This window comes from Macaca fascicularis, chromosome 6 (genome assembly GCF_037993035.2).
Source record: "Macaca fascicularis isolate 582-1 chromosome 6, T2T-MFA8v1.1".
In the NCBI taxonomy this organism is placed as follows: Eukaryota; Metazoa; Chordata; class Mammalia; order Primates; family Cercopithecidae; genus Macaca; species Macaca fascicularis.
This window is the reverse complement of record NC_088380.1, coordinates 82,477,314-82,716,955: the sequence shown is the minus strand read 5'-3', so window position 1 is coordinate 82,716,955 and position 239,642 is coordinate 82,477,314. Positions and strand designations below refer to the sequence as shown.

At 43.5% G+C, this 239,642-nt stretch overlaps 1 protein-coding gene and 1 pseudogene across 6 annotated transcripts; both read left to right on the top strand.

Moving 5' to 3' along the window:
- Positions 1-17,461: 17,461 nt before the first annotated feature.
- Positions 17,462-18,149, top strand: LOC123573987 (small ribosomal subunit protein eS1-like; annotated as a pseudogene).
- A 54,294-nt stretch (positions 18,150-72,443) lies between these two features.
- Positions 72,444-236,059, top strand: LHFPL2 (LHFPL tetraspan subfamily member 2). Of its 6 annotated transcripts, XM_045393917.2 has the most exons (6): positions 72,444-72,844; positions 88,377-88,481; positions 149,707-149,765; positions 192,033-192,212; positions 204,503-205,117; positions 232,109-236,059. In XM_045393917.2, exons 5-6 carry the CDS (start codon positions 204,688-204,690, stop codon positions 232,363-232,365), a joined length of 687 nt encoding a protein of 228 aa, XP_045249852.1. In that variant the 5' UTR covers positions 72,444-72,844; positions 88,377-88,481; positions 149,707-149,765; positions 192,033-192,212; positions 204,503-204,687; the 3' UTR covers positions 232,366-236,059. The 6 variants fall into 6 exon arrangements, 5 of the variants coding, with proteins under 5 accessions (XP_045249852.1, XP_073849771.1, XP_073849770.1 ...); XR_012413756.1 differs by lacking the exons at positions 88,377-88,481; positions 192,033-192,212 and adding an exon at positions 208,433-208,787; XM_073993670.1 differs by lacking the exons at positions 88,377-88,481; positions 192,033-192,212 and adding an exon at positions 205,462-205,530.
- The last annotated feature ends 3,583 nt before the right edge of the window (positions 236,060-239,642 follow it).

The window sequence follows — 239,642 nt, the reverse complement described above, 5'->3', positions numbered from 1 at the left end:
CTCTTTTATTTTAGTCTTCTGGATTTTTGGTCATACTTGAAAAGGTCTCTCTCACTCTGAAATTATAAAATTTTGCCCACGTTTTCTTCTACTCTGTATGTGTGTACATATGAACACATGCATGTATATGTATGTGTTTGTTTTTTTACGTCTTTGCCTTTGCTGTATTCAGTATTAATTTTACTCTAAGGTATGAGGTCGGGGTGCAAATATCCTTTTTCTTGATGGCTATCTAGTTGATTTGAAATGTTGCCTTTATTATATAAATTTCTGAAGTCAACGTTTATAATTCCATTTCATTCATGTATGTGGGTCTTTACGTGATAGTGCTACAATATTGTAAGAATTGTAGCTGTGAGATGTGTTGTCTGGTAGGGTGACTTCTCTTTATTCATTTTTATAATTTTGTTAACTATTCTTTCTATTTTTTTTTAAATGAAAACCATTTATTAAGTGAATTACATGGTGGTGTTACTGGTCTTGAAATGTGATTAGGATGAGTGAGCTCACTGGGGTGTTTCAGATTTTTCTGAACATAAAAAAAGGGAAATGAAACAGCCAGGCACTCACGCTTGTAATCCCAGCACTTTGGGAGGCAGAGGCGGGTGGATCACTTGAGCTTGGGAGTTCGAGACCAGCCTAGCCAACATGGTGAAACCCTGTCTCTACTAAAGATACCAAAAAAAAAAAAAAATTAGCTGGGCGTGGTGGTGCACGCCTGTAATCCCAGCTACTCAGGAGGCTGAGGCAGGAGAATCGCTTGATCCTGGGAGGTGGAGGTTGCAGTGAGCCGAGATCACACCATTGCACTCTAGCCTGGGTGACAGGATGAGACTCCATCTCAAAAAAAAAAAAGGAAATGAAAGGTTCTCTGATATCCTAAATAGAAAGAAACCTGTCATTAGAAGGAAGAAGTTTCCATCTCAAATCTGCAGAATACTCTGGAGCCTTGATCTGAGCCGTGATGATACTTGAAGAGAAATAAATTGGTGGAGATTAACAAGGAAAAAACCCCCTAACTTTTAATGTGGTTATTTTCCTATATTAATAATTTAGATTTAATGCCAAATCTCCCAAGATAACAGAACATTTCTTTAATGATTAGGAATCACATATAACTTCCATTTGTTCATCTGCAGTACTATTTCTATATAATTTGCCGTGTTTTCCTAAAAGCGTGGGAAAGGAGTATGAATGGGGTTCACTCATTAGAAGTTTTATTCACCAATATTGTGTTAATTTTTCCCTAGTTTTCAACAAACAAGTTATTTTGATGAGTATCTCTTAGAGCCACATTCTTGTTACTTTTCCACTGATGTCTCAAGATTGTAAACACTCACATTTCTATGTTCTAACTAATGTACAACAATATTAAAGCACAGGCCTTGGCTGCTGTTGAAACTTTCCTACTGAAGAGATCAAAGGCATGTTGCTATTGTTCGCTCCCATTCTCCTGGGATGCTAGGAGATCCTGCAGAGTCTCTCGAAGGACATGCTTTTAAACTGCCACGAATTTGCAGAGGTTTTGCTATTATTCTTTAATAATGGGTCTCAGGATTTCAGTATTTCTATCAAGAGGAAATCCAAAGCTCAGAAGTTCAAGTGAAGCTTCAATAAAAGGCAAATGGAAACTGAAAATCTAAAGACCTCGTAGTGGGTTGACTTAGGTTCTCAAGAAGATATGCCCAATGCCTGTGAATGTGACCTTATTTGGAAATAGGGTCTTTGCAGATATTATTAAGATAAGGTTCTCGAGATGAGATCATTCTGCATTTAGAGTGGGCTCTAAATCCAATGACTGGTGTCCTCGTAAAAGAAAGGAGTCGGAGATTTGACACTCAGAGACACACATGGAGGCAGAGATTGAGGAGGCGGGGGTCTGCAAGCCAAGGAACAGCAAAGCTGGCCAGGCAGGCAGCCTCCGCAAGCCAGGGAAGAGGCTTGGAAGGTGCTGTCCTTTGGAGCCTCCAGAAGAGACCCACCTTGCTGACACTGTGTGCACTTTAGACTTGTTGCTGTAGGAATACATTTCTATTGCTTTAAGTCACCCAGTTTGCAGTAATTTGTTATGGAAGCCCCAGGAAGCTAATACAGGCCCTTTTACCCATTAAGGTTTTTGTCTTCAGAGTCCAGCAAAATTGTTAGGTAGAAGAAACACTTCTCCAGCATCTCCCCCTGCAGTCCCCTCTATTCTCTCTCCCCTGTCTTACTGCCCCCTCTGTTGCCCCTCAGCCAGATTTCTCCTTCCTGAATTTCCTCTCCTCCAAGTGCCAAAATATCCTTCTCCTTCCTTCAAATTTCCCACTGTATCAGGATCTACCAATCAGCTTACAACAGCTTACGGATATGTTCACAGCAGGGTGGAGACCAATCCTGTGGCGGGGGCTGGACTTCTCAGGAATATTCTTATTTCAGAACACTTGGAAAGGAATTCTTTCTACTGGGGGAATCTCTGGAATTAGCTTATGGTCCGATGGATAACTGCAGGGACGCCTCTCTTGAGCCTCTCTGTCTCCTTCCCCTCACCTCCTCCTCAGGGACCCTGGTTTCTGTGGCTTTGTTAGAGAAAAAGCCCCCACCATCTGTACAGGCCCAGCACGCTATAGTGAGTGGGGCCCAGCTGGCCAAGGCAGATGGGCCTAGAGGTTAAGGCTGGTGGGGAGCTGTGGAGAAACTGCTTTGAAGGAAGAGAGATTTTTTAGGATAGCTATATGTAGACAGGACTGGCTACAGAATTGCAGGGCCAAGTGCACTGAAAATATAGGGCCAATTGTTCAAAATTCTTAAGAATTTCAAGATGGCAAGAGCAGCAGGTATATACCCCAAAGAAAGGAAATCAGTGTATCAAAGAGATATCTGCACTCCTATGTTTACTGTAGTACTGTTCACAATAGCCAAGGTTTGGAATCAACCTAAGTGTCCATCAACAGATGAATGGATAAAGAAAATGTGGCATATATACACAACGGAGTACTATTCAGCCATAAAAAACAATGAGATCCTTTCATTTGCAACAATGTGGATGGAACTGGAAGTCATTATGTCAAGCGAAATAAGCCAGGCACACAAAAACAAACTTTGCATGCTCTCACTCATTTGTGGGAGCTAAAAACCAAAATAATTGAACTCATGGAGATAGAGAATAGAATGATGGTTACCAGAGGCTGGGGAGGGTAGTGAGTAGGGGAGGGAAGGGGGGAAGGTTAATGGTGCATAAATATAGTTAAATAGAATGAATAAGATCTAGTATTTCATAGCACAAGAGGGTGACTATAGTCAACAATAATTTATAGTACATTTAAAAATAACTGAAAGAGTATAATTGGAATGTTCATAACACAAAGAAATGATAAATGCTTGAGATGATGGATACCCCATTTACCCTGTTATAATTATTATGCATTGTATGCCTGTGTCAAAATATCTCATATATCCCATAAATATGTACAACTACTGTGTACCCATAAAAATTGAAAATTGAAAAAAGATGACAACAGCAGAGGATTAAACCATGGGCAGGACCATTCTAACCTTGGGGCCTGTGCTGCCACGAAGGCTGCATACCTAGAGGCCAGCCCTGAGTGGGGTCCCCAAAAGCTTTGAATCTGAACTGAGGGGCGTATTACCTGGGGGGTCAGTGGGGGTCCATTGTGGACTCGAGCTCATTTCAGAAATCAGTGTGGCATAGCGAGAAGCTGCCACCATCAAAGTTGTGGGCTCAGCTTGGCAATGGGGACCTCCAGGGAGGCCATGTACGATTTGTCTGGATGAGTCTGTGTAGGTAACCAAAACAAAAAAAAATTTAAAACCCAGGAAAATGATCAGGTATTTAAAATTTTGCCACCAGGGGGGCTCCTGGTAGCTGGGAGAGCTCTTGTTTATGAACCATAAAGTCTTCTTGTCTCTGCAGGCCCAGGAACTAACTTACTTTGCATGAGAGAAGGGGTGAGGTAGTCGGGATGGGGAGTTTGGGATGAAGGGAAAGGTTAGAATGTTGATGCAAAGGGAGCTTTCAGAAGACGGGGGCGGGGGAGATGGAGGGTGGGGGGTGGGGAGAGATATGTCTAGGGGGCTTTTCTTTCTTTCTTTCTTTCTTTTGAGATGGAGTCTTGCTCTGTTGCCAGGCTGGAGTGCAGTGGCGCGATCTCTGCTCACTGCAACCTCCGCCTCCCATATTCAAGCGATACTCCTGCCTCAGCTTCCCAAGTAGCTGGGACTACAGGCACACGCCACCATGCCCAGCTAATTTTTGTATTTTTAATAGAGACAGGATTTTACCATGTTGGCCAGGATAGTCTTGATCTCTTGACCTTACTATTCACCTGCCTCAGCCTCCCAAAGTGCTGGGATTACAGGTGTGAGCCATTGCGCCTGGCCTCTAGAGGGATTTTCTAAGGGAGGTTCTGTATGATGTGAACAGGGAGGCCTGTGGACCTCCCTCCCCCACCCTCCCAGCCTGCCCTACCACCTCCTCCACCTCTGCCCTGGCACATTTTCCATTAAAATTTTTTTTTTTCAGCAATCTTTACGGAGTAAGCTTCCTTTGGGGGAACAAAGAGAAATATTTAGTCCATGGTGAGAGAAGAGAATTGTGGGGTGATGGGGTGAAGGTTAGTATATCATAACCTTGTTAAAATGGCGGTTTAACCCCTGCAGAGCTCACTGGAATGAGGCAGGTAGTTTACGTAGCCTCAGAAAAATCACAAGACTTGCTTTATATTTTCATTTATTCCCTTCACTTGGAAAAATCATGAAGGGAAAAAGGAAGGCTGGTAGGCACAGCCTGGTTGGAGGTGACTGCAGTCACTGGGGAGAGAGGAGGGTATGTGAGACTGATGGCAGTTTAGTTCTGGGGGTGAGGTGGGAAGTTGGGGAGGTAGAATTAAAGCCACGGGCCCCTACCTGGCTGACAACAGATAAGGCCCTGAGGGTACCCAGACTAAAGCCATGCCACTTACGCTCCTCTTGCCTGTCTAGCTTTGGGCTTTTATCACAACCAGATTCAGAATTACTGCCCTGTTCCATTCCCTCTGGATCCTGGATACTTTGATGATAGGCATAACTTTATTGCTAGACAATAAACACTCATATTAATGACATTTTACATTTAGAAAGTGCTATCTCTATGTCACTGTAGTTGGTTGTGAGGGTGTATGGTTGTGGTCAAATTCACCTGTGGTTGGGTGGGCTGAGGCCAAACTGTGTCATGGCAGCTGCCAATATGGGGAAAGGGAACTGGGCATCTTTTGTTTACCTAGCACGCAGAAGCTTTTCTTTGTTCTAAGTACAGGTTCTACAGATGAAATGCCTCAAGATACAATGTGTTCCCCCTAAAAGTCCAGAGAAAGTATCCGTTGATACTGCCCAGTTTCTATAAACCACACTGGTACAAAAGAAAAGGGAGCACTGTGGCTGATGTTTGGCATTCTTGTGCACGATGGGGAGAGGCATTTTCCATTACCTGGTTCACCAATGAGACAGACATATCGCCACCCCTTCGCTCTCTTTCAGAACGCAACCTTTGCTGGCCTCAGCTCTGGGGAGATTCCCAGGCAAAGTCCACTGGCACAGGACAAAACAAAAAGCGTTCACTTCTAGCTGGTGGTTTCAACTTCAGTCCTCAGGAATACAATCAATTCCAGCATATTATCTTCTAAAGCAATGGCTTCAAATCTACTCTATGTGAGACAGTCTCTGCTTATGGAACGGCTACTCATACTCATTAAAGCAGCCAAAAGTATTAATATTATAAAGTCCTAAAATGCCATTTTGTAGAGGGTTTTATTTTTGTTTTTTTGAGAGGAGTCTCACTGTCGCCCAGGCTGGAGTGCAGGGGCGCAATCTCGGCTCACTGCAACATCCACCTACCAGGTTCAAGCAATTCTCCTGCCTCAACCTCCCGAGCAGCTGGGATTACAGGAGCCCCCCACCATACTCGGCTAATTTTTTATATTTTTGGTAGAGATGGGGTTTTGCCATGTTGGCTAGGCTGCTCTAGAACTTCTGACCTCAAGTGATCCGCCTGCCTCAACCTCCCAAAGTGCTGGGATTGCACGCGTGAGCCAAAGTGCTGGGATTGCACGCGTGAGCCACTGCGCCTGGCCAAGTTTGTTTTTGTTTTTGTTTTGTTTTGTTTTTCTTTCTCTTCTTTTCTTTTCTTTTTTTTTTTTTTTTTTTTTTGAGATGGAGTCTCGCTCTGTTACCCAGGCTGGAGTACAGTGGTGTGATCTCGGCTCACTGCAACCTCCACCTCGCGGGTTCAAATGATTCTCCTGCCTCAGCCTCCCGAATAGCTGGAACTACAGGTGTGCATCACCACACTCGGCTAATTTTTGTATTTTTAGTAGAGACGGGGTTTCGCCATGTTAGCCAGGCTGGTCTTGAACTCCTAACCTCAGGGGATCTACCCACCTCAGCCTCTCAAAGTGCTGGGATTACAGGCGTGAGCCACCATGCCCAAGGGGAGTTTTGTTTTGGTTTTTGTTTTTTTCTAAATCGTCGTTTCCTTCTGCCACAAAAATATAGCAAGACTTGATTTTAGATGTCTATATTGTAAGTTAGGGTTATATGATCCCTGAAAAGGGTATTTTCCATTTTAAGTAATCCTGTGTCTTTTCCATCCTTTAACACTTATCTCCCCATTCCAGAACACCGCTCCTCCCTCACCCCCCACCAAGAGAAAGCCTGCAGGAGGCCAGTGGTCTCATTCCATTGTTTAAAGGGCTAAGTGAAATCATCCACTAGGGATTCCATCCATCAAATCAAATGTTATGAATTTGGTTTGTTTGGTAGATGAAAAAGCCTAAATTGGCTGTCTCCCAGTTCATTCTACATACCATTGTGTGAAAGCTAAGACCAAGGGCCCTCCCAAGAAACAACAGAAAATGGATAATTCTGTGAAATAAGAAGCCAGCAGTTCTCAGCACTTCCCACCAGGCCCTGGTCAAAGTCCAGCATGTCTTATGGTCCATAGTCTCTAGAAGTGGAGAGCAAAGGAACAGCCACTGCAGCCAGGTTCGTTCATTCATTCATTGCAACATTTACTGAGCGCCTGCAATGTGCCAGTCCCCATTCTGGGCCCCATGGCTACAGGCATGATCAAGACTGTTGATGTGGAGGCAGAATGTTCAGGACACCATTGGCCAGGCACGGTGGCTCACATCTGTAATCCCAGCACTTTGGGAGGCCAAGGTGGGTGGCTCACCTGAGGTCAGGAGTTTAAGACCAGCCTGGCCAACACGATGAAACCCTGTCTCTACTAAAAATAGAAAAATTAGCTGGGCAAGGTGGCATATACCTGTAGTCCTAGCTACTTGGGAGGCTGAAGCAGGAGTATCACCTGAACCTGGGAGGCAGAGGTTGTAGTGAGCTGAAATTATACCATTGCACTGTAGCCTGGGTGACAGAGCAAGACTCCATCTCAAAAAAAAAAGAAAAAGAAAATGTTCAGGACACCCATAAATCATGCTGTGTAGATATAGAGTCAACCCTGGAAATACATATGGTCACAGAACCTTCTGACAAGGACACTGTCACTGGCTCTCCCTGCTTTCCACACTCCATCCCACAACCACCCCCACAAGTGAATATCGCCAAGGGCAGAGAACTCCCTGTTTCTGAAGTAAGCTATCCTACTTTCCACCAGTCCTAATTTTGTCCCCTAGAGCTACAGTGAACCTCTGTGCCCCTCCTGCTCCATGATCACCCTTCCAATTAGAAGGCAGCTGCCATGTTTCTGTTATCCTTCTTCACAAAAAATATTGGGGACCAGGGCATGGGAGGATGGTCCAGATTGAGTCCAAGCTAAAGTTCATAGCTAGGTGCGGTGACTCATGCCTGTAATCCCAGCACTTTGGGAGGCCAAGGCAGACAGATCAACTGAGGTCAGGAGTTTGAGACCAGCCTGGCCAACAGAGCCTGTCTCTACGAAAAATATAAAAAATTACCCAGGTGTGATGGCACATGCCTATAATCCCAGCTACTTGGGAGGCTGAGGCACGAGAATTGCTTGAACCTGGGAGGTGGAGGCTGCAGTGAGCCAAGATCATGCCACTGCACTCCAGCCTGGGTGACAGAGCAAGACTCTGTCTTAAAATAAAAAAACAAATAAATACAAAGTAAAGTTCAGAAATGCCTGGACTTTTCTGGAAACTGCTGGGGCATGCCCACCAGAAGTTCGAATGAGAGCCTGATTATCCTGTAAAGAATGAACTTATCCAGAGAGAAGATGACAACTGGGGTGACCACCTTGACCCACGTACCAAACCTTGATCATCAGAGAAAGGGACAAACCTGAGCAGAACTCAGGGGCACAAAACAGATTTTAAAAATGCATGTATATATAGGACAAAAGTGAAACAAAATGTTAATTCTTTTTCTGGGAGGTGAGGTTATGAGTGATTTTATTATTTTATTGTATTTTTAACATTTTCTACAATGAATATATAAAACATAAATTGACTAAAACTTTATTTTTTGAGACAGTGTCTCAGTCTGTCACCCCAGGGTGGAGTGCTGTGGTGTGACCATAGCTCACTGCAGCCTTGAGTTCTTGGGCTCAAGATCATGGGCAATCCTCCCACCTCGACCTCCCAAAGTGTTGGAATTATAGGCATGAGCCACTACATCTGGCCTAAAACTATTTTTCTTTTTATTATTATTTTTTTGAGATGGAATTTTGCTCTTTTTGCCCAGGCTGGAGTGCAATGGCGCAATCTCAGCTCACTGCAACCTCTGCCTCCTGGGTTCAAGCGATTTTCCTGCCTCAGCCTCCTGAGTAGCTGGAATTACAAGCATGCGCCACCATGCCCGGCTAATTTTGTATTTTTAGTAGAGATGGGGTTTCACCATGTCGGCCCGGCTGGTCTCAAACTCCTGACCTCAGGTGATCCACTCATCTTGGCCTCCCAAAGTGCTGGGATTTACAGGTATGAGCCACAGTGCCTGACCTAAAACTTTGTTTTTAAGAAACCATTTAGAAATTGATTTTCTACAGTGATTTACTTATCTGCTCTATTTTACTGAAGAACAAAGTTTCTTTAGTTTACATAATAAACAATATTCAGAAAAATGCTGTTTGCAAATATGTGTTATGACACTGCTCACCATGTTGTTTCCTTGGAATTAGTCATTCCTCCTCCTCTCAGTGTATGAAAAAAACAAATAAACAACAAAAAACACCTGGTGCCTGGCTTATAAAGATACTTTAAAATGGCTTAATCATGTTCTTTAAATAAGCAAGCAGCAAATCCTTATTAGCATGTGTACGGTTTGAAGAAAATGAAAGTAACCACCAATAGAAATTCATTTCCACTAAAGGATTACAAAGGGTCTTGCAGAGAGGGCCTGAGACTAAGAGCATTAGGACACAGTTTCTGGAGAAGTTAAACACTGCTTCTTAACACATAATCACATTCCGTTAAAACTGCTTTGCAGATGTTTGAGAGATTTGCAGAACTGATAAAGACATCCACACATGTCAAAACTACCATCTAGAGAAATTAGGTTATAGTTATAGGACTTAGGGAAATAATAACTCTGTATTTTATTTTGTGACCAGTGATTATTTAATGCATAAAATAAGATTTCTTATTCTTAAATATGTTTTTTTTCCTCTTTCTTTTTTTGGGGCAGAGTCTTGCTCTGTCATCAAGGCTGGAGTGCAGTGGTGCAATCTCAGCTTACTGCAACCTCTGCCTCCCGGGTTCAAGTGATTCTCCTGCCTCAGCCTCCTGAGTAGCTGGGATTACAGGCATCCGCCACCACATCTGGCTAATTTTTGTATTTTTAGTAGAGACAGGGTTTCAGCATGTTGGCCAGGCTTGTCTCGAACTCCTGACCTCAGGTGATCCACCTGCCTCGGCCTCCCAAAGTGCTGGGATTACAGGCGTAAGCCACCATGCCTGGCCTAGATTTCTGATTCTTAAAATAAGCATCTTAATGTTTTCAAAACTACAATTTCTGCTTTTCTTAACTCTGTTGGCTGGGTGGTCATCAAAGTTTGTTTCTAATGTGATGGAGAACTTAGAAACATACTGTTTTCTATATCATTGCAAGGTTTAAAGTTATGGGGTGAAAATGTTCACACTAAACCAATTTTAAATTTGGCTCACTTGAGACGTGTTTCCAGATGGGCCCTGGGATGGGATGGGGTCTCCTTGGAGAGGGAAGGCACTGAAGAGTCCTGCAAAACAGGGTTAGGAATATACCTGACTCACTGGCAGTGACAGCCTTTGGTCTGGGGAGTGCTCTTTGATACAAATGAAAGAAATATTTCAAAACCAAAGTAAGAAGGGGAGGATTGGAAAGATTTAACTTATTGCCCAAGATTTGTGATTTTATAATTTAGGATTTTTTTTTCTTCCCCAAACTCGAATTTAGTCTTTTATTTATTTTTATTTTTATTTTTTGAGACGGAGTTTCACTCTTGTTGCCCAGGCTGGAGTGCAATGGCATGATCTTGGCTCACTGCAACCTCCAACTCCCAAGTTCAAGTGAGTCTCCTGCCTCAGCCTCCCAAGTAGCTGGGATTACAAGCATGAGTCACCACGCCCGGCTAATTTTGTATTTTTAGTATAGACGGGGTTTCTCCACATTGGTAAGGCTGGTCTTGAACTCCTGACCTCAGGCGATCCACTGACCTCAGCCTCCCAAAGTACTGGGATTACAGGCATGAGCCCTGCACCTGGCCAATTTAGTCTTTTATAATGACTCCTTTACAGTTCTTGCAGAAACAACTGATTTCAAAGTGACACATTAACCAGGTGTGGTGGCTCATGCCTATAATCTCAGCACTTTGGGAAGTTGAGGTAGGAGGACTGATTGAGCCTAGGAGTTTGAGACAAGTCTGGCAATGTAGGGAGACCCTGTTTCTACAAAAAACAAAGCCAAAAACTAGACAGGCATGGAGGCACACGCCTGTGGTCCCAGCTATACAGGAAGCTGGGGCAGGAGGATCCTTTGAGCCCAGCGTGAGCTATGTTCACGCCACTGCACTCCAGCTAGGGTGACAGAGCAAAACCCTGTCTCAAAAAAAAAAAAAAAAAGTGACTCTCTTGTTCCTAGAAGGAAGAAGTATACACTGGGGATCCCTCTCACCTCTAGAAGGAAGATAACTTCAGGGAAAACACAACTTGGAAAGATTGACTCTTTTGGCTTTATGATAAAATATTTGAGACCCTATGAAAGTAACTTTAAGTGGGACCCCATGTTATCAGCCTAGCTTGTGACCTAATACTTAACACAAATATTCATTTAAAGTCAACACTCTACTTTTAGACATAATTTCATCTGTGTGGTTTGGGGTATCCTTACCAGCAGCATAGTTTACTGTTGAAAAGCTTGGACCGTGGCACCAGAACAGCTGGGTTCAAATCTGAGCCTCAGCACTTACTAGTTGTGTATCTTGAGCAAGTTGCTCAACCTTTCTGTGCTGTGTTTTTCCGCATCTGTAAAGAGAAAATGAGAATCATAGCTACCTTATGCAATTAGTGTTGGGATTAAAAGAGTTAATATACATAAACCATTGAGAATAGTCTTGAGTCAGGGTTAGGGGGGTGGGAAAGAAAAGAGAATATTGTTTATGGTAAATGCCTTATAAGAATTCTTCCCGGGAGGCCGAGACGGGTGGATCACGAGGTCAGGAGATCGAGACCATCTTGGCTAACACGGTGAAACCCCGTCTCTACTAAAAAATACAAAAAACTAGCCAGGTGAGGTGGCAGGCGCCTGTAGTCCCAGCTACTTGGGAGGCTGAGGCAGGAGAATGGCGTGAACCCGGGAGGCGGAGCTTGCAGTGAGCTGAGATCCAGCCACTGCACTCCAGCCTGGGCGACAGAGCGAGACTCTGTCTCAAAAAAAAAAAAAAGAATTCTTCCCTGTCTTCCCTGTGTTAGTTTTTTGGAACTGATTCTCTCACCAAAACGTATTCACAAATAAGAGTAACCACTGTTGTTATTATAGCTATTTTTATTGTGGTCTAAAAAAGTGAATATTCTTCCCAAGGTCTCTAATTTACTATCAGATAGAAAATCCAGCCTTAGAAAGAATGGAACTCCCTATTTCAAAATCAGAAAGGTATTTCTTCTATATGGGCATTATTTTTTCTTTTTTTGTGGTTGATTTTCAAATGTGACAGATATGACATTTTAAAGGGGCATTGTATGATTTTTTTCATGGGAAGAGGCTGAAAATTTGCCAGCTTTTTTCAAGAAAATAAGACAGTGAACCTAAATGAGATTTTAATGTAAATATTACATAGGAATAACAGCACTTCCTATGAAATTGTATCATCCTTCCCCCCATCATCCTGTTTACCTTTGCCCTGCAGCTGTTTGCTGGGTGCCGGCCCTGGGAAATCACCTACTAACAATAACCCGGTTGGCTTCTGATCTGCAGGAAGGTCATTCTTCCCTGTGACAGATGAACACATTTTTCTTTTGCTATTTGTTTTTGTTTTCTTTCACCCACTTTTTCTTTCAAAACTTAGTTTCTTTCAACTCCTTCTAGAGTTTTCCTATGATTCTTTCTTTCCACTTTTGTTCCCTTCTTCATAATTACTTGGCACGTCCTGCTAGTGGGCTACACTTCCTGAATTTCCACACTCTGCAGCTCTTTGAAAGGCCTGCTTTTACTCTTCCCGTCCAGGTCATCTGTGCAAATCATTAAAGTCATGGGGTTGGCACTAATGACTGGTCGACTCCATTAACGCAGCCTCCCCTCTGTGGAAGTTTGCTTTTCTGGGTCAGTGTCTTTTACTGTGGAGCTTGTTAAGAGCCTTTATTGCTTGAAGAAGGTGCACATTGGAACTTGAAGATTTCCTGTTTATACACAGGGCAGGGCCTGGCTGAACACTGATAGTGTGGGCAAGCTCTCGAGCTTTGCCAAAGGGCTCTCAGTAGCACCCAAGAGGAGCTGCAACGAGGATTTTAAGACAAGTGTCTGCTTAGCTGCCACGGCTATGTTAGAAACTGCAAAAGAGCACCCCGCAGAGCTGAAGAAGGATCTGGTGCCGCCAGTGGAGAGGTCTGCACCCAGGTCAGGTCTCAGGGGGCTGCTGTGAGCCCGAAGACATCTTTATGCTAGAGGGGAGAAGGGCACCCTTTTCTAGGTCCCCCATCTGAGTGGATAAAAACCTAGGACGGAGTCCCTGTAACTGTGACTGCCAGAGGACTGCTGTCCATACAAATGGTATTTACAGGAAATGTGGCCTTTTCCAAATCCTTTCAGGGTCCACCAGGATGTGGGGAGGGGGTCTCGATCTGCTTCTGCTATAGTGTGACCCCAGTCACAGGTCTGCGCGGTTCTGCTGGTGCTCAGAGTTTTCTGCCCCAGCTGGGTTTCTAAGCCCCACCCCTTGTCAAATACTGCCTCTCCAAACCCTTCCTAGGAATCATTGCATCACTTAGGGCGTCAGCAAACTGTGCCTCCAAGGAGGGGATCTCCTCTCCAGTTGGGGAGTGGGGTGCTGAGGCTGAATTAATTACTGGAAGCTGTTTGATGAGTGTGGAACCTCAGCAGAGCGTCCTGGAGAGGGGCCGGGCACCCTGCCACAAGACACCCACAAGGTGTGGAGTTTCTGGGTCAGGAAGAACCAGATGAAGCTGCTCATGTGGCCAAAAGTAGCAAATTCAAGGGATGAGTGTGCATTTTCCAACATGGAAAGGGAAGGAAGCAAGGGGATTTCATCAACTCAGGACCAACCTGAGGGGTCTCATCCAGGCTTAGAGGAGCCTGTGGCCCCCAGAGAGCCCACCCTTAAATGAGGTTCTCCCTCCCTAGCATGGCCCTGGATAAAGCTGGCCTTGTCTTGCTTCCTGGTCCCTGTTATCCGGGTTCTACACCACCCATCCCCTTCCTATCAGTACAGTCGTCCCTCAGGTCATAGATGAGACTACAGCTTTTTTCCAGCCTAGTCTCTCCAAGATTAGAGCCCTGGATACCGAATATGTTTTGGTTTTTTGTTTGTTTATTTTCTTTTCTTTCTTTTTTTTTTTTTTTAAGACAGGATCTTGATCTGTTGCCCAGGCTAGAGGTCAGTGGCACAATCTCAGCTCACTGCAACCTCAACCTCCCAGGTAGCTAGGACTACAGGTGTGCACCACTATGCCTGGCTAATTTTTTAATTTCTTGTAGAGACAGAGTCTCACGATGTTGCCCAGGCTGGTATGAACTCCAGGCCTCAAGCAGTCCTCCCACCTCAGCCTCCCAAAATGTTGTGATTACAGGTGTGAGCCACTATACTTCAGCCTCCCAAAATGCTGGGATTACAGGTATGAGCCACTACAGCTGGCCCAAATCTAGTTTCGAAGTGGATTGATGCTTTCGTTTTGAAGTAGATTGATGCTCTGATCACATGGGGATTTTGATCCATGGGTAACTGTTTTTGAGCTCTGAGAAGCAACCCAAATCCCAGGAAGCCTCAGGCTCCTGCAGTTACACCCCAGGTGGGAACAGCCTGAGGCAAAAGGCCATATTTGTGTCCCTCTGACATTCTACATTGAGCTAAGTCTGTGGTTGGAGTTGGCAGGTGGCAGGGAATGGGCTGTGCTACTTGTGGAAGCTTCCAACAAGAGCTGCAAAGGAAACATCGCTCAGGCTGGGTCAGACACCAAGTCCGTGAAAGTCTAATTCCAGCAGGAGCAGCCAGGCCCCACCAGGCCTGGGTGTCCCTCTTCCCTGTGGAGCAAGGCTTATTTTAGGCTCCCTCCAACTCTGTGGTTCCACATCCTGAGTGAGCATCCATACTCTCTCCCCCTTGAAGAGCCAGGAGTTAATGTCCTCTGGCCATCTTAGTGCCTGGTCTTGGTGGCACCCACCCCTGTCCCTTGGGAGTCCTTTCCGACTCCTATGGTGTCTTTCCGTTCTCGTGAATCCTCTCCCACATGTGTGAGCTTGGGATTATTGTCTTTGTTTTAGAAAGGAGAAAACTGAGGTGTGAGCAGGAGATAGAATTTCTCTGTGGGCCCAAGGCTTGTGGGTGGCTGAGCTGGGACATGAATCTGGATCACCAGACTCCAAGTTCAGTGCTCTCCCTACGCTCGTGTAAATGTCTCTTCAGCAAGAACTGGTGCCAGGGGGCAGGAAGTGTACTAGGGCTCCTCTTGAAACAGGTTTCCTCCCCCCTCAGCAGGAGAGCAGGCAGCATGGGGCTTCAGTAAATATTTGTTGAATTGAGACTGCATAGGAAGGATGATGGGGAACAGCGAGCTGGTGAGGCCAGGAGGCCAGGAAGGCAGCCACACACAGCAGCAAACCCCTCCCTGCCCAGCCGGGGCACTTCATGCTCATGTGTTGGGAGCGGAATTTTGTTAGATGAGACCATTACCTTTACCGGTTATAGGGGTTGTTGTTGTTCTTATTGTTCAACTCCACCACTAGTATTCTTCCTTCTCTCCAGGTTCCAACTGTGCAACTGCAGAAAAGAGAAGGTCAACAGACTCCTGAAGGTAATCATGTCTTCTTCCTGTTCAAAGTAATTTTCATGCTTACATATCTGCCTCATGGTATCTATCAGATGGCTCTTTCCATAATAATCCTACATAATAAATAACCACAAAGCCTCAGTGACATGTAATGGTAAACATTTATTTTGCTCTTGTGTCTGGGGTGGCCAGCAGAGCAGCTTTGTGGGAGTGCCTGTCACTGCTAAGAGTCAGCTGGCTGTCAGCTGGGTGACTGGGATGACTCAGCTCAGCTCCTTCAGCAGGCTGGCCCAGGCGTGTTCTCATGGCATGCTAGAGGAACATAGGAGGCAGTGGGATCATGCAAGTACTTTGTGATCCTCTGTTTGGGAGCTGTTGTTAACATCCCATATACCAAAGCCCAGATTCGAAAGGTAGGGAAATTGGCCATCACTTTAGTGAGAGCATCTATAGAGTGACATGGCAAAGGATGTTGGATACAAGGAATGTTGCAAATAGCATGCTCATCCTGGTCCTGACTGGCATTAGGCTCACTCCATAGAGAAGTAAACTCCTGGCAGGGCACGGTGGCTCACACCTGTAATCCCAGCACTTTGGGAGGCCAAGGTGGACGGATTGCAAGGTCAAGAGATGGAGACCATCATGGCCAACATGGTAAAACCCCATCTCTACTAAAAATACAAAAATTAGCTGGGCATAGTGGCATGTGCCTGTAGTCCCAGCTACTCGGGAGGCTGAGGCAGGAGAATCGCTTGAACCTGGAAGGCAGAGGTTGCAGTGAGCCGAGATCGCACCACTGCACTCCAGCCTGGGCAGCAGAGCAAGACTCAGTCTAAAAAAAAAAAAAAAAAGAAGAAGATAAACTCCTGTGTTAGCAACCCCAACATAGTGATGATTTACAACCACCAAAGGCAAATCTTCATCCCCATAAAATATCTACAGAAAGATCTCTGTTGAGTGTTCAAAACAAAAATAGGTTTATCACAAAGGTGTTTTTTATTTGCTTTGTTCTGGTTTTTCAGGCAAGTGTTCAAAGATAATTCTCTAGGAGTCTCTCCTGTTTTCTTCATGTCTTGTGAGCAGGGACTTAACTGTCACTTGTTCCCAGTTATTTTTTCAAGCATGTTTGTATGATTCCCATAGGGAGCCTATTTCCATGACAGCATCTCCTGCTGTCAACCCTGGTCCCTATCAAGGATGGCCATCATCAGACTTCTCAAAGATGTCAGTGCCTCCCTCACCTGTACCCTTGTTACTCTACTGACAGGAATACTCTCTCTGCCTTCCCGAGGAATACAACACAGTGGTGGCTCCTATGGTTTTGCATCAATCCACTCTAACATTCCCACATATCTGAACTTTCTGAACCCTTCATGAATACTATGCTGAGGCAATATCAGCATTTTCACCTCATTTCTTTTGGGCCATTGTTAGCAGAAACTTTAAGGAGCTATTCTAGCCGTCTATTAGGACAGGTTCTAGGTGTCTTTTCCCTGATGTTAAACTTCAAGTCGTGAGAGAGGGCTCCTATATCAATACATTGCCCTCCATCCCATCTTATTTATATTCTAGTCTTGCCAGAAATACACACTTGCCACCCCCCATCCACACACACAGTCTTATTCCTTTAAGATCTACATCCCTATGTGATCCTTGGTTGCTACTGGGACACATTAACCAAGTCCGGCAATGTCTTTGGTATGTTAGATATTTACTCTTGGAGCAGGGAGCTGTGTTTCTCTAGTCAGACTGTGCTGAGACATAATCTTCATAACTGGTCTGAAGGCAATAAAAAGAGGCAGGGTCATCTTGAATAGTACAGATCAGGTGAAGCTTTAGCAGGGTTCCCAGGCAAGGGGCATCTGCTCTGGTCTGCAAGGGGAGAGAATTCAGAGATGCATGAGAGCTTACGTCTCAGATTCATGCATCCAAATATCCCTAAATCAAGTCTCAGAGTCTCCCTTTTTCTATCAGGGCCCTGACTTTTACCATAAAAGACTTATTGGCATTTCCACCCTTTGGGCTGTCTGAGCAGCACCATGGTGGTTGGCAAGAACAAGTGCCTTACGAAGGCAGCAAAAAGAGAGCCAAGAAGAAAGTGGTTCCATTTTCTAAGAAAGATTGGTATTACGTGAAAGCACCTGCTATGTTCCATATAAGAAATATTGGAAAGACCCTAGTCACCAGGACCCAAGGAACTAAAACTGCATCCGATGGCCTCAAGCGTCATGTGTTTGAAGTGAGTCTTGCTGATTTGCAGAATAATGAAGTTGCATTTGGAAAATGTAAGCTGATTACTGAAGATATTTGGGCAAAAACTGCCAAACTTCCATGCCATGGATCTTACCCATGACAAAATGTGCTCCATGGTCAAAAAATAGCAGACAATGATTGAAGCTCATGTCAATGTCAAGACTACCACTGGGCAGTGGCTCACGCCTATAATCCCAGCCCTTTGGGAGGCCAAGGCAGATGGATCACCTGATGTCAGGAGTTCAAGACCAGCCTGGCCAACATGGTGAAACCCCATCTCTACTAAAAATACAAACATTAGCCAGGTGTGGTGGTGGACACCTGTCATCTCAGCTACTCAAGAGGCTGAGGCAGGAGAATCACTTGAACCTGGGAGGTGGAGGTTGCAATGAGCCAAAATCACACCACTGCATTCCACCTGGTTGACAGAGTGAGACTCCATCTCAAAAAAAAAAAAAAAAAGAAAAAAAAGAAAAAAGGCTACCAATGGTTACTTGCTTTGCCTGTTCTGTGTTGATTTTACTTAAAAAAACACACACACACACACAACAATCAGATATAGAAGACCTGTTATGTTCAGCATCAATAGGTCTGCCAAATCCTGAAGAAGATGATGGAAATCATGACCTGGGAGGTGCAGACAAATGACTTGAAAGCATTGGTGAATAAATTGATTCCAGACAGTGCTGAAAAGACACAGAAAAGGCTTGCCTATCTATCCTCTCCACGATGTCTTCGTTAGAAGACTAAAAATGCTGAAGAAGCCCAAGTTTGAATTGGGAAAAGTCATGGAGCTTCATGGTGAAGGTAGTAGTTCTGGAAAAGCCACTGGGAATGAGACAGGTGTTCAAGTTGAATGAGATGATGGATATGAATCACCAGTCCAAGAATCTATTTAAAGTTCAGACTTATAACAGTGGGACATAAAAAGTCCTATTTGTTTAAAAAAAAAAAAAAGACTTGTTGAAGCCATGAGTTAGCTGTCCTTTGCAGTTCTGTCACCCTTATAATCAGCTCCTGGGACTGATTTTAACCACATTCTACCCTACAATGGCTAGAGGCCTCTGGCTTTCACATCATACCTCAGTTGATACTTAGCTAACCTGAATCATTTGTTTGTCAAGACTTCCAAAGAGTTAACAAAATCTGACCAGTTCCCAAATCTTTGTAATTTCATTGCCCCAACTCCATTCAAGAGTCAAAGTTGTCACATAACCCAATGTGTCACCTTCTACCTGTACCTGTGCAGGTGACAGTCTTGGTGACTGTGATGTTACTGCCTGCCCAGGCTATCACCACTGCACTCCAAAATCCCATCCTGAGAGGCTGATTTTTAACACCACTGTTACCAACTCTCATAGCTTGGTTCTCTTACAGGCAGAATCTGAGACAAAGGTCATATCAGGTAGTTTACTTGGTAGTGATACACAGGAGCAGGAGTGAGGAACCAGGGGAATAAGACCAGAGAAGATGGAAACCAGTAGAAGGGAACAATATATAAGAATACAGGCCTCATCCCACTCCCAGTGAGACTGAGTATTACACATGATCTGTTTTTGATGTTTTAATAAGTATATATTTCCTAGGTAATTTTGAATTTTAATTTTTAATGATTTACAATATTTTTCTCATGTTTTAAAATTTTTATTCCATTTGTGGGTTTTTTTTTCCTGTCCTTTGCTCATATGTTAAGATCCAGGGTTGGTTTTTCAAAAAATATATATTGGACCAGCATTGTAGCTCATGCCTGTAATCCCAGCACTCTGGGAGGACAAGGCAGGAGGATCACTTGAGCCCAGGAGTTCAAGACCAGCCTGGCCAACATGGCAAACCCTGTCTTTATGAAAAATAAAAAAAATTAGCTGGGCATAGTGGCAGATGTCTGTGGTCCCACCTACTCAAGAGGCTAAAGTGAGAAGATTCCTTGAACCTGGGAAGTCAAGGCTGCAGTGAGCAGTGACCAGTGACCACATCACCTCACTCTGGCCTGGGTGACAGGATGAGATCCTGTCTCAAAAAAAGAGAAAACAAACGAATTTATCTTTAAAAAGCCATTTTCATAGTCACTCTCATATCTTATTGGTAGGCCAAACACTGATAAAACATTTCTGGAAAGCCTTTTGCAATTTGTATCAATAACTTAATTTTTTCACCTACTGTAATTTCTCAAAGACAAGCTAAACTTGAGTCACAGGAACAGGGTAGGTTTCTGGGTGCCTGACATCGGAGTCAAGGTAATGCAGGGTTGATTTTTCAAGGATATTTCTCCCCAGTTTGTTGCTTATATTTGTTGTTGTCAGTGATGTTTTGGGGCATTAGAAATTTTAAAGTTTCATCTGGTTGAATCTGTTAACTTTAGAAAGTCATTCCCCTGTCAGAAATCAGAAAATTTTCACTCATGTTTTCTTCTAGTTTTCTTCTGGAGATTTGATATTTTTAAAACATTTAACTCCTAATGCAATGATAGAACCAGCTAACATAAAAAATGTAATAAAATAATACCAAGTGCTGGAGAGGATGTGGAGAAATGATCTCTCATACATAGTTGGGGAGTGTGTAAAATGATATAATCATTCTGGAAAATAGTCTGGTAGTTTCTTCCCAAAGTGAGCTTTACCATATTACCCAGCAATTGCATTCTTGTACTTTTTATCCTAGAGAAATAAAAACATTCACACAAAAGGCTGTGTGTAAATTTTCGTAGTAGATTTATTCATAATAGCAAAATAGTGGAAACAGCCCAAATGTCATTCAATTGGTGAATGGCTGAACAAACTCAGGTATAAGCATAAAATAGAATATTCATCAGCAATAAAAAGGAATCACCTATTGATGCGTATAACAATTTAGATGGACTTCAAGGGCATTATTTTTAGTGAAAGAAGACAATTTCAAAAGGTTACATATTGTGTGATCCCAATTACATGACATTTTTGAAATGACAAAGCTTTAATATGGAGAATAGTTAGTGGCTGTCAGGGACAGGAATGTATGTGTGTTGGAGGTTGGGAATAGCAAGGAGTGGGAAAGAAGGGGTAGAAGTGAATGCAAATACAAAGAGGTAGCATGATGGAGTTTTTTTGTGGTGATGAAACAGTTCTTAACCTTGTTTGTGGTAGTGGTTATACTAATCTGTTAATGGGATAAAATTGCATGCAAAAAAACTTATGTCCATACAAAAACCTGCACATAGTTTACAGCAGCTTTTTAAATAAAACTTGGGAGTGCCAAGATGTCCTCCAGCAAGTGAATGGATAAATAAACTGTGGTACAACCAGACAATGGACTATCATTCAGTACTAAAAATAAATGAGCTATCAAGCTATGAAAAGACATGGAGGAAACAAACACCTATCACTAAGTGAAGGAAGCTAATTTGAAAAGGCTGCAAATTGTATGATTCCAACTATATGACATTCTATTGTAGAAAAGGCAAAACTAGAGAGACTGTAAAAAGATCAGTGGTTGCCAGGGATTAGGGATCAGGAGAGACAATGAATACGTAGAACACAGAAAATTTTTAGGACAGTGAAACTACTCTGCCCGAAGGCATAATGGTGAATCCGTATCACTATAAGTTTGTCCAGACCCACAGAAGGTACACCAAGAGTGTAAACTACAGATTCTGGGTGATAATGACGTGTCAAGGTTGGTTAACCAGCTGTGACAGATGTACTACTCTAGTAAGGAACGTTGCCTGTGTTAGGGCAGGAGGTATATGGGAAATCTCTGTATCTTTTACTCAATTTTGCTCTGAACCTAAAACTGCTCTGTAAAAAAAACAAAGTTCCTTTAAACAAATGAACAGATAAATAAGTAATAAGTGAAATTTACTTTTAAAATTGCATAGGACTACACATATACACATACACAAATCATGATTTTTAAAACAGTGAAAAAAAAAGCAAATTGTGTTTTTTTGTTTGTTTGTTTTTGAGACGGAGTCTTGCTCTGTCGCCCAGGCTGGAATGCAGTGGCACAACCTTGACTTGCTACAACCTCCACCTCCCGGGTTCAAGCGATTCTTGTGCCTCAGCCTCCTGAGTAGCTGGGATTACAGGCTCCCACCACCATGCGTAGCTAATTTTTGTATTTTTAGTAGAGACTGGGTTTCACCATGTTGCCCAGACTGGTCTTGAACTCCTGACCTCAAGTGATCTGCCCACCTCGACCTCCCAAAGTGCTGGGATTACAGGCATGAGCCACCACACTGGCCACAGTGTGTACTCGAATTAATGATAATGATCCATTTCCTGGTTTTGATATTTGATATGGCAGCTACAGAAGATGTTATCTTTGGGGGAAGATGGGCAAAGAGTACACAGAACTCTGTACTATCTTTTCAACTTCCTTTGAGTTTATATTACTTAAAAATAAAAAAAAATTTAAACATTTAACTCTTAATCTGAAATTTATGTTGTATATGGCATAAGGTGAGAATACTAAAGTGATTTATATTCACATGGTTAACTGAAGATCCTAGTGTTATATCTTAATTAATACATACCTGCCCCACCAATCTGTGGAACCTGCTATGAGATTCATTAAACACTTTAAAATTCTGGGATCTGTTTCTAATTCACCTAACTTTATTGTTCTGTGTTTTCTTGAATGTGTGCAAGGATTAAACTGATTTGATTATATATAACATATATGTCACATATATATTATATATGTGATAAATATATATAATATATATTATATATCTTTATTTGAGACAGAGTCTTGCTTTGTTGCCCAGGCTGGACTGCAGTGGTGCTCTCAGCTCACTGTAACCTCTGCCTCCTGGGTTCAAATGATTCTCTTGCCTCAGCCTCCCGAGTAGCTGGGACTACAGGCATGTAACACCATGCCTTTGGTGGAGACAGGTTTCACCATGTTGGCCAGGTTGGTCTAAAACTCCTGGCCTCGAGTAATCCGCTTGCCTTAGCCTCCCAAAGTGCTGGTATTACAGGTGTGAGCCACCACGCTCGGCCGCCAGTCAAGTTTTGATTATATTTACTTTATGATTTAATTATATTTACTTTCAATAGCTAGCAACACTAGTGATTCCTTACTAAAGAGGTGGAAAAGAAAGAAAACCAATATTTTCTGAACAAGACTAAGATATTTACATGGATTATATCACTTAATCCTCCCAATACTCATATGTAGTAGGTTCTATTATTATTCCCATTTTACAGATGAGCAATAAGAGGCTCAGAGAAATTAAGTAATCATTCAGGATATCAAGTTAGTAAGTGGCAGAGCTGGAATCAAATCCAGGCCTAGGATTCTAAACATTCTTCGCTCTGTTGCCCAGGCTGGCCTGAAGCCATTATTCTGTCTCAGCCTCCCAAAGTGCTGGGCTTACAGGTGTGGGCCACCAAGCCTGTAATAACATTTTTTTAACCACCCCTCCATTCACAGACAGTTAGGTGTTCAATCTTTCCTATTAACAAATAGTGGGATAAAGAACACCCTTATACATAGTTTATTTCACATGTGTACAAGAATATCTGTACATTACATTCCTAACAGTGAAATTTCTGGACCTAAGTGATGGTGCAAGTATAATTTGGATAGTTGTTTTCCAAACTGCCTTCCAGAAAGTTGGATATATTCACACTTCTACCAACAATAACACAGTACCTGTCTCTGGAGCCCCTATCTGAATTTTCATCTGTGCCAGCAAGTGAAGGTAGTATTTAATTATATTTTATTATATTATTATGATAGTTTTAATTTGTATTTCTTATATTTTGTATAAGGGTGATCATGGGTTATTGGTCTTTTTCTTAATGTAGGAGCTCTTTATACATAAGGATTTTCCCCTTTACTTCTAATTTGAACTGCACATTTTTTCCCAGTGTGTCACTTTTCTTCTGATTCTGCTTACGCAGAGGGGTTGCCATGCAGAAATTTTTTTCTTTTCATATAATCAAGTTTGTCAGTCTTGTCTTTTATAGTTTCTGAGCCTTACATCTGTATACTACTAGATTACAAAAAATAAAAGTGTCCTTTATCTCTTCTAGTAATTGTGTGGTTCTTTTACATTTTCAACTATCTAGAATTTATTTTGTTTGGATGGTTACCCAGTTGTCTCAATATAATTTTTTAAATGAGAATTTTTCCCTACTGATTTGAAATGCCAGCTGACTCTATACTGAATTTTCTGTTTTGTATTTAGCACTTTGGGATACTGAGGCAGGAGGACCACATCAAGCCAGCCTGGGCAATAGAGTAAAGAATATTTAGGATGTTTCATTGTACTCGATGACTGTTTGTATTAATATATCAATACTACACAGTTTTTCTTACTATATTTTGATAATATGTTTTGTTATCTGGTAAGGCTTATGCCCTGATCACGTTTCTTTTTCAAAATGGCAAGTTTGTTTATTTTTAATTTCACTGTGGTGCTGGGTGCATGCCTACAGGGGACACCTGGCTCTCCATTCACTGTGGTGCTGGGCCCATGCCTACAAGGGACACCTGGCTCTCCAACCTTGCTTATGTGTTCTTCCCCAGCCCCAGTCCGTAGGGTCAGGTTCTCTAAGGACTGCACATTCAGAAAATGGTTCAGTAGAAATGTGAGCCCCTGGACCAGCACAGTGGCTTACTCCTGCAATCCCAGCACTTTGGAAGGCTGAGGCAGGAGGATCTCTTGAGTCCAGGAGTTGAAGACCAGCCTGGGCAACATAGTGAGACCTCTTCTCTACAAAAAATGAACACAATTAGCTATGCATGGTGGTGTGCACCTGTAGTCCCAACTACTGGGGAGGCTGAGGCAGGAGGATCGTTTGAACCCAGGCCATCAAGGCTGCAGTGAGCTGAGATCACACCACTGCACTCAGTGCAAGACCCTGTCTGAAAAAAAAAAGAAAAAAAAAGAAAAGGAAAAAAAAGGAAATTTGAGCCCCCTTTATCCATTTCCCTTCATTGGAGGCTTCCTTAAAGGCCTTTACCAATAGTGTTTCTAAGTCCTAGGGGGATCTACCCTCCCCTGGACCAGGCACAGGGCTTCTTAAAGTAAGTCTCTTGTTCAAGTTCTCAGAATAAGTTCTGAGGTTTGATGTTTTTCTCCAAGTAATGTCAAATAGCGGGCCTGTAATTTTCCCAAATTTAAGACTATTTTCCCCTGGCTTCCTGGCTGGCTCAGACTTGTGAAAATATTCTCAATTTCAACTTCACTTCCTTTAACATCGTGCAAGACAGTATGTGGCAAAGCCTTAGAATATAAAACGTTTCTGACATTTTCACTCTGCATCTTGCCAATTTCTCATTTGATTCTTTTTTCTTTTTATAAAGACAAATTAGAAAGCAATCACTCCATAACCTTTGGCTTTGTTATTTCTTTATTCTTTGTGCTACCCAGTCCTATTTCCCTATCTATCACTCTTCTCTATTGATTTTGGATGGTTTGGTGTTTGCCTTTGTGCTTTGCAAAGAGAGCCATTGATTTTGAATAGATCTAGAAATGTTGGGAGCTCTTGGCAACATACCCAATCTTAGTGTTGCTACTAAAGGCATTAGACATAGCCTTGCAAGTGAGTTTACTGTCTCAGTCTACGATTATCAAAATAAAGACTGCTAACAGCTGTTGGCAAAGACCTTCAGAGTTATCATCTGCCTATTCATGACAATAAGAACTAGGAGAGTGACCTGCTAAATGCCCTGCTGAACCACTGATGACAAGTATGTCTTTAATTTCAACTCCAAAAAGTAGGATATGGTGTAACAGAAAGAGAATACAATTTTTTTGGATAAAAATTCAGGATACCTGGCCGGATACGGTGGCTTACGCCTGTTATTCCAGTACTTTGGGAGGCCGAGGTGGGCAGATCACTTGAGGTCAGAAGTTTGAGACCAGCCTGGCCAATATGGGGAAACCCCATCTCCACTAAAAATATGAAAATTAGCTGGGTGTGGTGGTGAGTGCCTGTAATCCCAGCTACTTGGGAGGCTGAGGCAGGAGAATTGCTTGAACCAGGGATGCAGAGGTTGCAGTGAGCCAAGATTACACCGCTGCACTCCAGCCTGGGCGACAGAGCGATACTCCATCTCAAAAAAATAGAATTATTATTTAAAAAAATAAAAAGAAAGTCAGGAGACCTTAATATAGTCTTGATGTGCTCCAGCTAGGTGGAATTCCTCACCAGGCTCTGGAGAGAAAAGCTGCTGAAGAACTCATGAATAGAAAGTTGTAGGATATAGACCATTCAAAATTGTCTCTAGGCTGGGAGCAGTGGCTCATGCCCGTAATCCCAGCACTTTGGGAGGTTGAGGCAGGTGGATCAGCTAAGGTCAGGAGTTTGAGACCAGCCTGGCCAACATGGTGAAACCCTCACTCTATTAAAAATACAAAAATTAGCTGGGCATGGTGGCGTGTGCCTGTAATCCCAGCTACTTGGAAGGCTGAAGCAGGAAAATCACTTGAACCCGGGAGGCAGAGGCTGCAGTGAGCCGAGATGGTGCCACTGCACTCCAGCCTGGGTGACAGAGCAAGACCATCTCAAAAAAATAAAGATTGTCTGTAAATGATAAGGACCAGAGATAATGTGGGTAGCTAGGGCTATCTTATCCTTTTATCTTTCTTGATCGCATATTATTCATTGGATTTTCACCCGGTCTCTGGAGTCAATCATATGACAAATTAGGTGGCCAAAGGGCAAACAGTAGAAAAAAATGAAGGAAAAAAATGTAAGTCATCCCCGGGCTAGAGGACCATATGTTAAACAGTTGAGAGGTGCCTGTAAATATGTGGGAAGGCTGATGGGGAGGGGTCAGGTTGGCCAGCTTCCCAGCCCCAGAGACGGTGCCATGGGATGGGCATAAGGAAGCCTTTGCCCAGGACATGTCTAAGGTACCCACTGTGGCCCACTTGAAGCCTGCCGGGCTTAGCTGCCCGACTGTGTCTTCCCTTACTTAAGGCCACTCTTGTCGGTGGCCCTGCCTCTGGTGGAGTAAGGAGGTGCTCTGCCATGTAAAGCACTTTTGATTTCATGGGCTGACTATGATGGTGCTCCAAGGGAGTATACCAAAATCAGAGATGTTCCTGCTCTTTGACTCAGCAATTCCCAGGTAAAACTTGAGAGAGTGTTGATTTGAAAAATTGGATTTTCATTTGCTTGGGCTATGGAGCAAAATGAGATATACCTTCCATGTCCCCCTAAAACCATCCATAAATTCTGCGATTCTCACGGGAAGGGATAATTTTAGTGAAACTGGGGAAGGAGCTCGCCTATGTGGAAAGGGATAAATCAATAGGAGGCTGAATAGTAAGAGCTGTGATGACGCTCAGGTTGGTGAGTTGATTCACTTACCAGTGAAGCAAGATTGCCCCGGGCAAACTTTCCAAAACAGAAGGAGAAAAATGTGTCATGAACTCACCCATGTGACCTGAGGCTGAGTCATCCATGGTTGATTCCAATTCATTATGCCTTTTATCTTTCTGGATATTCAGGGAAAGCAAGGGTCCTTTGTCCAGCTAGAAGCCAGACATCTTTTTGAAACCGTCTTACTCTTGAGTTGCATCTAATGGGCCATTCTCACATTGGTGAGTCACTGTGTCTCAGACCAGCCTTCCACCCTCATCCAGCTCTTCCTCAACCGGAATGGCCCCAACTCTTTCCTCACTGATTGCGTGCCTTCTGGGCGCTGTTTGTGGGGCCGGTGTGGGTGTGGCCGGGAGCAGGCAGTCTCTCTCCTGTGGTTGAGCACATTTCCAGACTGATGAGGAGAGACCCTGCCCACATCACACCCTAATGTACCTTACCCCACTCTCCTTATCTGTGAGATGACTCACATGTACTCTTGGTGGAGTATTTGGGATCCTGGAATCTTATAACATTCAATGCAACTTGTTACCTTCCACAATTCTTACCTCACCCAATCTTTGATTGAAAGAATAAAACAAATATAAAATCCTGGGTATCATCTCAGTTCAGGGAAAAAACCAGTGTTCTTTAATCTGATAAAGGAGACTACCTAAATCCTACTGAGAATGGATAATACATGATGAAATATATATATGTGTGTGTGTATATATATGTGTGTATATATATGTGTGTATATATATGTGTGTATATATACGTGCATATATATATATATGTGTGTATATATACGTGCATATATATATATATATTTCTTTTTTTTTTTTTTTGAGACGGAGTCTCACTCTGTCACCCAGGCTGGAGTGCAGTGGCAAAATCTCAGCTCACTGCAAGCTCCACCTCCCAGGTTCAAGCCATTCTCCTGCCTCAGCCTCCTGAGTAGCTGGGACTACAAGCACCCGCCACCACGCCTGGCTAATGTTTTATATTTTTACTAGAGATGGGGTTTTACTGTGGTAGCCAGAATGGTCTCGATCTCCTGACCTCATGATCCACCCACCTCAGCCTCCCAAAGTGCTGGGATTACAGGCATGAGCCACTGCACCTGGCCATGATGGAATATATTAATCAACAGTGAAAATAAAGGAATTACAGCTACATGAAGTAAAATGGATAAATCTTAGAAACAATGCTGAGTGAAAAAAACTCAAGTCCTGGAATCTCTCTATATAAGAATACAGCAATTGTATAAAGATAAAATCGAGCTACGTGAATATTATAGATATTTTGGTAATTTGTAGAAAACACCGTGTATGTGTGTATTAGTTTCCTGTCACTGCTGTAACAAATTACCGCAAACTTGGTGGTTTAGAGCAACAGATTATTATATTACGCTCTCACAGTTCTGTAGGCCAGAAGTCTGAAATCCATTTCACCGGGCTAAAAATCAAGGCGTTGGCAGCGCTGTGCTTCCTCCAGAGGCCCTGGGGAAGAATGTGTTCCTTGCCTCTTCCAGTTTCTTGTGGCTGCCAGCATTCCTTGGCCATATCCCTCTAGTGTCTGCTTTGTGGTCACATGGCCTTCTCTTCTATAGTCAATCCTCCCTCTGCCTCAATTCATTAAGACACTTGTGATTGTTTTTAGGGTCCAACTGGATAATCCAGGATCATCTCCCCAGTTCAAGAGCCTTAACCGAATCATATCTGCCAAGTCTTGGCCATTCACTGTAACATTCCCAGGTTCCAGGGATTAGAATGTAGACATCTCAGGGGTTCATTGTTCAGCCTATCACTGTGTGTGTGTGTGTGTGTGTGTGTGTGTGTGTGTGTGTGTGTTTGTGTGCATGCACATTTTTTTCTTGGAATGATAAATACCAAGTTTAGCAACAGTGGTGCTGGAACAGATTTGTACAGGCTTGCCACGATCGACTCCATACATCTCTTGCAGCTCTGCACTCAGCTACTTTAGGTTGGTAACTTGACATCAGTCACGTGGGATTACTTACACCGTGGAAATTGACAAGAACTACAAATCAGTGTTTTTTCCCAGAGAACTGGTTTACACTGTCAGTAGCGTGGTTACCTTCTTAGTGGAAAAGGCAGAGCAGTGGAATTAGGTTTGGTAATGCTTCAGTTTTTAAATTGGATGGTGTGTTAACAGGTGTTTGTTTTACTATTATGCTTTAAATGTACATAGGTTTTTTTGTGTGTTTTTTGTTTTGGTTTTGGTTTTTTTTTTTTTTTTTTTAGATGGAGTCCTGCTTTGTCACCCAGGCTGGAGTGCAGTGGTGCAATCTCTGCTCACTGCGACCTCCGCCTCCTGGGTTCAAGCAATTCTCCTGCCTCAGCCTCCCGAGTAGCTGGGATTACAGGCCTGTACCACCATGCCTGGCTAATTTTTTTTTTTCTTTTTTAGTAGAGATGGGGTTTCACCACGTTGACCAGGCTGGTCTTGAACTGCTGACCTCAAGTAATCCACCCACCTCAGCCTCCCAAAGAGCTGGGATTACAGGAGTGAGCCACCGTGCCCAACCTGTACATAGGTTTTATATACAGACATAATACTGATTTTTTTAGGAGAAAAAATGGAAAGCAGTAGGAAGTTTCTGATCTTTCAAAAAAGAAATAAAACTATACCAAAGACTGGCAAGAATGTGGAGACAGTCCACCTTTCATATGTTGCTGGCAGGAATGTAAAATGACACAGATACTCTGAAAAATAGAAAGGCAGTTTTCTTTTCTTTCTTTTTCTTTCTTTCTTTCTTTTTTTTTTTTTTTTTTGGAGACGGAGTCTTGCTCCGTCACCCAGGCTGGAGGGCAGTGGTGACATAATCTTGGCTCACTGCAGCCTCTGCCTCCTGGGTTCAAGCCCTTCTCCTGCCTCAGCTCCCAGGTAGCTGGGATTACAGGTGCACGCCACCACACCTGGCTAATTTTTGTATTTTTAATAGAGATGGGGTTTCCCCATGTTGGCCAGGCTGGTCTTGAACTCTTGACCTGAAGTGATCTGCCTGCCTCGGCCTCCCAAAGTGCTGAGCCCCAAAGCGTGAGCCACCATGCCCAGCCAGTATGGCAGTTTTCTACATAGCTAAACATATTCTTACCATCCCAGCAATTGCATTAGTGGAAATTTATCCCAGATAAATTAAAACATATCCATACAAAACCTTGACATAATGTTCATAGCAGGTTTACTTGTAGTAGCCCCAAACTGGAAACAACCAAAATGTCTTTTAATAGGAGAATGGTTAAACAAACTATTGTGCTGAATTATTGATACATGCAAAAACTTGGATGGACCTCAAAGACATTATGCTGAGTGAAAAAAAGCCAATCATAAAGGTCACATATTATATGAATTTATTTATATTACATTCTCAAAATGACAAAATTATGGGTCACCATGCCTTATCTGAAGCAAGCTTCCCCATTATAATCTGATCATCAGTCTGGGGAGCAAATACGGTATTTCTTCCTTACCCTGACCTGCTGGACTTTCCTCTTCTGTACCTGCTTTTAAATCTCTGTCCAAAGCTGCCTTGGGGCAGAGGTGTTATACCTCTTTTCTCATAAAGCAGTGTTTGAACACTGATCCTGTAAAGCAGAAAATGCCCTTTATCATGGACACTGAGCACTGAGCAACAGTTTAATAAGATTTCCTGACAAAAGCAGCCCACTAAATTGGATGTTTTCTCTTTCTTTTATTATCATATTTGAATTTCCCCCAGCCAGATGACTGATAACAATTCTGTTTCTCTTCTTTTCCAATAAGTAAATTTCGACTCAAGAATATTCCCTCAACAGGCCAGGAGATTCCATCTTTGATAAACGAGTGGGTAGAGTTAATGGAGGAAGAACTTGCTGATCAGGGATTCTCAGTGTGTTAGTCTGTTTTCATGCTGCTAATAAAGACATACCTGAGACTGGGTAATTTATATGGGAAAAAGGTTTAATGGACTCACAGTTCCACATGAGTGGGGAGGCCTCACAACTGTGGCGGAAAGCAAGGAGGAGCAAGTCATATCTTACATGGACGGCAGCTGGCAAAGAGAGAGCTTGTGCAGGGAAACTCCTGTTTTTAAAACCATCAGATCTCATCAGACTTATTCACTATCATGAGAACAGCACGGGAAAGACCTGCCCCCATGATTAAATTATCTCCCACTGGGTCCTTCCCACAACACGTGGGAATTATGGGAGCTATAAGATGAGATTTGGGTGGGGACACAGAGCCAAACCATGTCACTCAGTTTATAACATACAGAATCACAGCCTCTTAGCAGAGGAGATCTTGCAGTACCATGCACTACACTGGGGCTGGTGCCTGGGACTAGAGCAATTTCAGGCTATGGCCCCTCCTCCCACCATTCTTCCCTCTGTATTTCTGCAGATTCCTGCTGGGAACCAATGCCTATTAATGAGGTTTCTACTTCTAGCCTATGAGTTAACATTCTTTTTGTAAATTAATTTTTAAATATTTTATCTAAACAAAGATAAAGCCAAATTGTATTTAAAGGCTCATGAAGGAGGACTGTATTCCTCTGCTTTAGAATTTAGTCTCATGCCTCAGAGGCAAAACTTTGAACTTCAGCTGTTTCTTCTGATATTTGCCATATTTACACTGCCATTACAGACACCTCAATTTTAGATATTATCTCTTGACTTTCTAACGAATGGCAGAATGGGGATTTAGCTCCCTTTCTCTATCATCCCCACTTGCCTTGTCTCAATATAGTGTCACAACTTTTTAATTCAATTGATATTTGGCTGGGTGCAGTGGCTCATGCCTGTAATCCCAGCACTTTGGAAGGCCAAGGCTTAGCTTAGGGCCAGGAGTTCGAGACTAGCCTGGCCAACATGGTGAAACCCCATCCCTACTAAACTTACAAAAATTAGCCGGGCATGGTGGCACAAACCTGTGGTCCCAGCTACTCAGGAGGCTGAGGCACAAGAATCACTTGAACCCAGGAGGTGGAGTTAGCCGAGATCATGCCACTGTACTGCAGCCTGGGTGACAGAGTGAGACTCTGTCTCAAAAATTTTAAAAATAAAAATAAATACATATTTAGCTTTTACATTTGATGTTCCCAGGCAAGTTAAGTGGTATAATTATATTTCCTCCATTTTACAATATTTTGCTTATCTGCAGTTATTATTTGCATTTGTTTTTTTCTTACTTTTACTCTTGTACATATGTGTCCCTTAGTCTTTCTAGACCCTCTCACAAAATTATAAAATTTCTCTTAAAACAATTTTCTACATGGTAGACTCTATCAGATTATCTAATCAGTTTTTTTAACCTAGACGTTACCTTTTCAGAGCCCAGAGCTCTTCTAGCCTAAGCAGGTCGTTAAGACAGTTAAGAGTGCAAAAGATTTATGAAGGAGCAATTGCTCTGAAAGGAAAAGGAAATTAAGAATTGGACTGGGGAGCTGCCGCCCTGAGTTGCAAACCTGACAAAGATTCCACCAGCCCAATGGGGAGTGCCAGTGCAAACACTGTCCTTTGGAGACACTCACATTATTTCTTCAACATCTTGTTTAGTCATTGACTAAGGCTACCCCAAGAAAAATGTGACCTTGGCTCAAAAGTTGAGGCAGATCCCAAAGGAACTACTAGCTATAGATTGTCAGCTAATCACACCGTTTTCAGTTGGGCAGCAAGAGCAACAAGTCATTTTCTGAAGGGGAGCTGAGCAGTGCCTTTTTTTTTTTTTTTTTTTTTTTTTTTTAAGATAGAGTTTTGCTCTTATCCCCAAGGCTGGAGTGCAATGGCACGATCTTGGCTCACTGTAAACTCTGCCTCCTGGATTCAAGCTATTCTCCTGCCTTAGCCTCCCAAGTAATTGGGATTACAGGCATGCACCATCATACCCAGCTAGTTTTCGTATTTTCAGTAGAGACGGGGTTTTGCCATGTTGGTTAGGCTGGTCTTGAACTCCTGGCCTCAGGTGATCCACCCACCTCAGTTTTCCAAAGTGCTGGGATTACAGGCATGAGCCACCATGCCCAGCCTTGAGCAGTGCCTTTCTAGGTCTGTACAGATCCCATTTTCAGAATCCCACGTGTTCCTCTTTCTTGTTTTACACCCTCATTTTGTTGGAGCACATTTTTAGTAGTTGCTGAAATGTAAAGTTTTTGAGACTTAGGATGTCTTAAAATGTCATTTTACCCTCATACTTGACAGTTTGTTTGGGTATAGAATTCTATATCTCTTTGACTTATAATTTTGATAGCTCTATTGTCTTTTAAGTTCTGATGCTGCTGTTGATAAATCTGATACTATTCTGTTTCCTACTCTTTAAATTTTCACTTTTTTCCCCCACTATTTTTCTTTCTCTGGAAACTTTTAGGATCTACTCTTTATTCTCAGTGTAATTTCCATCGTAATTTAAAATAACATGACTTGGTGAACCTTGTTAATTCATTAGGTTGGGCATACAATTCTCATGTTCAATCTGGAGAATAATTTCATTAAATACTGAGAAATATCTTTTATTATATATTTAATAATTTTCTTTATTTTTTTTCTGATCTCTCTTTCTTGACTCCTATTAGTCAGATATAGAATTTTCTAGATTGACTCTAACTTTTTTGATATTTTCTCTCCTATTGCCTATCTTTTGTCTTTTTCATCATCTCGCTGGGAGATATTTTATCTTCCAATCTTTCTGTTAAATTTTTATTTCAGCTATCAAGGGCATTTTTTCAATACTCAAATTGTTTTTTCATAACATCCTGTTCTTGTTTCATGTTTTCTCCCATTTCTTTGAGGATATTAGAATTCTTTTAATATTCTGCTCTCTGTAATATCTCTATTTCCTCTAGATCCTTTTTTTCTTTTCTTGTGTGTTTTGTTTTGTCTTTTTATGTTGGAGGAATCTGTTGACCTTAATTGTCTGATCAAATTTAATAGTGACATATTATGGAGCTCATTGATAGTTGTTTAATGGTAGTCCCTGCTCTAGAGAGACCAAGTGGCAAACTATTCTTTAATTGCAAGTCCTAAAATGTCAGGGTTTGTAGACCTTTTCTTTGGAATCTTGACATTTCTTTCAAAGAAAAAGACTCCAGTCTTCCACCTGTGTGCTACTTTACTGGCTGCCATTGTTTTCCAGTGGAGAAAGAGACTGAGGGACTCTTAGTTTACTACTCAGACTTTTACTCAATCTTCCTATTTTCAATGGAACATCTCCCTTCCACCCTTCCCTAAGATCTAAGATGTGCTGATGTCCCAGAATGGGGAGCCTCTAATGTCCACTTTTTCCAGAGAATAAGTGTGTAATTTCCAGACTACGGGAGTGGGAGTGTTGGTGGGGGTGGAAGGAGTAGTTTCCTGCTGGGTGGGGGAGGGGAAAACATGGCATTATAAATTCTCTTTCCATGACTTTCAACCAGTCCTCTGTTTTTATTTCCATAATTAACCTACATTTTCCAAAATACCTGACACTCTTAATTCCAAAGACTTCCTAGGTTTCTGTAGTGTGAACTGGCTTGCTTCTCACTGATGCTTCCCTTTGAAAGTTCTTAGATTTCAACTTTTTCAGTTCTGTTCTACCAGTCACTACTCCTATATCCACTTTTTTCAAATATTTTATTTTACTTTATTTTTTGTAGAGACAGGGGTCTCATTATGTTGCCCAGACTGGTCTTGAATTCCTGACTTCAAGTAATCTTCCCGCTTTACCCTCCCAAAATGCTGAAATTACAGGCATGAGCCACTGTGCCAGCTTCAGAACTTTTATACTTCTAAGTGGCTGTTGCCTCCTCTTCTTTGGACTATAATAACATACATATATATATTTTTTCATATGTCTTGACTGGTGGTCTTTTGGACAGAAGAGATATAAATGCATGTACTTAATGTACTATTTTTATTTTTTATTTTTATTTTTTTGAGACAAAATCTTGCTTTGTCACCCAGGCTAGAGTGCAGTGATGAGATCTTGGCTCACAGCAACCTCTGCCTCCTGGGTTCAAGCCATTCTCATGTCTCAGCCTCCTGAGTAGCAGGGATTACAGGTATGTGCCACCATGCCCAGCTAATTTTTGTATTTTTAGTAGAGATGGGGTTTCACCATGTTCACCAGCCAGGCTGGTCTCAAACTCCTGACCTCAGGTGATTCACCTGCCTCAGCCTCCCAAAGTGCTGGGATTACAGGTATGAGCCACTACACCTGGCCTAATGTACTATTTTTAATTTAAAATATCTGACACAAATTTTCAGTAGGCTTACAGGAAGTCCATACTGTTTTCCCTTTACCTTTATTTCAATTCTTGCAAACATTGGGTCATCTGTATGATGCATTTAGGAAAACTTACAGTTCCAGCATCCCATGACTCACAGATAATGCTATTTCCTTAACTGTTCTAGAGGTAACAGCATTCTTTATGCAGTGGGCATGTCCATCAAAACTTCTGTGTGGTTATTTTCCTTGCTATTCTGGTATGTATTTCGCCATAACTTTGTTTTGGGACTCACATTTCAAGCTTTGTTATTAAAGATAGACTAGGAGTGAACATTGTGTAATGTCTTAACTTCCCAGTAGAAATCATAAGGCCTAAGATTTTTAAACTCAAAGGTTAAAGGCTGGCTGCATAGAGAGTGTTTTCAGTAAAAGCAAAAGAACAATTTTTTTATAAGCACAAAAATATGTTCCCTACCTTCTCTAAGAGTCATAAAATTGCTCAGGGTAAAAAGGACTTCAAATGTTTTCCTATCCAACCATGCAAGTGATGCTTAGACCCTTCCCCACTCCTCACTCATCCCCTCCTAACGGTGAGTGGAGACTGTGCTTGCACACCTGTGGTGACAGGAAACCGATTTCCACTTTAGGCAACCCCTTCACCTTTCTCAGCCTTGACTGTTCTTATTTGTATAATCTACTCCATATTGAGCTCTGATTATGTGCCCAGCACTCTGTTAAGAGCTTTACAGATATCTCATTTAATCCTTGCCACAGCCCTGCAAATGTTATTTCCATGTTGCAATTGAGAAAATGCAGAGAGCTTAACTGCTTGCCCAAGTTCCCACAGTGAGTGAGTGAGGGCAGGGCCAGCAGGTAAGCAGCAGTTGGTCTGGCTGTAACTCCTTGTTCTTTCTATTTGTTCTTCCTTTTGTCAAGCCCAAAATACCCCCTCTCCATAGCTTCTACCCACTCAGGAGCATGGGGCAAAAGCCAAACCTCTGTCCCTCAGGAGAGCAGGGGGAAAGGCCAGTTCTGTCTTCCACATGAGCACGCTTCGGGTATTTCAAGATATTTATCTGATGCTCATTCTACTCCAGGCTAAAGTTTTCCTGAAAAAAGATCAATATCTGTTTTGAGAATATTAAGTGTACTTCTCCCTTCAGTTCCTCAGCTTTTTTCCTACTTGAGGTACTGGTTCAGCCTCATAAAGGGGCATAGGCTGGGTGGGTGTCTTCAGTGTGTGCTTGGAAGCGCTGCTCAGAAAACAGCTGTGCTTCTGCCTTACACCCACCTTGTGAAGGGCCACAATGGATCTGTACAAGCCAGGAGCTTATTTAGTCTTGTCCTGGCACACCCAGCACATCAGCCACTTTGAACGGAGTTCCTTCAGGAGGAGACTCAGCTGAGTCCCAGAGCAATAGTAATTGCTTCATAACAGGGATCTTAAAGAGACTTTGTTGTGTGTCATTAAAGCAGCTTCAAATTACAGATTCAGATTGGGCAAATACCCATATAAATCCCACCAGATAGCCTGGTTCCTTGGTTATAAGCAGGTTTGTTTTTCTGTACTGTTACCCAAATTCCCCTGATTATAATCCCTCATGAGCCTATTTAAACTGCAGAATTCTGGACCCCACAGAGGAGTCCTGGACCTCCTAAGTCCGAATCTTCAGGAGAGGGACCTACAGTTTGAAGAAGCCTCTCCCAAGGGTTCTCATCATCCCTTAGCGTATTAGTCTGGTTTCACACTGCTATAGAGATACTGCCTGAGACTGGGTAATTTATAAACAAAGGAAGTTTAATTGACTCACAATTCCACATGGCTGGGGAGGCCTCAGGAAACTTACAATCACAGCAGAAGGGGAAACAGACCCTTTTTTTACAAGACGGCAGGAGAGAGGGAGAAACTGCAGGGGAAACTGCCATTCATAAAACCATCACATCTTGTGAAAACTCACTCAACTATCACAAGAACAGCATGGGGGAAACTGCCCCCATGATCCAATCACCTCCCACCAGGTTCCTCCCTCAACACCTGGGGATTACAATTAAGATGAGATCTGGGTGGGGACACAGAGCCAAACCGTATCATCTAGGCTTGGAAAGCATTGTTTTGAGTTCTTTGCCTGAAATTCCATTCCTTGTCCTTTTTTATTTTTTGAGACAGAATCTCACTCTGTTGCCCAGGCTTTAGTGCAGTGGTGAGATTTTGGCTCACTGCAACCTCCACCTCCCGGGCTCAGATAAGTTTCCTGCCTCAGCCTCCTGAGTAGCTGGGATTACAGACATGCACCACCACACTCAGCTAATTTTTGTATTTTTATCTATTCATCAGTTAGTAGACATTTGGGTTGATCCAGTTTGGAACTATCATGCATAAAGCTACTATGAATATTCCAACTCAGCTCTTGCTGCAGACATGTGTTTTCATTTCTCTTGAGTAAATATACAGGAGTGGGATTGCTGTATCATATGCTATGTGTATGCTTACCTTTATCAAGGTGTATGCTTACTCTTTGTCAATCAAGAGATTGATGGGCTGTTTTTCAAAGTGGCAGTATCATTTTGCAATTGCACCAGCAATGTACTACTGATTTCTTTTTTTGAAAAGACAATTATTTGTAGAGAGATCTACAAATACCTTTATTTTGTATCATCAGCACAGATGTAGAATTAGTTTTGTTTAAAGCACTTCCTTTCTTTCTTTCTTTTTTTTTTTTGTGAGACAGTGTTTCGCTCTTGTTGTCCAGGCTGGAGTGCAATGGCACAATCTCCACTCACCACAACCTCCGCCTCCTGGGTTCAAGAGATTCTCTTGCCTCAGCCTCCTGAGTAGCTGGGATTACAGGCATGCACCATCATGCCCAGCTAATTTTGTAGTTTCAGTAGAGACAGGGTTTCTCCATGTTGGTCAGGCTGGTCTCAAACTCCTGACCTCAGGTGATCCACTCGTCTCGACCTCCCAAAGTGCTGGGATTACAGGCACGAGCCACCGCGCCTGGCCGTAAAGCACTTCTTAAGAGTTCTGGGCTTGGAGTCAGATTAAGCTGGGTCCATTACTAAATTCAACAATACTGTATCCATGATTTTGAACAAGTGGCTAGATCTCTCCAAATGTATTTCCCTTATTTGTAAGATAGAGATAACAATTCCTCTCTGCTTAGAGATGTCGAAAGGATTAAATGAGATGAAACACATAAATATGAAACACATAAACACATGAAACAATACATTACCTGATATATAATAATCATGATTAACATAAGTTACTGTTACTATTTTCATTACCTTCTTTAGAATAGTATTTGTTGCAGTGGGGTTTAACCATGTGAGAACATGTACCATGAACTTTACTTCTTTAGGGTTTCTTTTGGGTAATCATTTAGAACTCAAGAAAACTGCAGGAAGCTGAAAAAGTGTGTTTTGTCATTGAAAAGAGATATTTGTAGTTATTTAGAATGAACAACCAGTGAGTCATTTTACATTCTTTCTAGAGTGTCTAACTTCAGTGTCCTAATTTGTAAAATTAGGAAATTTTACTAATTTATAGGGGTTAGGGGGTGGCGGTGGAGGTAGCCATTCTTGCTTTGCCTCTCTCACAGCATTGATGTAAAGATCAAAGGAAAAGCTGAACATTGTAAATTGTCAAGTGTTATATGCATATTTACCACCAGTGAAAGTTTTAGAGGATAATCTTTTTTTTTTTTTTTTTTTGAGATGGAGTCTCACTCTGTCGCCTAAGTTGGAGTGTAGTGGCACGATCTCGGCTCACTGCAATCTCTGCCGCCCCGGTCCCAGTGATTCTCCTGCCTCAGCCTCCCGAGTAGCTGGGATTACAGGCACCTGCCACTGCACCTGGCTAATTTTTGTAGTTTTAGCAGAGACGGGGTTTCACCATCTTGGCCAGGCTGGTCTTGAACTCCTGATCTCGTGATCCACCCACCTTGGCCTCCCAAAGTGCTGGGATTACAGGCATGAGCCACTGCACCCAGCCGAGGATAAATTTTGTAAGATACGATTTAATTAGAAAATAGAAATTATAAGATAGTAATGTCCTTTAATAATTTCCCTTTTCTAGTGTTACACAGGAAAAAATAAGCTGATAGGAAAAATTGCAAAAAAAGAGATTAAAATAAAGGATGTAAGAAATATTTTTTAAGTGTGATTAAAATAAAAGATGTATGAAAATTGGTACCAAGAAGACCAAGCTACCACATAGATCCCAAACTAGCACTAATCTACCTCCAGCATAAAAAAGAACACGCACGCATGGCACTTTTCACATACCACTGTAGGTCAGCAAGCCAAATTCACAGTAATTTAGTAGCCACAAGAAAATGGTTAGTCTGTGTTTGCATCCAAACATCTGCTTTCTGTTGATTACTTAGATGACACATGAGTTCACACATGCCTATTGAAATTCTTTTTGGGATTCTATCAGTTGCATTTAAAAAGCTGTTTACACAGTGGAATTTGTGACAGCACCAGGAAAGTTGTAGTAGAAATATAAATTATTTCATTCTCCACCAGAACCATGTGGGAGAACAGAATATAAAGTACAAAGTTGCATTTGAGAACAGAGAAGTTACGTGTATTCAGAATGGGAAAGAATTAATTACACCTCCCATAATTTATGAGGAATGCCAGAGTCAGCCAAAGCTTCTAGGTCATGTTCTTTTTCTCAGAACCTGGAAATTCACATATTAGTCCTGCCTGTCTTGTGGAGGAAGTCTAATTCTTCCTCAACTGTTTCAACACAAGGAGGTGAGAGAAGGGGACCTCTGACACAGCTGCCCTTCAGACTTACCTAGTTAACGTGGATTCTCAAGTGTAGACACTTAGCGTTTTCTATTTAGTAAGTCACTTATCTGCTAAACAAAGTCAGAGCACTTCTCATACCTTGTTTTTAAAACTCAGAAATAAATGAAGTTGTGTTTTTAATTTGCCAATTGATAAGTGTATTCATGTATCATTTTTTTCTATGTATTTTTAGTGTAGACATTTTGCTGTAGGGTCTAAACTTATGATTTGTGACCAGATGTACAGAACATGTTTCACCTAGAACTCAGCCTAAAATGTCATGATTCAGAAGCATTCACAGAGTACCCACCCACCTCATGACAGTCACTTTCACAAACATGATCATATATTTCATTCTCATGATTATTCTATAAAATAGTATTTTATACATATATAACACACACATATATAAATGTGATTACAATAAAGATGTAAGAAATTGATACCAAGAAGACCAAGATACCACACTGATCCCACACCAGCACTAATCTACCTCCGATGTGAAACACAGTATGTTTCACATGTTACAGTAGGTCAACAAGCTAAATTTACCACAGTAATTTAGTGGCTACAGGAGGATTTTGTCATTCTTCTTGTAATAGTATGTGTATTTATATGTACACACCACTTAATTAAATGGTATATATATGTACCACATAATTTAAAATATAGTGTGTATATACATATATTTTAAATTATATATATATGTGTATATATATAGAGAGAGAGACGGAGTCTTGCTCTGTCGCCCAGGCTGGAGTGCAGTGGCGCAATCTCAGCTCACTGAAACCTCCATCTCCTGGGCTCAAGTGATTCTCCTGCCTCAGCCTCCCAGGTAGCTGGGATAACAGTGCCCACCACCACACCTGGTTAATGTTTGTATTTTTTGTAGAGATGGGGTTTCACCCTGTTGGCTAGGCTGGTCTTGAACTCCTGACATTAAGTGATGTGCCTGCTTCGGCCTCCTGAAGTACTGAAGATTATGGGCTCAAGCCACTGCCCTCACCTATACATTTATATATAATATAAATTAATAAATCATATATAATTTAAATATGTATTTATACACATACATATTTAATAAGTAAATAAATACATGAATAATATTTACATATTTACCATGTATATACACTTTATTTCAAATTATATATATTTAAATTATATACATAATATATAAATTATGTATATAATTTAAAATACATATATAGTGTGTATATATGGTAAATATATAATAGCAATACATACATATAGATATTTAATTTTACAAATGAGGAAACTGAGGCCCAAAAAGGTAAAGTAAATTACCCAACATTTCACAGCTAATAAGCAGGAGAAATAGAATTGAAATTCCTGTCCTGCTATACAGCTGCTGCAATGCAACACATGCATACCCCAAACAACTAAGGACATGAAAACCCCAGAAATACCATATTTTGATGTGACCCCAAGAAAAATTGCTGGAATATATCGATTATTCTCCAAAGAAATTAGCCTTAAATTGAGGCATGCATCTCAAATATCACCAGTTACCTTAATAACCTGATATAGGTCTATAATCCCTAAATTTTAAAATATTTCTTGAATGTATTTGTAGTTCCAATCTGGAATATCTATTGAGATAATAATACCTTAAGCTTATGACCAGTTGTGTTATTCAGTCATTGCATTTCTATACACCTAAAACATCTTGCAAATTTCAATGAGCATTACCCCATTTCTAGTATTCCGAATATGGGGGTGCACATTCTTTATCCATCTTCTCAGGATTTCATAAACTTTGCTCTTTCTTCTTTCTCGAGAATACTTGATTTCCGAGCCTGTCTGAGTCTGTTCTCATTTGCAAGCCTCTTGATTGCAGAAGATGACTGTAAACATGTTGCAGATGAAAGAAAAGATAAAACTTGCCCTACCTGGCCTCTTGCACAAGACTCTGAGGTGTCTCCTTTCCCCTCTGGCCTGCAAGTCTGCCTTAGGACACTTGCTGCTCTCTCTCTTCTACTCAAGAAAGTGATGATCAGTTAGACTTCAGGTTCTTTCTTGCCCTTCAGGTTTTTTTGTTTTGTTTTGTTTTGTTTTGTTTTTTGAGATGGAGTCTTGCTCTGTCGCCCAGGCTGGAGTGCAGTGGCACAATCTCGGCTCACTGCAACCTCTGCTATCTGGGTTCAAGTGATTCTCCTGCCTCAGCCTCCCAAGTAGCTGAGGCTACAGGCACATGCCACAGCGCCTGGCTAAATGTTTTTGTATTTTTTTAGTAGAGACGGAGTTTTACCATATTGGCCAGGCTAATCTCGAACTCCTGAGTTTGGGTGATCCGCCCACCTCGGCCTGCCAAAGTGCTGGGATTACAGGCATGAGGCACCATGCCCAGCTGCCCTTTAGTATTTTACACTGTTAATATGCCTGAATTTTCTGTACCTTTCTGTTGAGTGGTAATATTTTGGACTTAGTTGTTATATTAAGAAAAAATTCTGAGCAGAATCAAGCAAACGATGTGGCAGAATGAGGAAATGACCACTTTCTTTGGTATTGGTAGGGCTATGGATTGCAAGTGTAGTGGGCATCAGAAACACCTGCACATTCCTGGGCCCATTATCCCTCCCTGAGGCTCTCTGGAGTGGAGTCCAGATATATGTGGTTTAACTGGTTTCCCTGGGGTGATTCTGATGTAAGTGGTCAGAAACACCACAAGGCTGTGATGCGTCAAACCAGTCTCTTCTGGAAAGAGGCACTACAGCTTCTCTAAAGTGGGTATTATTCATGACCTCCCGCTTACAGTAGAAAGTCCTAGTTAAAGCTGTGAGTAATCCTAGAGGCTCTAATTCTTCCAAATTGCCTAAAACAAGAAACAAAACCAAACCAACCAACTACTCATCTAGTCAAATAAATGCTGCCTGAAAGAAGAGCAACAGCTGTTCTTTCTTCTTATCCAGTGATTTGGAGAAAACATTGTAAGTTCTTCTCCATAAAGCAGTAGAAAAAGATGACATGATAAGAGATCCGTGGGCTTTTCCTCCAGAGAGCAAATAGAAAATGCTTGGTTTTTGTCCTGACTGAGAAACACTTAAATGTCTACATGTACAATCAGATAATCCCTAAAATGCCTTTCCCCTGGTCTAACTCAATTCAGATAACTGTGTTTGTCTGTGAGAAACCCTCAGAGAAAAATATTCAAGCCAAATGATCTCATGCCTGGATTTTGCAAAACAATATGTGCACAAGACCAGAATTTATATCATCATCGAATATGTGCCTTTCCCAAATCCAGCCCCGGGATGTTCTTCAACAACATGGCTTCTTTGCCACATCTGAGTCACTTCCTGGGCCTGGATCCAGGACAGCCTGCAGACCCCTGGCCACCAACAAGCCACATAAGGAAGCAGTTCTGTACTATTTCTAGGAAGGGCATCTTTTAAAATTATTTTACACTTATCTCACCCATTTTGGTATCCCAGATGGCTTTAAAGGGGAGTTAGCATGGCTGAAAGTCATATATTTTTTCCCCAAAATAATTAAATTTTCCGTTGTGCCCAATTGAGAGAAAAATCAAAGGCATGCAGTGGTGAAAATGTCTGACAATCCCTGGAGACACTGAACTAGTCTCTTCGGGGAAAATTCTGGAGATCTGTTTGCTGCTCTAGGGGATTAGCTGCCTTTGCACCTCTGCAGGGGAGATTCAGGTTCTATGTATTCTTTAGGGAGGTCGAAGAAACAGGAAAAGTTGTTCTGGATTGAACTCTCACCTCTGACCACAAACAATTGCTAGGTTGAATCTCCCCTATCCAAAAAGTTTGGAACCAGAGTGTTTTGGATTTTTGATTTTTTTTAGACTTTGGAATTTTTGCATATACATTACTGAGATATCTTGGAAATGGAACCCAAGTCTAACCATGAAATTCACTTATGTTTCATATATGCCTTATACATACAACCTGAATGTAAGTTTATATAATATTTTGTGCATGAAACAAAGTTTGTACACCCTGAACCATCAGAAAGCAAAGCATCTTGTCAGCACTTTAAAAAGTTTAGATTTTGGAGCTTTCCAGATTTCAGATTGCTGGATTAGGGATACTCAACCTATAACACTTCTTGGTACTTGTGTGTATTAGACTACGCCTTTGCGGTTGAAGAGCTTCGACTCCATTTCCCTGGTTGTCACTTCCAGAAGGGCTGCCCTCTATGTGGTATAATGGGATCTCTCATTGAGGGGAGGAATGAGGAGTTACTGTATGCTCTGCCTCAGAAGAGGAGGCCACAGTTGTCAGGCCTACTCAGCAAAGTGTCCCAGAGGCTGGTCTGCAGTCCCTGTAAGGAGGCACATCCAACCTGGGGACTGCAGGAGAACATGTCTGGGCCCACACTACCCCACACACTGCCTGCTCCAAGGACCTCTTTTGGTTTTAAGATTCAAATGCCACCATTGGAGATACATTTGAATTGGTAGATCTCCTCTTTCAGAGGTCAAATAAGAATGAATGGGATGGCCTAGAATGCTTTTCCTGCAGCTCTTGTTATCTTACTAACCATGGTCCTATAAAAAATCAGGCAATGACTCCTGCAGAAAGCTGTTCCATTCTGGGATCATTGGTCCTTCTACGAGGCCTCATAGCCTAGTGCTGTGCTGTCACTTCCTGCTTGAGGTTAGTATTCTCTGCTGGCCTCCCTGCAGGGAGGACCTGGGTATTGTTCATTTATAGTTGTGTTTCCACTGGCCCTGACACATGGTTTACTCTATAAATATTTGTTGGATGAGCCCCAGTATCTTTGATTATAAAATGATAAAGTAATTCAGCTACAAAATGACGATGGTAATGATACCTTCCTCAGGGTGTTTGTGAGCAGGAGATGAGATAATCTACGTCAAGTTGTTGGCAAACTATAAAGCTCTGTGCAAATGGAAGTCTTCAGGATAACTTGCCAGGAAACATGAGAGGGGCTCCAGAAAAAGACACAGAAACCTCACCCACTTTCAGGATTTTCCTGGGGCCCATTCTAAGCAACTATACTTAGACCTGCACACAGAACCACACCCAAAAGGACTTTGCTCTATCAAGATCCTTTGCCCCGAAAGAACCTAACGCCAAATGTACTCCCAGGGCTTGTCGTTTTATAGAATGAATAACCAGAGGTTAGAATATTAGACACTAATTCTCACAGAATCTGTTTAACAAGTAGTGTGGTGGATAATTGCATTAATTATTAAGATTAAAAGTCTAAGACAATAAGGAGCAGAAATTTGCTCATTACCCAGATAGACCAGAACAGAGGGGGAGATTGTAGGGAACTATAGCAGAGATACCAGTTACTCCCCACCCACATCCTCTCCTCAGAGAACCCACCTCTCCTCCCCGCCTTGGCCATCCACAGCTGTCTGGACTGGGATGGAAGGCTATGGTTCAGGACTTCTCACCTGAAAGAAGAAAAGCCACGGCAGGGCCATGCTGTTTAGGTTGTTAGAGTTTGGACAGAGACACTGAGAAAGTCTGCCTTGGAAACATGAACCAGGGGGAATACATTGAGCTAGGCCTGAAGAACCAGTGCACATCAAAGCAAAGAAAGCCAGGCCATCGAAAGACACCGCGGTGAGACCCCTTGGTCCCCACCCACCATTTCACCAGGCCCTGTCTGTGTGCCAAGCTCAATCCTCAGAAAGGATATTTCATGTAGGCTGGGTACATGAAATGTAATCCTGTAATCCCAACACTTTGGGAGGCCAAGGCAGGTGGATCGCTTGAGATCAGGAATTTGAGACCAGCCTGGCCAATATGATGAAACCTCATCTATACTAACAATACAAAAAATTAGCTGGGTGTAGTGGTGTGTGCCTGCAGTCCCAGCTACTCAGGAGGCTGAGGCAGGAGAATTGCTTGAACCTGGGAGGTGGAGGTTGCAATGAGCCGAGATCGTGCCACTGCACTCCAGCGTGGGTGAGACAGAGAGACTTCATCTCAAAAAAATAAAAAATAAAATAAAAAAAACAAGGCAGAAACAAACAGAAAAAGTAACGGTGTTGCTTATGGTGAATGCTGGGGTATACAGCAATGGACCAATAAAGGGCTTCCAAATCAGTAAAGAGGAAGTCAAACTGTCACTGTTAGCTGATGATATGATCATTTACTTTGAAAACCCTAAGGACTCCTCCAGAAAGCTCCTAGAACTGATAAAAGAATTCATCAGTTTCCAGATACAAGATTAATGTACACAAATCAGTAGCTCTTCTATACACCAACAACGACTAAGCAGAGAATCAAATCAAGAACTCAACCCCTTTTACAATAGCTGCAAAAAACAAAACAACAAAAAAAAAACTTAGGAATATACCTAACCAAGGAGTCAAAAACCTCCACAAGGAAAACTACAAAACCCTGCTGAAAGAAATCGTAGACGACATCAACAAATGGAAACATCCCATGCTCATATGGGTAGAATCAATATTGTGAAAATGACCATACTGCCAAAAGCAATCTACAAATTCAATGCAATCCCCATCGAAATACCACTATTGTTCTTCACAGAATTAGAAAAAAACAATTCTAAAATTCATATGAAACCAAAAAAGAGCCCACATAGCCTAAGCAAGACTAAGCAAAAAGAACAAATCTGGAGGCATCACACTACCTGACTTCAAACTATACTATAAGGCCATAGTCACCAAAACAGCATTGTAGTGGTACAAAAATAGGCACATAGACCAATGGAACAGAAGAGAGAAACCAAAAATGAACCCCAATACAGCCAACTGATCTTCAACAAAGCAAACAAAAACATAAAGTGGGGAAAGGACACCCTTTTCAGCAAATAGTGCTGGGACAATTGGCAAGCCATATGTAGGAGAATAAGAGAATCTCTCACCTTATATAAAAATCAACTCAAGATGGATGAAGGACTTAAACCTAAGACCTGAAACGATAAAAATTCTAGACAATAACATTGGAAAAACCCTTCTAGACATTGGCTTTGGCAACGATTTCATGACCAAGAACCCAAAAGCAAATACCATAAAAACAAAGATAAATAGCTGGGACCTAATTAAACTAAAGAGCTTTTGCAGAGCAAAAGGAACAGTCAACAGAATAAACAGACAACCTACACAGTGGGAGAAAAGTCATCAAAATCTGTACATCTGACAAAGGACTAATATCAAGAATCTACAGTGAACTCAACCAAATCAGTAACAAAAAACCAAACAATACCATCACAAAGTAGGTTAAGGACATGAATAGACAATTCTCAAAAGAAGATATACAAATGGCCAACAAACATGAAAAAATGCTCAATATCATTAATGATGAGGGAAATGCAAATCAAAATCACAATGCAATGCCACCTCAGTCCTGCCAGAATGGCCATAATCAAAAAAGAGTAGATGTCGGCATGGACGCGGTAAACAGGGAACACTTTTACACTGCTGGTGGAAATGTAAACTAGTACAGCTGCTATGGAAAACAGCGTGGTGATTCCTTAAATAACTACAAGTAGAACTACCATTTGATCCAGCAGTCCCGCTTCCCAGAGAAAAAGAAGTCATTATTCAAAAAAGACACTTGCACACACATGTTTATAGCAGCACAATTCACAATTGCAAAAATCATGGAACCATGATTATATATTATATATACATACCATGATTATATATTTTATATATATATATGATCAAGCTGCCCTTTCTATTTTTCTGTGAGCCCACTTAAGTCTTGAAGGTCTCATTCTTCAGGAGATCTTGCAGAGCCAGTAGACATTGCTGAGCATCTAACTTGTCCCAAGGGACTTTCTTGATTCTAGAGAGAATAGAACACTATGATACATTCTGAGTAACAGTGGGAAGGACATGAAAAAGGGGTTTTTAATCTTCACGGAAGAAAGATTATGTTGTAGAAATATAATATGTATTTTCTTTTGGATAATGCATTTGTGCATACACACACACACACACACACACACACACACACACACACACGCACCATGGAATACTATGCAGCCTTAAAAAGGAATGAATTAAACAGCATTTGCAGTGATCTGGATGAGATTAGAGACTAATATTCTAAGTAAAGTAGCTCAGAAATGGAAAACCAAACATCATATGTTCTCACTGATATGTGAGAGCTAAGCTATGAGGACACAAAGGCATAAGAATGATGCAATGGACTTTGGGGATTTAGGGGGAAGGCTGAAAGGGGGGCGATGGATAAAAGACTACAAATATGGTATAGCATATACTGCTCGGGTGATGGGTGCACCAAAATCTCACAAATCACCACTAAAGAACTTACGCATGTAACCGAATACCACCTGTACCCCAATAACTTATGGAAAATAAAAATAAATTTTTAAAAAACAAAGCAGAAACAAATAGAAAAACTAATGGCGTTACTTATGGTGAATGCTGGAGTATACAGCAATGAACCAATAGATTTTTGTGGTATTTCTGGAGGGACTTTCTAGGCTGGCTCGAGTTCTTTGGAGACTGATAATGCTGGTGTCTTATTATATTTGGTAAGTTCATACAAAAAATAAATTGTCAGAGGTAAAATTCAGTGTCCTGTGAATGGTGGGAAATGGAGATTAAAAAGGATTCATGTGCAGATGAAAGCTGAGAAGGTGAGAGCCTGTTTGGCTGCTATTTGGAGTTGATGGGGAAAAAGCTTTTGGTGAGGGAGGGGTAACCGGGTTGACTATGACCAACAGTTCACCAATGCACAGATTTCTGAGTGATAATCATAATTGGGTTGCGCCTGTTTGTAGATAATGCCTCTCCTCAAGATAGGGAAGAATTCCTGGGAAAGCTGTATCCCTGACAAAATGTAAACATAAAACACCATGCTGCCCTCATAAGACTTAGATATATCTTTATGTTTCAAGACTTCCCAAAGACCTCTGCTCTGTGGTTACATTTTTATTGTTGGTTTTTTTTTTTCCAAATAGGACTTCAAAGGCCCTCCTCTTTACTTAAGAAGCTCCTGGGACCCTTATTCTTACCTGTGCCATCTTTTCCTTTGCTTTCCTTAATATCCATATTTTTCCAAATATCCTGTTTCTAATTTTTGCTTTAAAAAATTTCCTTTTAGATTTTTTCCATTTTAAAAGACAGCCTGTCTTCATAAACTTGCAACCAGGGAGAAAGAAGGTGAACCCCTCCTTCCTCATGCATCTGCCTCAATTGCTTTTTTGGCACAATCAGCTGGCCATTGTGGTATTTCAGGCCCACCACATCTTATAGCAATAATGTGAAAAGTTTAAGAGAATTGTAACCCCGAGGCTATTTGCAAAGTGTTCATTCTGTAAGTACAAAGTTTAAGTGAGTCTGAATGTCAGCTTATCTCAGATTCCCATTTGTAGTTCATTTAAATGACGCATACACTCCATTTATTGCTCTAATCTTCTGCAGGCAGAACTCTGGATTTGCCCAGATATTTCTGGCCCATTTCCAAGCCTCCACATTCCCAGTGATCACCTCCTCATATCTCTTCAGTGGGATCCAAGGTTCTTCTCTCTTTGCCAAACTGCATATTATGTGGGGAGATTGGTGGTGCTAGGGGTTTTCTTTTTGGTTACTTCCTTACTTTCATTAAAAAAAAAAAAAAAAAAGCTGCCCAGCATGGTGGCTCACGCCTGTAATCCTAGCACTTTGGGAGGCTGGGGCGGGAGGATTGCCTGAGCTCAGGAGTTCAAGACCAGCCTGGGCAACACAGTGAAACTCCGTCTCTACTAAAATACAAAAAATTAGCTGGGCGTGGCAGCGTGTACCTGTAGTCCCAGCTACTCAGGAGGCTGAGGTAGGATAATTGCTTGAACCCGGGAGGCGGAGGTTGCAGTGAGCTGAGATTGCGCCACTGTACTCCAGCCCGGGCGAGAGAGTGAGACTCTAACTCAAAAAATAAATAAATAAATAAATAAATAAATAAATAAATAAATAAATAAATAATAAAGCTATGCAGTACTCTCAGGCAGTAGGTAATGAAATACATCTATTTTTTAAAAAATCAAATGCTCAGGGAGTGCCTACTGTGAACCAGGCACTGTGCTTGATCCTGGGGACGCAGTGACAACATAGAAATGATGACAATAGCAGCTGCTCTAGAGGTGCTCACAGTCTAGCAAAGGTGTCATAAAAGAGTGAATTATAGAGCTAAGGTGTAGCCTTTGGAGGTTCAGTTTAACACAATCTCAAGGAAGAGGTTTACATTATTCAGAGATTTACACAGACAACATTTTATTACATCCTTCTGAGGGTCATTTTAACCTCACTGTTAAACTTAAGGCTATTTCCTGTTGTTCTTAGCAATGATGAAGGCCATTTGCTCAGCATCCTCCTGATGAGAACTCTGCATATATTCCAGTAAACAACCATCAGCCTGCCCTTTCTATTTTTCCTATGAGCCCACTTATGTCTTGAAGGTTTCATTCTTCAGGAGATCTTGCAGAGCCAGTAGACATTGCTGAGCATCTAACTTGTTCCAAGGGGCTTTCTTGATTCTAGAGAGAATAGAACACTATGATACATTCTGAATAACAGTGGGAAGGGCTTGAAAAAGGGATTTTTAATTTTCAGGGAGGAAAGATTATATTGTGTAAACATAATATGTATTTTATTTTGGATAATGCATTTACTCATTTGGATTATTAGGTTGAAGGAGAAAAGAGGACCTAAGTAATATGTTTTTCACCAGTAACTTTTTTTTTTCAACTGAGTCTGGGTTTTGCTCTGTTGCCCAGGGTGGAGTGCAGTGGTGTAATCATAGCTCACTATAACCTTGAACTCCAGGGCTCAAGCAATTCTCCTGCCTCAGCCTCCTAAGTACATAGGGCTACAGGTGGCATCACCATTCCAAGCTAATTTTAAAAATTTTGTCAAGACAGGGGTCTTGCTCCATTGCCCAGGCTTGTCTCAAACTCCTGGCCTCAAGCAATCCTGTAATCCTGCTTTGGCATTCCAAAGTGCTGGGACAGGTATGAGCCACCATTTCTGGTCCATCAGCAACCTCTAGAGCCCCAATTATGCTGTTTTGTGCTGTGTCCAAAAAAGGTTAATATCTGACTTTATACAAATGAAAGGTGCTGTTGCTACTAATGGCTGTTGCTTAGAGCGATGGCTGACTTCATGTTAAGCATCTATTAGGACCTGGAATCCTACAATGTCCTATCTTATCTCCCATGATCTAGTTGAATGGTCTCATACTGTTACTACTTCTTTTTCTTTTCCTTTCTTTTTTCTTTTCCTTTCCCTTCCCTTCCCTTCCCTTTCCTTTTCTTTTCTTTCCCTTCCTTCCTTCCTTCCTTCCTTCCTTCCTTCCTTCCTTCCTTCCTTCCTTCCTTCCTTCCTTTCTTCCTTCCTTCTTTCCTTCCTTCTTTCTTTCTCTCTTTTTTTTTTTTTTCAAGGTCTCACTCTGTTGCCCAGGCTGGGGTGTGGTGGCGCCATCATGGCTCGCTGCAGCCTTGACCTCCTGGGCTTGGGCAATCCTCCCACTTCAGCCTCCCAAGTAGCTGGAACTACAGGCACATGCTAATATGCCCAACTAATTTTTGTGTTTTTTGTAGAGAGGGGGTTTTACCATGTTGTCCAGGCTGGTCTTAAACTCCTAGGAGCTTAAGCAATCCACCCACCTTGGCCTCCCAAAATGCTGGGATTACAGGCGTGAGCCCCTGTGCCACTCCTTCTTGAAGAAGCTTACTGTTACACACAATAAGCCTAGTTCTTCTACCTTTTGACAACTTTCAAATCTTTGAAGGCAGCTGCTTTGCCATTAAAAATTCCCTATTTCCTCAAGAGCTCCTTATATATGATCCTTGCTGCCTTCTTCCCAATCCAATGGGACAATAAGTCCTACATTTCTTTCTTTGCGTATCTCATACATTGGTCCCTTCTTTCTTTCTGTTCCAACAATTTTACCTGCAATTCTATGAAAATGAACTACTTCACCATAGACATGATAAAATGGTTGAAACCTTGGGAAATGTAACAACATCAGACTGATGTTCGTGATTGTCTTTCGGAGGACATGGGAACAAAACAGTGAGTATAATCATTGCCACTCATTCTGGGGCAGGGTTCAATGGGGACATCTAGTTTTAATTTTAGCTACAATTTACAAAAGAGACTGGAGCTTTTGGACACAGGAAAACAGTGTACCTCCTCCAAGTGTAAGGAGAGAGCTAATTCTAGGTGGAGCAAGTGCCTGTTATAGAAACACTTTCGTATTCCTTAGATCTTCTCCCCTCTTCAAAAACCATCAATGAGGCCAGGCACAGCGGCATACACACGTAATCTCAGCACTTTGGGAGGCCAAGGCAGGTGAATAGCTTGAGCTCAGGAGTTTGAGACCAGCCTGGGAAACATGATGAAATCCCGTCTCTATAAAAATACAAAAAAATTTAGCCAGTCATGGTGGTGCACATCTGCAGTCCCAGGTACTCTGGAGGCTGAGGTAGGAGAATCACCTGAGCATGGAGAAATTGAGGCTGCAGTAAGCTGAGATCACACCACTGCACTCCAGCCTGAGCGATGGAGTGAGACCCTGTCTCAAAAAGGAAAACAAAACAAAACCATTAATGGCTCAACTTTGCATAAAATATAGAATGCAAACTTCTGAGCTGCCTTTCAAGCACTAATAAATCAGCCAAGCCAATTTTTTTCCTTGCCCACCCTCCCTGAAATAAATAAGCTTTGTACTTTCCTGCCTTTCTTCTTTGGGTAAACCTGTTTTCAACATCAAAACCATCTTCCTTCTCTCTGCCTGGCCAAAAGCAATAGTTCTCAATATTGATTGCCTAACTCAGTTATCTGTTCAACTTAAAAATGAAGAAGGAGGAGAATAAAGGGGAAAAAAAAGGAGGGGGAGAATGAGGATACAGATAAGGAGGAGGGAGGGAGGGGGAGAGGGAGGAGCTGCTAGGTATCATATTTCTAGGGTTATGACCCCAGTACGTATATTTCTTTAAAATGCGTTGAGAACCTAAAATAGATTGAAATAAAATAAAATAGGTTGAGAACCACTGTCCTGCCTATAATGCTCAATTCAAACCCCCACCTCGTCTGGGAAGCCTTCCCTGAGCATGCCAGTGAAGAATAGTCCTTCCTGGTTGCCATTATGAATGAACTCAGTGACACCTAACTTACAGCCTAGATGGCCCTGAGTCAGCTCGGAAGCTGTTTGATGATAAACCCAAGTGATTTTTTTTTTTTTTTTTGAGGCAGACTCTCACTCTGTCACCCAGGATGGAGTGCAGTGGTGCCATCTTGGCTCACTGCAGCCTCCGCCTCCCGGGTTCAAGCAATTCTCCTGCCTCAGGCTCCCAAGTAACTAGAACTACAGGCGTGTGCCACCACGCCTGGCTAAGTTTTTTTATTTTTAGTAGAGTTGGGGTTTCTCCATGTTTGGCCAGGCTGGCCTCAAACTCCTGACCTCAGGTGATCCTCCCTCGTCAGCCTCCCAAAGTGCTGGAATTACAGGTGTGAGCCACCGTGCATGGCTGAAGCCAAGTCTTATAACCTGCCATTCTTGGGCCACTAGTACAGCATCTTGTCCATAGAAATCTTCACAGATATTGGCCAGATGCAGTGGCTCATGCCTGTAATCACAGCACTTTGGGAGCCTGAAGAAGGAGGATTGCTTGAGTCCAGGAGTTTGAGACCAGCCTGGGCAATACAGCAAGACCCCATCTCTACAGAAAATTTTAAAATTATCCAGGCATGGTTATTTGCGTCTATAGTTCCAGCTCCTTGGGAGGCGGAGGCTAGAGAATTACTTGAGCCTGGGAGGTCAAGGCAGCAGTGGGCCATAATTGCAGCAGTGGGCCATAATTGCACCACTGCACTCTAGCTTGGGCAACGAAGCAAGACCTTGTCTCGAAAAGAAAAAGAAGAAGAAGAAGAAGCAAAATGAAAAGAAATCTTCATAATGATTTACCAGTTATTGGCTCAAGGCGGCAGGGGCAGGTGTAACCAAAAATGGATGTGGAGCATGTAATGGAGGAAAACCAGTGCTGGGGTTTATTACAAGGCAGGATATAAGGGCAGCAGCGAATTCTCTAACACCTTAGCATCCACAAGCAAAGGCAGGCTGCATGAGAGCGAGACGGAACTGCAGAGGAGCCCCCTGAGTCCAGGTAAGCTGAGAGCCGAGTCCTTAGAAGTGGGGAGAGGTGGAGTCATAATCTGTGACAATGCAGAGGGGCCATGAGTTGCATTTTCAGGGAGTTGAGGACATAGCTTTTGTCTGAGGAGAGAGGCTGCCTTCTGGCCGAAGCAGATAACTTGGGTCCAAGAATATTAAAGGAGACCTCCCAGACTTGGACAGGGTGCCGGAAGTGAGGTGAAATACAGGAAGGGAGCTGCCCCAAGATGGAGGTGAATGAGGCATGAAGAGGTTGGAGGGGAAGCAGGCCGGCCTGCCTCACAGAGACAGATGAGCTTCTTGAGTCATGTTTTAATGGTTCCTGAGTTATCTGAGTACCAGACTTACACATCAATTGACTTTCTTCGTTCCGTCTCCTAATTCCCAAGGCACTCAGGCACTTTACAACAGCTGAGCTTGCTGAGCGACTTACTGCGCCGCAGGGAAAGGGCAGGAGTGGGGCCGACTGCCAGGGACGCTGGGCGAGCCAGGCAGGAGTCTCCCAGGAAGACTCTGCAAAAGAGCCTTCTGTTGGGAACTGCCCGGAGTTCCTGTTTCATACAAACCCTTCCATTTCTGTGATTTCACAAGTGATAAATATTTTTTTAAACAGAGGAACCAGATCTTTCTGGTAAAACATTCATGGAAACATTCCTACCCTACCACAGCAGGAAAAGTCCTCCAGCCAGAATATGTGATTAGAAACAAATTAGGAAAACTCAGTCTGCTGGCTCAGGTGGTCCGTCTCGCCTTGATGGGCCTTGGGGTAGTAGGGATCCCTGGGGCTTCTCCACTCAGCAGACCGTGGACCTCAGCGGGGAAACATCCAAATGCCAGCACCTGTGCCTCCCTTCCTGCCCGGAAAATCCTCCATCCCCAGACCGCTCCCTTTAATTCCCCAAACATCTGCTCTGTGATGTTGAGTGTGGTGGGCTTGTAAAGAAGCCTAAGACATAACTATTTCCTGTGTGCCCACTATGAGCAAGTTTTGTAGCTGCTTTGCACAGAGCTCATTCAAATGCCAATCCTTCTAGCAACCCTGTGAGACAGGTCTTACAATACCAATTTGGGGAGAAAATGGAAGTACTGAGGGTTGTTAAACAAGGGACCAAGTGACATTCAGGGGCAAGTGGAAAGAGGAGCTTCCAACCCAGGGCTGTCTGATTTTCATTAATAATAACAGCATTTGTTATATGCCAAGCACTGTTAACAAGCACTCTACACGCATCCACTCAGCCCAACAAGGTAGGAACAATCATCACTTTCCTCCTTTCACTGATGAGGAAACTGAGGCACAAAGAGATCAGGTACCTTGTCTGCGGTCCAAGTAGTACACAGTATGGATGGATTTGAACCCATAGAAGTGGTCTAGATGTTTCTCCACAGTGAGTCCGGTTCGTCCCTACTCTACTTGGCTGGCCTGGCCTGCCTTCCCAGGCTGGTGGCAAAAGACACCATTAAACAACAATGCAGGACACATGGTGTGATAGAAGATTGAAGTTTTAAAATTTTATTATTTTTATTATTTTTTTGAGACAGAGTCTCGCTCTGTCACCCAGGCTGGAGTGCAGTGGCACGATCTCAGCTCACTGCAACTTCTGCCTCCCAGAGTCCAAGCGATTCTCATGCCTCAGCCTCACAAGTAGCTGTGATTACAGGTGTGCACCACCATGCCCGGCTAATTTTTGTATTTTTAGTAGAGACAGCATTTTACATGTTGGCCAGTCTGGTCTCAAAATCTTGACCTCAGGTGATCCACCCATCTCGGCCTCCCAAAGTGCTGGGATTACAGGCATGCGCCACCGTGCCTGGCCCCATTGAGGTGTTTTTTAAATGATTTTTGAAATTTAGGGGTCCTAACAGACATGTATGAGAACCGTGAGGATTTTCTAGTGGCACCTGCACTCTGGGTTGTACTAGTGGGTACAGAAACAGGCCTTGATGGGGGTGGGGGAGGGATTTAAAATTTGAGCAGACAGAATTTTTATTAACATGAGGGAATTCTTAGATTATGAGATTACATGACAAAAGAAAGCTACAAGGCTATAGTATAATCTCAATGATATAAAAAGGCTAAAATGATGGAATAAGATAAATTACAGGTTTTTTAAAGGATCTTTCAATGTTTTGAGTCAAGCAACAATAAAGAAAAATATTTCTACTGGTATATGCTTTTCCTAATTTAGTAAAGTTCAAATATTTTTTGAGCATGTCTTGTGTTGGCAAGTCAGTGTGACACAGGCATCCCTGCATTACCTGCAGAAGTCTGCATTCTGGTAGTGCAGGCCAGCGGGGCTGTAAAGTCTCTATTACGAGTCCAGTCCTAGAAAAGCAGTCTTTACCCAGCCTGACTTGGCAAACTTTTGTAGCAGGCAAAGGTTTATGTCGTGCACTCTCCTACCATTTTCCTTTCACACCCTATCCTATCATCCAGCCAAATTCCTGTCATATAGAAGACAGCTTATTATAATTGTCCATCAGTATCCATGGGGGATTGGTTCTAGGATTCCCTGAGGATACTAAAATTTATGGATGCTCAAGTCCTTTATATAAAATGGTGTGGTATTTTCATATAACCTACACACATCCTCCTATAGACTTTATTTATTGATAAATAAATAATCTCACTCTGCTGCCCAGGCTGGGGTATAGTCACATGATCATGGTTCACTGCAGCCTTGACCTCCTGGGCTCAAGCGATGCTATTGCCTCAGCCTTCTGGATAGCTAGGACTACAGGTGCATGCCACTACACCTGGCTAATTTTTCAATTTTTTTGTAGAGACAGGGTCTTACACTGTTAACCACACTGGTCTTGAACTCCTGGCCTCAAGTGATCCTCCTGCCTCAGCCTCCCAAAGGACTAAGATTACAGGTATGAGCCACTGCACCCAGCATCCTCCTGTATACTTTATATCGTCTCTAGATTACTCATATACCTAATACAATGTAACTGCTATATAAATGGTTATTATATTGAATTGTGCAGGGAATAATGATAAGGAAAAAAGTCTGTACATGTTCAGTACAGATGCAACCATCCATTTTGCAGGGTTGGGGGGAATATTTTGATCCACAGTTGATTGGATACATGAATGCAAAACCTATGGATATATAAAGTGTCAACTGTATTTATGGCACTCAACCTAAGTGATTCCTCAAAGCTGAATAACCCCATTGCTAATCATTAAGTAATACCTTAGACATAATATTTGTCCTTTTCCATTTTTTTCTTTTTTTTTTTTTTTTTTTTTTTTTGAGACGGAGTCTCACTCTGTCGCCCAGGCTGGAGTGCAGTGGCCGGATCTCAGCTCACTGCAAGCTCCGCCTCCCGGGTTCACGCCATTCTCCTGCCTCAGCCTCCCGAGTAGCTGGGACTACAGGCGCCCGCCACCTCGCCCGGCTAGTTTTTTGTACTTTTTAGTAGAGACGGGGTTTCACCGTGTTAGCCAGGATGGTCTCGATCTCCCGACCTCGTGATCCGCCCGTCTCGGCCTCCCAAAGTGCTGGGATTACAGGCTTGAGCCACCGCGCCCGGCCTCATTTTTTTCTTTAGAGTAATTCAGTGTTCTGTACCTACAAAGAAAAAAGTTTCACCACCTTTCAGTCACACCCTTCCACTTTTGTAGTTTTGCAAGATAAACCAATTGATTTTAATATCATAGAACATGGAAAGTTAATTGATTTGGCTTCAGACTCCACATTGTAACTAACCTCTAAAAAACTGTCACTTGTTGAATTTTGGTGTATCAAAGGTGAACATCCACAATGATCTGGAAAGTCTATTAAAATATCCTTTTTTTCCAACTACATGTCTATGGGAAGCTGGATTTTCTTCATATACTTCAACCAAAATACATCGCCACAGCTTCAGTGCAGAAGCAAATATGAACATCCAACTTTTTCCCACTAAGTCATATGTAAAAGAGATTTTCAAAAATATAAAACCATGCCACTTTTCTCACTAATTATTTTTGGTTTTGGAAAATATGGCTTTTAAATTGAGAGAAAAAAATCACATATGAAACTCACAATTTAATGATAATTTATTATTATTAAAAAACGTTTCCAACTTTAATTTTTGATTCAGGGGGCACATGTGCAGGTTTGTTACCTGAGTATATTGCACAATGCTGACGTTTGGAGTATGTAGGATCCTGACACCCAGGTGCTGAGCCTAGTACTCAACAGTTTTTCAACCCTTGCCTTCTGCCTTCCTCCCCATCTAGTAGTCCCCAATGTCTATCGTTGCCAACTTTATGACCGTAAGTACTTGATGTTTAGCTCCCATTTATAAATGAGAATTAACCATATTTTAAAGTTTACAATCCATGGCTTCCAGTACAGTCACAAGGTTATACAACCACCACCATTACCTAATTTCAGAATGTTTTCATCACCCCAAAAAGCCTGTAGTCATTAAACAGTTATTCCTCATTTCCCCATCCCCCCAACCCCTAGTAACCACTAATCTGCTTTCTGTCTCTACAAATTTGCCTTTTCTGGACAACTCATATAAATGGACTTGTGACCTTTTTGTCTCTGGCTTCTTTTCATCTAACATGATATTTTCAATGTCCGTTTGTATCTATGCATGTATCTGTACTTCATTCGCCCCCTCCCCCCCAACTTTTTTTTTTTTTTTTTTTTGAGATGGAGTCTCACTCTGTCACCCAGACTGGAGTGCAGCGGCGCCATCTCGGCTCACTGCAACCTCTGCCACCTGGGTTCAAGTGATTTTCCTGCCTCAGCGTCCCAAGTAGCTGGGATTACAGGTGTTCACCACCATGCCCAGCTAATTTTTTTTTTTTTTTCAGTAAAGATGGGGTTTCACCATGTTGGTCAGGCTGGTCTTGAACTCCTGACCACTCACTTCAGTGATCTGCCCACCTCAGCCTCCCAAAGTGCTGGGATTACAGGTATGAGCCACTACGCCTGCCTTTATCCCTTTTTATGGCTTAATAATACTCCATTGTAAGCTTAGACTTGGTTTGTTTCCACTTTTTAACCACTGAATAAAGCTGCCATGAACATTTTTCATTTGAACACCTGCTTTCAGTTCTCTTGGATATATGCCTATAAGTAGAATTGTTGGGTCATATTTTAACTCTGTGTTTCACTTGTGATAAACTGCCAAACTGTTTCCCCAGCAACTGCATCATTTTACAACCCCACCAGCCAAGTATGAGGGTTCCAATTCCTCATATCCTCATCAAAACTTATTTTCAACTTACTTATTTTTTATTATAGCCATTCTAGTGGTATGAAGTAGTATCTCATTGTGGTTTTGATTTGCATTTTCCTAATGACCACTGATGGTGAGCATCTTTTCATGTGCTTATTTTCATTTGCATATCTTCTTTAAAGAAATGTCTACTCAGGTTCTTTGCCTGTTTTTAAAAATTGACTTTTTTAAGAATAAAAACTATTTTTATATTCTAGATACCACACTCTTATCAGATAGGTGATTTGCAATTATTCTCTCCCCTTCAGTGTCTCCCTCCCTCCCTTCCTTTTCTTTCTTTCTCTCTTTCTTAAGACAGGGTCTCACTCTGTCACCCAGGCTGGAGTGTGGTGGTGTTATCATTGCTCACTGTAGCCTCAAATTCTTGGGCTCTAGCCATCCTCCCTCCTCAGGGCGCTGGGACTACAGGTGAGCACCACCGCATCTGGCTAATTAATTTTTTTTTTTTGGTAAAGATGGGGGTCTCACTACATAGCTCAGGCTGATCTCCAACTCCTGATCTCAAGCAATCCTCCCACCTTGGCCTCCTAAAGTGCTGCAATTAGAGGTGTAAGACACTGTGCTTGACTTCTTTTTACTTTCTTTTCTATTTTAAACATTTTATTTTAAGTTCTGGGGTACATGTGCAGGATGCACAGATTTGTCACATAGGTAAACGTGTGCCATGGTGGCTTGCTGCACCTATTAATCCATCACCTAAGTATTAAGCCCAGCATGCATTAGCTATTTATTCTGATGCTTTTCCTTTGTACCCCCTCTTTTTACTTTCTTAATAATGTTGCTGATGCAACAATTAAAATTAAAAATCAAAATTTTTAATTTTGATGAAGTCCAATTTACCTATCTATTACTTCTTGTGATTTTGATGTCATCTCTGAGATTCCATGGCCAAATCCAAGGTAAAGAAGATTTACTCTCGTGTTTTATTCTAAGAGTGCTGTAGCTTCTGCCTTGAGGTCTTTGTTCCATTGTGAGTTCCTTGTTTTATTTGGTAAAGGTCCAACTTACCCTTCCACTTGAGAGTTTCAATGAGTTGATTATGAGATGTTGGCTGAAGAGCAACACTTGGGTAAGTAGACATTTGGTCTCTGCTGAAACTTCCCACTCAGCAAATGTATTTCACCATAAAGTTATCTCAAGATATAAATACAATTAAACCTGGAAATGAGGCTTTTAAAAGCATTTCCTTGCCATGCAATTGCCATAACAAATGTTTGGTTAGGTTTCATTATTTAAAAAATGGTCTGTAATTAAAACATGGTCTTCCTAGCCCTTGGACAACAAACTGTGAGAAAAGAAACTGCTTGGTCTTCCCACTCTGTCACTACCTGAGACGGCCCGAGATAACAATTAAACCAGCATGGTTGCAAGCCTGTACTTTGCTAAATGCTGTAAACTATTGCCATTAATTTCCATGAAGATGTGAAGATGTGAGATTTGAATTTTAAACAATATAATAAAACTGAATTTGTTAAAGTTCTACTTAGGCGTATAAACAAGCATTATTAAATGGCATTATTTTACACTACTGAAGATGAGGGAAGTGCATACATTTTCTCAAAGTCATTTTATGAGCTTGTTTTTTGAGGAATACAGTAAATGCACAGCCTCTCACATTGAAGTGTTAGCAGGTTGCACTGGCATTGCTGTCTTTAGGTGCTGACACATTTCCTGTATTTACAATATTGTTGTGAACTTGGAAGCTTTGGGGAAGGGTTCTGGTCTAAGAGAAAGAGAAGCTGGGCTTCTGGGCCACAGCCAGTTTCAGACAAAGATAAGAATGACTTAACAATTTGTTTTCTACGTTTGCAATGTTTCTCCTAAATTCCTTTTGTGTTATCAGTAGACATGGTAGTTGCTTTTTCTTTTGAGGTCTCTGAGGTTAAAATGCACTTAACAACAATTGTTTATTTTTGGACATGCATATCATACTGTCTTTCATCCGATGCTGAAGTGGCTACTTTCTATCAGGTCAAAGAAAGTTCAGGTTTCTAAGAGAATTTTGCACTGACAGAATCCCACATTAGGAAACAGAGATGGTTTCAGATGTAACTTTATTTTTAGGATGTGTTTATCAATTATTTTTTCATGTTAATTTGATCCCATTAGCAATCAATAAATGCATTAAGAGTTGCCCTGAAACTCTATTTGACTTGAGAATCAATAATTCCATTAGGATTGGAGGGCCTGTTCTGGTTTACAAACCTATGATGGTTTCTAAAGTAGTAGTCTGTATAATTGCAAAAGATTAACTCAAAAAAAGTGAATTTCTTTTTCTGTTGTTATTTTAGTTATTGAATTAAGCAATGTAGTGGTGTCCATCAGGAATACTGATTTAGACCACTGGTGCACTTTACGTGCCTTTGAAATACACAACGATATCTCACTCACTCCAACCTGGAGAAACTTATAAAGAGCTAGTGTCCCGGGCTCCACCAGAACCTGGATCATGAAGTCCCGTGGGAGAGTGTTTCTGCTAGTCTGTTAGCTGATATTTTTCATTAAGCTAAGCTGAAAAGCATTCAGTAAGATTTATCAGCACAATTTAATGTTGGTGTAGTCTGAGTTTTTGAGACAGAAGTTGACCAAGGAAAGTATAGCTGAACCCAATTACACAATCTGGTGGCAAAGGAAAGGATTTGACACTGTCTCTAGAGTTCTGGGAGGGAAGCTCCAATTTTGCCTATCCCATTGCCTGTGGTCTTTTCCACTCATATGAAGAATATGTCCCATTCACCGTGGCCCCCACCAGAATCCAGCCCCTTATCCATGTTTGCTGCTTCCATGGCCTGGACAACTTGCCATGCATCACTCAACCTCAAAACCTGGACATCATCCTTGACGTCTTTTCCCCTCAATGACTGCCAATGAGTGCTGCAAGCTCACTGCCACCACTGATCCTGATCCTATCACCACTCTCCTGGAAGACCAGTCTTTCCATTCTTGGTCTTGCTCCCATTTAATGCATCTCTTCACAGAGCAGACAGAGAGATCTTTCTAAAACAAGATCAGATCATTCCTGGGATTTAAAACCCTCAATGGCTCCCTAGGGCCCTCAGTTCAAACTTTGTAATGTGACTCCTAGGACCCTTGGTGGCCCCACTAACATCAACCTTACCCCTGAGTTAATATCTTCTCATTTTCCCTCTCTTTGTGTCTTCTGCCATTCTCTCTGATGCTTCAGGGCTTTTGTGCACTACCTTCTACCTCTCACCTTGTTAACTCTTACTCCCTAGAGAACCTTCTCTGATTCCATTCCCCACCCAGCATCTGTTTCCAGTGTGGATGCCCCCTGCCTCACCCCAGCACCTGCTGTTTAGCGTAGAGCTTTTGCCTAGTTCCTTCTCTCTCACCTAAAAGCCTGAGTGTCTCTAGTGGACCAGGATATACAAACTCTACCCCTCGACGTACCACAGTCCTTAAAGGCATTGAGTGTTAAGTGAATACTATGTATTACTTTATTTAATTCTGGTCACACTGGCAATTAAAATATACATTGACCTTCACTGAACCACATAAATTCACTGGATTTTAAACTCCTTGAGGATGGAGGCCTTGCTTACTTGCCTTTGCATCCTTCTCACACACACAGTAAGTGTTCAGCAAATGTTCACTGAAGTTGCTCCTAGTTGTTGAGAACACAACTGTTTCTATCATTTTTACCTTTATTTCATTTTTTAAAAATTGAGATCTATTTTACATACCACAAAATTCACCCACTTAAAGTCTACAGTTCAGTGGATTTTAGTATACTCACAGAGTTGTGCAACCATCACTACAATCTGATTTCAGAACATTTTTATCACCCTAGAAAGAACTCGGTACCCATTAGCAATCATTCCACACTGCCCTCCACCTCCCACGCCCACCCTAGCCCTTGGCAAACACTAATCTGTTTTCTGTCTCTTTAGATTTGCTTTTTCGGGACATTTCATATAAACAAAATTGTACAATATGTGGTCTTTTGTGACTGGCTTCTTTCACTTGGCATAATGTTTTCAAAGTCCATCCATGTAGTAACATGTTTCAATACTTCATGGCTGAATAATATTCCATTGTATGTATTTACCATGTTTTGTTTGTTCACTCATCAGTTGATGAACATTTGGGTTGTTTCTACTTTTTGGCTATCATGAATAATGCTGCTGTGAATATCTGTGTATAAGTTTTTGTATGGACATGTTTTTCTTTCTCTTGGATATTTACCTAAGAGAGGAATTTCTGAGTCATGTGGTATAATAATCCTAAGTTTCATCTTTTGAGGCATTGTCAAAATGTTTCTCAAACTGGTTATACCATTCACAGTCCCACCAGCAAACAAAGTATGACAATTTCAATTTCTCTACATCCTCACCAACACTTGTTATCTGTCTTTTCTGTTTTAGCCATCCTAGTGTGTATCGCGTGGTACCTCATTGTGGTTTTGGTTTGCATTGCCCTGATGATGAATTATGCTGAGTATCTTTTCATGTGCATATTGGCCATTTGAATATCTTTTTGGAGAAATATTTATTTATGTGCTTTGCCATTTTAAAAATTGGTTTGTCTTTTTATTGTTGCTCTGTAAGAGTTCTTTATATATTGTGGAAACAAGTCCCTTGTCAGATACACATTTTGCAAATATTTTCACCCATTTTGTGGGTTGCCTTTTCACTTTCTTGATGATGTCCCCTTGTCACACACAAGATTTTAGTTTTAATGAAGCCCAATTTATATATATTTTTTCTTTTGGCATTTATTCTTCTGGTGTCATAGCCAAGAAATTATAGACTAACCCAACATCATGAAGATTTACTCCTATGTGTTCTTTATATTTTTATCGTTTTAGCTTTTCTGTTTAGGTCTATGATAATTTTGAGCTAATTTTTTAAATTGTACGAAGTAGGAGTTTATATTCTTTTGCATATGTTATCCTGTTGTGTCAGCACCACTTATTGAAAAGACTCTTCTTTTCCCATAGAAATGTGTTGGCATCCTTGTTGAAAATCATTGACCATAAATGTAAGGGTTTATTTTTGGGCTCTCTATTCCGTTGATCTGTATATCTATCCTATGCCAGTACCACGTTGTTTAGACTCTTGTATCATTTTTAAAAAGCAGTATAAGAAACCTATGTAACTGGCAAGTTGGGAAGGATAGTCTCCTTGACTAGAAGAAAATCCTTTTTGCAAGAGTATGGGTGTCAGTGGGAGGTAACAAACATCTATTGAGCACCTACTTTTATGTTAGGCATTGTGGTAGATACTTTTACATACATTGTAATAATAATAATAATAATAGTCAGAACAACTCCTTATAGTAGGTAACATTATCCCAATTTAAAGGTGAAGAAACTAAGATTTGTAGAGGTTAAGTAACTTGCCTAAAATCATGTAGTAACTGGTGGAGGAAATGTAATTTGTACACACTCCTAGCCTTCCAGGGCCCATAATCTTTTCCTATCAAGAAGATTTTGTCACTACACATCTAGAAAACATAAACATCTATGAAGCATATCTGAATGTAGTGTAGAGAACTGAATTAATATCAAATATTTTTCTCATGACACTGGAAAAAACAGGCATTTATAACTATTTTGAGACAGTTGTCTTAGAACAAAATTTCATGGGATATTTAAAGAAATCACTTCTGAACTATAAAACTAGTTTTATGGTTCATTTTAATTTCACAGCTTATGTTATTCTCATTTATATGACCTCAAAAGTGATTGAACGTTATTTTGTATAATTAGCATAGCACATGCTATTCTGTTGGAAGAGAACTAGAACTAATCTCAGCTGTGTGGATTGGCCTTGTCTCTAATTCTTGTTTTCATTGAAAACCCTCCCAAGGTTGTTCTGAAATGAACACAGGTCATAGTTGTCAAATGGGTTCTATGTGAAATAGTAGAAGATTTAAAATTGAGAAAGATGGATGAAGTTAATGAAGAAGTGGAATTATCTTTTCATAACTCTCTTAACACAAGGCATGTTTATTTTTCTTATTTGTTTATTTTACTATTTATTTATTTTTTGAGACAGAGTCTCACTCTGTCACCAAGGCTGGAGTGCAGTGGCATGATCTCAGCTCACTGCAACCTCTACCTCCCGGGTTCAAGTGATTTTCGTGCCTCAGCCTCCAAGTAGCTGGGATTATAAGCGTGCATCACCACACCTGGCTAATTTTTGTATTTTAGTAGAGACAGGGTTTCACCATGTTGGCCAGCCTCGTCTCAAACTCCTGCCCTCAGGTGATCTGCCCACCTTGGCCTCCCAAAGTGTTGGGATTACAGGCATGAGCCATGGCTCCCAGCTCTATGTTTCTTTTTTAAATTGAGGGCACAAAGGGTACACTCTGCGTCCTAGAGTTTGGGTAGAAATTAAGTTTAGATAATGCAATTTCAACCATGGCAGAAGCATAGTCTAGAGCACTCTCTCTTCTCGTGTTAATTTCCACATTCACTGTTTCTCTGAGGCAAAGTCTATTGCTTCCTCTGAGTAAAGTTTCTGCACCTACATGTTTAGATTGTCCAGTGTCTCTTATGTGAGGCCCATGATTCAATTCCTTTTGGAAGTTTGTGCCAGGAAAATGTTTGCCTGACTTGAAGAACAACTATGATTTCTTTACCAGACCATGAGAACTATATCATTAATTGTATGTCATTCTTGTCTTGGCTCTGGGAAGCCCAGAGCTAAATTTAATGCTTGACTGTGGTAAACCAGGACCCTGGCAGGAGAGTCTCTTACCACCTTCTGTTATTTCTAGTAAGAAGTTCCTCAGATCCATTTGGAAGTATGCAGAATACATACTATAATCAATGATACCCAATATTTTTATTATCAATAGAAAATAATATATCTTCTAACTCTAGCATTAAGTGAAAACAGAATGCCCAAACCAGCAATTGCTAGTATTACAGATATACATTTTTGTGCTTCTTGTTTCCAGGAAAGGGACTGGAAGAATTTTAAAAAAAGAAAAAGAGAAAAAAATTCCTTGCAGGCAGGTTTTTAGATTGGAAATTAGTTTTTCAGTCTGGGCCAGATTAAGGACAAGCATCCTCTTCATGATGCAAAAAAAAAGCAATGGTTTCTTCAAGTTCTCCTTTTAAGCATTGCTACTGAATCATGCTGGGTGAGCATTTTCCAAATTTCATTGTAGGTACTAGTGGGGAAGGTAACAGTGAAACCTTACCTCTTAGAGGTTTTGAGAGCTGCACATAATTCATAATAGAAAAGATAAAGCTCTTGAAAGCCCAAGTCACAGACCAGATGCACAGCATTATTGTTAAAAAGGGCCAAAGCATGCTTTCCCTGGGTGGTTTTATGCCTGTCATGAACACTGTAAGACAGCTAATCCCCCTAGATTCTTTGTACTTTATACCTCTTCTGAGAAAAGTTTGTCATCCAGGAAAATGCCTGCAGGTGAAGATTCTGAATGAATAACATTCATTTAATTGAATTTGTCAGTTACATGTTATTGAGCATTTAAGAATGTTGCAGAATTTGCATGCAACTTATAAAGTAATATTGCAGTAAAAAATTCTTACCATATGGAAATTTCCACCTCACTTCAAGGATAAGCTCAAATGGACTAGGGCCAAATGGATTTGTTTATGGTAGTGGTGACATAATAGGAGGAAATGAACAGAGTACCTTCTTAGGTTGAAATTTGCCAAAGTCACATGGAGTCTAGTTTTGGAACTAGAGGCAGGAAAACGGCTATTTTTTAAGGAAAAGTCAGTGGGCAAGTTAAGCTACTGCTTCATGTATAGAAGAAAGGAAGGCCAGGAGGTAGAGACTGTAAGTGGAAGATAAAAGTTGCCAAGAGTCTTCAGTTTTTCCAGGAAGAGCACAAGTGCCCAAAGTTCTATGTGTTTATTTCTTTTGTGACTTAGCCACAGTGAGTATTTTGAGGTTCATGTTTTTCTTTGGCCAGACTGGAACGTGGATCGTTGAGATCCTTTAACAGATCTGTGAGGGAAAAAAGAGTCTTTTCTACAGATCACGGAGATTTTCCTTATTGGGATCCTATGTCCCTCGTGTCTGATTTAGTGCTACTGCTCTCTCTGTTATGTGGTACTAGAATATCCTACATCCCTATTTGCACCTGTAATCCTTGTTCTTAGTTGAAGATATTTTGTTACCTTTATTCGAGAGACAGTCGAGCATCTTGATGCAATGAGATTTCAATAAAAATAGAGAAATTTCGTTTATATTTACAGGCTTCATTTTTGTCACCAACTTAAAAACTGCCAGCTGGAAGCAGAAATAAATATATGACATTTCTTAGTCCATTGGAGACTTTGGCCAGGCCATTTCTGTGGCGAAAAAGGTGGCTTCTGTCTCATACAGGTCAGACTACTGCTTTTAATCAGTAAAGCCTTGCAAGGGTTTGTGCTCAAAATTACCTTTTCTCAACCCTTATTTGTAGGGAAAAATGGATTCTTAGAATTTCAGATGGTTTCTTTGTATAATTATATCCATGGAACAAAAAAAGCTGAATAATCATGTTTAAGTTAGTGACTTTTCACAAGACCCTGTGGGTGGGAACTACAATCTGCTAGTTTCCTTGAAGAGACTCTTGGCTTAAATTGTCTAGTATTTTATGTGATCTTCAAAAGGCACTGAATTCTAAGTTTGCACCTAGCACTGAAATTCTATGATCATTTGCAGTTTTAGGAAATACAGTGGCTCACGCCTGTAATCTCAGCACTTTGGGAGGCTGAGATGGACGGATTACTTGAGGTCAGGAGTTCGAGACCAGCCTGGCCAACATGCTGAAACCTCATCTCTACTAAAAATACAAACATTAGCAGGGCATGGTGGCATGTGCCTATAATCCCAGCTACTAGGGAGGCTGAGGCAGGAGAATCACTTGAACCTGGGAGGCAGAGATTGAGCCACTGTACTCCAGCCTAGGCAACAGAGCAAGACTCTGTCTCAAAAAAAAAAAAGAAAAGAAAAGAAAGGAAATATCAATCAATCTCTTAAAGTGGGTGGTGGTGGATTTGGGAAGTAGGGTTTAATGAAGATGAATAGGCAAACTTAATCAACAGTCAGTATGCTGACAATCATGAAAATATGGGCCGGGCGCGGTGGCTCAAGCCTGTAATCCCAGCACTTTGGGAGGCCGAGACGGACGGATCACGAGGTCAGGAGATCGAGATCATCCTGGCTAACACGGTGAAACCCCGTCTCTACTAAGAAATACAAAAAACTAGCCGGGCGAGGTGGCGGGCGCCTGTAGTCCCAGCTGCTCGGGAGGCTGAGGCAGGAGAATGGCGTAAACCCGGGAGGTGGAGCTTGCAGTGAGCTGAGATCCGGCCACTGCACTCCAGCCTGGGCGACAGAGCAGACTCCGTCTCAAAAAAAAAAAAAAAAAAAAAAAAAAAAAGAAAATGTATCAGTGCTTTCCTGTCTGTTATAAATGCATATTTTATTTAACTCCAAGCAGATTCTTACTCAGAAAAAAATAGGATGCAAAGTGTTCACACAAGAAAAATTGCTATCCGTGTTGAAACAAGGTACTCTAGGTGGAGTACAACATTCAGACATTCAAAGAATAGATTTGCACAGGCAAGTAAGTTCAATACCATACATTTTAGCCAGGCATCACTGTAATTTCACTGTATGACCTATCCAACTGGCTCAATAATCTTCTTCCAAGGCCTCCTTGTCATTTGACCAAAATGTGCAGACGCCCTTTAATTTCTCCTAATTTCCTCCTCACTTATGCCTCGTAGTGAGTGCTTCTTGAAACTTTGGCTGAAGCACATGGTAAAAGCAGGATTCACGATATCCCAAAGTTCCTGCTGTTCTCTTTCTTTCCACAGAACTTAGAAGGTACTTTCTTCATGAACTATACTTTTTAGCATTTATCTTCTTCTCTATTCTTCCCTACTTTGCCACTCCTAACTTCCTGCTTTATATTAAATGTAATTTATCTGCTCTTTAGACCCAAGTTATCCCATCTGGGGATACATGTTTTGATTTTTGCCCAAAAAGCTGCAAACACAGTTCTGAGAAAAAATTAGTTTTATATTTTACAGGTAGTTCTCCTGTGAATTCAATAACACAAGAGTATTAAATGGCTATAATTGCCCTAATTTACATGTCCCAATAGTAATTTACCGTGTCAGACACTGGGGAAGCTACAAAGACATAAGTAAGGCTCAACTCTAGTCTTCAAAGAGATTAAAATACCCCATGCTCAATTCAAGCTACACACATATGAAACATATATCCTGAATAATACAAACCATCTGGTGATGTGTGTTCAAGTCTCCACAATACATGAGGGCAGATATTTTTGTATTTCTTTTTATTCACTGATATATCCACAGTGCCTGGAACAGCCAGTCCCTGGCATATAGTAAGTGCTCAGTAAATGTGTAAAATGAAGTATAGTCTACTTTTTTTTTTTTTTAATTTTTTTTAAAGCCGGACTCTCTCTTTGTTGCCCAAGCTGGAGTGCAGTGGTATGATCTCAGCTCACTGTACCCTCCACCTCCCGGGTTCAAGCAATTCTCCTGCCTTAGTCTCTCTAGTAGCTGGGATTACAGGTGCCCACCACCATGCCCAGCTAATTTTTGTATTATTATATATTTTTTTGGATGGTGTCTTGCTCTGTCACCAGGCTGGAGTACAGTGGCACGATCTCAGTTCACTGCAACCTTTGCCTCCTGAGTTCAAGCGATTCTCCTGCCTCAGCCTCCCGAATAGCTGGAACTACAGGCATGTGCCACTACACCCAGCTAATTTTTCTATTTTTGGTAGAGATGTGATTTCACCATCTTAGCCAGGATGGTCTTGATCTCTTAACCTCATGACCCACCTGTCTCGGCCACCCGAAGTGCTGGGATTACAGGTGTGAGCCACCGCGCCTGGCCTAGTTTTTGTATTTTTATTAGAGACACGGTTTTACCATGTTGGCCAGGTTGGTCTCGAACTCCTGACCTCAGGTGATCTGCCTGCCTCGGCCTCCCAAAGTGCTGGGATTACAGGCGTGAGCCACCACGTCTGGCCTATAGTCTACTTTTTAAACACAGAATTAAGTACAGTGTACTCTGTTACCAAGGGTGTTTCTGTAATGAGATCATGGATAACACAAACTAACGCAGTTATTAGATATTAATAAAATGGGTAGAGTTGTGTTGGTTCATATTCAAGGGTTCCCAGCACTTTAATATTTCTGCACCACCAAGTAACTGCAGCTGCAAAACACAGCAGGGTGCATCTAGTTACAGAGAACACAGGGTGCTATAGGCCCATCCACCCTACATTCTTTCTCTTGGATTCATTTGGCCTTGACCTCTCTACCTTGGAAGGGTTTGTGGGATGTGGGTTGGGGGACAGGACAGAGAGTTCTTCTTTTATTTGTACATTTTGTGTTTATCTCAAGTCAGCAGCCTCAAACAACTCCCCTTCAACAGTTATCTTCATCTTTTTATAAAAGTAAAGTCCTACATTTATATGTACTGTAGTATTTATTAGGAATTTAGCACAGTTCATTGGCTCTGCTGGTATGTTTTTTGGAATGGTTAGTTTTTGTTAGTGCTCTGGTTACAATGTTACATAGATTCGGAGTCATTTTCTAACCCTACTTTCCCCACAAGCCCTGTTATTTCTAGTGTGTGATTTCCAAAATGGAAAGAGCACATATATCCTTTTAGAGCAAAAATGTGGTACTGCAAACTTCATTTTAAATGAAGATAAGTGGAATTTGGCTGCAGCAGAAGATGAAAGAGAGCATTCCAGCTCTGGGAAGAGCATCAGCAACTCCCGTGTGGATACAGGCATGGATCTTTCTCAGGGGGAGGGGAGGATCCCCATCTGAAGAAGAGTGCCAGGCTCTGAGGAGTGCGTATGGAGGTGCAGTTGTTGCATGGTTTTGAACTGATGAGTTTTTAAGGAATTCAGAATGTTCTCTGGCAAAGTGTCTCAGAAAGCTTCTAGAACCGGAAGTGGCATGCCTGAGGGGTGTTCTAGAGCCATTCACCTGTAGGCCTGCACATGTGGATGCAAATGTAGAGAAGACCCCAGCAGAGAACCGGTAGGAGGCCGCTGACGCCATCCAGTCCCAGATAGCGAGAACCAGAAAGGTGGCAGTGGGCTTGAAAGGCAATGGCAACTGCAAAGACAGTAAAAATGAACTAATGGGAGTGGCTACCGGGAGTGGAGAAGCGAGGCCCAAAATTGCTAATCTGTATCTGGGCGACTGGTGGACAGAGATGTCCCAGACAAGGGGCTGAGAAACTGGGAACGGGAGCATTTGACTGGGCTGGGGTTGCGGGGTGGGGGGGGGGGTGCGGGGGTGGAATACAAGATGGGTTTGCCTAGCGCGGTGCCACATCCTAACGCTTCGATCACAAACCATACTGGCACCTGAATTCATGATCATTTAACTCTGTTCTTTGCTCCCAGCCCTGGGGGTGGACATGGGGAGTTAGAGCATCCCCTCTCTGGACAAGAATGCCTTTTCAGGCTGCTCCTAAAGCGCCTCCGAAACTGATCCGGAAACCATAATTTTGAGGGCAGGGAAGCTGAGAACACCAAGCATTCTATTAGGAATAATCTTTGTGACTGTTGAAATTGAGTTTCCACACCTACATATTCAGAGGGCACGGAAACTTATGTCCGGAGCCGCCTCTGCGGGAAAGGGCGGCGAGGATGGGGGTCCAGGCGCCCCTTGACCCCTTTCCCGTTTCGGACTCTCCGGGGCCACCAGACGGCCGTTCTTTCCGCTCGGGCCCGTGTCTGAGGAACTGCTCCGAGCGCCCCGGGGCCGGCTCTCCGCCGGAGCAGCCCGGCCTCTCTGCCCCGGCTCCCGTCAGCGCCGCTCCCCGCCTCCGGCGCCCCTGGCGCCCCCGGCAGGGCTACTCGAAGCTGCTCCGGGAGCTTCCCCGGTGCTGCCCGCAGTAACCTCTCAGGACCCCGGAAGACGCCGCCGCCGCCCGGCTGGAGCAGGGACAGGCTCCCAGGTCCCCGCGCCCCCTCTCGGGGATCCCCTGTCGCCGACTCCCTCCCGGACCCGCAGGACACTCCCCTCCGGAGGCCGGGCCTGGTCCGCCCGCCCGCCGCCCCCGTCCCGCCCCGCGCGCCGCGCCGGGAGCCCCGAGCCCGACCCCTCCCCCCGGACGCCCGGCCCGCTCGCGGGACGGAGGCGGCGATGGTGACTGGGCAGCGGCGCGGGGCCGGGGCCTGGGCAGGGCGGCTCTGCTGCCTCTTTCTCTCGCTGCCCCCGCCCCTCCTCCTCCTCCTCTGTCTCCGCGAGTACTAGTCCGGGCGGCCGCCGAGCTTGGCGCTCTCTCGCCTTGCCGCCTCCTCCCCCGCGCCGCGGACCCTCTCCCCTCCCCTGCGTCGGCTCCCCCTCCTGCCGCCCCCTCCCGCTCTCCTCCCGCTCTCCTCCCGCCTCCTCCTTCTAGGCACGGCCAGCGGGGGCAAGAGCGAGGTGGCTGTGAGGAGGCGTCACTGAAAGCCCTGGCTTGGGGAAGGCTGCGGGCTCAGAGCCGGAGACGCCGAGCTGGGGCAGGGTGAGTGGCAGGCGTCGGGCCCGCGCGCGCTGCGGGAGGGGACAGCCGGTGGGCCCGGCCAGGTGGGCGCCCAGCGCGGGTGCATGGAGAGCCGTTGCGGCTGGCCGAGCCCAGGTTGCTTGCGCCGCGGCTGGCGCGGGAACTTCGCTTCGGCGCCCTGGGAGACCCCGCGGAGCGGTCGGAGGTGCTGCGGGATGGGCGTTGGGTGCTGGGAATGGGAAGGGAACAGCTGCTTCCCAGCGCCGCCGGCGGCCGCAGAAGTGGAAAAAGTTGTGCCGGGAACAACGTCTCCTCTGGAAGCCGGCGCGAGCCCTGCTCTCCAGCCGTCGCTGGCGGGCTTCGGACGGCGGCGCGTGGGTCCCGGGCGCAGCTCGGCGCCGGGCTCCAGCGCGCCTGGCACCGCGCCCTGGGGGCCGCCCAGTGGTCGCCCCTGCTGTCCCTGGTCCGTGGCGTGTGGGTCGCTCTGGCCACAGACGTCAGCTGCTTCTCAAATCTGGACTGCATTTTTGTGGGCAGCTCAGTGATTTGGGGTGCGGGCTGGAGGAGGTGGGCGTGGAGTAGGGAAGACCGCATCTGGGATGGGCGGCTTGAGCCCACGGGATGGGCGAAGAACTGGGGAGACTCTGCATGTGTTTCTGGATGTTTTTAGGCACACAGTTTTTTTCCCCCCTTCCATTCAGCGGCCCAGTGTTCTTCGAACGTAGAAAAGCAAAGGGTTTTTTTCAATCCCGTTCAACTTTTCTGTTATTTCAGGATGGTCATGAGTTCCATGAAAGTCCATGTGCTGTTTCAATGGGAGTGAGACCAGAGTACAGACAAAGTCCTATCTCCACCCCCTGTCCTCGCCTCCACCCGGGCCATTTCCTGTATGTCCCATTTGCTCTGCTGTAATTGTGTGAGTGTGTTTGTGCATGTAGGTTATCATCGGTGGGTGACCTACGGGGAAAAGACAACTTTTTGAAATCGCAACGCGGCCGCTATGGAAAGTGTGTGCTGGAGCTGAGGGAGTAAAGATTCGGGCGAGTCAGAGCTGTTAGAGGCTCACCCCAGAGAGGTAAACCTGAGTAACTGAGCTTGAAGGAACATTTATAACCTGCATATTGCTTTTGCCACTGGCCAGAGAGCTCCACTCCTGCCAGGTTTAAGAGAGGATCAGATACTGACTTCTTTGGTGTTGACTTTTGCTGGTATTCCTGATTCTTTCGTACTGGTTCTCTTTTAGAAACTACTCCTTTTTAAATTTAAGAGATAAAGAACACATGTTCGCGGGAAGAGGCAATGTTTTTAAAATAGGAAAGAGAAAATCAGATTCTCATTTCTTTTTGCTGTCATGCTATGATAAGCTTATTGATCCATTAGAAATCTGATTCTGATTTTGAAGTAATATCAGATGAAACACGATCTTCTTAGTAGTATTTTTCTCTAAGTGGTCACATGGAGAGCAGACTGTGTGGCTTCTTGTGTTTTTTTCTAGGGTGCAGCAAACATTTTATATCAGGAAAAAGACATTGTGTGTTGTAGGAGAGGAGGATGGGGTGGGGCAGTCATTTGTCTTCAGAGCAGCCTAATTAGGAAGAATAATTACACTGCAAATGAACATTGTTGAATATAAATTGAGTCATGATATGTGAACCAGTCATTTGTCTATAGGAAGGAAGAAGGATCTTTGTAGATGAGAACAAAGCAGTGCCTTCTGGAAGAAGTAATGTATGCTGTTCACCATATGCATGGGCTCGGTGTTGATGGCACCACCCAGTGTTTGGGCAGGGAGGAAAAGTCCATAGTAGGAGGTGATAGAAAAACAATATATAAAAAACTACATATTTCTTTTTAATGAACACTGTATGCACCTTCTCAACTTCTTTACTGCAAAGAATTGATGAAATGGTAAACCCAAATATAGGAGACCCAAACTTGGGCTGTTGGGCTCCAGATGTACCTAAACCTTGGGCATGTTATTTAATTTCTCTGTTTTTGTGTCTATAAAATGGTGAAGATAAGAATTCAACTCAGATAATCACCTTGAAGATGAACTGATTTATAGGACTTAGGATGGTTCCTCACACTAAGTGCTCAGAAAATGTTACTGATGATGATCAGGTTTTCCAAATCCCTAGGAAAACGTGGTGCCTGTTAAACAGCTAACGCAGAGATACCTGATTTTAGAGTGAGTAGCTCTGAGTTGAGGCTGGACCTGTGCCCTGCCAGCCTACACTCAAAAACACTGATCTTTCTGGAACTTGCAAGCTGCATCCTTTGGCTCATTCTGGTTAGCCTTTTCTGGGCTTCCATTTCCAGGGAGTTTGTAATGCAGGCACTATTTGAGTCTAGAGGTGGAACCCAAATGTGGCTTGCAGTTCCAGGCTACATGTCCCATTGCAATGGCAGCTTTAACTATTAGGTCCCACCAAAGTGAATATCCAAATTTTATTTGAGGTAGAAAGAAAACTGTAGTAATGAACATGATAAGTGCCTCTTTTGGAACTCTCAAAAGCAACATTTTACCCAGTGCTTACTGTTCTTAGATACAAACAAGAAGCAAATAGCTAATCTCTAGAATTTACTCCAAAAAGCTTTAATATATGTCTTGGGTGCTGGGCCCGCAGTAGCTCACACCTGTAATCCCAGCACTTTGGGAGGCTGAGGTGGGTAGATCACAAAGTCAGGAGTTCGAGACCAGCCTGGCCAACATAGTGAAATCCTGTCTCTACTAAAAATACAAAAATTAGCCGGGCGTGGTGGCATGCATCTGTAGTCCCAGCTACTCAGGAGGCTGAGGCAGGAGAATCACTTGAACCCGGGAGGTGGAGGTTGCAGTGAGCTGAGACGGCACCATTGCACTCCAGCCCGGGTGACAGAGCAAGACTCAAAAAAAAAAAAAAAAAAATATATATATATATATGTGTGTGTGTGTGTGTGTGTGTGTGTCTGTCTGTCTGTCTGTCTTGGGGTTAATGATGCACTTCCCAGTTTTTGCTAAGATTGTGTCTGTCTGTCTGTCTGTCTTGGGGTTAATGATGCACTTCCCAGTTTTTGCTAAGATTGTGCCCCAAAGTGAACCAAAGGCATTGTTAGCACAATAGTGCTTACTGAGAAGAGGAACTCTGCTATGCATTACTCCTTCTAATTTAGGGAGAAAGCCTGTTTGTTCCTTCATTCATGCAGTCATTCATCCTGTCATTCAGCAAATACCTAGGGAGCCGCTCCCTTGGGCCAGGCTCTGTTCTGGACTCTGGTAACACAGCAAGAACCAAGAGCAGGCCTCTCCTCTTACATAGTACACATTAGAAGAAGAAGAAGAAGAAAAAAACAACAACAACCATACACCTCTGTTTTCAAAGGACTTCCATAGACCCTGGAAGCTCCCTTTTTGACTCAGAAGAGCTATACTAGAACGTGGCGTGTTGGGTGTCCTTGCCTTCCACTCTCCAGCCTGGTCAGAGGGAAGTGATCTGGCTGGGGCTGGGGATGGTGGCAGGGTACAGCTAGTCCTGTGGGTCTTCCAAAGGGAGAAGGGGTGGCCTCTTTCTTTCTGTTCTTTATGATAAAGTATTCAGTTTTAGTGGCTGAGCACAACTACTGGCCAGTGAAACAAATTGTTTCGCAGCAATGAAAACAAACAGTTCGCAGTGTACTGAGCACCATAAAGACAGCGCTGGGGCAAGTGAGAGCCAGACAGGCACTGGGCGACTCTGGCTCACTGAGGAAAAAAAAAAAAAGACTAAACATGGGCAAAGGAGATCCAAGGAAGCTGAGAGGTAAAATGTGATATGCATTCTTTGTGCACGGTTGTTGGGAGGAGCACAAGAAGCAGCACCCAGATTCTCAGTCAACTCCTCAGAGTTTTTTTTTTTTTTGAGATGGAGTCTCGCTCTGTCGCCCAGGCTGGAATGCAGTGGCGCGATCTCGGCTCGCTGCAAGCTCCGCCTCCCGGGTTCACGCCATTCTCCTGCCTCAGCCTCCCAAGTAGCTGGGACTAAAAGGGAGTTGTCAAGGCTGAAAAAAGCGAGAAAAAGAGGGAATAAGAGGAAGGTGAAGATGATGATGAATAAGTTGGTTCTAGCAGGTTTTTTTCCTTATCTATAAAGCATTTAAACTCCCTATATACAATTCACTTCTTTTAAAGAAAGAAATTGAAATGGAAGACTGTGTAACATTTGTTTTTAAACCGTACGTTGTCTTTTTTTGTATAGTTAACACATTACCAAATGTTATCTTTAGATAGTCTTGTCCTGGTGGTATTTTCTTTTCTTTTTGAGATGAAATCTCCCTCTGTCACCCAGGCTGGAGTGCAATGGCATGATCTCAGCTCACTGCAGCCTCCTCCTCCCAGGTTCAAGTGATTCTCCCATCTCAGCCTCCTGAGTAGCTGGGACTACAGGTGCACGCCACCACGCCTGGCTAATTTTTTGTATTTTTAGTAGAGATGGGGTTTCACCATGTTGACCAGGCTGGTCTCGAACTCCTGACCTCAAGGGATCCGCCTGCCTTGGACTCCCAAAGTGCTGAGATTACAGGCGTGAGCCACCATGCCCGACCCTGGTGATATTTTCAGTGGCCACTAACCTTTCCTGATACAGTGTAGGGCTTGTAAACTGGCATGTAAATTTAAAGCAGGCTCTTGTTGGTGCACAGCACAAATTAGTTAATATATGGGGTTGGTAGTATTTTCATCTTCAGTTGTCTCTGATGCAGCTTTTATGAATGTTCTGCTAACTGAATACCATTCTGTAATTGCAGAAAAAAACAAAAAAGTTGTGGCTGTTTTGTTGACATAATGCTTCTAAGTAAATACAATCTTTTTTATTAAAAAACCGGCAATTTTTCCGGCACGTGAGACATATCAGCCTTAGAAAGGCAAAGAAGGAGTCAAAGGTAGGATCTGATCATCGACTTATAAAAGCCAGATTGTGTCCAGAGAAGAGTCTCAGCTGGCATTCGAAATACTTGATTCTCTCTTGGTGTAGAAGATGTGGCTGAAAGAGGAAAGAAAAGAGTGAATACTTGTTTCATCATGCACCTTTCAAGGTTTTGTTTCTTTTTTTTCATTACTTTAAAAACTGCAGTAATACATGATAAGATAATACGTAAGTTTGGAGTCTAGGAGGCTTGGAAAGGTATAGTGCAGCCAGGGCGCTGACAGTAGTTGTTGGACTAGAGTCAAGGTTGTGCTGGGAAGTACCTGAGGGTTTGGGGTCTTGGGCACTAAGCTAAGGGAGTCTGTATTTCATCCTGAAAGCTGTGCGAAGGCTGGTGCATTTGTAGCAGGTGAATGCTGTGATCATATCGCACTTTAGAAAGAGCTCCATGGCCATAAGGTGGGCTAGGTAACAAAGAGGGCAGGGAACAAGGTGAGCTGGGAGGCTAGGACCAGAGTGCAGAAATCCTGGCCGGACTGGGTGGCGGAGAGAGGAGAGGCCTGCAGATATTGACCCCACTTCCTGTTCATCTCCCGGGGTGGTCCCCTAGGAGAGGGAGTGTGCACTTTGACTGTTACGGGTCATGGCACCTTTCACTGAGGTAAGCAGTTGTGGGAACCTCAGTTTGGAGAGAGATGGCAAGGAGTAATGAGTTCAGTTGAATCCAAAACTGAACTATAAGCCTTCCAAGGAGAGATGTCCACCAAAAAGTTGGATTTAGAGGCAGGAGGCGAGGTCTGGAGCTAGAGATGATAGAGGGAGTTCTTTTTACGGTAGTGGCAAGTGTTTGTAGGGAGGCCTCCCTCTCTTGCTTGGCATGTCGAGGTTTACTAACTGATGCTAGGTGCAAGAGTAATTTGTGTCCTTGTAAGTGAAATTTTCTCTTTGATCCCTTTACCAGGCCTGACTGGCTTGATTGTCCATCAAGCCCTTGACTTTGGCCTCAAATGACCAGGCGCGTACTGATGTGATTTTGCAGACTTGGTGAGGTCTGCTTGTTGTTATTTTAAACTGAGATAGTTAAGAGGAATGTACATGGAGTGGTTGTGAATGTGTTTGATAGCTAGGATGTATAACTGATAAAATTGATACCACACACGTGTGTGTTAAGGACAATATTTGTGTCCTCCCCGATTCATGTATGTGGTGAAGCCCTAACCCTCTATGTGATAGTATGTGGAGGTAGGACCTTTGGGAGGTAATTAGGCTTAGATGAGATAATGAGGGTGGGACCTCCATAATAAGACCAGTGTCATTATGAGAAAAGGAAGAGAGACCAGAGCTCACTCTCCAGTGTGTGAGGATGCAACAAAAACGCAGCTGTCTGTCTGCAAGTCAGGAACAGGGCCCTCATCAGGAACCAAATCTCCTGGCACCTTGATCTTGGACGTCCCAGCCTTCAGAACTGTGAGAAGTGAACGTTTGTCGTTTAAGCTGCCCCATCTATGATATTATAGCAGCTTGAACATCTATATGTGTGTGTGTGTGTATACTGTACATTTTCTTAAATGCAATAAATATATTTAAGAAAATGTAAGATGAACTTCACTTGCTGAGAATGTAAACTAGTTTTGTGTATATCTACAAGATATTGAATACGGTTAAAGAGGTGTGTTATCTGCATGTTTTCCTAAACTTTAATCAGCTAGGTCAAGAGAAACACCCAACTTTGATTTTGAGACTTGGCAGGACTGGAAAGGAGAACCTCAGTGTATTTGGATTTTTCTTCTGGGTTTGTTCTGACTTTGATTTAATAACACGTTATAATGATTAAGTGGTTTTATGGAGACTATTTTACAGATATTTTTGTCAAACTTAAATAAGACTTCCAAGGTATTTACTTGGGGGTGAACTTTTGAAGTTCAGTCAAACTAACTTTTACAACTCTTCACATTAAAAAAAATAAGCGAGGAAACCTGTACCCAGTTATAGTATTTGAAAGAAGAATATTTGAGCTGGTTAATAATGAACAATGTTTAACACTGAGGTGACATCAGCAGTAGAAACAATTCTTTCCTTGTGCCTTAAGCACAGAGAATGGTTCAACTAGAGGTAACCAGGTTGTCTGGCCTTTGACTGCACAAGGGTAATAAGTGGACGATTAGTAGCCCAGGTTGATACACGGAAACTAGGGTGTTCTGACAGTTTGAAAGCTCTCCCTGTTTGTGAGACTAAGAACATTTCCCTTGTGGGTTGAATCTCTCTGGTCCTAAAAGCACACAGATTCCCAGGAACCCATGCATTGCTAATGGGCAGCTGCACACGTGTGCGGTTCCCAGGTCTTCATCTCCAACTGCTCTGCACACCCTTCCTCTGAAACATTTCCTTCCCTTGCCTTAGAGAGGGTGGCCAGGCTCTCCTACTCTCCGTGCTAGGAGAACTAACTCTTGTTTTCATGTCCACCAGGGATGAGGTTTACCTACCTTCTTTTTTGAGGTTACCAAATGACCCTCAAGGGCTACTGGTGTTAATTTGCATTTCATTCATTTGTGGCATAAATGAGAGTGTGCCAAGCAGGCCCCCGTGAATGCTTGTTGAATTGCAGGCACAACCGTTACTCCTCTTACTGCTGTGGATTTAGGGTAAGTCCAGTGGGGATGATTAATTATTGTTAGTCTGTGCAACCAGCAATAACACCTCACCTCATCCTTGCCTGCTTAACAGGGTTGGAAGGACAGAGACTAAAATTTTACCTGGTTATCTTAGTGGGGTTATGAGTGACTATTTTTTTTCTTTATTTTTCTGTTTCTCAGATTTTCTATAAGTAGCATGTTGCTTTTTGAAATCAGAACTAAAGAACTGGGGAAATATTTTGGTTTCTGTACAAAACTGTAGCAGTGGTTTTGGTCACAACATCGTACATCGCTTTACATCCATAGTGCATCTTTTGTAAGGCAGTTCCTGTCTTTAAACAGAACTGACATTCCTCCTCATTGTTGATATAGTTATAAATACTGGAAGGCTGCAGGAATGTACCTAGGACTGGGGGCTGTGACCCAGATCCAGAATGGGGCAGCTTCCTCTGAATGATAGGGAAGACCCCACCCCTTATAGTGGGTATGTTTGGTATGTTTTCATAAACATTTTAAGTGTGATTTGTGAGGTGTTTCTGTTGTATTGATAAGAAGTACCGAAATAAACCTGGTTGATAAGAAATACTGAATTAAATAAATGCTGTACTGGCATGTTAGATTTTTTTTTTTTTAATTTCACCGTTCAGTGGAACCTTAACCAGCAGTGAGATCTGAAATACTTCTTTAGCAACAAGCTCCCCACATGCCCGGAAAATTAAGAGGGACTCTTTTTCCTCTCCTGATTCTATTGTTCAGCATTTTCTTTCTTTCCACACTGTGCTGTGTTCTCGGGGCACCTGGAGTTCAAACTTCCTTTCTCCTGGGGCAGGCTGCAATTGGGCTGAATTTCACATGTTTTCTAGTTTTAAGGCATTTAGCCAGTTGTTTAAGGAAGGCTGTAATTGCATTCACAGGAACCTCATTCAATCTTCAGATAAGTGGTACATGGCACACACTTATTAAGGGCAAAATAACTTCTTAAAAAATTAACTTTCTCTTGCTCATAGAGAACACATTTTCTGAATTAAAAATAACAGACTGGATAGTCTGGGAATTACAAACTTACCAGTAAGCAGTGTTTCTGTATTTGTAAATGACTAACACTTGTATATTAAATAGACACATAAGAAAAACATGGCTCACAACTTTAAAAACAATGTAAAATCACATTTGTTTTCTTTTTTAAAATGGCCAGCTGTCCGTTCTGAGAAGATGATTCTACATTCTGGAGAGGTATGTCTAAACAGATACTCTTTCATTTGCTCATGCTTATAGTGGGCCTCTCAGGGTTCTTCTGCAGTGGAAACTCATAATTACCGACTTAATTACTGACTCTGCGTGGATCCATGCTGTAATTCGTAGCATAGTGTGCCGGCTTAAACTGGTGACTGGAAGTCATTTTTGATCTGAATCCTTTTGGTAAGTGAGTGTGCTTAGGTTGTCTCGACTATTTATGTGGGTTTTTTTTTTTTTTTTTCTCCAGCTTGTGCTTAAGTGTATTGTAAAGAAAGGGCAGCATGAGAGGGAACTAAGCTGATGTGTGAAATGTTTACACTATGTTGCAAAGCCAAAAAGAGCTGTAGCCAGTATGGGGTGAAGAGGCCACACTGAATAATAAGAACCCAAATGGTGGTGGTGGTGGGAAGGTGTGAGAGTTTGTGTATACACCTGTGTGGACAGGTGGCCAGGGGGCCTTTTAGGATAGTCTGACCAGCCGTGTTAGGGAAGAACCACTGCTCCTTTTGGTCTGGAAACTAGACTTCTGGTCCTTAAGCGGCTTCTAGCTTTCTTAATATCCATATTGGTCAACAAAACTTGAATGTTTTAAAAAATTTAAAAAACGTAAGAACTGCCATCCAATTAGATTTCCTCTAGTTTGGGATGTATATATTTGATTTTTGAAACCTTGATCATGGGACTTTCATTTCTTCTTGTGAAATTTCAGCTTTCTCAGTTCTGACATGTTCGGCCTGTCCAGATAGTTTTGAATTCTGACCCGGTCATCTGTCTTGTCAGCCTTCCCTCTGGGCCACAAGTCGTTCTTTGATACATGCAGCCTGTCAGTCACTCAGGTTCTTTGAGTCATTAACTGGTGCTGCTCTGTTAGCCTCCCCTTGTCATTCTCCTCCAGTTCTCTTAGTAACCAAGGGTGCGTCAGCCTTTGCAGGCGGCCGGAGGGCAGAGGGTTGGAGTCTGTGCCAAGATACAGAGGAAGCTAATCATACCCGTGACCTCGACCTCATTAACATTGTGCTGGAACCAAAGAGCCAGCATTCCATGGTATTGTTTGACTTTGGATTGTCTCTGCTGATTTATGATCACGAGGTCTGTAGTCCTGCCCTCGAAGGGAGGCAGATGTTATAGCCAGATGAGAATGCGAGACACATTCAGAACTTACTGCCTCCTTTTAACTTCCTAAAAACTGGGCTTTGGGTTGTCAGCTATTCATTGAGTCCTGCTGATGGTGATCTGGCTCCAAGCAAACCTGAGTAAAGAGTGTGAGGGAGGAAGGAAGGCTTCTGAGAGGCTGGAGCCCGAGTGGGGAGGCTGATGTTCCCAGTTGTGGGAAGTCCATACCCCTTCAGCAGGGCTTCTCAAGCTTGACGGTGCCCAAGAACTGGCAGGAATCCTGTTAAAATACAGACTCTGATACAGTAGGGCTGGGTGGGGCCTAGGATTCTGCATCTCTAACAAGCTCTCCCCATGGTGCTGCCCCTGCTACTCCTGTGGAGCTCACTTTGAATAGCAAGGCCTCACGTTCAACTGGACCATGAAAGAGACTATGGAATAGGCAGCTGGCGGCCGAGACCTGTCAGGGCTGGACTGTGCCTGCCAGGAGGGCCCATGAGGTCTGACTTGAAGTTGGTTGCCTGCTACTTAGGGCTGGCCTCTATTGGGATGAGACTGTGAGCCCTCAGCCCTGGCACTTCCATTTGGGCCTTTAATAGCTGTTGGGAGCCACTGTGCGGGGATGCCGTCAGTCCTTTAGGGCAGGGAGGTTATGAGCTCTTCCAGTTGAGATATGGTAAAGCTACAGGGGAAGGCTTCCCCCACCCCCCAAGTTAGTTAAAATGATTTCCTCATTTCAGGTTGGTTATATTCCATAAGTTTAACTAGGTTAAGAAGGCGCTAACATCCTTCCATTAAACCTGTATTTTCCCACATACCCTGTAACTTCAAGGTTATGTGATTACAAAACTTTTAAAAAGTTGCCTATTGTTTCATTTGGAGCATTATTTCTGAAACTTGCCTGACACTCCACTAAGGTGCTGGCTAGACATATGTGTTACCAGACCCTACCAGGGGTTTTGGCTTCATAGGTCTGGAGTGGGTCTTGGGAATCTGTATCTTTTAAACAAAGCTTCTAGGTGGTTCTTATGATCAGGAAGGCTCTAGAAAAACCGATTTAGAGAAGCATCCGTTTAGAAACCTGTCTGTCTGAGCCTGTGATACTGGCCATGTCTGAGGGACACCCTTGCCTTTTTATTTCTTGGCCTCTTAGATACTTGCTTGTGAAGGGCTGTCTTCTGTCCCATTGAATCCACTTCACTTTTTATCTTAACACATGCTTTTGCTCTTACAGAGAGGCTCTTATCTTAGATGGAGCCAAATCAGAGAGGCCTTTGTTAACAGTGTAAGAAGTCAGTTCTGTGAAGCCTTTATTTTTAGGAAGGTTTTACAGATACTGACTATTAAGTGCTCAAAGATACTGGACTATACAAGCTTTGGGCCTCTGTAGAGAAGTCTTTAAGAATGTCTTGATAGTGATTTTTCCCACTGTTTCCTACTTTGGTTCAGACACTGGAGATAATGAGCATTGTTAAGTAATGGATGACCAGAAATGGATGAACAAGGGGCCCTATCCTCCACAGACCAACTTGGTTCTGATCCAGGTGACTTGTGAGGTTAAGGAGTTTGCCCTTCCACAATTGTATGGAAATTAACCTCTATTCCTAAAGATGCAGGATCCATCTCAGCCTTACCTTAGGGGCAAAGTCAGCTTATGAGACCAATGAAGTAGGAAATGGTCAGTGTGGAGGAATCAGCTGGATATAGCTCCTTACCCAAAAGGTGGAATTCACTTAGTGTTGTGCTTACAATTCTACCATTAGAGAAATTGGGTGAAGTGTTTCCCTTTAAGCCTCTTATTAGATGTGTAAGCATCCATAGGACAGGTGATGCATTTGTGATTCATATGTTAACAGGAATAACTTAATAGAATGCTTCTTAGGATCAGAGTATACAGGGAGTGGACATTGATAGGGTGGAGTATGGGCCACTCTTCAAGGAGGGCAGAGCAGGATGCGGGGCCACAGATGGCAGCCTCAGGCACCAGGTGTCCAGGCAGCTCAAGAAAAGCACAGCGTGCCTGGGAGGGCACTAGGCAGAACTTGTTCTCATTCATTTAATTGGTGTGTGCGTGTGATGGGAACTTTAATATCATTTAAGATGCATTTGGCACATTTCTAATGTGGCCATTTCACATACGAGTTATAATGAAAAGCCAAGTGATCTATATATGAAAACTAAGACTAAACACCATAATTGTACGTAGGATTGTTTTGGATGGTTTTTTTTTTTTTTTTTTTTTAAATATTTATTTATTTATTTATTTGGGACAGAGTCTCACTCTGTTGGCCAGGCTGAAGTCCTGTGGTGCGATCTTGGCTCACTGCAAGCTCCGCCTCCTGTGTTCACACCATTCTCCTGCCTCAGCCTCCCAAGTAGCTGGGACTACAGGTGCCCGCCACCACGCCTGGCTAATTTTTTGTATTTTTTAGTAGAGACGGGGTTTCACTGTGTTAGCCAGAATGGTCTCGATCTCCTGACCTCGTGATCTGCCTGCCTCGGCCTCCTGAAGTGCTGGGATTACAGGTGTGAGCCACCGCGCCCGTCCGGTTTTGTTTTTTAAAGTCAGTTTAGTTTTGAGAGAGAAGCTAAATCCAAGACTTGGAAAATGATCCATTTTCTGTACCTGCTTAGCAGGTGAGCTTGGCCAGCAACAGAAACCTTCCCTTCTCTCAGGGAAAGGGGGGATGGTGGGAGTGTTGGGGGCATCTTTCCCAGGGGACTTGAAGAGAAGGGCTTGACTCTCCTGAGATTGCATGCCACCTAGATAATGTGCATTAGCTCATGCTTTCTCTTTTGTATCTGTAAAGAATCATTACATTTGCAGAGTTCTCAGCCTCTGGCTGGCAAAAAGAAACTGAACTTGGGCATTCTGCTGCCAAAGCCAAAGCTTGTGTAAGTGGTGGAATATGTTTTCAGAACAGAGTGGGGATGGGTTGGGAGATTCTCTTGTCTCTGCTGCCGGAGTAAACCAGAACTGACAGAGGACTTACACAGAAGCACTCCCCAGGGACCAGAACTCTGGGAACGTCTATGAAGAACTGACCCACTCCACGGCTCACAACCATTTCCCAACTCTTCTTCCCTTGGCCTCCCTGCTCTGTCCCTAGATTGGGCTTAGTGCCCCACATTCTAAGATTCATAAGATGTTCCTCCATGTTCTTGAAATGAAACATACAAAAAATGAATCCATTCTTATCACACATAAAATATCTTTGTCCTCAAGGGGGCATGGTACTCAGGAAAGATGGAAACACAGCCTGTGAAAGGCAGAAATTGATAAGAACTGTCTGTTCTGCCTCCCTGACCTTCCTGTGCCGTCAGCTTGCTCTGCGGCCTTGGGCAAATCATTTTGCCTCTTTGGACTGGAAAGGGTGAGGGGATGGAATCCAGGCCTGAAACTCTTATTCCAGGTGAATCCATATGGCTGTGTATTCAGTCATTTATTCAACACATGCTTATTACACCCCTCAGAAAGCTCGCAGTCTAGTGGGGAGAGACGGGTGGAAGAACCGTGATCGTTGAGGGCTAGCAGGTGTGGCAGTGTGTTTGGCCATGGAAAGCCTTTGGAGGTGTGGGACCACAGGCACAGGGGCCGGTGGGGAGGTCAGAGGGCTGCAGCATACAAACACAGGGTGCTGCCTGAACATGGGGAGGCAGTTGGGGTTTCTGCAGCACTACTTGAGGTGCGCTGAGAATAGTGTCCTCACTGCCCCCATACCACGCATGACTTCCTGTGAGTTCCTGCAGCACAGCCACCCTCATGGTGGCATTGGTGTTGGGGGTAGGCCCTGGGAGCTGAGTGGAGCATCATCTCCCTTCATGACCTGAGTGCTATTTTGATGCTTTGGCCTCCACCCCTGCCCCTCATCCCCTTTTGTAAAGAAAGTAAGAGCTATAAAAACATAAACAAGAATGTGAGAACTTGCCTGCTGTTTACAGAAATATGCTTTTTTGTGGGGGAGGGGTAATCTTTTTCTTTTTTTGTAAGGAGAAGATAGATATTCAAAGAAAGAGGAAGATAAACTGGGCTCTTCTGAATCCTGAATTACTTTATGGCTCCTGGGCCTTGGTGTCTTTGTAACCACAGAGTTTGGTTCACTCTCCAGGAAGAAACTTGACCCTCTGATAAAACCACATGGAGCCTTCCAGGGCAACCTCAGTGTTTCATTTATGGAGCGGTCAGATTCTGTATCTAAGTGGGAGGAGAAATGTCTAAAAGGAGAAGCATGCGTTCTCTTTCCTTAAAGCTCGAGTTCGCTTTGCCTGTCCTAAAACAGATGAGGGCCCAGGAGAAGAGGAAGGGCCTTGCCTGCACTACCACCTCCACCTCCCCTCCTTAAAGGTGGCTCAGTCCCCTATCCCGTTGGTCCCCAGGACTGGGAATGGTGCCATGCATAAAAACCAGCTTTGTGTATTTTTTACAACAGAAATGGGCTTCAAAGCACTGTGGAGTGTGAGGCCTTGAGCACAGAGTCGCTGTTGGGTTAGTAGGCTGGGCCAGCTCTGTACTCTGTCCCCCAGGACTTGCCCTTAGCAAGCATCACTGTCACCCAGAGGACTTGTGAAAACACTGAATGTGGGTCCCACCCCAGAGATTCTGAGTCACTAGTACTGGGATGGTGGAGAATTTGTGTTTCTGACACATTCCCAGGTGATGCTGCTGCACCACACGGTGCCACTCAGGCACTTGGTAGGGGTGTGTTGAGGCACGCAGACTCTGCCCCTGAGGCAGTGGTGCTGAGCTATTGTCTGCCTGGCAGGAACCACCTCATGCTGGAGGAACCTGGGCTTCACGACTGGTGGTTTGCCGGAGATGCTCGGGGGAGCTCAGCTTCACTTCTGACCATAAGGATTGTCTTTCTGTCCTCTCATGACACACCAAGATGTGGCATTTGGGGCAGCTAAGATGGGGTGTTTTTGCCTCCTTCCAGTTTGTTCTCCTCTCTGGTGTTGCTGAAAGCCATCTGAACCATCCCAGTGTCCTCTTCTATGTCAGAGCTTGCATTAGCCTTAAGGTAAAGTCCAAACTCTCCTAAAGCAGCTGCAAGAAGGCTTCTTGTGATCTGAAATGCTTCAGTGGGCACCAACTTCTTTCTTTTATGAACTGTGTTCTCACTTCCAGGACTCTCCATTTTACTGTTCCTTTTGCCTGGCATGCTCTTTAGTTTGGCCACCTCCTCATTTTAGCCCTCCCTTGTTCTGGGGAGCTTCCTTTGATGCCTTGGAAATCAGCTGGTGCCTCTGCAAAGGCTCCCATGTCCCCTTGTATTTTCCTCCCTTCAGCTCCTATCAGCTGCTCAAAGTCGGGAATGCAACCTATTTATTTCTCTTTGTGGACTGTAAGCTCCCTGAGGGTAGGAAACCCATTTATGCAGGCATTTCCAGGCATATAGAAGGTGCCTGGCATATAGAAGACCTTCCTAATCATTCTGAGATAGGTACTGCAGGGGAGGAAACTGAAGCACAGGTAGGTTAACTACCTGGCTGCAGTTACCCTGCCACTGAGTTGTGAAACCAGTATTGTCACCTAGGTCTGTTTGATCCAGCCCCTTGGCCAGGTAACACTAGCCTTGTTTTCTGCTCTGAGACCAAAGAGCTTAGCCATAGGCTGCGGATTTCTGCTGGAACCATCAAAAGACTGGCTACTCCCGTTAATAATAAAAATGACTTTTTCCAATTGTTTTTCAGGTGAGTTGGGAAGCAGACTCTTGAGTTGACAGCTGGCCTATGGTTTCTGCATTTTGTTAGGAAGCACCTCATGCAAGTGAGGGACCTGGGTCTGCTCACAGCCAGGTGGGTGTCCCTATACTATAGATATGACAATGCACTCTGATAACCACCCAATGTTCTCATTCAACAGAAAGAAAATCCTTAAATGTGGGGCAGCGGCTTCTCTAAGAAAGGTGTAAATTGGTCCCTGTGGGTGTTGTGAGTGGCCTGGTAAAGATGTTTACCTGGCTGGCTTGCTCGTGGGCATGGCTGGTTTTCTCATTACTCAGCCCTCTTTCCTTTGTTTCAACACCCTTTTCTTTTCTGTTTAGGTCCGTGCTTTAGAATTCCTTTTCCTCCTTTAAGATTCAGCCCAAATTTCTTTTTTTCTTTTTCTTTTCTGTTTTTCTTTCTTTCTTTCTTTCTTTCTTTTTTTTTTTTTTTTTTTTTGAGATGGAGTCTTGTTCTGTAGGCCAGGCTGGAGTGCAGTGGCATGATCTTGGCTCATTGCAAACTCCCCCTCCTGGAATCAAGCCATTCTCCTGCCTCAGCCTCCCAAGTAGCTGGGACTACAGGCACATGCCACCACACACGGCTAATTTTTGTATTTTTAGTAGAGACAAGGTTTCGCCATATTGGCCAAGCTGGTCTTGAACTCCTGACCTCAAGTGATCTGCCTGCCTTGGCCTCCCAAAGTGCTGGGATTAGAGGCATAACCCACCACACCTGGCCCCAAATTTCACCTGTTTATCAACTCTCTGAATGAGAGGCTTTTCAGAGTGTAACCTTTTTCTGCTTCCCAGCAAAATGAATGGCCACTTCTCTGTGCTCACACAACACGTTGAACTTGTCGTGGTGAGCTTTACTTACTTGTTTGTGCTCATCTTTTTCCTCTTGTCTGTGAGTTCCTTTTGGTACCATCTCCCACCTAGCATGGTTTCTGGCATGGAACATATTTTCAATAAATGGAAGAATGTTCATCCCAAGTAGCATAGGTTATGCTAGGTCATGGAGCCATAATGCTCTAAATGGCCACCTGTGGCCATGAGCAGCCAGACTCCTTGGCTGACCTTGGAGAGACAGAGTTGTCAACTAGACCCTGGAAGCCCCCAGGCAGCCCTACCGTTGGCATACAGACCACCATAGGATTGAACATTATCTAAATGTAAATGCAGTAGGGAACAAACAGTAGACTTTCCCAAGGGGCAGCCTGAAGGAGATAAAAATATGTCTCAGTGACTTGAGCATTTGTTTTAAAGCACAGTTTAGGTTTAAATAATTTTGATATGACACTTTTAATTCAGTGCACTTGAGTCTTCCCTACTCTTCTTAGAAAGTTGGGTGCTTTGAGAGGTATGCAGATTGGCTTGAGTTGATCTTGCATTATCCTGTGGGTTGGGAGTAGAAATCCTTAGGGCAGTGGATCACCTGAATGTTGGAGCCAGAATGAGAGTTGAGTACTTTCAGGAGCTGCTGGGTGGCTGAATTCTCTGATGCCTGGGGTGGCACTTAAATCTAGCCAAAGACTACTGCCACTAGGAGAATGTGGTCTTGAGGTTTTGCCCCAGCCTTATTCTGCTTCTGCGTTAACACTACACATTGTTCAGCCTTCCAGTTGCCATCCTGGGTGTTTGCAGCACTAAAGCAAAAGAAATTGTCTTCTGCTTTCTGCATGTGCTTTCCACAACCTAGTAGAGGTTCCTGGACAGTAAGTGCCATGTGAAAATAGTCACTTCCCCATGGTTTCTTCTATGTGGTGCTGAGACCCAGCTGTACAGCTTCCTGAAGGAGAACTGAATGACAGACAAGGCAGTAAAGGAACCTTGACTCCCAGCTGACCCTCTTCATGGTCTTCAAGTTTCCCAGGGCTTGGATAGAAGGAGGATTTCAGCTTTGCCCGAGAATGTCTAGTCTCCATGGAATCAGTTTGTCTATCATACTTGAAAAATAAGCTAAGAAAATACATGAAATGAAAAAGCCCAGATGTTAAAATATGCATGGGTTTTAGCAGTCTTTGGAACTTGAGATGTTACTGAATGTTTGTGTCACACCATCCCTGAAGAGGCTGCTGCAGGGCATTTGCTAGGAGTCTGGTCTCCACACTGCCCCACGCAGGGAGAGTGCCCCTGCTGGCCACTTCATAATGAGCTGCAGTTTACCAAGCTTCCAGGAGATATCTGATCCTCAGAGCCCCTCTTGTTTTACAATGCAGTTCTAATCATGTTAGGAAAAGCAGCAACCATGATGGAGTAGGTCAAACCCTCAAGTTATTGAGCTGCCCGGCTCCACGTAGGGGCTCACCAGGTGTGTGTTCAGGCTCACTTCACAGAGGTCATTAGTTGAATCTTGACTACCCCAAGTAGTCCAAGAAGTGGTTTAGTTCCTGAATCTCCTTAAAGCTTCTGAACTTGTCATATGTGTTTTGGACTTGTTAATAAGGTCCTGTGTTTTCTTTTTTTTTTTTTTTTTTTTTGAGACGGAGTCTCGCGCTGTCGCCCAGGCTGGAGTGCTGTGGCCGGATCTCAGCTCACTGCAAGCTCCGCCTCCCGGGTTCCCGCCATTCTCCTGCCTCAGCCTCCTGAGTAGCTGGGACTACAGGCGCCCGCCACCTCGCCCGGCTAGTTTTTTTTTTTTGTATTTTTTAGTAGAGACGGGGTTTCACCGTGTTAGCCAGGATGGTCTCGATCTCCTGACCTCGTGATCCGCCCGTCTCGGCCTCCCAAAGTGCTGGGATTACAGGCTTGAGCCACCGCGCCCGGCCGGTCCTGTGTTTTCATTCGGTGAAATGTTTACTATTTCTGAAGATGGGACTGCTAGTGCCTTATCAGTTGAATTTGTATGTCAGGGTGTGTGTGTATTTTTAATACAGCTGCTTTTGTACATTGGACTTGATCCAAAGACACTGTCCAACATGGGCCCCTTGTGTCAAGGGTTGACATTTGGGAGAAATCAGAGCAAAGGCAACTAGCAGACATAGCAGCTTGTCTCCTGATCTGGGACTCCAGTGCAATTAGCATACTCGGCTCTGCCTCACAATTTCCTTTATTGTTGAAATGTCTGGGAACCAGGTATTAGTACAAAGATTAATACATGGTACATCCTCTCTCAGCCTTTGTTAATTTTTTTTTTTTTCAGGCAAAATCTTTATCTTCAGCTGTAGTTCCTTAAAGAGGAAGCAAAGTCTCTAAAACAGCCTTTCAAGTTTCATTGCAAAGCTACACGCATATATTGACACCTCTGGGAAGAGTTTGCTCCATTCCATTTCCAGAGCACAATCAATGCATAATTTAGGAACCACCTTTTACTTGAACCAGGTAGCTTGTCAGCTGTGATTGATTGACTAGTTTGTCTTATCTACTGTAGGGGTTTTGTTGTTGATTTCAAGAAAACGTACAGGTACTTGTTTCCAGGAAAAGTTGATTTTAAATGGAATATCTTAGACTTTTTCCCTCACAGAAAGATTGGAGGTATTGTTTTATCACTATCATGTCCGCTTTCAGTTAAGAAATGTCTGTTTCCTGTTCCTTAGTGTCTTTTTGACACTATGGACCTGTTTTAGAAGGAAGTCCTTTGGATGAGTAGTTAATAGGAGTAACATTTTCAAATAGGCAAAAGACTGAAAAAAAGTCTTCTTCCATCTTTTTTAATGTTAAAGAGTAAACATCCTGCATTCTATATGATTCCTTTTCCCTATGGATCATTCTTATATCGAGCAATGTCTAAGACTTCTAAAATCCTGTTTTCTCAGGTTTCTTCTTCAAATCTGGGGAAGACTTGGTTGGCTCCCTTCAGACCTCTTCCATTGATGCTTATCTTTCCTGACTTTATTTCCTAATGGCCAAGCTTCAGGGCTCACCTCGCCTGCATTTCATCTGCTTGCTTGACATGACTGCAGAGAAGTCCTTCTTCCCTTTATGGCCACAATCTGAAAAAGAAAACAAACAGCTGAAGCTCTCCTTGCAGCCCAGCAGGCTGGGGAAAATAGTTCTCATTCTCCTTGTTCCTGGGTTCAAAGTGCACTTAACATTTTACGGGGGTGACCAGCCCTCCCAAGGTGCTGGTTTGAGTGGGCCTGTGTTTTAGCCGGGTGGACAATTAACCATGCTGACCTCCTCCTTTTTGCCATTGCCTTTCTGGCTGAGTTGATGCCAATACTCTGAGTGAGAAGGGGCTGCTGCTCCTTTGAGCGGAGCACCAGGGAGGGGTGGGGAAACATCTGATCTTGTTCAAAGGGGATGTCTCTGAAGCATGAAGATTGAACTGATTGTGACCCCACCCTGGGGGAAGGAGACATTCTCTCTGGAGAACAGGCCAGGAGGAAGAAGCCGGCAATTACTAATCCCATTGGCCTGTGGGCCTTCAGGGTCTCATATCTGTTTAAAAGAGAGAGAATTGGGGTTGAAGGTAATAAAGTAGGCCTTAAATTAGAGGAGCAGGGGGTCATTTTATCTAATTTTGTGGTTGTTACTGAGGAATAAAAGGCAGAGGAGATAATTTCATTAGCCCTTTTGAGATCTTTATCACAGCAAGATGGCATTTTGGGATCAGCAGAGCCACACAGGTCCTGTCCATGTCTCTCCTGGTAAAACGAGAGCTCGATTTCCAGTGTGCCAAGGGAGGGGCCGGGAGGCACAGTAACCCTTCAGGGCACTGTGGTCCGGAACAGATGGTATCTCCTGCCACAGTGAGAGGTTAGTGGCTACAAGTTCTGATGTAGGACTTGGCCAGCTACTCAGGAACATGGCATTCCATCTGAAAATGAAGAAATCCACCAGAGAAATGAGCTCCTGCAGAGTTGGGACTTTGTCTTTTACTTCTGAGGAAGGCTTGTGGGTCCTCTGCTGTTGACTTGATTTATTTGGAGCATAGTGGTCATCAGACAAATTCCTTTGAGCTGAGCATTATTCAAGTGTCAAACCACGTGGTAGAGAGTTAGCAGAGAGTCACAGCTGTGCCTTCTGTCAGATGAATGCAGTTCTGTTCAGAGTGGTAGTACCTATTTGGGGCTTCATAAATGCCCTGCTGAGTAGGCAGGTATTTCTGTTCATGTTTGCAGAGAGGGAGTGAGGCAAAGAGAGGTCCTGTGACTTGCCCGAGGTCTCCTTGTAGGGAAGTGGGTAATCTGGATTCTATCCCTGGACTTCTAACTTTGAAATTAAGCTTTCTGTGATCAAAATTAGTAGAAACAGGGAAAAGGATGAGGAGGAGAGCAATAAAGGTTTCTTCAAGAGAAAGGAGAGAGAAGTAGTGGTGAGAAACAGTTCTTTGTGCTAGCCACCAGCTGGCACCATTCCCCAAAAGCAGCTTGGTTTCTTTCTGTGGGGAGGGAAGCAGAGTGACCAGGGGAGACAGGGAAAGTGAGGGAGGCTGGAGACGGGAGGGTGGGAAGGGCTTTTGGAGTGTCTGACACAGCCTTAGGCAGATGCTGGTTAACTTCAGGGCCTGTGCATATCATCCGAAAGCACAAGGCATCCACTGCCTCCTCAGGAGTCTTGCTGGTTTATTTCTGGGGCCCAGCTTTTCCCATGTCCGTCTTCATTCACACCCTTACTGTCTCATGTCTGATGGCTTTCTTGTCCTCAGCGTCTTCCTCTCTACTCCATACATTTCTGCTTACTATATTTGTTTTTTGTTGTTGTTTTGTTTTTTTGAGACGGAGTTTTGCTCTTGCTGCCCAGGCTGGAGTGCAGTGTTGCGGTCTCGGCTCACTGCAACTTCTGCCTCCCGGGTTCAAGCAGTTCTCCTGCCTTGGCCACCTGAGTCGCTGGGATTGCAGGCGTGCACCACCATACCTGGCCAATTTTTGTATTTTTAGTAGAGATGGGGTTTCACCATGTTGGCCAGGCTGGTCTCGAACTCCTGACCTCGGGTGATCTTTCCGCCTTGGCCTCCCAAAGTGCTGGGATTACAGGTGTGAACCACCGCGCCAGGCCTACTTACTATATTTCAACTTAGCTCTGAAGAAAAAGGAAAACTTCTCTTGAGATGTGCTTGTGAAGACTGTTATCCACTGTTAAGTACATTTAATCATAGCTTACTTTTGTATCGTGCTTATACAATACAGGTATTTTCCCCTGCCAGTTGATGAAGGAGACTGCGGACACCTCCCTTTCTGGTGGATGCAGTGCCCTCAGGAACTCCCAGAAGGCAAGACTCCAGCCAGGGGTTCTCCTGAAATGTCTGACGGGAATTGCTGGGGGTGGGGTGTGGAGAGGGAGGAATGTGCACTTGATCCTCTAAGGCTTCTCCGTATCCTGTACGCGAATCTTCAACGCTCTCTACGCGGATGCAAGAGTCCTCTTGCTTTGGCCACGTGCTGCTCCTTTCCTTCAGGACTGTGGCTAATCAGAAGTTGGCCGCACTTCAGTGCCTCTTAAAGGCTTTTTTCCCTGGCTGTGTTCAGGATGTTGAAGTGCAGTGTCAGAAATGATGTGAGTTGATGAAGAAGAAATAAACAAACCCAGGCAGTATGTGAGGAAGGCTTGGCAGCCCTGCTCCTGTTTTTCTTTAGTTTGGATCTGAGGGAACCAGATTTCCTCGTTGGAAGGAATGGGGCTATGAGAGTCCCTGTGCCATGGAGCCTGAGATGTGCATGCCAGTGGGCCTTCTGGACTAGGGCACCGGTTAGTTGAATAACTGTGGGATGAAAATGTGTAGTTTATGGTTGGCAGAATGGAGAGAAGTCACATGGCCGCAACCTGAGCTATATGTATGTGGAGTTAAAATAGCATCTGTTCAGGGAGGCAGAACATTCCAGAATGCTTCAGTCCCCTCTTGGAGCCAATGCAGAGAGTGGAGAATAGGAAAGCTGGGAGGGACTTCACAGATCTTCTTGTCTAAGCCCCTTAATTTCAGTTTAGGACACTGAATAACTTGGCTAAAGCCCTGTGAGGTCAGGGGCCCTTGTCTGTCTGGTTTGTTCACCTTCATACCTTTGGTGCCTGCGTTGTATTAGGTGCTTAACATGCATTTGTTTGGTGAATGAATGACATAAATGAAGATATGACTTCCGACTCCTAATCCAGTACTGTCTCTGAGATATTTGTAGGCAGAAAAGTCTGTGTAGACGTGGTGCCAGATAACTTGTATGTAGTTGAGGCTATCTTGAGATTATATATAGGTTAGAAAGTGGAGATGTAGCAGAATCAAACTGGCTTCTTAAAGTTGGTGGTGAAGACAGGCCTGCTCAGGTTTGGGGGTGGGTAGGAGGCAGGACTGCCACTTTGCTCAGCAGATGGGGCTCCTTTCACATTGGATTCTGTGTGAGTGGTACCCTCTGAAGCTGGACAATGGCCCCAATAGCTCAGCTTCCCCGGAAGAATCAAGATGACTGTGGAAAAAATAGGCTTGAAGTTGCCCCTTTCCTTACCGGCAGCTAGGAGCCTCCCCACCTTTTGCAGCCCAGTCCCCTCCTTTTCAGAGGGATGTGTGACTTGGAGCTCATCAGACTTACCCTCTGTTTGTAGAGTGGTGTGTATGTGTAGAATGCTGCAGGTGTGACTGGAAGGTCATGTTTGATCACTGTAGCAACAGGAGTAGGATGAAGTCCTGCACATAGGGTCTCTGCCACTGTCCAACTCCATTTGGAGAATTGCAACTCTATTGCCATGGGCCCCAACCAAGGAAACCAGGTCTTACAGGGGGCTGCACTTAGAAAACCAGGGTGGTCCTGGCCAGCATGGTGAAACCGCGTCTCTACTAAAAATACAAGAATTAGCTGGGTGTGGTGGTGGGCGCCTGTAGTCCCAGCTACCTGGGAGGCTGAGGCAGGAGAATTGCTTGAACCTGGGAGACGGAGGTTGCAGTGAGCCGAGATCGTGCCACTGTACTCCAGCCTGGGTGACAAGAGTGAGACTCCATCTCAAAAAGAAAAAAAAAAAAAGGAAAACCAGGGTGGTAAACCACACAGCTACTTCTAGGCTGTTAACTCAAAGCATTGCTGTTTGTTTATCTCTTTTTTTTAACTTCTTGGTTAATTCACAAACAAGAAGAGGTTTACAATTACAAGGGAGTTTTAAAATTTAGAATAGTTATAGGAGATTAATTCAAGATTAAAAGTTGTCAAAGGGAATTTGTAAAATCAAGAAATGTTATTTAAATTCGCAAACTCTGATCTGCTGAGACTTTATTGGCTTGCTGCTTTGTAGGTTTCATCTGCCCACTCTGGGCCCTCCTCCCAGCCTGGCTGGGGATGTGTCTCTTGAAATTGACCTTCAGGCTTTACCACTTGACCTGATATCTAGGGGAGAGAGTGCTTCCTCTGGAATCCTTGACAGCTGACCATTTTTGGGTGGAATTCGTGTGCCTCCTCTGCGACAGAGAACACAGTTCCTCCTGGAAAATCCCTTTCTTTCTTTTTTTTTTTTTTTTTGAGACGGGGTCTTGCTCTGTTTCACCATGTTAGCCAGGATGGTCTCAATCTCCTGACCTCGTGATCCGCCCGCCTCGGCCTCCCAAAGTGCTGGGATTACAGGCGTGAGCCACTGCGCCCGGCTGGAAAATCCCTTTCACTGGTTCCCCTGACTTCTGCTGGTGCCTGCTTTGTACAACCCGTCTCACTTCTCTCTAGGGGATGTGTAGCAGACAGCCGATCTCCCGGTGGGTCAGAAGACAAGCTGGAGTCAAACCCTGATTGATGACTACAGAATCAGTTGGGTTGTGGCTTCTGTTCTGTATTGAAGATCACAGGACATATTGATCTAAAGCTGGCAGGCTCTCTAAAAGCCAGAGGTGGGTTGAGCCGGTCGCCAAAGCAGCAAGAAGAATGACTGTTGTCTAGGCTATTAGAGCTTGAATGAAAAGAGTGTATTTCATGTTGCACAGTGGCATTAATCGTTACTTTGTTATTCTGGGGAAAACCAGGCCTTTAGGAAGTGATTTTGTGGTAGTGTCCTTATAGTCTGGTGTTTGAACTTCTCATGGGGGCTGTTCTTTGGCACTGATGTCGTTATCTATGAGCTTGTCCTATTGTGTGGTGCTAGTGTAGTGCTTTGGAGCAAATGGTAAATGTTTACTTGAACCCAAAATATACTGTGTGCAAAGTCATGCAAATTAGAAACAAATTAAGAATACATATGTGTTATAAAAAAGTGGCTTACTTGGAAAATCTAGTTTCATTCATTCATTTACATGTGGGGAAAACTTGATTATTCTCTTCAGGATTCTTGAAAGTATAAACAAAAGTGAGGTGGGAGTGCCCACCTTCCCCAGCTATGAGCCTTAAGCTTTTATGGAGGGTATTTTAGAATGCACACTCTTTAGTGCAAAAGAGTTTCAGCATTGCCTGTGGATGAAGGCACACCTTTTGCTTACTTCTATACTTACTGCATGTGACATAGTTTCAATGCAATAGTTCTCTCTCTCTCTCTTTCTTTCTCTTTCTCTTTTTAAAGCAATCTGTGGGGGTCTATAACCACAGTGGCAGAAAGAAAGGTAATGGAGATTTATACAATAGTGTTCATGTTTACAAAATGAAATGCTGAAACATGATGGAATTCTATATTCATGGGGTTTCAACTTGCTCTAAAAATGAATGTTAACGTGATGGAGTTCTGTGTTCTTAAGATTCCAGTCCGCTGTAAAAATGTTAATAAGCAACAAGATTGGTTCGTATTCGTGGTTTTCTCCCTGCAAAGTCAAATAGTATACATGCATTTATTAATGACTCCCTGAATGAGATCTAAATCACTTAAGTACAGTTTTATATGGAGTGGAAGTATGAGAATCAAAGTTTGTGGTTATTTTGTAAGAATTTGCTTCCATTTTTACAATGCAAGTCAGAGAAGTCTTGATGTGTCCCATCTTTTCTTCCATTTGTATCTTCTCTATTTTCCTCTAGATGATTTCCTCGCCTATTATACACGCTCTTTTATCACAGCCTGGATATGATCCCTGATCATCACCCAAGTTTCATCCCCTTCTTTACAAAGCCTGACTCCCCTGTAAGGGTCTCCAATTTCTTCCTCCAGCTAGGCAGGCCTCAATGGTGTCTTAGTCCATGTCTTCTGGTCGTTTCTGGATCCCAGTTGTACCTCACAAGCAGCCCAGCTCACCCTGAATCTAAAGAGCATGCATTTTCTGTAGCCTAAAATTGTTAATGATTAAATACACAGGGTTAGATTTTGTTTGGTGATAATGCAGTCCCTTTAAATGTTTTACCAGTTTAGAAACATTCGAGAGACTTGTCAGGTTCCTTGGAGGAGGAGAATGCTTGGGAGATAGCCCCTCCCAGCTGCATTTTGCCACAGTGAGGAAGGACTGAACTCTGGGCAGAATGTGTGGTGTGTGGTGGGAAGACCCAGCCTTAAGAGTCAGGCAGGCTCAGGGTCCAGGCCCTGCTCCCCATTCCCAGGCTCTATGACCTCAGGCAAATTACTCTTCTCTCCAGGGCTTAGTCTTCTCATCTGTAAGATGGGGATAATCATGCCTACTTCATAAAATTGTTAGGAGGATTAAATGAGGGAACCTATGTAAGGCATACCTGGAATTTAGTAAGTACTCATTGTCGCTGCTATTGTAATAAGGAAGTCTGCTTTGAGTAATCCAGTGCCTTCTGAAAGTTTCTCCCTAATTGTTGCCCCTCAGCTGAGGTACTCAGAGCATTTAGGTAGCTGATGTTGTTTTAGGCATGTAGTGCATGTACGTGCTGGAGTGATGCCACCCAGTCGCTTTCGAAGCCTGCTCCTGAGTGTCTGAGCTCCTGTGTCATGTTTACTCTTCCCCATAGCAGACAGGTGCTGGAAACTGGCATTTACCAGGGCTTCCTATGCTTTCAGAATCAAGGAATTTCTAGAGTGTGTATTTTGAGATGAGTTAAAATTAATAGTTATTTAAAAAATTAAATGAGCCCTGTGGTCGGATTTCTTAGAGAGTATGTGTTTCTTGGGAGACACGCTAACCAGTGAGGGCCATTCTTGGTGGCCAGCTGCTTTGTGAGGCAGTTAGATTCTACTTCCTAGACCAACATCTTAGTGGAAAAGGGGAAGGCAAAGCCAAAAAATTGTGTAAAACGTATTTATGTTTGTCCTGAGAGAATAGCAGCGTATCACACAACATTAACAGGCCTGGCCTGCTAATAGTTCTGCACTGCAGTTTGCACCAACCCAGCAATGTAGTAATTTATTTCACTGAGGGAATTGTGGTTTTATGTGCCATGTATTGGTGTCATTGAAACCACGTTTTAAGAGGAAAATAGCAATTAATGTTTAGAAATGGGAAATAGCTTTACAAATTTGTGGTGGAAGAGACCCAATAAAAATGACTATCAGGAGTTTTCCAAAGGTGAACATAACAGTTTCTAAATGGTGTTTTCTGTCTGGTAGCTTGACAGCTTTTGATTTGTAAGTGTTAACCAAAGTATGACTGCCACAAACAGAGCAGGGTGTGTGTGAGAGAGTATTACTGCAAGGAAGAAAGCAACTTTACTAAGATGCAGGCAGGCATCTGTGCTGATTTAGGAATAGATAGAGAGGTCTAGGGTGTGTTTGGTCAGATTACACCCTGTCTGTGTCATTGCTGCTCCTGTTCTCCCGCTGCCAGACGACAGCACTGAAAGAGTGGCTGTTAATCTCTAACTTGGGGTTTGCCTGCATCCATGCATAAACATTTCAGCTCATTTTCTTAAGAAACAGAAGACCGCTGGGCGTGGTGGCTCACGCCTGTAATCCCAGCATTTTGGGAGGCCAAGGCGGGCGGATCACAAGGTCAGGAGATCGAGACCATCCTGGTTAACACAGTGAAACCCCATCTCTACTAAAAATACAAAAAATTGCCCGGGTGTGGTGGCGGGCGCCTGTAGTCCCAGCCACTCCCGAGGCTGAGGCAGGAGAATGTCGTGAACCTGGGAGGTGGAGCTTGCAGTGAGCCGAGATTGCGCCGCTGCACTCCAGTCTCGCCGACAGAGCGAGACTCCGTCTCAAAAAAAAAAAAAAAAAAAAAAAAAAAAAAAAAAAAAAAAAGGAAACAGAAGACCAGAGCATATGGGAGCCACTGAATACTGAATCCTTTAAGATTTGTTTTCTGTTTGTTTGTTTTTAGTATGATTGATGAGATTGGGGCATCTAAATTAAAAGTGACTCCTAAGGATTCAGTTAAAGGACGGTGTCATGATGAGAATGGTGGTTTTACCTGGGAGGCAGAGGTTGCAGTGAGCCGAGATTGAGCCACTGCACTCCAGCCTGGGCAACAGAGTGAGACTCCATCTCTTTTTTTTTTTTTTTTTTTTTTTTTTTTGAGACGGAGTCTCGCTCTGCCGCCCAGGCTGGAGTGCAGTGGCCGGATCTCAGCTCACTGCAGGCTCCGCCTCCCGGGTTCACGCAATTCTCCTGCCTCAGCCTCCCCAGTAGCTGGGACTACAGGCGCCCGCCACCTCGCCCGGCTAGTTTTTTGTATTTTTTAGTAGAGACGGGGTTTCACCGTGTCAGCCAGGATGGTCTTGATCGACTCCATCTCTTTAAAAAAAAAAAAAAAAAAAGGAGTTCGAGAATGATGGTTTTCTGATTTTTAGTAGGAGAACTCTTTTAAAAAATGAGATATTTCAGTGGAGCCATGGCATATGTGCATTTAACTCATAAAAATTAAACTGTACACACATGGTCCAAAAAGAGGAATCACGTTGAGAATAATGTGGAGCTGCTTGGCAGTCGGCTCCGTTAGAGCAAGTGCCCCAGGGCAGGGTTTCTCAGCCTGGGAGCTCCTAGCGTTCTGCGCTGGTCATGTGGTGTTGTGGGTGCTCTGCTGTCCTGTGCATCCTACAGTGGATGCTTAGCGGCATCCCTGGCCTCTGCTGAGTAGATGCCAATAGAACCTTGCTTCCCCATTCATGGCCATGAAAAGTGTCTCTAGACCTTACCAAATAAATGTGCTCTGGAGACGTGGAAGAGGGCAGAATTGTCTGGGTTGAGAACCACTGCCTTGGCGTGAGACTGATGGGAGGTGCTTTTCAGTCGGTTGCTCCCTTAGATGACCTCTGTTTGAGGTCCTCGTTGATCATTGTTTTAGATCATCATTCGTAGATCATCGTTGCCTTTCTGTGATTGAATACATTTAAAAAAATAAAAACTCTGAGGCATAGCGAGTGTCAACTGTAAACTCTAAAGGGTGAGTTGGAGACGATGAAAGCATTAGATTTGCTCCTGAAGGGAGAGCAGCCTCATTGAAATATCTTCTAGAAATTTCTAAAGGCCAAAGCCCTATAAAGAAAAGTGATTGGGGCCAGCACTGTGGCTCACTCCTGTAATCCCAGCACTTTGGGAGGCCAAGGTGAATGAATTCCTTGAGACCTGGAGTTTTAGACCAGCCTGGGCAACATGGAGAAACCCCATTAATACCAAAAAAATACAAAAACTAGCCAGGTGTGGTGGCACACACTTCTAGTCCCAGCTACTTGGGAGACTGAGGTGGGAGGGTCGTTTGAGCCCAGGAGGCAGAGGTTGTGGTAAGCTGAGATTGCGCCACTGCACTCCAGCCTGGGTGACAGAGCCAGACCTTGCGTCGTAAAAAAAAATAAAATAAAATAAAAAAGAAAGAAAAGTGATTGGTCTATTGACACAAATCTTGGCCTTGTCAATTCAGATATTTTTTGGTGATAGTGGGGCTCATGGCCAATTTCTAAACTCCAGGTCTGTATAATACCATTGTGTGGTGTCCCATCCAGTTTTGACCAATTTTCTGAAAGGCAGGCATTCTGGTTCGTTCTTCTCAGGCTCTGAGTCCCGAAGCGGGCCTTTTTCAACGTGTGTGTTCAAGTCTAAGTGCATGTTACCTTTAGAGTGTTTGAATTACTTTATATACAGTATGGTTGGGAAAGTTTTGGATTTTAGAACAGGGTCCCGCTCCTTGAATCTGGGTGGACTTATCAATGCCCTGACCAATAGAGGTGACAAAAGTACGTGCTACTGGACTGACTTCTAGGGCCAGTCACAGAAAGCAATGTAGTGCCTGTCTTGTTGGAAGGAACACTGCTCTTCAAGCCCTGAGCTCCGCTGCCTAAGTCCAGTTCCCCTAAGGCCATCATGGCAGGAGAGGCCATATCCGGGAGCTCCAGTGGATGGTCTCATCTGCACCCAGCCTTCCAGCTATCCCCACTGACATGCAAACCAAGCCTCTAGACCAGCCCGTCCACAGGCAGAATACTGCCTGTGACTGACCTCTGCTATTGCCACATGCAACAGCAGCACCACCCAGCTGCTCCTTGTCCAAATCCTTGACCCACAAAATGTGAGACACCATTAAAAGTTGTTTCAGATGGCTCCTAAAAAATAAAATCAACGTCTTCATCTGGTGCTCTTTTAAAAACTTACTACAGAAGCTTCTTTTTGTTTTTTTTGTTGAGACAGAGTCTTGCTCTGTCGCCCAGGCTGGAGTGCAGTGGCACGATCTTGGCTTACTGCAAGCTCTGCCTCCCACGTTCACGCCATTCTCCTGCCTCAGCCTCCCAAAGTAGCTTGGACCACAGGCGCCCGCCACCACGCCTGGCTAATATTTTGTATTTTTTAGTAGAGATGGGGTTTCACCATGTTAGCCAGAATGGTCTCGATCTCCTGACCTCATGATCTGCCCGCCTCGGCCTCCCAAAGTGCTGGGATTACAGGCGTGAGCCACCACGCCCAGCCTACAGAAGCTTCTTGAGAGATAGTTTGTTGATCTTCCTGAAGAGTTTTTTTTTTCTTTTCAGACAGTGTCTTGCTCTGTCATCCAGGCTGGAGTGCAGTGATGTGATCTTGGCTCACTGCAACCTCCGCCTCTCAGGTTCAAGTGATTCTCCTTCAGCCTCCCAAGTAGCTGGAATTACAGGCGCCTGCCACCACACCTGGCTAATTTTTGTATTTTTTAGTAGAGATGGGGTCTCACCATGTTTGCCAGGCTGGTCTTGAACTTCTGACCTCAAATGATCCACCCGTCTTGGCCTCCCAAAGTGCTGGGCTTACAGACGTGAGCCACTGCACCTGGCCCCTGAATTTTTTAAGGGTCATCATGCCTGGGAATAAGTTTTGCCCCACTTTGCAAACTTTAATGCCTCTTTGGCATAGTCTGTCAAACTATTAACAAATATTTTAATTTTAATAAATATTGCTTATGACAATTATTTTTTAAAAAATGAAGTTGCTCTGTTTAATCTGGACAGTAGGGTCAGAGTCCTGCTTTCGTCTGGTGCCCTCTCCTGAATTATTGCTCTCATATTCTAAGGCAGCTCTGTGGATCCTCCCTGAGGTTCATAGCTTGAAAGAGGTTTGCAGTTATTCTTTCAAGATGAGGTCGGCTTGTCCTAAATCCAGCCCTGGGGTTGGAAGCACCTTTTAGGGAAGCACCCTAAAAGGTGTGTCTCCTGGAGGTGAGCAGTGTTAAAGTGTAGGTTGCAAAAATTGCACCCATGGGTGCACAGATGGATGTCCATGTGCCTACAAGCAGGTAGAACATACTATCCGTTAGGCTGAGCTGGTGAGAGTGGAAAAATAAATAATTATTCCAACTTACCTCTTTCTTAGAGAAAATGAATAGCTTTCATGTAAGTGTGGAGTTTCTGTTCCTTTTAAGGAACTCTAGGCTGGGCATAGTGGCTCACACCTGTAATCCCTGCACTTTGGGAGGCCGAGGCGGGTGGATCACCTAAGGTCAGGAGTTTGAGACCAGCCTGGCCAACATAAGGAAATCCCATCTCTACTAAAAATACAAAAAATTAGCTGGATGTGGTGACACGCACCTGTAATCCCAGCCACTCAGGAGGCTGAGACAGGAGAATCACCTGAACCAGGGAGGCAGAGGTTGCAGTGAGCCGAGATCGAGCCACTGCACTCCTGCCTGGGCAACAAGAACAAAACTCCATCTCAAAAAAAAAAAAAAAAAAAGAAAAAAGAAACTCTAGAAGTGGCATAATTACTGTCATTAAAAGGGACTTGTGACACTTCAGATTTTGAGGCCTACCTAATGAGTTCTCCCAGAAGCTAGGGTTTGCTTCGAGAAAGTCAGAATTAACAATCGATGTGCAGGGATCTTTCTCAATTAGGGCAGGTGGATCGGGTAAGCTGCCTTTTTGCAGATCTCTGCTGAAATGCAAACCAGTCCAGGTTGTCAGGACTGTGGACATCAGGCATGTCACTGTTAATGCTGGGGTCAGTGAGAAGAGTCAGACTCGTATCAGGAACTGTTGACTGAGGTGTTGCAAGGAGAGCAATAGTTCTCTCCTAGCAAAGGCTCTGAAGGACTGCCAGTGACAATCACATGTCCTTAGACTTCCTAAATCCCTTCTAGCATCCTTTTCCTTCTCCTCTGGGACACATCAGCACACACAGCAAGGATTAGGGGAGATGAGTGTTTATTGGCATAGTGTTCTGAAATCTGGATATGACGGCCTTGGAATTCTTGTAACCCCTTTCTGTGATTTTTATGTAAAATGACTTCAGAAGCAATCCATAGTCAGGGTTGTCAAAAAGAAAACCTGGGAAGAGGCCGGAAGCGGTGGCTCACGCCTGTAATCCCAGCACTTTGGGAGACCAAGACAGGTGGATCACGAGGTCAGGAGATTGAGACCATCCTGGCTAACATGGTGAAACCCCGTCTCTACTAAAAATACAAAAAATTAGTGGAGCGAGGTGACGGGCGCCTGTAGTCCCAGCTACTTGGGAGGGTGAGGCAGGAGAATGACGTGAATCCGGGAGGCGTAGCTTGCAGTGAGCCGAGATCACTCGGCTCCAGCCTGGGGGACAGAGCAAGACTCCGTCTCAAAAAAAAAAAAAACAAAAAAACCCCAAAACAACAACAACAAAAACCTGGGAAAAGAGGTTGGATTGCCAAGGGAATGGGAGGATGGGGAGGAGAGGAACAGAAGGCAGAAGGAAGGAGGACAAGAGGGAAGAGTGTGGGTGAGCAAGTTGCAGAAGATAGTGCAACTGTTAGGTAAGCATTCCTGGTCTTAAGAACCTACCTAGCACCAGTTTGCAAAGGTAACCTCTCTGCTGTGGAGTCATCTGGGTGAGTCACCTGTGACTGCTTTCCAGAACATCGCCCTATCAGATGGTTGGGAAGAGAGGACAGGCTGAGGAAGGAGTGTGGGTGTTGTATTTTTTGTGTGTCCATCAGCTTGACCTTTTAGTCATTTATACTTACGGAGCCAAATGAGTGGCTCCCTTATGATAGCATAGGTTCTTATTAGTCCTGGCATGAGGTTTTGAATCAAATTTTGTCTTTTATTTTGGGACAATCTGAGTGCTTTTAGATTAGACTGAATAAGGGGAAGGGCTTCTCACGATGCTTCTGTCAAGAGGCTAGGTTTGTAGATGTCTGGCAGGTCGTAAGTTAATCTGACATCTTGTGCTTAGAGTTTATGAAAGAGCAGATAAAGAATGTCTACCATATATGGATTTGTTTTTAGAAAACAGTTTTCTGTTAGCTGTTGAGCCCTGATGACTTTTTAAAAATTTGGATTGTTTTTAGTCTAATTACCAGTTTAAGATTATGTGGTTTGATGTAGGAAGAGGGAAAAATCTGTTATGCTCTTATGTATCTTCCCTTTGTCTCTCCTTCCTTTTTATCATCTTCCTTTGCTTGCTAACAGGTATTTCTTGCTTAAATTTTCTTGCTGCCTTTTGATTTCGTCTTGATGTTTACCATGATGGTTCTCAACTGGGACAGGGCTCTCCCCATCTCCTCTCTCCATTCCCCCTACTCCGCATACCAGAGGCTTTTGGCTATGGGAGAGGGATTGGTCTCCCCAAAGGCTGTCAGGGAATAGAGACCAGGGATCCTAAATGTGACTAGGTAAGATAAAACAAGCTAGTAGAGTAGTAAAAAGCCCAGGCTTTGGAGCCAGGCTGCCTGGGTTTGGAATCAGCCCTGACTGTTACCAGCTAGGTGATCTTTGGGAAGTTACTTGAAGTTTCTTTGCTTCAGTTCCTCATCTGTAAATTGGAGCCAGTAATACCTCATAGGTTTTTGTGAAGATCAAATGGGTTATAACAGAACCTGCCATATTTGAAATGTTCAGTAGTTACTTCTTTTTGATAAAATATAATTTGAAAGGGTCCAAAGTCACTTCCTATTTCTAAATTTTTTAGTCCTTTTTTCTTTTTCTAAACATGAGCTGTATTGATGCTCGTATTTTTATATTGCAGAGTCAACATGGGTTCCACCATAAGTTTCAGTTCAAATGTAACAAAATGATTTTAGAATGTTTCCTAAAGATTTACAATAAAATGGGTAGAGTCTGGCATGTGGTGATAGAAACAGTAGGTTTATGTGCCAGATAACCAGAGAGAAGCACTTGTATCAGTTTGATTTAACACTGCTTTTCTAATTCCATAGGTGGAGCTTAGAAGTGGATTATTTTTTCTTAAAATGAGTGAGCTTTACCCAGAGCTTTACCCAAAGCTTGTTTACAGAACAAGCTTTCTTGCCATCTCCCACCCTCTGGGGACCTAGTGGAGATAAGAGAAGACTCCCAAGCCAGAGAAGGTAGATAGAGTTGTTCTAGTAGCATTTGTCTGTTGGACCTTGCTTGCTAAAGGGCCAGCTATAAATGCCCAGGCAACAGGCCAGGCTGCCCCTGGACACTGAGGGTGACCAGATCAGATTCAGGGCCAGGACAGTCTGGACATATTTCACCCATGAAGCTTTTAAAAACTTGGAGCTAAACCCCCTTCATTAACTCATGTTTCTCATAGCATTGGTGCCAAATTTAACATCAATGAGCAGGCCTTATTTCTAGGGGCCTGTTCATCAGCTGCTGTAGAGTACTCTGGTGATCAAGACAAGACAGTATTGTGATGAAGTGGCATTTGCTTAGGGTGTCTTAAGCCCCAGGGAGAATGTTGGCCAGGGCTCTCTTATAGAGACAGCTATTTATTCCTCCCCATTAACCTTCATATAATCAGTCCTTTGTTGGAGATATGAACCCCCTTCCCCCTTTTTGTACCTGATGAATCTGCGTCAGAAGTCCAACAACTTTACTAAGATCATACAACCAAATAAGTGGTAGAGTTGGATTTTGGACTGTAGCTCTGCTTGATTTTGAAAGCCTGTTTTAAATCATCATCCTGGCTGGCTTTTCTTTTAGTATGAAATAGACATGGATAGTTCATTTTGAATGGATTTAAAAATTTGAACCTGAGAGTAATAAACAGTGAAAGTCACAGATAATAGGAGGAGGTCGACCTCTGCAAACAGGAGAGAGTGATAATTAGCATCTCTTTTATTCCAGACACTGCCCATTCATTAATACATTTAATCTTCACAACCACCTTATGGGGTATTAGACCTGTTTTACAGATGAGGCAACAGAAGCTTGGTATAAGTGACTTGTGTAAATAATGCAAAGTGACTTGTGTTAATAATGCACTCTACTAGTCGGTGGCAAAGCAGGGATGTGAATCCTTTTCTCACCATACGATGCTGTGAAAAGGCTGGGATGGTCTCCTTGCCTGGTCACTTCCAGTTGCCTCTGAGGTACATGGGATAAGGCTGGATTTATGAACCAAGAAAAATGAGTGCATGTTCCAGGTTTGCTGTGGTCTTACAGAACCAGCTGCATTTGTTTCTCATCTGAGAAACTTACCTATGTCTTAAGAGAGAAGCAAGCCCACAACAGAGGCAGAAAGCTGATAAGGAAAGCTGACTTCCAAGCAGTATATTCTGTGGCCTTGGCCTCATTCCTTGGCCTTGCCCCTGCTCCTCAGAAGGCACCTGGAAAAGGGCTCATTGGCATTCTTTGCACTAGCTTCTGTGTACAGCTGCCTGCTCCGTGGAACCACCCATCTTCTTGGTGCTTTGTCTACCAGGAGAACTTCAGGATCACCGGCTGTGCACGTGGAAGAGCTGGGTGGGGAGGTGAGACTGGATGAATCTCTGCCTTCAGACTATTAGGGGACCATCATTAATACATTATGAAGCTTGGCTCAGCCTTAATTCATTAGGAAATCACTATCTCCCAACTCATTTGGTGCCTGCCTTAAGGGCACTTTAAATGCAGGATTAAGTGCTGCTGTAAAAGGGAGTCCAGCTCTTTGAAGACTGCCCCTGGCACCAGGCTTCTGGGTGGTCGCTGGGAGCCAGTTTCATAGAAGTGATTCTGGGGACTGGGGCAAGGAAAGGCAGCCTTTATGTAGAGGAAGTGTGCCATGGTTAGGTAGTTGACTGCTTATTAGTTTACTCTTTCAGCCAAATTATTTTTGCTGCTGTTAAAAATTAGTTTTAATAATTGCTTTTGGATCAAGCTGTTGAATAACTGAGCCAAGTTTTCATGGCCAATGAACTTTTATAGCAAACTCTCCTCTCTTTATGGGGTTATTATGAGGATGATATTTGTAAAGCACTTTAAGTGCCTAGGGAAGGCTGTGGATAAATAGTAGTCATATTTTCAGAGTTCTGGAGCAATGACTACACAATGGCATTCCAGTTCTGAAAGATGCAAATCCTACTCTGATACTACTGGTTTGTTTTAATGGCTATTTTCCTGTTTTTAATTGTTAAAGGAAAATTTATGAAAAGATCAGGATGATTTTTATATTTTCATTAAAATTTTCTACTAGATTAAAAAACCTCTTTAATTGGATGGGAGAAGTGTTTTCACAGAGTCAGAGTTTGAATAGTAAGTAGGAGATAGTAGGAAAAATGCTCCATTGTCAGCCAACAGCTAACCAAACTGATTTGTAATGGAATGTCATAGTCCTTTTCTATAAAGTAATATTTTGTTTCTGTCTTCCTGTTCTCTTTTGTCTTTTGGGAGAAGAAACACAAATAAATAAAAATAGTTGTTTTGTTGTTTTGGAGAGAAATACACTCTCTAGAAAGGACTGTCTTAAAATGCACTGTGGGTTTTTAACTCATGAAGCTCCTACCATGTGTGCATGCATTCTAAGAACTTGTCTGTATCACATGTGGGAAAATGGAATTAGAAAGGCTTCTCCCTTTGTGGCCTCAGTATGTTCTGAGTTTCAACGATAGATTTTCAGTAAAAAAGTTTGTGCTCCTACGTGATCTGGGATACACACAGCAGCTTTCAGAATTGTTAAAAATGTAAATTAGGTGGCAATTTAGACCACTTTCACTCCCTTGCTTAAAATCTTCAGTCTTCTCCTGTCACAGGTGGGATAAAATCCACATTCCTCCCAGACTCCCTAGGCTGGTGTCATCTAGGCCTTCCCTTTTTCACCATCCCCCTTAGTAATTGTCCCTGGGCTCCTTCTGCCCCAGCCCTGAAGCCTGATCCTCAGCCCTCAGGCTTCTCCAGGGCGGGACTTCCCAGTCTTTTACCCCAGGATTCTGGTGGTACTTCCTGGGGCCGGGGTCTGAGCTCAGCATCCTCTCCTTAAGCTCTGGAATGTCAATTACTGAGCAGGGAGCCCAGAAACCTCATAGGCCAGGGTCAGAAGGTGACACTGAGCCCGGCTGGAGTGCAGAAGCTGACAATGGACAGAGTTCAAAGCCCAGGCGGAGTTCTCCTTTGAGAGCATTTCTACTGCCCCTCAGCCCACACTGGTCTCGCCCTGCCCCGGACTGGCCCTGCAGTTGGGCCACAGTTCACAGCAGCCTGTGCTCTGCCTGGGGATGTGTGCCGCACTGAGCTCAGCCTGCTGTCAGCTCTCCTACAGCAGGGCAAGGACTCAGCCCTTGCTTAGTGGACACTGGTATCATTTTTTGTTTGATTTTAAAGACTATTGTCTTAGAAGAAGAATTTATACCTCCTTCATCTGTCTGCTTATAGCAATTCATGAACTTTTTTTTCCCTTCTCAGTAACAAAGCAGTGAAAGCCTAACTGAATCAGAGCTGCACCACTCCGTGCCTGTGGCTCCTTGAGGAGGGCACTTAAGTATTCTGTTAACGCCCGTGCAGTGCTCCTTTCTTTTTGCTTGTGGTCTAATGACATCTCCTCTTTGCCACATGATGTGTGTCAGAATGTTGGTTCAGTCCATGCATGTGGCCATTTTTCAAATGGATTAACAATGATTCAGTAATGCACAGGAGAGGAAGGTGGAGCGTGTGGGAGGGAGGGAGCAAGTGCGGGAGGGAGAGGGGACAGCAGCAGCGAGTGCAACTCTTCTTAGCTGCTTTCATTGTTAGAGCCTGGATTTTGAGGAGAGTCTGTACCAGCGGGACTACTGATGGCACACTTTTCCCTGGAGTTTGTTTGGATTCATAGGCTTTTTGTTTGGATTCATAGGCTTTTTGCTTCATGTGGTATGTGCTGGTGTCCTGGGTTTCTGAAGCCCGTAAAGAGGGCCTTCTGGCCTCTCCTGCTCGCCATGCCATCCTCCCATGCACACCACCGTTCTGGGTCCCCAGCAGGCCCTTGGCTACTGAGTGGATTCTTGCCAGTATTTGGCTTACTCATCTCCGTGGACTGAGTCTCTCGGGGCCCAGTGGCTCCATCTATGGAAAAGTGGAACAAGCCCAAGGCATCTGAATCTTTTCTGTTCTCCCAGACCCTTTTCTTGAAGAAGTTTCCATTTAGTAGCCATTTCCTTCTCAGACAGGAACATGTGCTGAATGCAGAAGGTCCAGCTGGCAGCTCCTGAACGAGGACGCTGCATTCCTGCCTTCCCTTGGTGGGGCTCAGAGTCCACCCAAGGGCTCTTTTCCTACAGTGTGGCATGGGTGCCGGCATTGCTGACTGGGAGGCTAGGCTGGTGGTCTGCCTGGGGTGGGGTGACTTGAGTGGAGTCTGACTGGAGCTTGCTATGCTCAGCTCATCTCCTGGCAGGTTAGGTAAGTGACTCTGGTCCCCTGGCAGGCTAGGTAGGTGACTCTGATCCCCTGGCAGGTTTAGGTAGGTGATTCCCATTAATGCTGGGAGCTGCTGCCCAGGGCAGGAGTTTCAGCAGCCCGAAGTTCTGGCTGTTTCCATTCGGAGCTTCTGATGTATGACAGAGAATTTTCATCCTATAAATAAAGGATGGCTATTATTCTCTCCACAAAAAGATTTTTTTTTTTTTTAAGGTACACCAATGACTTTTTTTCCTTCAAAATAAAAGGAGCTTAATTTTCTGGTTTCTTTTCTGTCCAAAAGAGAAAGTGCTTATTGTAGAAAATTCAAACAATAGGTGAAAGTACAAGTAAATTGCAAACCATGTCAAATACCCATTTTCTAGAAATTGTTGTTGCCCATTTTTTGATGATCATCATGCACATATACACCCTCAGAACCTCAGATATGAGGTATCAGAAAACACTGGTTCTTTTTCTTCACAATGGACTGTGATAATCTTTATGTGTCATGAATTTAGAGACACCTGGTTTTTAGTATCTGGAGAATGTTCCATTGTATAGATGTGCTGTAATTTATGTAAGCAAGCTTCTCTCTCTCTCTCTCTCTTTTTCTTGAGACTGAGTCTCGCTTTGTTTCCCAGGCTAAAGTGTGGTGGCTCGATCTCGGCTTACCACAACCTCCGCCTCCCGGGTTCCAGTGATTCTCCTGCCTCAGCCTACCGAATAGCTGGGATTATAGACCTGTGCCACCACACCCAACTAATTTTTGTATTTTTAGTAGAGACAGGGTTTCACCATGTTGGGCAGGCTGGTCTAGAACTCCTGACCTCAGGTGATCCACCCACCTTGGCCTCCCAAAGTGCTGGGATTATAGGCATGACCCACTGTACCTGGCCACAATCTCTTATAGATGGATTTTTTTCCAGTTGTGAATAATGCTCCATTAAACATCTTTGTACTACACTTATCTAATTATATGATGGTAAGTGGATTAAAACTCCTGAGTCAGAGTATAACCATTTTGGATATTCATGCAGGTTGACAAACTGCTTGCAGAAGGGTCATGCCATTTTTTATTATCCCATAAAGAAGGAAAGCCTCTTGCTGACTTTAACATTATTCTCTAATGTATTTTAAGTCACTAAATATCTGAGAGTTTTTAGGCACTTTTTTTTTTTTTTGGCAAATATAATTTAGATCACTAATTAGGGAGAAGTTTAATGATGAATTTTGTAGCTTCAGTAGTTAAAAACCAAAAGTGTATAGCCCAATTGTATTTTCCCATATATTATTCTAGAATGCAGTTATGTCTTTGCTTGACTTGTATTTTAAATAATTGTCACATGGAGGTTGTGTAATTAAAACAGTCCCTTTATTAGTCTCCATTTTGGGCAATCTATTATGTTCCATATTTTCATATTACTCCTAAAACTTTGCTAAAGAGAGCTTTTGTCAGTAAAAGTAGCAAATACTGTTTTGTAATTTGATAAGCATTAAAACATAATTCTTATTTGAAGGTATAATCTTCAGGTGAGTATTCTGGCATTCCTGCTAAGGAGGCACTGCTTTCAGGAGCATCTCTGGTTCCTTTTAGAATGTTTTCTCTGCTCCTTTCAGTCTGTGAGAGTTTTCCCAGATCCATGTGATTAATGCCTGTGGTTCCACCTCTTTGAACTTTATCTCCTTGATCTCATTTGTCCATCCCCTGGTGTCACCTGAAACTTTTTACCAGTTCATTGTTTAATTGCTTATCTTTCTTTTATACTTTCTTGAGTTCATCTAATGATAAGGATATCACATATCTTCTTAAAAAGCTTTTTAGTGTGTGTTCTTTTACTGCCTAGAGTGATTTCATATTTAACATTCACTTTGTGCTCCCTTTGGACATTACATAGATCTACCAAATATAGACTTTGCCTGTTCAGACTATTGCAACAACAAGCAAGATGCATAGGTAACTTCGGCTTAGGAGAAAAAAAAAGAGCCTACTACTTTTCTTTGTAAACTTATTTGGAAATTGAAGGCATATTTGGAAGATTTTTCAGTGTCTTGTCTTATCAGGTAAAGCCTTCTAGAGGAGATGGACTTTTCATGTTCAATTTTGATTGGGAAGACTGGGGTCAGTAACTACAGGGAAGAACCAGCTAGTGAAGAGGCTAGTCTAGGATAAAACAGGAATGAGAGGTGGGAACCAACTGGATGGAGGTAACTAAGATGCACAAAAAAGACATTTAGGAGGAGGTTCTCAGAGGAAATATGGCAAATTTTATTTGTGATTAGATAATAACATTTTTAAATGTCTTTTATTCATGTCAGAATGGCGAAATACAAACCTATGGTAGAAGGCACACTACATCGGCTGTGGGCAGTGGCTCATGCCTGTAATCCCAACACTTTGGGAGGCTGAGGCGGGCAGATCACCTGAGGTCAGGAGTTCAAGACCAGCCTGGCCAACGTGGCGAAACCCCATCTCTACTAAAAATACAAAAATTAGCCTTATGTAGTGGTGGGTGCCTGTAATCCCAGCTACTTGGGAGGCTGAGGCAGGAGAATTGCTTGAATCTGGGAGGCAGAGAGGTTGCAGTGAGCCGAGATCGCACCATTGCACTCCAGCCTGGGCAACAGGAGGGAAACTCCATCTGAAAAAAAAAAAAATAAAATAAAGAGGAAGATACACTACATCTTGGGGTGTGATCAGTAAAAGAGACAGACTGTGATGGACCATGTTGGGGGTGTTGTCTTGTTACACCCAGCGCCTAGGTTCCTAGGCAAGTCAGAATGCCAGGGACTTGCAAGGGGGGATGGTGAATAAAATGCTTGCTCAGGCTGAGCGCGTGGCTCGTGCCTGTAATCCTACCACGTTGGGAGGTCAAGACGGGTGGATGACCTGAGGTCAGGAGTTTAAGACCAGCCTGGCCAACGTGGCGAAAACCCATCTCTACTAAAAATACAAAAAAGTAACTGAGCATGGTGGTTGGCACATGTAATCCCAGCTATGTGGGAGGCTGAGGCAGGAGCATTGCTTGAACCCAGGAGGTGGAGGTTGCAGTGAACCAAGATCTCGCCATTGTACTCCAGCCTGGGCGACAGAGCAAAACTCTGTCAAAAAAATAAAAAAATAAAAAATTCTTGCTCAGCTGTCCAGCCAAATGCCAGGGTTTCTGGCTGGAGTTGGCTACTATGTGATAATTCACATTTTTCCCCCCCAGCAAACAGCTGGATTTCCCCAGAGACTGTTTGATCATGGAGAGTTGTATGGAAATGACCCTTTGAGGACACTAAGGTACTGTTTAATGAACTATTCCATTAGTGCCTTTTAATAACTCTCAGTCTTAAGTGGTATTTAATTACTGACTTTTTGAGCCACTAGGGAACTTAGTAATTGCTGCTTCATTGCCATTTAATAAATTTCTGTCTTGTACATTAAATAGCACTGAGCACAGTAACTCACTGCCTAGTCCCTGATGGCATAAAAAAAGTTAAGGCTGCTTGTAGAGATGCTCATCTGAAACCAGATGGTCGCTTAGGCATTGGGAAAGTAAAGGTGCATTAAAATTGTCAAATAAGGAGGCCCTAGACTTTTGGATTTCATAGACCAGTTTTTAAAAAAGAAATGTTTAGGGACTGGCATAAGGTTATTTTGTTAAGTTTTGTTTGCTTCAAGAAACCTGATGCAGGAGCACTTTGCCTGAGGCAGAGTGGGCACTTGGTGAGTATCAGCTGAATCAAATTGAGCTCTGCATAGGAGAACAGAATTTTTGCAGGTGACACCTGTTTAATTTTGTTATTGTTTCATCAGTCCTCATATTAGAGAAGTTAATTTTGTAAAATGTGATATTGAGTGTAGCTGACTAAAGCAATTTCACTTTATATGGGGATTGTGAGGGTTAAATAGCATGTGTGTGAAAGCTTTGGAAGAACCTCACAACAGATTGTGTATGTGAGGTGATTAATATTGTCTGCTGACAGTACTAGGAAGAGAGAATTCGTCTTTGGCTTATATTAAATTCTGGGGAATTTTAAGATGGAGAGATGATTAATCCAAAAATGATCGATCTGCAGGTTGTTGTGTCTTCATGCTTAAATGAAATTTTGTGATAGACCAAAGGAGAAAGTGGCTTAGTAAGAATTATTTAATTAAAATTGACCCTTTAAGGTAGAAGCATAAAGGTACTGCCTTTTCTTTGATTTCACTTATCTTAGAAGCCTGTGTTGTTAGGTGACCTGTGTACATTCTATCCATTTCAAGGCGGTAACATGGTCATGGGGGCGGTAATAATGACATAAAAGACCCTAAAAATCCTGATGTGTATTTCGAAAGAGGCTGGAAGGGCACAGAGAGTCGCCAATGAAACAGATCCCCTGATGCCCCTGTCAGGGCCGTGTATTTCCCAGACATAAGTCACCCTGCTCAGAGTCCAGGCAGTGCATCAGTGCTGGTCTTGATCCTGATGCCCCCCAGCTTTTGAAGTTGCATTGATTGCCTGGGTGTCCTATAGAATGTCTGATTTTAGCCACTCAAAGAGGGTAACAATTATTTGTAACACTTTTCATTAAAATGGCCTCCTTAATAATGTTTGAAATATAATGAAAATCCAAGCCAAGCCATGGCTTCTGCACTTGGCTTTTGAAGCCCAGTAACACACACTCAGTCTGCAGTGGGGCTGGACAGCCTTTTCTTATGGGAAGCAATGGAAATCTGTCATATTTTCTGATAAAACACATTTTGAAAGATGAGTTTTTCAGGCACATTATGTCGTACAGGTTCATTCAGCAAATCACTAAAGTGCGAAACTGTGCAAACACATTGCCCAGACATAAAGTTAAGTACATTCTGTTAGAAAATTCACCACGTCTTTAATCCTAGTGCTTTAGTGCTGTGGTTTAAGTAGAAGGGATTTAGAGAGTTCATAAATGCAGGGAATAGAATAAACAAAAGGATTAAAGGAATGTTTTCTGAGCAGCACTGATGTAGATAGAACTTTGTACCTTGTTACTTTCCCCAGAGATACTGTCAACTTTATTTTAAAGGCAGCCTTCCAGAAGCTACAGTGCAGACAGGTACAGTAATAACAAAACTTAAGAAATTAACTTCAGTTATCATCAGGGTGTGCACGTAGTGTCGTCATGAATACAAGTTTCTTGGATCACATAGCAATCTATTCTCTGTTTGAAGTTTTCATACAGTTTTTGCTTCTTTATTAGTTTTACAACCAGAAAAAAGAGAGTATAGCAGATTGAATTCTCATTTACATTTCATTTCTCTCTGATTTTGGTTCTCCTTCCTTCCTTCCTTCCTTCCGTCCGTCCGTCCGTCCGTCCGTCCGTCCGTTCCTTCCTTCCTTCCTTCCTTCCTTCCTTCCTTCCTTCCTTCCTTCCTTCCCTCCTTTCTTTTTTTTTTGAGACGGAGTCTGCTCTGTCGCCCCGGCTGGAGTGCAGGAGTGCAGTGGCATGATCTCAGCTCACTGCAACCTCTGTCTCCCGGGTTCAAGCCACCTCTCCTGCCTCAGCCTCCCGAGTAGCTGGGACTATAGGCGCCTGCCACCACACCCAGCCAATTTTTGTATTTTTGGTAGAGACGAAGTTTCGCCATGTTGGCCAGGCTGGTGTTGAACTCCTGACCTCAGGTGATCCGCCCGCCTCGGCCTTCCAGAGTGCTGGGATTACAGGTGTGAGCTACCGTGCCTGGCCTGACTTTGATTCTGATATTGTATCTATGTGGGACCATTTTATTATTTTAACTGGTAGGTATATACTATTGCTTTAAAATATTTAGTATTATTATAATTTTACATTCCATGTATCTGCACTAACTGCATTCTACTCATTTTAAATTAATTAATTTTTTAGAGATAGGGTCTTGCTATGTCACCCAGGCAGGTAGGGTCTTGTCATGTTGCCCAGGCTGGCCTCAAACTCCTGGCTTCAAGCAGTCCTCCTGCCTCAGTCTGCCAAAGTGTTGGGATTACAGATGTGAGCCACTGCACCTGGCCCACATTCTGCTTCATTTTGAATAGCTCATTTAGTATTTCATCATTTTTTGTGTCATAGTATACTTAGCTAACCCCAAATCAGGGTATTCGAGGTCTTTCCAGTTTGAAGTGGGCATAAATAATGCTACAAACATCTGTGGTTTTTTAAAAAAAAAATTTTTTTTAACTGAAAAAAATTTTTTAGTAGAGTATGGTCTTGCTTTGTTTCCCAAGCTGGTCTTGAACTCTTGGGCTCAAGCCATCCTCTCATCTCAGCGTCCCACATGCTGGGAATATAGGCATGAGCCACCACGCCCGCAAACATCTTTAAGCAGATTGCTTTTCCCCCTCTCTTGGGGTCCATTCCTGTGGATATATTTCTCCAAAGAAAATTTTCTGGTAAAGGGTATGGACTCATTTGTAGCTCTTATTCCATATTGCTACTTCCCATTTGTTTTAAGAGCCCTCTGAGGGCATATTATGAGAAAGAAGAAAACAACTGGAAGGAAAAAAGAATTGACTTGGAGGTTTAAACCCTTTTTACTGATACAGGGATAATAGTTTTCAGATATCTGAATTGAGACTTTGCTTGCTGTAGGCCAATCAGTAAATGAGAAAATTCAGTATAGTGGTTAAGAGCACAGGTTGTAACATCCAAATCAGTTACTTAACCCCGCCGAGTCTCAGTTTCCATCTTGCTAAAATGTGTATAATACCTACCTCGGCTGGGTACGGTGGCTCACGCCTGTAATCCCAGCACTTTGGGAGGCCGAGGCGGGCGGATCACGAGGTCAACAGATCAAGACCATCCTGGCCAACATGGTGAAACCCCGTCTCAGCTAAAAATACAAAAATTAGCTGGGTGTGGTGGTGTGTGCCTGTAGTCCCAGCTACTCGGGAGGTTGAAGCAGGAGAATGGCTTGAACCCAGGAGGCGGAGGTTGCAGTGAGCTGAGATCGCGCCCCTGCGCTCCAGCCTGGTGACAGAGTAAGACTCTGTCTCAAACAAAACAAAACAAAACAAACAAAACCCTACCTCATTGTGGGTGGTAGTAAGGTTTAAATGAGATAATTGCCGTGAAGGGATTAATTGCATGGGCCTGGCTCCTAAGGCTCAGTAAATGAGAGCTGCCATGATTGGTTCTGACCAGGGCAAGTGGTGTAGACCTCTGGGTTGGGTTGCATGCAGCATTGGCAGGGTGTTCCCCCAAGGCCTTGGGCGCCAGGTGTCCTGTTGGGTGTGTTCACTGAATTCCAGATCAGAGTTCCTCTGCCCAGGAGAAGTTCTCAGGCTTGTATATGAATTGGTGTTGATGGTGAAGGGTCCCTGTGAGTCAGACACACTCCCCTACAGGGAGGCATTCTTAAATAACAAACAAATGAGGACTAAATCTAAATCACATCTATGTGACAAACTTATACCATTCTCTTCTGGTGCCATACTTTTTTGTTTGGGTGAAAGAATGGAGAATTTGAGAAGGATATGTTCTTTCAATCCGTATTCCTTAGCTTAATAAAATGCCTTTAGTGAAGCTGGTGGATAAGAATTTTAAGTTGTTTGGGTTTTGCAAATATTGCATCTTTCACGTTTCTGTGACATTAACAGAAATCTTTCTACTTTACAACCAGCTAATTTCAGAAAGTCAAAGAAGTTGTCAATATCATTGGGTCTTACTATCTTTTTCTTTTTTCCCTTCTCCATTGCCATCATCGTCTCCTTTAACCCTGTGTACACTTTCAGATCAATGATTTGTTATTCTTTCTCCAGAGTATACATCAGATAAGTATACTCTGCCTTTTCTGGAAATTTCAGTGGAACTTCTTTTCAAAGTAATACCGTATTTCATGAGTTTTTTTGAAGGGGGTAGTGGGGAGTCTCAAGTTGTATCTGTGTATTTTTTCCACATAAATACAGTTTATAAGAAGTCTTTTAAAATTTTTTTTTATTTTAAGGGAAACTTCCCCACACCCATTGACTCCTTCGTACTGACAGCAGCAATATTTGTGATTGTGGAGCAGTGTTTAACTAGGGGTGTGGTGACACAGCTGTGTTTCCAGTGCAGGATGAACACAGGCTCTGAGGGAAATGACTTTCCCGTGAAGAGACTGAAAGTTGGAGCAGGAGCATTCCCCCAGCCTCTCCACCCTCCAAGTCCTCTGGCTTCTCTTCTTTCTCCAGCACGGTTGCAGATGGCCTCATGAGAATGCAGCCAACGGAGAGGATTTCCTCCTGTGTTCAGCCCACCCTAGAGACTGTGCGTGAGGAGCTGGAATGATTTCTTTCCCTTCTAGTGCTGTGGAATTCACTGGTGGTGTAAATTTGCTACACAGACATGGTTTAGAGTCTTTTTTTTTTTTTTTTTTTTTTTGAGACTGAGTCTCACTCTGTCGCCCAGGCTGGAGTGCAGTGGCAGGATCTTGGCTCACTGCAAGCTCTGCCTCCCGGGTTCACACCATTCTCCTGCCTCGGCCTCCCCAGTAACTGGGACTACAGGCGCCCGCCACCTCGCCTGGCTAATTTCTTTGTATTTTTAGTAGAGACGGGGTTTCACCGTGTTAACCAGGATGGTCTCGATCTCCTGACCTCGTGATCCACCCACCTCGGCCTCCCAAAGTGCTGGGATTACAGGCGTGAGCCACTGTGCCTGGTCGGTTTATAGTCTTATTAGATTTACTCGTTATTAGTTTGTTCTTAAAGAATAAACAGCTCCTTTTCGGGGAGGCTGCCTAAGCTACGGGGCCCTTCACCATCAATATTAATTATGTACAAGCCTGAGAATAATTCACATTGCTAGTGGGAACTTCTCCTGGACAGAGGAATTCAGTGAGAGGGCCGTGTCTGTACATTCTTGGTACTGTCTGCTCTGGGACCTGCCTTCTCAACTGTGAACATGGCTGAATCATCTCAGCTTAGTAAATCTCAAGGCAAACCAAATCATCCCTTCAAGAAAAGGTGTTTGTTCTGTTGCTTTATCCTCACAGAGAAGTCAAGGGTCCAAATATTTATCATCCTCAATGACACCTCATTTCTCCTTTCATCACTAGGCCAAATGGTAGGAATTGTTCTACTCGATTGTGTTTTCACAGTTTTTCCTCTGAGGCTTCTCTGCTTGTTGTTACTTGATCTTTTGGACTTGAGTACCCCCAGGGCCTGCAGGGTCACTCTGATGTGGGGTTGGAGCAAATGGCACACATGCGGGTCAAGTGTTGGTCAGATTTAAATCTGATTTTCTTTTACTTTCTAGTGTTTTTGGAGTTTCAGTTAATTTTTTTTTTAAATGGCTAATTTGAGTTCAGACACAGGCCAAAATAAAACATTGTCCTGGTCATCTGCTATTTATGTTCCATTGTGGAAAGTGTTTTCTGAGCCAGAACCTTTGACTTTAGTTACCAACGTTCTTCATACTATTTTGTTAGTAATATCTCTCTGGGGACGTAAGTATATTGTCTGCTTGTCATTTATTTCTCTGAAAGCTTTATGTATTTATTTTGAGACAGAATTTCGCTCTTGTTGCCCAGGCTGGAGTGCAATGGCATGATCTCGGCTCACCGCAGCCTCCGCCTCCTGGGTTCAAGCAATTCTCCTGCCTCAGCCTCCCAAAGTGCTGGGATTACAGGCATGAGTCACTGCACCTGGCCTCTCGCTGAAAGTTTTATAATTTGATATTTGAAACTCAGAAAGTGGAGGAATTGTCTTTTGACCCAGGCTGTAATTTTAATTTCTTCTTTTTTTTTTTTAATCACCTGCAACCCCAAACTGAAGAGCTTACTGATAAACTCTTACTTTGAAACTTTGGTGTGGCCATCTGTGGGGAGAAAAACATGAAATAACAGAGCTTTTGTTAGAATTGGTATCTAGTTCGCTCACTTGACAAGAATATATTTGTAAATTTTTTACTTGGAAGGCTCATCTTGAAGAACCTCATGCTGAAATTTTTAGAACTATTCAGGAACTTAGTAGGTGGAATGCTATCAACTTTAGTCTTTCAAAATAATTTTCACCGTGAATAAGCTGTTGTTTGATCTCCCCGGCTTTCCTGGGAAGTAGCTCATGTTCATTATTAATCTGAGTGAGAGGTTAGTTGCCATAAAGTTACAAGATTTTCTTGATCACTTAACATTTTCTTGTAGTCAGAGATTTGACTCTGAACAGTCATTTCAAAAATGTGTCTTTTCAGGCACTATGTAGAGAGAACTTCAGAAACTACCAATAATTTGGGGGATAGTTTGAAAAATCTCAGATTTTAAGGGATGGGAAGCATTCGGAATTGTTGAAGCAGTTGTACTTGCTGAAGGCTGTCTCTCATTGTCTGCCATTATTTGTACTACGTCACAACTAGACAAGATCTCATGGGCTAGGCAGCAAGACTTTACATTTGTTATTCACTTAATTGTTGAACTGGCAAGCAGGATCTGTGTGTAGGCATGATGGTCTGTCATTAATAAAGCTCTACCTGGTAGAAATAGGGGCTGGGAGTGATGGCTTATGCCTGTAATTCCAGCACTTTGGGAGGCCAAGGTGGGTGGATCACCTGAGGTCAGGAGTTCGAGGCCAGCCTGGTCAACATGGTGAAACCCTGTCTCTACTAGAAAAAAAAAAAAATACAAAAAATTAGCTCGGCGTGATGGCAGACACCTGTAATCTCAGCTACTCGAGAGGCTGAGGCAGGAGAATTGCTTGAACCCAGGAGGCAGAGGTTGCAGTGAGCCGAGATGAAGCTACTGCACTCCAGCCTGGGCAACAAGAGCAAAACTCTGTCTGCCAGCGCCACCCCCCGCAAAAAAAAATAAATAAAAAGAAGTAGGGTTTGCCCTTTGCTTTCAATCTTGGGAAGTTTTTATCTCTAATAATCATGGTTGTCTCTAACAAAGTACAATTTACATTAATTGAGAAGATAGAACTTTATCCATAACACGTGGAAGGATAGGGGAATGATGCTGTGTGATAAAACAGTATGGCTGAGCCAAGCAAGGGCTGGAGGATGAGTAGGACTGGCTGGGGACTTAGGCAGACCAGCAGGTGCAGTGAGCGCAGCACTTCTGTGACTGGTGCTTGAAAGCTAGGGATAACTGGACTTGGATTGTCTAAGAAGGCTGTTACTGAAATTACCGTATGTTCAAATTTTGTGAAATAAATTTGAAGGCATTGTACAAGTGTAATAATACTATGAAAGCAAGATAATACATCTATACATTTTTACTTTGGAATGGTATTTGAAATATAACATGGAAGAAAATGATTCATGCAGTTATTGACCAATCAGTGGACAGACATATTCGTGATTATCATTGTTCTCATTTGAGACTACTTTGAAAAGCAGTATTCTGGAATGCCACTAGAATGCTTTATCTATCCGAAGGAAACATGAGATCTTTTTTGTTGGAGTGAATTATGTTTTTATGCTATAAAATCCCATTGTAAAGTTGTCTTGACCCAGAAGTTCCCAAACTTTCTCTGTTCTTGGTCCTCTAAGTGTCTAGTTAATTTTTCCAAAGTAGGGACTTAACAGTTTTGTTTAGGAGTTACATACAAACAACCTAATAGGTACTTCTGTTCTAACAACTTAAGGGCCATTTGAAAAAGTAGTATGTATAAATTGAAAGAAAATATGCTTTTCTTTTTATAAAATTACTTTGTTCTTGAATAACCACCTTCATTTACCAGTGAGCTGTGTTTCTTTGTTGGATACCTCCTGGCTTTGCAAGCCTCCAAGTTGGATTTGACATTCCCACCTTGGTTTCCTGTTCCACATTGATGTTCAAATGTGCTTGGTTTATTATCATAGTAATTGCAAAAACCAGTTTCACAAAGAGATGATGTCATCAAAAGGAATGTAATGCATTTTGTGAATTAACTTGAACTAGTAGTTTGTATAATTCCCACACTTCACCATGCTTTTCTTAAAAAATGGTAATATCCCTTCATGCTCCTGTGAGTTTGCCGTGGCTCTCCAGATTATCGTGACACGTGGAGTGGGAACCCGGGCTTTAACCTATATTTGCTATCTATAACTAAGTCAGGGTTGCCTTAAGGAGTCTTTGTATTAACTGCATTATTCAAGAGTTGGATTCCATTGTTATTTAGTTTGTGGTTGTCAAGTTTTGGTGAACAACAAAAACATTTCTGGCTCTGCATCCTGGAAATGGATTTATAATGTTTGGGAAGAGGGGTGTGGAACCCAGGTGTCTGTATTTTCTAGCAAGCTTGCCCAGTGATACCAATGCGTATGAAGATGCTAGTTCAGTGTGTATGATGCACTGAATTCCATCACAGATAGCTTGAGTTCAGAGGCCATGTTGCTGTTCACTTAAATTCTTTCTCATTCCTATAACATACCATCATGCACATTTGATAAGTGTTCATTGAATACTACTGACTTATTTGTTACTTCTTTTCTCTTTCCTCCCAACTTTTCTTCTGTTCTATACCTTAAAAAGAAAAACAAAGAAGGAAGAATTGAAGAATTGGGTCTTAGAGTTTTCTGACTTTCCGAGCTTCTTGTTCACGGTCTTCCATAATCTGCCATGTCAGTTCACCACTCTCCCACACAAACTCTTACGTCATGTTGAATCACTCTGCTCTGAGACACACTTTGGTATATTTGTCTTTATTTTTTCTTCTGTTCCACACAAAGAGACCTTTAAGTTTCCTAAGTGGAAAAAACAGGGTTTGGGAAAAAATTAGAAAAACTTGTATTAGTTTCCTAAGTGGAAAAAACTATGGGGTTGGGAGAAAATTGAAAGAAAACTGGAAGAGATTTAGATTATCTTTTCATACAATGCCCCCATTTTAGAGCTCCCTGTGAGGAAACACAAGGAAGAGATGTGGTGTCCCAGAGGCCACCCAGGAAGTGCAAAGTCTAGCTGGGATTAGACTGCTGCTCTCTTGGCGCCTCGCTCCTGGGCTGTTTCCACTGCACCCCAGCCCCACCAGACCTTCCTCTCCGAGGATGGTGCTTGCTGATCATCAGTGACTTTCCCGAGTCACACAGGTGACTGTGATATGGAAACAATGGCTGAGAACCAGGTTTGGCAGTTTGCTCTGCTTACAAAATTATTGTTTGGTGTGTTAAATATTACTTTGCGGTTTAGTCAATAGTAATTGAATTTCTTTTTATGAGTTTAAATTTTAGTTTCATATGACTATAGACTGTGCAGTGTGGGCAACCTAGAGTCATTTAATTTTTGTGGTTTAATGGGAAGAAGGCAAAAATTTAGAAGCAGAAGAAACTGTCAATATTATTATCAAAGGAAGAATTTGTATTTTCTGGATTTTTGCTTATACTTGACAACCTACCAGCATCAGAATGTGGCTCACTGGGCTTTGGGCAGCATTTCCTTGGTAGATGCCTTTTCTGGGTTCCTAGCTGGGTTCTGGGACCGTGGCGGGGAGGTGTCCTGACTTTTAGATAATTCAGACATGGCTGTAGGAGACAATTTCAGACAGGCACATGACACTTTTATCCCTAAGCAGAGTTGGAATGAATAGGTAGGAGTCACAAAGATTGCCAAGGAAGGTCAATCATTTTTACTAGGTTTCTCTTTATCACATCAGGTATGTCTTAGAAAAGCTAAGACAGACTTATGTTAAAGGAAAACTGGGCACTGTGAGACTCGTGAAAAATATTCTTGGAACTTTGTGATCCCAGGGCTGTTTCATTCAAATGTTCGTTGATTCGTTCATGCCTGCATGCTTTACTCTTTTATCAGAGAGGTCATCCTCTAGGCAGCTGCTTACCTTCTGTAGCATGATGTGAGCTTGTGTTTCCCGCAAGTCCAGTCTTTTGGATGAGGACCCTTTCTCCTTGCATCTTTCTTGAGAAGTAATCTTGTAACTATATATCTTTTCAATTCAATTTCCAATATTTGTCTGGCTTTAATTGTAGACATTATAATGATATTGTGAAGGAGGAAAATCAATGTATAATTTAGATGTCATGAGGGTTGCTTATAATTTATCATAAGCTTTGTCATCTTCAGTTCAGTCTAGAACAGCTGCAGAGAGGGCTGCTTTTTTTTTTAACCGATGAAAGAATGTTTTGACTTTCATGTTTTGTAGAATCAAGAACAAACTTAAATCCACAAACAATATTTGTAATGTTACTTAATATCATTATTATTCATTTAAACCTCCTTTCTCTTGGACTCCCCTTTACCAGAATGCTTATAGGAAAAAATGCTGTAAGTTTTTGAGTTTCTTTTTTGTTTTTTCCTCATCAGGAATCACCTCCAAAGAGAGGCATATTAAGAAAGAAGGAACAGCTGGGTGCTACAGTGGCTCACTCCTGTAATATCAGCACTTTGGGAGGCGAAGGCAGGAGGATTGCTTGAGGCCAGGAGTTCAAGACCAGCCAGGTCAACATAGTGAGACCTTGTCTTTACAAAAAAGTTAAAAAAAAAAAAAATTAACCAGGTGTGATGGCTTAAGCCTGTAGTCCCAGCTGTTCGGCAGGCTGAGGCAGGAGAATTGCTTGACCCCAGGAGTTCAAGGCTGCAGTAAGCAGTGGTCATGCTGCTGCACTTACCTTGGGTGACAGAGTGAGACCCTGTGTAAAAAAAAAGGAAGAAAGAAGATTCTCCTAGTATGGTCCTGAACGCTAGAAACGCTTGTCTTGCCTTCCACACTGAGACATTGTTCAGCTAGGTGGAAAGGGCTTATAGATTTCTGGTGGCAGAAATCTGTCCACTCACCACATGAGGGTTGCCTTTAAGCACTGACGTGGCTTAAACTGCATTTGACCTGGTGCTTCGGATTCAAGCCAGTAGGTGACTCATTATTTCAGATGTTTGGTTTGTGCTGTTATAGTTGAAGCAATCTGTAAGGAAAATAGAAAAGCCTGTTGTAAAAATATAGTCTGTCTCCAGGAAGGAGAATCCCTGCGTCCTGACTGGAGGCGGGATGTCTGCATATGGCTTGTCTAACTTGTTATTTTACCTTAGTTTCTGGTTTGAAGCAGTTCTGAAAACTGTTCATCAGTGCATGTTTAGATGGCATTGCTGATTATTTTTACATTCTTGAGTGTGAGTTCGAAACATGCTGGGTACAAAGTTTGCTATCTGGTCCCTGAGAGACAGCTAGGCCAGCCAGGCTGGTCCCCAGACTCTCCTCTAAGGGCAAGGAAAGAACACAATGCTAGCACCCACTCAGAAAGCTAGCCACATCAGATGGTTTCTCTCTGAAGCTGAGATGTGACATGCAATTTATATTCTTTCTTTGGTCGTGGGCGGCTATGTCCGTTCTATATGTGATTTAGTAATTAGGGACTGTTTGGCTTTCTAGAATCAAACAAAGACTATTATAAAATGTCAAGTTTTTTTGTCTTCAACTTTTGCACTGTGGTTTTAAGTAAAACATTCTGCTAACTTGTAAGGTTGTCCCTTCTCTCTTTCTTGTGTCTTGGTTCTTATCCCAGGGGAACACTTAGGAAAAATTATAGAATCCCTACCCAAACAGTGTGGTGAAGGAACTGTTCATGATTTGTAGGGCTCTGGCTATGAACTGACTGCTGCGTGCCAGTTTAAGCTTATAGCCACTATTACTTTATTACAGGATTTTGATTAATTTGTTAAATGGTGGCTGTGTGTCAGCTGTTTGTTTTTGGAGCTTTCACCTGGGTGAATAATAGCTTCTATCTATTATGTGTGTGCTAGGAACTTGATTTAACCCTTACAGATACATTAGACAGCATATATTACAGATGCAGTGAATAGCTCATAGTTAATTAATGTGTCCAAGGCCACACAGTTAGCTGACATCCTGCCCAAGTTGAGTCGGAGGATGTCTATACAAAGCCATGCTGCCTCTCCCGCTAAAAATAGGGGAGCAGAGTTAACATGCTACATAGGGCCGAATGTCTTTAAGCCTCTCTTCTTGTCTAGTGTTACAAAAATAGCCATTGTTTCAGAGAAGCAGAATTGCATAAAGTCTAAGAGCCAGGATAACTGTCTGGCCCCCATACTTAACTAGCTCTGAAACCTTGGGCAAGCTCCTTAACCTTTTTCTATCTTGCTTTCTCTGTCAGTGGATAAAACAGTACCTGGGCTTGTGAGGCTTAAATGAGTTCCTATCTACGAGTTACTGGAAGAGTGGTTCATAATAAGCACCACACAAGAGTTTGCTATTTTTGTGTGTGTTACCTTGAAGACGAATAGGAATGAGATATCCTCTCCATCCCCGCTCCTTCTTGCCTCATCAAGCAGGGTGCCCTGGGTCAGCTTGTGGATAGGTTTCAGAGTAGGGAAGGACTGGGGACAACCATGCCCTCTGGTTTGTGAGTGAGGCCTTCATAGACAATTGGTCCAGCCTTGCTCCTCTAGGCTGTGTATGGAGCTCTCAGGTTCTTCCACACACACTTGGTCCTTCCAGTCTCTGGTCTGGTTACTTCTCAGGTTGCCTCTTCTCCCAGAGAGTGTGTGTCCTTGACCACTACCAGATGTATTATAAGTACGTCATTGCTTATTCAAATATTGATTTAGTACGCTCACCTGTTACCCATATGTTTCAACTAGTGTGGTCACAATGGTATATCAGAAACCATGACCTTCTGGAGACAGGGACCAGGTCTGTGAGGATCTTATGGAGGATTTTTAAAAAGAGCTTTCTGTCATGAAAATGATATTGTTTTTGGAGTGTGAAGGGAGAGGTGCCTGGGAGAGACAGCTGGGGCCTTTAAGGCCCCAGGCTTGTCTTCCTCAGTCGGAAAACAAGAGGTGGAAAGATGTTACCAGGGATCTCAGGACCTTGCATTCTTGACTTTAGCTCTTCTTTTCCTTAACTCCAGGAACCTAGATGTTGTACTTCAGGGCTGTGAAATCTTTCTCCTGATTCCCACGAGGATGAGAAGTGAATCAGGCGTCCCTGATGCAGATACTGTGCCTACTCCCTGGGAAAAGCACTCACTGTGGGCAGCAGTTGGCATTTCCTTTCGTGCCCTGTGAACGAATGTCAGCACCCGGTAGTGTCCCAGAACTGCCGTGTAGTGACTGCTTCCAAGCAGACGCTAGGGACGGAGATTCTGCGAGAGTTGCCACAACCGGGCATGGGAACACCTGTTGGCTTTTGTTTTTAATTGTGATAAAATACGCTTAACATAAAATGTACATTTTAAACATACAATTCAGTAGTAGTGAATGTTTTTACACTGTTGTGCAACCATCACCACCATCTCCGGAACTCTTCTATCTTGCAAAACTGAAACTCTGTACCCAAGAAACAATAACTCCCCATTCTGAATCATTTTTAAAATTCAGAAAGACCAACCTGGATGGCCAGGAGTAATTCAGCTGACTCTGTGTGTGTGTGTGTGTGTATGTGTGTCTGTATCTGATTTTTTTCACTAAGTTGAAGAGTAATCAGGCAGAACTTAATGTAGATGAAAGTGGAAGTGAAGAAAGTAAAAGATGCTCAATCAAGAAGGGCCAGTCTCGTATAGAATCGTGAAACTTTGGTGGAGAGAAAAGGAAACAGCACCCTGCTCCCCGCACCAGGTAGAGAATTTATGCAGTTTACACTGAGAACTAGAAACTACACAGGAGACAAACCCAAATTAGCTCTGACTTTTTGTTACTCTTAGAGAGTCTTCTTGAGGAAAGAATTCCCTCAGTAGAATTTGCTGTGGATCTGCAGAGGCTTCCTCTGAAATCTGAGGCATCCATCCTGCACTCCTTCGAGGGAGGTGCTCTCTGTCCTTCCTGAGCATTTGGGACAGAATGCCTTGCCATGTCTTGAGTACTTCTGGAGTCTTCCAGAATTTCCTGGCTGGAATTCTGTTGCCACGCATCTGACTTCTCTTTGACCCCTCACTGTAGGTCCGTGTTGCTTGTTAAAAGACTATTGTACTGCCTGTTAATGGAAGACTGTGTGCTCTTGAGCACTGTGAAAAGACCATCAAATGAAAATGAGTTGAAGGGAACCATGGCGATCAGACACTCTCCAGATGGAGCAGATATAGTGCCCCCTTCCCAGCCCTTCTGCCAGCTCTCAGTCTCTAGGACTCAGTTCTCAGACCTGCCAACCACATGTTCATGTCAGTTGTGTGTGCCCAGAAAGAACTATAAGAAAACCTGGTGATTATATGTGTTGCCCTTTATTTTTTTTTCTTATCCATGTTCTAAATGTGCCTTGTGTTTGCTCTTGCTGCCTCAACTAGTAAGCTTCCTTTCTGTTTCTGCGGCCCCCACGGCACAGGGTCTCCTGGCTTCTCCTCTCCTCTTTTCCCTTGTGCAAGAGTTGGTTTTAACAAAGCCAAGTATTCCACAAGAATGTCTTATTTAATAATTGTCAGAAAGAAAGTGTTCCATAAAGGCAGGAGGGTAGAGGACAATGTCAAGGATTACAGGACACAAAGGATCACAAACATTTTCTTGGAGTTGGTCTCGGGATTTGCTTTGAATTTTATGTTGTCATCCTCTCTTCCTACCCCCACTTTCTGCCTTGCTTTTCCCAGATGATTTCATTGAAAAGTAATGGCAAATTATGACTTGTCTTTTCTGCTAGAGTCTTACCAGATAGTTTATTCTCAGAGGTAAACATTTTAGTGAGCCTTTTGTTTAGTGACTCATTAATTTGATGAGGAAAATGTCCTAATAAAGATAAAGAAACTAAACAGTTTCAAAAGCTGCAAAGGGAAAAATGTTGCAGGGCACTTGAGGTCAACTTCTTCCCCCGTTCTTTGAATTTCATTTATTCTTTGGTCATGGGAACAAACATTGGTCATTAGGGGGTTAGCCCTTGTCTTCATTTTTTTCTGTAAACTTTACATGTGCACACCAAGTCATGAGCATTTGACTTTCTGGGAGTTTCTTTCTGTATAGATAGGGACTAAGCCTGAGGAGATTTTACAAAAATAGGAAGTCAGATTTCCCTCTTCCACCACAAATTAGTGCATTCAGTGTGTCACTAGGTTAAATATTTGGCTAATTTTTTTATGGCAAAAAAAAAAAAAAAATATTTGGCTGAGAAATATTTGGCTAATTTTTAGTGGGAAACAGTCTGATTTTCTCAGAAATGTCACAAACCCCCAGGTATAAAGGGTCAAAGATCCCTAAATAGAATCGGAGGCCTTTGAGAGACTAGAAAACATTCTTAGCTATAAGCCAGTGGTAACAAAAGGCATGATCTGCATTATCCATTTAGAGGACATCTTCTAGAGAGGTATTATGACTTTATTTTGGTAATATTAAATGTTCCAGCATGGGTGATATAACTATTTCTAGGTTTTGTATGACTATTTAGTGAAATATAAATGTATTCTGGGTAAAAGGCCCTTTGTAACAAGAGTACATTGACTTGTATTAAATCCAAGAGTAAGCATCATAGATGTTTCAAAAAATAAATTGTCCAACAATTTTACACTTAAATTTTAAGAGAGAATTGTATGCCTCTGTGATTCTTCTCAGGAGGAAGACCCAGTTCTAAACTGGAAAAAAAAAAAATTGAATAACATCCCACCACACTATCTTTGATAGAAACTTTATAGTATTTATTAGTTGTTAAAAAAAGATGTGAAAGCAGAAGGAAAAATGACTTCAGTATAGTTGGAAAAAATCAAGAGGTAAGATAAAGTGACTTTAAAGTTCTAGGTATAGTATAAAGACCTTGATTTCCTTTTGCTTATGTTTGTATCTGCTCTCTTGCCAGATACTTGTCAAGGCGGAAAGATAATGACCTAAAGGTAGCTTTTCATTACAACATACCTCTAACACTGTTGCCCATTGTTGTTGTTGTTGTTGTTGTTCCTGGCTAGGTCTTCCTGGACCAAAAGGGATAGAAAAGAGCTGTCATAACGAACTAGCTCTAGTAGAGCCCTGTGTGTGAAAGTGCGGGTGTTTGTATAATGATGCAAGAGCATTTCGTAGCAGGCAAGTTTCATAATGATATAAATATATTTTAGTTATATGTATGTCTAATTACGTAGACTAATGAAATGCCATTTACAAGAGGTGGTCTTACATGTGACACAGGTCATATTCTGAGATGACAACCTGCAGGGGTTAGGTTTAATTTTGGGCCCCTTTTAACTTACAATAATTGTCAAATGAACCAGTCCTTGGTACATCAGGGAGTATCTGGATAGCCACCATCCATGTATTTATTCAGTTAACTGTGTTGTGTCCTGTTCTGGGCTGGGCATTAGGGGAGGCCTTGGGCATATGAGGTGAACCAGACATAGTGACCGTCCTCAAGGAACTAACCCATGGTCTGCTGGAGGAGGCAGACATGAACCAGCACGTATGCTGCTGGGTGGCGAGTGCTGTAGAGAAGTGCACAAGGCTGGCCCTGCAGCAGAAGTCTCTGCTCACCTATTCATGTGGGTGCAGGTTGAGGAGGGACAGGGAAAGGAGGGCAAGAGTAGGCACCATTTGAACAGTCTTCACAGCTTAAGTCCAAATCTAATGCTGTTTTTTGCACTTCCCATATAAATTAGATAACTTCTAATTTTTATTTTTATTTTTTATTTATTTATCTTTTTTTTTTGAGATGGAGTTAGCTCTGTCGCTAGGCTGGAGTGCAGTGGTGTGATCTCGGCTCATTGCAACCTCTGCCTCCTGGTTTCAAACAATTCTTCTGCCTCAGCCTCCCGAGTAGCTGGGATTACAGACGCGTGCCACCATGTCCAGCTGATTTGTTTTTGAGTAGAGATGGGGTTTCACCATGTTAGCCAGGATGGTCTTGATCTCCTGACTTTATGATCCACCTGCCTCGGCCTCCCAAAGTGTTGGGATTATAGGCATGAGCCACCGTGCCTGGCCGACTTCTAATTGTTTTAAGAAATGCCTTTGTTATTCTCCCACTTTGTATCTAAATGGCAACTGGATGCAATAGAAAGCACAGTCTGGGTCATCCAGGCCTGTCTTTGAATCCTGGCTGCCACCTGACAGCCACTTGACCTTTCTGAACTTCATGTAAAAAGGGGATAATAAAATCTGCCACACATGATGGTTGGCAGGATTAAATGAGATATGTAACAACACGTATTAGTACCCCCCCTTTTCTTAGCACACTAAAACAGAATGACTTGTAAACAGTAAGTTATTCTGAAAGGCGGCTGATAAAACAACACAGGATTCACTATGAATAAGGAGAGTAACTAACATTAGGTGCCATTTGTTGAGTCAGGCACCATTTTAAGTGCTCTCTCTGCAGTTACTTATTTATTCCTCACACTAACAGTGTCAGGGACCATTATTTTATCTCCACTTTACAGATGAGAAAATTGAGGCTAGAGAGGTTAAATAACTTTTATCAACCCTGCCTGGCTGGCCCCAGAGCTCTTAAACATCAGCATGGAGCTTTTGAAGAGGATAACAGCAGTAATGATATCTTAGCTTTTTACAGAGCTTCATCCTTTGAAGAACACTTCTGTGTACATTGTTACCTTTGTTTCTCATTAGAAAATATAGGAGATGGCTAGACATTAGATTAGAAAACTAAGGTACCCAGATGGGAGTGTTATTTGCCCAAGGTTACTAAATCAGTATGTGGCCTTGTTGGTACAAGAACTTCTTCCATTTGACTCTTGCGAGTGTTTACAGAATGAAAGAACAGTTCAGGAATTTTTTTAAAGAAATGGTTGCTGTTAAATTTTTAAAAATACAAGCTGGGTGCAGTGGCGGGCACCTGTATTCCTGACCACTCGGGAGGCTGAGGCAGGAAGATCACTTGAGCCCAGGAGTTCCAGGCAGCAGTGAGCTATGATTGCACCATTGCACTCCAGCCTAGGCCACAGAGCAAGATGCTATCTCTTAAACAAATTAAAAAACAATATGGAACAGACACAGGAAGTTAGTTTTGTTGCTTAAGGTCTCACGTCAGACTATTGGTCAGCTAGAATTAGAAAAGATAGATCCAGCTTCTGAGTGACCCAAGTGAAAGAATTTGAAAAGTACCAGTGCATCTATTTTCTTGGCCACTTGGAACCAGGGTGCATCCTCATGTCTCCTGCGATTCTGGAACCACCGGAGGGAGGGGCAGAGAACATGAACTGGCCCTGGGACCTCACTTGCCCTTAGTTGAGATTGCGTCCTCCAGAGCCATAAGGCTTCTTTCCGAAGGTGGGCCAGGGAGGCCACAGCCAGAAGGGAGATGATAAGGATTTGTGCTGGCTGTGTGGTGGGGACGATACAGGGGGCTTGGGCCACCTTCAGACCAATGCTAATCGGCGCTTTCTGTAAATTGAAGGCTTAGTGCAATTTTAAAGACAGCAAAAGACACAAGAAACCAAGTAAGCTTTGACTGAAAGCCTCTTAGGATTATGTGGTGTTTTGTCCTGTAGCTGGGGATCCAGTTACAGATGCCTGTGATTATGGCCTTTACAAACAATTGTCAGAGAAATGCATAAGATTTCCAAAGGCTGCAGAAGAGCAGATGTGGAATTAAATTTCAAGCACAGTTACCCATAATGGCTTACATGTGGGCATAGAGTATTTAGGATTCAAGCCTAAGTCTCCCACTTTGTCCAGGAGGTGTGGGATGCAGAGTCAAAAGCAGGGATCAGAAATGTCAGCATTTTCTGGTGGTCTTTTTCTGCTGCATCATTTCTTCTTGGCCTGCAGACCCTTTAAAGTGGTGAAATTCTTCCATAATAGTTAGCTTGCAGTGTCTACCATTGTCATCATTTGACCTATTTAGTAAGAAGACTCTATTCGGCATGTTTGCCAACAAGCATCAACCATGCCAGCAGACTGTGGAAAATGTGAGTCTTTGGGACCAACTTTAATTGGCTTTGCAGCAGACATTTTAACTTAATATTGCTAGCAAGGTTCAAGGTATTTAGACTTGCCTTGTTTGGTATCTGTTTTTTTACAATTCATATGGTAAGGACTTTAGATGACTGACTGTAAGAAATACCTTCATTTTATTACTCATAATGAAGGGAAAAAGTGGAAAGAGTAGAAGTAGTTGTAATAATTTAACAGTTGCATGTTACTGAAGCAGCAGCTCCTGAATTTCTCCACACCTCAAATAAAGAAGTACCTTACTGAGTTTAAAAATCCAATAAGTATTCATTAGGCAGCAAAAAGAATTACAAAGACTATTCCAAGTGTTGGTATATATAAAAAGAATATTCTAGTTTTTGTTGTGTGGAAATGCTCCTTTCTAGAACTTTTCCAATAATTGCTAGAAAATATAACTTATACTATATTAATAAACAAGGGAGCCAAGGTTGAATAGTGGGGCAGAATTCAGGGATTGACTTTATTTTTCCCCCTTTAAAAACCTGGGAGTTTTTGCTGTTGTTTTATTTGAATGTGGAAGCTCCTACCTGAGTGGGTGGAGCAGGAGTGTGTGCCAGCCTTGCGTAGAATCACTGTCAGGACAGTGAAACCATGCCAAGTGGTGGTCTTCGTTACAGACTCTGTTGCCTGAGAGTGTTGAGGTTTTGTGTGCCTGAGACAAAGGGCAGAGGAAGCCGAGGATAGGGAGCCTGTGGTATACCAGCTGTGTGATGACTCAGTGTGCCTGGGCTTCACTTACTGCAGTTATGAAATGAGGACATGACTGTTCCTATCTTCTATCCAGTCTTCTGGAAAGCCAGATGGAATAGCATTCCTCCGCAAATGAGACAACATGAAAATCAAATGGGATAGCATGAAAGAATGGCAGTAGTCAGTACGTGTGTCCTGTTTGACCACTCTGAAATCATCTCACATAATCCTCACGGCTGCTTGGTGAGGTGCATGTTGTTGACTCCTGTGTTTGAGATGAGGAAAAAAGTTCTTTGAGGTTTGAGTAACCTGCCCGAGGGAAGAGAGAGGAGAGTGGACAGTTACCACCCATGGGAACTGGGCTCTGCTAAGCAGTGTCTCATGATTAGTTTGTTAATTTCCAAATGGCGCAGGATGAAGCTGCTACTTAAACCCAAGAATTTGAACTCCAGGGTTGGTGCTGTTCCTCATCCTCAAGCCCTTTAGAGAGGTGAACCTTGTGTTTAAAAAATGACCTTATTACTTCTTCCACATTACGCTCTGATGTTCCATGACCTTTTAGGCCACAGGGAGGTAATACAAGAAAGGCTTGTGTTGCTTGTTATGGCAGGACCTTGGGCAGGCTCCTTTATGCATCCCATCCCCAACCCCAACCCCAACCCCAACCCAGTCTCCCCATCTGTAAAATGGGGTTAATAGCCTATCTCATAAAATTGTTGTGAATTTTCCATGAAGACAAATGCTATTAAGTGCCTAGCACACCTAATAGCCTAGCATATAGCCAGGGCTTGGTTAATACATGTTGATGATGATGAGGAGGAGGACTAAAACCTTGAGAGCACTGAGAATCTTCACAGTAACAGAAAATCTTCCTCCTCCTCCCTCTCCTGCTCCCCCTCCCTCTCCACTCCCAGTATAGAGAAATGGCCAGACTTTAACAATAGCAAACTCTCTAAACTTGGGTCACCTTATTATAGGTCATGTGAGGGTTTTTTGCTTTAAGGACAATTTTTATCTATTTCTTTTGCAGAGTCAGATTCTAAAAGGTGGGGGAAATAAACTACCCCTTCGTACTGGGTTCAAGTTAATAATCCCTGTTAGACCGAATGTACCTCCCCAGAAGGGCCTGCCTCAGCCACAGCTCTTGGTGAATGGATGCTCTCTCTGCCACTGGATTGTAACTTCTAGGTGCAGGGAGCAAGACTCGGCTGGCGTCTCTTGAGCCCTCACATTGCTCTCCTATGTTGTTGATAGATCATGCGGCTATTGTACTTTGTTACAGGACAGGTAGCTGGGAACAAGCATTCTACTGAGAACCTAGAGTTAGAGATGGAGTAGAGTGTAGTGGTGTCAAAATCCTTGTACATAGATGATTCCTGGAAGACATTTCCCAGAGAAAACTGACAGCGAAGTAAAGTCATTTGTTTCACCCATTGATTTCTTGGTAAAGTACATGTTTCTAGGCAGAGGCTATCTTGAGATAAGAAGCCCTTGAAATGCATATGACCTGGCTCTGTGTGTGTGTGTGCGCATGTGTGTGCGCGTGTGTGTGTGCGCGTGTGTGTGTGCGCATGCATGCCCGCGCACGCGTGCCCATATGCAAGAGAGAAACAGCATAAGCCCTTCCTAAACAGGGGTAAATGTGGCTATTTGAAATGAAATTGCCAAAACCTCTGTACCAGAACCTTCCCTCTTGCAAGAGAAGGAAATTATCAACTAAACCCTGATTGTAGTTTCCCAATTCCAAAACTCCCTAAAACCCCCCTGCGAGAGAGAGAGCCTGGACCCAGCCTCATTTAGATCCTTTAATTGGCAAAAAATGGTTCTTACTCCTCCTTTTCCCTGCCCCTGAGGTTATAGTTCTTTCAGCTCCCTCATGGCTTTTGAAAATCCCGTAATACTCCTTTTATTCTTCCTGTGATGAGCATCTTGTTTTTGTCAAAAAGATAATGTGCTGGCATTTCCTATCTTTACATTGATCCTCTAAGCAAGTGAAGTACAGAGGACTATGCCAGAAGAGGGAGCATAATTAATACCTTTGTGATTCTGTCCAACTTCCTAAGAAATGATTAAAACTCAGTTATCCTGGTGTTTGCCAGTTGAGGTCAAGCCAACATCTGTACTTGTCTCTCTTTCCCAGAGGGCATGACAAGGAAAGAGAAAGAGAAGAGTTCAAAGAATTAAAAACATAGTTTTCATTAGGATAACATTTGGGGTCAGGTAAACATCTCTTTGGAGTTTCATTGAAAAATTCCAGGAGGCCAAGGGCAGAAATATCTGGAAGACTTGTTTCAAGGAGTGTAGCTCAGTGGTAAGTTCACTTTTAAAAAAATTTAAGAAAACTGAATATGATATTGCTTAGGGGAGTCCAAAAAAAAAAGGACATCAGAAAAACAAAATTGTCTTGTTCTCATTTAGAACGTGTGGAAGGCCTGGGAAAGATTTTCCCCAGTGACTAAGAAGTATTTCTTCATTGTCTGTAAGCTACTGTCCTTTTAGGAGCTGTGGAGTCATTTCTGAAGGCTGTGAGCTTGAGTCTTGGTTGGAGTCAGCTTGGGGAGAGTGCAGTATGACTGTCCGTAGTGAGCCAGGCGAATGGACCCGTGTACGGCAGATAGTTCTTGGTTGTTCACTTCTGTGGTGTTCCAGTTGCCAGTTTCAGCGTTTAAATGACACCTTTTATATGAGTTGAGCTCTTATTTAACTTAAAAAAAAAGTTGAGAGAAACAGCCCCCTTTGACTCTGAAGGAAATTAAACTACAAGTCAAGATACCAATGGGAGATTGTGGAATTTCTGTCCTGGAGATCCTCAGAAGTAGAACATAAAAATTAGGTCACTTAAGTAAGTCTGCTTGGAGGCTGACCAGGATGGCCTCTTGCAGTGTTTCAAGTTTATGAAACAACTCATGTTAATATTCATATACTGTTAGAGCATCAAGACAATCAGTCCTTTGTTACCTTATCCTGTGACTTCTTAAAATGTTTTGACTTCCCTATGCCTGGAAGGCCTGTGTCTCTCATTTGCATTGTATGATACTGTTGCCTGTGGAAATTGAGGAATGAGTGGGATAGAGGAAGTAAGAGGGGTTGTCCTTTTAGAAAACATTTGATCTTTTCAGAGGATGGCGCTGAGAGGACACTTGGCATAGACAGAACATATTAACAATATGTTGAACATATTAATATGACTGAACATATTAACAAAATCTCTAAAGAACTGCACTTAGCTTGTGGGTACTTCCTGTAAAGGACTATTGCATTGCCAATGATCAAGTTTGCTGGCTTTAAATGATCTATAAAATGCTAAAAGGTTGCTTGGTTCAATGTCACTGGAAGCTATTTCACTTTAAAAAGTTAAGAAGACGGTATCCATACAACAAACCTGCCTATGTACCCCTGAACCTAAAATAAAAGTGAAGAAACAAACAAACAAAAAAAGATTGTCGGAAGTAAGATTTTAAACTCATCTGGCTCATGACAAAGAATTGAAAAGTCAAAGAAAAGGTTATTTGTGGAATGTCAAACCACAGTGAGCATAGTTCTTGGTGACTTGTTGAATTTCCAGTGTCCCCGGGGCCCTCTCTTCTCCTGCAAATTGCATCCTGTTCAGATGCCTACCACAGAGTGGCAAACCAGTTTCCCTCCCTCCACTGCCCTTAAAGAGACACAGCTTGTGGCTTGTCAGCACCTGTGCGGAGGACTTGTGCTTTTAGGAATGGGAGGAATTGAAGGCTGTTCAAGGTTAAAGGTGTTAAAGGTGCCCGGCAGACAGAAGAGCAAAAAGCAAAATTGGGAGACTTACCTTTACGTATTTATTTACTTTTTCATGGGTAATTTATGAAGACTCTAATTTCTTTCATTCTTTTTCGAGTAAAGATTTATCTTACATATTTTGGCTGGGCACAGTGGCTCACGCCTGTAAGATTGCACCAGGCCACTGCGCTCCAGCGTGGGCGACAGCGCAAGACCCTGTCTCCAAAGAGAAAGTTTTACAAATTTAAATTAGAAGATTAAATGTCATCTGCAACTCTCCTTCTTGAAATTGTCCAGTCTGTGCAGGATAAAGACTTTTCCAGAGACGTAGAAACTAAATTACACTATCTTCCCTTTGTTTTTCTTCTGTTTGTCTTTTGTAGTGTGTGTGTTATTTTCCTGGTCAGGGGAAAATGAAGGAGAGAACTCTAAGCTATAACATTTTGTTTTAGTGCTGTTTTCTTTGCTTGTTCCATTTTAAAAAGACACACTCATTAAAATAAAACCTCCGTTTTTAGTTATTTCTCTTCTTTAACATTTTGTGGAGTTAGTTTTGCCATGTGGTGGTTTTCTTTTTTTGAGATGGAGTCTTGCTCTGTCACCCAGGCTGTAGTGCAGTCTGTGCAGGATAAAGACTTTTCCAGAGACGTAGAAACTAAATTACACTATCTTCCCTTTGTTTTTCTTCTGTTTGTCTTTTGTAGTGTGTGTGTTATTTTCCTGGTCAGGGGAAAATGAAGGAGAGAACTCTAAGCTATAACATTTTGTTTTAGTGCTGTTTTCTTTGCTTGTTCCGTTTTAAAAAGACACACTCATTAAAATAAAACCTCCGTTTTTAGTTATTTCTCTTCTTTAACATTTTGTGGAGTTAGTTTTGCCATGTGGTGGTTTTCTTTTTTTGAGATGGAGTCTTGCTCTGTCACCCAGGCTGTAGTGCAGTGGCACAGTCTTGGCTCACTGCAACCTCTGCCTTCCAGGTTCAAGCGATTCTCCTGCCTCAGCCTCCCGAGTAGCTGGGACTACAGGCGTGTGCCACCACGCCGGCTAACTTTTTTGTATTCTTAGTAGAGATGCGGTTTCACCATGTTAGCCAGGATGGTCTCGATCTCCTGACCTCATGATCCGCCCGCCTCGGCCTCCCTGTGATGGGATTACAGGCTTGAGCCACCGCGCCTGGCACTCTGTGTGTTGGTTTTCAAGATGTTTGTTTATTTACAGCAGAGCCCTTTCTTTCAAATGAAATCTTGTGTTTAACCCTAATATAGGAAACAGGTTAAGAGCTGCTGCCCTGGAATGGGGGTTGCCCGCAGCCGCCTCCTTGCCACGTGGTCCCTGAGGCACAGCTGAGCAGTCTGTTCTATAATCCACTGGGAAGAACACAGGATTAGGAGGCAGTGTCTGTTTTGCAGTCCCTAGCTCTGCCACCAAGACCTTTTGTCACTTTATGTCTCTGGATTCCTTTATGAAATGATGACTTTGGGCCAGAGTCTCTCTGAGGTCCTTCCTGCCCTGACAGCCAGCAGTTCTGAGTCACACAGAGAGACTGAGGTGGTGAGGTGTTTGGTGATGCACAGCAAGAACAGGTCTGGAGAGAGGACGCATCACCCTGCATTAGCATGAGTAGCCTTCACTTCACGCAAGCGAAAGCTCAGGAATGAAAGCATGCATTAGCAGAATTGCCCCTGAGGACAGCGTTTTCTGAAGGTTTCAGCAAGGCATCTGCAACCCTTTAGCACAGAAGAATCTGTGGCGAAAAGGACTTCAATTGTAGGTGGTTGTTTACCACTGATTGTTGTTGAATTTGCTGGTCAGCAGTGGTTTAGTTAAAACCGTTTTCCCTTACTAGACAAAATTATGTCCCATCACTTTGTTGTTGTTGTTAGTTGGGAAATGCATCTGAGACATAGTTCAAGAATCTGCAGCCAATTAACACATTTGGTTCGAGAATGGAGATGGTGAGGCCAGGGTCAAGGTTCAGTTGCTATGTGGGCCAGTTAGCTGGGCCGGGCCCTCTGGCCAGACTGTACTTTTAACCCTGACCAACTGGCTCTCACATGTGTGCCATGGGTCACAGGGAAGGGTTAGAGGGCACGGAAGGAGATCCCAACTCAGCCTTTCCTCCTGGGGCCAAGCCGAGCCTTTACCCTGCTGCCGGAGGGCTGGGCCTGGTGTACAGAGGGCACCCTCCCCACGTGAAATACTCCCCACGGACTACTGTCTTCACGCCCACTGTTAGTGGACCTCTTCAGTCTGAAGACAAAACTTCCCTCCTCTAAGTTAGAACAGACATTATGGAAATAATGCTTCATAGTTCTCGTTGTGAGCATACTCTCCTCCTCTTTGGCAACTGGGAGAAGAGCTGGCATTAAAAGAGAAATTTGCTTCTATTTTGGATATTTGCTTCTATTGGATTTAGTTATAATTTGTTTCCTATAAAATATAGGAAAGACACGTAGTTTGAAGTAAATGATCTCAGGCCCTTTTGATGAGTAAAGTGTTCGTTTCTATTACACAAAATTCAAATATTACAGAATTCTAAAACTTCTTAATCTCTGCACAAACTTACTCCCATGGTAGCCATCATCAAGATAATCTTGAATCAATTTTTAAATGGACATAAAAGTTAGAATTTTAAAACTTGTGATTTATTTTTCCCCCAGAATTAATTGGGTCCAGGGCAGTGGCTTCCAAAGTGTTTATTTCAACGATGAGTGCTTTCTTCAAAATGTTAAGTCAGATTCTTACACAGGGGGAAAAAAGATAAAAGCAGCCACGGCTGGTTGTAGCTGTGGAGGAGCTCTGCTCACTCCCCCTCCGCCCTAACTGGTGAAACTTACAGGTCCCTCTGCTGAGAGACCCCCTCTGCAGAGATACCTCCAACATGCCCTTCCCTGCTGTTTCAGTGGTTGAGTGTGTTGGCCTCAACTTCCCTGACCAACTCTTCTAAGTGGGGCAGCCGTAGTCACACTTGTTTCTCTGCCATTCACTTGGGGTGGTTATTTTTAGTTAAGCTATAGTTAGTTGCAAACTTAAAAGCTAACCACCTAAGCCAACCAGTATTTTTTTCTTTCTTAAAATTGGACCTTTACATTTAAGTCATCCTTTCGGTTTAGCTGAAATGCCACATATGTCACTACTCTTTAGTCTGTGCCAAGAAGTTTTTCTCCTCGTGGACTGGGCTTAAGGCTGTCACTATAGTGCTTGCACCCACCATGGTAGACAATTCTGTTCACGGATCTTGTAGAATGAGTTTTTTCCTTGTATGTCCCGTTCCAGGAAATTGAGTTCCTGCCTGTTTTCTCTTCCCCACTAGATAAGAAGCAATGTGGTGTTATTTCACACTGTAGGTCTTGGGTCCCCAAGCCTTTTTGGGACCCAGGCTGCGCAGCAGGACTGGGTGAGCGAGCACTATGGCCTGAGCCCCGCCTCCTGTCAGCTCAGCAGCAGCATTAGATCCTCATAGGAGCACACACCCTATTGTGAACTGTGCGTGCGAGGAACCTAACTTGCATGCTCCTTATGAGAATCTAATGCCTGATGATCTAAGGTGGAACAGTTTCATCCTGAAACCATCTTTCCCCACCCACACTGCCCATAGAAAAACTGTCTTCCAGGAAACAGGTCCCTGGTGGCAAAAAGGTTGGGAACTGCTGCTGTAGATAATGCAAGAGTATCTGTTAAACTCCGTATCTGTTAAATAGAGTATCTGTTAAACTCTGAACAACTCTTGAGTAACTCCTAGCCCTACAAAAGAAAAACACAGCCTCGTGTAAATGTTCAATTTTTAGGTCCACGCTGTGCCCAAATGCTTGTCATTTGGCACTGAAAGTGGTCTTTTGCAGTCTTACAAGGTCCTCATATATTTAGTGTGTGTGTGTGTGTATATATGTATATACATATATACACCTATGTATATATGTATATGTATATACGTATACACACACATATATGTATATATATACACCTACATATATAGCATACTTTGTAGAATTATTTGGTGGAGTCTTGAAGAGATAGCTCAGGTATTTCATATGCACTAACTCCTCTAATACATACATCCCTCTGAGGTAGATGATATTTTTTCTTTTTACTATATAGCCAGCTCTTTCCTTCCTTACTTCACATGCTTTTCTGGGGGTAATCTCACTCTTACCTATGACTTCAGTCACCTCCTATATGTTGGCAGTTTTCCAAACTATATTGCCTGCGCTACTGGAATCCCCTCTACCAGGTTGCCCAGCTAGGTACTTCAAACCTTCAAAACTTCAGCAGAGCAAAATGTCCTTGCTGTCTCGTCTGATCTCCTTTTCCCCCAGTGTTTGGTCAAGACATTATCATCTGCCCACGCGTGTATTCATCAACTGATATTTACTGAGAGAATGCATTCTTTCTCAGGCACCATTACTGGTGTTAGGGATCTGTATATCATAGACCAAAACTGATTAAAAGCCTTGTCTTCTGGGAGCTTACATCCTATTGGATAGACAACTAACTTAAAAATTCAGCTCTATTTCTGTACTTACCTAGCTAGACATTTCTGTCTCTGTGTATCCACCTTATCCATCCATATGGATGGACGTCAGGCAGTGGTGAGAGCTGTGGACAGGCAGTGCTGGAGGCACAGAGGGGTGTGTTGCACTTTTAGCGAGGGTGGTCAGGGAAGGAGATAATGTTTGAATGGAGATTTGAATGAAGCAAGGGACAAGTATGAATATCTGTGATTTTGGGGGGTCTGCCTCACCCTCTGTTAGTCCTTCTCAGTCAAGGACAAACAGGTCATTTTTGGATGTCACCCCAAGCCACAGTTTGTAAATGTGAGCCGTGAAATGAGTGGATGGACTTGAAACAGGGAGATAGACAAGCGAATAATTATTAGTGTGGTGGATGTGACCCCTACCACTCTCTGAGCCGCGTGAGCTCAGAGAAGGCATGGAGAGGGCAGAGGCGAGGGTGGGTTCAGAGAAGGCTGCATGGAAGACGACACTGAAGTTGGGTCTTGAGCAAAGTTTCATGCATGGAGTTGGGAAGGATATAGAGGCAAGATAGTTACAGAGGCAGATGCCCTGGGCCTCAAATCTGAGGTTTTCAGAATGCAGCATCGAATTCAGGGTCCACACAGGCCAAAAAAGGAGAGGAGCACAACGCCATGACCTGTGATGGGGAGTGTGCAGCAAACTCCAGGACAGATGAGCTGGGAATGGGTGTGTTTTAAGAGGACAGTTTCCACGTCTCTGATTTTGAGTGCTGCCTTTGGAAAAGGAAAGATGCAAGACAGAACCAGAGGCTTTTCCACCTTCTTCTCTTTCCAGATGCCTCCAAGAGAGTGTTCCTTCCCTACATCTCCCTTAGTCTGTGTCTTGTCTTCTAGTTTTAATCTTGGCATCTGCTTTTCAGAAACGTTGGTCTGTTATTACTTAAAGCTTATGCTTAGATTTGGAATGCAGACCACGAAGAACTGTCAGGCACAGAAAGCGCTTGTCAGCACTTACAGCCCGAGTTATTCACTGCGGCCACCTGTTTGTCTGGCCTATTCCCCAAGAGTGTTGCACTCACCTGTCTGCCTGTAATGCCCTGTGTCTGTGGATCTTAAATAACCTATTCTCGAACAAGTAGGATATTTGATGAGGTTTGCACATTGCTCGTGCTCAACACTATTCACAGTAGTTTCTGTCTTGCAAAATGATGATATGTATATTCAAGGTTTAAAAAAAAAGCAAGACGATTGAGTAGTTGTCATCTGGAGGAGGGTTTTCAGAATTGCCTATACACACTTGCTCCCCTGTCACTCTCCTTCATCACTCATAGTCTAGGGCTACTCTACAATAGAAGGAGTTCACAGAGGTGGGTCCAGACACTGGTGTTTTGGAAACATACCCACTGGAGGATCCCCCCTGCCTTGGACAGCGTCACTGCTACTCAGTGCTTCATTGCTGCCTGCGATTCCTCCTTGCCTCCTGCGCTTTCTTCTCATGCTGGAATTCCTGCTCTCATGTTTACCTGATGATTTTCTCCACTCTCGTTAACCCAGTATTTCTTTCTTCTACGTAGCCTGACTTTTCTAACTACTATTTGTAGGGAATGTTCATGGTGTAATGATCCTTTTGTTTATTCAGTAAACATTTATGAATTGTCTACTCTATGTCATGCCCTGTGTTGAGTGCAAGAGATTTGGAGAGGAGTAAGCTAGAATTAGTTTTGTTCTCAAGGACCTTGTTGTCCCATGGATTTATAACTAAATATTGGGGAAGAGGTAAGAATTATGTGAATGAACATGGTCCCAGCTGTGTGGGACTAACAATAGCAGTGTTTTGATGTGCAAACCTGGCATGTTAAAAAGCAGTATAATTGAATATGACTCGTGGCTGGCACATTATAGCTATTCTGTTGTACCTAGATATTTAAAAACATACTCTCTAACAGCTTCACTTTGATGGGATAATGTTTGAATCAAGGAGTTTCTCCTTCCTTAAGAGAAGAAGGACGTTTTCCTGATTAGCAACATTTGGCTTAGAGTCCGTGAGGTCTTCGGAAACTTGAACCTCAGTCTTTCACCACCGTGGTTGAGTGGCAGGGCTGGCATTGTTGGGGTTCAGGTTCCCAGCGTCTCACATGCATTTAACACAGTTCAGCCTTTGGCAGGCTGCCACTCTCTGTGCTTGGTAGACGGTTCATGAAACTTGACACTCTCATGTCTTTCCTTGAAAATCTTGCAAGGTTCAGCAATCCTTCAGTGGCTGACCCAGTTCTGTTAAACTCCTGTTGTCAGACACAATTGTGAGGTTGTCCTGGACCTGTTGTCAGAGAACGCATTTCAGACTTTAAAAAAAAGTTACCACCAGCCTAGTTCTGGAGCAACGATTAGTGCTTTGGCTGCAGAAACGAGGAGTGCTCTTTGTGCTTAGTATGCTGTCACGGACTCCCCTTAAAATGTGGACAGATTTCCCTGAGCACTTGTTGTATCAGTAGAGCACAGTAAAGTAGAATTTGGACAATTACTCCTTTAGATGACTCATGTAAATAGAGCCTTAGAGAGTGCATCTACAGAAAATACAATGAGCTCTTCCTAGTCAGGTAGAAGGGATGGTTTTGTGAGAGTAGCAGAGCTCTTACTGTATTTTTCTTTTAGCTAATTTTGCTTTGGTATTTGCCTCGGCGCTTCAGGTCTTTGGGGCCCATCCTTGCCCCTGATCTTAATATGGGGAGATGATACTTAATAAAAATAATGGTTGCAGGCATCTCATGTTGGTTGTTGCAGTATTGCCTAGCTGGAAATACACTGGCCTGCCTGGGGGGTCAGAAGCCCTAGATTGGAGCCCATATTCTAGCATTACTAAGGGTGTGATTTAGCTTAAGTGGTTGAGATTCCTGGTTTATAAAATGGGGATAATAAAGATGTGTCTCCCCACCCACACTCCGGCCCCCTTTTGGTAAGAGTGCCTATAAAATGAGAAAATGAATCGCAGAGCATCCTGTGACATACACTGCTCTGCCATGAAGCTCCCGTTCTTGCTGTGGATGGGCATAGACCTCAGGTCTCAGGGAAGGATTGTGAGAGGACAGTTGCTGAGACTTTCCCCCTCTGTAGCCTCTGTGATTATGACCTGCTGTTTCTTAACCCACCCTAGAGGCAACGTGGACCACCTTGGGGCAACTCTGTTTATTACAAAGTTCTTTCTTCATTCAGCCGAAATTTACCCCTGTCATTTCCAAGGTAATTTTTACTCCTTGGTTCTAGTTTTACAGAGTAACATGAAACAGTTCGAATCAGTGCACTGCAAGTCTTAGCAATCTGTAACTGAGAAAGGGGTCTTACAACTCTGCTTCCTGTTTTTGGCAATTCAATTCAATAAGTAAGTGCTGGTGCCCGTCACGTGGGGGCCGTGATCGCTGTGCGGCACTAAAGGCAGCTATTGTTTCTCCTGACATCCGGAAGTGTAACAGAAGGGCATGCAGCCCAAATGGAGATGAATGGGAAGTGAAGATTTTTTAACTCCTTAATGTGCAAAAACACAGTAGTTTTAATTTTATTTAGATTGTTTTTGGAATAAACAGTGCCTACTTTTATTGGACTATAAATGGCCATGCAGACTAATAATATACATATATACAGATAAAGACCAATATTTACATGAACCCATGTGTTTAACTACCAGTAAGTGAAAAAAAACCCATATTTGCATTTAGGAAAATGGAGAAAAGGTGACCTGGCAGCGTGAGAATACTTTTGTATGTGCTCTAATTGATGTTCTTGTCGTCAGCACATCCCATGAGAGGATCCTGAAGTGTCTTCTCAGTGATTAGAGGGACCACACTCTTTACACTGAGTTTTACACGTTGATTTATAGAATCCAAGACAAAAATGAACAAATGAAAAAGCAGTATAGCCTTAGCAGTAGGTGCCCCTAGCAGTTCTTGACCCCTGTTACTGACTAGCTGCATGCCTTTGAGGAAGCCAGCCCTTATTCCTCAGGAATTCGTTTCCCTCATAGTTAAAATGAGGCCAAAATTTTCTCTCCTGCTTGCATTATATAGTTGTTAGAATAAAATGTGATCATGTATGCAGATTTGAATATTAATACCACTTCTTGCAAGCCATGTAACTTTTGGTAAGATTAAGTTTCTTTTTGCCTGCTTCCTCATCTTTAAAATGGGATAATACTGGTAGCTACTTCGGGGGTTTTGTGAAAGCAAATGAGTTAATTCACAAAAATTGTTTTTCAGAAACATTGGTCTCTTATTACTTCATAAACTTTAAGTAATAACAGACCAATGTTTCTAAAAAACAGATGCCAAGATTAAAACTAGAAATAAAGACGCCGTTCTAATACGTAGAACAGTGCCTGACAGTCCTAATATATTAACTTTTTGGGTGAATGTTTGAAGTGTCTGTGACTTAGTATATTTTTAGTATACTGTATTTTCGAAATAGCGTATTTAAAAAAAAATGAAAATCACACCCTGTAAACAAACCAAACCCAGAACAGAATTGGCATGTTTTTATCTTCCTGATTACTTTGGTGGTTTCACAAGATATTACTACTTTGTCAAAAAAGCTTAATCATGATACTAAGAACCTATTCCTAAATGCCTTTTATCTTCAAAGCTTTGGGTCAAATTAATTTATTCTAGAAAATGCTTTTTACTGCCAGTGTGAATTTGGAAAGCTTTAGGTGGGAACTGGGATACAATTCTGCCTTCTCTGTTACTGTTAGGGTCTTGACTGTCTTAACTGTCCAGAGCTTTGCTTGCTTTATAGGCAAAAAAAGGAGATTTTAAAAAATGTTATCTTTGAATTTTGAACAGTACCAAGGTTGAAGTGACTCATTTTGTTGTGACTCATTTAGCTTTTAGAAATAAGGAAATGTTGATCAAGAACTCCATTTATAACAGACCCATTCATAATAATCCTAGTGGCATATTTCACAGAAGCCATTTCCAGATAAAAATATTGATCATTACTTCCCCTACAGGGTAAAATAAAATTGTGGGAAATGCTTAGAATTTAGCAAGTAATTAAGTTAACAAAGAACCATTTGTAAAAAGTCATAGTTTTGCCAGGCGCAGTGGCTCACGCCTGTAATCCCAGCACTTTGGGAGGCCGAGGTGGGCGGATCACTTGAGGTCAGAAGTTCAAGACCAGCCTGGCTAACATGGTGAAACCTCGTCTCTACTAAAAACACAAAAATTAGTTGGGGGTGGTGGCACATGCCTGTAATCCCAGCTACTCGGGAAGCTGAGGCAGGAGAATTGCTTGAACCCAGGAGGTGGAGGTTCCAGTGAGCTGAGATCACGCCATTGTACTCCAGCCTGGGTGACAGGGAGACTCTGTCTCCAAAAAAAAAAAAAAAAAAAAAAAAAAAAAAAGTCATAGTTTCCTTAACTATTGTAACAAAGGACTTTATGAATTCAGAATTCTTTTGTATATTTTTGTTAAAGTGAAACCGAATGACTGTTGTCCTGTATCTTCAAGTTTATTACTAAGCTAAAATGATGTGATAGAGGAGGCTTTGTGCCACCACTGGCTTTTCAACCTCAGGTACACTTTTGATTAACACTGGTGCTGCTGATATGAAGCTGCTCATCTGCATATTAGTGTGGACAGTCATAGCTTGTTATTACAGATTTTGATTATTATCTCATGGCTGTATTTGAAAATCTGATTATAGAAAATAAGCATGGGGACTTCTTGTTTTCCTGCTTATCAGTGGAATTGAGGCTGTTGAACATTTTCTGTTTAATTTACCTTATGTGGAATTATACATATTTATACACCCCAGTTGCATTTTTAATATCTCATGAACTCAAAATGCTTTTTTTCTAAATATTTACTCATATCCAGTGTTATCTTGTAGTCCTAAATAACGTAAGCCTAATCATTTTTAAATGAAGAAATTACTTTTAAATGTCCTAAAAGAAAAAGCTAATTGGCTGGTCATCTGCTAGCCAATTTCTGTTAGAGTTTGCATTAAGGAATATGTGGTTTCTATCTGGGGAGGTGACCAATAGGCTTTGTAGAATGGAAGAGATTCTTTTAAGAGCAAGATTATCTGATAGGAGGAAAAAGGCATGTTTGGAAACCCTGGATCCTGTGGTATTGAGGAAGGTTCTCTACTTCTTTTAACATCAGTTTCCCCATCTGTTAATGGGTATCTTTGTCTAGAAAGGTTGTAATATGTTCCTATAACAGTCCCAGGTGCATAATAGATTTTCAACAAATGGTAATTGTGACATTTTATGTTAGAAATTTATTCCATTTATGTTTAATATTTCAAAGCAATGCTGAAGAGATATTTGAGGATTCTCTGTTTTGTGAATGTATTAGTAGGCTTATAAGTTTCTAAAGGTTCCCTAAAGACTTTGAGACCACCAGAAGGAATCCTTGATTTCTAAATAAACTAATCATTAAATAAGTTCTTACTTTTCAACTTTTATTTTTACTATGTTAGGGTTTTTCTAAAAATGGCCCTTTTTCCACTTTCCCAGTCTTGACATCTTTGTGAATTTAACTTTAGAACTTAACCTGCATAACTGAAAAGGATATAAAGTGCTGCTAGGATAGTTTCTTCAGTCACAATTTCATATTTTATTTCTTAATTTGTTTCTGGATTTTTGAGCCTTTTTATGGTCATTCATTAAAGTATCCTCCAGGACACAAATTATATTTTTAAGTTGGTCCCCTTGTGAGGGGAAAGGAAAGGATGTAATTAGGTACATGTTCACAGGCTGGACATTCTCCCCTGGCCTTTTACTTTTTCTAGTTCATCAGTGGTTTGGACCCTGTGTTCGTGTGTTGGTGTTCCTGGGCGGGAGCGGCCGTGTTCTAATGCAAGTTGAGCTGTGTGCTGCCTAGGGACCAATATTTGAAATGTCACATATTTTAATGAGATATAAAATTGCATGCTAAGTCTTTGTGTGTGTATGTGTGTTTAAAATCTAACTCTTTGTTCAATTTGTTTTTCCAGGTGGCATTTTCCTGAAGTTGTTCGTTAAGACTTCCCAGCATTCCTACAGATATAAATAGGTAAGTAAATGAAATCAGATGACCTTATTGTTGGTGATTGTTTGGAAACAATTTTCCAGTGAATGGCAACTTCTTGAAAAAGATGCAGTGTTTCAAACTTTTGAACCCTGTGTGGTAAGCACTAATTTTTTTAGGGCTAGAAACATCACTTAGATGAGCATACATAAATATTATAAACAACCCTGTGAAGTTTCATAAATGGTATTCAATGCTATAGTTGCCACACTTCAAATCTAATATGCTTTGTTTGTCACCCTTCATACCCAAGTTTCAGAGCTCTTTATAGTAGGCATAGCTGAATTTAAGTTGTCTTTCCTTTTGAGCTTCTCTGTGGACCATTTCATCATTTTTATCATTTTTCTCAGACAGAGAAAGTAGAGATAGCTGATTAAAATTACCCAATTTTATTACTCAATGATAGCTCATATCTTTGGAAGGATTGTGGGAATAAAAGTTGAAGGCAGTTGACTAATAGGTGATTTATGATTAATTCTACAGGTTCTAATTTATAAAGGTCACTTTTTGAAAATATTAGTGAAGATAATAGAGGTTGAGTAATCTTGTACAATACACATTTAAGAAAATCAAGGGAGTACATAGTCAAATAATTGTCCCAAAAGACTTTGATCCAGCTCTGTTTCTCCCAAGGGAGAGGCCTATTCAGCCAGGTCCTCTCGGGTCTTGTTACAAACTGGAAGTTCGGCTCAGTCCAAAGAAGCCAGCTCAAGGTATGGATTTGGGACTTACTGACACCCTTTTCAGGAGGGTCTGCCATGTGGAGGGGATTTGCACACAGCATTTTCACAGACACCATCTCATTTGTAGGAAACTCTTTTAGCTTGCAGATTCTAGGGAAGGAAAAATTGCTCTTATGTTATGAAATGAACTGGTGACTCCTCAAATGTTAAGTTGTTCTAACAACTTCTATTGCTTAGGTTAGGAAGCTTGAGGGTTTTTTTGTTGTTGTTAAATGGGAATTGTAAATACTTGTGTGTTATGAAACTATTTGAGCAGAATTCCTTCTCATTGGAATGCCAGGGCTGACCTGAGAGAGGTGGTGTCCTGAGCAGGCTAATCATTGGCACTTTATCAAACTGATAATCTTTTTTTTTTTTTTTTTTTTTGAGGTGGAGTCTGGCTCTGTCACCCAGGCTGAAGTGCAGTGGTGTGATCTCAGCTCACTGCAACCTCCACCTCCTGGGTTCACGTGATTCTCCTGCCTCAGCCTCCTGAGTAGAGTAGCTGGGACTACAGGCGTGCACCACTATACCTGGCTAATTTTGGTATTTTTATTAGAGACGGGGTTTCACCATGTTGGCCAGGCTGGTCTTGAACTCCTGACCTCAAGTGATCTGCCCACCTCAGCTTCCCAAAGTGCTAGGATTACAGGTGTGAGCCACCATGGTCAGCCCAAACTGATAATCTTTATCTACTCCATCTTTATGTAGTGGAGGTGGGCGAAACTGATTTTCTATTAATAAAAATGTATACCTTTGCCTGTATGGTGAAATTAAGGAACTTATTACATGTGATTTTCTGAACCAGTTGCTCATAAACCTGTTTAAAGTTTGGCTAATAATACTGCCATGTGCTGCTCAGATGCAAAATTTCAGATGCTCGTCAGCTAGGTGACATTGGGTTTGGTAGTGAGGTCTGGTTTTTGCTCATATAGTTCTACAACTGCAGATACTCTCATCGGAGGCAGGTCTGTGCTGGGGAGGGGCATTTGTTTCTACTCCCGCGCACTGTCTGCCTGAGTGGTAACAGGAGCGATTTTCATTTTACCTGTTATTTCAGGAGTGTGAAAACCCGAGTGAAGAGGCTCTATACTTCTCACGTGTTTCCCAGTAATGGCTTAGTCCCCCCTTTGTGAGTGGTCACCGTGGTCACTGCCAGACTGGCCTATTTATTCCTGCTCTGGGGAAAAGCCAATTTCATTCTGCTGTGTTCCCTTAAATGTGGTTAAATTAAATGTGGTAAATTAAAAGTGGTGTGTTCCCTTAAAATGCCCCCTCTCTGAATACTTAACCTAATAGAACCAGCCTTCTCTGTGTCTTTTTTTTTTTAGGTTGTGAATTCATCCCATGGAAATACAATAACACTTTATCAAGTCAGATAAACACAAGAACAGACATTCTGAATTAATGGTGTCTGAATTGTAGAGCAATCTGATCCTGCTTTTTTTTTTTTTTTTTTTTGAGGTGGAATCTCACTCTGTCGCTCAGGCTGGAGTGCAGTGACGTGAGCTTGGCTCACTGCAGCCTCTGCCTCCCCGGTTCGAGCAATTCTTCTGCCCCAGCCTCCCAAGTAGCTGGGATTACAGGCATCTGCCACCACGCCCGGCTGATTTCTGTATTTTTAGCAGATACTGGGTTTCGCCATGTTGGTGATCCTGCTTTCTGTTATGTAGTTAGTCACGTTATATGACTTAGTGGAAGGTTTCTTTTGAGCGAAGAGCACAGTTGCAGTCTGGGGCGAGCCTGATGTTAGGCGATCCTTGGCAGAGGTTCCGTCTCTGTGGACACGGACCTGGATTGGGACCCCAGCTGTGGCACCAGCAGGCTCTGTGACCTAGGGCACTTTTCATTGCCATGTGGAATTCTCATCTCTACTCATGGATAATCCCTTCTTCCCAAAGTGGTGGGAAGATTGACCAACATAAAGATAGGAATGTGTGTGGTACGTAGTAAACAGCAGGTATTCCTCTGCTGGTTCCCTGGCACTGGGTATCGTGGAAAGAGCACAGGATGTGGAATCTGAGGGCTTGCTCTGCCAGGCTCTTGCTGTGCCTCTTTGGGCGAATCTCTTACCACCTGTGCCTCACTGACAAAGTGGCAAGGGTAATACCTGCTCAGTTTTGCCTGCCTATTCCATGAGAATTGTGAGAAGGCTTTGAAAAGTGTGAATTTAGGGTGGGTGATCAGCATAAGCGGCCCCTACTAGGCATGCTTTTAATCCAGACTCTCTGGGCTTAAATCCCTGCTCTAACCACTTATAATTAGGTGAATGTCCTTGAGCAAGTGACTGTCACCATAATTAGGTGAATGTCCTTGAGCAAGTGACTGTCACCCTGTCTAGTTCTCACCTATCTCACCTGATTGCTCTGAGAGTAAATGATGTACTGTTTGAATACTGGGGCATACAGAACTAGCACCTAATGAATATCGGTATACATGCTCGTAAATTCACTAGGACATAAGAAGGGAGGCAGAGAATCAGACATGAAAAAATATCCACAGTCTTAAAACCCCTCGTGTTTGAACTGTGTCTTGTTGAGCTGCCTTTTATCATGTTATGCAAGTTTGGACCAGGGAAGATGATCTGAATAAACTGAGGATGACCCCCACAAGGTGGGACTCCCTCGTGGGCGAATGCAGCACTGGGAGTTGGTCTTCCTGGGTTCTCTTCACAGGTGAACTGGGGACAGGTCTCTTCCCATCTAGGGGAATTCTAGCCGAAGGGGCAAAGTGAAAGCGCTATACCTGCACCATCCGATTCGGTCGTATCTCCCCGTTAGTGTCTCCCTGTGTGGCTGCTGAGCACTTGACATATGGCTAGTGCGACTGAGGCACCAAAGTTTTCATCCTACTTACTTGAAAATGTAGAACTGAGAGTCGATTCGGTTTTTGGCAAAAGTTTAAGTATGTTTGGAACAACTTTCATATGTGATTCTACTTTTTCAACTGTAAATTTTATAAATTTTAAACCAGATCAATTTTTCCTGATGGAAATTTTGTGCCTTAATTGAAATGTGCAATAAGTGCAAAATGCACAAGATTTTGAAGTGTTAAGTATTAGAAGAATGTAAAAATTCCATTAATAATTTTTATGCTGATCACATGTCAAAATCATAATGTTCTACATATTTTGAGTTATATGAAATTTATTAAAATTGGTTTCTTTATGCTTTTTAATGTTGCTATAAAAATTTTAATACACATGACTTACAGTAATATTTTTATTGCACAGTGCTGTTCTAGAGCATCATAGAATTGGATAGCTTCTAATTTATCAAGTAAAATACTATTTTCCCTATTCGTTTTTGACGATTATGAAAGTTGGGTTTTTTCTTTTTTTAAGGTTTTGTTCATAGTATGCCAATTAACAAGTTTGAGAAATGTTTTAAATATTCAAAATTGGGGGGGAAAAAAAGAAAAAATGCATAGCAAACAAGTTACCTAAGCCTTGTGTAATATCGCTCAAGGTCAATGTTTGCTTTCCTTGCAGTCCTTTGGCCTCCACTGCTTTGTGAAGCTGTCAAGGGAAGCCCTCAGAGCCTTCCCCTCACAACCACTCCCTAGGATATGAAACCAGTATTTTCAGCTAAATGATCCTCCTTCTTGATGATTGTTGACTTGGACGTTTGTTGCAGGCACCATGTTCCTGGTATCACATACTGTTGTGCCCCAGGAGATCAGTTTAGGAACAGTCATCTAGGACAAAATGACTTTTAATTTACCCATAGTGATTCTGCACTCTCTTCTTACCATGTACCAGAAATATGGAGATATATTGCCAAGGGCATGATTGCTGGCTAGCTGCTTAGTTTTCAGCAGCAGGTGTAGGAAACATGAGAAGATAATACAACGTAAGGTTATCAGTATGTGTGTTTCACATTGATGCCCTAGTGGCACTTATGTGCATTCTGAGAGGCAGTGGGTCGAGTGTTTGATTCAGAATCATTCTGGTCTGGGTTTGAGGATAGGCCACATCCCTTATGAGGCAATGGTGGTGAGGATAGCTAACCTCTGTCATTCTGTTCCTCTGTAGTTGGTGCCAATAGACACTGGCTGCTTTCCTTGTTAAAATTCTTTGATTGTGTGTACTCGATCTGTGATGCCTGTATTTTTTCGTGTAATAACCACAGCAAATACATTGCCATTGTTGTATTTTTCCAGACTGAGCAGATGGGTGGTACAGTTAAAAGCTCTATCTAGGAATTAAGCAGGATTGATATTTCTGTATTAAATAGAAACCATTATCAAATTTTTTGAAGAATCTTTACCTAAAGAAAGGTGTCTTTTCTTTGCATAGTTTAATTGTTATGATAATTGATCTTCTTAAATTCCAATATTAGAATATAGAATACATTTATACCATCAATTTGGAAGCAGTCAATAGGAATAGGAAGCATTTATTAAGAGAAAGTGTAACAACCTTCTCCCTTTACTTGATGGTAAGTTGGACCAAATATAGGGTCCCTGGAGGGGAAAAATGATAAAGTAGAAATGACAGTGATATTCAAGATTTAACAAAACAAATCAGAGTAATTAAATGCATTGAAGACAAAATGGATGTAGTTCTTTTGTCATTTTCTAATTTTGTTACTTGCATGTTGACAATGTATCTTTTTTCTGATGAGACTTCTAGCTAGGCCTATCCCACAGGAGACTTCTGGGGCTTCTCTCCAGAGAGGTATTCTCTTTCTATGAAAAGTTGCTTCCCTTGATGGACTATAAACTTCCCAAGGGCAGGTGTGAGTTTTGTAGTATATCCTCGATGCCCAGTGCAATGTCTGACATTATAGGCTATCTAGCACAGTGCCTGATACTTACATTTGCTCAGTAAATGTTGGTCAAATTGAAGAGTGAGTGGGGGCTTAACTATAATATCCGCTTTGTAAGAATTTGGGAGTATGGCCCACTTATAATTTGGGAAGCCACAAATTTTTTTTAAGCCAAAAAGTAAAGTTGAACATTAAGGAGGCACCACTGGAGCAGCTGACGAGAGGCCAGGAAAGCAGATAGGAAGGCATCACTGGCAAGAAATGAGGACTAAAAGGGAGGTTTGGGAGAGTAGGATGGGCAGGGCTGCAGCCAGCTGACGAAACATAGACTCATGGAGGCAGGTGCCCATGGAGTTAGCTTTGGACAGGAACAGGGCAGCTCTCTGTGGCACAGCAGGTGTGCTGCCATAGGTAAGCTGAAAGTACAGGGAATAGGCCTTAAGATAATTCTTATGTTGTGGCTCAGTTCTTTTGAGCAGTGGGAAAAAAAGTCGTCTGCTTTGGGGAGAGGAGGTGAAGCCTGGAGGCTTAAGAAGAATGCGTGTTTTCCCTAGGTGGAAAATAACTTTTCTCAGTGCTCATATGACCAGAGTGCCCATCTTCCGGTGGATTCTGGCCTTCTGTCTGATGGATTATTGCACAAAGAATTCTTGTCCTCCATCCAATCGGATTAGTCCACAGGGATGTTTTGGATCTCACATTAATAAATATATAAGCCTGGTGCAGACATGTGCCTGTAATCCCAGTGTTCAGGAGCCTGAGGTGGGAGTAAGCCCAGGAGTTTGAGGCCAGCCTGGGCCACATAGCAAGACCCTGTCTCTGAAAAGAAAAATGTGTAGTTTTGTTGTGATCAGTGAAAGTCCATGAGAAAGGCTATATGCAAATCTCCCAGCAGGTAGATTTGGTTCCAGTTGGTGCTCCTGTTGTCATTCCATCTGCATGAAGAATCCCCCTAATCCTTCCTGAGAAAGCTTTTTTATTTTAACAATCCACTTTAAAAAATTGCTTCTAGAAAGGAAGGTGGTCTAATTGAACTCAGATGAATGAGTGTACACTGGGATGGTGTAGGGGTGTTCCCTTATCATCCCTGTATAACGAATGTATGCTTTTTATGAAGCTTGTTAATATAGGTAATAGCTGTACACATTTTTATTTAGTATTCTTATTTAAAATAATTGCCCATGCCAAACCACAGCAAACCCTGCTTGCCGCTAAAGAAAGCAATAGCATATCCCTGAAGTTCTGAGATGCTGCCCCCGTAAATACCGTATCTGCTCTTTGAAACGTCATAATGACTCCCTAACTAAAACTGACCTCTACTGAATTAAATATCGATTTAATCTATATTCTCTTGGATTCATTCAATTCAGCTTGCAATAAAGTTTTTGTAGTCTTTGCTTTCTTTCATGCTCTGATGCTGGTTGGAACCGTTAGTCATACAACCGTCCTGTCCTTCCAGACACTGCTCGCACCAGCAACCCCAGAGCCACAGGCCAGCCACTTGGCACATGTTACAGAGCCAAGATAGCAGGCAGCCTCTAAAAATGGGGTTGGCCCCATCTCTGCACCTTATGTTACCATCCCAGAACAATCTGTGAAAAACTCTTAAGGCTACTTGGCAAGTCCAGATGAACTTGGAAACGTACCTGATTTTGATCCAAATTGTTCTATAACTGTGGCCAAGTGGTGTTAGGAGGTGGGCACTTCCTGTCGTTAATTTACATCTTTCACGTAATGAAGGCAACTATGACTGAGGGTCATGTTAGGAATCTAATGTGACTGGTCTGAAAGAGCTGATCCCCTCTGTCTGCCTTGCCACCACATTCTCCCTCCTTGCTTCATTCTCAGACTACATCTGTGATTCAGTTGAAGTCCAATCTATTTTTCTCCTAACACTCATGGAGTGACTGTGGATTGGAAAGACACAGTGTAGGATGGTGGTCAAGTGCTTTCATGGACTTCTCCTCATTCAAGGTCAGGGTCATCAGTTTTGGACCATTATGTCCCACATCAGATACATTTAAGTTTATTCATCTGGAAACTGGCAGGCATTTTGGTAAAAGGATGGTTACAGAGAAAGTCATTGGGGCAAACCCCTAGAAGCTATGCCTTTCTTTCAGTGCTCTGGTATTCTGTGTTGTATGCTTGCATATTTACATCATCTGCACATCTTAAATCTAAGATGGTTTTTCACCTGCCCAGAGGTCACATTCAGTCTTCTCTGGTGGCCTTGAACACTGGTATACTCTTTTTTTTTTTTTTTTTTTTTTTGAGACGGAGTCTTGCTCTGCCGCCCAGGCTGGAGTGCAGTGGCGCGATCTCGGCTCACTGCAAGCTCCGCCTCCTGGGTTCATGCCATTCTCCCCCCTCAGCCTCCTGAGCAGCTGGGATTACAGGCGCCCACCACACGCCCGGCTAATTTTTTGTATTTTTAGTAGAGACGGGGTATCACTGTGTTAGCCAGGATGGTCTCGATCTCTTGACCTTGTGGTCTGCCCGCCTCGGCCTTGGCCTCCCAAAGTGCTGGGATTACAGGCGTGAGCCACCATGCCCGGCCGAACACTGGTATACTCTTGAAGCCAAGCAACAGCCCTTACATATATACTATTATGGCTGGATTAGAATTGCCAGAAGCTGTTTATGTGTGACCTGTCCCCCCAGTTATCAAAATCACCCAAGTTCATACAGAAATGTATAAGCGTGCAGGGAAAAAAATCAGTTCCCTTAGGGGTCACTACTGTTAATCTGTTCAAGTTCCTAAGAGTATCCCTTTTTGTACATTCTTTTCTTTACATAACTGAGTTCTTACTCTGTATATAACTTTATGTTGCTATTTTTTGGTTAATATTATAAATATTTCCTCATGTCATTATAAGTTCCTTTTCTACAGAAATCTTCAGTATTCTGTCTTATGATGTATATCTTAAATCATTTTAACCTGCTTTCTAATTTTGACATTTGAGTTGTTTTCTGATTTTTTTAAACCATTAAATATCAACCTTGAATATCCTTTTACAGATATTATTGTTTAGTTATAAAACATATTTGCAGGGAAGTTGGGCCCTCATTGGCAGTGTAAGAGAGCACCCATTTTATATCCCCCTCATCAGGAATGAGTTATCAGTTCTTAAGTCTTTGCTAGTTTGTGAGGTGAGAATGGCATCTCGTTTTGTTACTGTTTTTATTATTGACCACATCTAATGTTTTCCTAAATAGAATAACTGTTGAAGTTTGTCTTTTCTGAATTGTTCGTTCATGTTTTTCCTTTAGGTGAAACTCTCATTTATGATAATAGTGACATTTATGATCTTGGCCCATTTTCCTAGAAAAGTTTATTGGAATGCATAATTTTACATGTATCGTATGCTCTGTAATTGTTAACTCACACAAAAGTGTCCTACGTTTGAGGGGAACTCAGGTGTGGAAGTATTAAAAGGAACACAACTCAAAGTTCTCATGCGGCTTCTTGGTTGTGACTGCCCCCATCTGGAAAGTTAGCTCTGCCCGGTGGGTGCCCCCTCCCACCTCACCCACACTTCGTGAGCCCCTCATTGTCACCCTCATCCTGCCCTGGTACTTCTGATTCCACTCTGCCTCTTCAGGGCAGACGAGGTATAACTTCTGTTGTCAGAAGAAGAAGAAAGAGAACGTGTTGGCTCATGGACCCCATGAAGTGCTTCTCACCTGCTTCTCCTCTCCTGATGTTTCTTCTCAGTCTACCTGGCTGACTTCTTTTGCCTGCCCCTTCATCAAGGTCTCTGGGTCGTCTTTGGCCCCCTTTTCTCCCTTATCTTTTTGCATCCTCTGGCTTTTCCGGCCCACTCTGTGGCTTCAGCTGCCACTCAGAGGCCAGACCCTCTCCTCCAGGTGGAGAACCATCCAGCCAGCTGCCTGTTGGGGTCTTCCTCTGGTGTCCCACTGACATTTTTAATTTAGCATGCCCCCACATGAAGCTCTCCCTCTCTCTTGACTGGCCCTGTGGCCTGGGTCTCCACTCCCAGGAGAAAGACTGTTTACCCCATCTACCAGAAATCCCTCTTTCCCGCTCTGCCCACATCCCATTGGTTTTATGAATTCCTGTCTGTTCTCCTTCCGTGTTCCTCCTTTTTTAGTCCAGGCTTCACTTTCAGAATGAGTGAATGTCTGTTTTCCCAATTAGATACAGTCTTACACAATGGATAAACTAGATTTCTCTAAAACAAATGAAAATTGATATTTTGCAGAGTATGCTACTTTAATGGAATCTATTTTAAATTCTCTGTATGGAGTGAATTCTCACCTATTAATTTACCATTTATAGAAATGAAGTTTTTGCCTCCTTGCTTGGTTTAAAGCAAAACACACCTTGAATACTGTCTAATGTATATTTGTCATGTGAGTCCCTGGACAATACTTTCTAGTTAAAGGGCTTTTGATATGAAGACTTGATGTTTTCTTGGGACCTTAATTATTTCCATATTTCAATATGTGTTGTTTTTTGTTACATTGGCTTTATCCTTTATTAGCTAGTTTTTCAGCTTACCTCCTAGGGAACTCAGGCAAGAAATACAAATATTTTCATAAGATTCTTTAAGGGAGTAAAATTAATATTTTTGAGATGAAAATATGATGATTTGTCTCCTAAGGATTGGAAGACTTTATTAAGATAGCAAAATATCCTTCCTCAGGGGTAAGTTTTTTTAGGGCTTATTGGAAATATGGTGCTGGGAAGAATAAAAGGAAATTTAATACCATCGAAGTTGGAAATAGCCCCTGAAATCCAATCCGTTTTTAGAACACATATAACACACAATTCCCCAAGATCTGAGACAGCTCAGTTCACTTCCTGAGGCTGTCAGGCTCCTTATGGCTGTGACATGGAAAGTTTCCTCAGCACGAATAAGCCACGGCAGTGTTTTACTTGCTGAAAATCTTTCCTATACTTGATGTTGGGGCTGCCATTGAGTCTGCCTTCCCTTATCTGTATCGAGTGGCTTTAGTCTGGTACTTTTCTTAGGTTGGGTTCCCCAAAAGCAGATTCTGCAGCAGGGATTCAAGTGCAGGTAGGTGACTTGGGAGGTAAACCTGGAAAACGTTGTTAAGGGAATAGGGGTGTGAAATAGGAGAAGAGAGCCAATAAAGAGATGGCATTGCTGCTGTGGGCACTTGAGGCTCCATCTCTAGTGAATTCTATGAGACATCCGTCAGAATTATCCCAGCTGGGCTAGCAAGTTCTGGGATATGTCCTCTCCAACTCATCTCTGTCATTAACCACTTCTTCTGAGACCAGCACTTAAGGGCCAACTCCTGTTGGGGCCAAAAGAGAGCCCTCGGGTGGAAGTCCTGGGTGCCTGCTGTAAGCATATGCGGGAACAGGGGCTTGAGGTGCAGCAGGCATGCACAGTGTCTGCCCCTTGCACTGTTGTAAGTTTTCAACATCGATAGACAAGTCTGTCTACGGGAGACACTTCAGTGGTCAGGAAGGAAGCACATGCAGCGATTTCCAGTGGAATGTACTTAAAATAGATCAGCGCTTGATCAATGCTGGAGTAGATGTGAAAGAGGTAAGAATTTGATACTACTGATCCTGAAATGGGGAATGCAGGGAGAATCTTGGAGAGGTGTCTAAATGTTGCTCCCAAAATGACATATTGTGCCTCAACAGCAAACACTGACAAACCATTATAATCACAATGGGACAACTGAATTGACAGGGCTCCTTGTAGGGTTGAAATTTCCTCAGAGCTAATCAGCCTACAGAATTATAACGAGGCCCACAAGGAAATTACGGTGTTTTTTCCATGCAGTCAGATCTGGAAGAAAACAAAAATCTGACGGAAGTCTGTGGCCAGCCAAGTCTGAACAGAGCTACCTTCATTACTTGGGGAAATTCCTAGGGAAGGAAAGAAGGTGGAATCAGTGCTATCAGTGGACCTTAAGAATCCTTCTGTGCTGTGTGTTTTCTATTCCTATTTTATTAATGCAGAATCCTTGCTGATACAACATGGGAAATATATCCTAATACCCTATCAGCTCTTCCATTCTTGTCATGTACGGGGTGAGGGGATATGATCTGGACACTACAGATATCAAATCACTTAGAGCTATTGTGTGATGCCAGACCAACAGTACCAAAGTGTCCTCGTTCTTAAAGGCTCCCAACCCAGCCATGAAAGGACAAGCAGAGAAGTCACTGCTGCTGTGGTCAACTCATTATATTGGGGACAGAGGAGGGAACAATTTTGCCAGTTGGAGAAGGCATGCTGGAGCCATGACTTCTCAACTGGGCCTTGAAAATGACTAGCTTTTGCCACGGGATGAAAGAGGGGAATGGCAGTCCTGGCAGAGACAAGTGTGGGCAAAGGCAAAGAGATGCGAAGTGCAGAATATGGTTAGGAAGTAGTGAGTGGTGTGGGGTGACAGATACATGAGATGGCGAAGTTGTGAAGGTAGGCAGGAGAGGTCACCTTGCGAAAGTCCTGAAAGCTGTGTCCCTGCTTGTACCATTTCTCCCACACGAATGTCCAAAGGCATGCACCATTTGTGGCCAACCCACTTCTGTTGACTCATGTCCAAATTCCCACCAAACATCCTGCCATGGTAGGAACAACTTAGGTGCAGGATGATTAATGGAGCCTGCAGAACTTCTGTGGGGTTCCAAGTCCCAAAGGTGTGGTGTTTGGATAGTGAAACCAACAATTTGTGCTACATGGCTGGTTAGCGATTCTGTATAGCCCGTGACGCTTTGTTGAAGGATAAATTGACATGCTTTATGCACTTGGACAATATTATACCTGAAATATTTATTGTTTATTTGCCATAAATTTTCTATCATTCCAACAAGTCCCAAATGTGCTACATTTCTGGAAGTATCTAGCTAGATTTAATAGTACACAGAATTGATCATACTTATTTTTTCCTAATTCTTTCTCCCCCTGCAGTAGTTCTCTCATAGCATTAGTGTGCTGGTGCCTTTGGCCGAGCCAGAGGAGCATACCTGCTCTTAGAATCCTTCAGTATGTGGACTGAGAAAGGAAACAAAGGAATAAGTTGGCATCAGGTTTCTCCCTTATTACGTTAAGCAGCTAAATCCCTTTAGTTGTCTTTGTCTTGTAGAGGCCAGGGCCCTTGGCCTCCAAAGGTTAGCTAAAAAAATCACTGACGTGAGGCAGATTGATTAATAGGAGGAAAGGTGTACAAATTTATTAAACATGTATACACGAGTGCCTTCAGAATGAAGACCCAAAGATACAGGGGAAATTGTCCATTTTTGTGCATAGGTTCAACAGAGTATGAATAGTCATGTAGATATATGACTGGACAGGAGGGTATGATCTAATGCTAATAGCTTGAGTGGGGAAACCTAGCCTGTCTAGATTCCTCTTGACCTCTCTGGGCATGCATTCCTTTCTTCTGGGTGTGGGGCAGGACCCTCTCTGTGATGAGGGTCTTAGGACCTACAGTCAAAAAAGGTAGATCAGATAATTTCTTTAAGGCCAGTTTTTACATAGAATATTTTTAGGTTTCATGGCTGGCTTTTGGGAAAGAGGGTTCTGGCTTCTATAACCCGCCTTGGGTAAATGGGATTCTAGTTTTTGTGACCTGACTTGGGAGAATGGGACTGAGACATAGGAGGACAGGAGAAAGAGAATAACTTCATGTTTCTAAGGCTGCTGCTAGGCCTTCGTTTTGGGGTGTTGTTTTCTGAGCCCCAACAGTCTCTTATTTCTGATTGAATAGCTGCCTTGTTAGAGGGAAAGAGAGCTCAAGGTGGTGTCCAGGGCCTGGAGCCATTTCTCAGGGTGAATTAGGAGCAGGAGCTGAAGTGACCTCCAGATGCAAACCTAGGAACCCCCAGGACAGTAGGTCCAATTACCATCTTACCACGTCTTGGACTGACTGATCTCTTAGCTCCTTAAATTCAAAATTGCCCTTAAGATTTGATGTTCAGCCATTCTCAAAAAGGCTCCCCAAATGACTTTGCTATGGAATTCTTCCAAGAAGTTACCTTGTTTATTTCTTGGACCAGTATACTCACAATTCCTTAGAAATTTCTACTTCCTCTTTTATCATTTATGAGGTGTGTTTTCCCACGGAATTCCCCGTTCCTCTAGATCCACTTTTATTCCATCCTTTGAAATTGCAGTTAGGCTTCCAGGAGATGTTTCCCTGATGATTTTACAATGTAAGATAAAGGTTTAAAAATATTTGACACCCTAGAAGGAATAGTAGGATATTTTGAGTCCAAGTTAGTAAATTGGCCACTGACTGCTGTGTGTCTTTTGGTGAATCACCATTGTTTAGTGAATGAAGTAAGAATCACTAATTCTAAGAAACTGTTTCAGCAGCAAGATAAAAATAAATTCTCTCTATTCCCTTTGTCAGTCAGTCTTTCCCGTATGAGAATAAATACAGAAGTATGGCTGGGCATGATGGCTGACGCCTGTAATCCCAGCACTTTGGGAGGCCGAGATGGGCAGATCACTTGAGATCAGGAGTTCTAGACCAGGCTGGCCAACATGGCAAAACCTCATGTCTACCAAAAATACAAAAATTAGCCAAGCCTGGTGGCAGGCGCCTGTAATCCCAGCCATTCAGGGGGCTGAGGCAAGAGAATTTCTTGAACCCGGGAGGCGGAGATTGCAGTGAGCCAAGATCACACCACTGCACTCCAGCTTGGGCAACAGAGTAGAATCCATCTCAAAAATAAAAATAAAAAAATAAAACAGAATTAAAGAGGATCCTTTTTCAGTCTCATGTTCAGCATCTAGTATCTCCCTGTGCCTTCACTGCATTCCGGCGCTCGCTCTCTCTCCACACATAGGGACTGTTGTGGAGTTTGGGCCCTGAATTGAGACTGCTCTTGACTGTCCTTGGTCTTCTGAGAGCTCTCTTCGTAACGGCCTGAATCCTTGGTTTGAGTTTGCCCTCGTCTCATGAATCTTCACCCACTATTGGGATCATCATGTTCTCATGACCAGAGTATTAGTTCAATGTGTTCCGTGCCATGGCTTTTGAAAGTGGAGAACCTGGTTGTGAGGATGGATGAGGCTTTTCTTTTCACAGGAGCAAAAAATTGTATGGGAGGCTCCAGATTGGTGGCCGACAGGCAGGTAAGAAGTAGCGTGGTTTGCTAGAGGTCCAGTAGCCTGTGTGCAAGGTTGGCCTCCTGATCCACTATGGGTTATGTTATTGTTATTGAATTTCAAATGTGGAATTTATTCATAGTGAATTGTAACATTTATTCTGTAGGAATCAAGACTTCTGTCAATGCTCAGAAATACTGTACCTGAAGAAAACGACCCCCAGTTTTTTGCATATAACTTCTAGGAAAGTTTTTCAAGGATCAAGATGATTTTGAGTGGAAGTTGCTTAATGTCTAGTTACTGGAGCGATGCACTGTGGTGACCTTTAGAGTCATAACCCCAACTCAGGAGTTGCCGTATTGTGTGCTGCTTCCACATATTGGAAGGTATTTTAGACATGGATGCAATGTTTATGGGACATGTATTAAGGCAGCAAGACAAAATATGTTCAACTGGAAGTGTTCTAAAAATCCAGAGCTCATGACCAGACTTTCCAAAATGGTGTTACAGGAAAGTGGTCTTCCTCTGCTTCTATAAACGTACTCATGATGAAAGAAAATTGAGCAGAATGTATTGCTATTGGAGGACTACTCAGAGTCTTCAGCACGCCAATGTGTGTTGTGGCTCTTCAAGGGTATCCCCTTGAAGGATTCAGTGTCTGTCCTGGGATTGCTTTGATCTCAGAGCACCTATGGCCCTGCCCCAGAACTCCTATAACTCTGACCCAGTTGGGGAGATGCTGACATGTGGTAGATTAAAAATATTGCACCTTCTTTTTCACCCCTCCCATTAATAACTGGAGTCTTATTTCCCTACCCCTTGGGTCTGGGCTGGCCTTTTGACTTGCCTTCACGGCTCAAATGTGGCAGAAGTGTTGTGTAAGTTCTAGAGTCTCAGCCTCAGAGGGTCTGACTACTTCTGCTTTCACCTTCTTGGAACTCTGCTCTGAGACTTCTGTGTAAGGATGCCAGTCTCACCCCAGAAGGATGAGGGGCCTACAGAGGAGAGCCAAGGTTCCCCTGTTGGCAGGCAGCATTCAGGGCCAGACATGTGAAGGAAGCCTTTGTGGGCCTTCCTGCACAGCTGACCTAGCTGAAAGCCATCGTGAGCCAGCCCAGGAGAAACCAGCAGAGGAACAGCCAGGTATTTTAAGCTATGAAATGTTAAGGCACTTTGTTACTCAACAGTAGTTAACAGATACAACCAACATAATCAGTATCACCTAATAATAATGCTGACACAAGACAGAAAAATACAATTTTTTATCTAATCTGATACTTTCTAGGAGGCTTTTCTGATTTAAAACTAACTTTCTGGATAGGACTTTTCCAGAAACCTGAATCAGGTGAATAGTTAACAAGCACATAATATGTTTGGCCTATGAGGAACTGCACAGAAAATGGCATTTAATCCCAGGGTGCGTGATCCAGCATAAGTCTGCCAGTGCTGCCTAGGAAAGGTGAGGGGAGCTGAGGGAGAAGTTCTAGCTTTCACAGCTGCCCCCAACAACAGCTTCCCAAGGGCTGACAGCTACCTGTGAGGGTGACCAGTGTCACTTAGGGCTCATTCTGACAGCTGAATAATTAGATTTACACAGACATGGCTGTGGATACAGCCCATCTGCTCTGTTTGCTGACCAGCTGTGGGATGGGAGACCTTTCCAGTGTTCCTTTCATCGACCAAGTTTAATTATTACTGGCTCCAGGGGCAAATCTGATTAGCAGACGTCACAGGGGGCCTGTTTTCAGCAGCCCTTGGTGAGATGCAGAAATGTGAGGGCCCCTGGTGAGCCCTCCCCACTGAGGCTGGACAGGCGAGTGCCTGGGACTGGGCCTGGGCCGGCACCAGCTCCTTGGATACATAATCCACTCCCTTCTCCATGCCCCAAGGCCAGGTGGAGCTCTTTACGTGGAAGTGCGGACTGTAGCTTATGTACTGTAGCTGGGAGGCCTCTGCCAGAGTCACTGCATCGCCATATCCAGGCCTTAAAACACTCAGAGCCAAGGATCGTGACAGTCATACTACAGCCATGCTGGCCACAGTGAGTTGGGAAGAACCAGAAGGACCTTGCAGTCATGGGAGTTGGAGCTGGAAAAGACCCACTTGGTCATGATGGCTCTTCCTCCAACGCGGCCTGATCGTTCCCTTGGGATCCTCTGGAGTGCTTTGTAAAATCTGTTTCCGAATGACTCAGGCTGGGAGTCTTCCAGCCATTCCCTGGGAAGATGTAGCGGCCTTTCCTGAGGAGGAAATATTTTCTTCACGATGGGTTGGGATATTTTGTTGGTTGGCTCCAGCCCCAACCCTCCTGGCCAGTCTCCCTCAGACCACCCTGAACAGGCCCCCTGTACCTCTTGGGTTCCCGCAGTGAGACCTACGTCATGCTTCCGCGGAGCTGCAGTTAAACCGAGGAGGTGGGGCCTGCTTCCTAGTCCTGGTGCTTTCTGAAGCGATGACTTTCTCCAGCTGCTTTGTTATTCTCATCCCTTCCTCTGAATTTCTCAGTTTTTTTTTTGTCCCTGTTAATATTTCGTATGTGTGGAAACTGTACTGGTACTTCACAGACATTGTAAGGACTGTGTATTCCACCATGAGAAAGGCATTTTCATTGGAAATTATTTTAAAATTTTGGTGAGGTTTTGATAGATTGGATTGACCTTGGTTTCCATGCCACTGCTTGGTGAGAATAAAGAACTGTAAATGCACTATGGCTCCTCTAGAAACCCAGAGTAATGATATCAGACGTCATGTGTGCTGGCTGGCACAGCCATGTAAACATTGTGGTCCTAGGGCATTGCTTTTGGGGAGTTGCTGTAACTCAACGTGTAGTCAGTAAAACAAAGAAAGGAAGGGTTTGTGTGTCTGCCCAGCCCACAGCCATGTTGGGAATATTTAGGAAGCACGAGATTGTGGTTTGTGGGCTCTGCCTCTGTTGTTACTGATGCAGCCGTGAGATGAAAAGCAGCAGTGCCCCGGTGAGCCTCTTAGGGTTCAGGCTGAGTGGCATTTGTAGGCCATAAGATGGAAACTGGAAGAGTGAGTGGTTTAGATCAGCGCCCTTCTGAGCATGCTCCACAGAGCGTTCCACTTTCTAGGGACATTTTAGGAGCTACCGGGAGGTGATGGGGGGCCAAGGGGACCCTCCTCAGCCCCCTAGTTTGTTTTTTTTTTTGTTTTTTTTTTTTGTTTGTTTGTTTTTTTTTTTTAACCAGTATAGCTCTGCTTTCGTCTGTTTCATATGCAGAACTGGGGTTGTTTGTCAGATTCTGTTTTATAAACAGTGTTTCATGCTCAAAAAGAAAGTTTGCAAACCACAGGTTCAGAGGACTGATTTCTAATAAAAACAAACAGAGAGAAACCTCTTTAGTCAGACAACTAATGATTACATTTCTGGGATCTGCATCGATCAGTCCACAGACATTTGGAAGCAGCCAAAAGCAAAGCACTAAACAAATAGATGTTTCTGTGTGACTAGTATGTCATCAAGAAACCCAGAGTCAATATAAACAGAACATGCAGACTGTGACCTCTAAGTAGCAAGGAGGCAGGAGGCCAGTTCTAGTCGTATGTGCAGGTGATTCTGCCAGATTGTGGTGTTCTAAGTAAGCATCAGCAAGTCCTGGAGTCGAGGTTACTGAGAATCATGTGATAAAAACTGTCGTTTATGGAGAGCTTTCCATTTGTTGATCACTGTCCGTTGGATGCACTGCTCATCCTACAAAATGTAGGTTCTATTATTATTCCTATTTCACGCGTGGGGAAGCTGAGGCTTGAGGTTGAGTGGTTTGCGCAAGGATAAAGTAGTGGAGGTGGGATAGGTCCTCTTGGCTAGAGCTGATGCTCTTGCATACAATGCTGCCGTGTCCCCGTCGTGGTTTTGGTGAGTGGAGTGCCTAAGCATGGCTACTTTGAAAAGTGTCTTTCTTGCCAGAGATACAGCTTTATGATCAATCCACTCAAAATTTGCCCCATATAAGTTGAAATTTAATGTTGCATGTAATGATCCTTATTGTAGAAAAGAGAATATAGAGAAAATAAGCCAGCAGTATAATCTTAACAATGTGTGCGAAAACTATTCAGACACGTTCAGCTCTGAAAGTGTGTGTTTGTGCTTGGGTTTAATGGCTCACAGACGGTCACTCCAGAGTTTTTAGTGGTAGCGTAGACATTAGAACTCTCGAGGCCACAGCAGCAAGTAACATGACCAAGGTGTAGGAGAGTAACCTTTTCACAGGTTTTAAGTTTTAAAATTTGGGGTATTTTTCTCAGATTGTATCTTAGTTTCTCCATTTCAGCCTCTGTATCATGGCCTTAGCTAAAGGCTGAGAAGTAAGGATGAGTCTCTTTTTGAGGGTCTGCCCTTGACTGACTTCATGCCCTTCCAAATGTATGTGAACCAGTGTCTTATTCTTTATTCTGGCCAATAAGATTGTTCAGGCGAGTGTCTTAGATTCTGCAGAAAGTTCTCTGCGGTCAGTTGACTCTGTTGGAACAAAGTAGGTCTCCTAAAGAGTGAATTTAACAGGCATTTAGGTTTGTTTTGATAGGTGCATTTGGAAAAGCTGGGACTGCTTGAGAAACTATTTCACAGCACATCCAGGTGGCTTGAATGATCTGCCTCCATGCATCACACCAAGTCTTTTTAAACAAGATGAAAGCTGTAGTGAGTTTGTCTCATGGAGCAAGTGAGGCCCTCAGGGAGAAACATGAACTTATGTGGGTGCTTGGGAAGTATTGAATAATAACTCTTTCAAGCCATGAGGTCCCCATTTGCCAAGCAGAAATTTATAACAGCGTCCTCGTGGCTTAAAAATGTTCATTTTCTTTCCCAAGTGTCTAGCTCTCTTCCTGAAAATAGTGTTTTCATTGAAGGCTTGGACCATACTAGATCTTCACAGAGAAATGCTACCCTTGATTCTATAGCAGACAATAGCGACTTTGCTGAGATAGAACCTTCGGTGTTGCCTCCTGATGGAGAACAGTGTTGGGTAAGGGGGACATGAATAAGTGGCTAAGTAACAGCCATCTGATATCCTGCAGATCGTATTGGAGATGGATGTGAAGAAGTGCTCTCTGCATGGTTTTGGACCAAATGGCTGTGAGAGTGTGTGATCCGCCTCACAGTGACAAGCAGCTTGTCAGTGGTTTCCAAAACATCTGTCTCAAAGAGGCGGTTGCAATTCCTACAAGGGAGTGTTTCCATTCATTGTTCATGAGAAATGAGAGAGAGTGGGAGCGAGTGATGCACGATCCAGAGGAAATGCGTGCACTCTCCACTTGGGATTACAATGCAGATGAATTCCATATTTTGGTTAGCGAATGTTTTCTTTTAAAAAAAGAAAAGACAAGAAAGAAAAGCTTAGTCGCTGTCCCGGTTACTGAAAATCAGACTAAAACACAGTTAAATGCAGGCTGGAACGTTCACTTCAGGTGGATTTTTTTTTTCTTTCTGTTTTGGGGGTGTGTGTGTGTGTGTGTATGTGTGTGTGAAGATGGCCTGGGAATTCCTGGCACACTTTTCTGCCTTTGGCCCCACTTTCCCACCAAGGTGGCCTGACCTTGCTGATGAGTCACTTTAAAACTGCTGCGGTCAGCAAGCTGTGGCTTGTTCACTGCATCTGCACAGATAGGCTACTTGAAGATTCAAACAACTACTACATATACATCCTATTGACAAAAGTCACAGCAGAGGTTTTCCCAGCTAAAGTTTTACTGTAAAAATGGTAGCCCTATAAGAAAGCCATTGTTAGTTTTCATTTAGAGATTTTTTTTTTTTTATGTCTACCCCTGTCCCCTACTATGTCAATCCAGGAGTGCTGAAGACGATTTGCTTTTGTATATTGTGTTCAAAACGTGCTACCTGTAATGATGCAAAGCCAAAGACCTGAGCTGTGTTTTACCCTCTGAGGTGTCATGCAAGAGATACTTATTGCAAATCTGCTCTGTGTGCCAGAGGCCTGTGCAGGGATGCGGTGTTGCCTGTGGGGGAGACCCATGATCCCCTCTTGGAGTTTACTGTCTGCAGCAGCCAGGGTGTTGAAGTTCTCACAGGTTGAGGGCTTGAAGTAAGAGGACAAACTATATCTGGAGGAGAGCCACGTGGGAAGCTGCCATAACAAGGGACTCTGAATGGGCAGGTCAAGCCATTGCTGCCCTGGCACTGATGGTGGTCAGTGATTGTCCTCAGCACCCCCTCAGCACCCTTCACTAGAGCCAGGGAAGAGTGCTTGCCAGCCTGCCCCTCCCACCTCGGCATATCTGCCCACTGGAGGTAGATTGACCTCCACCATTCCCAGTCTCTCCTGTCTCTACCTGGAATTGCAAGAGACAAAGGCAAAGTCAGACTCTCCCTCCACCTCCCATCCCAAGTCACCTTCTCTGCCTTCAGTTCATGTGTAGCGATGGCGTGATGTGTCTGCTTCTAATCTTCCTATTTCGTCCTTGTCACTGTACACACATCTCACCTGTCTCCCTCAGTCCTCCAGCTGTGTGTTCCTGAAGGTGACTTGACTTGCTGAGGAAAGGGTCATTCTTCACCCTCACCTTGGCCCCCTGTGCCCTGGGATTTCTGGGACCAGCAGCCCTGGTGGGGCTGCCCTGGGCATTGCTGGCTCCTCACCTCATCACTGCAGCCAGGAGGCCAGGCCTGGGGTCTGAGGATTCTGTCAGGGACAAGGCTGAGGGCATGGCTCTCCTCCTGTGCCGCACTCTCTCAGAGGGACAGTGAGGGAGAATGGCCAGGTGAAGACCCACCTGGAGCCCAGGGAGCTCTGTGGATGCATGCTGTGCCCCTGCTTGCAGGGACAGACCCCCAGGGAGATTCCCATTGAAATGGCCTCATTGTCTGGGGTGATACCTGAAGTTCGTTGTCTCACTGAGGAAATCAAGGTCGTGGACACACAAGGAGTGAGGTTAAGAGCAGAAATTTAAAAGGCAAAAAGAAAGAGAATGGCTCTCTCTGCTGCAGAGAGAGGGGTCCCAAACAGGTTGCCGATCTGCGTTGAAATGCAGAGGGTTTCATAGATGCCTGGTTAGGAGGTGGTGTCTGGTTTACATAGGGCACAAAAGATTGATTGGACCAGGCGTGCCATTTGCATACGGGGCAAACTTCTGGTAGCCCCCACCCTGATTGCAGGTAGGTTCTCTGCCTGGCCTGCACCATGCTGCCTATTCCTTTACTGTACACGTTGTAAGAAAAAAAGGGAAGATGGGGCCTCCATGTTGCTTATGTCTGGCCTTCAGGTAGCCCTTTTCCATTAGCACAGCTGCTGGCATTCCCCCATGTAAGCTTCCAGCTTACCTATCTTTGTTTGCAGATCGATTTTTCAGGCTGCTCTTTGTTAGGAAAAAAATAATTTCTTGGGCTGCGTTTTGTTAAAAGAGGACTCTTTTACCCTCACTATCTGCCTAAATAATTTCTTTCTACCTTCTGTATCACCATTGGCACTTAAGGAGCATTTACTGAGTATGAGGCCCCGTAGGGGATGTGAAAGTGAATCGTGAGGATTTGGACCTCAGGGTGCGTGTGCACTGTCTAGTAAGGGAGTAAAGGCGTCCTCTGAAGTCCACCATGCGGTAGAGAGTACCTATACCATCAAAGTGGCCCAGATAGAGACCAGACCCCTTTCAGCGGGAGAAGCAGTCTGAAAGGCAAGGCTGCCCTGGCAGAGGTGGCCTTGAGCTGTATCTTAAAGGGCAGGCAGGAGGTGTGCATGTGGTGATGAGGGTGGAAGAGACAACGGCATGAGCACGGTGCAGAGGTGGGCTCCAGTAGGAAATCCATTTGGCTGGAGCCGCCCATATCAGGGGGAAGGCTCAGCTCTGTCAGAGCCCCCCAGCCCCCAGGATGCCGCAGAGCAGCAGAGCTGGAAAAGCCCACCAGGGTGATTCCTGGAAGCCCTTCCCAGGAAGCCGCTCACAAGCAGCCTTTGCTTGTGGATTCGACAAAGGGAACAAAGGGACAAAGGCGCTTGGATGTGGCAGCTCTGTAAGAGTGGGCTCCTTTGATTGGCCTACGAATGTGGCCACAGCAGCATTTCCCATTCAGAAACTGGAGCCTCTCAAGGGACCCTACTGGGGAAAGCCAGCCCTGGGGTGATGTGAGGCCTGCTGGAGATCAGAGCCAGCACATAGTGCTGGAGAATTTATTTCTGAAGGACGTGGAAGGAATTGGACAAAAGCTTAATGACAATGGTCTTTTAAAACAAATCCAAAGGGTCATAGAGCTATTAAATTTCTGTATTTTAAGGATTCTACAATTGCAAATGGCTTCCCTTTTGAAATGGACCCTTGTCATAATTCAAACTGTAGGTATTCTAATGTTATTTCCACCATAGAAAGATATTTTTTTAAGTGAGATGCTTTTTATAAAAAAATGTAACTTAACCACTGTGGTTCTGGCTTCCACCATCTTCAGGCCAGGTGGGCACCAGCTAGCGGCTGCCCTTCTCCTAAGTAGGTCGCAGGCACTCCAAGGCTGCTTTAATTATGACCATTTTCCTGCCATGCAAGTCTGAACTGAAAGTTCTCTTTTGTGTGGCTTTTGCAGCACAGTATTTTATGGATTTATGTTTTATGTTCTTCCCCCTCTTGAGTGTTATTGGATCCCCAGTCACCGGAAGGCTGAGATCTATTTTAGTAACTGATTTATCAGGTGCCAGGCTGGTCACACACCTCACTGCAAGAGTTTATGAAAGGGACCCCCACCTCCTTCCCAAAAAACTTTGTGATCGGCTCAGTCACGAGCTCCTGACAGAGTGAACTGGGCCAGGGACTTACTTTGCGTTTTCCACACCACAGTAAATGTGAAATGGCTTTAGCAAGTGGGCTGTGCCGTTTGAAATATGAACTGGGTAACCTCTTCAGTGGCTCCCACATCCCAGGGCTGCACTTTGGGTAATTCAGGAGTGGGCAGGAAACTTCAGAGGAAACACTCCTAAGACCATGGGGCATTGGTCAGTGGGTTCCTATTTTGCTATCAGTGAGTACTTAGAAGACGCTCTCCCCACCTTCGCCCCCTCCCTCTAGTTGCCCAAATGTCTTACCTCCCCCAGCTTCACTCGGGCTAGTGTAGGTCTTCTTAGACTTCTTTCAAGGCGGAGGATTTAGAGTCTGGGGTGAAGTGGCGGTGATGGATGGCTGGGGACATGGGGCTGCTGACTCAATGGTGATACATCAACCAGTTAATTAAGGGACAAGCTTCTTCTAAGTGGGAGGTAAAGGATTTTTTGTTCCTTTGTTCTTAATGCTCATATTAATGCCATTTTCCCTCATGGAGACCTCAGGCTGTGCTTAAAACGCTTCCATAATTCCCTTTGGCACTGCTAGAGGTCAGCATTGTCCCTCACGAAGGACACAGGTAAGTCACAGACACTGGGGCTTCCTGGTTGTTAAAGGCCAAGAATGTGGGATGAAAACCCCTTGTCCCCGTAGCAAGTTAGGGGTTGCTCAGCAGGGCTGTGTTCATTCAGACAAGCGGCTCATTCCAAACCAGCCCCAGAGAGCCGCTTCAACAAGCCATTGTCTGCCCCACGGAGGAGGAGATGTTGTCCAGGGCTGTGGTTAATGCAGTGACATTGGTAGTTGTTCCAACAAGTCAAAGCTGGTTACAGAGAGGCAGCAGTGACAGGATGCTTGAATAAATGCCTTGGACCACAGGTGCCAGGAATTCTCCCCCGCACCTCTCTGGCCTCCCGTCTCAGACACCTACCATCACCAATGTGGGGCCCTTCTCTGCCAGTTCCTGCTGGTGGCCCTATGTGTTCTGAAGGCTGTGAATGGGAGGGTATGGTGGTTCCTAAAAAGGATGGCTGAGGCCAGGATCTGAGACTGTTGCAATCAGTGACTGATATTTTGGAACTGAAAGGAGGAACTTGCATGAAACCATTGTTTTTTTGGAAAGACACATGGTGTTTTTTCTGTCAGTTTTGCAGCACTGGCAGATAAAATGCTGCAGCCCAGACAGACATCATCACCAGTCCCTTTTTAAGGAAACAAACAAACAAGACAGTGACCCAATTCAGTCCTTTTTCATTTATTATACCGTGCATGGTTCAAGCATTACCAAAGAAAACTGGCAGAGTTCCATTTCTTAGTTCAGTTAACATAAAACATGTCTCTTAGCGTACAGGCAGTGGGTATTGATGGGCATAGTATGTATTTTGTTGATTACATTGCTTAGCACTTTGCTGGTGCAAAAAAAGTCTGTTTTGCCTGAAAGAAAAATTGTGTACGTGTGTGTACTTCTAAAAACTTCCATTGGTAACACGCTCTGCCAGTCATCTCTGGAGGCCATTTAGAGTTCTGCTAGAGACTCATACAGCCTATATGAAATACTGAGAGAACATTAAATGCTTGACTGTGTGGTCCTACCCAAGCACAGTGGGAGATCAGAGAAGGGAGAGATTTGTGTGGCCAGGATGGAATTTAAAAATGTATCTTAATAACTTTGAAGGGAAGCAAATGAAAATGCTAACTTTAAAAAAAAAAAAAAAAAAAAAAGCAAAAGACTTGCCTGGTTCCTGTAGAAGTTGTTAGTGGGGCAAGAAAAACGCCCAATGTGGCTTAGCAGGCTTTGTAGTTTTAGAGCTCCATCCCACCAACTCAGATGCTGATGTGGGCAGCCTGTCCGGAGACCCCACAGACTGCAGAGCCTCATTCCCGTCCCTGGGTGATGCTGTGGGGGTTTTGGAAGTCCTCAGTTTCAGCGCAAGATGGAGTAGTCAAAGACGATGGAAAATCTGTTAACGAACACCTGTTGAGCAGCATGTGTAATAATAGCAGTGATCACCTTAACTGAGTGCATATGATATACTATATGCTAAGCACTTGACTATCTTTTATTTCTCAGAGTAACTCACTGAAATAGTAAGCTAAGTGCCACCTCCGACTTCACAGATAAGGAAACAGGCTTGAGGGTTTGTCTTAGTTCACTTGTCCTGCTGTAACAAAATACTTCAGTCTGGGTAATTTTAAAGAACAGACATTCATTTCTCACAGTCCTGGAGTCTGGGAGGTCCAAGACCAAGGTTGCCAGCAGTGGTGTCGGGTGAGGGCTGCTATCCACTTCCAAGACGATGCCTTGCTGTTGTGTCTTCACATGGCCAAGGGCAGAAGCATACGCAGGCACTCACTCCCTTCAACCCCGAGCCCTTTTGGAAGGATGCTCATCCCATCCATAACGGTGGGACTCTCATGACTTAATTACCTCCCAAAGGCCACACCTCTGAATACCACTTCATGGGGGATTTCAGCATGAATTTTGGTGGGAATTATTCAAACCATCGCAGGGGTCAAGTGCCTTGCCTAGGGTCACTATGTCGCCATTGGGTAGCAGAGCTAGGAATTTGAAGTAGGTTGCAGACTATGGCTCATGCTCTTAAGGATTATGCTTTCTGGCGTGTGGTTGGTGCTAGGTCACTGGACAATACAAAGGATATGTGGTGTGTGGCTGCAGACCTGAGGCAACCTGTGCTTCTCAAAGACAACGGGACTATATGAAGGGGCAGCTTATACTGTGGGTGCCCCCTGTCCCCACACAGGGATCATATGGAGAAAGTGAAACTGTGCCCGTGCAGGTGTGGCTGCTCACCCTCAGAGTCAGTGGAAAGAATAAGCAGATGCAGGTGATGGTGTCACAGGCGGGTGTTCTTGTTGTTGATTTTGGACGCAACTATAGTCTCTCCTATGGCATAGTCACACATTCAGGTAGATAGCAGGAATGAGTAAGACAGGATGGTGTGAGGCAATATGAAGTATTAGAGACTGGGACAAACTAGACGTACTATGTCGTGTCTAACAGAGCAGCCACTTCCTACCTCTAATCACCTGTTGTCATGTTGACATGTGGGCCCAGTATTGATAGGTGCACTGAGATTTTTTCCCCCAAGAAAAGCAAAGAGCCTGGCAATTTTACATTTATTCTCTAATCTTTGAATGTTTGCTATTAATTTTAAAAATGTTTAATGAGCCACTTGTTGTATATAAGGCTTCAGTTTGAAATCTTTGGAGCAGTAGGAGTAGAAATTGAGGCACGAACATCGGAACCCCCAGAATAACAGACCAGGAGCAGCACGTCTGTCTCACTTGGTCAGTCTACATAAGGTGACTGCAGCCCACACCAGCCTTTCGTAAACTTCAGCGTGCCTGTGAGTCACCTGGGGATCTTGTTAACATGTAGATCCTGATTCAGGAGTTGCAGGTGGCTCTGAGATGCCACAGGACTAGGGGCTCTATTGAGAAGATTCTAAGGCAGCCTCTAGGCTGAGTGGGGGAAGTACCGTGATGAAGTAGTGCCATCTACTGTGAGCAAAGAAGAGGGAAATGGCCTCACGTATTCCCCATCCCTGTAGTGCCCCAAGACAGGTAAATCATGCGTTTATGGCCATGTCCAGGTCTCCCCTAAAAGTCAGAATTTGAGTAGATGAGAAGCTGTTGCATTTTATATCCTTTTAATGCACACTCCTCCACTTAAGATAAACTTGGATGTATCCCTCTGTCATCTGGGAAGTTGGGATTAGACTATCAAGCTTTCAACTTGGGTGGGATAAAGGGAGAGTTAACTGATTGGCTCTCCCTTCTTTCTGCTAAATTTTGAGGGTGAAAAATATGTCTTGCATATGTTAGTGTTCTGTTACTTCCACGTGGCCTTGGCGCCTCTTCAACATGGGGTCCGTGTGGGAGGAAAGGGTGGGTGCTGAGGAAATTGCTTTGAGCAGAAATCATCTTGTTTCCATTCACTAAGAGCTGTTCTTGGATCTCTTCTCTGGGTCCCCTGCCTGTGTCCAATGCCCTTGGAATTGTGTGCCAGGAAACAATATAATCTTTCTAATTGGGCAAGTGGGAGGAGAGGAACTGGGTGAGCCAGGATGGGCTGGCAATTGACACCTAAAAATAGGTCTTTTTTTTTTTTTTTCCATGAATAACCATTTTTGGGGGGCAAGAAGCCTGGCACATTTCTAACCATCTGGGACAAACATCGCCTTGGCAGGTCAAGGGAGGCAGCTGATGGGGCCAGGGTACAGCCAGGTGGGTGGAATGCCAGCCAGAGTGATGTTGCCATGACAGCTGGGCCCCTCGGAGAAAGCTTCATTGGCCTCCAGGGAGCAGAGGCAGATCTCAGATCTGGGGCCAGAGCATATGTGTAGGGAATGAGTGGCAAGAGGACAGTCGTAGAGCAGCGCTTCTTAAACTTTAACGTGCCTATGAATGTGAAGTGCAGATTCCGATTCATTGGGTCTGGGTTGGGGTCTGAGCTTCTGCAGTTCTTACAAGCTCGTAGGTGCCACCAATGCTGCTGGTCCAGGGAGCACACACTTAGAGGAGCAGGGGGCTGGAGCGCTTCTGCGATCTTCCGGGCTTTGAGGAAGAATGAAGGCAAACACACAAGGGAGTTACCCTGCTCAATTTTTATTGAATTTGACTGAAGCTGGAAAAAAGCCAGTATTTGACAGCTGTTTCTTGTCATATTGTCATACTATGACGTTTTTGCTGCATGGTGATGGTGGCACTTATATAAGGACAAGATTACAAGTGTTGTATTTTATGATTTTACTGGTAAAAATACACATGGCTGGGTAGAATCTGAACATTGTGTAATAGATATAATGACTTAATTCAGAAAAACACAGCCCTGAGCTAGTTGATGAATAACCGAGACTCTCCTAAAATAATGGAACAGACTTTACTAGAATTATAAGGGCAGAAGAATGGCCCAGATATGGAAGCTGTGAGGTGAAAATCATTTTAGTCATTTAAAATTTTCATGAGGATGTAGGTAGGTTTTCCCTTTGGGGAAGAATAAAACCATTCTCTGAGAGGCCAAAGTTCTTATTGGGCTCTGTGGTCTCTTGGAGAACAAATTAGACAAGGCCACGTTTGGGAGAGAAAAAGGTCAGAACTTGTGTTAGTTCTTTGAGCTGTTGAGATTTATCCCACAGGCAAAGAGTAAGTGACACTCGCCTCTTTTCTTGGAGGGCTTTCCTCTGGATGGGTGTTTTTGCTGGGCGCCCAGCCGACTGCTTGCATCTGGACAGTAGAGGCAACAGCCATTTACAGTGCTGCGACCAATCCCCACTTGGACATGGCATCCTCCCCTCCCCAGTCCAGAAATGAGTTCTGCATCCCGTGAGCTATTTCTGATCCCCCCACTCTCCATGGGATCACGTTCGACCACTGGGGCCTTTTCCAGACTTTATTGCATTAGTCTGTTCTTGGTATGGACTCCTGGTAAGCATTAGTTAGGTTTGGTGTGGAAGCTGTGACTGGCGGTCTTCATAGAAGGAGGGCCAGGAATACCTCTGCACGGGTGTCCCACATGCCGTGTGACTCCCACATCCCCATAGAGAATGCCTTGGTCCCTGTGACCTGTGAACAGTTATTCTGATGTTCAGAACTGTGAGACTGGGGGGTTTCTACTTGTGATTTTGATTCTAATCTATAGATTGTCGTGAGTTCATGTCAGAGTCCGGCACCTGTTGTCGTATGAAAATGTTGAGGTCAGGTCCGGGAGGAACCACAGCCTGCCTGCCCCCAAGGTGTTCCCCCTGCCGTAAGGGAGCTGTGGCCATGTGACAGTGTCGGGGCTAGAGAGGAGCTCCAGAGGCGCCCCCAGCCACAGGCTTGGTGGGGAGCGGGTCTCAGCCTCACCCACCTACTGAAGCATCTGCAGCGGGGTGGGAGCTGAGCTAGCAGGTAGAGCAGGCCTGGGAGGAGACAGCGCTGGGGGCTGATGGTAAGGGAGGGGTCTTCTCTCTCCTGGCCCCTTTACTGTCCCCTGGCTGCTCTGGCTTTGTGTGGCTCTGGTGGGAGAGGGGGTCCTAGGTCGTCTTTGCTCTCCTTTATTCCTCCCCTCACGCTGGCCACCGTGGACAGTCCCCTCTTCCCTTTGGGAAGCACTGAGAGATGAGGCAGGCAGCAGGGGGTGAGCTGGGAAGGGAGGCAGCTCCAGATTTGGGGAATGAAAGGTGGGTCTGTCTGTGTCTGTGTCTGCCCTCCCTGATTTGCTCAGGGAGGAGGCGGGTGGAAGGCCAGGCCCCCACCTACTTGGGTGCCCGGTGTAGTGCCAGTTTAGGACTGTCCGTGCAGCCCCTCAGCAAATGGCCTGCTCTGGCGACACCACTCCTTCATGTCTGACCCTGTGGTGTGGCTTGGGGTTCAGATGAAGCCTCATTTCCTCTTGTGGGATTCAAAGAACGAAAATGTAGTGGGAGCAGTTCTGGGACACTAGAAAATGGGCTTTCTCTTTCCTCCTAAGAAGTCATTGGGTTTTTTCCCTACATTCCAACAAACTTGTTCAGCTTATGACAAAACGCCATTAAAGCTTTTAAGTTTTTGCCAAGGACTTACAGTAGAGGGCAAAGAATAATATTCTAAGATCTGCAAAGCTGAAGTTGAGGCGGCCGTGTGACTTTGGCAGTATTTCTCCCCAGGCCTTGCCCCTGCCTCTACCCACTCCCACACAGGACCAGGGAGCTTTGCCAGGACGGCAGTGGTGGCTGGGAGTGGAGGCACTTGCTGTGATTTCACGGCACCATTTGCTGTTGGTGGGGCCTCCTGACAAAACACTGCCTGTTTGAGCTGAGGAAGCCCTGGACCTTCGGTGACGGCCTGGAAGCCAAAGCTGAGGCCATTGCTTCCCTTGAGGCCCTGGAGCCGCTTCAGTGACATGGAAAGGAGGGAAGATGGGCCCCACGTCTGGAGTTCCACCTTTCTGTTCCTATTTTGCACTGAGTCAGGAAAAGAAAACCCAGCAGTCATAAGGCACCAGAGTGAGTCAGCGCCGGGGAGGGCAGTGGAGGCCGTGGAACTGGGAAGTCACAGACACTGGAGCTGTGAGGGTCCTATAGCCGCTCGCTTGCTCACAGCCCTGTCCTTTGTGGGGGAGCCCGCTGAGGCCCTGGAAGAGCAGTGCAGCCTGCCCAAGGACACGCGGCTGGAGACGGAGCAGCTCCCTGAACTCCCAGGCCATTCCTCCCTCTCGGCGTCGTGGTGATTCCCAGGAGGCCTTTGCTTCTTGTCCTCTCTGTGGAGCACACTGCAGGGCCCAGGCCCGGGGGCCGCCTCTCCTGTTCTCTTGACCTATGGCACCTGAGAACCCCCTCTGCTGTCCCTCCAGGAGGGACTCCAGGGGACTCTACAGCCAGGTCTCTGGACCCCCGAGAGCCCCCGACGTGTACCCTCCTGTCATTGTCCTCACATCCCTTCTCTCCCTGCCCCAGCATCGGTGATTGGATGTGTCTCCTTGCTGGGCCTTCCTGTGGAGCCCTGCTCTCCTGAGTGGTCCGGGAAGGTCACACAAAGCTCCTTGCTGGAGCATTTGGCATCTCTGCTGGGCTGCAGGAGGGCTCAGGCCTCCACCCCTCTGTTGTACTAATAGCCTCTCTGGCATCTTTTTTCTTTCTTAGGGCAATGGTTTAAAACCTGAGGCAGGGCCTGTAGATTTGGAGGGGAGCGGTGGACCTCAGGTTTAAAAAATTCAATAAAACAGCTTCAGTTCTGGGAATGAAAAGCAACAATTTTAGGTGATGATAAATGCTTGGCAGAGCTCTTTTTCTCTTTTCAGAACTGATCCTGCAGATGAGGGTTTTGGCACATGGCTTATGACTTAGCCCATATAAGCAGGGAGAAATGTAAATGATACTTGCTTTTCTTCTGCTGAAAAGGGAGCTCTGACCTTAGATTATAAGCCTTTAGTTCAAGCACTGACATCGTTCTAGCCATAGGGGGCGTTTTTCCCTCTGTCTTTTGTTCCAGGAGATAGAAGAGCTGTGCTTGTACTTACCTTTTCCATAGCGTCCTACACCGCCCATCCCCTACTCTCACAGCATGAACAGGACTTTTTACAAACTAGTACTTGTTCATTACCATTTCTTCTCATGTGCATTTGTCATAAATCTTCTAAGGAATTTCACTAGGCAGCACTTTGTTCATATGGTTGGCATTACTCTCATACCTAATAGATAGAACAAAGCTTCATTTGTTTAGAAACATTGTACAGTGAAGGCTCAGTGTTCAGTGCTCCTCAGCCTCTGTCTTCATATAGTAGTGTTCCTCTTTTGTTGGGTATCAAGAATGGGGGAGACATCTTCTGGAATCTTGGCTTGTGAAAAGCTGACGGCACTGACCTGGACCTAAGGAGTTCGTTTTCACCCCCGTAGAGCAGTAAATCCCTAGTGTCCTGAGGAGGCGGAGGGTTTGGTCTACTCCACCACACCAGTAAGGCTGTGAGTGGACTCAGAGAGGGAGAGGAGAGAGGACAAGAGATGGTCCCTGAAGTCAGTGGCCACCGCCCAGTCTGCAGCAGGACAGGGTGGTTGGCACCACGGGCCTCACTCGGTGCGTCCACGTGCAGCAGGCCCGCGTGCTGTCAGCCTGGCTCACCATCGGGGGAAACGTTTCTAATCCTCGCCCCTCCCTGATTTTTGCCTCTGACATTACTTGAAAGGCCAGTGAAACGAACATCGCAATAGTGAACTGACCCTAGAATTGTCAGGGTGAAAAGGCTGGTGTTTTGGTTAATAAGGTGGAAGAGTGGCCTCTCAGTGGCATTTCTCTAGAACAGCCCCATTTAAATGACGGCCATGGTTTTATTATTTTTTAAAAAAGGATTTATAGTATCTCAGTGAAGAACTGCATGTATCAGTTATTAACTGAAACCTAATGATGGTACTTTAAACAAATTAAAAGTTTTATATAACAAGAGATCCCGAAGTAGGTGGACCACAGTGTTAGCTTCATGATGTCATCAGGGCCCCAGGCTCCTTCTGTCTTTCTGCTCCATCATCAAAGCACAGGACTTTCGTTCCCTAAGTCCCCCATGGCTGTAAGATGACTGCTGGAGCCTTTATGGTCACATCTCTTAGCAGGAGAAAAGCCAAGGTCAAAGCTGAGTCAGGGCTGGGTGCAATGGCTCACATCTGTAGTCCCAGGACTTTAGGAGGCCAAGGCAGGTGGATTGCTTGAGCCCAGGAGTTCGAGATGAGCTTGGGCAACATGGCAAAACCCCATCTCTACTAAAAATACAAAAATTAGGCTGGGTACAGTGGCTCACACCTGTAATCCCAGCACTTTGGGAGGCCAAGGCAGGTGGATCATTTGAGGTCAGGAGTTCGAGACCAGCCTGGCCAACATGGTGAAACCCCATTTCTACTAAAAATACAAAATTAGCCGGGCATGGTGACACACGCCTGTAATCCCAGCTACTCGGGAGGCTGAGGCAGGAGAACCACTTGAACCTGGGAGGTGGAGGTTGCAGTGAGCCAAGACTGTGCCACTGTACTCTAGCCTGGGCGACAGAGTGAGACTCTGTCAAAAAAAAAAAAGCTGGGCATGGTGGTGCTGCTTGTACTCCCAGCTACACAGGAGGCTGAGGTGGGAGGATCGCTTGAGCCCAGGAGGCAGAGGTTGCAATGAGCCGAGATCGTACCACTGCACTCCAGCCTGAGTGACAGATCCAGGCCCTGTCTCAGGAAAGAAGCTGAGTCAGATCCCTTTTAAGCTTTCACAGAAGCCTGCCCCCGTCTCCTTCACTTGAATCTCACTGACCACTGTGTCTGCAGAGGAGGTTGAGAAATGCCTATAGGCTTTTGAGCCGGGCCCATTACTACCCCATCAAGTAGGGTTTTATTCAGGGCCAGGACTGAGGTGGGGTGAGTAAGACATTCACCTTTGGTGCATAACTTAAGAGGGCACCAGGAAACTCAATCATCGAGGTAAAGAATGTTTTACTTCAGTATAGCAGTGTCATTCTGGAACCTGAGACAAAAAGAAAAATTAGGAATGCTGACGCTATCTTTATTTTTTAAATTGATATTTTGTTCATTGTGAATTTTTTATTTTTTTTGAGGTGGAGTTTTGCTCTTGTTGCCCAGCCTGGAGTGAGTGCAGTGGCACGATCTCGGCTCACCGCAACCTCTGCCTCCTAGGTTCAAGCGATTCTCCTGCCTCAGCCTTCCCAGTAGCTGGGATTACAGGCATGTGCCACCATGCCTGGCTAATTTTGTATGTTAAGTAGAGACGGGGTTTCTCCATGTTGATCAGGCTGGTCTCGAACTCCCGACCTAGTGCTGGGATTACAGGCGTGAGCCACCATGCCTGGCCCATTGTGAATTTTTAAATTTTTGATTTTAAGAATATTGTATAATGAAGTATTATTTATCATGATTAAACCATTTTTGCACCCCCTTAAATTTTGTGCCTCTGCTGAGTCCTACTATATGCCAGGCCCGGCCATCGGTTCTGTTAAGGAAGAAGGGGAGAATGGGTATTGGGCAGGAACCTAGCAGTCTCTGCCAAGGAAATGTTGCCCTCTGCTTACCCAAATCCTTGCATTGCTGGTGATGAAATGAGCAAACTTGTAGTTGAAGGGAGACCGTTGTCAAGGCAGGGCCTGTAGGGTATTCTTTCTGCCACCCAAGAACTGGTGAGAAACAATCCTAATCCTTCCAGAATAAACGTGCAGTCGTATCTTCATATTTGCATATGGAATTCTCTGGCAGGTACAGGTGCTGTTGGTGACCAAGGATGAGTTTATGTGGTCAGAGGCTTATGGTCAGTTTGGGTCCATGTTGTAAAAGTGATTAATAAGGCCTGACCCAATAGGTACAGAGTCAGCAGCCATGGAGCGTGGAACTTCTGGGAAGAGCCACTGACTCTCAAGGTCTTATCAGTTGCTATAGAACTCAGGGCAAATGACCTCACTCCATGATGGGCCCTTTGGGGAAGGGAATAAATGAATAAATACATCATATCTAGGGAGAACTCACTCCCCAGCACCCTGTTCCATGTGTAGACAAATCTCTTGGGATGGCTGTTTATGGTTCAACCTGATTTCATGTGAACCTTCTTAGTGGTTATGCTTCTACAAGAAGTATTAGAGAAACAGTAGACTAAAGCCACATGTATATGTCAAACCAAAAATGGTTAATTTTCTGTTTTTAAATCCTAATGGTATAATTTGATTATTGGAGACATGGGTTAGAATTTTTTCATAACTTTTAACAGTCACTTTGTATTTCAGAGAAACTCATTTTTTTTAATTTAAAAATTAAAAAAAAAAGTTTTACTGATGATGTTTAGCTATGAATTGGAGTGTCCTTGAGTAATTTACTAAAAATATGCCTAATGGATCTTATGGCTTAACTTGGCATGGACAAAATGGCATTTGCCCAATCTTCTGTTCTGGGAACTAGTTTATTTTCTCCCCCTTTCTTCTTCTCGTTTCCACAAATTTGGTCTTGCAGGTAAATTATATTGTAATTTCTTATAAGTTGTAAATCAGTTAATACCTGAAATAAAAAGACAAATGCTGTTGGAAGAGTTGGTACATTCATGAGCCTGATTTTTGCAAAGATATTAAAAAACATTTTGTGGGGATGATTCACACCCTAATGCTTTCATAAATTCTTGCATTGCACAAATTCATGATTCAGTCTGTCAGATGATTTCCTTCCTTGAGACTCTCTAATATTGCAAAAATTCAATGATTTGTTTCACAAATTCTTTCATCTGTCTCGTCATATAATGCTTTCTGTTTTAAAAAGTGTGAGTATGGCCGGGCACGGTGGCTCAAGCCTATAATCCCAGCACTTTGGGAGGCCGAGACGGGCGGATCACGAGGTCAGGAGATCAAGACCATCCTGGCTGACACGGTGAAACCCCGTCTCTACTAAAAAATACAAAAACTTAGCCGGGCGAGGTGGCGGGCGCCTGTAGTCCCAGCTACTCGGGAGGCTGAGGCAGGAGAATGGCGTAAACCCGGGAGGCGGAGCTTGCAGTGAGCTGAGATCCGGCCACTACACTCCAGCCTGGGCGACAGAGCGAGACTCCGTCTCAAAAAAAAAAAAAAAAAAAAAGTGTGAGTATTTTCTTATGCAGCTACATGCCAGCCTCGCTGCATGGCCCGGCTCCATCCTGCACCAACCTGCTGTTACTGCTAGACTGCAAAATGCTTTCCAGAGGCAATCTGTGGCTTCATGCTTCAGGGAAATGTGTTATACTTTATCTCTGCTTTTCAACCTTCCACAGGAATACTGTGACAGTAAAGCGAGGTCACCAGTAAGAGTCCTTTTCAGTTCTTATGAAGACATTTGCTACAGGATTCCAGGTGTTGGTCTGGGCAAACTTTTAATTTAATTCTTATTCTGTATTTAGAAATAAGTTCTCACTCTGTTGCTCAGGCTGGAGTGTAGTGGCACAGTCATTGCTCACTGCAGCCTTGAACCCCCTGGCTCAAGCCATCCTCCCACCTCAGCCTCCTGTGTAGCTGGGACCACAGGTGCATGCCACCAGGTCTGGCTAATTAATTTTTTGTTTGTTTTGTTTTTTGTTTTTTTGCAGAGACGTGGTCTTGTTATGTTTCCCAGGCTGTTGAACGCCTGGCCTCAAGCAATCCTTGTCTCAGCCTCTCAAAGTGCTGGGGTTACAGGCATAAGCTACCATACCTGGCAAAACTTTTAAAGTGTGAAAATACTTGCCTTTGACAGGGCTCTGCCAGTTAACATTTGGCTTTCAAAAAACAAGCTGTTTTTATCTGTTAGCATTAGGCTGGTTAAAATAGACGTATCTTGGTTGTCAGTATTTATTAACATCTTTTGAATGGGGATGCTTGTGACTGTGTCGGGTGTTGAAGGGAATGCTCTGTATTTATAGATACGCTTAAATGGCCAGTGCCTCAGTTTCCTATTTGTGAAACATAATAGCACCTACCTGCCAGCTGTGAGGGAGTTAAGGGCAGTGCATTTAGCGGGTACACATATTTCACTGGGCCTGCTGCTTTGGCAGGGTCTCTAAATGGCATCATCATTGTTAGTTATTGCTGCAGAAACACATTCTATAACCAGTGTACAAACACGGCAATGAGTTAACATGAATACAGTAAAGCAGCGGTCCCCAGCCTTTTTGGCACCAGGGACCTGTTTCATGGAAGACAACTTTTCTATGTATGGTTGGGTGGGATGGTTTCAGGATGAAACTGTCTCAGATCATCAGCATTAGATTCTCATAAGCAGCCTGCAACCTAGATCCCTTGTACACACAGTTCACAACAGGGTTTGTGCTCCTATGAGAATCTAATGCCACTGCTGATCTGACAGGAGGCGGAGCCCAGGTGGTCATTCTGGCTCGCCATCACTCACCTCCTGCTGTGCGGCCCACTTCCTAACAGGCCACAGACGACCAGGACTGGTTCGTAGCCTGGGGGTTGGGGACCCCCACGATAAAGGACAGTCTTAGAGCGTAAAATGGAGAGTGTGCCAGCAGAGTTGAGTTAGAACAATAGGACTTGGAAGCCCATAGCAGGTACAGTTCTGTGACTAAATGCCCACATGAAATGTGTTGGTTTCAGCATTTCAGTATTGTTTTATGTTGCTGGGAGCACAGTTAAGCCAAAGAGAGATCCAATGTTAGACAGAGAGTGGTGGTTCAGAGATGGGAAATAGCTGGCAGCTCCAGGTTCAGAAAATTGAGGAAGGTTATCAGAACTGAGAAACGAGAAATAAACAGTAGAGATAGATGGCTATTGGATGTTACTCTTAATCGCTTACACTCCTCAGGATGCAGAAGGAGAGGTGTTGCTGACTTCATGTTCTTATCCAGGCAGTTCGGTAAATGTCATGTATCTGAATAAATAAAGCTTGGGGTAGGGTGGGGACCAAGGTGGGTAGCTAATTTTCCCAGCTGAATGATGATGTTTAGTCTGTCTTTTGCTGGGACTAGAAACTGTTGTAATATTAAAAGTTGAAAATTTCACAATCTTTTTTTTTCTTTGTGAAGTAAAATCTGAAATCCTTCATCCCTTGACTTCATTATAAGTGCAGTGAAACTGGCCTTCTAGCTCTGTTTCCAGTCAGAGGACTTTATATACAAAGTTTGTGAACACGAAAGGGTCTGGTGAAATAACGAGATGGGAGGCTGGTCCAAATTTCTGATCCTTTTGAGTTAAAAGTTATTCTGAGCAGCGGCTGTCGACTTTACCACCCAGGGGGCAATCTGCAAGTCAGGTTGCCATTTATTAGCCTTCTTTACTTCTAGGCTCTCAGTGACTTCTCATTTGAACTTCTGGAAACAAAAACAAAAACAAAAACTTTTCATCAGCATTAAGAGCTTTCCCGAAGCTTGATCTTCAGAGTCTTGCTTCCTGATTTCCAGACAGAACTGAGTTAAAAACATAGTAACTGGGTTCGTTTGTTTTCCTGTCTCCAAGGCGTTTGGCCCCATGTTAATCCTCCCTGCCGAGGCGGGAGAGGAACACTTAGTCACTCACACTGCTCACTGACATGAGCCAGCGATGGAAACGGTGACTTGACAAAGTGCTGGCCTGGGAAATGGAGTTCTCCCTCAAGCAGGACCAAATATTTCCCAAATTAATTCTGACAAAGCGAATTTAACATTCAACCTTCTGGAGTTTCTCAGAATAGTTTAGGGTATTTTAAGTCAACTCTGTATTTGTTGCCTGTTATTCACATTTCTAACCTCAACTACCTGTTGGGTCCTGCTACATTGACATCAAATAGTTTTCTTTTCCACGTTGGACTATGGATGTTTTTATTTTGTGAAAATTCCCTGGGAGAGTGAGGCCACAGTGATGTCTTTGATTGGATGTTGGGGTCACATGGAGGGTGCTGTGTCACCTTCAGGAAAGAGTGGAGAGCTGTCTTGTCTTCCTCATTTGGTTTTTGAGATGCATGCAATTGACAGTAACATAATAATAGCATATCATGGTAAAAAAATCGCTCACCTCCACTGGGTTTTTGTGTGGACCCAACTTGGGCTCAGAAGATTACAGATGGTTGGGGTGCATTGTTGAATGTTAAAGTGTGTGGCCTTAAGCGTTAGGCACAAGCCCACTGCTATTCTGGGTGATTTAATTTACTTTGATGAGGAAGGAACGATTTGGTGCATTTGAATGACAGAATAGATAACTGCATATCACTGGGATGTAAGTATAACATGGGTCCAGAAGAAGACTGCAAAGACAGTATTTCAGTAAATGCTGCCAGGCCTTGTCTCACAAAGACTGGGTTGTATTTTTGAGTGGCTAATTAGGAGGTATTTTTTTTTATTATTATACTTTAAGTTCTAGGGTACATGTGCATAACGTGCAGGTTTGTTGCATACTTGTGCCATGTTGGTGTGCTGCACCCATCAACTCGTCAGCACCCATCAACTCATCATTTATATCAGGTAAAACTCAGAATGCCATCCCTCCCGGTATTTTCAATTTAATGTTGCATTCGCTGTGACTCAGATAGAAAGTCAAGATGATTGTTTTTAATAGCTTATTTTAGACCTTAGCTACCAGAAAAAGTCATTGACTATTTCTAAACCCAAGGAGGTTTGAGTGCTGATTGACTCACAGTATTTGTGTTCCGATGAGTCTGCCCACACCCAGCCTGTATGTGACACACAGACTCGGAGTGTGGGGTGGAGTGGCGAGGCAAGAAAACGGAGTGCTCTGGAGAGTGGTGGGGTGGGCCAGGGCTGCAGAGACCAGCAGAAGAGGCAGAGAGGGGGGCTTTGTTCGTTTCCCACTGAGGGGCCAAAGAACAGCTAGTGGGAGAGACCCAGGTTTGAAGCCCCTGGCACGGGACTTGGGGAGGCTGGGGTGGCTCTGCTGCCTTCTTCAGCAGGCTCAGGTTTTGACAGGAAGAAGCTGGAAGGCAGTGCTTGGCCAGAGAGGAGGCTCTACCGTGCTCACACTTTCCTGCTGCTTTGGTGTTGAGCCATATTACTTTTCTTCTTAGCTCCTTCACAACTGCCCTCGGCACCTTGCAGTGGCCATTTCCAGCTATTTAGATACTCCCCAGCTCTCACTGTGGTATCCTATTCCCAAACGCAGCGTGTTTATTTTAACTTGTGTCTTCAAGCAGTTTTTAGAAGGTGCACACTTTTTACCTTTTCCTCTTTGTGTCAGGATAGTTCTCCTTAGTCTGTAGCCGTTTTCCCATTTCATCTCTTTTTTCTTTATTCCTACTCCCCCCTTTATCCTCCAAGGGATGAAAACAACTTGATTTTTATCAAGGTGAGTGTTAATAAGTGGCCGTGTGTTTCTAACACACTAGCCATGTGTGCCCCGTACAGACTGCTTAGATGTGAGCTGTGTGGGCGTTCGTTCTTATTAATGACCCCACGAATGACCTGCTCAATTCATTTTTCCAAGGTTATGGATCTGCGACTCTCTTCTTTAACCATTACTGTTGCTACCATTTACTGAATGCTTACTCTGTGCATGACAATGCTTTGTGCAAAGCACTTTACGTGTCTTCTCTCATTTAGTCTTCATCTCTACCCTGTAAGATATCCTCCTTTTATAGCTGGGGAAATGGAGGTCTAGGGAGGTTAGTGGTTATCCTGCTTTATTCTGCCAGTGTGTCCTGTAGTCAGCACTTGACCCCCATCTAAGGCCCTAGGTCTCAACCCTACCTTCTGGAGCAGGATTGTCCCCTGGGGACATTCAGCAATGTCTAAAAACATTGTTTTTGGCCTCAACTGAGAGATCGCTCCTGGCATACAGTGGGGAGAAGCTAGGAATGCTGCTAACCATCCTTCAGTTTATAGGACCAGCCCCTACAGCGAAGAATTATCCAGCCCCAAGTGTTAGAAGTACCGAAGCTGAGAAATGCTGTTATATCTAGAAACCTTTAGCTTTAATACCCAGGGGGTACCAAGTATTATAATACCAAGGGGTACCAGAACACAATGTTCTAAAGTTTTAATTATTTCAAGAAATATTTATTGATTGCGTAGTTTCAAGCATTTAAAAAATACTCAATAGGGAGAGAAATATGTAACTGTTTCCAAAGAGAAAACATTTCATGAGATTCCTAAGTTTTGAGATTCTGAGAATTTCTAACTTTTTTTTTTTTTTTTTTTTGAGACAGGGTCACATTCTGTGCCCCAGGCTGGAGTGCAGTGGTGCAATCTTGGCTCACTGCAAACTCCACCTTCTGAGTTCAAGTGATTCTCGTGCCTCAGCCTCCCGAGCAGCTGGGGCTACAGGTGCCCACCGCCACGCCCAGCTAATTTTTGTATTTTTAGTAGAGATGGGGTTTCACCATGTTGTCCAGCCAGATCTTGAATTCCTGAGCTCAAGTGATCCGCCTGCCCTGGCCTCCCAAAGTGCTGGGGTTACAGGCGTGAGCCACTGCGCCTGGTGGGATTTCTAACAATTCTTATACCTCCATTGTGATATTATTGTTGGAACAGAGCGTGACGTTTGAATAATTACGCCAGACGTTTTTTCTTTGATTCCCATTTAGAAGCTGCATACAGATAAATTCTCGCTAGATGTCAGCAGGAAATTTTAAAATTGTGAAACTTGGTGTCTTGGGCTTATTTGGGTCCCATGAGTGAGTGTGCCCCAAGACCTCACTGAGCAGCTCAAGGGAAAAGGCCGTGAGGCTGAGGAGCATAACCCGGGTGCAAAGTGAGCAAGGCTTGGGTTTTCCTGAGAACGAGGCTGGGTGTGGGTTCTGTGTGGAGCGAGCCTTGTCGCCTTAATGACAACCTTCTGTTTCTGTTTCTAGTCATGTGCTCAGCCCCTCTGCTCATCAGGTAAAACCGAGTGTTCCCAGTTGGAGAAGTTTAAGGTCTTCCTGTTTGTCTGAACTCCTGGCAGCGAAAACAGACATCTGTGCATTGTCCGGCTCGTTTCCTTCCCCCCAGCCCCCTGCCCGGCCCCTCCACAGCATCTACACCATTGTGTTGTTCACATTCTTCCTTATCTTGACCTTGTGCTAACTGCCTGTTTATTGTAATGACTCCTCAGATAAAGTACTGCTTGGGACTTTTTTAATTAAATGTTCGGGGTTGAGAAATTGAGAATTCAGCTAAAATGCAGCGCACAACATTTTGAAGTGTATCTCAGGCCACGGCAAGACTGACTTCAGTTCCTGCTAGACTCGTTACTTCTTTTTAGGGAGAAATGCTTGTTTCTCAGGGTGTGACTGTCAATGACAGCCATTGACCCCTGTGGGCCATCGCCACCCTCCTTCTGTCCTCGCCATTGCCTTCTAGGAGCATCCCCCCTCATTCTTCATCCTTGGTAGGTTGTCTGTCTGGCAGGTTGTCTCTTGTCCTCTGTCTCTTTGGCAGATTTACCCCCTTTTGCCTGTCTCGGGCAGATAGCATCCCCAGGGTACATCCTGGTCCTCCCGCCTTCTTCTACACCCTCACTGTGGGGGAGCTCCATCCTACCCTGGGCTTTCTGTACACTGAGAGTTCCCAAGTCTCCTGAGTGCCTAACATACTTAAAGTAGTTCAGGGTCATTCTCGTTCCTCGTAAACCATTATAAAAAGTGCACAAATAATCCTGTGAGTTAAAAAGTGAATTTGAATGGGTATGAGGGGCTGTGAGAACATAAGGTGAGTTTTCATTCTTCTGTTTGAAATTCATCATACTATATAGCTAGCAGATATGCCTGGGTTAAAAAATCACTCGCCCCTTCATTTTCCATTTTTACTTGCAGAAATACACACACACACCACAGACACACACGTGCACACACCAGAAACGGGTTATCAGCCATTTCTGTCTTGCTGAGAACATAAGCCATGTCAGCATGGTCCAACCCTTTTGACTTCTATTAAGTGTTTTTATGCAACCATCTGGGGTTATACAACAGACGCAGAAAAACTTCAACCCTTTTTCCCCCCAACTACAACTCTCCCATTTGAATTAACCATCTGTTTACTTCCCAGATATTATATCCCTGATGAGACCTTATCTTGGTGTTCTCAAGATTCTCACCCCTCGGTCCTGCCTGACCCACCTCAAGGCACTGCGTTCTCAGTGACCTAGTTATGGTCTTCAGCGGCTCAGGTCTTCATTATGTCTGTGTATTTCCTGATTCCAGCGTTAATAACAGTTTCCGGAGGGCGGTAAGAGTATCTTCAGGTCTCCTTGCCTGCCTTCCCTCTCCCCCGCCACTGTCGAGTACTTCAACCTTGGACAATCAGTTGTGAACAAGGTATTAGTTCTAGAGGTGTCTGGATTGCCTTGCCACTTTAGAACTTCAGAGCTTGGCTCGATGAAAGTTGGCTGTAGTAATCACAGTGATAAACAGGTGTCAGCAAATGTATATTAATGTGAATTCTCTGGTTTGGGAGGTCAGCAATATGAGAGACTCCTTTTAAAAAAATTTTTTTTTTTTTTTTTTTTTTTTTTGAGACAGAGTCTCACTCTTGTCACCCAGGCTGAAGTGCGATGCACAATCTCGGCTCACTGCAACCTCAGCCTCCTGGGTTCAAGCGATTCTCATGCCTCAGCCTCCTGAGTAGCTGAGACTACAGGTGTCCGCCACCATGCCCAGCTAAATTTTTGTTTTTTCAGTAGAGACAGGGTTTTGCCATGTTGGTTAGGCTGGTCTTGAACTCCTGAGCTCAGGTTATCCACTCGCTTCAGCCTCCCTAAGTGCTAGGATTACAGCTGTGAGCCAACAGCCTGGCCAATGTGACTGCTTTTAAGTGCTTTAGTTTTAGCTGATGTTTAATGAGTATTATTTTCAAGTAGCATGAGGTTTAGTGAGAAGAGAGGAAAAAGCAAATATTCTGGGTTCTGGGAAAAATTATTTTTGCAGAATTGATGCAGCTTCACCTGTTATTACCTCAGAAATCCATCAGGCCTATTAAGAGCCCGGGCCCTTGGTTTCCTGGGGTGGGAGGAGGGGTCGCATCTGCACACAGCAAAGAGTTATTGCTCTCCTCCGCATGGCCAGCCTTAGAAGGTCCGCATTTTCATTCCTGCCCATATCACAAAGGCCTGAGATGGTTCAGCACTTCCTTTTATGAATAGCCATCTCTGCTAAAGGGCAGATTGGAACAAAAGTTAGGAAATTAGGAGGATTGAAAGTGGACGTGTTTGGGTCATTCTTATTGTTTGGGTCATTCTTTATTCTCACAACCCAAACTTTCAGCCGACTTGTCAATTTAAGATATGCGTGGCTGACTGCCAAGTAATTTATCTTATCAGAACCTCTCACCCCTGACCTTTGCTATTGGTGATTATCATCGTAATCAGATCAATTTTACTGAACCTTATAAAATACTGCCTTTGACAGCATGGGAGCCAAAATTTTCTTAAAATTTAAATCTATCCATGGTGTTATTGATAATGCCAAATAAAATTACAAATCACTTTAAATTAATGTCAGCTCAGTAGCTTCATCACCAGACTATTGGGTTGGAGTATTAGATTTTAAAACATCATTTGAATCATTTAGTTGATAACAAAACAAGACATTTTATTAGATCATTAATAAAAATACTCATCAGAAATTGCCCCTGGATAGATGTAAATCAGCCTTCTGGTGCCATTTGTAACTGATGAGAGAATTGTACTGCTTGATTTTAATAATTCACTGAGGAATGGAGGATAAATAGCAAATGTTAATTTTGTAGGACAGTTTCATACAGTTTATGTTTTGAAATGAAAGGGATATGACTTCTGACTCTTGCCTGAAGCTAAGTCACTTAAAAAGGAATCTCCCATAGTGCTGGCTTTTTTCAGCTTTAGAATTCCAATTGATATGTACGTGTTAATCAGTTGGCACCTTTCTTGACATATGTAAGAAAGCAAAATAGAAATCCTTTTAAAAACGGTTAAAACTTTGTATTCTGCCATGTCCTTTGGCATACAGCTATCAAATTGTTAATGATTCCAAGCATTTTACTTGTCTGAAACAGGAAGCAAAAGTATGTCAGAAAGGTTGGTGATTTTTCAAAACTGAGTAGGGGTCCTTTAAAGGCAGGGTCCATCTCTGTGGCCTAGGGCAGGGGGGACCTCATTTTTAGCAGTTAGCCCAAAGACCGGAGTGGGGGATGCTCTACCATATTCCCAAGAATAGAAGTCAGAGTTAGGTTCTCCCACCCCAGGAAAAAAAAAACATATGAGCAGAAGAGGGAGCCAGGCCAGCCCACACCCTTGGCCAGGGCCCTGGGCCAGCCCCTTGTGTAGTGCCCACGGGTGTGCCCCGGCCATGCTCAGCTCTCCATCAGCCATGGCTGTCCCTTGCCATTCCTGGTAACCTGTGGGGTCTCCCCCTCTTCCTTCCACCCAGAGACCTCCGTCTCCAGAGGAGCAGGTCTTATGGAGCCATCTGCTCTGAGAGGAGCCTCTAGTCTGGGAGAAGGTAGAAGAGGTGGTCATATGCTTGAAATGACTGACTTTTGGAGCTGAAAGTGACAGTGGTGATCTGCAAGTCCAGCGCCTTCACTTTGGGCCTGAGACATTGAAGCCAGAGTAGGCAGTGGAGCCGTGCGAGGTCACACACCCATTAGCCAAGAGCCGAGCCTGGGTTGGGACCCATGTTTGCCTGCCTGCCTAGTGGTCTTTTTCCCTTGCCTATTACTTTGCCATTGGACAAATTTCCTTCTACAGAGAGTTGGAATGATAATAGAAGGTGTTTTTGTGGCCTTGGGGAGATAAACAGCAGAAAAATGAATGTTGACCAATATGATGGTAATAGTAATGATTCCTACTATGTCTTGGCACCTGCAGTTATGCCTGACCCTCCGTGCACAGTTTTTGTGTTCCACCCGAAAAGTGTGGCAGCGACTTTCCTTACCCCTACTTTAGAGATGAGGACACTCTCCTTAGAGAGGTGACGTTTATTGCCCAAAGACACAGAGCTAGTTAATGCTAGAGCGTGATTTATAGCACTGAAGCCGTTCCAGCTCTGTGTTACATCCTTTCCGCCACACAACGCCTTTTCCAGGGGGAAATTAGTATTTGAAGGAAAGGCTAATTACCTACCTGCCAGATGGGCTCCAGAACCTGAAGATCTAAGTGGCAAAAGGAGTGCCTGAGACACGACCCCAGAAGTGGTCGTGTTTATGCCGGGTCAAGGGATGGGGAGGCTGGATCCTGTTGCAGGGGGATAGTCCACACGGATGGAGTGCTTGCCATGTGCTAAGTGCTGTTCTAAGCTTGATTCTTATTTTAACTTAGTTGATCCTCACAACATCCCTATGTGGTAGGCTATTACTCCATTTTACAGACACAGGAACTAAGGAACATGGGCCCAGTTTCACCTAAGGTCACTACTGAGGACCTGGTAGAACCAGGGTTCAGATGAAGAGTCTGCCTCCAGACTGAGTCATTCTTACATGCTGCCTTTCTGGATGAGCTCCTTGCCCTGGAGGGGTGGAGGCGAGGGGTTTTGTCCTGTGTACCCTTCGTGAAGCCTGACAGATCCTCCCCAGAGGCAGATTCTGGCTGTTGCCATGTTATACTGGAACCCAGAATTATCAGCCACCCACTTGTGGGGTACAGAGAAAAGGAACTTCTTGCGAGGCCTCAGGTGATCAGGGCTGTGAGAAATGGTTTGCTGTGATGAGGTCTGTCCTAACCACCTCAAAGAAGTATCTGTCAGCATCCCAGGGACATGCTCCTTTTTATCACCTAACCAAAATCCAGTCTAGTTTCTCTTCTGTGGATTCCCCCAGGCTCTCTTGCCTCGCGTCTCTCTCTTAGGGAGGGCTGTGTGGGTTCTCAGTGGTCATCTTCTCCAGCCTGGCTCATGCTGGGGAGCAAGGTAGCTGGAGCCCCTGGGAGTCCATAGCACTGGGCGCGGAATGGGACAGGCTTCCTCTGCCCACCTGGCTTAGCAGCCCATTCAGGTGAGCACCTGGGGAACAGGGAGTTGGGAAGCCTCTCTTATAGAAATGACCTAAAGCCATTTCTGCCCCAGGCTTTTGCTTTGTTTTTAAGAGGCCTGGTTTCCTGACACATACTCACTGCTTCTGGGACATCCAGCTGAACTTTATCTCTGTTTACTATGCCTCACTATTGTTAGAAGCTACAATAAGAAGTCCCTCTTCCCAGAAAGAGGACACTGGGATCATATGAACAAGTACAAGAGTTCAGACTTTTAAAAAGGGGTTTTTCTGTGACCATCTTGAACTTTGAGCGTGCAGTGACTTCATCTGGGCCGCAGTGAGGAACACTCATTGGGCCACCTCCTCCCAGCTGGCACATTCCTGAGTCATTACACCGGCTCAGTCCTGCAGGCCAGGCTGCTGCCCAGAGTTGAAGGATCATTCTGTATTCCAAAGTACCTAGGGCTACTGGCAGCTGCGCATCAAGCTCACATTCCCCTGAGGAGTGTGCATCTCGTTGGAAGCTGCACTGAAACCCATCTGTTTTCAAAGCGTAGTATGAATCCTAAATATTTGGGGAATTCCTATAGTTAATGAATGGAGAAAGTATAAACCTTTCTACAGTTTCGAATGTGGCATTCTCATTAGGGAAAGTTGGAAAACCCTGGGTACCTTGATCCCTGGCCACAGGTGATCCGCCCGCCTTGGCCTCCCAAAGTGTTGGGATTATAGGTGTGAGCCACTGTACCCGGCCTGTTACTTTTCTTAATTAAAACTCTCTTATCCTGAGAAGACACAAGAGGTTCACTTTAAGACTTATATTTTGCCTAATATCACAGAACTCATTATAAGCTTGAAAAACACCTTTCATTTAAAATTCCCATAAAGCAGTGGCATTAAAAGGCAACTCCTGAAATTCAAGTTTTAATTTCATGTAAACAAATTGAAAATGCTTTCGACCCCATGGTCTGTACAGGCATAGGCATATGACCCCGGCTTATGGGATCTGGGCTACATCAGATTTTAGTGTCTCCCTTAGAGATTGGTTTGTTCAGCTCCTCCTGCCTGTTGGACAGACACATAAAGAAAGACTTGCCTAAAGAGCTTTTAGATGAAGACATTTGTAGAAATAGAGGGAAAACAAACATAAAATATGCAAGTGGGCTTTAGAAGAGAAGGAATCATTTAGAAAACAGGACCAGACAAGTGGACCTTCCATCTCTGGCTGTAGACGCTGATATGGTTGGGCTGTGTCCCCACCCAAATCTCATTTGAAATGTAGCTCCCATACTCCCCACGTGTCATGGGAGGGACCCAATGGGAGGTAATTGAATCATAGGGGCGGATTTTTCCCATGCTGTTCTCATGATAGTCAATAGTCTCACGAGATCTGCTGGCTTTATAAAGGGCAGTTCCTCTGCACATGCTTTCCTGCCTGCTGCCATGTGAGATGTACCTTTGCTCCTCATTCGCCTTCTGCCATGATTGTGAGGTCTCCCCAGCCATGTGGAACTGTGAGTCCATTAAACCTCTTTCCTTTATAGATTACCCAGTTTCGGGTATGTCTTTATTAGCAGCATGAGAACAGACTAATACAGATACCTCAGGATGGGAGGGGAAATGGCCTCTCTAGAAATGGGTGCCCAGAGGTAGGTTAATTGGATACAGGAGGAGTTGGAGAAAGAAACCTATGACTGGCCAGGATGAGTGCATTAAACAACAAACTTGACAGTGAGCATGGGGTCAGAGAGCTCACTGCGGGTTCCATGCCCAGAAAAAAAGAGACTTGTTCAGGTGTGTTTGGAGGGAGGGGCTGCCAGGCAGCTGAGATTGTCAATAGTTTCAAGGGGAAGAGAAGCATCTTTTAAGAGGGGTCAGGTAAGAATCAGCAAGCCTGAAAATCTTATAGGTCTACCTCGTAGGGTCCTTGAGGTTCCCTGAGATGTGGGGTGGCCACGGCCACCTGAGTACCTCCTGAGTGACCAGCCCGACTCTGGAGGAGAGAAGTCTGAAAGAAGCAGAAGCCGTGTGGCCAACCGTTTAGTTTTCTGAACCCGTGTCCGGGCCCCTCAGGTGTAGGTGAAGAAAGGTAACAGTAATGAGTGGGGAGCCCCATTTTGCCATTCGCAGAATAGAGATTTCTGAAAACAGAAGTTAACTTTAGCGTGTGATGCAGAGACCACCCAGGACCCCAGGAAAGACAGGCTCAAGGCACGAGGTTCTGAGTCAGTCTGCCCTGGCTTCCAGGGCCCCAGGCCCTGTCATCCTATCATCTTGGACATCCAAACTAGCATGGCGTTTTTTAAAAATGGAGAAAAACAACTAAAAATATATTTAAGTTAGTAAATATTGTGAATGTCCACATTATAGACATACTCATCAGAATAGACCTTTTAAAAATAGATCTTAAAAATCATCTTAAGTTGCTCCTGTACATTCAAAATTGCCCTTTGTGAGAAGCCCCCAGAGCAGGGTTTCTCGACATTGATGATACGGACATTTGGGGCCAGGTAATTTTTGTTCAGCAGCACCCTTGTCCACCAGATACCAGTAGCACACACCCCCACCCCCATAGCTGTGACAGCCCCAAATGCCTTCGGACATTGCCAAATGTCCCCTGCGGAGTTGGGATGGGGACAGAATTGCCCCTAATTGGGAACCATAGATTCAGAGTTTTCCCAGAAGTCAGAGGTGGGATGGAGAAGAGGAGTCAATCGGAAGTTGAGCCAAGGAAATTGGCAAAAGCAGGAGGTGTTGAGCATGTAAGACTGTACCCTAAAGAATAATAGAATTGTTCGTGCATTTGGGTCCTCTTAAATATAATCAAGATGTCTGGATTTCTGTAGTCAGTGTGTTTTACGGGGTGGCCAGAGTGAGAGTTTCAGAACCTCCTTTGGTACATTTTTTTTTAAGTCATGCAAGGTCCTGTGCTTTTTGTGCCAGCACTATCCTTCCAGTTCTGAAAGCTGCTTTTGTCCTCTGAAGAAAAGGACCTGAATGTTTGGGCAGATCGTTTCATGCTGTACAAGGATTATCAGACAACAGATGAGCTGGGAGAACAGCTGGTTTCCCTACAGTCACTGGGCCCTGTGACCTGGGAGGCATCATGAGCTGTGCAGGGGACAAGTGATCTGGCCCCTGGGTCTGTCCTGACTGAGCCAGGCCACACTCCTCCTGCCTCTGCTCTTTACCTCCCTTCGCCAATACCACGGAACCGACCTTTTCCATGCTGCCTCACAGTGGACTTTCTGTGAAAGGCTCTCCTGGGAGCTTGTGAGAAATGCAGATTCTGGCACCACCCAAAAAGTTTGAATCAATGGTTGGTTGGGGACCAGGAACGTCCTTTTTGAAACAGGTAGCTGTCATTCTCTGGGAGATGGTCCAGGAAACCACACTTTAAGAAGCAGCACTCTGGAGGGTCTTTCCAACTCTTGGAAGGCAAAAACACATACATTTTACTTCTCTCAATCCTCTCATCCTTGCAGAAGAAATGGGGATGGAGGCCATATTGCTGACCCTTGCAGGATTCATGTGTCTGAGGGAGACTGCAAGAATGAAAATAGAGATCAGCCAAGAATCTACCAGTCTAGCCTTTAGATGTAACTTCCAGTTTCTCTGAAATAGAGGATAGAGAACAAGTTGAAATGAAATCATGAGGAAATCGACAAATCCAGGTTGTTGAGTATTTTGTAGGACAACTAGCCCAGTGTCTTCAAATAGTCAATGTCAGGGGGAAAATAATGGGGATGGGGTGGAATAGGTTGTGGTGGGAAGACTATCCTTGACTAAAAGAACCTAATCAAATGCAATGTATGAGCCGTGATTGAGTCATGGTTTTAAGAAAACCGCTATTAAAAACAGTGCAGGGGTAGGGAAATTTTAGTAGGAACTAGACTTTGGGTATAAGGGGATTATTGTCCATTCTCTTGAGTGTCCTAATCTTGTTGTGGTTATATAGGAAAATGTCCTTATTTTTAGGAGGTGTATGCTAAAGTATTTAGGGGTGAAGTGTCAAAACATCTGCAACTCATTTTCAGATATTTGAGAAAATGTGTGAGTGTGTATGCTACAGATTGATGGAACAGATATGGGAAAATGTTAACAAATGTTGAATCTGGGTGTTGGGTATGTGGGTGTTCATTGTCTGTTCTTGCCAACTCATATCTATGTTTGAAAACGTTCATAATAAAGTTGAAAAACAGAACCAGGGTGAGTAAGCAAGGTAGTGTTCTTCGAAACATTGTTTGTCCTGGCCTCATTCTTTGGGTGTGCTGTTCCCATCAGGATGGGGACTGAGAGCTTTTTGATGCCGCCTTGATCGACGTCCTTCCGGTTTCCCTTATTCTTTCCAGGTAGATAAGAACTTTGCTCCTGCGTTTCTGTCCGGGTGATCCAGCCGATGGGCACTGGGTGGTTCTGGCTTCACATGTACTTTCTTCCCTGCTGACAGCAGGAAGCTACCAAAGACAGACCCGGGATTTAAGTGACAAACCCCGGCTCGGCTCTGCTGAGGACCTTCACTCTACCTTTTCAAAGTAGGGCTCTGGGAAGAATCCGTACACAGGACTGACTCCCACAGACCAGCCATTTAGAAACTCCTCTTTGCTCCCTATCCTATGGTATTAATGTAGGTTTCTGCAGGATTCTCACTTGTCTTTTTTTTTTTAAGTGAAGAGGCTTTACTTTGCACACCTTTGTGCCACTCATCGTTTTCTGAACATCAAGAGGGCTGTCTAGATTATCCACAATCACCAGGGATGCGATAGTAAGGTCAGGTGTTCTCAAAGGGAAACGTATTTAGTGGCCCATGGAGAGAAGTCGTTTACGTAGAATGGCAGTGAAGGCCTGGTTTATGAAGTGGGCTTTGTGGAAGCAGGCATTACGGTTAATAGCAACGGATGCCAGGCCGAGGAGGGCTGTGTATCATATCCCTGTGGTTAACAGAGTTCTGTCATGAGGATCTCTTTCCCGTTTGATACAGATGTCTCAGTAGGTACCTGCCTTTGAGTACACTTCGCCAAACTGGTACACTTCACAGAGCACAGACCACTGCAGAAGGCCCCTGCTGCACTTCGAGATGGTCCCTTGTCCTGCCACCCTAAGAACTTTGCTTGCAGCCTCTATTAGTCCGTTTTTACACTGCTGGTAAAGACATACCCTAGACTGGGTAATTGATAAAGAAACAGAGGTTTAATGGACTCCTCACAGTTCTGCGTGACTGGGAATGCCTCACAAACATGGTGGAAGGCGAAAGACATGTCTTACATGGTGGCAGACGAGAGAATGAGAACCAAGCAAAAGAGGTTGCCCTTATAAAACCATCAGATCTCGTGAGATGCATTCACTACCATGAGAACAGTAAGGGGGATCCACCCCCATGATTCCGTTATCTTCCACCAGACCCCTCCCACAATATGTGGGAATTATGGGAGTATAATTCAAATGAGATTTGGGTGGGGACACAGCCAAACCATATCACAGCCCCCAGGAAGCCTCAGTTTTAGTCAGCCTTGCGTATCACAACTGTTCCTCTGAGAGTAGCAGTTAGCAAACTTACTAGGGAGAACAGAGCATCTTTTCCCCCCGCTGAAAACAGAATAATGAAGCCCTCATCCCAGCCAATCTTGTGTGGGTGTGAGAATTTGGTGCAGTGAATGAGGAAATGTTTTAGCACAAAGGAGAGGGAACTATATTATTTTAACTTAAGCATGTGGGTCCTTAAGCAATCCTGCCTTCAGATAGTTCTCAGGCATTTTGCTAAGCCCAGACGTCCCATCTTCTCCTCTCCTGAACTTTTACAGCCTTTTTCTTCAGATGCTGCAAACTAATTGCATTCCTCACTCTGAGCAGACCTTGCTGGCCAGGCAGTGGACCCTGGAGTAGTCATTAAGATACAAGTCACCTGAGAGGTTGTAGGAGCTCTGCAGTTCTGCAGGAGGACAAATATGAATGTTCTCATTGAAAAATTACATTCAGGCTGGGGCAATGGCACACGCCTGTAATCCCAGCACTTTGGGAGGCCAAGGTGGGTGGATCACCTGAGGTCAGGAGTTTGAGACCAGCCTGGCCGACATGGCGAAACCCCATCTCTACTAAAAATAATTTAGCCAGGCATGGTCATGTGTGCTTGTAATCCCAGCTGCTCTGGAGGCTGAGGCAGGAGAATTGCTTGAACCGGGGAGGCAGAGAGATTGCAGTGAGCCAAGATCATGCCACTGCACTCCAGCCTGGGTGACTGAGTGAGACCCCATCTCAAAAAAAAAGAAAAATTACATTTAACAGAAAAGGGATGGGACAGAGATTGGCTGGGCATAACTAAAATGGTTTTCTAATCAAATGGGAAGGCTTTATATAAAGCACTCAACAGGCTGGGATTGCCACCTGTGGACTCAAAGTGTTTGTGAGCCCGGTGGGCACGTGCAGCCTCTCAGGGCCTCCTGGGAGTCTTTTTGGTTCATTTTCTTGTTCTCTTTTAGAATGATTATTTTCATTATAAACAGTCTCCTCTAAAGCCCTCAGTAACTTTTTTCTCAAAAGGCTTTCTATTCGGTACTATCTGGAGGAGGAGCTGAGAATGAGTGAGTTGGAGTAGGCTATACCTTCTGGCTGAATGCTAATTTATCTCCACCAGGTGGATTGGCAGCTGAGTTAGGTAGTGGGGAAACAGGAAGACCAGGACTCTGCCCTTGAAGGCAGCCAGGAAAGTTTAGACATGAGTGACCTCGTCCATCTCTAAGTAGCCTGTGCTTAATGTTTTCTGTGTGCAGTGGCCAGGTTTCTGTAATCTACTGGGCACCTCCACTAGAACAATAGTTGTCTGAACGGTGTCATCTATGTTACAGGAAAAGCTTCTGAGGGCAAGGAGTTGATACTTGTTAAGCACTTACTCTGCCAGGCACTGTGTGGGTGCTTCAGTAGGTTCTTGTTCATTCCTTGCAATAATCTGGTGAGGTAGGCTACCCTTACCAGCTCAGACGAGGAAGCTCTGAGAAGTTAGACATGCACATGGTCAGTACTGGAGCTGGCTTTGGAACCCATACCTGATGGACTCCCTTCCCTTACCCAGTGCTTGGCATAGCGTTGTGACACACGCACACACACCCTGACAATTAAGTGCATATGTTCCTAGTAGTGCACTAGCTGTGTCCCCAAAATAGCATCTTGTATAGCAACCACCATGATACGAGGATTTTAAAATACATCATGTTTCAAGGGATGGGTAGATCACATGCTAACTAGGAAGTCGGCCAGCAGGCAGACAGCTGGTGCAGGGTGTAGAAACGGGCATTTTAAGCTTTGACACTGGGCTTCCTTATTTCCCCGCTTCTCTTCCTCTTTGATAACTCCCTGCCTCACCCCACCCCCAACATGCCAGGGGGCTCTTTGCAGTTCTCATGGAGTTGACTTGACCTCGGTTAATGAGATCTAATCATTCAGAGCAGGGCCATGTGCCCAGATGTAAGCTGAGGGATTGTTCTTGGCCTTGAAATGGGGCAGAAAACGGGGCTGCAGACCAGCACTGCTGGCCCCCATTTCAGGGTCTAGACTCCTCTGAAGAAGGCTTGAGCCATTGGAGCAATGTCTTCTGGTAATGAAGTCATTCCTCCTTGGGGACAGAATGAGGCCTCTGTGAAATGAGAAACAATGGGCACGTTGAGTTCCAGACCTGGGGTGAATCGAAGCTTAGGCAGAGGCACATGGGATGAATTGGGACAATTCAAGGGATGCATTCTTCATAGACAAGGTTCTGTTGTCAACAAGTCCACTCAGTTGTAATGATGCTTAGTTAACGGTCATTAATGTCTTTTAAAAATAATTTCCCCAAGTAAGGCATGAACTCTTAAGGTTTGTTTCCCTCTGAGTTTTAATTAGTGTAAATTATTTTGTCTAAAAATCACCCTGTGAAAAATGGATGAAATATAGGTGTGGGAGCAATGTTTTGTTTATTCTTTTTCATGGGATTGTTTCTTATTTACCTATGAAGCAAACACACATGTCTCTGTTAGTAATTTAATTTCCAGGAAATAAAAGTGGGGTGTTGCTACTCTCTACTGTTAAGCAAAAGCGCTTGGTGCAAGTTTCGCAAAACTTAACTCACCTAGTACCAAAACAGCAGGCCAAAAAGTCTTGCAAACTTAAAAAAAAAAAAAAAAAAAAAAAAAAAAAAAAATCCACTAATAGAGTTGATTGCCATTCTTGCCTCCTCCACTCTGGATCCCTGTGCTGTTTGACTTTTTCCAGTAAAAGATGAGGGAGCGGGAGCCCTGTCCTAAGAGTGCAGCAGCAACCGGGACAGTGCTCCCTGGGTTGGGAGCAGGACCTGGCACTAGCCGCCTCCTTCCATAGCGCTCCCAAGAGAGAAGGTTAACTGCCACATAGAGTTCTGAGTGCAGTGATGTCAGGGAGAACTTGAAACAAACGCAGCGAGTGCAACAACCGCCTGGCATGCTGGCCGGCCCGGGGCTTGCTGGCAGGGTTCTGCGGGCGCGGGCCGGGCTTGGACTGTGTCGCTGCGCGGCGGGAAGGCGGGGCGGGGCCTGGCGTCGCTGCTAACCGCCCTCCCTCTCCCCTAGGTGAGGCCGCAGGCGGTGCTCTGGGTCCGGGAGCGCTGTCCCCAGCATGAACGCGGCCGGCGGCGGGAGTGAATGACTGCAGCTGCGACTTCCTTCCCGGGCCGCCCGAGCCTCCTTCCCCACCGACTTTCTTTTTTTGATTAACTCCGTGGACTCCTGACTCTTTCTTCGCCTGGAACATCAATATGTGTCATGTCATTGTCACCTGTCGCTCGATGCTCTGGACCTTGCTGAGTATTGTAGTGGCTTTTGCCGAGCTCATTGCCTTCATGAGCGCAGACTGGCTGGTCGGGAAAGCGAGGAGCCGTGGCGGCGCGGAGCCGGCGGGCCCAGGCGGGGGCTCCCCCGAGCCCTACCACCCCACCCTGGGCATCTACGCCCGCTGCATCCGGAACCCAGGGATGCAGCACTTCCAGCGGGACACGCTGTGCGGGCCCTACGCCGAGAGCTTCGGCGAGATCGCCAGCGGCTTCTGGCAGGCCACAGCTATTTTCCTGGCTGTGGGAATCTTTATTCTCTGCATGGTGGCCTTGGTGTCCGTCTTCACCATGTGTGTACAGAGCATCATGAAGAAAAGCATCTTCAACGTCTGTGGGCTGTTGCAAGGAATTGCAGGTAAGAAGGCAGGACCCCGGGCACGGTGGGATGCAGGGATGGAGAGCTGCCGGTGCAGCGCACTCTGGCACCGGACATTTGCTTCCTGCCAGTTTTGGAGAAGACCATTTTCTCTCTAATCAGGTTTCCTCTGCCCCTTCCGTTCTAGGCGACGTTTGTGTGCTGCTCGCATGGGCCTTTTTCCCCTGTCTTACCCCACAAGAAAACGGGCTTGTTCTTCTCTGGTGTTACATGGTCCTCCTCATTGCTTATTTCCTCGGGGTCTAAGGTGTTGGTTTTGGTTTGAGTAACTACTCCTACTTTTTGTGTTTCCCATTAAATTAAAAGCATGCTCTCCACTTCAGTGCAACTCCCTGAGGAATTATGAAAAGCGTGAGTCCCACCTTCAGCAAGCACTGGATGCTAAGAGGAATGTAAGTGGGGTCGCTCATTAAGAAGCAGCAAGCCTGCTTCCCCATCCACTCTCCGCTCCAGCCCCCAGATGATTTCAGCTTGGGCGGGGAAGACAGGGGCTGGGAAGGAATTAGTATCAGCTGCTGTGTGTTTAGTGAGGTTCTGGTTTAAATTGTCTGTCTCCTAGAGCCTGACAGAATGTTCTGTGCACTCAGATCAGAAAATGCAAGCTAACTCTTCCATTTTCTGGGAATTTCTCACTCACGAGCTTATTAGAAATGGGCGGAAAGAAAAGGATGAGCTCTTTACAGTGGTCCCAGGGAGAAGGTTGTGAGCTGCAGGGAAAGCATCCACCGCTACCAGCAATTTTGTCGGCTTCCCTGCGTGGGTTTGAAAGGTGGGTCCTGAACCAATGGGATAATAGTCTGTCTAGGTTTGATTCAAGGTTTTTGTTCTGGGTGACAGAAATTCACACACAAACACACAGCTGAGTTTGAAGACATCCCCAAAGAAGTAGAGGAGTAGACTCTTGCTTTGATATTCAGAAAACAGGTGCTTACTTTTTAACCAAGACATTAATCTAGACTCTAACAGGACAAAGTTACCCACCTACAACCCTAAATGAAGGGCACAGGTGATTCATCCCTCAGCAAATTCTAGAGCTGTGTGCATAGGATTCTTCAAAATAAAGTTATACACTGAGCCATGTGTCCAGGGCAGTAAAGCAGCAGCCCCCAAACGAATTCACTCTCGCCGGCCTCATAGCAAACTCTTGAGCTCAACAGGGCTGGCTTCCAAATAAACAGATCAAATGACAGTTTTTTCCCAAACAGCCGATAAGATAAAGTTTACTGTTCCTCAAATCTTAGGAGGCCCCTGTGTAGGGTGGAGGTGGGGGATGGGGAGTAATGGGCCAAGAGAAATGACAGAGGGCCTGCTCCTTAGTTCTGATTTGCTTTCATGGGGGAATACACCATCCAGACACCAGGCCCCTTAAACTTTCTGGCCCAAAGGGACAAGTCTCAGGTCCCTCATCTCTCCATCTGCCAGGATCAGCCATACCACAAGTGACCCAGGCACTCATGGAATTTGGGAGACCAGGATTCTGTATTTCAGCATTGCTCCTCAATAGCAGTTTCACATGAGATAAATGTACCACCCCGGGTCTCAGCGTTCTCCTTCTGAAAAATAGGAAGATTGGAAAATATGACCTTCTTTTAGAATTTTTAGGCTTAGAGTTTGATTCTGTGAAGCTCCTTGTCCCGTTTTGACTCACTTCTGAAGATGTCTGTCCCCTTCAGCTTGGCATCTCACCACCCAGAAATGTTAAAGGTGGGTTTCAAGACTGAGTCATCATTTTCTTTTTTTCTTTTTTGAGACGGAGTCTGGCTCTGTCGCCCAGGCTGGAGTGCAGTGGCCAGATCTCAGCTCACTGCAAGCTCCGCCTCCCCAGTTTTACGCCATTCTCCTGCCTCAGCCTCCCGAGTAGCTGGGACTACAGGCACCCGCCAACTCACCTGGCTAGTTTTTTTGTACTTTTTAGTAGAGACGGGGTTTCACCGTGTTCGCCAGGATGGTCTCGATCTCCTGACCTCGTGATCCGCCCCTCTCGGCCTCCCAAAGTGCTGGGATTACAGGCTTGAGCCACCACGCCCGGCCCATCATTTTCTTATCAGAGAAATGTCCCTGCTTTATTCTCCTTGGACACAAGGTGCCTCAGGGGTGTGTGTGTGTGTGTGTGTGTATGCATGCATGTGTATATCTTAAAACTTTTGCAGATAAATGTTACTGAAGGCTTTTGAAGAGTCAAACATGTAGCTCAAGGGAAGTCAGCACACACAATTTATTAATCCTGTTGAAGAGCCCTCGTTGACCAGAGAGAAGGATTTCTGTTTACTGTTCCCTCACTCTGTTGTATTTGTACATCCTTGATGATTTCATGCCTTTATTATGGGCTTTATTGATTTGCTGGTATGTAGATGAGACTCCTGGTTTGTCATGTAGGGGTGCTTCTTATCCTGAGAAACTTGATGATCCCACTATCTTCCAGTAAACCAGTGGCCATTTACTGGAAGGGGTGGGACATCTTGGGCCATAACACTAAACCTATCTTTGGCAGTCATTGAGAAGCAAAGCATAGTATCCTTCAAGACTATTTACATGCAGTGTATAATAAGGTGTTAGTTGAGTGAATTCCATCTCTGAATGTGGATTAGTCCAACACATTCTGGTACTCTCGTGTGCCTCACATTAATGGCACGGTGTTATTATTGCACAAAGATTAGTATGGCTCTCCGGTATTCGAACGCTCCAGGGAGTTTTTTTTCTTTTTTCTTTTCTTTTTTTTTAAGACGGATTCTCACGCTGTTGCCCAGGTGGGAATGCGATGGCATGATTTGGCTCACTGAAACCTCCCCTTCCCAGTTTCAAGCGATTCTCCTGCCTCAGCCTCCCAAGTTCCTGGGATGACAGGCGCCCGCCACAATGCCCGGCTAATTTTTGTATTTTTAGTATTGACAGGGTTTCCTCATGTTGGCCAGTCTGGTCTCAAACTCCTGACCTCAAGTGATCCACCCACCTCCGCCCCCAAAGTGCTGGGATTACAGGTGTGAGCCACTGTGCCTGGCATCCAATGAGTTTTTCTTACTTTTCTGTCTGCACAAGGCCTCTGGGAGGAGGGTTGAGGAGAAAGAAGTAGGAGCACTCCTGAGGGCTGGTGCTGATCTTCTGCCTCTTTCCAGTCTAGAAGCTTTAACTTCCTCCTTACGCCTGTTACTTATGCAGCATCTCAAAAATGCTTAAATTACTCAGAATTTTAAATTGGCAGGAGGCAGAGATTCCTGCATAGTTTGACTGCTGTCTAGGAGCCACTGATCTAAGTGCTGAAATGCAGGAAATAACTGGTTTCTTTTCTCTGTCCAGCCTAGCATCACCCTTCAGAGAAGAAATCATGAAAAAGAGGGACTGAGCTATACTTCTTATGTTTGGGGGTCACACCTGCAAGGGATACTCAGTGGGCGCTTTCTCCCCTATCGGAGGTCTCATCATGCACTTCAAGCCAGTGTAAGGGGCGCTGTGGTTCTTGCATCCGTGGCTGAGGACGTTGCCACACTGGCATCCGAAAGGGCTGGCTGGCTTTCTCCCGTTGGCCAATCTGTGATAGCCTCTGGTCAGCCCCAGCCTCAGCAAGGACTTGCTGCAGCTGTGAGCATCGGCTTCTTCTCTCCCTATGCCCCGTCTCCCTCAGCCCTGGATCTCTTCAACACTGAAACAAATGGTGAGAAAGGAGCCCGTTGCCAGAGCAACAAAAAAGATTCTTTAGAAATATACTCAGGCTGTGTTTGTTCTTACACCTTACATTTTGGCAAAAATGTGACTGGATGAAAAATGATCGTGAGCATATTCTTTTGCTATACCTAATTTTAAGATATAAATAGGCCACCGGCTTGTGTAGCCTTCACTGTCTATAAAAAACACAGCACAATTAATCAAAATCTTGTCCGAGTTTAGAAATCGGGTGTGAAAGAATCTGCTACTTCAGTGGAAATCCCAAACTCTGGGCTAACTTAAACAGTAATGAAATATAACTATTGCCTGTTACGTGAGTCCAGATAGCAGGATCTGCCTTCAGGGTCTGACCTAATGGTGGACATCCGGCTGATACTTTCTAAATACTGTGCACGTGTCCTTGATGTTCAGCACTCACGCAGTAATGAGGGGTCAAGCCTCACCTGAATGTGCCTTTGAAACACAGACCAATTTGCCTCACTTTTCTGAGCCATAGTTTTCTCACTTGTAAAATGGGTATAATACTTTATACCTCAGGACTGTTTTGAGGATTAAGTTAGATGCTACATAAAAAGGCTTAAGCATAGTGCTTAACACACAGTAAATAATAAATGGTAGCTATAGAATCATTATCAAAGTATTTCTGCTTTCTTGGCAAGTTTTAGTATATTATATGTTTCCCGGATTTGTTGCATTCTTAGGAACAGGGATATCTTGTAGCTTTTAGAATTGACCTTATTCTGTTCAAATCATACACAAATACAGTGTGTAGGGTCCTTCCCTGTCCTTAAGAGCCTGCCTGTGTTGGAGCTCAGGGCGCACAGCAGTCCTGTGGCTTTGATGTAACCAGGGGTGTCCTCAGATCATTTTTTTAAAAAGCAGGAGAGAGTAGTCAAATTGACAGGAAAACAAAGAGCTCCTTCCTCCCACTCCCCTTCCTCTGACATGCACATTTTCCATTCCTTCGCCTTCTGGAGGCAGCTTCTAGCCATTGAATGTTGATTGCAGGTGGCTTCCTAGAGCCTCCTGGCGGAGTAAACCACAGGCTGATTGGTCTTCTGAGGTGAGAACTTGTCCAAGGACTTGGCAGAGCCAGCAGCACACATCGGTTCGCATCCCTTTGGGATTCGTTACAAAAGCCGGTGATCAGCCAGCAGGGTTGGCTTTTTGCCGGCTGTCTTCCTTAGGTCGTGACCTGGATATAATCCATCGTGAAACCATAGAATGCAAAGATCCAGGTTTTCCATGACAACATCAAGCAGTTTGTTTTTGGAAATGCGTGTAGGGTTCTCTTAGAAGTCCATGGAATCCCCAGTGACTCAGGTTTGGGACTGAAGCCATTAAACTGAGCTCAGGATTTGGCTCACTTGTGCTGGCTGGGCCTATTCCACAGGGACCGCCATGAGCATGAGCCACCGGCCAGCTGCCTGCTATCTTCCAGTCTTCCCTTTATGCTGGGCTGGCTCTCACACTCTCTACTCCCTCCAGCCCTCTGTCTGCATGGGTCTCAGTCCAGCAGGACAGCCTGAGCAAGCTGCCCCACCAGTCTGACCAGATAGATTGCCCTGGGGCTGAACCCTGCCTCTGCAGGGCTGCGGTGAAGGGTGTGGTCGTGGGAATGGTGCTGGCGGTGAAGGGCCTGGTGTGTGCAGGCTCAGCCTTCTTGGAAGTGAGCGATGATTGAGGGTGAAAGAGGACAACATGAAAAAAGGCAATAAAAGGAAAAGCCAGGACAGACAAGTGGGGATTTTGCTTTTGCCGCTTATGGAATTGCTTTCGTCATAAATCTGGTGGGTGGAAGGGCCGGCATATGAAATGCAGCTGATCACTCTCCAGGACTTGGTATTCTCACTGCTTTTTACACAGGGTAAAAAGTTACCTTAAGCAGCAAGGTTAGGACCATAGCCCAACCCCATGACTGTTCTCATGCCCTACTTACTCACTCCCAGGCCCAAAAGACAAGGTCAGCCACTGAGAGGAGAGAAATCAGAACAGGGGATCGGGAAGCACAGGGAGAGGGACGGAGATGCCTGGCGCACACGGAGCCCTGCCTCAGAATTTTACTCCAGAAAAAGTCACTGGGCTTTCTCTGGGGTGGTGTGACCTTGGTTGCCCACCTTCAGAACACCCTCAAAGAGGCATGGGGAGAATAGAAGGAACAGCCCTTCCTTTTCTTCCTGGTGAGCATAAGGCCCTGAAGACCTCTGGCTGCCAAAGGGAGGCTCTTGGTTTCTGGCTCTCCAGACAGACGATGCTCCACCAGAAGTCAGGTCCAACAGTTCCGTGTCTGAACAGTTTAACCTTACCACTGATAGGACACATTTCCTAATTCACCAGCCTTTAGTAGTCCCTTGGTAAAAAGGTAAACCAAATGCAGACATGTTGTGAGAAGGCAGGTCAGAATTCAATTTCAGTCCTAGGCACTTTTATTGGGTGTCTGCTATGTGCAGAGACCTGTAGACACAGGTCTACAACTTCCTGAGTTCTGCTCCCAGGCTGTATTAGAGAGTCATCATTTCATAAACTGTACCACAGAGAAGCAAAAGAAATATAAAATAAATAATATATAAAGAGAATGAATAATTCAACCATATCATTAAATTAAAAAATGACTGCTGAAAAGCAAGTGGGCCAAGCAGGTATTAATTTAGTAAATCTAGAGACAGGAACTGGTTTTCTTTTTGTTTTTGTTTTTTGGTTTTTTTGTTGTTGTTGTTGTTGTTTTGGTTTTTTTTGAGACGGAGTTTCACTCTTATTGCCCAGGCTGGAGTGCAATGGCTTGATTTTGGCTCACTGCAACCTCTGCCTCCCGGGTTCAAGCGATTCTCCTGTCTCAGCCTCCTCAGTAGCTGGGCTTATAGGCACCTGCCACAATACCTGGCTAATTTTTGGTATTTTTAGTAGAGATGGGATTTCACCATGTTGGCCAGGCTGGTCTCGAACTCCTGACCTCAGGTGATCCACCTGCCTCAGCCTCCCAAAGTGCTGGGATTACAGGCATGAGTCACTGCACCTGCCCAAGATGGGGACCTGTTTTTAAAGAATGAGTTGGAAAGTCTGGAAGTAAATTGCAAACTCTCTTAAAATTCGGATACAGCAGTTGATATGCAAATAAAATGTGAAAGTGGTTTGCCATGGCAACTACTTAATTGTAGACATAAATTATCACAGAGCCATGGATGATCTAGGTTCAAATGACATTAACAGATAATCATTTAAGCATGGCTCTGAATATTTACATGAGCAGTTCCGGCACTCTGTTTTAGGGGCTTAATGCAAAGGTGGTATTCTTTTAAGCTATAAAGCCACTTCAAAAGTAATTTGCATCTGCTATGAAGAACTGTCCTACAGCACAGTCAGCCACATTTATGAGCTCATTTATTGTAGATGGTCTTCCCAGTAGCTTTATTAAATGGCCAGCAACTTTTTTCTTTTAAAGACAGCCAGCAGTACAGATTAAAACTACACATACAGAGAAAGTGAAGCCAATATTAAAATGCTTTAAGAATCAGTACAAATACATGTACACAACTCTTAAGTAATTTCAACTCAAAATGCAGAGTGGCTGTGTGTTCAGAGTGACAGAGGCCAAGTTCAGGGATCTGGTGTTGAAAAGACAGCGCCTGGTTTGTTGTAGTAGGAATTATTTAACATTATCTGCACCCAAAGACCTCAACGGGCAAGAAATTTACTTGTCCTAGAAATTCCATACCTTAGTGACTATGTTTTTTCAAAGTGCCTTTTACTCTGCTACACATTACATTTTGCAGCTTTTTTATTTTAGTAACTTGTTTCGAATTATCAGTGTATTTTGGTTATAGTCAAGCAGGAGCTCTGTCTTTCATAATCCTGCCTGTCTGGTGAATAACTTGTGGAGAATGTATTTCATAAAGTTCTTCCAGTTGCATATAAGCCAGTTAACAAACAGCTTCTCACCCGGAATGTGAAGTAAGGCTTCATCACTAACTGACGGGAAGGAATCATCTGGCTAGATGAGTTTGTTGAGATGTATTTCAACAGTTCTAGAGTTAAGGCTTTAAAAACTGCTAGCGGAAGTAATTTGCTTTTAAACAGGAATCATTGCTGAGAAAGAGGGAGGCTTCAACAATGGAGAAACTGCATGTTTCTTCTAGATTGTTTCTCCATGTATCCTAAGGGCATCAGACAATTTTTAATTGATGGCCATTAATTTCAAGTAATTATAACAGAAACTTCCTTTGGGGACCTTGGTTGTAAGATCTTTTTATGACAACTGTGCTGTGATTGTCTTCTAAAGAATTCTATTTATGTTCATCTGTCTGTCATCTTCTCTCCACCCGGAGAGTGTTTTTCTTGCCAACTATAATATCATGGGAGTATTTTTAGTAGAAAATGGATATCCTACTAGATTTCTCTGGGGAAACAGCAAAAGCATTAATGCAAGCTTCTTTGTTTTTAATTGACAACTTGAAAATAACCAGTTCCTTCCCTTTTTCTCTTGCTTGTCTCTGAAAATCTTACTGGTTAAAGCTTCTAATATTATTGATCAAGTACTAAAATAACATGTAGATATCTGCTCTCAAAGATGCTGTAGTCATTCACAAAAACACTTTTATTGCCAGGAAACCCTTTGATTTCCTGTTCCTGATCTGGCCCCTGGAACTAAATGAGTTACTAAATGTCGACATTAAGCTGGTTTAGCTTGTCCACAAACTCTTGAAACTTTAAAATGAGATGGAGTAAGCCACGTAGGCTCATGCCTGTGGTCCTAGCTACTCGGGCAGGAGGATCACTTGAGTTTGGGACTGTAGTGCAATATGATCACGCCTGTGAATAGCCACTGCATATTAGCCTGGACAACATAGTGAGACCTCGTCTCTTAAAACTTAAAACACAAAATGAGATGCAACAAAAACAAGTTTGGACCTAGACTCCAAAGAGACTCAGAGCCTCCTTACCCTGTATCTTGATACTTGCACAGTAAATAAATAGGCTTCTTAGAAAGGTGTCCACATCTTAACACAGGTACCCTCTGCACTCCCCCATCTCTTACCCCGCAGAAGGGCCCTCAGCCAGAAGTTGCTTCCTTTGAACCAGTGCTGGTCCACTCTGTGCTAAGGCTTCTACCATTTCACAGCAAAATCAAGGAAGTTTGGTAAGTGTAGTAACATTTCATCAAGCCGAATGTATTCGCTTCAAAGAACTGCCCTTTATTTTCCGATTACATCCTTCACCCTTCTTATATTAAAATATTCTTTTATGAAATGATGAGAGGAGACAATAAAGGCTATCTTCAGTGTCCTTATTAGCAAAATAAAAAATGTTGACCTCCCAACAGTTTTTCTGGACTGTCAAATCCAGGAAGTGTAAAAGCCACTGTTTCAGAATATAAGGAAGCCCCACAAGGGTGCAACGTGTCTTTTCAGTTCTACCTCTGGTGTTCAGAGTGGAACCCACTTCGTGCATAGTAGATGCTCAGTAAATGGATGTTCGCTGACAGAGGCATGTATCTGTGGAACCACTCATTAGTCTCTTCTAGCCCCAGCTGTAAATTTACAGGCGTTTGGATTTAACGATTGCCATTAAGTCTCAATTGTGACATAGACCCACAGCCCTCCTAGACAGTTATGGCATAAATAACTGATGAGCCATCATTTGAAGAATCACTTCAGAACTGGTCATCACTGAAATCAAATTCTACTTGAGCTTTGAACAAGTTTTCATTGAAAAACCTGAATGGGCAAAGGTATAGATTAACCAAAAGTGGTCACGATTGGGCAGAAATTCGTGATTCATGTTATAACTCCTACTTTGTTATATTACTTTTATTTAGAAATACTGTTTAAGTGCCCCAGACTCTGAGTGGCTAATTGAAGTTTTGGTACTGAAGATAGCAGCCCATCTGGTATCTGAGGAAGACAAGCAGGCTTGAATACCTTTGCTAATTTCATTTGGGCTTGTAGGGTACAGAACCAGAACTCTTCCTGGGTGGAAGGAAGAGATCTTGCTTCCCCCCAACCCTCTGGTGTTTACAGTTGTTCTAAGCAAGCTTTCACGAGAGCCAGATGCCTGAGATTACGAGCAGCTTCCCCTGCACGCAGACATAGGAATAAGCAGATCCCTCAATGCTATGTGTGTAACTAACACCCCCTGGATCACAGATAGTGGTGCAAGGATTCAGGGGTGAGGAGGCAGTCAGGCAAGACAAAGATCATCAGCTCTGTGAACTGAGAAAGGCTGCTTGGAGGAGGCGAGATGGCTGAACAGTGGCCTGAGCTACTGGAAGAGGGATTTGGGACTGAGATGCTCATTGCTCGATTTTGTCTAATTGGCTACAGATGGCTTTCTTGGATGTGTTTTTTTATGGATCATTTTGTGGATGGCATTATTTTTCTGAGTGGATCTGTAATTTCAGATGGTTCCCAAGCATACAAGATCTGAGCAAAAACTAAAGTTGTCAGTTGATTTTACTGCTTAGATCTTTTTTTTTCCTCTTCTGGTCCAGTGGGTTTGTTGCTGTTTGCAGTTTTCTGCTCACACAGGTGTTCCACATTCTGTACAAGGTTCACATCATAGTGAACCTTAAATTGTTCTGACCTGTTCACTAGGCTTCTTTCTAGAAGTTGGTTGGACCAAGGGCAGCCATTCCAAAGTGGCATCTAATGCTTCGGTAAGGTTGGTGACACTCAGATCAAATGGAAGAGATAGTGGGGATGGAATTTCTTTATCTTGCTGTTGTTTTGCAATAGGATTAGCAAGTCAACCTGCTTGACATTAGGCAACCTTTGTTTTGGTGCAGTCTTTCCCCCTCCATAACTCCTCACGGCACTCCTGTGGTTTCTCACTTGATAATGGTTCCTTATCACCTGCTCTCTCATCCTCGTAGATATAACTAAGTCAGCTTTTGAGTGCATATCAGTCTCCCCTCTTCAGTTGGACAAATGTTTTTGTCTTGGAAGTTAGTCTCTGGTCTGCAGTAAAACAGCAGTCTAGGATAAGGCTCAGGAAGTGGACTCTGGAGCCACATTCTCTAATTTTGAGTTCCCTGTCCTGCCGTTAACTGTGTAACCCTACTTAGCCATTCTGTGCCTCAGTTTCCTCATCTGTCAAATGACATTAATAATATCAACCTCATAGGATTGCTATCAGGACTGCATGAGTTATAGTTAAAGTGCTTAACCAATGTCTAGCACAGAGTGCTCAACAAGGATGAAATGCTGCCATTGTTAGTGTAAATTATCTTCATGATTATTAAAGGGTTCTAATCACCTTTACGAACTTCCAACACGAGTTTAAGTATCCATTGTGAATGTATATTATAAATTTGGGGGAAGGTGTTTATAGTTTCACCTCCATTTCATCTTTACTTGGAATCTATCATTTTTACTATAGAAGACCTTTCCAGAAGGTTCTTCCAAAGAAGTGACGCTTAGAAAGGAAATGGGCATCAGAAATGGCACGTAAAGCTGGTCAACACTGCCATATGTGTAGGGGACTGCGTAAGAGGCACTGAGTGTAGCTGGGGATAGGGCTGGAGTCATAGAAACTGAGGAATAGGAACACTCCTTACCACGGTCAGCGCGTTTCCAGTGGAATCGCAGTTCAGGCCTCCAGCCTGTCTTGGGACCAGTGCTTTTTATAATGGGACAAGTGCATCTGTGTCACAGTGAGACTTCTGTTTTTTTTTACTGGATAGTTTTCCAGATAGTTATCCACTTTTTATTATTTTTACCCATGAAATTCATTCTGAATTGTATCATGTATGTCTCTCTCTTCTGAAGTAGGGTGTCTCTTGTCTTGGTGAGCGAGGATCAGTACTGCAGTGTCTCCAGAGTCCCTGCACATGGGAAATCTGCAGGCTCACACTGTGGTCTTTGGAAGAGTATATCTTAACGGCAAATTCAGTGGCGAGGGAACTGGATGTGGTCTGATACATGAGCCCTCCTCAAAGCACAGCCTTCAGACTGACAGTTTGCCTTGGGATATTGTAAAAGAGAAAATGTCTCCACTTAACAACAGTTGCTGACCTACAAATAGCTGTTAGGGGCTGCCAGAATGACTTCCCACTATCAGCATGGAAGATGACTTGGGGAAAGATTAAACACGTAGACAGAAAAGAGAGGGAAGCACACAGATGAGCGTTAACCACACACAGCGATGTTGCTTATCACTCAGTCCCAGTTGTTGTACACTTGATCGAGACAGATGGCCTGACTTCTAAACATCTACTGGGAACAGGAAAACTCATCCCCCACCCTCAGAGGTTGATCTGCGATGCAGCCAAGAGGAGTGGGCGTTTTCCTGGGCTGCAGAACAGTTCTGCATCCTCTGCCCACAGTGCTGGTACCTTCACAGTGGTGTTTTCCGTTCTCCAGGCTCACACTGCTGCTAAGTACCACCCTGCCTCTTTCACAAGTGGCCGTGGATCACCTCATTCCCCCGCATATCTTTTGTCTTCTCTCACCTGTCCTTTCCCGTCCTTCTCCCGCGTGCTGCTCCTCTCCCGGCCAGTGCCTGGCCAGCTCTCACAGGTCAGCCACGGCCTGTCTTGGCAGCTGTCCATGCTGCAGCCAGGCCAGGCTGGAAACAATTTCAGAGATCTGAGCCTAGACTCAGGCTGGTCTCTAGATACCTGAAAGTGTATTACATTTAATCAAGTGACTACTTTTTTCTATGTGATTTCCTAACAACCAGCTATTTTCTGTAGCCAGGAAGGTTTTCAGTGCAGGCAGTTATGTAAAAGACCAGTCCTGTGGTTTGGTCTGCACATGTGTTTCAGTAGTAACTGTGTGGCTGGCGTTCTGTTGGCCAGAAGTGCAAAATGAAGCTTTTCCTCCAGCCATTTCAAAAATTTGTCAAGAACTTTCTACAATGCCTTTGTTTAAAAATGTAATATAATCACATCACCTTATCTTTTCATTCATCCATTCAATCAGTGAATATTTACTAAGCACTTGTTACATGTCAGACCTTGTTCTAGGCAGTTGGGACACAAAGAACAAACTGCACAAAGTTCCCTGTCCTCATGCAGTTTACATTCAAGCTAGTGGGGGCAGACAATAAACAAAGTAAGTAAACTATATAGTATGTTAAAAGGTGGTGTGCAATAGGGTAGAGGAGCCAGGAGAAGGTGTAGCCCGGGTAAGAGGCTGGGGTGTGCTGGAATAGTGAGAGGGAATGTTGAAGAGAGTTAGGATAGGATTTATTGAGGAGATTTAACCACAGCCTTGAAGGAGACAGAGGAGTTAGCCATATGGGTATAGGAGAAAGCATTCCAGGCAAAGGGAACAGCTAGAATGAAGGCCCACAGGCTTGCCGATAGAGTAACGTGGGATTTCTGAGAAAGGAGTCAAAGGTGATAGCAAGGTTTCCCACCTGCACATGTTTAAGAATTGAACTCTCATTTGCTGAGATGAGGTGGACAAGGTGAAGAACACGTTTTGAGTGTGGAATGAAAATCAAGAGTCCTGGTTTGCACATAATTTTCAAGTGCCTTGCCTAGACATCCCAGTGGAGGCCAAGCAGGCAGCTGGATATGCACATCTGGAGTTCAAAACTGGAAATGAAAACTCAGCTTGGGGTAGTACTTAAAGCCATGGGGCCAACTGCGATGAGGAGGGGAATGCAGATAGGGAGGAGGAGGAAGGAGTGAACCCTGGGCACCCCCGTGTTTAGACTGGAAAGGTAAAGAGGGAACAGGAAAGAACACCAAGAAGGAAAAGCCAGTGAGGCTTCCCATCGGGAGGCAGAGCACTGGCTGATTATCTTAAATTCATATGAGAATAACTATCCTGTCAGTTTGCCTTTCTTCTAGTACCATCAGTACTTTATGAAGCTGTGCCCCTGAAGAGCCTGGAATGCTGACTAAGCTGTGTCAGATGGAATACAGGAAGCAACTTAGTGGCCAGCCAGCCCTTGGGCATCATGCTGTAGTGAGCTGTGCTGGGTCAGCGAAGGCTGCGGCTCAGACTTAGCTAGATTCCCCAGCTCTCTGAGTCACAGGGCAGACCAACACTAAACACTAGAGGGATTTGTTTTTTATTTTTTTCAGGAAAATGTTATAAGAGAAATTGATGTTTAATAGTTAGATGGTCTTCTGCTGTGTTCCTAAATGGGCCAGTGGCTGGCTATTTGAAAGACAGAATATGAACTCTTGACCTAGCTGTGTGAAACACCTAGCAGGTTTATCATTGAATGTTAAGGCAAAGTTGTGATGTCTCATTAGAATTAGTATCAATTCTAATTAACCTCTAACCAAGTTCCTAAAAAGTGTCACAAAGTGCGCTGGGCATGGGAGATACCAAAGCTTTTCTGCTTCAAGAGTCTGAGTCCCACTACGATACTGTTGTATCATCAGGGTTGAGAGTAATGCCCTCAGTAAACAGCTATTGAATAAATTTTTAAAAGTGAGAAAGAGCTCAAGAGGGACATCCGTAGGAGGTGGGAACACAACGAGAACAACCATGTGGCAGGAAGTGGTGACAAACATTTCCCGTGGAGGCAACATTTGCATTGGAATGAGGGAGAGTATGCCCAGATGCGTGAGCATCCAAGGGGTCACTGTGAATAACAGGCCCCTGTCCGAGGAAGGGTGATGTGTGTAGTGTGACCAGATTGTTGACTATCACCAGCCTCTGAAACCCTACAGCATTCCACTCCTATAACCCAGCCATGGCCACCCATAAATGCTCTGTGAAGGCAAGCAAATGGCATGCAGTCCGTGGACACGCTCAGGAACTTCCTAAGTGGGGCCCACGTTGATCAGAGGTACTTTACATCTGCTGTCAATTGTCTGCTGTGAACTGTCTCCGGAGACGTTCAGATATTTCATAGCTGTGGAATATCTGTTTGATTTCGACTTAGTAAAGGTGCTGAGTGTTGGCTCTCTCAGTGGTGGCTTCTCCACAGATGGCTGGTAGTGGTAACAGGTGACCTTCTTTTGTTTCTGTTCTTAGAATTTCCTTTGCAAGCTGAGGTCTAGTCTTTAATATTTAGTCTGCAAGCCTGTGTGACGGGGAAGTGCGAGTGTGGTGTCTAAAGACTCGCTTCTTCAGACAGTTACTCTATGGAACAAGAGCCAGCCTGTAGTGCTCACTTTTCAGGCAGGAAAAATGGCCTTTTTCTGTACAGATGGTTGGTGACCCAAAAAGACAAGAAACCTTGAGTCCCATCCATTGGCCAGCAGGTAGTGAAGGAGGGTAGCAATCATGACTGATGTGGAGGGTAGCCAGGGGAAGGCTGTGAAACAACCATGGAGCCTTGTCCCACTTCTTCACCAACTGAAAAGCTGTGGTTCAGACTTGGCTCCTCCATTCCTAGCATCCCTCACTGTGAAAGACTGATGTGGTCGCCTTCAGACCCAGTGAAATACTGTGTTCGGCAATATCCAGCCTTCCCCAGACTGGGGGACTGGCAGGACTATGGAAATGCTTTTCTTCCCACCTACGGGATTTCATTAAAAGTATTTGATATCCCATTATTTGATTCCAGGGCTGTATTTTAAAATTTTACCTAAGACATAAATTTGTGACTGGTCTGATCACAGTCAGTGCAAAATGTTGCTAGGAAATCAGGACTGTGACTTGGCTTTTCCTGGTATGTTTCCTGCGTTTGCATTGGGAACAGAGTGATAAAATATAGCCTCTGCCCTCACAGATCCCCAGTCCGATTATTTGTGTTAAATGCAAACCACATGTTTAGATTCCCCAAAGAAACTCTGAAGATTCCTGCACAGGTAGATAAAACTTCTGTGAGGAAAATATGAAAATGGCAGAGGGGTGTGGCAGGTGCTGCGTTGGGATGGCTGGTGCCCAGCGGATTGGGAGGGCCAGCACCAGCTATCCCAATGCAATACTATGACCATTGGTGAGGTTGTCAAGGCTCTGTCTCCAGCTGGAGGTGGCACCTGTTGGGCTGTCCAAGTGACCGACCATCAGCTTTTCATTTTTTTCCTCTACAGATAAGGTTGAATCATGTGACCCGCCCATTGCCCACAGATGCTAATGTCTTCTAAACCCTTGGTACAATGAGGCTGTTAGAACACGGGGCTGAGGATGTCTTTTAAGGTTATGAAAATTGTTACCTTCTAGGGCACCATTCTGTCAAGTTGAGCCATGGCAGAGGTGACCACCCCTCCAGGTGACTTATGGCTTCTTTCCATGGTGGCTGTGTTGTCTTTGGTGGCTGGCCAGTGTCATTCTCCCCACATTTCTTCTTCCTCCTAGCTGTGCTTGCTGCGACCCAGTCTTGAATCAGGTAGAGATGCCAGGCAGAAGAAAACAAATGCCCACAGCCCTAGTCCCTTCCTTTTTCCATTGCCCTTCACAACACACAAACACACCCCCAAAACAACAGTGCAGTGGGGCAAGGTGATGGCAGGGCCCCAGAGACTACCAGAGAGGGTGGCCTCACTTCAGGAACTGCTTTTTTAATAGCTGCAAAGGGAGAGCAGACGGACCATTTTCTCGCTCAGCTGTCATGTGAAACCCAGTCCAAATCATCCTTTACCTTCCATTTGGCCTCTGAACGTAACCTATGACCAAGTTGATAGTCCCTGAGTGTACTCCAAATTGAGTACCAGAAAAACCATTCCAAGTCTCCAGCAAACTTCGTATCTGTTACTGTATTCTCTTGCCTTAGTCTGATATGCCCACTGAAGAAATTATTGATTTTGTTTTATTAGTATCATCAAGCCCATTTGGAATTCAGGGCACAAGACTGCTTTTAAACCCCGGGGCTCACAGGCCTAGAACAGGATACATCAACCACCCAAGGTCTCCATTTTCTTTCTTGCTGACACATTTCATTCTTATTGACTGGTATCTCAGTTATTTTACTGATTTCCTCCATGGGCACTGTGGTTTAGAAATATTTTATTACAAAGCAAATTACACTGTCAATTTTTATTAAGGGCTTACTGTGTGCCCAGCATTATTCTAAACACGGACATTAGAGCAGTAAACTAAATACACAAAAATCCCTGCCCTCATGGAGCATAAAGTCTAGGATGGAGACGGATAATCATCAAATAGTAGGTTGAGTTGTATGTAATGACAATTCTTGTAGGTAAACACTATCAACTACTGACAGTTTCTTGTGACTGCTAGGATGAAGTCTGTGCCTGAGGGATGCTTCTCAGGGCCCAGGAACTCCTGCTGAGGCTCAGCTCAGAAGCTGCTTTCGGCCTGAGAGCAGTGGAGAACCAGGGCCAGGCTGGTTTGCTTCCCACTGTGGACCTCGTTTGGGGAGGACTACATGTGGCATTCACCACAGAGGGACACCTGAGTCACTGATCTTGCTGGGACTCCTTTGGTAGAAGAGGCTTTATCTACATACCCAAAGAAATGATGTGATTTAAAAAAAATTATTTTTGCTTACCTGAAGGTCCAATTTTCTCTTAGACACTAGTCCATTTTACAGGTGAGGAATCATAGAGGGCAGAGCCTGGATTCAAACCCTATTCCATGGTCTTAGTTATGTCAATAACAGCTGTGATGGGCGCTGGGAGCAGAGGCCCGCCAGTCAGGGCAGAGTGGATAGTGGCAACTTCCTCCACTGCTCCATGGAGCCCTGGGCTAAGGCTAAGGTGCTCTTGCACCTGTCAGGACTGGCTGCCCAGGTCGCAGTGTGTGGTTGGCACTTCACACCCACGGGGCAGATATACCTCACCCGCTTTGTATTCCTCTCTCACATGGACTTTCCTGTGGGCTTATAGTCAAGCTGAGGCTTTCCATAGGCTCACAAGCGTGGCACCCTTATGTGATTTAAACAATAGCAATAGTCTCCCTGCTGTCTTTATTCACATACTGAGCCAGGAGCAGCCACAAGATTTGAAGATGGCCTGAAGCCCCTCAGCAGTCACACCTGAGGAATTAGAAAAGGGAGCACCTCAAGGCGATGAATACTCCTGGTTGGGCTCAGCACGCCGTGGAAAGAAGGCTGATGCTATCAAAAATAAGGATTGTATTAAGTGATGTAAAACTTGCCTGCTTCCCCAGAGAACCCAAGACAGCCAAATTAAGGTATTTCTTACACCCTACAACTAGCCAGAGCCTGGCACAAGGTGAGCCGGTATGTGACAGCAAACTCCATGCTTTGTCTTCTGTCCTAATATATTAAAATGCGAGGGCACACCCAAGATGGCCAAATAGAAACAGCTCCAGCCTCCAGCTCCCAGCATGAGCGACACAGAAGACGGGCGATTTCTGCATTTTCAACTGAGGTACCAGGTTCATCTCACTGGGGCGTGTCGGACGGTTGGCACTGGTCCGTGGGTACAGCCCGACCAGCGAGACCTGAAGCAGTGCGAGGCATTGCCTCACCTGGGAAGCGCAAGGGGGAAGGGAATTCCTTTTCCTAGCCAAAGGAAATTGAGACACACAACACCTGGAAAATCGGGTAACTCCCACCCTAATACTGCACTTTACCAAGGGTCTTAGCAAACAGCACACTAGGAGATTATATCCCACATGTGGCCCAGAGGGTCGCATGCCCACAGAGCCTCCCTCATTGCTAGCACAGCAGTCTGAGATGTAACTGCAAGGTGGCAGCGAGGCTGGGGGAGGGGCGTCCACCATTGCTGTGGCTTAAGTAGGTAAACAAAGCCACCAGGAAGCTCGAATTGGGTAGAGCCCACCACAGCTCAAGGAGGCCGGCCTGCCTCTGTAGACTCCTCCTCTGGGGACAGGGCATAGCTAAACAAAAAGCAGCAGAAACCTCGGCAGAGGTAAATGCCACTGTCGGACAGCTTTGAAGAGAGCAGTGGATCTCCCAGCACAGAGGTTGAGATCTGAGAACGGACAGACTGCCTGCTCAAGTGGGTCCCTGACCCCTGAGTAGCCTAACTGGAAGACATCTCCTACTAGGTGCAGACCGATACCTCACACCTCACATGGCGGGGTACACCCCTGAGACGAAGCTTCCAGAGCAAGAATCAGACAGCAACACTAGCTGTTCAGCAATATTCTATCTTCTGATACCCAGGCAAACAGGGTCTGGAGTGGACCTCAAGCAAACTCCAACAGACCTACAGCTGAGGGTCCTGACTGTTAGAAGGAAAACTAACAAACAGAAAGGACACACACACCAAAACCCCATCAGTACGTCACCATCATCAAAGACCAAAGGCAGATAAAACCACAAAGATGGGGGAAAAGCTGGAAATTCAAAAAATCAGAGTGCATCTCCCCCTCCAAAGGAATGCAGTTCATCACCAGCAACAGAACAAAGCTGGATGGAGAATGACTTTGACGAGTTGAGAGAAGAAGGCTTCAGTCAAACTTCTCAGAGCTAAAGGAGGAATTATGTACCCAGCGCAAAGAAACAAAAAACCTTGAAAAAAAGAATGGATGGATAACTAGAATAATCAATGCAGAGCAGATCTTAAAGGAACTGATAGAGATGAAAACCGTAACACGAGAACTCGTGACAAATGCACAAGCTTCAGTAACCAACTCGATCAACTAGAAGAAAGAGTATCAGCGATTGAAGATCAAATGAATGAAATGAAGCGAGAAGAGAAGTGTAGAGAAAAAAGAGTAAAAAGAAATGAACAAAGCCTCCAAGAAATGCGGGACTATGTGAAAAGACCAAATCTGCATCTGATTGGGGTGCCTGAAAGTGACGGGGAAAATGGAACCAAGCTGGAAAACACTCTGCAGGATATCATCCAGGAGAACTTCCCCATCCTAGTAAGGCAGGCCAACATTCAAATTCAGGAAATACAGAGAAAGCCACAAAGGTACTCCTCAAGAAGAGCAACTTCAAGACACATAATTGTCAGATTCACCAAAGTTGAAATGAAGGAAAAAATCTTGAGGGCAGCCAGAGAGAAAGGTCAGGTTACACACAAAGGGAAGCCCATCAGACTAACAGCAGATCTCTCACAGAAACTCTACAAGCCAGAAGAGAGTGGGGGTCAATATTCAACATTGTTAAAGAAAAGAATTTTCAACCCAGAATTTCATATCCAGCCAAACTAAGTTTCATAAGTGAAGGAGAAATAAAATCCTTTACAGACAAGCAAATGCTTAGAGATTTTGTCACCACCAGGCCTGCCCTACAGGAGATCCTGAAGGAAGCACTAAACATGGAAAGGAACAACAGGTACCAGCCATTGCAAAAACATGTTAAAATGTAAAGTCAATCGATGCTAGGAAGAAACTGCATCAACTAGTGAGCAAAATAACCAGTTAATATCATCATGACAGGATCAAGTTCACACATAACAATGTTAACCTTAAATGTCAATGGACTAAATGGTCCAATTAAAAGACACAGACTGGCAAATTGGATAAAGAGTCAAGACTCATCAGTTTGCTGTATTCAGGAGACCCACCTCACATGCAGAGACACACATAGGCTCAAAATAAAGGGATAGAGGAAGATCTACCAAGCAAATGGAAAACAAAGGCAGGGGTTGCAATCCTGGTCTCTGATAAAACAGACTTTAAACCATCAAAGATCAAGAGAGACAAAGAAGGCCATTACATAATGGTAAAGGGATCAATTCATCAGGAAGAGCTAACTATCCTAAATATATATATAGACCCAATACAGGAGCACCCAGATCCATAAAGCAAGTACTTAGAGACTTAAAAAGAGATGTAGACTCCCATACAATAATAATGGGAGACTTTAATACCCCACTGTCAACATTAGACAGATCAACAAGACAAAGTTAACAAGGATATCCAGGAATTGAACTCAGCTCTGCACCAAGTGGACCTAATAGACATCTACAGAACTCTCCACCCCAAATCAACAGAATATACATTCTTCTCAGCACCACTTCGCACTGATTCCAAAATTGACCACATAGTTGGAAGTAAAGCACTCCTCAGCAAATGTAAAAGAACAGAAATTATAACAAACTATCCCAGACCACAGTGCAATCAAACTAGGACTCAGGACTAAGAAACTCAATCAAAACCGCTCAACTACATGGAAACTGCACAACCTGCTCCTGAATGACTACTGGGTACGTAACGAAATGAAGACAGAAATAAAGATGTTCTTTGAAACCAATGAGAACAAAGATACAACATACCAGAATCTCTGGGACACATTTAAAGCAGTGTGTAGAGGGAAATTTATAGCACTAAATGCCCACTAGAGAAAGCAAGAAAGATCTAAAATTGACACCCTAAAATCACAATTAAAAGAACTAGAGAAGCAAGAGCAAACACATTCAAAAGCTAGCAGAAGGCAAGAAATAACTAAGATCAGAGCAGAACTGAAGGAGATAGAGACACAAAAAACCCTCCAAAAAAAAATCAATGAATCCAGGAGCTGTTTTTTGAAAAGATCAACAAAATTGATAGACCACTAGCAAGACTAATAAGAGAGAAGAATCAAATAGACGCAATAAAAAAATGATAAAGGGGATATCACCACCGACCCCACAGAAATACAAACTACCATCAGAGAATACTATAAACACCTCTATGCAAATAAACTAGAAAACCTAGAAGAAATGGATAATTTCCTGGACACTTACACTCTCCGAAGACTAAACCAGGAAGAAGTTGAATCCCTGAATAGACCAATAGCAGGCTCTGAAATTGAGGCAATAGTTAATAGCCTACCAACCAAAAAAAGTCCAGGACCAGACGGATTCACAGCCGAATTCTACTAGAGGTACAAGGAGGAGCTGGTACCATTCCTTCTGAAACTATTCCAATCAACAGAAAAAGAGGGAATCCTCCCTAACTCATTTTACAAGGCCAATATCATCCTGATACCAAAGCCTGGCAGAGACACAACAAAAAAAGAGAATTTTAGACCAATATCCCTGATGAACATCGATGCAAAAATCCTCAATAAAATACTGGCAAACCGGATCCAGCAGCACATCAAAAAGCTTATCCACCATGATCAAGTTGGATTCATCCCTGGGATGCAAGGCTGGTTCAACATACGCAAATCAATAAACATAATGCAGCATATAAACAGAACCAAAGACAAAAACCACATGATTATCTCCTTATAGATGCAGAAAAGGCCTTTGACAAAATTCAACAGCCCTTCATGCTAAAAACTCTCAATAAATTCGGTATTGATGGAACATATCTCAAAATAATAAGAGCTATCTATGACAGACCCACAGCCAGTATCACACTGAATGGGCAAAAACTGGAAGCATTCCTTTTGAAAACTGGCACAAGACAGGGATGCCCTCTGTCACCACTCCTGTTCAACATAGTGTTGGAAGTTCTGGCCAGGACAATCGGGCAAGAGAAAGAAAGAAAGGGTATTCAGGAAAAGAGGAAGTCAAATTGTTGCTGTTTGCAGATGACATGATTGTATATTTAGAAAACCCCATTGTCTCAGCCCAAAATCTCCTTAAGCTGATAAAGCAACTTCTGCAAAGTCTCAGGAGACAAAATCAATGTGCAAACATCACAAGCATTCTTATACACCAGTAACAGACAAACAGAGAGCCAAATCATGAATGAACTCCCATTCACATTGCTTCAAAGAGAATAAAACACCTAGGAATCCAACTTACAAGGGATATAAAGGACCTCTTCAAGGAGAACTACAAACCACTGCTCAGTGAAATAAAAGAGGACACAAACAAATGGAAGAACATACCATGCTCATGGATAGGAAGAATCAATATCGTGAAAATGGCCATACTGCCCAAGGTAATTTATAGATTCAATGCCATCCCCATTAAGCTACCAATGAGTTGCTTCACATAATTGGAAAAAACCGCTTTAAAGTTCATATGGAACCAAAAAAGACCCCACGTTGCCAAGACAATCCTAAGTCAAAAGAACAAAGCTGGAGGCATCACTCCACCTGACTTCAAACTATATTACAAGGCTACAGTGACCAAAACAGCACGGTACTGGTACCAAATGGAACAGAACAGAGCCCTCAGAAATAATACCACACATCTACAGCCATCTTCTCTTTGACAAACCTGACAAAAACAAGAAATGGGGAAAGGATTCCCTATTTAATAAATGGTGCTGTGAAAATTGACTAGCCATAAGTAGAAAGCTAAAACTGGATCCTTTCCTTACTCCCTATGTGAAAATTAATTCAAGATGAATTAGAGACTTAAATGTTAGACCTAAAACCATAAAAACCCTAGAAGAAAACCTAGGTAATACCATTCAGGACATAGGCATGGGCAAGGACTTCATGTCTAAAACATCAAAAGCAATGGCAACAAAAGCCAAAATTGATAAATAGGATCTAATTAAAGAGGTTGTGCACAGCAAAAGACACTACCATCAGAGTGAACAGGCAACCTACAGAATGGGAGAAAAGTTTTGCAATCTACTCATCTGACAAAGGGCTAATATCCAGAACCTATAAAGAACTCAAACAAATTTACAAGAAAAAACCCCATCAAAAAGTGGGCAAAGGATATGAACAGACACTGCTCAAAAGAAGAGAGCAGACACATGAAAAAATGCTCATCATCACTGGCCATCAGAGAAATGCAAATGAAAACCACAATGAGATACCATCTCACACCAGTTTAGAATGGCAATCATTAAAAAATCAGGAAACAACAGGTGCTGGAGAGGATGTGGAGAAATAGGAACACTTTTACACTGTTGGTGGGACTGTAAACTAGTTCAACTATTGTGGAAAACAGTGTGGCGATTCCTCAAGGATCTAGAACTAGAAATACCATTTGACCCAGCCATCCCACTACTGGGGATATACCCAAAGGATTATAAGTCATGCTGCTGTAAAGACACATGCACACGTATGTTTATTGCGGCACTTCACAATAGCAAAGACTTGGAATCAACCCAAATGTCCATCAGTGACAGACTGGATTAAGAAAATGTGGCACATATACACCATGGAATACTATGCAGCCATTAAAAAAGGATGAGTTCGTGTCTTTTGTAGGGACATGGATGCAGCTGGAAGCCATCATTCTCACCAAACTATCTCAAGAACAGAAAACTAAACACCGCATGTTCTCACTCATAGGTGGGAACTGAACAATGAGATCACTTGGACATAGGAAGGGAATCATCACACACCGGGTCCTATTGTGGGGGGCGGGGGAGAGGGATAGCATTAGGAGATATACGTAATGTAAATGATGAGTTAATGGGTGCAGCACACCAATATGGCACATGTATACATATGTAACATACCTGCACGTTGTGCACATGTACCCTAGAACTTAAAGTATAATAAAAAATAAAATGCATTCATTTTACATTTAAGCCACATATAATACAAATAAAACATGCAGTTAATGTTGAATTGGAACAAAACATATGAACACTTGATCTTTTAAAGGAAAGAGCAGCTAATGCTGCTCCACCTCAGGCCTACACTCCGAGCTTTAGGGCAGAGGCTGCAGCACACCCAAAAACACCTTTGCATGCTGGGCTGCGGGACATTGTACAGAAGGCCCAGGGACGGTACACCAGAGTGGCACCTTAGGACCTGGAGGAAGAAAACTATTAACGTCCCCATCATACCTAGTGGGGTACTTCATAGGGAACAAAGTGGGATGCAGACAAGAGTAATTGGGGTTTATTATAGGCCTTAGAAATATTTAAGAATTGGTTAAATCATTTTAGATCTCAGCTGAATAAACTTCTGTTCAGATGGAGAATATTTTTTCAAGAGTACTAAAGTGTAGCCTGGGGGTCTCTTCTCTCCCCAAATTATACTTCTCAAAATATGCCCTTAACAAAAGCTGGTCTGCTTCTGTGTGGGAGGGGCCTGCCAAGGGCGTGACCTGTGTTCAGGCTGCTCGTCTGTTTCCAGTTTTGTTACAATGGTAGAACAGACTTCATGATTCACAGCCACCTATAAGTGATGGATTAGTCCATTCTACAGGTGAAGAATCATACGTCAGTCACTCAGCCCAAAGAGGGCAGAGCCTGGATTCAAACTCTAAAGTCAGAGCTCGTCACTATTAACAGAATCACCTCTTAATTTGGTGAGTCTCTGCTGTGGTCCACCATATTTCTGGTTTGTGTTCTAGCCTCCTGCCCTTGCACTAGACTATGGGGTCTTTTCTGCTGCTTGATTTCTACCCTTTCATTGCTGGTTCAGGACCTTCCATATTCTGGAGGACCAAGAGTCTGCACTGGCTGCTGGTCATTTCTTACAGCCTCTCTCCAGCTTCACTTCATCTTCCCAGCACCAATCACATTTCCTTGCTACAACTCATTGCCTCTTGGGTTCCCACCACTCAGATCTGTAGAGGGGGCCATGGGGTTAGAAAGACTTCCTTGTGAATCACCCCTCTTCAGACAGCATCTGAATGGATTCCCTCTACTCCACCCCTGCTACAAAGTCCCTTGAGGCCATCTGAGAAGAACAATGTGATGGGGTGGGGACACTGAGATCCCAAATGCCCTGGTAGTAACATGCCAAGCTGGACACCATCATAGGATGAAGACCACTATCAAAGTTGTGATGTGTGGGTTGACACACTGTGCCCAGTCTCCCTTCAAGCCTCATACTGCCATAAAGTCAGTCATGTTTTCTTTGTGGGGAAGTTGCTGTAAATGACTTAGAAGCTTTGGTGGGATAAACCCAGAGAATTTCAGTCAAGGTAGGTAAAGAAACAGAACTCAGAGTCAAGATTAATTAATAAGTGTAGAATTGATATTCCCAGGTATCTAAAAAGTGGGAACTTTGTAATCAAGCATTCTTGATTACATAGGTTGAATTTTCCAGAGAAAACATTTTTCCCCTCCACATAGGATAAAGCCCTCTTCCTCCTCTTGCAGTATCTTGCAGGTGAAATAAAGGCCTTTAAAATGTATCTATATATAAATATAAATACGTATATAAATATATTTTTTCTTTTTTTTTTTTTGAGACGGAGTCTCACTCTTTTGCCAGGCTGGACGATCTCAGCTTACTGCAACCTCCACCTCCCAGGTTCAAGCGCTTCTCTTGCCTCAGCCTTCCGAGTAGCTGGGACTACAGGCATGCCACCACACCCAGCTAATTTTTGTATTTTTAGTGGAGACGGGGTTTCACCATGTTGACCAGGATGGTCTCTCTCTCTTGACCTCGTGATCCACCCACCTCAGCCTCCCATAGTGCTGGGATTACAGCCGTGAGCCACTGCACCTGGCCTAAAGATTTGTTACCAAGAAAGTTTTAAAGTTTTGCTGAGTAAAATCTGGAGGGCCTAGGCTGCTTTTGTCATTTCAGGCCTCTGGCTTTTTTGGGAGGAGCTGTTGTCTTGTGACTGGCAGCCAGGGTGAGGCACCCACTGTAGGCACAGGGCTGATACCTGAGGGTCAGCAAGCGACTCCTTTTGTGCCTCACCCTAGTCCTAGCTCTAGTGGGACTAGGCATGAAAAATAACTCAAGTGATGCATTCTGGTTATATAGTGAGCAGTAATGCTGTGAAGAACAGGAAAATAGGTGTTTAAAATTACAAGGTAGTAGGGTTAGCAGAATGGAAGTAAAGCTTATTAGTGTCTACTCTCTTAAAAGTACACAGACAGAAAGTCCTTACAAAGTTTGCAATTTGTAACAAATCAGGTAAAGACCTGGTCTCCCTCTTGGCCCTTGCTCTTGCATTTAATCAGGCTGACATCAGGTGGTTGTGTGTGAATTTTGCTTATACCAGGAGTTGGCGAATGCTTTCTGCAGAAAGACAGTAAATATTTTAGGTTTTGCAGACCATAGCAAAGCAGTCGTAGGCATCCAAAAATGACTGCAGCTGTGTTCCAATAAAACTTTACTTGTAAACCTACATTTGGCTTCAGGGCCTTAGTTTGCCAACATCTGCCTTAGACCAAAAGAGAAATGCTCAGTGCTCCAAAAGCCCTGTGGGAATACGTAGTAACAAGTTGGCCACGAATGGTAGAGGCCGAGGTGGGAGGATCACTTGAGCTTAGGAGTTTGAGACCAGCCTAGGCAACATAGCAAGACCTCATCTCTACTTAAACGAAAACTTAGCCAGGTGTGGTGGTGGGTGCCTGTAATCCCAGCTACTTGGGAGGCTGTGGCAGGAGGATAGCTTGAACCCAGGAGTTCAAGTGCAGTGAGCTACAGCTGCACCACTGCACTCCTGCCTGGGCAACAGATTGAGACTCTGTCTTAAGAAGAAGAAAAGTAACAATTTGCTTTTCTAGAAGAGAAATTGTTAGTGGATTCACATTCCAACATGTAAAAAAGTGGCTGAAAATATTTCTAATAATGTGTTATTTCTTGATCAGGTCACATTAGTTGCATGAAACAGTCCCAACACTTTCTGTTGCAGAATAGATGCCCTTGCCCAAAGCAAGCAAATCAAGTAACAATTACATCAGATCTGGACAGTGTAGCACCATGGGGATTTTCTAACCTGTTTTCTCTTTTGTTCTGCAGGTCTATTCCTTATCCTTGGTTTGATACTCTACCCTGCTGGCTGGGGTTGCCAGAAGGCCATAGACTACTGTGGACATTATGCATCTGCCTACAAACCTGGAGACTGCTCCTTGGGCTGGGCCTTTTATACCGCCATCGGGGGCACAGTCCTCACTTTCATCTGTGCTGTCTTCTCCGCACAAGCAGAAATTGCAACCTCCAGTGACAAAGTACAGGAAGAAATTGAAGAGGGGAAAAACCTGATCTGCCTCCTTTAGTTTGGAAAAGACATTAATGCCATTTTCTCCCTTGAGTAATCTTGTGAAACAGTTCACAGTTTCATCATTTGAGTCAAGTGGAGAACCAACCTTTACCTACCAAAGCCACGTTCCACAGCCCGAGGCTTAAACAGGACCAGTGAGAGGCCACATCCAGCTACGCAAAGTTACTGGACGTACGGTCTGCAGTGGACATAAGGAATGGAACATGAAAATAGTATATAATCCCTGACCTGGAGTTACCAAGTTCTGTCAGGCTCCATCTCCCCCAGGTTCAATGAAGGATAATAATGTAAATCATTAGGGCAGCAGTTTCTCTGGTAAAGGAAGAGACCATCCGCCAGATTTGCAGGCTGCTTCTGCTCCAACGCTGCTTGTTTGTGAGCATCTCTGCCTCAGAATGGGGTTTTGGGTTGGAGTTTTTGTTTTCCTCTGTTCTTTCAAGGCCATCTCAGTTGGAGACGAACAAAAAACTATAAATTTTACTGGGGACAGGATGTGTTTGCTAAAGGGCACAGCAAGATACTGTCTTTTGCTTAGCTGACCAAAGGGGTCAGCAGGGGTGGTGTGGAGTCATGCTGTGGAACTTATTCTAGCCTGAATCCTAGGGTAAGGTGGATCAACTGAACTGTCACTCCAGAGATTTTAGAAATTTGAGTAAAGAAACAATAAGGACCTATACAATCATATGAGAACAAAAATAAATACGAAATCTTGCTAGTGAAGACATATTTTTTCCTCTTCCCAGCAGCCAGGCTAGCACCAGTTCTGGCCCAGTGTCCTCTTCTGGAGATCACATGTTTTTCTCCTAAGGTTAGGATTGTGCTTTGACTGCCAAAAGGAAACCTCACTCTGTTTCCTCCTTCCAGGGGCTGAGGTCTCCAAGCCAGCTGCGGCTCATTCAGATGTTCACTGGGAGGACTTGCCAGAATCTCGGCACTTGCGGGGAGCCCTTTCCTCCCTGTTTGGTGACCGTGCTGTAGTCAGCTCTATTTCCAATCCCGACAGTAGGAGAATGGCATTCTACAACAAAAAGCAGCTAGTTGTGGGAGTTAAGTTTTTGTAGTTACTGGTGTTGATCCTGAACGCAGACTGAGATAACATTAAATTGCTGCAACTGAAGAACTGCAGCTGAGACTTTAATTAATTCCAGGAAAGTACAGAGGACAAAGTTAATTCAAAAAGAGGAGCTAGATCAAGGTCACAGCACTGCCTACACCTGTTTACAAAAAGAATCAAATACCACTATGAATAAGGATTCAGGGGCTTTTAAACTACTTTCCTAATTACCAATATCACTGATTCAGGAAGATAGTATCTCAGAATGACCAGGGCATCGCAGAAACAAGCTACTCTGACATTATGGGAGCTTCAAAATTGTATCATGATACAGAAACACTCCTTAGCACTTTAAGAGATTTCTGGAAGGGGAAAAAGTGTAGGTCTTTGGGTTCATTAATCTGCTCGCTTGAGGACTTTGTTTTGAAAAAGTACCTTCTGTGGACAAGGTATTGTGTGTTAAGTGCTACCAGCTATACAACCCTGGTTCAGATTTTGCAGCCTTGCCCCAAGTGAATCATGTTAAAGCTGTCTGAGTCTAAAGCACCATATGGTGGTGCAGAACAGATAATTACACAGAGATGGAATGGGACAACTAAAGTTTTACTGCATTCTGGTTTTGGGCCTATATGAGAAACCATCTTATCTCACAGATAAGGGCTAAGGGCAAAAGGGGTGGGAGGTGTTTGTTAGGCCTTAATGAGTTTCCCATTCCTGAACCAAAATTCAAAGTGAGTGAGATATAAATCCTGTGATTTTGGTAAAGAAAAAAAACGGGTATCTTCATAGCAGCCTAGGAAACATTAACCATCTCTCTACCACCACCCAGAAAGAGGCTGGAGGAGCCACTGGACAAAGCTCCTGTCTCTGTGTGTACATTTATAATGTTCTAACCAAGTCTCAAACCTTGGCAATAATTTTCATTAAAAGCAATTCCATTCATCAGACAAATCTTGATGGAAAACACAAAATTTTTCCATAAACTTATCAGAAGACTCACTTTTTTTTTTCTTTCTGGGATAGAGAAACCATTTTCTGACAGTAGGTTTACAATCTCAGTGTCCTAAGCTCAGAGGATCCTCCGAGCATGTCCATCACCTGCTTTTTGGCTAAGGCGGCAGTGTACCTCTAGATCAACCTGGAAACAGTCACAAGGGAGTGTGACTTCTTGGCCATAATAAAGTCACTTGACAGTGTTTATGTTATTAATTTGAACACACAGAAGACAAAAGCACAGGTATGCACACACACAAAACCCCAAACCACTAAAAACTACCTAAACACTGAGTAAATAGTAAAAAGGTAATGTTGGGACTTTTAAACCTTGAATTCATTAGCCAGGCTTGGGGTGAAAGGACCATCTAATATCATGCAAGTCTAAACCATACTCTTCCACACAGCTGTTTAAAAACCACTGGGTATGAGGAATATGCTAGAAAGAAATGTTAAAAATAGATTGTTGGCCCACACTTATTTTTCTAATAAATAGGACCATTATTACTACCAGGATAGTCTTATTTATTTTGCCTGAATTTGTGCTTAAAGAAAGTCTCATGACAGGATGGGATGGGCTGCGCTTCTCAGTGAACTCTGAGGCAGAAATATTTGCCTTGGATTCTGTGGATTTTTTAAACCTGTGTGCTGATAATTCAAACAATGTTGCATTAATTGTGTAAGGGTTTTTTATAGTTTTCAAACATCTGTGGTGTAACGATCTTTGTTAAACATATATTCTGTAAAGTGCCATAGTCTTTTATGTGTAGCATATTTAAAAATATATATGTATATTATACATACACAAGTTCATGTGAAAGATGTGCAATAACAAAGGTGTATGTATGTTTTGTTGTTTTGGAAACTGGACAGGAGTCAAAACAGGGATGTTTCTGTTTTGGCGAAGGAGAGTTCCACATTTTTGCCTTCATGGCTTATTCAGTAACCTATAATTTTAATGCTACACAAATCTTATGTGAAGAAAAGACTGGTATGAAATCATTTTCTCCTGGGTCTAAAATAATCACTAGCATATGTCAAGGTTAAGCCAGCAAGCCAGGCCCAGTTAATGCTAGTCTTTCATGTGAAATGTGAAGCTGCCATGTTGCCTTTTCTCTTAGTAAGATAACTAGTAGCTGGTGCATAATCACTGAGGAGCTATTTCTTAACATGCTTTTATAGACCATGCTAATGCTAGACCACTATTTAAGGGCTAATCTCACACCTCCTTAGCTGTAAGAGTCTGGCTTAGAACAGACCTCTCTGTGCAATAACTTGTGGCCACTGGAAATCCCTGGCCGGCATTTGTATTGGGGTTGCAATGACTCCCAAGGGCCAAAAGAGTTAAAGGCACGACTGGGATTTCTTCCGAGACTGTGGTGAAACTCCTTCCAAAGCTGAGGGGGTCATTAGGTGCTTTGGAGGAACTCAGCACCATTTGATATTCAACAGCCACTTGAGCCAAATATAAAATTGTATTTACAGCTGATGGACTCAATTTGAGCCTTCAAACTTGTAGTTATCCTATTATATTGTAAACTAATACATTGTTTGTCTAGCATTGATTCAGTTCCTGTGCATATGTATTTTCACAATGTGCTCCCCTCCCCAGATCTTAATTAAACCAGATTTTGCAAATTCATTCTTATTCTTTCAAGTCTGAGTATACTGGCTTCAATATGATGTGTATAATCTGATCAAGAAAATACCTATAAATCAGTCAACATTTATTTTAACTAGCTTACATGTAATATTGATGAATGGAAAAAAGATATTCAGGTATTTTAAACTATTCCATTCACTAGTAACATATATGTCCCTATCTGTGTTATCTTTAATGTCAAGTACGTATTTCTTCCTTGAAGAAGCATCAACACAATTATAAATAGGAAAAAACATCTCAAGTATTATAAAGTAAAGCTATGAAATATGAAAATGCTCCATTAAAAAGGAATTTTCAAACATAAATATGTAACAATGACAACGGGGAAAAGTTAACTGAAAGACACATCCTCCTCTTCCAACAACAACCCTAAAAATAAAAGCCAATGATATGGTGCCATTCCACATCCATGTTTCCTGAAGGTAATCCTGGCCATAAAAAGCCTCATCCAGAATAGGTGGAATTCTAATTTATAAACTCAAGAATGACACTAAATACCCTTCTCAACTCTTTCAACTCCCTGTATCCCATGAAGCATTTATTATTTCATACCAAAAAAAAAAAAAAGGCAATTTCTTCCCCTGATCTAGGGCCTATGACAGTTGAAATTACATTTATGTTCTGGTTTCTAATAAAAATAAAAGCTGACAAAGTTACCCACATCAGTTTTAAAAAACCACACACGGTTTTCCAAATAATCATGATTTGAATAACCCAAGAAAAATTAGAACATTTCCATTGCTTTTTCAGCTGTTACTATACTCTCCAAAATTTAATCCACAGAGAATGGCAGAAGCTGGGGAACCCTCCCATGTGCTTCCCCCACTTCCCATCCTTAGTTGTTATCTAGCAATTCTGCTACTAGGTCCACTTTCCACACTGATCTTCCTGGAACATTCTGCATTCAAATTACACCTACACCCCCTTAAAGTTTTTGCTTAACCAAACAACCACTTAGAATAGTCCTTACTAACATGGACATTTTATGTGGATATTATTTCAGTAGTTTCAAACAATCTTTTTCAACCCTCACACAATGAAGGGTAAGGCATCAAAGCAAACTTTACTCTTCAAAGCAGTAAGAACCAATAACTTTATTTCAGAGGCCCTCACTAGCAGCTGAGTCATTTGGCAGAGCCATCCCCCTGCTGCTCCTACTACTATCTTCTTCCTTGTTCAACTTCCTCTCCTTACCCTGAACAGCTGTGCAAGGTAAGTCTTGCAGACATAAACTGCCAATTTTACTAAGGTACACAGGACACAGATAAAAGCATACAAAAAGAGGAAGTAGTGAAACCAAAACCACATAGGAAAGAAAAGTCAATCAAGTAACACATTGCTATTAGCAGCTTTTTAGCTTTTTATAGCCAAACATCCTGAAAAATTAAACACCTACAGGTAGGCAGTCCAGAAAGTGCCTATGTTTAAGAGAAACCACTATGATTTTATTCACAAGAGACGAAAGCCTGAATTAAGGCAGTGATGGTAAAAGACAGTCAATGGGATGAATTCTATGTTAGGGGAAAAGAATGGACAGGTGGACTGATCAGAAGTGGAGGGGAAGGAAAGAGTCTAGGATGACAGCCAGGTATTTAGTGTAGAAACTGGGTGGAAGGTGATGTGATCAACAAGAGGAAGACTCCAGAAAAAGCAGGGACAGTGAAGGTGAGGAGGTTCAGCTTAGGCTGCCAATGTAGAAGTCCTGTGTGCAGCTAGGACTATACTAGGGAGAGAGATTGATTTGGGAGTCATCAATACACCTGAGAGATGGTAAGTGTCCTTAGTTATTGTGCAATTTCTATGGGCAGATACTACGCTAAGCACTTCATAAAATTCATTTATTCATCAAAACCCTATGAGATAGAAACTACTATCATTTTACAGATAACTGTCACTTAAATAACTGAGGTGAAATAATGTGTCCCAGGTTAGAAAGCTAGTAAGTGGCAAAGTCAAAGCTCAGATATATGTTTGACAACAAAGGCAACCCCCTCAAACTGTTATGTTGTTTCCTTCTACCTGGAATGCACAGGGTGGGAAGGCAGCCAATGCAAATTCCTGGGCAACACCAGTATCTCTGCATTGCAGACACTTAGAATAACTTCCAAATAAAACTCCAAAAGGGCCTCACCATCACAACTGATGAAAACACTGCTTCTTCCTCCCTTTCAGAGAAAACACCTAGTGATTTTTCATAATTCTGAAGATGACATATGTCTCAATTTATCAATCAGGATTTAGCTCAATCCTGAAAACAGACACAAGAAATTCAGTATATGACAGTAGGAAAGTAAATGATAGGCTGTGACAGTTTTTATGTTTTCTTAGTATCAAAAATCTCTCATTCAGAGTAAGCAACTATTATAATCACACAAGAAGCATATTTAACCTAATAATAAGGATTTGTCCTCAACTGAAGTTTCTCCAAACTCACAAATGCCAAAGACCCTTTAGAAAATTTACACTGCTGAAGGATGGGCAATAGGACTCACCTTTAGGTGGCAGGTGTTAGCATTTGGTCTGGAGAATCCAAAAATCATGTAAAAATTTTGTTGATTTTTTTTTCCAGTATCCATTGTCCCTAAAGGATGGACATGAATGACTGGAAATGTGGAAGGATGAAAGGGAAGACAACTGGAACGAGGCAGCACGGTGGGGCAGCCACGCTTGGCAGGAGTCAGGGGACCTGCCTGTTCTCATCATCCCTCTCCAGCCCCTCACCACCACCACTCACTGAGTGACTTCGGGGTAATTTCCTAGAACTCTACAAAAACAAGGCCAACAACAGAAATTATATCACAAATTTGGTATGAAGATTAAGTGATGTATATAAAGCATTTAGTACAGAACACTGGTATACAGTTAAGCCCACAATAAGTTACTATTAGAAAAAAACTAAGAAAATACTGTCCACCCAGACTATTATCATTTTAAAATTACAATCTATGAAAGGTAACATAACTTGTTGTCAAAACCCATGTAATTTTACCTGGAGAGACTTGGTGGATTGGCTACCTGAGGCCACCATTTCTTTTTCCATCCTGTTATAACAGAGCATTCAGCTAATTATCTTTACCTTAGAGCTTTCAGGAAGTGGAAGATTTCTTGGTGGGTGCAGGGTACTCAGTTACTCCTATTTAGCAAAAACAAAAACAAACAAACCTGTAGCACTGGGTGAGCCCATAAGCCATGTGAAACCAGAATGCTCAGAAAAGGAACCTCCTGATTTGTCAAAATCTATTGGGATAAAAGACTTTTTAGAAAAGGAACATCCAATGCTGGCCAAGGGTGTGAAGAAAGAGGCCTTTCTGTACATTGCTGATGGAGTTACATATGGATAAAATTTTTCTGGAGAGCAACTTGGCAATGCACATGAAAGGCGCTTCAAAAACTATACATACCCTTTAACTCAGCAATCTGTACTAAAGAGAAAACAAAAGCTCGAGTCCCTACATTTAGCAACAATATATTCCTTGATAAATTATTTATACCTTTAAAACCCTGAAAATCAAAACCTAAAGGAATAAGACTTTATGATACATACATAGGATGGTAGCCATAT

What these genes read in the sequence shown, in the direction of transcription:
- LHFPL2 (XM_005557230.4), top strand. Translation starts at nt 204,688, where the DNA reads ATGTGTCATGTCATTGTCACCTGTCGCTCGATGCTCTGGACCTTGCTG. An exon ending in GCTGTTGCAAGGAATTGCAG is followed by an intron (nt 205,118 to 232,108) that starts GTAAGAAGGCAG and finishes TTTGTTCTGCAG; the next exon opens with GTCTATTCCTTATCCTTGGT.